This window comes from Brachyhypopomus gauderio, chromosome 14 (assembly GCF_052324685.1).
Source record: "Brachyhypopomus gauderio isolate BG-103 chromosome 14, BGAUD_0.2, whole genome shotgun sequence".
Lineage (NCBI taxonomy): Eukaryota > Metazoa > Chordata > Actinopteri > Gymnotiformes > Hypopomidae > Brachyhypopomus > Brachyhypopomus gauderio.
This window is the reverse complement of record NC_135224.1, coordinates 4761812-4986811: the sequence shown is the minus strand read 5'-3', so window position 1 is coordinate 4986811 and position 225000 is coordinate 4761812. Positions and strand designations below refer to the sequence as shown.

The window sequence follows — 225000 nt, the reverse complement described above, 5'->3', positions numbered from 1 at the left end:
ATGACTCCACCACCACCATGACTCCACCAGTACCACCACCATGACTCCACCAGTATCACCACCATGACTCCACCACCACCATGACTCCACCAGTACCACCACCATGACTCCACCAGTATCACCACCATGACGCCACCACCACCATGACTCCACCAGTATCACCACCATGACTCCACCAGTACCACCACCATGACTCCACCACCACCATGACTCCACCAGTATCACCACCATGACTCCACCACCACGACTCCACCACCACCATGACTCCACCAGTACCACCACCGTGACTCCACCACCACCATGACTCCACCAGTATCACCACCATGACTCCACCAGTACCACCACCATGACTCCACCACCACCATGACTCCACCAGTATCACCACCATGACTCCACCACCACGACTCCACCACCACCATGACTCCACCAGTACCACCACCGTGACTCCACCACCACCATGACTCCACCAGTATCACCACCATGACTCCACCAGTATCACCACCATGACTCCACCACCACCATGACTCCACCAGTACCACCACCATGACTCCACCAGTACCACCACCATGACTCCACCAGTATCACCACCATGACTCCACCACTACTATGACTCCACCAGTACCACCACCATGACTCCACCAGTATCACCACCATGACTCCACCACCACCATGACTCCACCACCACCATGACTCCACCAGTACCACCACCATGACTCCACCAGTACCACCACCATGACTCCACCACCACCATGACTCCACCAGTACCACCACCATGACTCCACCAGTATCACCACCATGACTCCACCACCACCATGACTCCACCAGTACCACCACCATGACTCCACCAGTATCACCACCATGACGCCACCACCACCATGACTCCACCAGTATCACCACCATGACTCCACCAGTACCACCACCATGACTCCACCACCACCATGACTCCACCAGTATCACCACCATGACTCCACCACCACCATGACTCCACCACCACCATGACTCCACCACCACCATGACTCCACCAGTACCATGACTCCACCAGTACCACCACCATGACTCCACCAGTACCACCACCATGACTCCACCACCACCATGACTCCACCACCACCATGACTCCACCACCACCATGACTCCACCAGTATCACCACCATGACTCCACCAGTACCATGACTCCACCAGTACCACCACCATGACTCCACCACCACCATGACTCCACCAGTACCACCACCATGACTCCACCAGTACCACCACCATGACTCCACCACCACCATGACTCCACCAGTACCACCACCATGACTCCACCAGTATCACCACCATGACGCCACCACCACCATGACTCCACCAGTATCACCACCATGACTCCACCAGTACCACCATCATGACTCCACCACCACCATGACTCCACCAGTATCACCACCATGACTCCACCACCACCATGACTCCACCAGTACCACCACCGTGACTCCACCACCACCATGACTCCACCAGTATCACCACCATGACTCCACCAGTATCACCACCATGACTCCACCACCACCATGACTCCACCACCACCATGACTCCACCAGTACCACCACCATGACTCCACCACCACCATGACTCCACCAGTACCACCACCATGACTCCACCACCACCATGACTCCACCAGTACCACCACCATGAGTCCACCACGACCAGCCTGAACCACTGATAAAAGATGGGATGGATCCATCCTTTCATGTTGTTCACGCCTCACACTCTGACCCGTCCGAATGAGACTCATCTGACCAGGGAACATTTTTCCCCAAATTTTCTGTTGTCCAGTTCTAGAGACCAACTGTAGCCTCTTCCCAGCTGAGGTGAGCGGTGTTGTCGTCTGCTGCTACAGCCCATCTGTTTTAACGTTTGATGTGTTGCACGTTTGAAGATGCTACCTCAGTTGTAACGAGTGGTTATCTGGGTCACTATTGCATTTCTACCAGCTCAAGTCAGCCTGGTCATTCTCCTTTGACCTCTGGCAACAACAAAGCACTTTCACCCAGAGATCAGCCGCTCACTGGTTATTTTCTGTGTTCTGAACTATTTTTTGTAAACACAAGAGGGAAAATCACAACAGATCAGCCCTTCTATCACCAACATGCCACATTCATTATCCTTTCATTTTACACTAAAACAGGTCAACCATACAAATATGCATGGCACATGAGTAAAAACTCAAACACTATTGTCTTTCATTTCAAAAGCAATATGAAAATGTTGTTCTTGTATAAATTAAATGTGAATAACCCTGGAGTTACACAGGTATGATGTGAATAACCCTGGAGTTACACAGGTATGATGTGAATAACCCTGGAGTTACACAGGTATGATGTGAATAATCCTGGAGTTACACAGGTATGATGTGAATAATCCTGGAGTTACACAGGTATGATGTGAATAATCCCAGAATTACACAGGTATGATGTGAATAATCCTGGAATTACACAGGTATGATGTGAATAATCCCAGAATTACACAGGTATGATGTGAATAATCCTGGAGTTACACAGGTATGATGTGAATAATCCCAGAATTACACAGGTATGATGTGAATAATCCCAGAATTACACAGGTATGATGTGAATAACCCTGGAGTTACACAGGTATGATGTGAATAATCCTGGAGTTACACAGGTATGATGTGAATAATCCCAGAATTACACAGGTATGATGTGAATAATCCCAGAATTACACAGGTATGATGTGAATAATCCCAGAATTACACAGGTATGATGCTACTAATCTGCCTGCTAGGACCATTTACCCTACATGATTTAAACTGCCTATACACCCACGACTTGAAGTGAAGCCAGTCCTGGAGACAGCAGACTCAGTGTGTGTGTGTGTGTGTGAATCTCAGCTACATGGTTAAATATGGAAGTGTGATACCTCTTTTTGACTAGACAGCAAATCCAGACAGTGTCTCAGAACCGAACTCGTCTCACTGCAGAGTTCACTTATCTCTCTGGCCTTCAGGAGCAAAGCACCTGTCAAATCACACACACACACGCACGCACACGCACGCACACACACGCACACACACGCGCACACGCACGCGCACACACACGCGCACACATATACACACATGCGCACACATGGATTAGTTTCAATAACTTATGCTGTAAAATGCACCACGCTAACTTTTAAGTGTAATTTCTTCACCAAAAAATCAAAAGGTTCCACTCCTGAAGACACACCGACAGATCCACATGGTAGTTTATCTTCATCATTATAAGCTTACTGACATGTTACTCCAGTGAATGTACTAAAATGACAATAATTTATGTGACAAACATTCTAAGCAAGAGAACTTTGAATGTGAATCTGATTCAGATCATTTTCCAGCGTGGAGAACGTGCGAATGTCCTTCATAACTGTGAGGTAGCAGCTCCGACGTTCTGAGCTCTCCTGCGCTCACGTGACCCTCACACGCCCGTGTCCACTAATCACCCATCAAACACAGGCGCAGTGGGAGAGGTAGAGGACATCAAAGCTCCAACCCACACAGAGCAGCTGGACACTGGAGCCAGCTGCCCTCACGCACGCACGCACGCACGCACGCACGCACGCACACGCGCACACACGCACACACGCACACACACACACACGCACACACACACACACACGCACACACACACACACACACACACACAGGAGAGAGGAGACTCTTACCAACGTCGCCTGCACTTCGTGACATAGAGACAAAGGCAGCCACCTGGGTGTCCAGCTGCTGATGGTAACTCTCAGCTGCCTGTGAGGGACAGTTATGTTTACACAGCCCAACACTGCTACACTGACATATACACCATGCTAGTACTATTATTTACTAGTCATTTTTTAATTAGCATGTTGCCAGTAAACACACTCAAAACACAAGCCTGTCCGCATTGATCTAAGGGCCTAGTGTGGCCTCACTGGATGTGACGTCCCCTTTCTCCAGATAAAGAAGACATCGCTACTGTCTGCTGATCCCTTGATCCAATGTTGCAAGGAATAGACCCAACCCAACCCTGCTCACCAAATCAACTCTTTTAGCTCAGGGAAGGTTCGTCGTGCCATGAAGGCTGTTCACAGTTCAGGAACCACCGAGGTGGATTTGAGAACCAGACGCCCATGAACCGCCCTCACACTGACAGGACATCGCTTGGCGTGGAACACAAAGCCCAAAATGGCACCCAGAGGGAGAGGAAGGCGTTGGCGTCACCTGCAGGGAGCGGGAAAGGTCTCCCAGACCTCCAGACATCACCTCCTGGGCTGCACGCGCCCCCCCTTCTGCCCCCCGGCCGGCGTCTTCCGGCCTGCAGCTGGGCGAAGGGCAGGACGAGTGTTCCTCCACGGCATCCAGCCACGCCTGCACACCCACACCGCAGACGTCAGCCACACACCCCAGCAATGATCTACAACTCCCAGACCTCCCTCCCTATGGTCTGAAAGTCCAGCTAGCAGTTTAAAAAAGGCTTAGCACTGTAAATCTGTGGCAATAACCATTATAACAAATAACCAGTATAACCAATAACCAGTATAACCAATAACCATTATAACCAATAATCAGTATAACCAATCTCACTGCTTGCACACTTGATGGAATGCTGGGTACTGACTCACTTTCCTGGTGGTCTCTGATTGGCTACGTGTGGAGGACACTCTGAAGTGATGGACACTCCCATCAGGCCATCTGATAGTGAAACTCTGCTCGTCCCTGGCGTTCGCCTGTAAAACAACCACCACGACACCATGGAAACGCTGCGGTTGTACGTTTAGGCAGAAACTACAATACAATACAAACACACACTCCAATGAACACGTTATGTTAAGTGACTCTGTCCTGTTTTCCTTCTTCCTGTAGGTGGATGTGAATATGAATTTCATAATCATAATTCATAATCAATTGATTTGCCAAAATCAAGCGATGAAGCAAAGCAGGTGGTAGATGTGAATGAAACATCAACACGTTCTCTCATATCCTGGACATCCTCCGCACATTCTCACACTCACCGTGCACCGAGCCCTCAGAAGGGGTTTACTGCCCTGCCGGAGATTAGCACACGCACCGTCAGCCCTGCGGTAGCACCGGTCAAGAGAAACACACACACACACACACACACACACACACACACACACACACACACACACACACAATCAGTCAGATGCAGACATAGCAGCAATCAAACACCATAACTCACTACCTCGTAGGGTTTAGGGCTTCCACACACACACAAACACTCTCTCAGATTGTGTAGGTAAAGTGTGGCATACTAATCAACAAACAACCGCACTTTCTACTCAGACTACTGCACCACAGGTGTCTTCTTTGCCTTCATCTCAGTATCATTCACTGCCAAACAAACAAATTCAATAAACGCCCCCAGCAGGGGTCCACTGATGGGCATATACCTGTACTAAAGTGCTTCAGTGAGATATGCATGCAATCAAATCACTAGGGGCAGAAAACTCACTGTGTAGAGAACCAGCTTAAACACCCGTTCTCCAGAACAACCCAGTGGGAGGTCCAGTCCAGGAAACTTGACCTCTAAGAGACACCAATGGGAAAAATAAACAAACTAATGGGGTGTTAAATTGAGACTCCCCGACAGACCAAAATGCAGGTGTAAGAGGAGTGTGTAAACCACCGCTCAAGCACACACAGGGAGTCCTTGTGATTCAGTGCAAGGCTAAAACACTTGGTCGCCACCTGGTGGCTGTGACCCAGAAGACCTTGCCAAACATCTTAATTTGCTGAAAAAAAGTTGATGTTACATCGAGCAGCACATATTGCTTCTCTCTTGCTACATGAGAGTGCGTGAACAGATTTGAGACATCAGTCATATCTGCCCTCACCTTCCACAATAGTCCCTCAAACTTTCTGGCCGTGTTAGCTGTGCCCTTTGAAGGAGGAAAAATCAAAGCTGTAAACACCAGTACAGAATATTCTGTAAATTCAGTACAGAATCGTTCTGAATCTAAAAATTCAGTAAACATCCAGTACTCAACACTGTAAAAACATGAAAAGTATCACTGCACTCTGCTGTACCATTTCTTGACTTCTCTCCACAAGACATCTTATTTCATCGTCCTTTGCTAGGTACAACACACACTGGCCTATAATACAGCACAAAACAGAAAGATTTCTAAATAAATGCAACTGTAACAGTCTCTACTGTATATAATCTAACTGGGTACAAAGAGATAAAACAAATAAATTATTTATTAATTGACATGATTTCTACATAATTTACAAAATCACAAATCAGTATGAGAAGAGCTCTTAAACACAGCAAATCAATAACATTTCTGTTCAGACATTGTGACTGGAGCAGTTTTGGTCTGTTCCAGTATACCCAACTATACCACTCCTGTTCTTGACAAAAGGACTGGCTCCTCTCGTGAGCAGGAGAGCCACACACGCCGTGAGCCCCCTGCAGGCCGCAATGTGTAATGGCGTGTTGCCTTCTGAGTCCTTGCAATGAATGTCTGGTGGCTTGTTTTTGCTGAGCTGGAAAAAAGATTCAGAAACATTAAGAAGTGACCAAAAAATAACACACGCTGATATTTAAGGTCTTTAACAGCTCATTAACAGCTGGTCCATACTTGTGTTTTATTTCACTTCACATCTATTTCATAGTTTACAGTAATGTGTTACATTATATTTCATACTTTTAATTGTTAATTGTTAACAATTGTCAACTTAAAGCCTCTGAAAATATTATCTTATAAAATAATAATATATGTATTATTTATTTAATTGTTATTATTCATAGCTACTTCTTTTATTATAAGACTACAAACCAACTGAGACAGGGTGGAGGAATCTCCATCTCTCACGGCACGTAAAAGTCTCTCCTCCATCTTCCTCTCCTCTCTTCTCTCTGCCGCTGGAAGAGTTCAGAATGGGAGGAGAACAGGGTGCAGAGTCACTGGTAGAGATTGACTATTTCTAAACAGAATGCAATCTAGGCCAGTCAACACCAAAGTGCCTGCCTTCCAGCATGGTGGTGATTTCATCATCTTCTGTGATATCCCTCGGGGTTTGAGTGGCACGGTTGAGCACTGTAGCACAGGCACCGTACTGCAGCAGCAACAGAACTACACCCTTCACACCCCGCACACACACAAACAACATGATTGAGAGAAAAGGTGAGGAGAGCATGGGAATGAGAGAAGAGCTGTGTGTGTGTGTGTGTGTGTGTGTGTGTGTGTGTGTGTGTGGAGAGAGATAGAGAGAGAGAGAGAAACCAGAAACCAAAAATTTGTATATCTCAGTCGCTTTGGAGCATTTCTTCAATCATGAAGATTTGCACAACAGTGTACTTTCTCAAAACAATTTGTACCTCCAGCACCACACAACGGATTCCTTGCAAAAGCCCATCACTGGCTCAAAACCCCTCATTCATGACCCAGAACTATTTGTGTCAATAAACATGAAAGGGTCAATGAGAATGACAGGCATGTAATCACGAACATGGCGAGAACTTTACAAGCCACACTGCGTGTAAATTACAGTGCAATCTTTACAGCTCCACCTGACATTCTGGTCTGTCGGGCCACATATTCTCATCCACATCACAACATATCTTCTCTTTCGATGCAGTGTGGAAATTATCTTTTGAAATGTCTTATCCAGTCTCCGCAGGCCTCTGTGATGTCCTCACACTGTATCCATGTCAGTCAGCAATGTCATTTATGTATATATTCTTGCCAGTTGAAGGTTCATACTGTAAGATGCATCTCTGGGCTATTTTAGAGAACTGGTTAATCATTCAACCATCTAAACCTTCACACACTGCCCTTCATCATTGAACGTCCAAACATTTACAAAACAAATCTAATAGAGATACATAAAATATGCTTCAAAGGTTATGACAACTGGTTTAGCACTTTTGAAAGTAATGACTTCTGCAATGGACCAATACTGATATGTTGAAGGCGGGCATGATTATTCAACTGAGAACAAGTAAGTCTGTAATATATTTTTGATCGACATGACCAAAAATAATCGATGACTTGGGAACCAACAATTATACAAAATCATTTGCTTATTTGATGTGTTCAGAATGAGTGAGAAATCACTTTCATGTGGCGCACAAGTGACTATATATATGATGTGGAGGCTGGACAAGCAATTATGAGAAGTTTCAATTGTGATCTGCAAAACGCACTAAAGCGACGCAGAAACACCCAGAGTGAGCCAGGCCTACCTTTCTACCTGACACGGCAGCCAGGTGGAGGGGCGTGTCCCCCAAATCATTTTGCGCGTTCACGTCGACTCCCGCCTTCGCGTAGGAAAAGTGCACAAGGTCAGTGGTCACAGCGTTACTGACATTTGAGGTTTGATGTGTTATTTTTCCACCGCGTCCTTTACCTTGAGTAGTTCCTCCACAACCTCTTTCTGGCCAAAGTAGCCGGCTAGGTGGAGCGCCGTCCACCCACCGCCCGGAGTTTTACCTGAGGAAAACATATTCGCTAACGTTAAAGAAAACGAATAACCAGTTTCTCACATAAGTGAGTTTCACAAGTGGGTTTCCAATGGGACGCAGTCGTGCGCCATTTTATGTCACCATTTACTCGGCGTTTCTGCGTGGAAACGTGAATTTGAACGCCCCCAAAATTTCACAAGCTTTTTTCCTACTTGTACTATTTCCAGGTTCCCTACATGTTATGTCGAAATTTACAACGTATTAAAAAATATAGCAATGCTGATGTTGCGAATGGTTCCCTTACCATGGTCGAGTGTTTGTTCCTCAACGTTGGTTTGATCCATGTACGCGATTGACAAGAAATTGATTTGATAAGTTTCAGTTTGTATAAGGTGTAACATGCAAGGTATACGCGAAAGGTGTCTTAACAGTTATTCAGAGTTAAACTCTAATTCTAAACATTGATCTGTAACAGCCAGAGGCTTCATGTGTCACATATATCTCCTTTAACGAAGAGTCTAAATAAAGACAGCTACCCGACACCGGCTGTGCAGCGCCTGCTAGACTGGAACCTCTAGCAAATTTAACATTTCGCAAGGCTGGTTAAAGGTGTTGTTATTTATGGAGTCAAATTAGGGTGTTTAATGGTGACGAAAAAAAAAAAATATCGCAAATATAAGATTAGCATTTTGCATTTTACGTTCCTAATTTGTTTCTGCAATACTTTCCCTCTTTTGCGTTTCTTTCTTTTCTTTGCGTTTCACATTTTATGTTGCTGCTTTTTTTTGCAATACTTTCTCCCTTTTGCGTTTCTTTTTTTTGTTTGCGCGTCACTGGTAAATGGCATTTTAAGTAAATATTGCATTAAGTTCTGTAATGTTTTTAGCTTGCTAGCTTTAGATGTTTTAGTGGACTGAGAACATAGCTGGGGCAGTGGGGTTGCAGACACAGCTGCAGAATCAAACCTGGATCTTAGGGGCAGGTGCACCTCTCCACAGTTCAGACTGGTTTTCATGTGCAGTGAGTGTGTGAGACAGATGAAAGGAAGACTAGTCTGATGTAAGTGACCCCAGGTGCCCAGATCTCCAGACTGGCGGACGGTTTTAACTCTGACGTCTCTGGAGCTGGGTCGGGGTGTTGGTGCGTCAAGGTTGGAGGTTGTAACGCCTGCGTGGGACATGGTCCATGAATGATTTTTTTTTTTTTGTTCTACGTTCTAGTAATCTCAGTAGATGTCTTGTGAAGTGCCAGGGTAGGCTTGAACTGTTGTTAGTGAGTGGCAGCGTAGTGTCTTCTGGTCATCTACTCGAGATGATCTTCATCCATGTGTGTCTTCTGGGAGATCTGGAGGTTAGGCGTCTCCCTCCTCTCCACCAAATGACTTTTGGGAAGATCACAAGAACTCAGCTCAGGAGCTGAAGCATTGATCTGGATCGATACACTAGATTGTTCTTCAAACACTGCAGTGCTTTGCTAAAAATATAGCTTCATCAGCTTGTCTTGAGGTGCAAATATTACAGATTTCTGCTCATATTTGCTGCATAGCACAATGTACTTACTTGCAGAGCTGAATATATATGATGAACACACAAAACAGTTAAACAACTTTTGAAGTAGTATATAATCTCTTCCTATTTTCTTCAAAATGAATTAAACTTTTTCACAATATTCAACATACATTGATATTATTCTGCTTTATCAAGGGTACAACCAGCCCGGGAGTTTCATGCCCAAATCCGGCCCAAAATTATTTTTCCCTCCAAGTCGGCCCAAACTAGAGATTGACATGAGCCAGCCCATCGGGAATCCTCCCGAATCTCCCGATTAGCCACTCCGGCTCTGGCTATACAACAATGATTCTGTGAACTACCTCTTATGATCAGTTGTTGTGTTATTCAGCACTAGCGATATTCTTCTCACTCTTATTTTTTTATGTTAATGTTATGATTTATGATCAGGAGCAAAGTGGTCTATAGTCCATAAGGTGCAGGACCCTTGCTTTAATAAGCAGGCCAGCCTCTTTGGGCAGTGTAATGACCTTATTGGATCTCTCTCTTCTGGGAGCATGGCCTGTGTCTGGGGGCCGAATAATGAGGAACATCTCTCTGCTGTCTAGTGCTTTGAAGACCCATCCTTAGTGTGGGCAATTTGGGGGCATTGTGTCAGAACAAAAGAGTCTATTTTGACAGGAAGGCTGTAGAGTTATGGGACTCGGTGTGCTATGGATTTTGGCGAAGTCACACGTCAAGGAACGTGCCTGCTGTGGTCTCTCAAGATGTTCCTACATCATTTTTTAAGATCTGTCACAATTTCTTTTGTTTGCACAGTAAGAATGTGTTTTATGTGAAACTTGAACAGGAATGTCTGTGATGTTGTGATATAATTGATGCTGCATTTCAAGGCTTAAGATATTATGGCTATAATGACAAGGTGTTCATTTGATGGCCCGACTTATGGTGAGTCCTATTTTTGTGAATTTTGTGGTATAGATATCCCCACAATTTGCATTTTAATTACCGTATTCTGTGTAAAGAACATTCTGGTGGTAAACACAGTACCCTGATTACTTGTGCCAGTCTAGACGTATCTGAGTACAATCTGTTAATAATCCCAAACTGATGAATGTGATTAGGCTCGTTATCCGCACATTTAGCAATGGCTGTTCATTATGTGAAGAATAAAGAGAAATGATGGGGCTGCCACCTCGTTGTCGACAAACCTCTGATTGGGGGTTTCAAGAAAACACACCTCAGTGTCAGTGTAAGGTAAGATCTGAGGTCTCACCGACAACGGACAGCCACCATGGGACAGGAGCACGGGATATTTTAGATTTCGAGATCTGTCACTGGTCACTCACAGCTGTTTCTTGTCTGCCAGTCTGATGGGAAACTTAACCGTCCTGAAGTATGACCAACATTATGCTAAGGGCTGTTAAAATTTAATATGTTTAAGATCTCTCTTAACCCAAGTCTATCATGAGCAGCTTGCCTCCGGCCATAATCTAGCATGCTTGATATAGTTAATCAAGGACTCCAGGACCTATAACGTAAGAGGCCGGCATGATTACAGCACTAAGCTATTCAGAACGGTGAGTCTCCGGAAGGATCGTACACCTCTGCAGGCCAATTTCCATACATTTACATCTCAATTTGTCCCCTTTACCCTTTGGGGTGCCGTTGCTTTTAACAATTAAAAACTTGATCCACAAAATAATAGGTTATTCCCCATTTTAGAGGTCTTTATTAGAGGGATTAGATTATTATATATTCCAAATGCAGCCACAGTGTGTCAGTGATCAAGTCATATTCAGGAAATCAAGTTCATTCAGAGAGCAGCACACTGCTGCTCAGAGCTTGTTCATGCTTATTAGGTCAGCAATTATGATAAGCCGTTACAGTTCTTTAAAGCCAGACTCCAATGTTTAATCCCTTTCAAATGACAAGATAATGGAGGCGAGTGCGAATCTCGGAGGAACTAAAAGACAGAAACCTCTGCAGGGACCTTTTCACAGAGATGGACGCAAAGTGGACAGTCAAGGGGAGTCGGAGAACCTGTGCTGCTCTTATCAAAGTCTTCAGAACAGATCCAGGTCTTATTCACAATCTTTATGCTTCAAATTTATTCTTGGTCCTCTTCAGTGCCCAGGACGCTGAGTGGTGACTCTGAGAGTGCTTGCTGTTACATGACTTCAGTTGCTATAGCATCGTGGACTGAATATGCAGCAAAAGAGGTGTTTGTTTGTGTTGTTTCAGCGCTGCGAGAAGCTCATTTGCCTCTCCTAGCTCCTTTTGTGCGAGTGTGAACAGGAGACCGAATGGCAGACGAGCAGCCGATGAATGACAGGATCGTCCGAAGTCTCGCGCCGTTAAAATGCTCACGCAGCCTTTTGGCGTGAAATATTTGATGTGACGGCCAGATCTCACCAAAGGAAAAAGTCCATAAAGGCCAAACAAAGACGGAAGAGGGTGTGGTCCACTGGTTCATGAGTGAGAAGCAGCAGGCACCAGTGACATTTAGCTATCAGAAACATGCGAGAAAACATTGTCATGCCCTTAAATTTAATTACGATCAGCGCCAGCAGACCACCGGGGAAGTGGGCGAAAATGTCAGCACCTCAGCCCTCTCTGGGGGTGGGCGCAGGGCTTGACGAGGGGCCATGACGGCGAATCCCAGCATCACGGGGTCTCATTAGTTCATCAAACTGTGATGACTGGAAGGAGAGAAGGACTCTGGGGGACAGACACATCTGCTGACATGCTAAATTATTGACACACGCAGTTTTTGTTTACTGTATTTTGATTTACATATAAAGTCATAGTTTTCTACTGAGATACAAGGATGAGGAATAGAGTGAGGTGAGATAGAAGGAGGTGAGACAGGAGGAGAGACAGAATGAGCTAACTTGCTGAGAAGCTCAGATTTTTACATGAATGAAGAGAACTTTGATTTCATTGGTCAGCGCAGGATTCAGTAGGTAGACCCGTCCATCTCCCATCTATGGCAAATTGCAGATTTGTCACTTGATAAAATGTTATCGTAGATGGCTTCTGCTTTCATTATTAGTGAGTTGTTTTGCTACATGTTGTGTCATTTTAATTTTTATGCCTAATACTCTTGTACCATTACAAACGATCATCTTTCCCTGTGTGAAATTGCTTCAGGCACAGCTGGGCTTTCCTGTGGAAACAGCTTATGAATAAATGCTAGAGCACTTAAAATGGAAGTGTTTCATCTACCATCTTAAAATGGAAGTGTTTCATCTGCCATCTTATGATGGAAGAGTTTCTTCTGCTATTTCGTCTTCTCTCATATTTTAGCTAGCTCAACTACGAACATTTCTGACAATTCAATCTCAGAAATACACATTTAGTTCTTTCTCTCTAAAAAAAGTAGCATTGCAAACTCGTTTAAAACGTCTAACCCGGGCTGTACATGTATACACAGCATGTATATCTGTACATCTTTAACTTTCTATATATAGCCTATAAAGGGTTATCACACTCCTCTTGGGTTTATATCAGAGATGAGCTCTGGGCTCTTGAAGGTTCAGGCCAGAAACGTGCAGTGGTAGAGAGTAGTTGAGAAGAACATACATCCACCCTTCATGTCTGATCCAGCTGACACGACAGCAGTGCCCTACAGAACAGCCCACACTCTACCGCGGAGTTCTGACATTTCCAGTTGGAGAGTCAAATGTCCCTTGTTCTAGAAGCTAGAATCTCAGTGCAACTCACAGAACAAATATCCTTCCCCAATTTCAACACTTGTGTCCACTGTAAATGTAAATGCGTTGAATGCAGCAGTAATCCTTCAAAAGAATTTCACATTCATGCAAATGTGTTATAGTGTGAAGTAGTGCTGACGGATCAGAACTATTCACGTAGCTATTATCAGTCTTGACAGACTAGCTTCTTTTACTTCTGGAAGTAGACCATCACCCCGTTATGTTCCAGTCCCATTGAACTGTGCACAATATTAGAAATTTAATTTGAGCCTGATTATAAGATTTATTCTGATTCAATAGGACATTTATTTTAGGTGACATGCGCAGAGAGCAGTTTTGGTGAGTGCAGATCTAACCTTCGATGGTGACTAGTTCACGGGTGAGTGGGCACCTGCAGGAGACAGAACTTCGGTCTGGGTTGTGGCCCTCCACGGCAGGTGTGAGAAGCTCCAACCCCTACAGGAGGATGGACAGAGAGGAAGAAGGATTTGAGGGGAGAAATGAAGGAGTGTGTGAGATGAGTTTGGGGATAAAAATGGATTACAGGAGAGTGAAGTGTGGATTTCTCTAGAGCTCCAGTTATCTAGAGCAATTATCTGGAGCAGACTTATAGAGCAGTTATCTGGAACAGTTATCAGAAACAGTTATCAGAAACAGTTATCTGGAGCAGTTATCTAGAGCAGTTGTCTGGAGCAGTTGTCTGGAGCAGTTATCTAGAGCAGTTATCTAGAGCTGTGGTACTCTTGCCGTGCTCACGGCTCCTCCAAGTGTAGTGGAAACACAGACAGGGCGGGTGGTCTTCACTGCTGTAAGTGTAGTGGAAACACAGACAGGGCGGGTGGTCTTCACTGCTGTAAGTGTAGTGGAAACACAGACAGGGCGGGTGGTCTTCACTGCTGTAAGTGTGGTACAAACACAGACTGGGCGGGCGGTCTTCACTGCTGTAAGTGTGGTGGAAACACAGACAGGGCGGGTGGTCTTCACTGCTGTAAGTGTGGTGGAAACACAGACAGGGCGGGTGGTCTTCACTCCTGTAAGTGTGGTGGAAACACAGACAGGGCGGGTGGTCTTCACTGCTGTAAGTGTGGTGGAAACACAGACAGGGCGGGTGGTCTTCACTGCTGTAAGTGTGGTGGAAACACAGACAGGGCGGGTGGTCTTCACTGCTGTAAGTGTGGTGGAAACAGACAGGGCGGGTGGTCTTCCCTGCTGTAAGTGTGGTACAAACACAGACAGGGCGGGTGGTCTTCACTGCTGTAAGTGTGGTACAAACACAGACAGGGCGGGTGGTCTTCACTGCTGTAAGTGTGGTACAAACACAGACAGGGCGGGTGGTCTTCACTGCTGTAAGTGTGGTGGAAACACAGACAGGGCGGGTGGTTTTCACTGCTGTAAGTGTTGTGGAAACAGACAGGGCGGGTGGTCTTCACTGCTGTAAGTGTGGTGGAAACACAGGCAGGGCGGGCGGTCTTCACTGCTGTAAGTGTGGTGGAAACACAGACAGGGCGGGTGGTTTTCACTGCTGTAAGTGTTGTGGAAACACAGACAGGGCGGGTGGTCTTCACTGCTGTAAGTGTGGTGGAAACACAGGCAGGGCGGGCGGTCTTCACTGCTGTAAGTGTGGTGGAAACACAGGCAGGGCGGGTGGTCTTCACTGCTGTAGGTGTGGTGGAAACACAGGCAGGACGGGTGGGCTTCACTGCTGTAGGTGTGGTGGAAACACACACAGGGCGGGTGGTCTTCACTGCTGTAAGTGTGGTACAAACACAAACAGGACGGGTGGTCTTCACTGCTGTAAGTGTGGTGGAAACACAGACAGGGCGGGTGGTCTTCACTGCTGTAAGTGTGGTACAAACACAGACAGGGCGGGTGGTCTTCACTGCTGTAAGTGTGGTACAAACACAGACAGGGTGGGTGGTCTTCACTGCTGTAAGTGTGGTACAAACACAGACAGGGCGGGTGGTCTTCACTGCTGTAAGTGTGGTGGAAACACAGGCAGGGCGGGTGGTCTTCACTGCTGTAAGTGTGGTGGAAACACAGGCAGGGCGGGTGGTCTTCACTGCTGTAAGTGTGGTGGAAACACAGAAAGGGCGGGTGGTCTTCACTGCTGTAAGTGTGGTGGAAACACAGACAGGGCGGGTGGTCTTCACTGCTGTAAGTGTGGTGGAAACACAGGCAGGGCGGGCGGTCTTCACTGCTGTAAGTGTGGTGGAAACACAGGCAGGGTGGGCGGTCTTCACTGCTGTAAGTGTGGTGGAAACACAGGCAGGGCGGGCGGTCTTCACTGCTGTAAGTGTGGTGGAAACACAGGCAGGGTGGGTGGTCTTCACTGCTGTAAGTGTGGTGGAAACACAGGCAGGGTGGGTGGTCTTCACTGCTGTAAGTGTGATGGAAACACACAGGGCAGGCGGTCTTCACTGCTGTAAGTGTGGTACAAACACAGACTGGGCGGGCGGTCTTCACTCCTGTAAGTGTGGTGGAAACACAGGCAGGGCGGGTGGTCTTCACTACTGTAAGTGTGGTGGAAACACAGGCAGGGCGGGTGGTCTTCACTACTGTAAGTGTGGTGGAAACACAGACAGGGCAGGTGGTCTTCACTGCTGTGTCTGCTCAGAGCACCACTGGAGCATATAGTGACTGTTTATAATGCTAATCAAGAGACACAAATGCTGATGAGGAAGTTTATTTGATACCTGTGCACAAAGGACGACCCTTTTCAATCACGTGTTATTAATGTCTACTAATGTTATTAATTTCTTCTTGTTTCTACCAGTGGTTAAAGGAAATGGTCTTTTCTACGCTGTCAAGAAGCAGTATAGCTGATGGCGGAGGGCACCGTATAAGGTGTTTCTGTCTGGCACACAGGATGGCGTATGGCCAGTGGCCATAATTCACTTCACTATACCAGACAGGAGGTCTAGAGCTGCCCGTGAGCAGCTGGAGATCACAATGACACGCTCCGTATAACTATGGTCAACACCTTAAGCACTCAGCCATGGTTGTCTTGGCAATGACGGATGCGTAGGTGACGGGGTGGATGGCTTGAGCGTCTCCAGCGACAGTGACAGTGTGACGAAGCATTGAAGAGATTTCAGAATGAAGAAATGTAAATATAATGTAAATTGATTAATGAAAATTAATTCAGCACAGGACATATTTCATATATGCTGGGATGTCACATTAAGCAGGGAAGGGGGTCGTCTTTTTCTCACCACCTTGATTTTCACTTGAGTGGTAGTCCTACAATACAGAAATCACGTATAATTCACATATTTGTAGACATTATATATATAATTCATATATATGCTTCTCATTTAATATTCATTCATTGCTTTAAGCTATAATAACAACGCTGTGGAATCTGACGGATGTCAAAACAGCATTCATTCAACCGATCAATATTTTTTTGACTTTTGCTTCTTTGATGTTTGATTATTAAGTTATTTCATATGTAGCCTACCTCATGTTTATTGAACTGGGGGGGGCACAGGTTTTAGAGCTTGGATAATGACTCTGGTGGTCACAGCAGTCCACAGATGATGGGCAGAGGGGGCGTGACAGCCCCGGTTCTGGACTGCTTTGCTTGGGGGGGCAGTAAAACATAATGAGGGGGCATGTTGATAGTCATGTTTATGAAGCCAGAAATATATTCAAGGCTTGATTTGTGCATGAATGATGACTATTGATACTGGCTTAAAGTGATGTATTAGGTAAAGAAATAAAAATGCACATTTTCGAACTTAAAACTTAAAACACAATGATTAAAAAATACATGTTGATTATGTAAATGGAGAACAAAGATTATCTAATTGTATTTCATTTCAATACTGCCATTACTAATAGAACAACTTGAAAGGCTGACAAATGTACCTATACACAGACTGAGAATATTCAAACATGGAAATAGGAATGAGTGAGAATATTTATATTACTGGGAAATTAAAATATAAAGAAAACAAAAGAATACAAATTCTGTTATAAAAGGGAGTATTCGTCACATTTCTATTTTGAAAAAGAAAAAAATATGAAAGTACATAAAATAAGAAATCTATCTACTGCACTTTAATGGTAAAAAATCTGGTAAAGTATTGAAGTTTTTATTGATGTTATGAAACGTACTGGTACAATGCGGTATTTATGCACAGTATAACAATACTGGCTGTGATGGCGAGGAATCGTTTAAACCAGGGATGTCAAAGTCAAAAACACAAAGGGCCAAAAAAACTAATTTGCTACAAGCCGAGGGCCGGACTGGTTCAATGTTTATTAAAACATATTGAAATGATTGCACATAGCCTATTGAACCAAGACCTAACACAGTGTATATTATTTAATGTTTAAATGAATAAAGCACTATTTACTTATGGATCTGTCAGTAATTTCAAGTGAAAACATTTTTCAACAGGCAAACAGATAAAAGCAAACTTCCTTCAAAGAAAAATCACATGAAGACACACAGAAGACACACAGGTTTACCTTTTACCTCCGTGAACATGTACTCTGCCTCCCACCTGGCTTGAAACCCGTTCTCAGTGTCCACCTTACGTTTAGTCATTTTTGAGAAGGGGGATAGCTGAACGTTGATGTCTGCTCTGACTGCTGATTTAGGTTTATACTTTCGCGAGTGACCATAGTGCGCGACTCCGAATTTTAATGTTGCTTTGTGTTGCAGGTTTGAAAAGTGCTGCAATTTAGGCTAAAGTACTTGAAAATGTTTTGAATTGTAACTACTTCGTTTCACAACAAATATCTGTCTGACTGAACAGTTCTCTTGTATTAGGTTAACAAATACGAGCCTCTTGTAATTCCAGGAAGAAACATGAAAGAACGTGAAGACGTTAAGATTGGGGAAAATAAACAACCATTAAATAATGTGAATAAAAAGCGAATTATTTCGAGTATATGTATAAATATTTAACATATTTAAGTTTAACGTGCTGGAAAATATTGAAATGGACCTTTAAAGTGACGTACAAGTGCTTGAATTCCACCTTATAAAGGTGTATGAACCCTGCAAACATGACTTTGTTCATTGCGCTGGCGGAGCCACTGCGATTACGTCATTTTCGCCGCGCGGACCCTCGCGACGCTTCGCGCTGCAGTGACTTCGCGGGCTACCGTTGCATTGTGGGGAATGTAGTGTTTGCGTACAAAACACCATCGGACGGCTGTGGCCTGCGGGCCGGTTCTAATAGTAATTCAATATCATCCAGGGGGGCATAGATAATCAATTCGCGGGCCTGATCTGGCTCGCGGGCCTTGACTTTGACATATGTGGTTTAAACCATGAGCCGCGACGGCTTGCACGGGGGAAAGAGCAGCCTCGCGCGGTGTCGTGCACCTCTCGAATTTTGCAACTTCGCGCGCGCCGCGCCTCAGCGCAATGAACAATGTCATGTTTGCCGGGTTCATACACCTATACAAGGTGGAATTAAAGCGCTTGTACCTCACTTTAAAGGTCCAGTTCAATATTTCTCAACACGTTAAACTTAATTAAGTTAAATATTTATACATATACTCAAAATAATTCGCTTTTTAAATCACACTTTCAAAACGCCCAATCTTAACATCTTCACTTTCTCTCATGTTTCGTCCTGGAATTACAAGAGGCTCGTATTTGTTAACCTAAGACAAGAGAACTATTCATTCAGACAGATATTTGTTGTGAAACGAAGTAGTTACAATATCAACATTTTCAAGCCTAAATTCCAGCACTTTTCAAATCTGAAAAAGCAACATTAAAATTCGTCAGGTAAATGTTCATTCCCCTGTTTTTTATTACCACATATCGTTTCGGACAACACTGCGCGGCAAGTATTTAAACGCTTCCGCCGTTCGCGCAGGTTTAGGAGAACCAAGTTAGCCTAACCGCTAACGGCTAATAAAATAATTTAAGCAACACCTATGTAAGAGGTGAGTAACATTAAAGCAACGAAAAACCACAGTTAAGCAAATATTACCATGTGGAAGTCAGTTTAAACTCAGAAGAGTGTTTACCAGTATACCTGTCTTTCACTCACACTAACAGAACATATACTGCCGAACTGAACCGTTTGGGGCGGTCTGCCGATTTTTATATGACTCAAAGAGCCAATCAGGAATAAGCAAGGAAATATCTTCACGCTGTAAAGCAAAATGCATTTTTGTGATTGGTTCAGAGGTAATAAAAAAAAGCCGTTGCTTGCATTGTGCTTGGGGGGGCAAAGACACAATTTGGGGGGGCAATGCCCCCCTCTGCCCCCCCCTAGCGCCGGCCCTGGGGCGTGAACTCAGCGCAGGGCGCAACTTGTGTCTGAAGTGTCTACTGCCGGCGAGGCATCAGACGCGTGTGCGCGGGGGAAGTTCGCCTCCTAGGTACCGTCCTCCATCAGAACACCACCCAGACAGTCAGGGGACAGGGCAGTCAACACAGGGGACGCTCCACCGGACACGCACGTTTCCTTAAAATGACAGGTCTGCTGTGAACACAAAGTCTTCGCGTTTCCACACTCATCGGTTTCTGGAGAGGCAGATGGGTATCAACATTTGGGAGTTTAACGTTACGCGGGACTATATTTCCAATGACACCAGAATAAGACGGGACTTTGCCTTCGCATCGCCCGTGCTGGTGCTGCTGGTCGTTGTGATGGTCCTGTTAATAGTGGTCATCGTGTTGGGGAACGCGCTGGTTATCCTCGCCTTCAAGATGGACAGGAGTTTGAGGAGACAGAGCAACTACTTTTTACTGAACCTGGCTATTTCGGATTTTCTTGTCGGTAAGTACACGCTACTTAGATAACTCCCTCTAAAGAAATGTAATATCTTATAACATCTGCCCGCTGATGTGGGAACAGCGGTCCCTGTGAACAAAGTGCCAGTCACATCAGGGCTTAAAAAGCGAGTGTTTGGAATAGTTTTTGTTTAAACTAAGAATATGGCTGGCGTTAAATTCTCACCTCTCACCGCAAAGGCAGAATATTGTTTATGTCTATAGTGGCAATCTGGGGAGTACAGCATTAACCTTATGAAACACTTGGGATCTAATCGAAATTGTTTTATTACTTATCAAGCCAAAGAATTCTATCACACTCTATTATACTATGTTGAAATATAGTATAATTTCATAAAAACCGAATTATTCGTGTATATAGATAATAGATAGATACATATTTATTATTCTATTTAAGGTTAATACATATATTTTACTTATTTAGGTCATGTCGTTGAGATTAAACGCGTTCTGTAAAATGGGTGCAGAAACAGCAAAACTACAAAATCGGAACAACAACCATACAAAGAAAAAAAATAAACAAAACAGCTTCTGTAAACATGCTTCAGACACGGAGTGTGAAGTGTCCACACTGGTCATTTTAATGCCCCTAAAGTGTCACGTTCGCTTGTGTTTTTGCTCCAGATCGCTGTCCTGCTGTCATTTGCCCCAGATTGTAAGTGTGATGATTGAGTTGGTCTTGAGTAATCTCGGTCTACCTCTTCCACGAGGCTATATGAGCAGAGACATGGGGGGTCCCAGGTCTGAATGCGCCTAATGGTTTAAAGTGTGCAACGCGAAGCATCCCGCGATTCCTTCATTAATTTATGCTTGCGGTGTGAATAGCGGAGGAAACGTTTCTGAATTATGAATGTTCTTAATGTTCCCCATTCACTCGGAAGTGATTTAATTATTGTAGTCACACCTGGAAGTTGTGTAGTCCCAATACCACGTGCCATTTAGATTCCATCAAGGTCAATTAACGGCATGAACTCGTGCCAGTTCACGCTGGAGAAATGTCGTTTACGTCGAGAGGGAGAAGATGGCACTGTAGCTAAACTCAAATGACACTTAAACAGAATTCCATACAAACGTAGGAAGTAAGTTAAAGTTAAATAGTTTGAACAGCCGACAGTCCTTCCTATCACTGCTAAAGGACACGGGACAGTCTGGGGTTGAGTCACACTGATAGCTTTAGCATTTCCCAAATGCACAAATACTCATTTGTCGGCACCACAGTAGGTCTGCGAGGAAATGCAGGAAGTACCTGCCACCAGCGTGTGTCTGACAGGTCACTGCCCGTATGCCCAGCTAGTACTGATCTGTGGTTCACCCATTTTGTATGCAGTGTGCCTGTGACACTGAGCAAATGTCGTTCTCTGTTAAACCCTGTCACGAGGTTTCAGAGCAGGTTTTATGATCAGCATTGATTTTTAGCAGAGACATACATGCATGTGTTTGCAATATATGTATGTACTCACATGTATAAACACATCTGCATGAATCTGAAGTGTGCGGTGCAGTGTGTCTGAAGTGCAGAGGTGTGGTTTGTAATGTGCACTGTGACCTTATCAGATAAAGTTCTTGTCTCTCTCATAATTGGACAACATCACACCTGCTGGTTCTCTGCAGGGGCCGTCACTGACATGAGAGGGCTTTCACCGAGAGCCGTCAGGACGTCTGTCTCCTGAAGCACACATCATGTTACCAGTCACACGTTTATACACAGGAAATATAAACTGCTTTGAAGTATGCGAGGTGTTGGAGAAGCAGGACAGTTTGGACAGAACTCCTTCATCAGCTGTGTAAAACCATTTAGGTTGCTGACGTCATCAGCATAGTGCTTATCATGGCACGTGTGGCATCCTAGCGAACACAATTACCGGGCAGCTAAAGCCAAAAAAGATTTAAAGATGCATTACATCCTCAAGCTTTGTGAATGCATTTGTCATGACGAAGGTTAAACGTTTAAGCAGCAGTGCACAAGTCGCAATGCAGACTCTCCCTGTGAGAGCCATTCATTGAATTTTAGTGATGCATGCCGGATAAATGTTATTTTTTTGTTTATCTAAGTGATGAGGCTGAACGTTAAAGATGTATGAATAACACTTTCAGAAATCAATTATGAAAAGTGGATATATGGGTTAAAAAATACCAAAATCCCCACACCACTACGGGGGTAGTTGGGGGGGGTAAGTCACGTTTCACTGTGTTCCTCTGCCCTGAAGAGGGCGTCACTCACATGGTTGTGGTGGATCTTTCCTATAGGGCTCTTCTGTGTTCCGGTGTACCTGCCGTACGTGCTGACAGGTAAATGGATGTTGGGCCAAGGTGTCTGCAAGCTCTGGCTGGTTATGGACTACCTGCTGTGTACGGCGTCGGTCTTCAACATCGTCCTGATCAGCTACGACCGCTTCCTCTCCGTCACGCGAGCGGTGAGGCCCGTTGCCGCCCTGTGGCTCTGTTCTGTACGCTGCTGATGGATGGGAGGAGTTTGTGTGAGCACCAGGGCCCGGTGGACCCTGTAGTGGCCCCCGGTGGACCCTGGCGTGGCCAGTGAGGGCTTTCAGAATGATATAGGGTGAGTCTGGACTGAAACCCCACTGTGATTATAGAGGGTGAGTCTGGACTGAAACCCCACTGTGATTATAGAGGGTGAGTCTGGACTGAAACAGCACCGTGAACACGTTTGTAGACGCATTTCCTTTGCATCTCACATTATATGTAAAGTTTTCAGTGTAATATACATAAAATGTGCCATAGGGTAATTTAATCATTATACAACACGGCCATTAAAAACTCCATTCTGTTCAAACAAAAGCAGTCGCTCTGCGTTGTGAAAAACAGGAGTCAAAACCCTGCGAGTCAGAGTCAAAGAGAGCACAAAGCAAAGCGCAACCACGTCTCAAAAAACGTGTGACTGAGGCACGTGACCTAAACCAAGCAGGAGAGGCAAATTGCTGGGTGAAAAGCTCCGTGGACAAGTCTCACCAGGAAGGGTGGAGGTAGTGAATCTCTGTCAGTATTCAGTATACGGTTACAGGTCTCTGTCAGTATTCAGTATTCGGGTACCGGTCTCTGTCAGTATTCAGTATTCGGGTACGGGTCTATGTCAGTATTCAGTATTCGGGTACGGGTCTGTCAGTATTCAGTATTCGGGTACCGGTCTCTGTCAGTATTCGGGTACGGGTCTATGTCAGTATTCAGTATTCGGGTACGGGTCTGTCAGTATTCAGTATTCGGGTACGGGTCTGTCAGTATTCAGTATTCGGGTACGGGTCTATGTCAGTATTCAGTATTCGGGTACGGGTCTATGTCAGTATTCGGGTAAGAGAGAGGGGGGACTGCTGACAGGTTGGCTGCATGCAGGCATGACATTTATTCCATTAGATTTGTCTAAAAAATATTAAAACAATTTAAATCCAGTTGATCAAATAAAAGTATTTTCTTTTACAAAGAAAATATAATAATAATCTTTATTTGTATAGCACCTTTCATACATACATGCAACTCAAAGTGCTTTACAGTGTCCGTCGACCATAACGGCTGCACTAGATAACCACAAGAGTGTTACGTAATTAAAACACCGTATGGTTTTACAGTAGGGCTGTTTCTAAGGAATTATTCTTAAGTTTTAGTTTGTGAGAAAGTAGCTCACATATGTGTTGGTAGCGGTGCACAGAACACTGAAGTATTCTATTATTATTCTATTGTTCTATTATTCTGTTATTCTATTATTCTGTATGTGAGGAGGATGATGGTAACAGAGAAAGGCTTAAGGAAGTACATTTGATTGTTCGCTGTGAGAGATTCTTCTACATGAATGGGACAGTATTGGGAGGAGAAGAACGGAGAATTGAAATGGTGAGGAACACGAACAAAGATCCAAACTGTCTCACTGCAGGAATAACGCTGTGTCTCACTGCAGGAATAACGCTGTGTCTCACTGCAGGAATAACGCTGTGTCTCACTGCAGGAATAACGCTGTGTCTCACTGCAGGAATAACGCTGTGTCTCACTGCAGGAATAACGCTGTGTCTCACTGCAGGAATAACGCTGTGTCTCACTGCAGGAATAACGCTGTGTCTCACTGCTCCTTCTGCACATGTGTTCTGGGAGTAGCACAGACCAGGCCTTCACAGCACTGTGTCCTGATTTTGTATTTCTGAGACATTTTTAGCAATACGTTGATGTGACATTCACTACAACATCTTGGATATAATATACATGCAATATAGTATGTATAATATACAGAATTATAAGTAAATCACACTAACTGTACATTTAGATTTGAGGCGGTAGCCTTAATGTTTATAAATATCTTGGTGTTCCTTAAATGGTGCTACAGCCCTGTTTTGAATGTAAAGATGATTTTATTGTCTGATTCTGATAAAGATGATTTTATTTTCTGACGATATAACCCTTTATTAACATTTAAGGGTCATTGTTTACTTCAGTTTAGCCTGCACATTTAGTTATGGAACAGAGAATAGGATGGTGTGGTCGGGTAAGAAATCCTGATGAGAAATTATCAGGTCAGGCAGGTCAAAGGTTGAAAGGTGACCTCACCTGCGTGCGTATGAGGCACACATGCTGCAAAATGAGTGATTATGTGCCTAGCAAATACGGCTGCAACCAGTGACACTGCTCACAGCACCCAGACCTAACACGTTATATGAGCAGTGTGAGAGGACACCCCACATACCACTAAAACTACACCTGAGACTGCTGCTACGTGCCCTGATCCAGAGCAGCTGATGGAGTAAGAGAGGGAGAGAGAGGGAGAGAGAGAAAGAAAGAAAGAAAGAGAGAGAGAGAGAGAGGGAGAGAGAGAGAGATAAAGAAAGAAAGAGAGAGAGAGAGAGAGAGAGAGAGAGAGAGAGGGAGAGAGAGAGAGAAAGAAAGAAAGAGAGAGATAGAGAGAGAGCGCACAGATAAGACAAAGAAATGCAGGCGAGTGCATTTACATTTGCAGCGTGCTCGGTACATAGACTCTTTCCAAAGCATCTTTAAAAAGTGCTGGGTTATCGCCATGGAAATAATCTTTCTGCTTAGTGCAGCTGGACACGGGGGATGCAGTCATGTGTGAGCCATGCCAAGAAAAGGGAGCTGGAATTAGCCGGATTTGTGTATGTAAGCCTCAAAAAACGTACAACACAGAGGAACTCTAACCAAACAAAGACGAGCAACGAAGACAACATCGACACACACTAAATACACTCGCATTAACGAGACGCAAGGGCCAGGGATCCTGGGGACAGTCCACCAACGGTCTGTCTACCCTGCTCTCCCTGGGAGGACTAGGGGAGGGAGACAAGACACAAACACAGGGAGACACACAGTCATGGGGACAAACACAGACACAGACACACACACACACACACACAGTCATGGGGACAAACACAGAGACACACACACACACACACAGTCATGGGGACAAACACAGGGACAGACACAGTCATGGGGACAAACACAGGGAGACACACAGTCATGGGGACAAACACAGGGAGACACACAGTCATGGGGACAAACACAGGGACACAGTCATGGGGACAAACACAGGGAGACACACAGTCATTGGGACAAACACAGGGACAGACACAGTCATGGGGACAAACACAGGGACACACACAGTCATGGGACAATCACAGGGACACACAGTCATGGGGACAAACACAGGGACAGTGACGGGAAGCGGCACAGACATAAATGGAGACAATAGGTAAGACAAAGACACAGGGACAGGGACAGATTCAGGGACAGCGAGAGGTACAAACGCACCACTGGCCGGATGGTGCCTCCTCCTCGCTAGGCGAGGTGCCCTGACAGGATCATTGAGGAGGGAGTCAAACTCCACCTCCTCCATCTCCACCTCCTCCTCTGATGGGCAGGACTGCGGGATCTGAACGCTACTCCCTGTACCCAGGAAAGGGGAGACTCCCCTGGCCACAAACCACCATCCTGTGGCAGCTCCACCACCTCCTCCATGTAGGAGGGAGCCCCTGGTAGAAGATCCGGAGATGTGCGCTGAAGAGCACTCAGATGCCTGCAGACCAGCCCCTCCCCTGAGCACTCCGCCATGTCCGCAAAGCACTCGGATGGGTGCGGACTGGCCTCCCCCCCTGAGGATGAGTTTGTCTTTCTGTTTGTCTTTCTGAGTGTCAGGCAGGATCCTGAAGCGAGTGCAGTGTAAACAGCACCCGTATTATTCTTATTATTATTATTAGCAATAGCACGTAGCAAACACAGAAGACGTACAACACGCAGGGACTCTAACCAAACAGGTCAGCAAGGAACACAACACACTCAATCGACACAGACTGAAAACACTCACATTAACAAGACACTAGTGCAATGCAGACGACACAGGTGACAAAGATGAACACACACACACACAGAACCGCACTCATGCACACAGACACAGATGAACCTGAGAGAGAAGTCAGGGGCGACCATGAAAATATACATATATGTTACGGTGAGCACGGGAGGAGACGCAGAGAGAGAGAGAGAGAGAGAGAGAGAGAGAGAGAGAGAGAGAGAGAGAGCAAACAGAACATGTATACACACACACACACATATACCATTAGTGGAGTAAAAAAGAAAACGTAAATGTGGTTGTATTACTCAAATAAATGTAAGCATTAAATAAAAAAATAAACAAAGATGCTAAGTGCTAAGTAATGCCCTAAATGGGCCATGCACTATCCTGCTATAGCTGTGGCCTGCTATGTGTTTGTGTATTATCTAAATGGCCCATTCACTAATCTAATGCACGGTCCCTGGTGCAAAAGTGTAAATGAAGCATGGTCCTGCTGAAGCTTCAAAGCTTTCACAAGAGCTCCGAGCTGACGTCTCCGCCACCCTGACAACGTCTGCTTTTGTTTTGTCCTCTGCAGAACGTGGACACACACTCACACACACACACTTAACATCAGAGTAGTGAGTCTAAGGCACACAGGCGTAATCTCAGCCTTTAATCTGGCACTCTAGGTTATTTGATCTCACAAACTCTGCCTTTGTGCACGGCACTCTGCTTTTAGATTGCAGCTTCAATCAAACGGGAAGGAGGCAGAACACAGAAGAACAGCAGAACCCCAGTGACAAGATTCCTCTGGGTTCCTCTGGTTCCTCTGGGCTCCCCACGTCTGGCAGGCTGGTCTGGGAGGTGGTTGCTGAGACCCAGTAAGCTCGGTTACTGGTGGAGCAGAAATGCAGGAAGATCAGACTCCAGATGCAGTCATCATGCAAGATGCTGGAGTTTGACTGCTGGTGTCCACACCTTCTGCAAAATGCTCAATATTCTCAATCTTCTCTTGACTGGCATGTAGCAAATGCATGCTGATTCTTTTTTGGTATGAAATGTTTTTTTTCTCTGAGAACTGAGTGGGTGAAGTGGATAGATACTCCTAACTTTCCTCACACACACTCTCCTCCAGGACAAAAAGATCTGGAGTTCATCCATTCCTAAATGATGTGTGATCAGTGTTCTTCCAGAAACATCAAGGCTTCTACACAACACCACATGTTTGGGCTCCTAGACAGACGCGTCTGATCTGCTCAAGACTCACAGCGCTCTCTTAATTACGCTGTAAACACACACAGCGCATCGCTCACATACAGTTTGGATCTTTGTCACTCTTTAAAATGTTATTGTTAATAAAATACCAAATGTTTATATTCATGCAGTAGAGGATCTGTGGCTTGGAGCCTTTATGGTTACATTTCAAATAGCTGGAACAATAAACCGCCTTCATTCTCAGCAGAAAAATGAAGACTATCACTAGCGTGTCTCATCCTGCTCAGTTTAGCCAAACAATGTGTTTGCAGAAGAATAATCCCAGTTTTATTATCAAGGGTATTTTTAAGCCTGATTTTTCCAAATAAAAAAAGACCCGATCACCCATGCGTCCAAATTTATGTTCTGGATGAAAAGTTCATCCGTTTATGGTAATTCTAATAATAATAGAAATAATCTCAAGGTAAATTTAAACTTTGCAAAATAATAACACACTTCAGCTGATCATGTTTTAACATACGTGATGAACATCTGAATGAGGTCATGTGTGTGTCACATCTCCCCAGTGCAGTAGAACACAGCTGGGGGTACAAACCTGCATCACGTCTCTTTCTGCTTTACCACTACTGTATTACCCATGAACGGGGGGTCTGGAGTTTTAAAACATGCTTTTATACACTCACCGGCCATTTCATTCGGTGTTGGAGTACCGGGTTAGACCCCCTTTTGCCTTCAGAACTGCCTTAATCTCCGTCTTGGCCATTTCTGCATGCCGAAATGCATTGAGTTTCTACCATGTGATTGGCTGATTCGACATTTGTGATAATGAGCAGTTGGACAGGTGACCCTAATAAAGTCACCTGAGATTCATATGAAACATTTACTGTTTCATGAGTCTCACCTTCTGTTTTTTGAGTCTGTTTTATGAGTCTCACTTTCATCATTTTATGAATCTCTTACATTCTCAGTTTTATTAGTCTCTCTTTTTATGAGTCTCACCTTCTGTTTTGAGTCTCTCCATTTTATGAGTCTCATCTTCAGTTTTTTTACTCTGTGCTGAGTCTCACCTTCAGTATTATGAGTCTCACCTTCAGTATTGAGTTTCACCTTCAGTATTATGAGTCTCACCTTCAGTAAAAAGTAAATAAATAAATAAATAAGTATTATGAGTCTCACCTTCTCAGTTTTGTGAGTCTCTTTTGAGTCTCTATTTTGAGAGTCTCACTTCAGTTTTATGAATATGTTTTAATGAGTCTCTCTATTTTGTTTTATGAGTCTCACCTTCAGTATTATGAGTCTCACCTTCTCTGTTTTAATATCAGTTTCACCTTTTCTGATGAGAAAGTGAGCTGAGACTGTTGAGGTCACACTGAGTTATTTAACACACATGGATCAACGGTGTTAATGGAGAAGAATCTCATATTTCGTAGGAAACACTGGTGGATCTTCTCTGTTTTCAAAGTGTGTAAATATATCTAGATATAAATGTATGTATGGCCTCTTATTTTTTGGCATAGTGCTGTATGTCAGCACATTGTCACCAAACCACACACAGATGCCACATTATTAGTACAGTATGTGGGCCCAACATGTTGCCAAAAGACCAAATGCCACATCCCAGCTCAGCGGGGGTCAGGCACGCAGCATGAATAAGAATTCAAAATGGCCGCCCAGCGCGGGGAAGACGGGGCGGGACCCTGGTGCCCAGCTGGTGCCCGCTTTAATATCTTCATTAGGAAGAAGCTCCTTCGAGGACAAGCTTTAGCCTCAAGAGCTCTTCAATCAACACTCTGAGACCTCACTCGCACTGTGTGTGTGTGTGTGTTTTCATTTTGCTTTACATTTGGCTTTGTGAGGAAGTGAACCACATTCATGTTCTTTGACCTGTTTTTTGTTTTGTTTTCCTGGTGAGCTCAGAGGTTTTGGAGTTGTCCTGTGGCTGCTGGGGGATTTTCTACCTTATTTTATAGAGGCTGAAGGTGATCGTGGAACAGCTGATGCTATCGCAATTAAAGCCGCTTTCTTCCCTGAGGACTAGTGAACATATTTTGAGTTGTGGAGGCAGGTGTTAGCGCTCTGGGTTCAAGGTTAGGGGCAGGATTGAGGGCTAAAACTAGCCAGTTTAAGTCACATATATGATATTCAAACACACTTGCTTGGAAAATATTCTCTGGATTTCAAGTCACGATCAAATGTAGCTCGGTGCACATGTTCCTGAAGCTCCTCTCTCTCTCCTGCGGAGTCTAGTTCCAGCCCCAGTCTGAAACACCTCTAATATTCATGCACTCCTGCAGGCATTTAGCATCAGCATCAACTGTGTTGGGTTTGGGTTGAAAGTAAAGCTCTGTGGGAGTTTTGTTTATTAATAACTCGCACACATCCTGTGAACTTAACATTCTTTTCACACAGTTTTCTTCTTCTTCTCTTTTGGGCCTTGGTGCTGGTGCATGGAGGTGTCGTACCGAGCCAGGCAGGGTATGACGCGTCGTGCCCTGGCAAAGATGGCGGGCGTGTGGGTGCTGGCCTTCCTGCTGTACGGACCGGCCATCCTGCTGTGGGAGGTGGTGAGCGGGGCGAGCCACGTCCCCGAGGACGAGTGCTTCGCCGAGTTCTTCCACACCTGGTACTTCCTGCTCTGCGCCTCCACGCTCGAGTTCTTCTTCCCCTTCCTGTCGGTGACCTTCTTCAACCTCAGCATCTACCGCAGCATCCGCGAGCGGCGGGTTCGCCACGGCTCCGACCCGCGCCCGCCCCCGTCCTCCCAGGCCGGACGTCAGCGCCTGCGTCTGGCCTCCTGCGTCTGCCGCGGGCCCCTGGCGTCCGACAAGGCGGAGCCCTCCGCGGTCGAGCGTCCGGCCGCGTGCGGGGCCACGGGGCGTAACGGCAGCCTCTCCGCACGCAGCAGCCAGTGCACGCGCCTCGCGCAGGACAAGAAGATCGCCAAGTCGCTGGCCATCATCGTGTGCGTCTTCGCCCTCTGCTGGGCTCCGTACACGCTGCTGATGATAATACGGGCCGCCTGCAGGGGGCGCTGCGTCTCGGACCACTGGTATGAGGTCACCTTCTGGCTTCTGTGGCTGAACTCTGCCATAAACCCCTTCCTGTACCCGCTGTGCCACAGCAGTTTCCGCAGGGCCTTCGCCAAGATCCTGTGTATGAGGCAGAGATCCACTCAAGGCACATCGGATCACCTGTCCACCACCCAGAGATAGTCCCCCCCGTCCCCCCCACGTCCTTCAGACGGGACACCTCAGTCACCTTCTCATCAGGATCAACAACTAAACCTCAACATTTTGTCAGGGCTTCATGCGCACAGGATTTAACGTGATGGTCGTCTAGGATTCTTGGATTTGGAAAATCTGCTTCTTGTAGCATAACTGCCGTCTTGCTTACGTGGATTTACACACTGCGAAATGGGATTTTTCAAATGCCTCCCAGAATTATCTTAACTTTTAGAATTGCCATAAAGTCTGAAGTTAATCTTAAACACAACAGCATTTTCAGCACCTTAACATGCGATTGGGGAATATTTACTAAACCTATAACACTTATATAACACTTATTTTACATTTATTGTTGTATTTCTGGTTCCCTGATTTATGCATTTAATCACTTACTTTTATCATTCAACACCTCAATCCCTCTGGATCTATTAACACTACACATTAATATATATATTAGGTCATTATTATCTTATCATTCAGTGAATAATAAATGTAGAATATGAGATTGTCAGTGTTGAATTTTGGTTATTATTAAATTTTTTGAGAAAGTTTAGAGAAATTCAGTCCTACAGACTTTAAAATGTACTTTGTGTTTATAGCACCACCTTGTGGTGGTGTGATGATAACGTACTGTACTGATCTTGCATGTTGTAGCTGGGGCGCCACCCTGTGGACGTTCTCCGCCAGTTCCTGATCACTCTGTGCTGTATTATAATGTAATCAGTGTTTTCCCAGAATTATTCGTGCTTGGTTATAAAGTCAAATCTGTATGGTGACGCATTTCTCACGTGTCTGTGTTTGCCCATTTCAACAGCAGACTTCTGCAAATCTGTCACACGCAGAGAAACGCCTCTGGCACCCGCACAAACCAAGAGAATGAACGTTAGAGGGATCTTGTCCTCCAAGCGGTTTGGGGTTTCAGCCCTGGACCCTCCAGACCTTACACAGCAGCTACAGGTGACCGCGGGAAATGACGTGGTCTCACAGCGCTGCTGGAGCGGATGTAGACGGTGAACCCGCGCGCAGGGCGTCTGGAGTCACGTGACGCACCTCGTAACGGGTGTAGCTGCTCCGTCACGTAAGAATGATGACGTCACAGAAATGGAGGAGAAAACACTGCAGCAGGATGTTGGGAGAGAGAGAGAGAGGGAGAAAGAGAGAGGGAGGGAGGGAGAGAGCAAAGGAGAGAGAGGGAGGGATAGAAGGAGAGAGAGAGGAGAGAGAAGGAAGGAGAGAGTGAGGGGGCAAAGGAGAGAGAGAAGGAGGGATAGAGGCTGCTATGGAAGTTACACAAATTGTTTGTTTTATAGTGAGTGACTCGACTTGAGTTTCAACTTGAACTTAAACCCAAACTATGGATGCAACTGTATGCCACAACCCTCATTACAAAATGTCTTCTTTACCCACTATACAATACCTTTGACTTTGACTGACATACAACACCTATGCATGGCATATTGTTCCGTTTTCTAAATGATTCACTGTAATCAGTATGTCCAGTGAAACAAAATAACAAATTGTTTTTGTCTTGTTTTATATGAATCATAAACTTTTGAACCTTCAGTCATACACCGTTTAGTTGATGAAATACCGTTGACTGGTGTAATAGAAAACACCTTAGACCCATTAGCTTTACCTTCAGCCTTTGTTTGGTTGTAATACCACCTTTCGGCCATTAGATGTCACTGTTCATCTTCCTGCTCTGCTGTGTTTACCGTGGCGCACCATTTCGCATGCACGGCACGCATCGTGTCCTGTTTTGATTGTTTTTGTCTTGATCAGCCTCTTCTGCGTGAACGGGAGCTGGTTATTAGGCATTATCAACAGATTTATAAATGTAAGCGTCCGTCTTTGGCCATCAACAGTTTACATCGGACATAATTGGCGATATTCTTCAAACGTTGTACATTCGTTAACCTACGATTCATAGTGTGACAGACTACGTGTTATGAGTGAGGCTCATTTGTCTAACGCATATAGTATCTTGGATTGTGAAATTTATGCATTCTTTAAAATTCCTTGCTCACTTATTTAATTACTGGTCATAAAAGAAGTTGACCTCAAAATGTATGTATTTATGTGAGGGAAATGTACATTTTTGTAGCATATTTATACTTAATTGTAATTTATACTTCTCAATAATGCAAGATGGATAAGCTTAGGTTTAAAATAACAAAAGTTTCAGGACATTAATTAAGGTCAAGGAAAATCATATTTTTATTTTTGTATTAATCAGAACCGTCCTCATATGCATGGATATTCTCACATGATTGAGTGGCAGTTAAATTAATATTTACTTTAAAAAAAAGTATGTCTTAAAATATCTGTTTTGGTTTTTGTGATTGGAGAGTCATGAAATGAGCCTCAGAGGAAACTGTTCTACTCAGACTGTGAGGAAACCTACCAACGAAACATACAAACATCTCCAGGGTTTTGACATAGTGACATGGTACAGAATCTCTGTCAATGTAAGGTGCCGTGGTACCATATAAGAACCAGTGAAGAAACGCCATTAGCATTTACCAGGGACAGCACTATGTTTCATACTGCTAATGTCATCTAGCACTGTTAACTCCTCCAATTCCAGCGTGCCACCCACACTGACCCCAGACCAGCCGTGAGGGGCTACACACACTGGCATTGCTAATGTATTCTGTTAAGGCTGGTGCCCCTTTATGGTTCGACACTGTTGTGGAGTTGACCAGTACATCGTAGGTCAGGTGTCTGGTGCATGAAGCAGCTGCTACACATAGCATCACTCTCTCCCTACCTCACACACTTACCTTTTCAACCTTTCACTCACTCTGTCTCACATTCTCACACACACACACACACATACACACATCTCTCACACTCTCTCTGTTTCCGTCTCTCATACACTATCCATGGCTCTCTCTCACACTCTCTCTCTCACGCGGAGAGCTCCAGAGACAGGTGGGTGTGACATGTCCGGATATACTTACATACAGTATCAGGTCAGGTCTTCTATTTTCAACACCACGTTGCTATTGTCGCTATGTGTGCTTGGAATAGCTGGGCGGTCCTCTCTTAGCTGTGTGTTGTTCATTAGCGCCTGTCCCAGCTGAGGTATTCATACACGCATGTGTGTTTGCAAACACCGTCACGGCCGTCACATTCCCAGCCGTCACATTCCCAGCCGTACCACTGCTCATCCAGATGTAGCTTGTCCTCGGACACCCCCGCCATTGCGCTGCGCCCTGCCCGTCTGTTCTGTGGGGGTGAGCCAGGCCAGCACCACTGGCCCCCTCTGCCGAACGACCCTCACGCCCGTGTCGTCCCCCCCCCCCCCCCCCCCGAGGGCTGTCTGAGACTGTGACCCCTTATGGCAAACACCTGTGCCCCCGAAATTTATGAAAGCTGTTAACCGAAAAGTAAAAAGCTGCAATGTGGCGCGAGAAACTGGGTCTAAATATCCTTTCAAGTCCTGTAGTCAAACCTGCTGCTTCCTGCATTTATTTTTGGTTTTTTTTTTTTGGTTGTTGTTTTTTTTTGCTTGAGAAGTCAAGCTGTGTGAAGATGAGGGGGTGGAGTTGCAGTCCAAAGCTGAAGACCTCCTGCAAGGATGTTGACAGAGTAAAGCCCGGCCGGTGTGCGGGGAAGCCCCAGGGCCAAGCCTTCGCTCACCTCGTCTGAAAGGTGAGGCTGAAATCAATACCCCGAGTACAAAACTCCGCAAGCTTTACGTAAGCGTGTAGGCCTGCCAGCACACACGCTCGACAGGCTAACGACTGTGTTTGATTCGTCTTGACGCTCCCCTTTGCTGCACGTAGATTACAAAACCTCCCACCAAAGGGGAACAGAAGTTAAGAGCTCGAAAAAGTTGAGGATGGAATCGTAACAAGCAAAGTGTACCGGTTTACTCCAGTGGAAACTGTTAAAAGGTTTCAATATTTATTTACAAAGTGTGCAGATGCATCGATGCTTTATGAAAATCTACCATCAGTAATTACCAAGACTTCACGGGGAGTGGGGGGGGGGGGGGGGGGACGGGACTTCCTGTCTGACTGTCGTGATGATTCAGCATTGGCATTAAATGTGTAACTGGGACAACATTCCCGGGCACAAAGGTGAAGATACGCACACACCAGCCCCCGGGTGGAGCTACACGGCTGGCGGGCTGGTGTGAAGCGCTGTGTCATGCCGTTGGCCCACCACGACAAGCTCGCCTGTGGCTTTGTGCAGAGTTATTGGACGGCAGAGATTCCATTCCGGTTACGGGCAAAAAGGGAGTTCGCTTCCTGACAGGAAGTAACACACTGCAAAGTGATGAGACAATTTAAAGTGCTAATACACTTGTCAAGGCAAACTTCAGTGTCTCAGTCAATTGCTGTAACAATGTTAAAGTCATGGTGCCCGGGCTGTATGTCTGAGAGTGAGCAGGCCGGTAGTTTGAGTGTGTGAGAGTCCGTAGTGTTAAAACGTGAGCAGGCCAGTGTTCAGTCGAAAATTTGTCGAAAATTCCTACCTAGCCTTACTGCGCATGCGCAAGTCACTATTACGTCATAATTTTGGTGGCTTAATATTTTATAATGACATTTAGGCTGTCAAACTTCCTAACTATAGTGTTAATGAACTTAATGCTGGTTTATAATGACACACAGGCTAAAAATATGTTCATACAAAGATGTAAACAATCCAATTTGCTTGTATTAATATTAATAACAATACATGAATACGCAAAATAAAGCTTTTAATTTAAAGATTATCCTACCTTTTAAACGCTGATTTGCACTACATTATGATGTTTCCATAAGGTAAACAAACTCTACACAGATACATCTACAAATACGCGATGCCCTCGGACACGGTAGGAAATATCGATAAGGTAGGAAAATTCAACAGAACACCGGTAGTGTGAGTGTGTGAGAGTCTGTAGTGTTAAAACGTGAGCAGGCCGGTATTGCGAGTGTGTGATAGCCTGTGGTGTGAGCAGCACATGCAGTGATTTACAGAGTGGAGTTTTTATCTCCATATTAGTTCAAATCTACAAAGCTATTAAGAACTCCATGACTACAAAAGCAAAGGTGTCCTTGGATACAGGAACTTCTAAGGTTTAGCTAGATAGTGGGTGAAATAAAGATGTTGATGTCATGAGTTTAAATGTTAACAACTACAGACTAGACTAGCCTAAAGCCACTCACGGAAACGCAGTCCTCCACAAAATAATGACCCACGCTGAAATAAACGGGAAACAAAACCTGTCCAGAGAAAGAGTGAGAAATTACCACAGAAAAGACAAGTGTCCACAGTACTGTGTCACTTATCGATCTGCCATGTCATTTATTAGTACAAACAAAATCTATTAGGAGCTGAAGTTTAATCTGTGCTGTTCAGCTCTGTATCTTTCCTCACATATAATCTTGAGTTCAACTAAAACTACTTTGAAAATACTTATGCTACAATAGTAGCTACATGAGGCAATATAACTACTTATTACCCCATCTTACTAAATATGGCACAGCATACTGAAGTTTCAAATACCATGTTACACGGTGTAATATATATTATTATGAAGCACAGAGCTGTGCAGTAAATGTGTGGAATATCAGAAAATACCATGCTTTTAAGAGTAGTGTTTCAGTAGTGACTGATCAGTGTAAATGTGTGGTATATCAGAACACACCATGTCTTTAAGAGTAGGGTTTCAGTAGTGACTGGTCATTGTGGCTTTGATTACTGTCATTGAATCATTTTCATTTAGTCTAATTCGACAAAAGTGAAACACAGAACAAAAAACCAGTCTGCTCTTCCAGTGCAGGAGTTTAATGGTGAGGAGGTCACATTTATCTTTGTTCGTGTTGTTTGCTGCTTTCTTCTTCTACTGGTTAGCGGTGGCCGGCCTCCCCCGGGGCCACTACAGGGTTTCTCCTACAGCCCAGAGCTACAGGGAGCTGGTGGACCTCCGGGATCTGTGAAGCCTCCAGCATCTCAGCGTGATGTCTGGGTCCGTCAGGGCCAGCAGCTCTCCGCGGAGCCTCTGGCTGAGCAAGCACACTGGTCCCTGAAGGACAGGCTGAGAGCGCCCCCTGCTGGGCAAATGTGCTCTGATGGCAAAACAAGCAACTGCTCTGCCAGCTCCTCAGATCCACAGACAACACACAGCACTGTTGCTAACTGATCTACAGATTACACACAGCACTGTTGCTAACTGATCTATAGATTACATACAGCACTGTTACTAACTGATCTATAGATTACACACAGCACTGTTACTAACTGATCTATAGATTACACACAGCACTGTTACTAACTGATCTATAGATTACACACAGCACTGTTACTAACTGATCTATAGACGACACACAGCACTGTTGCTAACTGATCTATAGATTACACACAGCACTGTTGCTAACTGATCTATAGATTACATACAGCACTGTTGCTAACTGATCTATAGATTACACACAGCACTGTTACTAACTGATCTATAGACGACACACAGCACTGTTGCTAACTGATCTATAGATTACACACAGCACTGTTGCTAACTGATCTACAGATTACACACAGCACTGTTGCTAACTGATCTATAGATTACATACAGCACTGTTGCTAACTGATCTATAGATTACACACAGCACTGTTACTAACTGATCTATAGACGACACACAGCACTGTTGCTAACTGATCTATAGACGACACACAGCACTGTTGCGAAGTTACCTTGAGAAAGTAATCCGATTACTGATTACTCCTTTTAAAAGTAACTTAGTTACGTTACATATTACTTGATTTTAAAAGTAACTACGTTAGATTACAAGTTACTTTAGTAGTTACATTCAGCAGCAAAATAAATTTTTCCAATACTCACTTTATTGGAAGTGCATTTTTAACAGTAACAATGTATTGAAGCAGGTTCGGTAACCGAGGCAGAAACTGCTTAATCCAAAAATCCCGAGGAGGGAAACTTTATTGATAACGCAACCCTGGCGCGCGCAGGCTCCGCCCCCCAGTGTCACTTAAAGGGCAAGACTCGCCGTGAGGAGTAGGAGTCGCTACAGTATATCCTGACATTACGTTTGTGTAGCTGCGCGGTATTATTTGTAAATTTATTTGTAAACGTAATACAAGCGAACTGGGGTGGGTTTCCCGAAACGTTCGTAGCGCCAAGTACTTCGTAACCTCGTATGAAGCTACGAACGTTTCGGGAAACCCACCCCAGTTCAGTCAGACAGCTTGTGAAACGAAATACCATTACAATTTCAAGCATTTTAAAGTAGGCGACGTTAGTCAAAATTCCAGCACTTTTCAAACGTGGAACACAAAGCAACATTAAAATTCATCAGGTAAATGTTCCTTCCCCTGTTTTTGAGGGGTGTTTCTTTATACTACCACATATCGTTACGGGAGGACACAGCAAAAAATGACTTGTAAAACGTGCTCGCGCTCTCACAGGGTCGCGCGCAGCGTGCGGAGTCGAGCGCTACGGTCAGACGCAAAAGTAGAACTGAGCCAAGAAGAAAGCAAACATATATATTTTACTAGGGAAAATATAAATAGTAACGCACAGTTATTTGGATAAGTAACTTTAATCTGATTACTGGACTGGAAATAGTAGCGCGTTATATTACTCGTTACCGAAAAAAGTGGTAAGATTAGAGTAACGCGTTACTAAGTAACGCGTTACTGACATCACTGTAGATTACACACAGCACTGTTGCTAACTGATCTATAGATTACACACAGCACTGTTGCTAACTGATCTATAGACGACACACAGCACTGTTGCTAACTGATCTACTGATTACACACAGCACTGTTACTAACTGATCTATAGACGACACACAGCACTGTTACTAACTGATCTACTGATTACACACAGCACTGTTACTAACTGATCCACAGATTACACACAGCACTGTTACTAACTGATCCACAGATTACACACAGCACTGTTACTAACTGATCTACTGATTACACACAGCACTGTTACTAACTGATCTATAGTTGACACACAGCACTGTTACTAACTGATCTATAGACGACACACAGCACTGTTACTAACTGATCTATAGATTACACACAGCACTGTTACTAACTGATCCACAGATTACACACAGCACTGTTACTAACTGATCCACAGATTACACACAGCACTGTTGCTAACTGATCTATAGATTACACACAGCACTGATGCTAACTGATCTATAGACGACACACAGCACTGTTGCTAACTGATCTACAGATTACACACAGCACTGTTGCTAACTGATCTATAGATTACACACAGCACTGTTGCTAACTGATCTATAGACGACACACAGCACTGTTACTAACTGATCTATAGATTACACACAGCACTGTTACTAACTGATCTATAGACGACACACAGCACTGTTGCTAACTGATCTACTGATTACACACAGCACTGTTACTAACTGATCTATAGACGACACACAGCACTGTTACTAACTGATCTACTGATTACACACAGCACTGTTACTAACTGATCCACAGATTACACACAGCACTGTTACTAACTGATCCACAGATTACACACAGCACTGTTACTAACTGATCTACTGATTACACACAGCACTGTTACTAACTGATCTATAGTTGACACACAGCACTGTTACTAACTGATCTATAGACGACACACAGCACTGTTACTAACTGATCTATAGATTACACACAGCACTGTTACTAACTGACCACAGATCACACAGCACTGTTACTAACTGATCCACAGATTACACACAGCACTGTTGCTAACTGATCTATAGATTACACACAGCACTGATGCTAACTGATCTATAGACGACACACAGCACTGTTGCTAACTGATCTATAGATTACACACAGCACTGATGCTAACTGATCTATAGATTACACACAGCACTGATGCTAACTGATCTATAGACGACACAGCACTGTTGCTAACTGATCCACTGATTACACACAGCACTGATGCTAACTGATCTACAGACGACACACAGCACTGTTGCTAACTGATCCACTGATTACATACAGCACTGATGCTAACTGATCTACAGACGACACACAGCACTGTTACTAACTGATCTACAGACGACACACAGCACTGTTGCTAACCGATCCACTGACTACACACAGCACTGCTAACTGATCCCAGGCACATAACCTTCTGGCTGAATGTAGCGTATTCAGTGTTTGGTCTGTTCACATGCAACATTCTGGGTTACGCTTGTTTTTTTATACTTCAATCGTGCTTTTGCGCAAGTGGTCACAGCTGGTTGTCATCATTTCCTACAACACCCAGGCTGAAACACCAATACGGTGTGTGTTCACAGGACAGAGCACGTGTTCATTTAACCAGTGTGTCCAACTGTACTCACATTCATGCTGGATTCACGTGTTTTTTTATTTTTACATTTCATATGCTGAGCAGCGTTAGATCTATCCATAAGTCTTTGCTGTCTAATCAAATCTTCTGTCCCGTCACTGTGCTGTGTGTTTGGGTAGCATTGCTACACTGTAATAATAGCCTTTTCTAATGACATTCCCCTAGAGCGTCCCCAGGGATCGCCACTACAAAAAGTGATAATTACATGAAATATACATAGAGAATAAAAGGGAGTGTGTTTACATAACGCACCCCATAAATATCTGACTGGGAAGACATTGTTCTCCCGTTCCTTTTAAGCTCATCTCCTAGGGATGCCATTTTAATGACATGATGGTTTAAAGAGATTCAGCTCCACATCGTTCCATATTTAATTAACTTTTCCTTTTCTTTGCCGGAAAAAGGGGGGAATGAAGAGACAAACACTTGATAGCTCGGAGACAATAACAAATAACCGGGAAGAACAAGGGTGGGGGTGTGGGTGGGGGTGTGGGTGGGGGTGTGGGTGGGGGTGTGGGTGGGGGGGGGGGACCTTGTCACGCTTTTGTGAGCTGTTTACAATACACAACATGTAAGAAGATTGAGAAAGGGAGAGAGAGAGAAAGAGGGAGAAAGAGAGAGAGAACAAGAGAGATGGTGCTGCAGGGAAAGAGGGAAAATAACCACATGAGAGATGCAGAGAGAGAGAGAGAGAGAGAGAGAGAGAGAGAGAGAGAAACAGTGAGTATTGCTTCTCCACCAGTAAGCAGGAGGGAGGAATGAGAGATTACACACTGGCATTAGAGAGTATTAATGTAGCCCGTCTTGCCTGCCCTGATTGGCTGTTATGAAAACAACACTAAATAAATATCATAGGAGCCTCAGAGGTGTTTCAGGGTGAAAATCTCATTTGTGACTTTTTTTTGTAAAAGTGGCATGATGTCTTCTATGTTGATGAATTTTCTGGCAATTATGAGAAAGTCTTTACTCCAATGGAAGACAGAAACAACATGGCAACCATTTATTAAAGGTAAAACAGCCATTTACACATCCCTGTGCTCCATACACCACTGAAATGTGCAGACAACGGTATTTCCAATATATGTTCACAATGTGCTAGAAAGCAAAACATACTGTCTCCCCTCAGCTCATCCCACTAATGGTATTAATAATGCACTACACCTTCCTGTTGAGACTTCTTATAGGAACTACATCAGTTTGCATTTCCGGGGTCAGCATGCTGGGATTTTATGGGCACAAGTGATAAATCAGGGCCAGTTCTGAACTTACCTAGTTCTGAACTTGCCCAATTCTGAAATTACCCAGTTCTGAACTGTGCAGAATGCACTTCTGTATTCATGCAGCAATACAGCCCTGTCAACCAAATAATTCAGGCAGGCAGCACATCTAAACACTTAGACCCTGGTCTGACCTCCACCTGAGCCTGGTCTAACCACCATCTCAGCTGGGTCTGACCTCCACCTGAGCCTGGTCTAACCACCATCTCAGCTGGGTCTGACCTTCACCTCATTCAAACCACAAAAGCTTCATAATAAGCTTAATAAAAAGTTACCAGGCTGAGGTTTGTCTCTTCTGTTTACTCTTTCATGGCATCCAAATTACAACTGAAATACCATATATGCTAAAATCACAATCAGGAATAAAAAAAAAACAAGTTTCACGTGTGATTTTCCACAAGACATAATGTAATACTGATGATGCTGGAGAGAACCGGCCCGTTAGCTTCAGAGGAAACTTCATTTGAAGGCATTGGGCTTGCAGAATCCTCCCATACCCATTTCCAGCAACTACGAAGAGGTGACTGCACCATCTTAATATAGAAAACTAGGATGGGTTATTAGCCATCATTCAAAACCTTAAAATCTCACTAATTAATTAATTGATTTATACATAGTGCCCAAATCCATTCAGCTGTGAGACCATATTCACAATCTCCAGCATAAGAAGTCATTTTGAAATGGTTTAAACACCTTATGATGCCAGTCATAAGTAACTTAGAAGGTGTAACTGCATTTTCCAGAGTGGAAGATGTGTAATGCTTTGTCCGATGCCAACAGTGTAAGATCACACTGCATACGAGGTGAAACAACTGCTCACGCAGTGTTAAAGACGTTCACACGTTAATGAAACACCTGAGATGGATTTATGCGTGACTGGAGATGACGATCACTTTCTGCTGTTAGATTTCAGCTCTGTCTGATGTTACAGTAAGGCTCAAGCACACGCCACTGAATAATCGCACATGTAATTGGGGCACTAACAGCTGGAAACAAACTAAGCAGGAGAGCATCACCAACAAACAGGAATGTTCTCATACACAGCTCAGCTCTGAACCAGTGTCTGCTCAATGCTTTCATACACAGCTCAGCTCTGAACCAGTGTCTGCTCAATGCTCTCATACACAGCTCAGCTCTGAACCAGTGTCTCCTCGCTGTTCTCATACACAACTCAACTCTGATCCAGTGTCTCCTCAGTGTTCTCATACACAACTCAACTCTGAACCAGTGTCTCCTCGATGTTCTCATACACAGCTTAACTCTGAACCAGTGTCTCCTCGATGTTCTCATACACAGCTCAACTCTGAACCAGTGTCTCCTTGATGTTCTCATACACAACTCAACTCTGAACCAGTGTCTCCTTGATGTTCTCATACACAACTCCACTCTGAACCAGTGTCTCCTCAATGTTCTCATACACAACTCAACTCTGAACCAGTGTCTCCTCAGCAGCTGGAGAATAAAGCATCGACATCTTAACTTACTACCCATCAGACCTCAAGTCTACTCAAGGTTACAAAATTCATCAAAAGTGTTTTCATATCCAGTAGAAAGAAGATCAGTGTATGAGCTGACAGCTCGGCCAGTGGGGTGATAACAGTCTCTGATGGCCATTACAAAGTGAAATGCCACAGCTCTTAGATTACTCTTTATCTCATTCAGTTGTGGGTGAGCTGTGAAAGTAAGTTTGTGTCATTTACACATTGCCCTACATTTAACAAGAACATTCACTACTCCAGATCATTCCCTAATCCAGACCATTCTTGATTTCCAGAATATTCCAGAATAACTCCAGAGACCCCATGCCACCACCCTCATCTGTCAAGACTGATGGGACTTACAATAGCTTTGATCCTGACAAGAAGGATACTCATTCCATCACTTCCTGTTCGATCCGACACAGAGAGGGGGGAGACACAGATTAGCTCTGGAGCTCCGCCTCCTGGCTTGTGTGATGGTGAGAGACCATGAAATTGACTGTAGGGGCCGACTCAACCCTGCCCGGCATCACAGGTCACATGAGGAAAGATAATTAGCCACCCGGGCATCACCAGGGGGCTTAAAGGTGATATGTGGTTGGCCTCGGAGAAAAAGAGAGAAAGGGAAAGAAAATGAGAGAGAGAGAGAGAGAGAGAGAGAGAGAGAGAGAGAACAGTGTAATCCAGAGGCATTCAGACTTTGGCTGTGTGCAGTGCATTTGTGGCACAGTGTGTCTGAAACAGAGTGTACTTGTTATCTTGGTGTATATCTAGTAAAGTGTGGGGGTGGATGTGCTCACCACTGCCAAGTTTCTCTGAAACTCCTCCAAGACCTGAAGGCGATATTCACAGTTCTGTGCTTTCTCTCCCCTCCAATTATCACCTGAGACTTATTTTTGTGTTTCTTCTCTGCCTGCTGAGGAGGTTGGGCAACATTTAGACCTCTGTAGAAGCCGTTCAGCGGCTGCGCTGGTATCGCGGACCGTTTGTGGTCTGGTTTCGGGGCCGGTCTCTGAGGCGGGCGAGGGGCATTGTAAGTGCAGGTTAGCCCAAGCTGAGGGGGAGACCCCGGGAGCTGGGCAGGAGCCCACCAGTCCTCCCCCTGGGGACGCCACGCAATCCGGAACCGTGGTACTGAGAACTGGGTTCCCCCTCCTCCAGTGCTACGAAGTAAAAGCCCAGCACAAAGCCCATGCTGTTATCTGATGAAATCCTCTCTTTTGGTGAAATTCTCAGCAAAAGCAAGATAAAAATGGAGGTGACTGTTAAAGAACTGCAGCTTCACAAGCATCAGAGACCAAGCAGGATCAGGTGGTCTGTGTGGAGCTGGATGAGCTAAACAGTATGGGACTGTCCTCTGGTGCAGATAATCAGTAACACTGCGGTAACCTACATCCACGTGTCGTCTGGAAGACCTGCTTGTGTTGTTGAGCTGGTCAGATCTTTCACACCCTTCTGAGGGTAACACAGGTCACCCTGCTTGAAAGAAAAAAAACGTCTCGAGGGTTTATCCTACTATTTTCCTGATTGTTTTATTGTAGTGTCAGTGTGCATCTGGTTGCATGTGATACATATTAAGCAGAACATGACGTTCGTCTTACAGGATTACACAAATTAACGAATAACTTTTAACGCAGCACGATTGACATCAATATTTCAAGGTCAGAATGTTGATAATAATAAGGGATTTTGTAATTACTGAGTATCATTGAGTTGGCGTTAGAATTACACTGGGTTGTGTTTTATTGTGTTAAAACAGCCGAGGCGTTACGCCTGCAGAGCCAGAACTCCAGTGATGTTCAGCAACTCCAGAACGCACGCGGCAACGATAACGACCACCACGAGAACACCGAGCACTGTGCGACGACCGGGACGTTTATAGATCATTATGACTTTTTTTGTTATGTTTTACTGATTGCCTGTTTTACCGATTCCCGTACAACCAAAAATGAATGAACCGCGCGGCAGAATTAATCAATGCACGTATTGATTCTTCACAGTCGAACATTTTCCACCCTCCCTATCCCACTAATCACGGTAGATATCTCATCACTGCAGACCTCGCGAGCACGCAGGCCGGTCTGTGGGACACCGCCACCGTGCGGGTTATTAGTCCTCGCGTAATTGCCGTCCGTGCCTCCCGACTCCAACGTTCACTCAGCAGAACCGCTCAGGTGCCGCTATGCCGGGCTCGTGCGCGCAGTTGCACCGGCGCGTGCCAGAAACGCCAGTTTTTTTCTGCGCACACACTCGCGCGCATTGGCAGTGCCGGCCCGCGCGCGCCACACAATGCTGCGGTCCCGCTATCGCCTGCGCGAGCGCATTTAATTAAAGCACCAACACGAGCAGGAGGCCACCACCCGGTTTAATGGGATGGATGAAGTGGGCCAGTGCTGCATTGGCAGGCGCGAGGTGCTGGATGGGTCTGAATACCCTTGAAGCTTATTAAAAGCGCCTGGCAACATTAGCTGCTAACCAAGTCGCCGCGCGGCAACTGCCAAAACGCACGTTCACTTTAATGGTTAAACTGGGAGAGATGGACTGTAACGTTTTTTGATGCGCGCGCGGGCGCTCTGCTAACTTCAAACAGATTGCGTGCAACACAGATGTGCACGGGACCCGGAGGCGCCCAATGCCTCTTTATTGTGGAGACATTCCGCGTTTATCTGCAGTCTGGTGATTACTAGTGACAAGTGACCCCGGTGAGGCTGGTGTCGATAGATCGATACAGCCTATTACTAGTTTCCAAACAAGACAGCGCTGATTTGGGTGTTTTTATCAGTCACACAGAAATAGCTTGTCTGACCATAGCTTTACACCGAGGACCACCGCTCTCCTAACTACTTACGCATTAGCTTCAAAGTACCGGATAATTCAATTACCGAGAAATACATTTCAGGATTAATACCCAAAAAGGAGTATCACAGGTTAAAGAGGATGGGTAGGCCTAGTAGATTGTGCGTGCTCTAGAGGTGACCTAATAAACATCTGGATTCCACATATATAGGCCTATTTCATTATAGCTACAGCACATTACTTCAAAATATGTAAAAACTAGACCGAAGTTTGTTGCCATCTACGGGACAAAATAATCTTGGGTTTGTGCATTGCTAATCTCAGCTTTTGTGCTAATTTGGACACATCATTAGTAATTTATAGGGAATTCTTCTTTTTGGCCACCATGGGTAAATCCCAAACAAAAACCGTGCAGGGCACAAGTCCTGGCAACCAACGAGAAAACATCTGGCATCCCCAGTGGTTCTGGTTTCAGCTGCGCCAGGTTACGTCCATGTCAGAGCCTCGGGACCGAAGCACACAGGGACCTCCCTCCCTCCCTCTCTCTCCCTCCCTCCCTCCCTCTCTCTCGGCTTAGAGCTGAACCAGGCCACCACAGTGTGGCCTATGCAGAAAAATAAAGAGGAAACGCTACACAGTGACACAAGCTACTATGGGCATGTGGGTGTCTGAGTGTGTGTCTGTGGTGTGTGTCTGTAGTGTGTGGGTGTGTGTCCAGGGTGTGTGGGTCTGTGTCGTGTTTTGGTTATTTTCTCTTTTTTTTGCATGTCCAAATCCAGAATGCACAGTGAGATCACAGCACTACAGGTTCTTCTGAACATTTGGGCATTATTTTCTACTTTTAAACATGAGTATACTGTCGCCTGCATGCTATCGTTCTGTGTGTTTTCCTCCTGCCTTAGTGTTACACTGTGGAGATAAAGCTGTTAAATACATTCAAAGTGAAGAGAACAGTTAGATTTTGTTTTTTCAGAGCCCAGCCTGGCACAAACAGGAGCAGCTAGACTAAATTTGGAAACGAACTAGCAGCCCGGGATGACTAAACATGGAGGATCATGGGAAGATGTTTTCTTCCTTTTAAATAATAAATACCATTTGGATTCCTTAAAAAAGTATTAACTATTCAATAGTAAACAAGACACATCTCACATTTCCCTCTCTCCCTCTCTCTCAGTGCCTCTCTCTCTCTCTCTCTCTCCCTTATCTCACACACACACACCACTAAAGAGCCATATCATCATACAATTTTAATGTTTTCATCACATGAGAACACAAAAAAGAGGTCCAGCAAATTGAGACCGCGGTTAATATTTGTATATAACATTTTCCCCATTAACACCAGAAGTTGTCATCCTTGGTAAAAGTTTGCTATTCCAAAGTCTTGTGGCTGATTCAGTGGTCACTTCTCAAGCGCCTTTTTGAACATGAACATCCATGAAAGTATGGAGTGCTATAAAAGTGCATTTCAGCCTCAATGAATGCCAAACTGGTACACACCAGAGCCTTGAGTGTACTGTACATATCACCATGTATCAGAGCATCTACAGAGCAACAGCATAGCAACATAAATGACTGGGGTCGTCAGGCTCCTGGACCAGGGGGCACATGGTATGAGATTTTTTTTTTTTTTTTTAATTATTTCTTTGTGAGCGGAACCTCACGAGAGAGGGCTCTATAATTATGGCAGACACAGAGAAGGAAGCCGGGCCGGGCCCTCCCACGGTGCCCTGACGGAGGCGAGGGAAGATTCCAGTCACATCCAGCCTTCAGCGCGGGGTAAACATTAATAACAGAAATGTACAAGCCGTTTCACGGGAGAGACGAGTCTCTGGCACGGAGGGGAGGTCACCGCGGACGGTGGTGGCGAGCGGGGACCGCCTCCCCACCACGGCGTCCTCGCCAACACCACGAGCCCAGCTAGGTTTTCTGTTCCTTTTAATTAGAAACTTCTGAGGATTGGGGGTTTTGGGGTGTTTTTTTTTTTTTCTTTTTTGCATATATCAAGTATCCTTTCTGCCTTTTTAACTGTGGGTTTCCGCGAGCTTCACCACCCACGCTGCCGCGACGCGTTTCTTCAAGGTGTGGAGCTTTCACAAAAAATGTCTATGGACACACGGACGCGCAGGCCATGCTGGTGAAGGGGGTTCTTCATCCCACGTGAGGACACACCACAGACGTCTGGACGCAGAACAGCCTTTCAAACAGCGTCCACTCCACGTCGCACGTCTCTGGCTGCCAATCTGTCCGTGTTTAATGGTCTGGACGAGGTGGAGCCCCCCCCCCCCCCCCCCCCCCCGGTAAACACTATGTACAACGGCGACCGCAAGAACACTTAAGAGCCCACAAACAGTGACACAGAAACAACTATTTACAAATATGTCTGTTGGATATTAAACATGGAGGTTCACACAGATCAGTCCTCTTTATCGCCTTCCGCTCTCTTGTCTATTATTTTTTTATATTCTTTTGTAACTCAAATGAAAGGTTCAGTGCAAAATTGACCAAAGAAAGCACAATGATTGGTTGATTTATGAGGCCCAGAGGCTGTTCACGGTGGGGGACGCAGGTTGTCTTCACGCCAGGGTCCACGTCCTGGTTAGCTGCTATGCTGACTCAGAGTGTGATTCTGCAACAAAACAAAAACAAAAACATACGTCAGTGATCCAGAAATGTATAAAAATGGCAAGTTTACTTTAACTACAATGGTTAATAGATTTAGCAAGAAATGCCTATACTTTATGTATGTTTATGTATGCAAAATATGTTTTCAGAATTTCTCATGTAGGCCTATTTGTTTCGGTCCAGTATACTCGTATGTCATTGTGTATCGTACATAAAAGCATGCTACCAAAGCCCGGGAGCCGTGTTTTCAGAAAATCACACACCTGTACAAGTTCTATGTTTTTAAAAATTTTAATAGCAGTCCTGCTTGTGAATAAGTAATATATACTTATTTTAAAAAATTGTTCTGCCATTTAAAACCTTTGCCTGATAGACATGTTCTAAAAACATGTTCAAATTCAGCATAAAACAGTAGCGTAAGGTGCACCTATTTTAGTTAGTGAGACAAAAATGTTGAGATTGTGTTGGTCTGTGTTATATTTTTCCAAAAGGTCCAGATGTTGAAACCATTTGCGCTACTTCCATCGTGTGTGCGGTGCCGAAATGCAGCGCTGTGATCTGGGCTCGCGCGGCTCGGTTCCCTGGTACATTAGTGCAGCAGCGGCTCGCGCGCCCGCACGCCCACGTCTCACTCGCGCTCAGGCTGTCCAGAATAACGAGCTGCACCGGGTTCCCGCTGAACGGAACATCTCCGGCCCGCGCGAGCGCAGCGGCGCGCGTGCAGACGCCCGCTCAGACTCGTTTAGCAAACAATGTGGCGCGCGAACGAAAAAAAAAAAAAAACAAACAAAAAAAAAAACTCGCGCTCGCTCGGCGTTCCTATTATCTAAATCCAATTAGGAGGAAGAGCCTCAGATTTGCATGGAGATCAATAGCACCGAGCCCACGCGGCGGCCGGCCCGTTACCGACGCTCGGGCACCGCCCCCTCCCTGACGTCACAATCCACAGGCCCACGCCCACGGATCGATGACTGTGGCCATGGCAACCAGCCAGTAGCCCGTCTGGGCTGAGGAGGAGGAGGTGAATAATATTGTCATTACCCTTTTGGTCCGCGTGTTTCGCCATGGCGACGGCAGCCCTTTTAGAGTGGCTGATAATTACTGTTAATTAGCACGTTAATGTATGCTAATGAACGGCGATAGCGGTGAGAGATTGTTACAGAACACAACGGTTCAAGCCGATTCCTTAAACCTTCGCACTGAAGCTCAACAGTAAATGACATTATGAAACAGACGCACATGTATCATTATGTAGGATTATATTGTATGGGACACGGTGCTTAATGTCATCCGAAATGTAAATGTGTAAATGGGAAAAATCAGGGGTCAAAAATAGGGGACTTTGCACAATTTGGTTTTTTGGTGTTCAGATTTTGCTCATGGTGACACTTCCACTGACAGACAGTGTTTGAGCCACATCAGACATTAATGTATGTGCTCTATCAGACATGAATGTGTGTGCTCTATCAGACATGAATGTGTGTGCTCTATCAGACATCAATGTTTGTGCTCTATCAGACATGAATGTGTGTGCTCTATCAGACATGAATGTTTGTGCTCTATCAGACATTAATGTGTGTGCTCTATCAGACATTAATGTGTGTGCTCTATCAGACATTACCGTATGTGCTCTATCAGACATTACCATATGTGCTCTATCAGACATTACCATATGTGCTCTATCAGACATGAATGTGTGTGCTCTATCAGACATGAATGTGTGCGCTCTATCAGACATTACCGTGTGCGCTCTATCAGACATTACCGTGTGCGCTCTATCAGACATTAATGTGTGCGCTCTATCAGACATTAATGTGTGTGCTCTATCAGACATGAATGTGTGCGCTCTATCAGACATTACCGTGTGCGCTCTATCAGACATTACCGTGTGCGCTCTATCAGACATCAATGTGTGCGCTCTATCAGACATTAATGTGTGTGTTCTATCAGACATGAATGCGTGCGCTCTATCAGTCATGAATGCGTGCGCTCTATCAGACATTAATGTCTGCTCTATCAGACATTAATGTCTGTGCTCTATCAGACATTAACGTGTGTGCTCTATCAGACATTAACCTGTGTGCTCTGTCAGACATGAATGTATGTGCTCTATCAGACATGAATGTATGGTGCTCTATCAGACATTTTGTGTGCTCCTATCAGACATGAATGTGTGCGCCTCTATCAGACATTAACGTGTGCGCTCTATCAGACATTAACGTATGTGCTCTATCAGACATCAATGTATGTGCTCTATCAGACATGAATGTATGTGCTCTATCAGACATTTTGTGTGCTCTATCAGACATTATTGTGTGTGCTCCATCAGACATTAATGGGTTAGAGAAAGACAGACATGTTAGAGACAGACAAAAAGCTGCATATTGACTAGAATCAGCAAGGAAATGAACTTGCAACATATATTGATGCCACAAAAGTGTCTCTCTCCCCCCCTCTACACACACACACACACACACAAACACACAACTAAAAACACACCTGTGTACAGGCACCTCCCCCCCACCCCACTCACACACACAACCAAAAAAATAGGTACACCTGTGCTCGTTTGCCCTCCCACCCTCACACACACACACACACACACACACACACCACACACACACACACAGTGGCAGGGGAGCAGCCCCATACGGAGGTTCTTTAAAGGGGGGGTTGGACCAGGGGGTGTGGAACTGGTGTCCCTGGTGGGTAGAATTCAGGTCATCTTTTGAAGTGGCTGCTAATCCCTTTAATGCAAACGACATGCCCCACTTGCTGAGCTCCGTTAAAACACTGCCACGGACCCTCCAAACCGGCACCACCATCACACCCTGCTCCCAACACACCTGGACAAAACCACGACGGCTACCAACACGGAAGACCACGGCTCGTGGTTTATGTCTGTATAAGATAAATCACTCGCAACGTCTATACCAGATGGACAACGCTCACCTGCCCGGCGGAAACGGGAGTATTTTAAGGTGAGCTCTTTACACACAATTCAGCCCAGACTTTTGAGATTTTTGTTTGCCTGTGTTGTTTTCTCCTCAGCCATGACTGTAGCATTCCAACCTTTAGCCACGAGTGTATATCACTACAGCCCTCCACGCACACAGCCACACACAGCCCCCCCCCCCCCCCCCACCACACACACACACACACACACACACACACACACACACACACACACACCCCCTCGCCGCCCGTTCCCCTATTGTCGTAACGCGTCAGCCAGCTCCAGTAGGCCGAGAGGAGAGGTGTGATAGGCTGGTTTATGTTGGGGGACGGAGTCTGGACTGCCGCTGCATGACTCCGCCCCTTTACGAGCGTACTGGTCCTTGGCCTACGGCCCTCTACTTTCACTCCAGGTCCGGCTGGGAGCGAGCCAGATGCTTGCAGAGAGAGAGAGAGAGAGAGAGGAGAGAGAGAGAGAGAGAGGAGATGAGAGAGAGAGAGAGAGAGAGAGAGGAGAGAGAGAGAAGAGAGAGAGAGAGATGAGAGAGAGAGAGAGAGAGGGAGGGAGAGAGAGAGAGAGGGAGGGAGGGGGCCGTTCTCCCAGAGGCCTGCCTTTTGCTCTACCAGACCCCCCCCCCCCCCCCCCCGGCGACGGGGCGCATGGCCCTGCTAGAGGCACACAACCGAGTAGCAGCTTCCCTAATGAATGCAGGCCGTTACCCATCATCCTCTGCTCTTCGCCAGTTCCCGGGCGGGCCTGCCGGCCCCAGTGGCCTGGCACTCCAAATGGCAGGATATTGACACACCACGAAGTGACAGAGAGACAGAGAGAGAGGGAGAGAGAGAGAGAGAGAGAGAGAGAGAGAGAGAGAGAGAGAGAGAGGAGAGAGAGAGAGAGAGAGAGAGAGAGAGAGAGCATGTAGGTGTGAGAGTGTCTGCCTGAATTATTGTGTATAGGCATTTGTTGGGGTGTGTGTGTGTGTGTGTGTGTGTGTGTGTGTGCTCCAAGACCCCAAAGGGAAGTGGCACCTTGGACATAATTAGGGCTTGGAACAGCTATTAAAGGGGGAAATCAGGCCCCCTGGGGCAAGGGCAGACACAGCTAACACCCAGCACACTCCACCTCTAGCCTTAAACATGTGACCAGACCCCGCCCACCTAGCCCCTCCCCTCCTTCTGCTCTCCTCCTCTCACACTGTCTCTTGCTCAAGGACAGTGTTCAACGTGCTGGGGGAAGAGAGGAAAAAACAGAGAGACCAGAAGAAGAATGAGAAGACAAATGTAAGAGCCACGCTCACCAGCAACCGCACGTTCACCATCGCCCAGACCAAACGTGCGCGTTCACCCATCGCCCAGACCAAACGTGGCGCGTTCACCATCGCCCAGACCAAAACGTGCACGCTCACCATCGCCCAGACCAAACGTGCGCGTTCACCAGCGCCCAGACCAAACGTGCACGTTCATCAGCGCCCAGACCAAACGTGCACATTCATCAGCGCCCAGACCAAACGTGCCCGTTCACCAGCGCCCAGACCGCTCACCATCACCCAGACCAAACGTGCACGTTCACCATCGCCCAGACCAAACGTGCCTGTTCACCAGCGCCCAGACCAAATGTGCACGTTCACCAGCGCCCAGACCGCTCACCATTGCCCAGACCAAATGTGCATGCTCACCATCGCCCAGACCAAACGTGCACCAGCGCCCAGACCAAACGTGCACGTTCACCAGCGCCCAGACCGCTCACCCATTGCCCAGGACCAAACGTGCATGCTCACCATCGCCCAGACCAAAACGTGCACCAGCGCCCCAGACCAAACCTGCACGTTCACCAGCACCCAGACCAAAACGTGCCCGTTCACCAGCGCCCAGACCAAACGCGCACGTTCACCAGTGCCCAGACCAAACCGCGCGCGTTCACCAGTGCCCAGACCAAACGTGCACTCTCACCATCGCCCAGACCAAACGTGCACGTTCACCAGCGCCCAGACCAAACGTGCACACTCACCATCGCCCAGACCAAACGTGCACGTTCACCATCGCCCAGACCAAACGTGCACGCTCACCATCGCCCAGACCAAACGTGCATGTTCACCCAGCGCCCAGACCAACGTGCACGTTCACCAGCGCCCAGACCAAAACGTGCACGTTTACCAGCGCCCAGACCAAACGTGCACGTTTACCAACGCCCAGACCAATGTGCATGTTCACCAGCGCCCAGACCAAACGTGCACGTTTACCAACGCCCAGACCAATGTGCATGTTCACCAGCGCCCAGACCAAACGTGCACGTTTACCAACGCCCAGACCATGCAATGTGCAGTTCACCAGCGCCCAGACCAAACGTGCAACGTTTACCCAACGCCCAGACCAATGTGCATGTTCACCAGCGCCCACACCAACGTGCACGGCCCACTGATCTCATCGTCAACAAGCAGCCACTGCGTAAACACGGTGGATTCATTCCAGGGGTACGGAAGATTACACCCACTGTAAATGAATGACTAGTGAGGCACAGCACAGCCCAGAGCTGGAAACAACCCGGCACCACAGTGAGAACGGGAACACCATGAAGAGAGATTACCCAGCATGCCTGCCTCCACACCGGTGCGGAGAGTCCCCCCCCACACACTCCTACACCTCGCGCGATTCCGCCCTGCTCTCCACCATTTACATTTTAGATTAAAAATGTTTGCTTTTTTGGATGACCTTGCATGGATTTGTTCCAGCACTTTGTTTGCACGCGTTAATGGGCGACCTGGTTACGGAGGGGCTGAATTCTGGGGGAGAGCATCACCAAGGCCAGCCTGGCTTTCCTGGAGAAGACTGAAATGAGGAGAATTCACTTTCAGGCCATTTGTGAACCTTCACACGTGGTGAAGAAAGCAACCTGTCCATAGACAGGGAATACTGTCGCTTAAAGACCATCCAGACTGTTTGAATGTGGTTATTTCACGTTATTACCGAGTTATGTGTTATTGTATTGGTTTCATTACAGTTGATGGAATTCTAAAATACAGCTGCATGACTAATTTTACTAAATCCATTCATTCATTAATATTCTCAAATATAATTTGTTTTGCTTCCTTCTAAATCTCCAGCGACTCGTGCTGAATATTAGCAAAAACTTGCTTATCTGCCCCAAAGAAATCAACATTTGTATTGATAAGAGAGCCGGTCACCTCGTTTATAAGGAACCCTACAGCACTGTCAGCTGCAGCAGGACGTGAATCGCCCGTGGACGCACGCAGCTCGACGGCTTACACACCAGCTACAAACGCCTGGAGATCTCTGGGTGTGTGATTATTATTCTGGAGGGCAGTTAAAGCAGGTTAGGCCATTTGCATTCCTCCATCAGTAGATCCTGCCTGATATTCTGTTTTTCCATCTTCATTTGAGAGTTTTAACAGAAGAAATGACGTGATCTCTCTGCGTCTAACAGCACAAACCCCCCCGTGTGCGTCCGGCGTGAGGCTGATTCACGTTTCTTCTCTCTACCATTTGTGGAGATCTCAAACTCTCTTTTGGCCGCGTTTTCAAAGGCCTTTCTGCGGCTCCTCCGGAGGTGCGTGTAGGGGGCGGGGCCTCCCGTGAGCCGGGGGGCGGGGCCAGTGTGAGCACCTCCTCCCCTGAGGTTACTGCTCCTGCCCAGCCGGCCCCTCCTTACATCGTCCGACCCGTGCTTCTCCTCCTGCGTGCTGGGCAGCCGTGGTGGTCGGCCAAACCCAAGCAGTCAATTCTCCTCTAAATTAAGTTTACTCTGATCGATAGAACAGCCTCCCGCACACCACGACCCCCCCGCGGCCGTGACGAGGCCCCGGTCTTTCCTCATCTCACCCCCCCCCCCCCTCTCCGCGGCTACTGCCCCATGCTGCCACGGCGACCAGCCTCACGCCTTTCATGTGGTTACATCATCTTGCGCTATGCGGCTCCGCCCGACTCCGTCCCTCCCCCACACCCTCCAGGGTGCAGGCACTCCGGGGTTGGGTCTGGGGTGAGGGGTCAGAGGGCAAGGGTGAGCCGTGGTCCTGCACGGCCTTTGCAAACAGGTGCAACATGTCTAGACTGTCACAGCTTTAGTTTAGTGGTTTAGAGGGAGCAGAGAGGAAACAGAGAGAGAGAGAAAGATAAAGAGAGGAGAGAGAGAGATAAAGAAAGAGAATGAAAGAGGGAGAGAAATGGGAAGAGAGAGAGTAAGAGTGAGAGGATGAAAAAGGTAGAGAAAGGGGGATAGAGAGATGGAGAGAGAGGAGAGGGGATAGAGAGAAGGAGAGAGGGAGGGACAGGGGGATAGAGATGGAGAGAGAAGGAAGAGGGGGATAGAGAGATGGAGAGAGAGGGAGGGAGAGGGGGATAGAGAGAGGGAGGGAGAGGAGGATAGAGATGGAGAGAGAGTGGGATAGATGAGGATAGAGAGATGGAGAGAGGAGAGGGGGATAGAGAGATGGAGAGAGAGGGAGGGAGAGGGGGATAGAGAGATGGAGAGAGAGGGAGGGAGAGGAAGCTGAAGAGAGAAGAGGCTGTTGATTTATTAAAGGATCATTGGCTTTAGCGTCTCCCATTTCTGTGGTGCTTATCGATACTGTGTGGGATGGATCGGGGGTGTGGGAGGGGCAGGGGCTGTGCGTGTGTGTGTGTGTGTGTGTGTGTGTGTGTGAGGAGGGGGGAGGGGGTTTATAGCTGGAGGTACACGTTTTCACCTCAGCTGGGAAAAGACCCAAAAAAGAGGCTCCAGCCATAGTAGGACTTCTCTTTACATTTCAAAACTGTTGGCTAAGCTAAAAATGGGGAATATTTTATAATGTGGAGTTAAAAAAAGGTGGAGGGGGGGGGGGGGCTCCAGAACTTCATCCATTACCTCAGACGAGCTCGCCTTTGTATAATACATCTTTGGTGTACAAAGAAAAAAACACATTCCCCTTAGCACTAGCTAATAATAGACAGCAGCACTGTTAGCTGCCCTGGCTGCAGTGGAGTTTCACTAGCTCACTAGCACGGTCCAGGAGCACAACCCGGGGTGGGGGGGGGGGGGGGGGGGGGTGCTCCGTCTGGGCTGTGCTCCGTTTGGGCTGTCACAGTCTCGCTGGGCTGAGACAGCAGACAGCTGTCTCCCCACGCCTGCACAGAGACGATCTCGACGCCTCTCCATCATCCCTGCACACAAAGGTCTCCGAGAGAAACTCGCACCGCAGTACGTCTGTCCTGCGTGTCCTTCGGTGTCGCTCGGCGAGAGCTCTCTCGTGACGCTGGAGTCTCGGGACCCGGCCGGAGGGAGACGTCGGGGGAGGGGCGAGAGGAGACGGCCGGACACCGGCGGGACACACTGTCCTCCTCGGTCCTCTGTCCTGTAAACGCGGCAGCTACGACGTTTGGAGTGAGCTTTGCTCCTGTCCTGTCAGTGTCCTGAGAGTGGTGAGCTCACAGCCTTGGAACTCCACGCCATCTGTATGGCTGCGAGTGCCCGCCCCCAGCCCCGCCCCCAGCACCCCACCGCCACACCACTCAGGGTTTTAATTAAGGCATGCTGACGCCCCCCACCGCCGCCCGGAGAGCAGGCAGGAAGTGGACCCCCGCCACCCAGCGCTGGACCGCTCTAATTACAGGTGCTGCACTGGACAGGTGTGGCCCCCCTACAACGCTCCTGCATCCTGGCGTTCCCGAGTCTTCTCCATTACTCCAACTCATATTGGAGCGTAAGAACGGTGCGTGAAAACAGCGTTGAGCACCCTGGATACGGACGCAGGGCTTTCACACACCATCGCCATGCTGTTCAGGTGTTAATGAGGTAATAGTTCTTAATTGATCGTCGTAGGAAGTTGTTTTTTATGAGAAGGCGGAACATACTGTCTCCTTCTGACCCCTTATACCAGGGCAATGCCATTTATTTAGATAGAACTGAAATGAACTGTATGATTGTCACTATGGCAACAGAACTGTGATATCAAAAGAAAATATAAGACAAAGGCAGTTTGGTCATACGAGTGTGGATCCCAAATCGTGACTAAAACACTTAACGACACGATCTGGGGACGGCAGAGACGGCCATCATGAGACCACAGCAACTGATTTATACCCTCATTCATTAGTAAAGGCTTTAAAGGAACACAGTGACTTGCAAAATATGATTTATAGCTTGATGTAAACCGACTGAACACACAGGGAGTAAAATTCTGAATTGTCAGAAGCTTCTAATTCAGCGTTTACTCAGGACATCGCAGCACGAGATAATTGAACATGCTGCCAATCAGTGAACATCTCTTACAAGTTGGATTTCAGCTCCTCATAGGGAATGATGTCTATATAACCCTGCTCTTAAATGAGAGTCTTCCCAAGCAAAGCAGGCTGTTACTGGAGCCGTTTCACCCTCCCCACAGAACTGCATCATTCAAATCAACAACATACAGTCAGACTCAGGCTAAGGCAGAATTCAGGCACATGGATCAAGTGCTGAATTCTGGACCACGAGTTCTGAACTACACCATCAATGGGTCAAATGTACACAATCACTCCAGGAGCAAGAACTTTGGGCCAAGACAACCCATTTCTGCTGGCCCCATCCTGACCCTTGGGGGGCTGGGTCTGTTCCAAATTCCCTGGGCTCCAGTTAAAACAGGACCATGTGAAGAAGTCCAGAGGAGCGGCGAGGAGCTCCCCAGAACGTATCCACCAGAGCAGCGACGGAGCGGACCACATCCTGACCCCACCACAGCTAGCCCCGCCCACCTCCTGACCCCACCACAGCTAGCCCCCGCCTCTCTGCCGGCCCCCTAGCCTGTGTATGGGACTGTAGTGCAAGTTAGGGTGTTCCTGAAGAACAAGTGTGTGTGTGTGTGTGTGCGTGTGTGTGTGTGTACACATGACTGAAAGCTCAATTTCTTGTTTTCACTGAGTTTTCAGGCCACATTCCAGCTGTTTCACGTCTTTTTTTAAATATTTTTTTATCAGTGCTGCTGACCGGTACTAAACTCCATTCCCGTCTCCCTAGAGGACGCGCCGTACACCCCGCTGTGATTCCCCCAACGTTTGTCCCGTGTCTCCTGCTCCCCCGTCCCTGCGAACAGTTCTGTGTGCCGTCCTACAGAGGGAGCCAGCGTGTGTGAGAGACCGGCTGTGCGGCAGACGCTAGGAGAGGCTTGAAGTATGACTGGAGAGGCAAGCAGCCATCCTTTAACAGCTCCACCGCTCCAAATGACACTCATTACCCTGTCGAAGGAGTGCAAGAAAACGCTCGGGCAAGCTCGCCGTCCTGCTGTCCCGCTGTCCCGCTGTTTGACTGAGGAAGCAAAACAACTGTACAACTGCTGTGTTATTATGGGGCCTCATTAAGGGAGAAAGATAGGGAGAGAGGGAGAGAGAGAGAAAGAGAGAGAACAAGCTACAAAGAGAGAGAGAGAGAGAGAGCAGGAGGGAGAGACACATAAAGACATTACAGACAGATGTAAAGGCGAGGGGAAGTTTGCACGTTACGACCCCCTGAATCAGAGTTTGAGAACGTTCAACGGCAATAAAACAGACTGCTGCATGTTAACAAAAACGAAGAAACAACACACATCAAAGAACGTGAAATGCAACAAACGGGGACAAGGACAGGATGTGGCCCTGGAACCACGAAGACATCAGACGCACAGCCACTGGTCACGAAAACGACACGGCCACGCGTGCCAGGACTGACAGCAGGGAACAGAACAACACGACTCAATGGGAAATAGAATAAGGGATGGGAAGATATTGACTGAATTTGAAAGAAAGTTGGGATTTAAAAAAAATTGCCACCTCCAATGGAAAGACAAAGGGGTAAATATAAAAAGACTGAAGGTTTAGAGTTGATGTGCAAAGAAGTCGTAGACCAAACGAAACGTTCAAACTCTGGCGAACGCAGAGAAGCCAAATCAAGCCCAGTCACAGAAGACGTAGTAAAGACACGGGGAGACAAGTCCCCTCTGTTTCCACGCCCTGACCAAAGAGCAGAGAGACGAGACAACACCGCTCCGCCTCACACTGAAGTGACAGAAACGACTAAAACTCCAACTGCGAGTTTTGCGAAAGAAAGGCGCGAAACGCAACTTACAAACGCGTCGGAGATGCTCCAGAAAACAGACGCGCTTAGTCAAAAGTCACGACTACTGACAGCGCCTGAAGACGCACACATAAAAGAAAGGACTAAATTCAGAGGTGATGTCAACACACTCATGCCTTTCATACACACACACACACACACACACACACACACACCCCCACCCCCCCTCAAAAAAAACGAAGGCTAGGACTTAAGAGCCCAATTAAATGCTTTCTTTAGGGACGGATGTGGGGAGGGGGACCTTCCTGGGCCCCGAGCCCTGGGCTACATCCTCTAATTAGGCGGAGGGAGGAGGAGCTACGCCTGTCACTGGAAGGAGAGATGAAGTCCGCAGGGCTCCGAAACACTTGCGCCTTGCGAAGACTCCGGCGCCCACCTTGCAGACGCAAAGAGCGGGCGCTTGGCGAGCCGCTGTACTGTGACGGTATGTTGAAACTCTCGCGCGGCGCTAGGAAGCTCAGGGCTCCGCACACAAGTTAGCAAGAGCGGGAATGCCACGCTACTCGAAACCGCTGATGGACATACACGTCAGCCTGGCACGGTCATCTAATGACCTGGGGGGCTGCGTACACGCTTAATAAGAAACCTCTGCTTTTAGATCCTCTTCATATATAAAAACGTGACTCAAATTGCTTAATGGCAAAATAATGAAACATCCATCCTGTGCGTATTAAACAATAAACAAGTTTAAAACACAACATTAAAAATATTAAAATGACCACAGAATTACAATAAAAAACTAATAGTAAAAGATAAATAGAATTAGAGAAATATAGAGAGAATAAGAATAACCACTAACAGAATGCTAATCTACTAAATAAAAATGTTTTAATTGCTTTTTAAAACTGCACATTTCTACAAACTACACATTATTAAAGTTCCTCAAGGCTTCAGAAGACGTTGCAGTAGATGTTATAATAGATACAAGTACATTCTAAGGTATGCCCCCCCCCCCCCCCGACATGGTCACACAACACACAGAACAGCAGAGTCTATTGAAATGAATGTAATTCGTACTGTATATATCAATAGGGGCATGTTATTCAGAGAATGTTTGACCAAAAGATACTCCTCTGAACGAGCTCAGCTGCTGATCTGGATAACGTATCATCACAGGCAGCTCACACAGAATACTGACCAAATACGACAGGATCTCAACACTGTGCGGTAGGAGTTCTAAAGCTATTTAAATTAGCTGAGCCCGGGGCCTTTGAAATATTCACGGCTAGCTTCCCCATTAATAGCATTCCCTTATGAAAGTTTATGAAAAGTTTACAGGAAATTGCACAGAAGTGTCAGAGATCAAACAAGGGGATGGGTTTGTGCGGCGTGTGCGTGCGGTAGCTGTTTGTTTGGATTGAGCTCCCCCCAGTGTGGAGGGAGAGGGAGAATACCAGAGCTCAAAGGGGCTTTCGGGGAGTTTCCGTCACGTCTCCCACCAGACGACTTGTTTGCATATGCACATCAGACCCAGTAAGACGCAGGAACAAAGACAGCAGTCTTCATGGACACACCCACCAACACACACACACACACACACCATCCATAATGTTTGCATGCAAATATATATAATCCTCCGTGAGCCAGGGGTTAGGTTCGGCTGTCTCGTTCTAATCTACCTGCGCGAGAGGGACGTCAGTGGAAGACTCTTATCTCAGCCACGTCTTTTCGTTTCAGCCGCGTTCTCTTCATCTGCCTGTTTACTTTGCTTTCGCCTCATTATAACACCGCTAAATATGAACAATGTTGCCCACAAAAACAGGATTAAAAATATATATCTGCTGGCAAAATTCTGATTGGATCAAAAGTTTGGAACACCTAGTGTTTGAAGCGGCAGGAAGGATCCAGACAGGGCCCCACACACACACACACACAACACACACACACACACACACACACACACAGCAGAGAGGTATGACCATCCTGCTTTCCATGGCGTCATGTCCAAGTTGTTAAAAATGACTTGCTGGATTTGTGAGCATGTTAAAACCTTAACGTGCATTTCAGATCACCGGCTAATATGAAAACATCCCTAAAACCACCTGTATTCCGGCACATTCTATCATTTCCAACAGCAGTCATCATTTTTATACTAAAGAATGAATCAGGGATCAGGATGACAGACACTGCCAAATGGAGGCCTTTAAACTCCAGCTTTAAAACAGCAAGTTCACCAAAGTTCTGCTGCTCAGATCCAGCTGTGTCATAGCTGGGTCGCGGTTCCAAGGAGCCCTGATAAGGCGCCACCCTGAGAATAAACTGATTAACATTCAGTTTTCACAGGAGCAGAGCCGCTCTGCTGGCTGCGCTAGATTCCGCGCACCCAAACCACACGTCTGCCACCTGCAAACGCAGCGCACGCAGACGCCCATCAAAGGTCGGGGTGGTAAAACATTCATTCATAAAAGAAAGAAAATCTCAGTGGAGAAACTGAGGAGTGAGAGCCAAGGAGGAAGGAAAGCAGGTGTGATGTGAGGGAGGAAACCCCCTCACGCTCAGTAAGAGGGGGCAGCACGGGACCAGCGAGACGTCCTGTAAAATGGGGAGGACCCGCAAGACATTCTTTAAAAACGAGGAGGCCCAGTGAGCGTGAAGACGGCGTGGGGGTGGTGAGACTTCATTATGCTGTGTCTCACTCCCTGTCTGAGGTGGTGTCTCACTCCCCCATCTGAGGCGGTGTCTCACTCCCCCATCTGAGGAGGTGTCTCACTCCCCATCTGAGGCGGTGGTCTCACTCCCCCATCTGAGGAGGTGTCTCACTCCCCATCTGAGGAGGTGTCTCACTCCCCGTCTGAGGAGGTGTCTCACTCCCCCATCTGAGGAGGTGTCTCACTCCCCCATCTGAGGAGGTGTCTCACTCCCCATCTGAGGAGGTGTCTCACTCCCCCATCTGAGGAGGTGTCTCACTCCCCCATCTGAGGAGGTGTCTCACTCCCCATCTGAGGAGGTGCCTCACTCCCCATCTGAGGTGGTGCCTCACTCCCCCCGTCTGAGGAGGTGTCTCACTCCCCCATCTGAGGAGGTGCCTCACTCCCCATCTGAGGAGGTGTCTCACTCCCCATCTGAGGAGGTGTCTCACTCCCCCCATCTGAGGAGGTGTCTCACTCCCCATCTGAGGAGGTGTCTCACTCCCCCATCTGAGGAGGTGCCTCACTCCCCATCTGAGGTGGTGCCTCACTCCCCATCTGAGGAGGTGTCTCACTCCCCCATCTGAGGAGGTGTCTCACTCCATATGAATGTGGAGCTCCTGACAGTAATCTGAAGATGTGGACATGTTCTCACAGCAGGAAGTGCAGCCCCACATTACGACCCTCACGTTAATATTGATTGAATATTATGCATAACAGAAACTGTATGAATTGCACTGCAGGGTAGTTTATTTAGAGTTAATTTTAATGTTTAATTTGAGTCTACCTTACAGTATGAGGAGACCTCACTGAAACAATATCTTAACACTGCTGAGGTAAATCTAGAGTTTCCCCTGAGGTAGATTTTCCCTGAGGTAGAGTTTCCCTGAGGTAGAGTTTCCCTGAGGTAGAGTTTCCCTGAGGTAGATTTTCCCTGAGGTAGAGTTTCCCTGAGGTAGAGTTTCCCTGAGGTAGATTTTCCCTGAGGTAGAGTTTCCCTGAGGTAGATTTTCCCTGAGGTAGAGTTTCCCTGAGGTAGAGTTTCTCTGAGGTAGAGTTTCTCTGAGGTAAAGTTTGTGGCTCAGTTTCAAGTCCCAGGTCTTGTTCCAAAGTTGCTGTTTCATAATTCTTTTTAAATGTAATTCTTTTTTTCATTTTAAACTCCAAATGATTTTTGAAAAACAAGGAAAAACATTTATGAATAATATAATTACAGTACAAAATAAATGTACTGTAATAGTGTTAAAGACATCACCGAGTTGGTTAGAAAGAGGGTGAGAGAAACAGAGAGAAAGAGCAAGAGAGAGAGAGAAAAAGAGAGAAAAATAGAGAGGCAGAGAGAGAAAGAGAGTGAGAGCACAAGAGAGCTCGTGCAGTGAGGAGCCACTGTTGCAGAGTTGTAGCAGAGTTCCTCATCTGCTCACCGTGGAGAAACTACACCCTTGGCCCTTCAAATGAGAGGAGAGAGAGTCTAACTGGATGGGGTGAGTGGGGGCCCAGCCAGTCAGAGACCACCACCACCCCACCACTCCCATGCCAGATCTCACACAGGCCCAAGAGTCAGTCAATCACAGTGTGTGTGGTGTGTGTGTGTGTGTGTGTGTGTGTGTGTGTGTGTGTGTGTGTGTGTGTGTGTGTGTGTTCCTGGGAGGGCTGATTAGGCCTCTGCTTTCACATCATCCTCCTAGACAGGCTGCTGGAAATTGGCCGGCCCCTGGCAGGGTCTGGGTTCACCAGAGGAGTGCGGCTTTACTTGGACAGTGTGTGTGTGTGTGTGTGTGTGTGTGTGTGTGTGTGTGTGTGTGTGTGTGTGTGTGTATGGGGGTTAGGAGGTGGTGGGCTGAATGGTGAAGCTACCTGTCACAGCTCTTTGTCTCCAGCAATGAACTTTACTGCAAATGAATAAAATATCTCTGGAGCTTCCCTGCATCTCCCCGACTCCCTGTACCCCCTCCCTTCCTCCCTCCCTCCCTCCCTCCCTCATCCCTCGCTCTCTCCCCCTCCTTCTATCCCTCTCCCTCTCTGCCCATCTTTCCCGCACTTGGCTGGAGCCTGACCCTTGACCTCCCTGACTGGTGTGAGGGATGATAGAGAGGCTCTGTCCCAGAGGGTCGTCAGGGAGAGAGAGAGAGAGAAAGAGGGGGTGAGAGAGAGAGAGAGAGAGAGAGAGAGAGAGAAAGAGGGGGTGAGAGTGAGAGAGAGAACAAGACAGCGAGAAGAAAAGGAGGATCTCTGAACGTCTACCAGCTGGAGAGAGCAGGAGAAGCAACTGAGCGACTGATCTTGGGCTAGAGGTGCTGACTTGTGTCACGCCTGACGGAGTGAGGAAGTGAAACCCTGCACTCACTCCACATCACTCTCACATCACACCAGCACAACAACAAAGGGAGACTGAGACCATCTGTCCAGTAAACCTGCGGGCGGACGGCTCTCTGACTCCTGCAGGCCCAGGGGGGTGGGGCCTGGGGGGGTGGGGCCTGGGGGGTGGTGCCCAGGGGGGGTGGGGCTCTTGAAGTGTGATAAGGGGTCAGAATAGATCGGCAGGTTGTTATTAGACAAACGGGTCAGCGTTCATCGTTCTAGCTCTGGTTTCTTAAGTCTCTTCCGACCTAGACATTTCTTTAAAAAAAAATCACCCAGTTAAATTTGCTTTACGTTAAAATCACGAGTCTTTATCATATATTTTCAGAGATTTTCTATACAGTATTGTAATCATGTGTGTGTACACGCATGTTTTTGTGTGTGTGTGTGTGTGTGCGCGGTGCATCTACCCATGGGGCACAATCTGGGAACAATTTTCAGGCGAAATATAATAACAAGTGTTTCCCCGAGCGCAATCTGCGGCTCCTGCGCTAAACCTCCCTCAGACACAACAAAGGACCCGAGTCGTTTCATGGCTGCTCTCATCTCGACAAAAAGCCCCGTAAACAAGCAAAGCCTTGGCGTAAACCGCCACCACGAGGAGACGCGTATCACTCCGACACGCCGCACAACGAGGCGTTAAATCGTCCTGCGGGTTACGCGCAGGGCGCTTCGGGAGAACGAGGAACGGTCGCGCGACGCCGCGGTCTCCATGACGATGGGCCGCACGGGCGCGCCAGGTGTGCGGTCGTTACGGCAGCGAGGAGTCGCGTCAAGCTCGGAGATAATGGCGGAGTTCACCTTCTGTCTGGCCAGCAGCCCGGAGCCAGCACCGTTTCCCGAAGGCCGGTTTAGAAACCAGAGCTGGCCCTCTGAGGCCGGGACGGGTCACTGGAACCCCCGGGTCGGGCCTGGCTGATTCAACGCCAGAAATACGAGTCGTGGAAATGATTTGTGATGTTATATTCACGACACAGAAGGCGCTTAAGTGGATGAAGATTCAACGAGCTGCTGACGGTTCATGGCCACCACTTTACAGCAATTTGGGTCACAAGCACAAACACAGTCACAGCAATATGCATGTGCTGTATCTGTGGGCTACGGCACCGACAGAAGCAATACATCACTGACAGAATCACAGACAGCTTTTACAGAAGTTAAATGAGAAATAAACACATTTAAAATGTTAAATGAAAGGGATAGCTAAGCTATAAATACGTAGTTAGCTAACAGGCACCACTAAGCATACCTCTGTGTGTTGATAACCATAGTAGTATTTTTTTACACTCTTTACTGCTTTAAGCTGTGTTTCTTACACAGAATCCTGGAGGACCACAGGATCACACGGTTTAATGTGTTTCTGTCTCGAACCCACCCTAGCTCCTGTCAGCCCAGGGCTGGCCAGTTAAACAGGGAATATGTAGGAGCAGGAAAAGCCTCAAACCTTACAGGACCACATCTCTCCAGATCTGGCTGGATGCTTTGTGGTTTGGAGGTTGATCATTTGGTTGGTGGTTTGGTAGTTTGGTGATTTAACAGTTTGGTCGTTGGTAGTTTAGTAGTTTGGATGTTAGTGGATTATTGGTCTGAGGGTTTTTGTGTTTTTTTTTTGGCTGGAGCTTTGGTGGTCTGGTGTGTTTGTGGGTTTTCATGGTCTGGTGTGTTTGTGGGTTTTCATGGGCTGCTGGGTTGGTGGTTTGGAGGAAGGCCTCACCTGAAGCTCCGTCTGGAAGAAGAACTTCTGGGGGCAATGCGTGCAGTCGTAGATTTTATCCTCCTGACCATGAGCTGAGAAGATATGTTGCTGGAGTTTACTGGCCTGGACAAATACTGTGGGGAGATAGAGATAGAGAGAGAGAGAGAGAGAGTGAGAGAAAGAGAGAGGGAAAGAGAGAGAGAGAGCTTTGTAATGAACACATACTTCACCACAGCATAAAAACATAAAATAGTAAATTAAACTGTGACCCTAGCAGACATGTTCCAAATTGTCAATGTCTCATGTTTAAAAAGCTCTTTGAACAATGTTTAATTCTCCTCTTCTTATTTTCAGGTTGGAGACCAATGAAATTATGGCCGGTATGGCTAATAAGATCAAAGGGGCCGGCAGCATGCTCTGAAACCACCAGCAAGGGCTTCACACGAGATAATGAGAACCCCACTGGACCGGTTTGACTCTGTGGACAGGTTTGACACTCGTTGTACTGTTTGATGGTGGCATTTTTAAACTGACCCCATCGTCTCTCATCTCTCTGCATCCTGTACCAAACAACCGTTCTTGTAGGGTTTGCTACATTTGTTTAAATTTGCTGTTTGACATCAAAGCTTCAGTTATTTAAAATATATAAAAAATATATATGGAAACCGGTGAGCTGCACAACATCTTTGCTCATTTGACATAGTAGCAACGCTGTCACAAGTAACAAACACTTGTCATGAGTTGTTGACGTGTTGTCCTGGGACGTGTTGTCCTGGGATAAATGGCTGTGGGGCTTCTTACAGCTCACTAAAGTTGAAACCTACTCTCACAAAAGTCCACAGAGACAACACTGTACATACTGGGAGACACAGAGACACAGACTTCTTTAAGATTGATTTGGGGTGTAGTCTGAATAATAAATAGATAGTGGATGAAGAACTATGCCAGATGATGAAACGGCAAAAAAGTAACACAGAGGGCTTAAATTTGTAATCAAAATTAAACCACAGTGAGAAAAAAGTAATTTTAGCAGCACGGAGGCATAAGTGCTTTTGTCCCGATTGCATCCAGGTTGCATGAAATACAACAATTTGATGTAACCCACATTCCCTCTCTCTCTCTCTCGCTCTCTCTCTCTCTCTCTCTCTCTCGCTCTCCCCATCTCTACCCCTCTATCTCTCAGATGGGGGCCAGTGGGTGGTGGAAGAGAGGACCAAACACCTCTAAATGCAGTGTCCAAAAAAAAGTTTAAAAAAAAGAAAGAATGAAATGTTTAAAAAGACAAATGCCATGGTGGACAGCCTGATCTGGGCCACAAGTCTCCCAGTGCACCAGTGGACCCGGGCAGGTGAGAAAAACTATAAATACCGGTCTGCCATTTTAGCACGGCCATTTGACATCCCGAGCGCCATCTCTCACGGCGACGGCAACCGGCGGCAACAGGCTGGGGCGGGGCATCACAGCGCCGAGGCGTGGCCTCGTCCGCCAGGGGCGTGGCCTCGTCCGCCACGGGGGAATAATGATGCGCTTTATTTAGCGTCCCGTTGAGGGGAGCGCGTGGCAGAAAAACAAACAAACTGCAGAAATTGGCACTGCCTCAAGTCCAAAAACATAGTCGCCATTAGTCTGTGTCGCTAATTATATTGACAATATAAATATTCATGCAGAGAGGCTTTTTGTTTATGCACAGCCCGAGTACAGTCTGATACAGACATGCAACTTTGGGAAGCCACTTAAAAAAAATACATACTGTGGTTTGAGCTTTTAATTAAGCCATAGTCAGTAAACGAAAATGTGTGTGTGTGTGTGTGTGTGTGTGTGTGTGTGCGCGCGTGTGTGTGTGTGTGTGCGTGCGTGTGTGTGCATAAGTGTAAGTGGTGTGGTGTATGCACCCTAACTCTCAAAGGATGACATCAAACATGCGGTTTGTTATGGTAGACCCATGTGTGCATGAACGGCTATTCCAAGAAGAGCAGGAGTGAAACGTGAAGCGTTGAGGGTGGGGTTGGGGGCGGGGCGGGTGGGGTTGGGGGCGGGGTGGGTGGTGTAGCCTTGTCTCTGTGGCACTGGAACGCTAGCAAGCTTAGCATTTTGGGATTCATTTGCACATCTTACAGGCCATGAAAAACTTTTGCCACCAAAGAGCATGAGAATGTCGACTGGGGATTGTGGGGAGAGCTGGGGAGAGCTGGGGATTGTGGGTATGGAGACAGGAGAAAGTGCAGGATCACCTCCGACTGCTTCTGCAGATACAAGAGAACACAGACCACCTTGCGTGGTCACCCACGGAGACCGAGCGCTCCCCGCGTATGCAACGGCAGGTGTACACACGCGCAGTCCGCCGCACGGCACAGAAAACCGTCTCGTGTTTTGCGAGCGGAGTTCAGAAGCGCGTGAAACCTCTGCTGCTCGGTACTGTGGCCTTTCCGGACTCCTGTTACATTATGGAGCTGTGTGTGTGCTCTGAAGAGACTACAGCATCCTCTGTATGGCTGCATATAAATATTGGATGTAGTGTGGAGAGCTGAGAGCAGACGGCAGCCGTGAAGAAGTGAAGCTACCCCCCTGCAGAGTGGCAGGCAACCTACAACCCCATCAATTTTACATCGGCGAGCTCGCCTGACCCAGGGAGGGCGGCTACTGCCCCTGATGGGGGGGGTGGGGGCAGTTATGACGTTAACGTTGCATTACCACGTCACCACTGTCGGCCAACAAAGAAACAGGAAAGAACATCGACTCCGTCAGCGACAACGCGCAAACCTCGTCATGTGACTAACGGGAAGATATTCGACAGCAGACGCTGTTTTGCCCATCATCCCCGCGCAGGCTCCGCCCCTCCTGCCCGCGCGTGCGTTTCGGGCCGAGCCGGCGCTCCTCGGGCCGCAGACTAAAGTGCACGTCTCCCTCTTGACTTTCACCTCCACTTCTGCCTTGTTTGTGTCCTCACCACGGCAGGAGGCGGGCGCTCGGAGCGGTGCTCCTTCTCCGGGGGAGGCGCATGCACTCTTAGCTGCGGGCTCCCTTACTTCTGATAGCTGTCAAATTTGCCCTGGGAGACGGAGCTGCTGTCATCTTGCTAGGGCTTCTGGATCTCGCTTCAACTGCACTTTCCCCGCTTTCCTCTCCCTGCTCCCCGCTCTCATCCACAATTCTCTCTTTTTTCTCCCATTTCTTCTTCTTTCCTTTCTTTTTTTTTTTTTCCCCTCGTCTGTGTCTGCCTCCCCGCTCCCCTGGTTTTCCAGCCGAGTTCTCTATCCGCCTCACGCGATACTCTCCTTCCTCTCAGAGGAAGTCGGCTCCTCGTCTTTTCTTCTCCTCCGCTACGTGGTTCTTCCGTGAGCCCATCCTCTTGTATTTCTCGTGTGCCTGATGTGAGGCGAAGGTGAAGAAGGAGTCGTGGAGTTGGAGAAGTCCACCTTGTGACCGAGGGCTGTGAAAAGGGCACAGGCTTCTCCTAGCGCCCTGCATGCCTAATGTCGCCTTTGAACTGAAAATGCAGGCAATGCATTCTGGGTAGAGAGGGTCCGGCTGTGATCAGAAGGCATGCCACACCCAGATGACATCATACTGTGTACGTATATGGTCCCAGTGTGGCCGCACGTTCTCCCAAACCACCATCATCCCTCCTGGCCTACAGAAAATGTCTCTCTCTCTCTCTCTTTCTCTCGCTTTACTTCACCTCTCTGCACCACCCCTCTCACTCCACTCCCTCCACCACTCTCCTCCTCTCCTCCACCATCCCCTCTTTCTGTCTCTTTATCCTCCTGTTTCCTCTTTCGCTCGCTCTTTCTCTTTTCTCTCTCTACCTCTATCCCCTCTCTACTTCTGTATCTTCTTTCCGGTATCTTCTCTTCTTTCCTGTCTCCCTCTCTCTCTCCCTCCCTCTCCCTGCCTCTGTCTCTCTCCCTCCCTCCCTCCTTCCCTTCCCTCTTTCTCTCCCTCCCTCTCTCTCTGTGCAAGTGTCTCCTCTGTGTCCTGATCGATAAGAGTGCAGGGGAGAGCTGGGACCTGTCTGTCAAAGGCACGGACGGAAAATGAAAGCCAGGATGAAAAAAGCATGCTCTGTATATTAAATACAGGCAAGGCCCTGCTAGACTAATGTCAATAAGCAGCCACTAAATGAGACACAGAGGGGAGATAGGGAAATGGGAGATGGGGGAGAGAGAGAGAGAGAGGGAGGGAGAGAGAGAGAGAGAGAGAGAGAGAGAGAGAGAGAGAGAGAGAGAGAGAGAGAGAGAGAGAGAGAGAGAGAGGAGAGGGACTGAGGAAGAGAGAGAGGGAGATGAGGGGTGTGGGAGAGAGGGAGAAAGGGAGAGAGGGAGGGAGAGGAGGAGAGGGACTGAGGAAGAGAGAGAGAGAGATGAGGGGTGCAGGAGAGAGGGAGAAAGGGAGAGAGTCAAAGTGAGCAAGATTGAGAGAGAGAGAGAGAGAGAGAGAGAGAGAGAGAGAGAGAGAGAGAGAGAGAGAGAGAGAGGGAGAGACCAATACAAAGATTCTTAGGCATCAGTCTACATAATAATTTAATGGTTAGCTGTTCCTGCAATACCTGCTGGATATTTAGACAGGACACACTGACTGTCGCATGGCCTCTAGATATTAAAGAACTGTGAAGCTTGTGTGTTATGGACTCCATTTCTGGGTGGGAGAGACTGTGCTTCTATGAGAACACCGTCTACGGTGGTCTGGCAAACCCATAACCTGGAACTGTAAACAGCACAACTTGGGTTCAAACCCATGCAGTCTAAAAGGCTGGCTTTCAGTTTATTTATCAAAATATGATTCACCATCATGTTCCGTTTCTTTGCCAATCAACCAATCGATTAGCAAATAGCTAGATAGATGGACAGAGTTATATCTTGAACAACTCCAGAAAGGGAAGCTACGTGGGGTGGGTGGTGGGTGGTGGAGGTGGAGCCTAGGGGCTCCACACCTGAGAGCCGCAGACTCCGACGAGCTCGGGTGGGGTTTTGGCGTGCAGGGATGGTGCAGGAAGCGGGGCGCGGAGGAGGCTCGGTCCACCCAGAAGACTGATGAGCTTCACAGGAGCCCGAGTGGCAAACTGCAGCTAACAGCTTTGCAGATTTCATTATCCAGACAGTTAACCCTGCTGATACCAGAGTGGGGTGCGATCCTCCCAGGATGGGGTCCGGCAGCCCCACCACCACCTCCGTGCTCCGAGACTGATGAGATCATTACCACCAACATCCACAATTAGCATGTCCCCCTCTCTCTCTCTCTCTTTCTGACTGTCTTTCTTTTCTCCCTCTCCCCCTCTCCCTCTCTCCCTCTCCTTCCCAACACCCCTCTCATTGTCTCCTTCTCCCTCGTCTCTTCCTTCTCTCTTAATTTTTCATGCAGTCGTCTGCAGGTGACGTGGAGGGGTTTTTAAAAAAAAGTGACTTGTTTCATTAGAACCGATGCCAAAGTGTTGGACTACGTGGTTGACGCAGATGTAGTTCTGGTGTTTGTGCTGATATAGTTCTGGTGTCCTGCTAGTCTCCGTCCGGCCCGTGTTCGGCCTCTGAGGAATCCGGCCCGATGTTAAGTGGGACAAGATGTGAAAATAACTAGAAATTTGTCAGCAGACAAACGTTCTCGTGTGATTCAGGCTCCCCTGAAAACAACCAGCCGACCACCAACACCTACAAATGTGCAGTCGTTCTCTAGTGCGTCAGAGTCCACCGGGCCGGTCTGGAGAGCGGAAGTGCCTCATCCATCAAGTTTCTCACAGCCAGAGATAATGACACACTCGCACGCTGTTGCAGAGCAAGTGTGTGGGCCTGGCAGGACATGCGTATCTTCCTCAGTCTTTGGCAGGACGCCGCTCCTCTTCCTCACTTCCTGGGTGTTTGTCTTTTGGTCATGGTACTGTTTATTACAAGCGTAGCATCTCAAAATTGAAGTCTCACTGGAGTGATCAATGTGGCAATTTATTGTATCGTTTCATACATTTTGGAACCTAGAGTAGTGGGAACACACACACACTCACACACTTACCTGTGAAGCAGACGGGACACTTAAAGGTTCCTCCCATTCCTTCGAAGCTGTGCTCGATCAGGTGACACTGCAGTTTGGCAGGTGAGTCAAACGTCTGGCTGCACAGTTTACACTCGTGGTTCAGTCCTTCCTCTGGGGGGGGGGAGAGCAGAAACGTTACCCAGACGCTGCCGTCCCAGTGCTGAACACAAAAGAACCCCCCCCCCCCTCACCACCAGCTGTCTCCTACTGGCTTACCAGCCAGCTCTTCATCACACTTCAACACAACTGGGGACCAGTATGCAAATGTCTATAAAAAGCATTTTACTGCTCCTCAGATTAACTACTCAGATTAACTACTCAGATGAACTACTCAGATGAACTACTCATTTTCTTGCTGTTCAGATTAACTGCATGTTAAGTGTAAGAACGCTCAGACATTAATTTTCTTCTTTGTAATACTATTTTATGCATTTTCGATTTGAAGTACAGGAGAACAGACTTCCGAGTTTAAGAAAAAAAAGTAATATAATGTGTGATCAGTTCCCGTCAGGCACAAATTGGACAGCCATTGGGGGCCCTAATTGCCTGGGCAGCCCCTGGCTGGCAGAGAGGCAACCGTGGCTCAGAGAGCCTTTTCTGTGTGTCTCACGTGAAATGGTGTAAGACCACACCATTTTAATGATGCCCAACACTGTGTGGTGATGGTGGATCACCTCCTGTCTGTCCATTGTGCACAAAAAATGCTGCTTTGTACATTCAGACATCAGCAGCAGGAAGACAAGCCTCTCTTTGCCCGTTACAATGCATGACAATAAAACGTGCCCACTTTGTCCAAACTATTACGGCGCCCCACTCTCGTTGTGGTGTTGCCCTTATGTCTGTGTGTGTGAGCAGCTGAACTCGGTGCAGGTTATCAAGAATGGCCCCCTCCTGACTCATTTTACTCCGCTTTTAGCATAAATTTGGGAGGTTAGCGACTGCTTGTCTCCTCCTGTAAACCCCAGGCATATCCAGACGCTCCTCCAGGACGTCGACCAGGGCGGCAGACGCAGCCGTCTGGCCACCCCTAGACTCATCATTTCCAGCATGGTGATCTGCAAGAGATCAGCTCGTTTCTGGAGTATCGACACGTCGCCGTAGGGACAGAAGCCAGGGCCAATGAGGGGGGTGGTTATCTCTTAGCACCATTACATGTCAGAGCGCTACAGTGCGGCTGGTCGGATGTCCTGAGGTGAAAGCTACTATACCAAAAAGCTGTTGTTCTGAAGTCGTGGTTGTTGTAGCTGCTGCTCTGTAGTCATGGGTGTTGTAGCCGTTTGTAGTCACGAGTGTTGTCTAGCAGTTTTGTAGTTGTATGTGCTGTAGCTGTTTTGTAGTCGAGGGTGTTGTAGCTGTTTGGTAGTCGTGGGTGTTGTAGCTGCTTTGTAGTTGTGAGCTCTCTTATGCTTTAGCAGCATTGCTTATGAGGCAATGCTAGCAGGGAGCGTTCCTGTCAGCTGTTTAATGAAAACCAAACATAAGCAGATTAAAGTGTCGACTTGGGCCTCTGTCGTCAGTCTCGTCAACTCTGACTGCTAGTTGATGTCACTGAAGCACATGGAGGTCTGGACAAAAGTGTGCGGGGTTCAGTGCAGGAGCACTTTGTAATCAGGACGAGAAGGTACGTGAAGTCATCCATGACTGATTCACTCTGTCTCTCCACGGTCCAGCGCTCACCATATGGGGCCCAATCCGACAACCGCACCCGTCCGAACCCCCAGAAACCAGCTGCGGCCCACCAAAAGACCCAGAGGAGCGCTTAGCGGGTCGGACCGTGATACGGTGCTGGCAAGACAAACCACCTGAGCGTCCCGATGCCCAAAAAAGGGTGTGAGACAGATGGATGTTTAGCATGGAGCTGAATGAGCAAGACTGAACCAGCTTACACACACACACACACACACACACACACTCAGCAAACACTCCAAAAAAGAAAAAAAACCTACCACAGAGACTTCCCTAAATGGGCCTGCCCAGTTTAAAGTACCTCCCTCACACATTATGACAAATTTCTCATTTTAACTTTTATGGCCAATTGTTGTTCAGCGGCCCGGTGGGGGCGTTAAACCGTAGCGTGAGGTGTAACGTTCACGTCTGATGGCTGGTGTCACCACGCATTTGGGCTGGAGCCTCGGACGGACCTGCCAGCAAAACTTAGCGCGCAATTCTGTTTGTTTTAAGTAAGTTTAATTCTTTTTTTTTTTTTTTTTGCACAGAATATTATACACCGTGTAAATGGGACTGGAGTGTGTCTAATGAGATCTGGATGTGTTTTAAAGTGTACTAATGCTGTTCAGACACTAATTGGTGAAAGCTTATACAAGTTTAAGGGGCAAATCTCTGATAACATCTCCACAACCCCATCCACAAAAACTCCAAAAGTGTTGCAGGACAACAACTGTACGGATAAGAATGTCGAGAGAGACGCACACTGGAAAATCCAGATTGTACTTCAAGAAAAAAAAAACCACATTTGGCAACACGCGGAGGCTGCTGAAACACACGCATATTAAAAGCAGACTGCCAACGCAGCGTAGCGGAGCAAGAGTCTGTCATCTTAACAAGAGCTCTGAGGTCACTCCCCTCCCAGACTCGGAGATTTCGCCACAGCCAGACGTAAAGAAGTCGTTGGTTACAGAAGCGAGTGGACGCGGGTCTGTGTCTCCGTGCGCTCCCGGGTGGGGAACTGTCTGTTGGGTCGGCCTCCAGCCGGTGGCCTGGGCGGTGTTTGTTCCAGCCGCTGCTTCTCCATCCTCGTCCATCCACCTCTCACCGAGGTTTGTTGTCGCGTGGTAGTGCTAACGTTAGCACCCGGCCGGTGTAAGAACGATAGGGGAGCGGCCGCACTTCCACGGGGCTGAAGGAGCTCGTCTCTCAGACGCACCACGACTCAACCCATCGTCTCACCCTGAGGTCTCCTCATTCCAGTCTAATAACGTTCTGGGTTCTGGCAACCACACTACTTGTTTTTCCTCCAACGCTCTTTCCATTCCTCATCCTTTCTTCCCTCCCTACATTCCTGTGACTCATTCTCTTTTTTTCCAGTTCATTCTCCTAAACTTTCTGTCTCTGTCTCTCTCCGTCTTTGACTTCCGTGCTCCCCCCCCCCCCCCCCCCCCCCCCGCCACACACACACACACACACACACACACACACACACACACGGTACTGCCGCTCATTACTAGGGTGTCGGTGCTGTTCGGACTAGGGTGGCCGGCGCTGACATCAGCAGTAACACGAGGTCCATCTGCGGTTCTGTGGGGCCGCTCACTAACCCCCCCGCGCGTGATGTACCCAGTGCCAAATCTCTCTCCCACGTGCTCCCAAAGGTAAGGGGAGAACGGAGAACACTCCTGTTAAAGATCACTCCTGCTAAAGAACACTCCTGCTAAAGAACACTCCTGTTATTCAAGATGCCAGATGCACCTTTTCCTCTCAAGCAAAAAGCCCAAAGACGTCCCAGCAGTGCGTGTGTGTACTTCACTTTGCACGCTGTAAACACCATGAAAGCAACAACATGGTAAAAAGTCTGAATTCAAAAAGGTCAGAAAGGTCAAAAGCTGAGGTCAGCCCAAAGGTGAGGTAGTGAACCCAGCGGTTGGCTCGGTGAGTCTTGACTGCTGGCTCACTGTCAACTACTTGTAGATGACAGAAAAACCTGAATGAGATTTACAGCTGCCGTCGGCATCTGATGACTGACTCAGGACACTGCCTCTCCACGTCTCCTGCTGGGCTCCATCAGAGCTCGGACTAGTTCGTCAAAACAACCTGGACAGCAAGCTCAGCACGGCAATGAATGGGATGTGGAAATGACAGGAACAGCACGCACGTGCTATACATACACTCTGCTATCTAGCGGAGAATCCCGTCCACTGTGTAACGGAGTCCACAAATAGAGTCCAGAACTGGAGTTAAACTGGGTCTAGAGCAGCGTACACATCACAGTGTACACATCGTAATGTACGCATCAGAGTGTTCACATCGTAATGTACGCATCAGAGTGATCACATCGTAATGTACGCATCACAGTGTTCACATCGTAATGTACGCATCACAGTGTTCACATCGTAATGTACGCATTGCAGTATTCACATCCTAATGTACGCATCACAGTGAGCTGTCTAGATCAGGCCGTACCATTGGTTAGTCTAACTTTTGAAGATGATACTCCCTCTCTATTTGCACCAATTATGGTCTCAGAAGGCTGATATGGTGAGACGCAGACCGGTAAGCAGTAGGTGGGTGTGCTTCTCCCTGCTCGTGGTGGGAGCTATCTATTAATGGATAATGGGCCAAAATCCGAGTGATTAAAGCCCAGGGAATAAAAGATGCAAACAAATCGACTCCACCTCCCTGGGAGAGCCTGCATGTGTGTGTGTACATGTGTGAAAGTGTGAGTGTGTGTGTGTGTGTGTGTGTGTGTGTGTGTGTGTGTGTGTGTGTGTGTGTGTGTGTGCGCGCGTGTGTGTGTGTGTGTGTGTGTGTGTGTGTGTGTGTGTGTGTGTGAAAGAGAAAAAGGATAATCTCTGGAGTGCATAGCCCATCACACAGGAATGTTATAATTTTTTCCCCCGATTACTGATTCAAAGATGCTGCAAAATCTCCCTACAGGCTAATTGTTGCTGAGCTAACCTTCGTTTTCGTCATTAGCTTCCAGGTTCAAATGAAGTGAGGCCTTGTTTCTGCACAGAGATTCTCTGCATCTGGACTCCTGCTTCACCAGCAGGAGGCCACGGCACACTTGCAGAAATCTTATTGTTAGGACTTCTAAAAGTGTTACGTCTTCTGGAGGAAGAGGGTGGTTAGGAGTGTTATGTCTTCTGGAGGAAGAGAGTGCTTAGCGGAGAACGGTGCTCACGCTTGTGTGTGTATGTCTTGAGCGAGTGAGGTCTGCACACTTGAAGAGGGTGACACGGGAAGCAGTGAGAAGCTAATATGTACATGTTGAGTCTACCAGGAGAGGCCCTGTCATCCAAATAATGGAGCATCAATGGGAACGTGTGGAGTGAGCGCTTTATTAGCATGCTGCTAAACACGGGCACGGTTCAGAAGGGAAATCACAGCACCGTGCCGTCCCCACGGACACACTCACGCACTCCGAAGATGGAGAAGCCACCGTACTTCTCCAGTGCTGATTTACCACAACCGTAAATTCAAAATAGAAAGAAAAAAAAGAACACACACTCAGGGGTTCGTCCGTCCAATTAGAGACAGAATGAGTAGCACTCTGGGGAGGGGCACCTACAGACACTGGGAGCAGACTGCTTAGCTAATGATAGGTGGGAGCAGACAGGGAAGACAGGGACACGGGTCCACTGGGAAGCCAACGGTGAAACTGCCCTGATGGATTGTGCAAAGGTGTAAGCCCGCCCCCAACACACACACACACACACACACATACACACACACACACACACACACACACACACACACACACAAAGCTTTGGTGCCCATTGTGAGGCAAACTGCTCCTGCATTCCAGATAAAAAAGGCCAGGTGCACGTGCACTGTCTGTTCTGTGCCCATTATGGAGGAAGGTTCTCTCTGCCTGGCCATGCAAAAGAGTAAACAGGACTGTTGGAGATTTTCACATCGCAACACATCCCCCCTGTTTCTGCCAGCTTTAGTGAGGAAGGCAAGGGGGAGGAGCCCACAGAACCATGAACTCTGGTAAATAAATAATAATAAAAATAAATAAATAATGGACATTTGAACAGGCCTGCAGAGAGACAGAGAGAGAGAGAGAGACAGAGAGAGACTGGGTGAAAAAAAGACAGAGGCCCTTGTCTTGGCTCATGAAGCACTGAACAATTAGCCAGCCTGTGTGTTCACCCAGCTTGGAATGATCAGCGCTCGTTTTAAATGGCTCCTTGAGTCTGCTAACAGAGGGACAGCCTGCCCCCCTCCCCCCTCAGCCTGCTAACAGAGGGACAGCCCGCCCCTCCCCCCTCAGCCTGCTAACAGAGGGACAGCCCGCCCCTCCCCCCTCAGCCTGCTTACAGAGGGACAGCCTGCTAACAGAGGGACAGCCCACCCCTCCCCCCTCAGCCTGCTAACAGAGGGACAGCCTGCTAACAGAGGGACAGCCCACCCCTCCCCCCTCAGCCTGCTTACAGAGGGACAGCCCGCCCCTCCCCCCTCAGCCTGCTAACAGAGGGACAGCCCGCCCCTCCCCCCTCAGCCTGCTAACAGAGGGACAGCCCACCCCTCCCCCCTCAGCCTGCTTACAGAAGGACAGCCCGCCCCTCCCCCCTCAGCCTGCTAACAGAGGGACAGCCCGCCCCTCCCCCCTCAGCCTGCTAACAGAGGGACAGCCCGCCCCTCCCCCCTCAGCCTGCTTACAGAGGGACAGCCCGCCCCTCCCCCCTCGGCCTGCTAACAGAGGGACAGCCCGCCCCTCCCCCCTCAGTCTGCTAACAGAGGGACAGCCCGCCCCTCCCCCCCTCAGTCTGCTAACAGAGGGACAGCCCGCCCCTCCCCCCTCAGCCTGCTAACAGAGGGACAGCCCGCCCCTCCCCCCTCAGCCTGCTTACAGAGGGACAGCCTGCTAACAGAGGGACAGCCCACCCCTCCCCCCTCAGTCTGCTAACAGAGGGACAGCCCGCCCCTCCCCCCTCAGTCTGCTAACAGAGGGACAGCCCGCCCCTCCCCCCTCGGCCTGCTAACAGAGGGACAGCCCGCCCCTCCCCCCTCGGCCTGCTAACAGAGGGACAGCCCACCCCTCCCCCCTCAGCCTGCTAACAGAGGGACAGCCCGCCCCTCCCCCCTCAGCCTGCTAACAGAGGGACAGCCCGCCCCTCCCCCCTCAGCCTGCTTACAGAGGGACAGCCCGCCCCTCCCCCCTCCAACAGCTACTCCACACTGAGCAACACCCCTCTGCCCACGGCGCTTTAAAGAGACACTGGTCCCTTTACCCAACCAAGCCTGTCCAAAGAAGAGCAAGAGAGTGAGAGGGAGAATAAGAGAGAGAAGGGAAGGGAGGAACATTTGGCAGAAGCAAATTCATCATCAGGTGTCTGGAGGTTTTGCTTTAATAGAAAAGGCGAGTCCCACTGAGCACGCTCCGTGTTGTGGCCATGCACGCATGCTCGGGAGCAGCAAGCCGCCAGCCACAGTGGGCCGCCAGGCATTAGCATAATTTTATATAACGCGGGCCCCCGCTCTGGAAATTTAATACATTTCAGCAAATACCAGACAGGCATTTTGCATAATGTTTTTTTTCTCTTTCCCTTCTTCTCTTTGTCGGTGAGACAGACTCCCTCTCTCTACATCTTCCCCATCGTGCTGTGTCTCTCTCTGGTGCTCTCTGTTTCTCTCTCTTCCTGTCTCTCTCTTTCTCTCCATCTCTCTCTCTCTCACTCTCTCTCCCTCCCAGTGCTCATCTTCCTCACCCACCCCACGGTGCCCCTCGCACCAGGAGAGAGGAAGTTCATTACCTCAGCTAAATCAGAATTAGTCCCTTCATTTTGACGGGGCGAACTTCATTAGAAAGGCCCTTCCATAATCCAGCGGGGAGAAGTGATGAATCTACGTGGGGCGATAATTTGCTTCACACAGCACATTCAGACACTTCTGCTTTTTTCTTTTACCTCAGAACTTCTACACCCTGTTTTCTCTCCTCCCTCTGCTCTTTCCATTTTCGATCATATTTTCTATTAGACTGAAATGAACACGTGCGCTTCGACAAAAGACGACACCTGGATGTAATTAGCTAATGGCAAAAAGACTGAAAGCGAACAAGAAGACCAAAAGAAGGAAGAATAGGGGGAGGGGTGTCCTTTCTAACCCCACCCCCACCCCTCTCAACCCATGCCGAAGTCTCCGTGACAACCGTTACTTGGCAGCGATTCAAAAGTCAGCAATAAGAAGAGATGCAACAGTTGAACAGAGGCCTGATCCTTCACGGCTCAGCAAGCAGGGAACTGCGCGACTTACGATCTCAACAGGAGGCGAGGCGATCGGGAGGGGGAGGGAGCAGCAGAGGCTGGACCAATCAGATTGCCCCCAAGCATCATCCACCATTGCTAATGATGAAAAACAAGCACATTAGCCACACCCTCCCAGGCTGGAAAAGCAGACCTGCAGGAAGTGGACGGGCCAGAACCTCGGAGCGGCCCGCAAAACCGGCCCATCGGCACAGCCGGGACTCTCCCGAAGCTCGGAGCCATCCCATCTCCTCCGCCCAACCTGTTCTCCTGCCGTCTGCTCTCCGCCGGGCAGGGGGCGTTGGCACGGGCAATCGCGTCCCCTTCGCCACGGTGCCTCAGATGGGGCCGCCCGCCCTCGCCCCGCCCTTTGCGCGGCCGACGGCGCGGTTGGAGGCGTGGCCCCTGCTGCGGCTGCCCCGCCGAGCCGCGGACGGGAGGGGCGCTTTAATGTGGCTGACGCCAGCGCTCTCCCGGACCCCCAATTACCCCAGAGCATCTCCACACGCCGCCGACATCTGCCTCGGCCGCCGACCCTGGGCGGCTCGCATCCCGCCTCATCTGCATGGATATTGAAGATAATAATAAATAAGCTGGGAGGAGCGAGGAGGGGTTCACGGCCGCCGCGCACACAGCCGCTCCCTACCGACGCCCGCATCCTATGCTCGTTGCCATAGTTTCCACTATTCGAAAGAGGCAGAGGCGACCAATCGGACGCTCGGGTTGAACACAAGCGCGAGACAGATTGTCGCGGTGCACTACAAATGAAATAAAAGCGTGAGGACTGGAACACTCCGAGACCGCATGCCCACTACCGAGTGACGCTGCACACCACTCCGCTGCCACGATGACGAGCGGAGACTTCCTTCTGTCTGCACACTAGAGCCGTGTCTGAGGAACACAACACATCCACGTCTTTCCTTTCTAATCAGGGGCCAAAGAAACTGAATTCTAGTTTCTGTTTTTCTATTTTCTCTTCCACCCATTCCATTCAAAAATTTGGAGAAAAAAAAATCCAGAAATGAAAAAAACCCTGGAATTTCGGTAGTGACATGCGGGGAATGCGGGTGACGTATGTGTGACATGTTATCAGCCGTAAGTGAGACACTGAAACACTTTCCCGAGTTCACTGTGGTTTCACCTGTTGCCAGTCAGAAGGTGACAGGAGGTGGTGAAATCACAACCCTGACTGGATCTCTGTCTCTAAACGCTCCCAAAGCTACACACGTTTCACTCTTCCCCCTCCAAAGGCTCCCTCCTCCTCCTCGCTCAGATAACAGCGTGATTTAGAGAGAAGTGTTCCTGGACCAAGCTTGTCCAGCTGCAGCTCCTGTCTGATGAAGACTGCTGATCTATCCAAACCCGTCAGAGGAGATTGGTCTCTGTAAGTCAAGAGCACTTCGGAGGAGAGCGCTTAAAGGTGCTGGTGACAGGACCGTGATGTGCCAAAGCCCGGCACAAGTAGGTATCATGTGTCAAACACCCAGCGTTCTTCAACTCCACGCCGAGATTCTTACATTTAGTATGATTTTTTTAGTATGATTTTAAAATCAATATCAAGCATCAAGTTTTAAAATTCAGTGCTATTACAGTACAGCATGAACTGTTTTCCGAACTCAAGATACTTTGCAAACAACATGACATGATGACATCTGAATTAACAAAATATATCTAGTTGATTCTTAATCGAAATGAGTACAGGACGAGGACACACCCATCCTGAGTGGCGAATTAAAGTTCACTTAATTACGGGCCACATCTTTCTTTGTTTTCTCGTCAGTATTACGAGTTTTCTCCCTCTCCGCTTTACTCTCCCGAAATATGGCACAAGCTAACAGATCACATCCGCTTTTTTTCCCGCCTTTTTCTTTGTTCTTCCCCCTTTTTTAAGGGCCACTGGATAACAGCAGCAGTGAGGCAGTGTAATCGTCCGGGGAAAGAACTGTGGCTCCCCCCGTCATCCCTGCGAATGGGACAGCCGTGATTAAAGGACGCCGTCAGCGTGACTGACGGCTTGTTGGGGAACTGGCAAGGGCGACGGTGGTGGTGGTGTCCAGGGAGGGAGGCGCCACCTACATCGAACTTCACAATCAAACAAAACCACTTTCCCCAGATGCGACGCGCAAGGCGCACACAAACAACACCAACAGCAACGACAACAACAACATCCTGCCACCCCCAAAAACAAACAAGCAACGTGTAGAAAGCAAAGTAAACTTCCACAAGACAAAGAGAGTCAATTCTAGAAAGGGGAGGAGTCAGTCCCACAGGTAAACGCACAAAGTGAGAATTTTTTACCTCCTTGTTTTGTAGTTCTGGAGTGTCTGATGCTAACAGTCTCCCCCCCCCTCTCAGGAGTGGAGGTGTCCTGTTGTACATATTGCCTTGTCAGGCAGGGATACCTACACAAAAATCTCCCCCCCATCTCTGACTACTCCTGACATTTGTGAACACAGAGGTGGCAGGAGGGGAATCGGTGTGTGAAGTGGTAGGTGTGAGAAAGGCAATTTGGTATTCACTATGACTTCTCTGTCATTTTTCCCTCCTTCCAGTAGGGGATGTCTGTCGCTAACACGGGGTCATGCGTGAACGGGTTCTCTCCAAACTACAGCCCCTTCTGCCAACACAGGCGGAGCAGGAGAGGGGCCCTTGTGGGGGGATTTTGCTGCTCGTGTTTTTATTGAAGTCAGAGAGGAGTGCGCCCAAACGCGCTGACAGGGGGTCCCCGCAGGGCCCCGTCTTCACCTCAGAATCATAAAACGAAGAGACGACGTTCCCTCTGTGCTCTCAATTATACCCCCAAAACACACACACGAATGCTCACACACACACTCGCACGTATCCGCAATCGTACCCTCTCTCGGGGAGCGAGAGAGAGAGAGAGGGAGAGAGAGAGAGAGAGAGAAAGCGAGAGAGACAGAAAGAGAAGTTAAACCCAGGCGCAGAAGCAAAGCTTCTTCAGTAATTCACTCCCGACGGACGTCTTAGCCTGCACGCTCGCCTCTGCAAGAACAGCTGACGAGCCCCCCCCCCCCAGCGAGGCCTGTCAGAGGGGGCGGCGGGACTGCAGCTACCTCCCTCCTCCGTGGGGAGCTCCCCCACCTGCTTCCCCACCACGCTCCCCCCACCTTGGGGTCTCCTCCGAGGTTTGCGGGTCTCACCCCACCGTTGTGCCTGATGAGGTGTGCGTACAGGGCGTGCGATGGACCCCTCCCTGCAGACGGGCTCTGCCGGGACGCCCCATTGGTTAAGGGTGAGCAAGAGGGGAAGGAGGAACCAGGCAAGCCAAGAGCGGCTGCTTGAATGGGGGGGTGGGGGTGTGGTTGGGGCAGACAATGGCTAATTTAACCAGGGGCACAGCTGCACAAACAGGGATATCATGGAATTTCTGTCTGCTGGTAAAATGGACTGTGCATGAATAGCTCCATTTTGCGCACTGGAACGGCCCATTTTCCATATGTCCCGGCGAACACTGCGGCCGGGCAGCAGCCGCTCCAGAGTCCCGCCCAACCGGGAGTGTAGCGTGCCGGCCCACGGAGCGCTGGAGGCTGGACCGCACCACAGCCGCGGTGCGGGAGGCCCACCCCCTCAAACGCTGCCAGCAGAGGAGGAAAAAAAACTTTTAAAAAAACAACACGAAAGAAAAAAAAAATACAAATTCCAACTCTAACCAACTGACAGCTTGTCAGGAAAATGCCTGCGAGGAAGAAACAAACAAACAAAAAAACAACAACAAAAAATCCAGCGATAAGAAAGTGAAGCATGGGGAGGTCAGGGTGTGCTGACCCGGCCGGCCCGGTGGACAGCGGGTCTGGGGTGTGTGGGCCTGACTGTCCTCATCCACGAAAGGGCAGGCCTTCAAAGAGAAACCTCCAGTTGGTGGCTTAGAGACACCCTGCACCACTGGCGCCTCCTCCACCTCCTCCTCTCCCTCCCCACAGCCGTTACGAAGGATTAGATCAGAGAGGAGGAGGGTGGGAAGGAGAGAGAGAAAACCCTTTGTGACTCTTTAGCGATTACATGGTGTCCGAGTAATGGTTCCTGGAGCCATCAGAGTGCATTAACCCTCTCCCTTTGATAACCCATGGCCGTGACATCGCAAACGCCCACCCATGCAAACCAACCCACGCAGCCACCCACCCACCCACCAACGCCCTCGAGGAAACAGCCACTTGTGAGCGCGCTGCGTGCGTCAGACGGGTGACAGCAAACCCCCTATGCGCCAATCCCCGTCCCCAAACCTTGGATCTGTCCTCGCTGACGCCGCCTTATTTAATGCCCCGCTCAGCCCTGCTGTCCTGGCCACCTCTTCCCACCCGCTCTTCCCACACACCCGCACACTCTTTAAGATGTCAAGATAGGAATTATTATTTTTTTATGCTCAAGGTCATGAATGCTAAAAAAACAAGCAAACAAAAAAGCCGACTGAAATAAACAGAGGTCCTGTTGTCAGGCAGGAGGCAGGAAGGGTGGGGTGGCCCTTGGGCTGTCCGATGCTGGGTGCAGGGGGTGAGGAGGGACAGGTGGGGGGAAGACAGCCGTGCTGCCTGCGGCCAGCCGAGAACGCCGTTAAATGGAGCAAATGAAAGACATGGCCGCTTTACAAAATGGATCGAGTTGCTTTTGAGAAAGCACTCCGGAAAACCGTACTACACTCGCTACACTCGCTGAGGTGGGTGGGTGGGGGTAAACAAATACATAAAAAATAAGCATCTGGATATGAAAGAGCAGAGAGAGAGAGAGAGAGAGAGAGAGAGAGAGAGAGAGCAGGGAGGAAAGAGTGAAACCTCCCACCGTTCGCCCCATCTCGCCTCCTCTCCGCTTGCCCGGGCCCAGACTCCAAGGTCGTGGCGGTCCGAGCCAGACTTTTCTCTGGATCTGTTTCCTCTCTCCAGGCGCCTGGCTCTCCCGCTGCCGACCCCGTGATTCAGTGCCTTGCATTAAGAGCAATTCACCTGCCTCCGGTGTCCCAGTGGTACGGGTCCCTCCGGGTGGGGGAAGGGGGCGGTAGGGGTGGGGGTGGGTAGTGGAACCAGGCGGAGCGTAAAGGGGGAAATTAAATAAATAAATATATTTTAAAAAAGTTCCACATATGGTAAAGTCAAGCTGCTGGGAGGCTGGTGGCGTCTGCTGTGGGGATGGCTCTTCCTAAAAGGCCCAGCTGGTGCTTGGATAGGCCTTCTGCATTACTGCACCTCCGCGGTGGACTCACCTCCCGCCTGGACGCTGTTGGCCGGCTCGCGCCAGCCAGTCGTTTTAGTTTCCTCCCCTCTCTTTGGACGACAACCGCCCCCCCTCCCCCTCCACCTCCCTTCCCCTCCACTTCCACCGGCTCTGGATCCAATTGAACATTTGGTCTTCTACTGCTGCTTAATCAAATTCCTCCATCTGGCCCCCGTCCCCGTGGACTGGTGCGAAGGTGCGGCCCGCTCCCTGCTCCAAGCCCATATTGGGAGGGAGGGAGGCGCGGGCCAGGCGCTGCCTACCTAACTTACGAAGGCCGGTCAACGAGCCCAGGTGGTGGGCCAGCAGCAGCTAGGGGCCGTGCTGGCAGTGGGTGGAGATGGCGTGGGCGTGGGTGCGGAGCTGAGGGTGGAGTTGCCCTGGGCAGACTGACCACAACGACCTATGGTGCAAGTGCTGCTCTTAGCGCAGACCCCTCACACTAGTGCCGGTCCTACTAGCGCCCGCTAACACTCTGTGCAAACAAGATGGAGCCATGCAGTGGTGACACAATGTTCTTATGCTTAGCTTACTTTGTTTCACGTTGCCATGTTGCTGCATAGATTATAGTCCATGCCTGTTTAAGCACAATAGACATGAGTTAGTGTATATTTTTGCGATTTCATGGCAAAAGCTGAACTGTTTTTGTGCAAGTTTGTGCAATTTTGTGCAAGCTAGCTCGGCAAGCTAGCTCTCGGCAGGCTAACTCTCGGTAGGCTAACTTTCAGTGCGACAACAGCTTAGAGTCCAGAGGAAGAGCTGGAGCTATGGTCCATTTGAGAAGATGAAAACATCACTTCTACTAAGTCCTTTCCAATGTTCAACCCTTGGCTAATAAACAATATGATTTGGCTATCCTCATATAGAACAGACAGATATAAGACAGACATCTAAATGCTGGTGTTCCAAAATCATCTCTAAATCAGGAGCACTCATCTTTGCCGAGTGCTGACCGTATGGTTAACCGAAGATGAAGGGGGGTATCGTGTATTTTTACATGAACCGAAGATGGTGCGAGGGTACATGGCCTCTGTGGCCCAAGGCAGGGCAGCTCTGAAGCTCGTAGCCCATATCATGGATCTGGAAAACACCTCCAGGTGCACAGGTGCTAAAACCTGGTGAGTCTAACCAAGTTGATTTGAAGAGGGTCCAACCATGGTGGCTACTGTGTATGGAAACATTTCAGAAACGCTGTGGTGTTTCCTAATGCTTCACCTGCAGCATGGGCTCCTCGTGCACAGACAAACTCCATCCTTTTGATTTCTGTCTACAGTTTAAGGCTGCAAAACTGAAGCTTTCTAAAGACTGGTGCTCTCAGGGGCTGGGCGACCTTACGCATGGCTAATTTTGCACTGACTGGTCTGTCTTTAAAGATTTATGTCAAAGACTGATAATCACATGTTGAATGAACTTTTCTGAAAATCTACGCATTCCATCAGAATCTGTATTGGCTTACAACAATATTAAACCATTTTGTAGCAGGGAAATAAAATATTTATGCGGAAAAACATTGTGCCTTTCAGAGACATGGGGCTACTTAAAGAGGCTAAATACAAATTTGAGAAAGTAGACAGGAACTGTCAGTAAGCTTAAGGCCAGTGACAGGGGTATGTGGCAGGGTTTACAGCACACTACCACGACTACCTGCGTGATCCAGGCCTACCTGCGTGCTCCACGACTACCTGCGTGATCCACAACTTGCGTGCCTTAATGAATTGCACTGCTGTTTGACAGTGGCTCAGTAAACTTATCAGGACAGAACGCCCTGCCCAAGAATCTTCTCCCTCCTTTCACGATCAGCAAGATGAGGTCAGGAGACGTCTACAAAGGCAGAATGGCAGACCAGCAGCAGGACCATGTTAACTACGAGTTACGTTCACTCTTTCTTTGGGTTCCTGCAGATCAGAACTCGGGGAGGTGAAGCAGATAATGCATGGTCTTTGGGCTCAAACATCTAGAGTGGCTCCTCAAGGTTGTGTCTCATCACCTCTTCTGTATTCTGGAAATGATTGAATCCCTCATAAGGACTCTGGGAATGTTCAAGCATGCAAATGAGAATGCGGTGGTGGGATTGATTTCAGGTAACGATGACTCGGCCTGCAGGTATGGGATTTCCTGTCTTCCTGACTGGTGATGCATCAGTGATTTGGTGATGAATACATCAAAGACAAAGGAGATGGTTTTCGATTTTCAGAAGGTAGGGAGGAGATGCTAATCAATGGTCAGCAGGTAGAGACAACAGTTTTACATTACTTGATTACTATCTCCTCCTGTCTAAAACAATGTGGTCTGCTAATCTCCTAGACCTCCGACCATCAGACAAAAGACCTCGAGCAATAAGTGAAGTATGTGGTGAGCACTGAACAGCACCTACATGCGGACTCTCCAGTTACAGAACAACTCCTCACGAGTCCGCACCTACTGAAACACCGTATTTTACATTTATTGTGATATTTATTAACCTTTAAGTTAATCCTACATGTCCTAATCATGATGTATTTTTTCAATATCATTTTTTATTGTTGTGTGTGTTCTGTCCGAGCACATCGGAGCAAATCCTTAAAAACTATATTGTCATGGCAACAAATAAACAAATCTTTGAAAGAAGAAGAGAAGACATTAAACCAACTGTACGGAGAAAAGGCAGAGGTGGAGTTTGCAGGCTCACGTCCTTCAGACACGCCGGGCAGGTTACAGACACAAACGCCCGAGTCCTCTAAACCACAGGAGGCGCTATGCATTTGACCTGTGACCCTGTAAAAGCTAAGAGAGAGGGGAAGAGTACACCCCCCCCCCCCCCCCCCCCCCCCCCCCATTTTACTCTAAAGTGAAATGTCTGAGATCACAGTCTGACAAAGCTGTGAAGAGCCTGGATTTGCTTTGTTTCTTCTGCTATCAATCTCCTTCAGTCAGAACATGACGTGATGACTAAGTCTGTTCTCACATCAAACGCACGTCTCACAATATCAGATCAAGCTATGGATCATGGGGGAACCCCTCAGGGAGTTCACGTCCACGTTCAAGTTCAAGTTCACTTATATAGCACTGCTAATGCAACCAGGTGGACTGATGAACAGCTAATACAAAAGGAAATAGAGCAACATAAATAAAAGGCTACATATTAAGTAATTAAAATAATAAATGTATAAAAGACCAAGATATAATAAATCATAAAATAAATGCTCATAATTCCCTGTTTTCTAAGCAACTACATCTGTAGGAAGGTATAATACTTCTGCAATGTAAAACCTGTCGATGGTTTTACAGAGGCTAGTTGAAGATTCAGATCATAGACAACTTTATGATGCTTGTTCTGTTTGGACAGATTAAAGAATCCTTTGTTTGTCCCAAACTAGACGAACCATTCTGATCCATAGTTTGTGTTTACTATTGTTATGCAGATCTCCTGCCCACTGCCAGGTGGCTAAACATGTGTCAATAATTAAACTGGTTTTAGCGAACAGGACAGCAAATGCAATGCAATTTGTTTCTCATCTTTCACTGGCCCACAGCTGAAGCACATACAAGAGAGTAATTAATCAAACCACTGGAATATGTGAACGGCAATTTCCACTTAATGGCACTTACAGGTAGCGGGTCCCTGAAGTCGGCCATTTCGGCTCTGAAATGAGGATTCATTTTCCTCTTTATGGTCCTGACAATAAAGCCGAGCATGGACGTTAAACAATATCCATTTCAACCGGTTCTGATAATGGCCGACCGCTGTGGCTGCATGCAATGCAAACACAACATCCCGGCAGCAACAAAGCCTGTCACAGACGAGAATGGCTGGTGTACACACACACACACACACACACACACACACACACACACACACACACACACACACACACACACACACACACACACACACACACACACACACACACACACACACACACACACACACAGTGCCTGTAAACACAAGCACATGAACATTTATGCCGTAATATCCTTCACCACAATATCGATCAATTACTTTTTTCTTTTTTTTTTTGTAATTGAAATTATTGATCAGAACATGTTTTTCCACCATTTTTCCAACTGTTTCTTAAATTAGTGCCCGGTTCACATCAAAATGTTCCCGTCACTCTTCCAGAGGTGAGAGGTGATGTAAAGGTCTGTACGTTTGCATGAGCAGTGCTGTGGTGGTTTCCAGATGAACCCAGACAGGCTGATTGACCTTATTCTGCACAGGGGGGGACTCCTCCCCCAGACTCCTCCCCCACCTTAGGGCGGGGCCAGCTGCCTGAGCAGCTTTTTTTTTTTTTTTTTTTTTTTTTAGCTTTTTTCTGGACGGCGTCTGTTTCTATGGCTCAAGTATATTCACGAGGAAAGGAATCGATTTTTTTTGGGTCATATTTACTTTCTGATTTTCTTTGTGTAATTACACTAGATTCTGTTGATGACAGCACTTGTGCCGTTGAGTCACATGTCATCTCACTTTCACACTTTACTATTTAATTTTAGACCAAGTGAGTTGCAACAACAATAGAAGAGTACCACCAACAAACTGAGCTTTGTACTCTGAGGTAATTTTGGGATTTTGGGCTCGTGAGGCCCCGGTTGGCTCTCTGGAGCTCCAGTGAGGGCTGTGGGAAGTTAGACTCCTCAGTCAGACACAGCCTACAGCCCCCAAACCCAGCAAAACAGCTATTAATACTGTCAGTACAGGACTAGGCTTACTGAACACACAGTCCTTACCGAAACCCCTGTGGTAATAATAAAAAAAAAAGAAATAAAAAAATCCTATTTAAATGGCTGGTGCAACAGGACCTTTTCACAGAGGATAAACACATTGTGCAAAGCATCATGGGAAGCAGTGCTGGGAAGCACGCTCCCACAGTCCCCCATTCTCGTTAGCGAGCAGGAAGCCAGAACCGTGATGAGCCGCCCCGGTGTCAACAGTAAAGCTCTGATCCCGGATCAGCCGAGACCACCACCCTCCACCCCCAAGCTCCCATCGCTCCGACCGCTCCGACCGCAGAGCAGGTCCCAGCCAGCCGAACGGAGCCAGAGAGGAGACGTTGCTTTTAGTACCACTGCGGCCTAGCCTTAATGGCACCCATACTCTCTTAAAACCATACTCTCTCTCTCTCTATCTCTCTCTCTCTCTTTCATATACTCCCCCTCACTCCCTTTCTCTCTCTCTCTCTCTCTCAAGACCCCCTGAGACGTTTCTGGTTTCAGTAATTCAGCCAGGGCCCAGACAGCGCTCAGAGAGACAATCAATGTTCTTTTTATCCAGAACTTGTAATGTAAATATAAAATAACTTCTGCTAATGTTCTAACTTCTAAATTATAAATGTATAAAAAGTTCAATGGTTGGTGTACGGTTTGGGATTATAAACTACTCAAGGAGCATGTGCGCGCGCACACACACACACACACACACACACACACACACACACACACACACACACACACACACACACACACACACACACACACACACACACGTGTCCTCCCGACCAGCTACCATGCATAGTGCATAGATCAACAGCTGAACGTGTGTTATAATGACGTATTGATGCGTTAATGGGTCCAGGTCTGTGTGTCTTCTCTCAGTTGCGAGAGCCATAACCTGCATTTTTCAACCTGACAACATTCCCCAAGACATTATTTTATTTATTTTATTTTTTTTTACAATTTTTTTTTATAGAAATCTACAAGAAAATAACACATGCTGAGAGCGCTAAAGCACACTGAAGCGCTTAAACAGATCCCAGGTAGCGTCTGACAGTACAGCCTGTGCTGTGATGTCTGAAGGGGGTGGCGTGATAGCAGGAGCTTCCTGGAGCTTCACAGGGTTTGTAGAAAAACAGTCAGGAACAAGACATCTCCAAATAATTGCATGGATTACTATTATTTATTTCTGCTCATGTCAAGTGCTTGAGTGATTTCTGAGATAGACAGAGAGAGGGAGAGAGCAAGAGAGAGGAGAGAGAGAGAGAGAGAGAGAGAGAGAGAGAGAGAGAGAGAGAATTCACACTGAGCCCACACACACACACACACACACACGCACATGCACACACATACACCACACACATACACACACACACACACACACACACACACACACACACACACACACACACACACACACACACACACACACACACACACACACACACACACACACACACACACACACACACAGTACTTACACATGCTGTGTGTGTGTGTGTCTGTGTGAGTCCCAGGGCAGCAAAGACGCATCTCTTCTGCATTTGCCCCTGGCGGGGTCCGGTCCCCCCCAGCCTGTCTTCTAGCCCTTCACCCCCACACCCACACCCCCACCTCCACCCGCCTCTCTGGCTGCCTTAACCACAAGACCCCACTTTGCTCTCCGCTACGCCTTTCAAACACTGCAGGCTTGCAAGTGAAAAAAAATATTACAAAAAGAGGAAAATCACTCATTTAACATCATTTTATATGTATTATTGTTCTAAAACTCATGTCATAGTGTCTGTCCGTACTATTACATCAAATACAACACTGTAGTACAGCCCAACAGAGAGGGGGGGGACACAAAAATAAGATCAAACATACAGGGCCTGATTTACTAAAACATGTCAACGCATGTCAGCACTGTTTCCACGGGCAACGTCTTCCTCTGCGATTGGTGGGTGACAAATGCATCAGCCAATCACAGGCATCCTTATGCATTTTGCACGTGCCGAATGCTTTGCGGGAGCGAGTAAATGTGACTGGTGAATTCGTCACTGCGCTCGCACTATCAAAAGCTCATTTGCTTGAGCTGCAGATATCAATGCGAAGGAGACAGAAGAAAAGGTCAAATTCAATTGCTTCTGCTACCGGCCAAGTGCTACCCGGCGACGCACGATAATCTAATACGCCGGGCTATCACAATATCACCAATTCCTACGGCAACTGCAAATAATGATACAATATTCACAGGAGTGGGAGTTCTCCTCCCGGTAAATGAGTTCAGCTGTTGGCTCCGTGTCTTGCGACCGCCTCACTTAAGACACGCCGCTCCAAAAATAAAGCAGCCAGGGACAGGGATCGAGGAATGGCGTGTGCGAGAACATCACAGCCACCGATCGGAGCCCTCACACTCGGAAATAACGCCACTCCAAACCGCAACTCCCGCAGTCTGAACACGAGGACGCACAGGTGCCTCCTCATAGAGGTGAGGGCTAATCAGGGCTTTAAATAAAAATATTGATGTAAATGATCGGTGCGTGTTCTGAGGGTGGCGTGCGTGAGGAAGGCGGCAGGAAATACGGAGAGAGGGAAGACGCAGGAAACACGTCTGAGTCTCACACACGGGAGAAAGAAGAGCACTGATAGAGGGATGAGAAGAGAAACAAAGGGAGGAAAAGTCAAAGGCAGAAAAGAAACAGGAAAAGAATGGAGAGGGAGAGAGAGAGAGAGAGAGAGAGAGAGAGGGAGTGAAGTGCCCCCCCCCCTCCTTCGCTCTTTCTCTCCCTCCCTCCCCCTTTCCTTGCCTCTCCTCCCCCAGGAGACTTTCCTTGATGCCAAGCATTCATCATCTAGCCTCTGATATCAGTTATTCAGTGACTCCTCTGCTTACAGCAGAATTAATTTGGGCCTTAATTACTCTCATCGGCGGAATGCTGATGAGGGAGGCTGTGGAAGCAGCCTGGGACGAGGAGGGCCTGGCTCACTCTGACGCCTTCACTCACCACGCCGTTCCTACAGGAGCCACGGACACGGGCAAACACCCGGCAGGGCGGCCAGGAGCGGCACGACGGGGCAGCCGCGGAGACGGGGTGGGGCGAGAGAGAGAGAGAGAGAGAGCATAGGAGAGAGAGAGAGAGAGAGAGAGAGAGAGAGAGAGAGAGAGAGCATAGGGGAGAGAAACAGACACACAGGGGGCAGATAGAGAGATGAAGAGAGATACAGGGAGGAGGGGAGGATGAGGAGAAATGGCAGAGTGAGATAAAGGTAGAGGTGTGTGTGTGTGTGTGTGTGTGTGTGTGTGTGTGTGTGTGTGTGTGTGTGTGTGTGTGTGTGTGGGGGGGCTGGTAATGTTCATGAATACTACTGAGAAAATTAATATATCCTTACTGTGTCTGTCAATAGTGGACAACTTTACAATGTTAAAGACTAGGAAAAGGTAATGCTGTTTTCTTTCTTTACCCCACAAGAGCTCCAAAACAAACATATTTGATCTTCTACTATTGGTCTGCCTGATATATCTATAGAAGAACTTCACCACAGCGTAATGCAGGACAGGCTCGGTCCTGGGTGCTGTCAAAGATGAGCATAGGTTACTACTAGAGCAGGCAGCCTTGGACAAAAGAGTCCCGCACTACAGCCTGATAGGAAAGAGTCCCGCACTACAGCCTGATAGGAAAGAGTCCCGCACTACAGCCTGATAGGAAAGAGTCCCGCACTACAGCCTGATAGGAAAGAGACCCGCACTACAGCCTGATAGGAAAGAGTCCCGCACTACAGCCTGATAGGAAAGAGTCCCGCACTACAGCCTGATAGGAAAGAGTCCCGCACTACAGCCTGATAGGAAAGAGACCCGCACTACAGCCTGATAGGAAAGAGTCCCGCACTACAGCCTGATAGGAAAGAGTCCCGCACTACAGCCTGATAGGAAAGAGACCCGCACTACAGCCTGATAGGAAAGAGTCCCGCACCGGCTCAAAGCCTCAGCAAGGCCTGTAGAATGCAACATATTGGCTAAGGATTGTGATTGATTGGGCGAGTCTGCCATCTTGATTCGTTTGATTAAATGGAACCGTGGGACTCCCTTCCAAGTCTTAATGAAGCAGCCAATGAAAGTGAAAGGGGAGGAAAAGCTAGGAGACGAGCCAGCAGCTCGGAGCGGGAATGGGCTCGGACTGGGAACGCTGGGAACGGGGACGCGCTCAGAGCGCCTCTCGGCTACGCAGCGGGGAGTCGCAGCCGGCCGAGCTTGAGCTCAGCAGCAGGAGGTGCAGTAAACAGGCGTGAGTGAGGGGACCGTCTTTGATTAAACAGATTTAAATATGAAGCAGATGCCCCTTCGGGTCAGCTGGGGTGACAGGATGTGGGAAGAACAAAAAATAAAATAAAAGTCTGGTGTGGGCACAGTAAGAGCCTGAGGCTGCCCGCCAATGACCAGGTGCGAGTCATTTTCAGGCGCTCATTTTGTTCCGTGTAACTCCGACGTTGCTTCTGGGCGGCGTGTTTCATCGTGACCGATGGTTTTATTCAAATTTATAAGCAGTGTATTTGAATCATTCGCTATTACCGTTTTCTTGCTGGTGTTGTGTTAAGAATGTGTTTATGGACCTTTAAATGTAAACCACAAGGAATAAATTAATAAACAGAGAGCAGGTACATTTTCTTTGAATTACCAATAAACAGACACAAAGAGAATGTCACAAAATCTTCATGCACACACCACAAAGGGAAATCACAATCCAAATGTTTCAAAAAGATTCTCATACTATCATACCATTAGTAGGTTCTGTCTACATTAAAGGTAGGAGTAGGTTGTATAAAGGCATTAGGTACACAGGTATTCTATGCGTTACAGGTAGTACTGGGTTGTGTACAGGTATTCTATATGCGTTACAGGTTGTAGTGGGTTGTATTGGGAATGTAAATATGGATGGTGGGATTATTAACAGTGGGTCTGCTGTGACAGCAGACAGACATCAGAATAACACCCCCATAATTAATGTATGACAATCTTGTATAAGAGGATTTCATTTTTTAAACAAAAATAGGTTGACTTTAATAATCACAAGGACTCCAGCTTTACATGCACATGCACACGCAATTACAAATTTGACACATCTCAGACAGAAAGCCAGACTAAGTTTCTGAAGTGATGAGAGGGGTCATGTGGTCATGTCATGTAGTCTGTGTTCACGTCATGTGATCATGTGGGCTCCACTCATATAAACACACAGAGAGATTTGATGCAAACAGCCTGACGTCAGTCAGACGGAGCAGGAGGGGAGGGCGGGTGGAGCTTGCAGACTCACTCTCATGCAGGTGGAGGTGTGTTGAGGTATGGAAGTGTATGTGTGTGTGTGTGAGGAGGGTGTGAGTGTGTGTGTGTGTGTGTGTGTGTGTGGAGGAGAGTGTGAGTGTGTGTGTGTGTATGTGAGGAGGGTGTGTGTGTGTGTGTGTGTGGTGTGTGTGTGTGTGAGGAGGGAGTGTGTGTGTGTGTGTGTGTGTGTGTGTGTGTGTGTGTGTGTGTGTGCACGCGCAGGTGTGTGACTCTGGTGCTGGAGACATAGGCCACTCACACACAGTCATTCTTACTCTGGCCGCTGCCCTGTGGGGACACGAGACTCCAACAGTAACGAGCTTCGGGGTCACCGCTGCTTTGCACATTAATATTTCTTAATGATAATAATCATTACAGCAGAGGCATCTAACCCCAATGTGGGTGTGTTTATGTGAGCTGGAGGGGACATGGGGGGGGGGGGGGGGGGGTCATTACAACAATATCACTCATCACTGGGCTCAGACAACAGCTCACATATCCCGCTTCCTCACTGACAGGGGACAACACTGAGAATGCAGTGGGGGGGACGTGGTGGGGGACGTGGGGGAGACGTGGTGGGGGACATGGGGGAACGTGGTGGGGGACGTGATGGGGGACGTGGTGGGGGGACATGGGGGGACATGGTGGGGGACGTGATGGGGGACGTGGTGGGGGACGTGGTGGGGGACATGGGGGGACATGGTGGGGGACATGGGGGGACGTGGTGGGGGATGTCAAAACGTCAGGCTTGCTGGAATTTTTGCAGGACTGACTGCATTTCAAGTTTCCCAAATGCTTATTTAAATTTCATTAAGTAAAACCTCTATTTATTTCACGCGCTATATTGCGGTCAAATTCAAAAGTTGCACCGCTTCATATCAAAGATTCAGCACGGTTAGTCCGCGTTACGGATACAGCGCCATTTTATTTACTTTTTGAAAATTTGATTTAATATTTTTGTCACCACCGCATTTCCCCACGGGCCGGGCCCGCAGTCCCGCTCCGGTTCATCCTCCGTGCATCGTATTTGTAGCAACCTTTCACTTCATTTAATACGACTGTCAGCGCCGGCGTATCACACACCATTATCCGCCCTGTCCACGTTCATTATTGAAGCTAATGATCTGCTGTCCTCCATGAACCTCATTGAAGAAGCACTACATTAGAAATCTCTCACTAAGTTAATTAGTAATTATAAACCTTAAAGATTAATCAGAGAGAGCGTGGCTTAAGGTTTGCGTCTCCCCGGGCGGGGGGGTGGTGGGGGTTGGGGGGGGCGGGGCCATGGGACTTGTCTGGCAAATGGAAAGACAATGGAGGCCACGAAGCTTTTAAGCTCCTCGTGAACTTTGCTTCTGTGAAAGGCTGTGTAAGAGGAAAAGATAATGAGTTTGTCAAGTTTGTGGCCCGTTTTTTACCAAACACAGGTGGAACGTAAGTTTGGAAGTCATATGTGGGATTTTTCCACCGCTGCTGTAATGTTTTTCACCACTTCCGTCAGACGTAGTTCTGAAGGCAGAACACAGATCGCCTTTACAAAACCCGGAGACTCATCTGGGCTGAATGTATTTAAAGCTATTCTGAAAATGTACTTAAAAAAAAAGAAGAACCCTTCAATCACGATTCATTCAGACCTTTTGCTCTGTTATAACTGCCACATTTACACATTAATATTAATTCAAGAAACAAATATTGATAGAAACACATGCTGACATGGTGTGAATTAAATGGTGTGAATGGTGTGATGGTGAGATCTTCCCACTAACACACAGCATCCACAAATGATGCAACCACCAGCACATACAGACAAGTCTTCCTCGTTTCCCCGCAACAGAATTAACAGCATGATGCAAACTCTTCCTCGTCCTCTTCCTCGTCCTCGCGGTCCGACACTAATCTCTGGTAATCTAGCTGATGCTCCTGGAAAACGTTCAAGCCGCTAATGGTTTTTAACGGTGGTTATTCTGCTGTGGCCCGAGTCCGGTCGGTTAGGACCGGCGCCACTTCACAGTGGCTTTTACTGCCCGCCCGGCTCTGACGGATGATTGGCTGACGGAAACAATCAGAGGTTTAACAGCAGGGATAACACTGAACTGTACAGTGACCAGAACCGGACCCAAAGAGCACCACCCTATTCTTCTCAGTTCAGCACGGGACCATCACAGAAATATAAGCCCGTCTCGGTACTATTCAAAGTTCTACATTTCATCCTTCTGATCCCCATGGAAATTACTTAAGGCTTCAGAAAATGAAGACATGGCACACAGTTTCATCACTTTCAGGCACAAAACATGAAACACAAAAGGCACAAATGACTCCGTCAGGGCAGTGGTCACTTCCGTTTACTGCAGACAGGAGGTGAAGCTCTGGTACCTACACACTTCCATTCTCAATACCACAGAACCCACACAAGGCCAGCTGATACAACCATAACTTTAAAAAACAAAGTTAAATAACCAGTAATAAAAAGTTGTGTAGGATGTGCTAGTTTAGACGTTTCTCAGGTAACTAACCTGAGGTGTTCGGTCAACGGGTAAGGCCAGAAAGCAACAATTCTTAAAATGCATTACGACAGCCTTTTTACAAGCTAAGGACTGCCTTCCGTCTTGGTAACGGACATTTATCATCCATTTAGCTGCCGTCGTTACAATAGAAGACGGGTTTTTCCAGACAACGTACTGCTGCCGTGCACACAGTACCACAGTAAAGTCGAAAGTCGGTCACAAAACACAACCTTCTGAGCTCCAGCTCACACTTCAGTCATGCTCTGGTAGGTGGGGAGGTTCCCAGAATCACTCTTACCGGAGTAGCGCGCTGTTGTACCAGGACTGAACACCCCACAAAGCCTCGGTGTTGCGGGCATCGGGCCGGAGGTTTTGCCCCCCTCTTGTTAGTTTGGGAGGGGGGTATAAATAGTGGGGCACGAGTTGGGGGCTGGGGGAGGCTTGGCCATCCGCCCTTGGCCCGAAGCACCTGAAACCTATTAGAGAGCTTTGGAACATTCCGTGGGGTTCCGTGGCCACGGCCAGAGGGCATCGTAAAGGTCTTCGCTGAGAGAGCCGCGCTAATCAGGAGCCCGCTCGCCGGCCGACCCCGGGGGGCCCAGGCAAGGTGAAAAACAAGACAAGCCCGTCTGGTGGAGGCGCCGGAACCCAGCACAAAACCCAAAAAATGTCTCGCGCTTGACGGGAAAAGCCAGAAAGGAGCCTGAGACACAGTACCTGAGAAATCAACCCGTTCGGTCTCTCCAACTGTATTTTGTTGACCAGGAGACGCATCTCACAGTTGTCGTGAATGACAGCACGTCGAGACATCTGGAGATAGTGTAGCGCAATGTGTCCTCTGGACAGACTGAACTATTTGCTGCTTTGTCGTTACTAAACCTGAGACCTCCGTTTGCTTAAAGTGTGCAGGACTTGCTACTTCTACAACCCCCCTGGTCTGAACCACTGTCCAAAATATGAGCTCAAATCACCGTCTGTGTATGCGAGTTTGGAAGAAGAGGCAAGAGACTATCATGATGCACACTGCACACTTTTACAGATCATTTTAGTACAACAATGATTCTATGATTTTCTGTATATGCAGAAACTACTAACATACATAATAATTCACTTTAAAGTGTTATGGTGCCTCAACTCTCTGTGTGCATATGTGTACAGGTGTGTGTGTGTGAGCGTGTGTATTATGCGTGTGTGTGAGTGTGTGTGAGCGTGTGTATTATGCGTGTGTGTGAGTGTGTGTGAGCGTGTGTGTTATGCGTGTGTGTTATGCGCGTGTGTGTGTGTGTTATGTGTGTGTGTGTGTGTTATGTGTGTGTGTGTGTTATGCGTGTGTGTGTGTGTGTTATGCGTGTGTGTGTGTGTGTGTGTGCTCTGCGGGTATGGCAGGCAGGAGCAGACAGATGGCGGGCCCTCTCCTCTCTCAGCTGCAGGAGTGGCGGCTACAGTAACCGCACCTCTCCTGTGCTGTTGACCTTGCTACGGCCAGCCCCGGCCAGCCATAAGCCTGGCACACAGCCCCACGCCCGCTACACCCGCACCGCCCACTCCAACTGCACCGCCCGCTACACCCACATTATTATTAAAGACTAATGCTAGGGGGCGAAGCATCCACAGGCACATGCAAACACAAGCATACAATAAACAAACCCAAATACACATATCTGTGCCACACACACACACACACACACACACACACACACACACACACACACACCTTCACCCTCGTCATTACTCTCCCATAATTAGCATATCACACACCATGGCTGAAACAGCATTCTGACATACAACCTGAGTTAAACAAACAAAAACACAGTAACCCACGACATTACCCTGCAGTTCAAGCAGATACCCCATCACTGCCCAACAGCAAAAGCTACGTGATCTAAGTCGAGTGATTTTACTGTGATTCAGGCTCGACTCAAGGGAGAAGAGCCCAGGACCCAGATATCAGCCCACAGGACCCAGATATCAGCCCACAGGACCCAGATATCAGCCCAGGTTAAAGTCCACCAGGACTGGGTGCATCTCCCCACCATCAGGAATTAAGATCTGCTCCACCCTAGAGGGATGAGTTCATCCTGAAGGTTCAGTATATGTAGGGAACAGTGGCGATTGCTCTAAGACTGCAAGGGAAGCTCAGCTTCCCCTAAAATGTCAAAAATAAGTGATCAAACATAAACTGTTGTGTGTACATGTCATTGACTAAATATGCGCTACAACGCGCTCAACTTTTGTTCAGAATCAGCTTCTTATCACTGGTAACGACGCAGCTTTCCTCTCACTCAGTCCCGCAGCTTCACGGTGCTTTAAACGGTGTGGACGCTGAACGTCTACAGAGTTCAATAGCGAAGCAAAGAGTGCAGCGAAACGAGACGAGCCATTGGATAAATGCTGGGCTTTGTCCCGCCCATTGAACGCTCAGCGTCGCTGGGGGTCTATGGGGCAGTGGGCTGGCCTGGACGCTCAGCTTCTGCATGATGATTGGATGATCTGTCTGAGGCTGAATCCCTTTTTGATTGACAGCGAAATGAGCGAATCAGCGATCTTTTGGTGTAAACCTCCGCGGGAGCATTTAATTTTAATTTTTTTTTATTTTCATTCTGTTCTGAGTTGAACCGGAGATTTTCCCAATCCTCTTAGTGGCATTTTCTTCGTTAAAAACGACTAGCGACAAATCAAGCTTCTATTTCTGGTGGTTTTTGTTGTAGCTGCTTGTGTTTGGAGACTGACTTCAATCACTCAAGCTGAAATTGAGCTTCCCCTCCTTGAAAGACCAGCATCCGCCACTGGTAGGAAACTTTGGACCAGCGGCTGGCATTAGTACTGCTGATGCCCCCCCCCCCCCCCCCCCCCAACCCCGAGGAACCGACCCTAGACAGGGCAATAAACCCACTGGGTGGGGGAGAAGATGGAGCAGCTGCCGGCTACGTCAGCTGGTGTGTAGAGGACATGACTGGACACACCTTCAGGACACAGAGAGGAAGAGGAAGAGCTATCTGTGTGTCTCAGGTAGGTAAGCACTAACACACGGGCAGGTTCGATGGAAAACGGTCATGTGTTTCTCCACACAGCAGGGAAGACACAGAGTGTCTGAGACTTTTTTGAATGGTGAGCAAATTCACTTGTCCACCTGACCGGAAAAAAACAGAAATGGACAAAGGACAAAACGGACAGAAAGTGAGAAACTGATAGGATTGATTTACAGAAAATGAAATAAAGAAATCGTTCAAGTGTCTGAGAACATCCAGAACAAGTCATGAAGAAGTGCCCCCCCCCCCCTTTATTAATTGGTGATTAATAACACCTCTCTATTCGTTAGTGCAGTCACTTCTGTGCAGTGGAGTGTGCCTCTGTTAATAAGCAATTACACACCCCTTCCTCTTTGATGCCTCCCCCCCCCCCCCCCCCCCCCCCCCCCCGACCCGTGTGTCTCCTTTTACCTCTCTCACTCGCGTGGTGTGAACTGCATGAGGAACGGTTGTCTCTACACGACCGTCTTTAATGCTTCTAATTCTGCATTCCCATTCTGCTCCAACACTCACGTCTCCCGGTACTGACACTCCCACACTCACGTCTCCCGGTACTCACACTCCCACACTCACGTCTCCCGGTACTCACACTCCCACACTCACGTCTCCCGGTACTCACACTCCCACACTCACGTCTCCCGGTACTCACACTCCCACACTCACGTCTCCCGGTACTCACGCTCCCACACTCTCGTCTCCCGGTACTCACGCTCCCACACTCGCGTCTCCAGGTACTGACGCTCCCACACTCGCGTCTCCCGGTACTGACGCTCCCACACTCGCGTCTCCCGGTACTGACGCTCCCACACTCGCGTCTCCCGGTACTGACACTCCCACACTCGCGTCTCCCGGTACTGACACTCCCACACTCGCGTCTCCCGGTACTGATACTCCCACACTCGCGTCTCCCGGTACTGACACTCCCACACTCACGTCTCCCGGTACTTACACTCCCACACTCACGTCTCCCGGTACTCACACTCCCACACTCACGTCTCCCGGTACTGACACTCCCACACTCACGTCTCCCAGTACTCACACTCCCACACTCACGTCTCCCGGTACTCACACTCCCAACACTCACGTCTCCCGGTACTCACACTCCCACACTCACGTCTCCCGGTACTCACACTCCCACACTCACGTCTCCCGGTACTCACACTCCCACACTCACGTCTCCCGGTACTCACACTCCCACACTCACGTCTCCCGGTACTGACACTCCCACACTTGCGTCTCCCAGTACTCACACTCCCACACTCACGTCTCCCGGTACTCACACTCCCACACTCACGTCTCCCGGTACTGACACTCCCACACTCACGTCTCCCAGTACTGACGCTCCCACACTCACGTCTCCCGGTACTGATGTGTCCCCACTTGCGTCTCCTACACTCGCGTCTCCCAGTACTGACGCTCCCACACTTGCGTCTCCCAGTACTGACACTCCCACACTTGCGTCTCCCAGTACTGACGCTCCCACACTCACGTCTCCCGGTACTGACACTCCCACACTCACGTCTCCCGGTACTCACACTCCCACACTCACGTCTCCCAGTACTGACGCTCCCACACTCACGTCTCCCGGTACTCACACTCCCACACTCGCGTCTCCCAGTACTGATGTGTCCCCACTTGCGTCTCCTACACTTGCGTCTCCCAGTACTGACGCTCCCACACTTGCGTCTCCCAGTACTGACACTCCCACACTTGCGTCTCCCAGTACTGACGCTCCCACACTCACGTCTCCCGGTACTGACGTGTCCCCACTTGCGTCTCCCACACTTGCGTCTCCCAGTACTGACGTGTCCACACCTGGAAACAAGGAAACATCTGCCCGCATGCACAATAATAGCAGCTCATCTGTCTCACATTCATCTCTTCATCCAGTGAGGTGTGTGCCACCCAAACCTCGCTACACCGTGCTGATGGGGTTGATGGGGGTTTTTTCAGCTCACGCCCCTCTCCGCACACACCAGCCACACACGCCCACAGCGTCATCGCTCAACACAGTCCCCCGGGGGCGTTCGGACAACACGGCCTCACGCTTCATTTGCACTCGCCATCGCAGGCCACAAATCACAGTTTTCTGGGGGTTTTGTTGTTGCAGAACCTACAGCACGTGTGCAGATGTACAACGCAGCACAGGCAGGGTGGAGACGCAGGGTGGCACAGGCTGGCACAGGGTGGCACAGGGAGGAGGGCTGCAGAAGAACCAGATCTGGTTCCAAACAGAAGGCAGGAACAGGGAAGAGGGCCGGGACCTCTCCTCCTCTCCTCTCCTCCTCTCCTCTCTCTGCTCCTGCCATCCTCCTGATCGCTTGGTAACAGCCCACAGTGCTGCTTCACACAGAGAGGCCAGCTGTACAGCAAATGTGTGCCCCTCTCTGCCCTGTAAGCCCTGCGCTGCCCCCCACCACCCTGCTCACCACCACCCGCCGAACTCCCACCTCCCGCCTGGCCGGCCAGGACACTGGTGCTCTCTCTCTCTCTCTCTCTCTCTCTCTCTCGCTCTCTCCCACCCCCCCTCTCTCATTCTCTCCCTCTCCCACTCTCTCGGATGGAAGCCGGGGCACTCAGCTTGGGTGATCGCCACTTCACCCCTACCCCCGCACTGGAGAGAAAGAAAAAAAAAAGGAAACACTAAAAGGTGACCCTTCAAATCAGCTTTTATCCAGCGCTCGGGTGGTGCAGTTCAGGCCGTCCTTCAGAACGTCACCCCCCCTCACCCCCCCATGCCTGGCACACGTCATTTGGAAGGGAAAAGAGGACAGTTGGGGGAAAAAAAGACGAAACTGTGGAGGATAAGAGGAGATGGGGGGGATTAGACCCATTTCTTGTGCCCGACATCCTCGCATCAGGGCAGCTGAGAAGTAAGTGAGAGTTTTGGTCACAGCGGGAGGACCAAGAGTAAAAACGGGCTCCCGTGAAGCTTTCAGGGTCAAAGTTCACACTGTTGTCAAAAAATGGGGGATTCTGGAGTGCTTTCGTGCTGTTAGATTCTTACCAGCTTATCTGTCAGCAAAAGGACCTTCACATTTGTCTTCAAAAAGTGAAGAAAGGTTGTTTCACTTTGTTGTGTTGATTCTTCCAGCACCTTCTAGAACTTCCTGCTTCCCCTACAACCATTTTATAAAATATGTTTACATGAAATGCATATTGCTACATGTTGTCAGTCCAGTCCCTCATTATTAATGTGAACCGTGTAAATATATTCATGTGATAACAATTCACTAAATTAGTTTTGTGCAATGTATTTAAAAACGTAATTACATTTACGTTATAGAATATAACACAGATAGAATAACACAGATAGAATATATCTAAAGGAGAAATAACTATTTTGTAGTCTTTTGTGTAGGAGTCATGTTCTTCAGAACCGAGATCGTCCAGCTCCGGGACGGACCGTCAGCAGATCTACAGCACACCTGCTGGCCTCGGCGAGGTCTTAATAAACATCTTCAACAAACAAGGAAGCAAACAACAGCAACCGCGGCAGAGACGGGCATAAATCCTGCCCTCTCTGCCCCCGTCCCCTTCCCTCTCCTCCGACCAATCAGATGCCACTGCTCGTGCGAGTGGGCTGTGGCCAACAGAAGCCAAACCAAAGAGAGGCCAGCTGTCTTCTGGCCTGCTACGAAATTGCTCCTTGGTCGGTGGCAATGACTTTTTTTTTTTTCTTTTACAACTCGATAGGAGTATCACATCGAGTCCCTGATCAGAGCGACCAGCTGTACAGCAAATGTGGATGGATCCATCTGGACTTTGAGCACTGCATGCTGTGTTCCCCAGACATGTGTATATGTATGTGTGTGTGTGTGTGTGTGTGTGTGTGTGTGTGTTTGGGGGGGGGGGGGGGGGTGTACCTGCCTAGACCCAGCCCCCCCCAACTGAAACACGCCAGCCAGAGCTCGCCCGTCCTCCCTGTGTTCCACAGCTTATTGTCGGCCCTTCATCTGCAGGAGCCAGCGACAGTGATAGGTCACGAGGTCGCAGGGTTGCGGGGTCACGAGGGAAGCTGCATGCGGTGGCGGGTCTTGGCCCGACCCGCTGCGCCTCCCCGCCGTCTCCGGTGGATTGCGCCGCACCGATCAGGCTCAGAGGACACTGCGTTCTTTCCCTTCCTCGCCGTCTTTAAGTGGCGTCACCTCCTCTATATATAGAGTAATCGGGGCGAATCAACAGCCATAAAGCAGAGAGAGGGCTGGGAACAGCACCCCAAAGAGTCCAGCGCCTGCTCCATTACCTACGCTAATAACGCCGACAGCTGAGCCGGGATGACCCCCGGCCTCCTGTTTCGCCTCTCCTGTGCAGATGGCCATTAAAAGGAGAAAGTGTCCCCTTTTTTCAAGGGAGGAGGCATTTAGAGCCTTTTCCAAATTAGGCCTTTGGTCCACAGCCCCCCCCCCTTGCTTTTCTGGCACTCGCTGGCTGTGAGGTAATTATGGTCCAGTCCAGATTCACCTCCACCCACCACCACCACCAGCACACACCCAAACTGTCGGAGGGAGACTGCGGTGGAGTCCTGAGCATCAGGACCGCATTAAGCCCATGCCAGTTGGACACCGATTTTTCGGACATTTCGGAGCGCGGCCAGCCGTGAGGGACAGCCGCGGGGCGAGTCCTCTTTCCTAAGTGCTGCTGTAACAGTTGTCACTTCACAGAAGGGTCAAATCTGCACATGTGAATTCAATTGCCACCGACCCACCAAAAATAATCATACATGTGCATGTGCCGGGCTTTCTGTACGACACGCAGACCTGTCATTCTCTCTGAACCACACAAGTGTCCGACATCCAAATTCCAGCCACATCCCATATGAGCACCGGAATACCACCAGGAATGTTTGTACAGCTGAGTCCCTGATCCTAACAAAATCATCCCACCATATTCCTCAAAGTACCAGGCCTGGACCACAACCACACCCTGGAATTACGGTTGACACCTTTCCCAAATAAGATGCCAGATCAGTCAGAGTAATGAAACATATACCAACAACCCGAATAAATTAAAGAATTAAGGATGGGCAAGAGAGGGACCTCAGGCAGACGTGGACCATGAGAGCAAAGCCCGTCTGTGTGAATGTTCAATATTTCCATGAATATAAAGAAATGGTACTGCGCAAGTTTGAAAAGTCAGAATCAGGAAAAGTGACATGCAATATTAGCTAATTATTACAGCTAAATAGAATACTATAATTATAATACTCCCATGTACAGTATTTAGAAGCTTTTAAATTGCTAGTTAAGTTGTTTAAAAAAAATTAATGAATGTATGACTATTCACATGATACCACACGGGTGAATCTTTATTTAAAAAATATGCAAACCGGCAATTTCCTCTGGCTCATCATAAATCTCAGCTCATTAACATAAATCTCAGCTCATTAACATAAATGGCTACATTTTGTTTGCATGCTCCCTCACTAAACAGCCTCGCCACTGCTAGGAGCGTGTTAGTGCTCCTACTGCAAAGGTCAATAATGCATCAGATTAACATATGTTCCATTATCCTACCCTAATTATCCTATTCAGTTCTCCACAACCTCTGACATGTGCTGCACCTGTTTAACGTCACCTTTCACCTGATTAAGGTCAATTTTCAGGTTAAACTCGTTGACCCCTGAGGAACCTCAAAACGAATATAGTTCTCCAAAAACACCATCCACACATTACCTCCTGTACTGCTTCTTGGCTCCGTGGCTCATAAACTTGTAGCGTAGACATTACCAACGGGCATTCTTATATCTGACATGTCATCAGCATCTGGTTACTGTGATAGCAATGATCTACTGATCTATGATCTAATAATCTACTGGTCTATGATATAATGATCTACTGTACCTAAACTAGCTACTGAACGTAGTGTTAGTATAGCCTGTGCTTTTTCACACTCTTACGAATCCCTCAGTGTTAATGATTCCACATATAGTTCAGTCACACTAACTCCCCGTAGGAGGTTGTGAAACAGAAAGAGTCTGTTACCCATCCTCCACACAGACACGTATGTTTCCCTCTCAAAATTCATCAGAAGAATAAGGTTCATTCTCTCTCAATTATCACTTTGTCATTATGCACTCCAGGTTTTTTTTTTCTTTCTTTTTCTCCTCTACTTTCAGTTCATGCGCTAACATTCTTTTACCTGCCACGTACTTAATCTTAAGTCTCTTGTCCAGCCAGTAATTATAAATGGAATTCTTAATACCCTCTTAAATTACTTCAGCTAAAAAGGCAAAATGCCTTGAACACACTTCATACAATGGAATATATTTGACTGTAATTCCTTATAAAAGCACACGGTCAGCTGGGTGTGGGTCACAGCCGGCGGTCGCTGCTCTTAGCCAAGGTACAATGAACATAATGTGCTTCATGTTTTATCTCCAGTACTGCATCAACTGAAAACTTGTAAGTGCACAGTGGCAATTTTTCTTTTAACCAAACTGATGCAACTTTTACATATAAAAGTACAACACATTGGGAGGGTACGGGTCTGGGAGCTTACCCAGCATGTGGTTGGCCACGTGGACCTGAATATCCCATTCACTGTGGAAGACCATCTGACACTTGATGCACTGGTATGTTTTCTTCTGAGGACAAGGGAGATGGAGTGAAGAGGAAAAAAATTGGTTTAATATACAATCAGATTTCTTATTGAGCATCAATCAAGTCTTATCCTGTCTTAAATGGGTTATTCACAACAATACGCAAGATGTACGATCACGTCTAACTGCACTCCACTTATATGCACACACTGAACATGCACAACAACATGATTTGCGGGAGTCTGATCATACCTCTTCACTCTGTGAAGGGCTCACTTTCGGCATGGGGGATCCTTGAGGGGTTCGCATGGGAACTCCACAGCCATCTCCTGCCTGGTCCCTGTGCACCGTCTGCAGGTGCGTCTGCAACTCGGCCTCAGACTCAAACTTCACGTTGCAGCTGGAGCAACGCGTCTTGGTGGCGGTGGAAGACGTAGACGAAGAGGACGACGTGGAGTAGGAGGTGCCCTTTCCTTTACCACCGCCGGGGCTAAGACTCTCCCCGTGGCTCCACCCAGCAACGGACACTACAGGTGTTTGGACCCCTGGTTGTTGCTGCTGTTTTCCACCATTCAGTGCTGGGCTGGAGCTCTTGCTACCCGCGGCACTTACACAAGACGCACACAGACCGTACGGCAGTCCGTTGATGTCGAGCTTTACCAAGTCCTGCTTGGAGCGGAACTCCTTGAGACATGATGCACACTTGAAGAACTTCTGGCTCTGGTGGTGCTGGTGGTGCACGACAGCGGCGCGAGCACTCGGGTGATTCGTGGACACGGATCCGGTCTTCTGCATATGGAAGGTGCCGTGGATCTTGAGTTCTAAGGTGGATGTGACAGTCTGCATGCAGACCACACAGCGAAAGCCAGTCAGGGAGTTGCGCAGATCCGGATGCATTTGACAGTGCTCCAAGAAGTCCTCTTCGCTCTGCAGGGGTAACTTGCAGATTCGGCAGCTGCCCGTGTCCAGGCTCTTGCTGTGAGTGACCTTGTGCTCTGTCAGAGTGAGCAGAGAGGGGAAGCGTTCTCCGCAAATGGGACACATGTAGTGCTTGACAGGTCCCAGATGGGTCTGCATATGCTCCCGGAGTCCTGCCTCAGAGAAGAAGGTTCTAGAACAAACATTACACTTGTGGCTCCCCTTGATCATTTCGGCCTTCTTCTTGTGTATGGCACTCTCTCCGGGGCGAATGTTGTGGTCGCGAAGCTGGTGATTGGTCAGGAGTGACTCCATGGTGTAGGATGCCCCGCAGATGTCACAGCTGTACATGACCTCAGACGAATCAACATCCTCTTCGCTGCCATCATGACTGTTGTGAGACTCGCCTGTACCGGTTCCTCCGTGGCTGTTGGTCAGGATGCCTTGCAAGTCCGTATCATCTTTGGCAACCGAGTCTCCACCGCCGCTGGTAGAGCCATTGGTCCCGCAGTTCTGGGCCTTCCCCTCAAACACGCAGTGCTTCTCACGTAGGTGACGTTCAAGCAGGATAATGGCGTGGAAAGCCTTGCTACAGAAGCGGCAGTTGTACTTCTTGCTGTGTGTGGTGATGTGGCACTGTAGCTCCACCTCCGTGCCAAAAGACTCGCCACAAAAGATACAACGATGCGCCCGGCCCTGGTTCTCCAGGTGACTGTGTTTGACATGCAGCTGAAGGTCAGCCTCGTGTCTGAAGTCCCAGTTACAGGAAGTGCAGCGGTAGACTTTCTTCTCGTTGCTGTGTTTGACCGCAAGATGGAGTTGAGTCGACACTTTCGAGTCAAACACCTCTTGGCAGAGTGTGCAGCGAAAGAACACAAAGGTGTGCATGTCAAGCAAGTGCTTCTGCAGGTCATCGACCGAAGTAAACTGCTTGTCGCAGCTCTCGCAGATGTAGTAAGTGGATGTGACGGTGAAGTGGATGGTCACATGTTTCAGCAGAGCCTCCTGGTTGGGAAAGTCTTTGTTGCACTGTGGACAGGTGAGCTGTGGCAGTACACCGTCAAGATGAGTCTTCAGGTGGGTCTGGAAGAGGTCTAGGCTAGTGTACTTGGCACCACACTGGTTGCAGATGAATTCGCTTGCTGAGCGTGAAGACGTGCCGCCTTGTTTTAGAAGAGCAGCCTGTTCCACTGATATGGGGGACGAAGGGCTGAGGGCTCTGTGGGTTCTTCTCCCATTGTTGATGTAATTCAGTGCCAGGGGTATGTTCTTGTGGTTCTCCTTGATGTGCTTGTTAAGCTTTAGAACACTGTTGAAGATGGGAGAGTTGGTGCAGTAAGAGCAGGAATAGACCTCCACAATAGGATCTTTGGGGGTGACGGCCAGAGGGGAGTCAAAGCGCAAGCTGCTGGAATCACAGTGGGTTTGTCGAACATGTTCTTCTAGAGTGGCCTCAGTCAGGAATCCCATGAAGCACTGGGGGCAAAAGAAGGCGTTGCTCTCCTTGGCCACTGGACTGGGAAAGCCATGCGAACAACGGATGTGTTCCTGGAGGGCGTTGAGGTCTCCCAGCATCTCTGGACAAAAGTTGCATTGCAGCAGGGCATCAGACAGGCTGGCAAGCAGGGCAGAAGGATCTTCAGCATTGTGGACCTGTTTCAGATGCTCGTTCAAGTTGAACAGAGACGGAAGGACTTCCAAGCAGAACTGGCAGGTATGGGCCTGCTCTGGTTTGTCCACATGCATGGTCTTTAAGTGGATCTGAAGGACAGCAAGACTGGAGAATACTTGTTTGTTGCAATAGATACAGCTGTATGCTATTTTGGGCTGTTTGGCAGGTCGTCCGCAAACATCTGTGGCATTCTGGGCAGCGCGCTTTCTTCTTCCACGGGTCTTGGGCACAGTGGGGGCAGTGTCCACCATACTGGAGCTATCGACGGAAAGGTTTGAGTCTGGGGTAGTGCTCGAAACCGACGTATAACCCACAGTCAACAGAGAAGGACTGTTGCTGTGGTTGCTAGACTCTGGGAGCTGGTGGATGTCCATGTGCGCGTACAGGTCTTCCACAGTGGGGAAGTGTTCCGAGCACACGGCACACGTGTGGCCCTTCCGGTCTCTACCATGCGCCTGGTCGATGTGGCTAAGCAGAGTACCCTCGTCGCTGAACGGCTCATGGCAGTAGATGCACTGCAGCCCAGGGCCCAGGGTCCCTTCCTCAGGGGGCGAGCACTCGGGGTGGCACTCCGCGATGTGCTTTTGCAGCTCCTCGGGCACGTCGAATCCCTCTTCGCAGCGGCCGCATTTGCGCGTCTCCTTCAGCTTCCACTCCTCCTCGCGAGAGAGCGCCGCGCCCTGGCCGTCCCTCCCCCGCTCGTGCACCTGCATGTGGCCGTGGAGCGAGCTCGAGGACAGGAAGCCCCGGCGGCACACGGGGCACTTGTGGGGCTTGTTGGCGGCGTGCGTCTTCATGTGGATCTTGAGGTGGTCGCTGCGGGAGAAGGCGGAGTCGCACTCACCGCAGTGGTACTTCTTGTCGCCGGTGTGGAGCTTGACGTGGCGGTCGCGGCTGCGCTTGTGCTTGAACAGCCGGCTGCAGAAGGTGCAGCTGAAGGGCAGCTTGTCGCCGTGGCTCTGCTCGTGGCGCTTCAGGAAGCTCAGGCGGCTGAACGATTTGTCGCAGAACTGGCACGGGTAGGGCAAGCCGGCGCCGCCTTCGTCCTCGCCGAAATCGTAGTCGTCACCGTGGGCCGGAGACGTCTGGTCTTTGCTGGACGGCGAGGAGGCAGGCCAAGAGCAGGACGGGTCATCTTCTAGATCCGCACCATCTGTACGCAAAGACAAAATGGAACACTTTTTGTTTCGAACACATAAAAAATACATATATACATACCATTTAAACACTTGTAGCATTAATATAACTGCCCTTCTATTAGTATGCAGTTTGCTGAGGATAATAGAAATGGAGAGAGGATAAAAGTGGATATTGAATTAGAATGACCAAGTAGATTTCATAATTAAAAAGGGGGAGGAAATTAACCTTGTATGTGGCCATCTAATGACAAAACCCACTGAGACATGAAAAGCAATTTCTGACATTTCCATCCAGGAGCAGAATGGGGTGACAGGGCTAGGGGTTTGTTCAGATGGACGCCTGCCATTCAGTCAATTACCACACTTGCAGTTACTCTTTAACAACTGCATTGAATCGCTCTTGTAAATGAAAGGTCTCCGAATGATCCCTGGATTTATTTGGGACTATTTCTGATTTATAGGCACGTTTGCACTATCCACTTGCACTAACAGTGAGCCGTATTTACATCAGGCCTTCGGGCTACTGCGAGAGCCGCTGATAACATGGCAGGTCCCACGGCTTCTCCTGACATTAAGCTAAGAGCTCTTACTTCCATGTCTGCTCTGGCCTCTACAGAAAATAAACGGCACTTGCACACGAACCAATAAGATTCACCGTTTAATATTCCAAAGCTAATGCCCCTAAATATTTTCATCTTTCCAACTATTTCTAAGCTATTTGTAAATACCACTGTAGTGCTTGCTTCAAATATGAATAGCAAAGAAGCTGAACCTCAGGAAAACGTTCCCAGCATTGACCAGAAAGGTTCTAGACGGATGAAGCCTCCTCCCACTGATCTTCTCCTGGCCAGTTGGATGTGTGTAAACACCATGCTCCGAGAGGTGAAAGTCCATTTCTTCCTTCAGGCTAACCCTAAGCTCTGTGAACTTCCGTGTTTAAATAAAAGTGTAATCGCACTGACCAGGGATCCCAAAAAAATACAGCCAAGAGGAAAACAAGGGGAAACAGCCAAGATTTATGAGTCATTCACGGGAAGGCATAAAGCTCCTCTCTGGATATAGACCGCTCCTCATCCTTGGGTCTCCATCTCCAGCCTGTCAACTGCATCTGTGTGTGTGTTTTCACATAGTCTTCTGCCTTCTGTCAGGATAACATGCCCTCGTTGAACCTTTAACCCACAATAGCATATCTTCAGGAAACAGATGAGGTCAGAGGTCGACCCCCTGTTCCTCAAACTGCTGAAAGAGGCACATTCACGGGTTTGCCTTGCAGCGTCGTCCTGCCGGAAAACCTCCCACCCTGGGCCGTGGGCCAGCTTCACATAATCCTACCCAAGAAACACATTCGGACACTTTTTTCCTGTATTTTTACTTTTTTAAAATATGACTGGCTAAGTAATATACAGTTTCTTTCTACAGAAGAAAGCTTTTACACAGAAGAACAGAGAAACTGAATTAAGCCCAAACTGAACGGGCACTTCAGTTTAGAGGACCATGTTTCTTAAACCCGCGTGAGACGTGTGTATTAGCACATGTGATAGATCTGTGCATCTCCCACCGAACTGCACCTATTTGCAATCTTCGACTGACCTACAGGGATCTACCTGCAGCTGGATATGAAGGTGTTTCTGAATACTAGCGGCTGAAAGGCACTTCTGAAAGGAAGAGGAGAAGTAACTGCACTTGTCTTCCTTTCGCCTATCCTGCTGGTCAGAAAGCAAACCCCGCCCCCAGACGAGTGTGTGAACACCGACCGGAGAGTGTGAGGGCAGCGTCTGGAGACCCTAGAAGAAAGGAGAAGAGTTGTTTTCCTCCCTCTCTCTCTCTTTCCCTCCCTCCCCTGCTCTCTCGCTCTTGCTGGCTTCATGGTGTGTGGGGGTTTTTTTTTTTCCCCCCTCTTTCCTTCACCCTGACGAGAAATGCCCAGGCGCAGGACGGCCTGAGTAAATAAAAGTGTACTCCCTCTTCTCCAGGAGCCCACTCCCCCCACCCCCCCGGCTCCTGCCTGCCAAAGGGGATGCAGGGAGCCGCGCTCCTCCGCCCCGCTGCTGAAGGGCTGGCTTTGTGGACCTGCCAAAGCCTTCCTGAGCAGTTCCCCCAGCCAACAGCCTGGCTCAGCCCGAGAGGAAGACCTCCATCTTAGTGCCTGACGCTGCTTCAGGATGGAGGCCCCCCCCTCCTCCCCCACCCCCCTCTCCACCACTCACTTTTTCCCTTGCATTTTAATTTTTTTTTTCTTGGCATACAGGGCGGTGTAGCTCTCTGAGCAAAACAACACATTTGTTCTATTCTGCGCAAAGACAGCTGGATACCCGTTTGACATCTGTTTCAGCATATTTATTGGTAGTAGAGCACTTGGGAGGAGAGCGAAAAGGTGTGTAACAGCCTCACGTGTTCAACTGGTAATGATGAGACGTGTATTCTCCCTCGGTTTGGACTACAAGATGAGTAAATGGACGAGTCAACTGCTTACTGTGTGTGGTCAACAGAGTCACGGTGACCCAAACACTGCAGCACACGGTCACCCCAACACTGCGGCACACGGTGACCCCAACACTGTGGCACACGGTGACCCCAACACTGCGGACACGGTGACCCCAACACTGCGGACACGGTGACCCCAACACTGTGGCACACGGTGACCCCAACACTGCGGACACGGTGACCCCAACACTGCGGACACGGTGACCCCAACACTGCAGCACACGGTGACCCCAACACTGCGGACACGGTGACCCCAACACTGCGGCACACAGTCACCCCAACACTGCGGCACACGGTGACCCCAACACTGTGGCACACGGTGACCCCAACACTGCGGACACGGTGACCCCAACACTGCAGCACACGGTGACCCCAACACTGCGGCACACGGTGACCCCAACAATGCGGCACACGGTGACCCCAACAATGCGGCACACGGTGACCCCAACACTGCAGCACACGGTGACCCCAACACTGCGGCACACGGTGACCCCAACAATGCGGCACACGGTGACCCCAACACTGCAGCACACGGTGACCCCAACACTGTAGCACACGGTGACCCCAACACTGCGGCACACGGTGACCCCAACAATGCGGCACATGGTCACCCCAACACTGCAGCAGAGTTTTGCCATTCCTAGAGATGATACACATACACGGATCCCATGTCATGTGGTACTTAAAGAACTGTTGTATAGTGTAGAGTCAGCATGCACTCATTAACTTCATGTTTAACAGTAATTAATTTATATTACAAAACTGGCACGTGTCAAAGCATACGAGAGAGGACACGTATGAAGAATTATGCTGTCGTCTGTGGCAGTGCACAGGTTATGAAAAACAATACAGACGCTTATGACAATACAGGACTTCTACGGACCTTCTGCATATGGGAAGAGTTGCTCACACGGTTGATCAGCATCACGCAGATGGAATGAAGGAGAGGTGGAGGAAGAGATGGAGGGAGAGATGGAGGGAGAGGTGGAGGAAGAGATGGAGGGAGAGATGGAGGGAGCGTCGCAGGGTGGTGCTGTAGCGGGCTGCGAGGAAGCTAATGAGCGCTGTCTCTTGCTAATTGCCACACACTTCAGCCAACACCCTCCTCTAATTCCTGGTCTGTGAGTGCGACTGGAAGAACGTGAAAGAGCAGGTGGGAGAAACGCATTCAGAGCACCTGTGTGCTGTGAAAAATGACACCTTAATTGGCAGTGTGTGTGTGTGTGTGTGTGTGTGTGTGTGTGTGTGTGTGTGTAATCCACCTATAGATTTTTTTTCCTTTCCTCATTACTGCAGTCTACAGTAATAGATGAACCTCTACAGCAGTAAGAATAAAGGTATTTTTGAAGGAGGCTCAGTTTTGCTGCCACACACCAGGCTTGCTTTACTTTATGCTGGTGTAGCTGGGAGAGGGAACGTGACTCCATCTGACAGTAGTTATAACCAAAGGCTTGTAGTACACGCTCTCCACCCGCCCCTGTCCTGGAGGTAATGAATGCACCTCAGCTTCTCCTGCAACTTTCATCTCTTTAACAACAGCCATGTAGAACCTCATTAGTTCTTCTCGAGCACTACATGGGCCCTTGACCCAAACGAATGTCTGCAGCGTTTGCAGCCGTGTTCCACAACGCCCGATCGGACTAATTAGGTTCCTCTCCTCCGAAAGCAGGTGGGCTCATTAAATCGGTGAATGGCGTGTGTGGGGCAGAGGGAAATACTCTTGGACCACACCGTGCTGGATGGACTAGTGGCCCAGCACAACGGTTGATCTGGGCCACCGCGGGTCCCTGTCTGCAAACGCTCCTCAGACTTCGTCATCTCCATCTGACCTGGCACAATGGCGCACGCCAGTGGTGAAGTGGGCAAAGGCGCCGTCTCGGTTTAAAAAGAACCGGTGTGGTTTCTTTGGTCTTGGGGGCAACTCAAGTTCAGTGCCCTTCTGAAACATTAGAATGTAGGGCCCTTCTGAAAACGAGGTAGTGGATTCAGAATGTAGGGCCCTTCTGTAAACGAGGTAGAGGATTCAGAATGTAGGGCCCTTCTGAAAACGAGGTAGTGGATTCAGAATGTAGGGCCCTTCTGAAAACGAGGTAGTGGATTCAGAATGTAGGGCCCTTCTGTAAACGAGGTAGAGGATTCAGAATGTAGGGCCCTTCTGAAAACAAGGCACTGGGTCAGAAGGGCTTCGGAGGCAGTGCAGCCAGTGAAATGCTCAGGGTTCAATTATGTAGCAAATGTTAGAAAATGTAAATATTACATGATAGTAGAAAGAAAGACAGATGATGCAAAAACATGTGACATCAGAGATCAACCACAGGTCAGCTCAGCACTTATGTGGTGAGCTCTGTCCTGTTTCAAAGGTTTTGAGGTGATGGTTCACTTATTAGAAGCTTCCATGGAGATGTCAGGACGTCATTATCATCTCTGCAATGTCTGTTCCTCCATGTCTTTTTTTACAAGAGTCTAAATATCCAACTGAAACTGCTGTAGTACTCTCATACCAGAGAGAATGTAATGGACCGTAGCAGAGATAGACGTGTGTGTGTGTGTGTGTGTGTGTGTGTGTGTGTGTCATAAGCACGTGAGTGTGCATGGGTTCATTCATTTAAAAACAGCTGTCAGCTTGTCTGATGTAACACTTTGACCCTGCTTCCTTGTTCCGAGAGGGGGGCGTAGGAGAAATCCTCACAGAAGTAGAAATAAAATGGAGTCTATCTTTCCCCAAGGGACCGCTGATGTGTCACCACAAAGCCAACCCTGTTTGCAAAGCGCAGCTACAACACAGCGTCTGAACAGCAAAATGTCATGTACGTCGCTGTATGTGACACAACCACTTAGCATCTAATGAACAGAGTTGGTGAATTCACAGGGAAGCATATGTTCAGAACCACGCCTCACGGATCTAACACTGCACACCGAGCGCTGATGATGGGGACAGGTCAGGACCTGGGCATCTGGGCCCTCGGGCCCCCATGACAGAACACCAAAAGGGGCCAAATGGCTCAGAATGGTGAAGCTGTAATAAGTTTATCACACGTTACAGTGCAGAGAAACGAAGCTTTGTTGGGCTCAGCCTGATGAACCTGTATCCAGGCCCGTTTGTCTGAGGCTGAAAGTTGAATTACAGAAGTAATGGAGCCGAAGAACAGAAGGTGGAAAAAGAACACAACCCTTCACTACCGCACAGCATTATGGGTCAGAAGTGGAGGTGAAACAGCAAAGTCACAGAACTCCCAGGTCAGAACTCTGAACGGGTCAGAACTCTGAACGGGTCAGAACTCTGTGGTTTTGATGGTTTTCCTTCACATGTTGCTATATTAACCTGAACATCAGTTCCTTCTCACCTTTGTGTTCCACTTTATGAATGAACTGGCTTCAAATGACACCACACTCATTCTCTTCTCTCTTTCATCCCCCCTTTCTCTCCCTGCCTCTCTCTTTCCCCTCGTTCTATCCCTCCCTCCTCATTCTTCCTCATTCTCTTACTCTCTCTCTCCCCCCTCTCTCGTTCTCTCACTCTCTCCATCTCTCCCTCCCTCTATCCTCATTCTCTTGCTATCTCCCTCTCTCCCTCATTCTCTCTCGTTTGCTCACTCTCTCATTCATTCTCTCTACATCTCTCCCTCCCTCTCGCTCCATCTCTCTCTCTCTCTTTCTCTCTCCCTAAGCAAATACAATACGCTTCTTTACACACCACTGAGAAATGTCAGGCCCCTGCTCACTCCCTGCTATAGATCAATTTGATCTTCCATGTCACTCGCAAAGAGTGTGTGTATCCGTGTGTGTGTGTGCGCGTGTGTGTGTGTGTGTGTGTGCAGTACATACTTCATGAGTGCCATGGTGACAACACACACAATAGCCTCCCTTGTGCTGTGATGGCCCACGTCCAACTCATATCTACCATCTTATTATTTGTTTTTTGTTGTTGTTGACAGGACTCTCTCTCTCCCCAACAAAGACATGGCCGATACTGCTCGGACGCCCCACTCCTCTTCTGCAGCGCTGGATCACTAGATCATTGGATCACCGGCTGTGTCGGCTACCTCGTCCACATTTAGCCGTGTCCCCCAGCCCGGACAGAGGCACTCGCTCAAAGTCCCAGAATTCACAGCACACCGGTGGCTGCCGCAGGAAAAGAGTGAAGAAAAATGATGGCACGGGGCAGGAAAAGTAGGACAGTCCCTCATCCCTGAAGCCCCGGGCCTCCTCCGGCAGAGGGGACCTGGGGAGAACTCCAGCCACCTAAAGATGGAGCGCCACGGAGCTCGGCCGGCGCTGCGCTCCCAGCGCAAAGCTCACACACCCGAGCAACCGCATGGATCAAACACACCCAGAGCTGGAGCAGGGGGTTCTATTTTAACCCCGAGACCGACACCGTTGCCATTTAAAGAGAAGAGCGTTTCTGTCTTTGGGTTTTTTTTTTTTCAAGGCAGCAGTGGCAGAAAAGAAAAGCCAAAAATCAGCCATTTTGTGTTATTTAGGAAGAAAAACCAGGTTTGAGAAGAGCAGCGGAGGACGTCTCCCTGCTCCGAGCGCCGTCGATGGTGCGAGCTCGCTCGGTGTGATCATTAACACACAGGCTGTGCGAGGTTGTTTTCACTGGAGTCTCTTGTCCTTGGGCCGGTCTGTGCGGAGGAAGCACAGGCAGAGGAAAGACAGCTGACCAGGTCAGGTAAAGCGCGAGCAAACAGGAAGACAACTCCGCCCGGGGCCTTGGCTAGACCCCCGTCCCCCGTGGCCGGCCGGGGGAGGGGGGGAGCGCAATCTGTCCCCCAGCACCGCCCAGCACGGGGCCGGACGGCCGGCGATCGCTTCTCCGCGCCAGCACCCCGGGCCCAGCGGGGCAGGAGACCGGCCAGACACCGCAGGCCTCGGGACGGGTCGGGTCCTACCACGAAGGAGGTGGGTGGGGTTGGGGGGGGTCGCTCAGAAAAAAGCAGGAAAAAAAACTGAAAACAGATGGACCCACCAACAGCGACGGTGCAATGGCCCCTTTACCAGTCTAAGCCGCCCACGGCCCAGTAACACCTACTGACACACCGGCAGCATTTCTGATTCACGCGTTACACTCGCACACGGTGTGAGGCTCGGTCTGAATTCTGCACTAGATTCGGTGGCATGATTTATAAAGGCACGGAATAAGACTTCAACTTGCAGTCCAATAAAAAATAAGATTAAAATATCGGGAGAGTTACCGTCACCCCCGTACAGACACAGAGGTGATGGAGAACCGGCACCTGACTAGACGTTTCAACCAGAGCAGGAGGCCTTCAGCAGGATCACACCAGCGCACACTCAAAACTGCAGCCGTACAGACGAGTTTCCTTCTTACTCCGTGACTGCCCGAGACTCCGTCCACAGTCACCTCCATCCACAATCACCTCTGTCCACAGCCACCTCTGTCCACAGCCACCTCCACCCACAGTCTCCTCCGTCCACAGTGCAGTGGTTGAGCACTGCACTACCAGCCAAAGGAATTAGAATTCAGTGGAGGAGTTCGACCCTTCGCCGGCACCTGATTAAAACCCTCCCGCTCCAGGTCCGATATCTCGTCAAACGTGTGCGGGGGTGAAGGGGGCATAGCGTGGGGGTGCGTGTGCGGAAAAGAACGCCAGGGCGTGCAAGCCAAACAAACAGCATGGAGAGCTGAGGTGGAGAAGGTGGGTGAGGAAGAGGATGAGGAAGAGGACAGGGGGAATAACAACAATTGTGAGGCCGCACCTCTTCACGCTTCTTCCCTGTCTGAAACGTCAAGAACTCCAGCCCCTCAGCTACGGGATGAGCTGACACTGCCAAGGTTGAACAAAAACTGCATTCATTAATAATTAGCTTCAACAGCCCCTTCCAATCCCACCCACTCTCTCTCTCTCTCTCTCTCTCTCTCTCACACACACACACACACACACACACACACACACACACACACACACACACACACACACACACACACACCCCACTCATTCATCCAAACCCCCATGTCCTGTCAAGGATCCCAATGACACAAGCATCTGTATGGGTCTTGCACCTGTAAGGGTCTACTGTCTGGTAAAGGTCTATAGCGCCTGTAAGGCCCTAGTGCTTTAAAGATTCTATAGCGCCTGTAAAGCTCTATAGCACCTGAAAGGCTGTATAGTGCCTGAAAGGCTGTATAGCGCCTGTAAGGCTGTATAGCGCCTGTAAGGCACTGTAGCGCCTGTAAGGCTGTATAGTGCCTGTAAGGCTATATAGCGCCTACAAGGCTGTATAGCGCCTGTAAGGCTGTATAGTGCCTGTAAGGCTCTAGCGTCCACAGTGCTCTTTGCAGCTGTCCTTGTCACCTCCCCCTTCTCGGCGTTCTCTTCATGCTAACACACTCCAGATGAATAAACATCTTCATCGTCTATCCTCCAAAGCCCACTCTCTCACCATCCCTCCATCCTGGAGAGGGCGTGAGCAGGGGGAGTGAGAGTGGTGCAGAATGAGAGGGGGAGAGAAAGGACAGATGGATAGGTGGGATCGATGGAAGGATGAACCAGGCGTGGTGGGCTGGGGGCTTTACCTCGTCTGATCTGAAGCTCCCCCAGACACAATTACAGCCACGCTCTAATCATTATTTTACAGCTTGCTGATGGCACGTCAAGAGGTTTTTTTTTGTGTGTGCTTAGAAAAATAGTGAATTCCTAAAGCACAGAGCTCGTCCAAACTCCAGAACTGAACACACGTGTTACAGCGGCAAAGACACACACCAACCACCAAACCTTCTCATATTACACACCTGGACATCTCCTGCAGAGCAGGCTAGCGTTAAACAAAGTGCAGAAACGAACTTTTAGCAATGGTGACCTGAATAAACACTCTCCAATGGGACAGAAGAGGACCTGGCTTACAGGCAGGAACGACACACTTATCCTCGAGCACAGCTAGTCTAGACCACGTCAACACAAGCTATCGAATTATTTACTCAGATTTGGTGACTGGAATTTAGTTGTTAAGCATGCACTGGTTATAAAAAAAAAAAACAAGCTGTCAAACAGTAAATCAGGTGCAAATATAGACTCCAGAAAACATGTGACTGCTATGGGCGAAGACAGGCAGTGTCCCGGGCACTACAGCTGGTGCGCAGGACACTGCAGGGCGATCTGGCTGTCCCAGCGTTTGATGGGTCCACCTTCCAGCTGCAAGGCTGTATGGGAAAATCCAGAGCGGTGAAATTATGAGATTTGAAAATTCAGAACCCACGTCAAAGTGCCGATTGCAGTTTACAGGTCAATCTAGCCGTTACTGCAAATATCACCTGCATTCATCAAAGACCGTTATCCCAGCTACACCCCACCAAGACGCTCCAGCCCAGGAGCAGGACTTAGCAAATGCTTCCTCTCAGGCCTCAGATAAACTGGACTCTTGGGGGTTTAATTAACGTGGGCCAGTGCACAGCCTTAGGCCCAGCAGACCTGACCCTCCCCATCCCGAATCCCTCCACACATCAGCCCAGCAACCGTGCGGGTCGTTTACACCCGACTACGGGTGAGGCGTCCCCATCACGGGCGGGAGAACTCCCCCACAGCAGAGGGGTGAGACGAGATGAGCCCATTCTTTTTGATTGGCCAGTTTGTCTGCTTATCCGTGTATGTGTTTGTTTGTTTGTTGGGTTGATAAAGAAATAGCAAATGAACCATCATTCCGTCATTCTTCACCTGTACACCGATATGAATGCAAAGTGAAGAAAAGAAGTAATGGGTGATGTTTCTAAAATGAGTTTGATTCAACCAATCATGATACCCCCTCCGTAACTCTCAACCAATCCTGATACCCCCTCCGTAACTCTCAACCAATCCTGATACCCTCTCCGTAACTCTCAACCAATCCTGATTCACCCTCCGTAACTCTCAACCAATCCTGATGCACCCTCCGTAACTCTCAACCAATCCTGATACCCCCTCCGTAACTCTCAACCAATCCTGATACCCCCTCCGTAACTCTCAACCAATCCTGATTCACCCTCCGTAACTCTCAACCAATCTTGATGCACCCTCCGTAACTCTCAACCAATCCTGATCCATGCCTGCTGGGGAATTGCAGTCAGTTGCCGTAATGGTGACAAGAAATGGTGAACTAGATGGTGAACTAGATGGTGAACTAGATGGCGAACTGCTTCTCTAGACACCAAGTTGTAGCTGCGTCCCGGGAGACTGTGAGGCTCCGCCCTGCTGGGTCCAGTAAGTGACGCCCAACATCATCATGAAAAGAAGTGGACCAGAATTGGACAAGTGTGGCAAAGTCTGGGAGGGAAAGAAAGAATGAAAGACAGAAAGAACTGAAAAAAATCCAACAGGAGCAAAGAAGAGACAATGAGAGAGAGAGAGAGAGAGAGAGAGAGGAGGAATACAGAAAGTGAGGGGGAGAGAGAGAGAGACTGTAGGAGAAATCAAATTTGCAAGAACATAACAAAAAGCTGTTGCCCAGACAGAAGGGAACACACGAGGGTATTTGTCTAGCTGTCTGCCCGCGCCCACCGCACTGAAAGTTTATTAAAGGAGAGCCCTGCAAGTGAACGATCCTCCCTCACATATGAGAGAGCTAAGCTAGCAGGGCCTGGGGGAGAGAGGGGAGCAGGCGGAGACCTGATGGGGGGGTGATGGGGGGCATGACAACAAGCACCATGGCCCCCGTCAGTCAGAAATTCTTTTATTTCAGCCATGCATTAAGCAGCCTCCCCGTTGAGTTGGACTCCCTTCCTGGTGTGGATAAAGGAGTCCCTGGAGGTGCCTGCTGGTAATTTCCAGCTTCTCCAGAAACTCAGGTATTAGAAAAGACCGCTCAGGGACCAGCTACAATATACCTCCACAATTTCAGGCACTTGGTGCAGAGGGGAGAGAGAGAGAGGGGAAGAGGGAGAGGGGGAGAGAGAGAAATGGAGGGGAGAGAAAGAGAAAAGAAGAAGAGGAAGAAGGAGGAGGAGGAGGAGAGGGAATCTCCCTGGGGGTCCCCCAGTTCAAATTTCTGAAGTACAGGGGAGGAGGGAGGGACCTCGAGGGAACACACACCAGCAATAGAAAATCCACTGCACTGAAGAGAGAGTACATGCAACAGAGAGAGACAGAGAGAGAGAGAGAGAGACAGAGAGAGAGAGAGAGAGAGAGAAAAGCATTTCCTCTCTCTGGTCTGGCAGGAGCAGCCTTTTTTCCCCTGACTCCCACCGGAGGCTTTTTACAAAACATGTGTTGCTGACATGTTGACAGATTGCTCAGTGAAGTGTTAGGCGCATGCACACGGCTGGCCATTTAGGGGGACATGGCATCCTACCCAACATCCTCTACCTGAGGCGCCATGTTTTATACATCAACCCTCCGCCAAGAAAACAGGGGGGAGGAGAAAGAGCACCAACAATGGAGAAGAGGAGGAGCAGGGGTTCACGTCGTTTGGGAGGGCAGGAGGACATTTGAGAGGAGCAGCCTTGGGGAGACGTCGTTTGGGAGGGGAGGAGGACATTTGAGAGGAGCAGCCTTGGGGAGACGTCGTTTGGGAGGGGAGGAGGACATTTGAGAGGAGCAGCCTTGGGGAGACGTTGTTTGGGAGGGGAGGAGGATATTTGAGAGGAGCAGCCTTGGGGAGACGTCGTTTGGGAGGGGAGGAGGATATTTGAGAGGAGCAGCCTTGGGGAGACGTCGTTTGGGAGGGGAGGACAATATTTGAGAGGAGCAGCCTTGGGGAGACGTCGTTTGGGAGGGGAGGAGGACATTGAGAGGAGCAGCCTTGGGGAGACGTCGTTTGGGAGGGCAGGAGGACATTTGAGAGGAGCAGCCTTGGGGAGACGTCGTTTGGGAGGGGAGGAGGATATTTGAGAGGAGCAGCCTTGGGGAGACGTCGTTTGGGAGGGGAGGAGGATATTTGAGAGGAGCAGCCTTGGGGAGACGTCGTTTGGGAGGGGAGGAGGACATTTGAGAGGAGCAGCCTTGGGGAGACGTCGTTTGGGAGGGGAGGAGGATATTTGAGAGGAGCAGCCTTGGGGAGACGTCGTTTGGGAGGGGAGGAGGATATTTGAGAGGAGCAGCCTTGGGGAGACGTCGTTTGGGAGGGGAGGACAATATTTGAGAGGAGCAGCCTTGGGGAGACGTCGTTTGGGAGGGGAGGAGGACATTGAGAGGAGCAGCCTTGGGGAGACGTCGTTTGGGAGGGCAGGAGGACATTTGAGAGGAGCAGCCTTGGGGAGACGTCGTTTGGGAGGGGAAGAGGATATTTGAGAGGAGCAGCCTTGGGGAGACGTCGTTTGGGAGGGGAGGAGGACATTTGAGAGGAGCAGCCTTGGGGAGACGTCGTTTGGGAGGGCAGGAGGACATTTGAGAGGAGCAGCCTTGGGGAGACGTCGTTTGGGAGGGGAGGAGGATATTTGAGAGGAGCAGCCTTGGGGAGACGTCGTTTGGGAGGGGAGGAGGACATTTGAGAGGAGCAGCCTTGGGGAGACGTCGTTTGGGAGGGGAGGAGGACATTTGAGAGGAGCAGCCTTGGGGAGACGTCGTTTGGGAGGGGAGGATGATATTTGAGAGGAGCAGCCTTGGGGAGACGTCGTTTGGGAGGGGAGGAGGATATTTGAGAGGAGCAGCCTTGGGGAGACGTCTTTTGGGAGGGGAGGACAATATTTGAGAGGAGCAGCCTTGGGGAGACGTCGTTTGGGAGGGGAGGAGGACATTGAGAGGAGCAGCCTTGGGGAGACGTCGTTTGGGAGGGCAGGAGGACATTTGAGAGGAGCAGCCTTGGGGAGACGTCGTTTGGGAGGGCAGGAGGACATTTGAGAGGAGCAGCCTTGGGGAGACGTCGTTTGGGAGGGGAGGAGGACATTTGAGAGGAGCAGCCTTGGGGAGACGTCGTTTGGGAGGGGAGGAGGACATTTGAGAGGAGCAGCCTTGGGGAGACGTCGTTTGGGAGGGGGGAGGACATTTGAGAGGAGCAGCCTTGGGGAGACGTCGTGCTACCGAACTCTTCTGAGAGGGCTGATCAGCGCACGAGAAATGGTGGCATGGCGGAAGGACACGGCGAAGGCCATGAGCATTCACCACACACACACACACACACACACACACACACACCCAGGTCTTCTAAACGTCCATTAAAAGTCAAAGTGAAAGCTTTTGGCATTTCCCCTTAGTGAGGAGGAGGAGGAGAGGAGAGGAGGAGAGGAGGAGAGGAGGAGAGGAGGAGAGGAGGAGAGGGGAGGAGAGGAGGAGAGGGGAGGAGAGGAGGAGAGGAGGAGAGGAGGAGAGGGTAGGAGGGGAGGAGAGGAGGAGAGGAGGAGAGGGTAGGAGGAGAGGGGAGGAGGGGAGGAAGAAAGGGGAGGAGGGGAGACAAGAAGAGGAGGGGAGGAGGAGAGGAAAAGAGGAGAGGAGGAGAGGGGAGGAGGAGGAGAGGAGCGGACAGGGCGACGCGGGCCACCAGCACCACTGAGCCAGACAGGAGGCGGCACGGCAACGGACGTCTTAATCGCCCGCCGGCCCGGAAATTGCTGCCGTGGCAACGGGATAGAAATGGGGGGATGGTAATGTATTCATGGCGGCTGCGACCCGGGGAGTGCGGAGCACGGTCTCTGGGGACAGCACTTTACCTAGAGCCAGACGTGTCTGGGCAAAATCACTCCACACAAGACGAGGACAGAATACTGAGAGAGGGAGAGAGGGAGAGAGGGAGAGAGGGAGAGAGGGAGGAGAAAAGGAGGAGGGGACAGATACAGTATGGGTACTGATAAGAAGACATCTGTGGAAAAAATACAGCAGCATGTGATGTGGAGGGAACAGGAGCGCAAATACTGACAATGAGGAGATTAAAGTTGAAAATATGGAGTATGTGGACTATTAGGAATAAAGAAGACTTGCACTCAAATAAAGCCACAAAGATAATATAATATGCTACAGTGATATTATAGGGCCTTTAAGCAGAAGCATGCAACAGTTGAGTTCTTCAGCTCAAACCATTTATTGAGACAAAAGCCAACAGCAGTCTGTGACAGCAACCAAACTGGTTGTGTCTCAATATACGTCTCACTAATGTGGCCTTCAGCATCAATTACAGCTCGACAATGACGTCTTTTCACGAGTCGTCTTGTTGTCTGCCGAGTCATGGCGTCTCACTCTTCTTGAAGGGCCCTCGGGTCATTGAGGTTCTGGGGTTTAGAGTTACGAGTTTCTACACAGTGACTCAGCTGATCCTGTAGGTTTTCTATGGGATTCAGGTCTGGAGAAAGTGCAGGTCGCTCCGTTTGAGGAACCCCAGTCTCCAGCAGCTGTTCTCCAATGAAGCGACCTCGATGATCTGGAGTGTTGTCATCCATGAAGATGAAGTTAGGCCTGTGTTGTTCATGCTGAGGCACCACGACTTAATGGGTTAATTATGTTATTCTAGAGGTATGGGCTTGTCAAAGTGTAGGGCAGTTCAGCATTGACTAGACACACCTGCCCACACCACCACCACCAAAGGCTCGTCTGCTGACAACAGTGACTGATGCGTAGTGCTCTCCTGGACGTCTCTAATGTGGTTGGTGGTCATCATTTCTGCTCAGCATGAATTGACTTTCATCAGTGAACAGCACTGAGGCCCACTGGTCCCTCGTCCAGCGTAAATGCTCCTTGGCCCACACCTGTACCTGGTCAGGTGGTCAGGTACCCCTGATGACACCTGTACCTGGTCAGGTGGTCAGGTACCCTTGATGACACCTGTACCTGGTCAGGTGGTCAGGTACCCTTGATGTCCCCTGTACCTGGTCAGGTGGTCAGGTACCCTTGATGTCCCCTGTACCTGGTCAGGTGGTCAGGTACCCTTGATGTCCCCTGTACCTGGTCAGGTGGTCAGGTACCCTTGATGACACCGGTACCTGGTCAGGTGGTCAAGTACCCCTGATGACACCGGTACCTGGTGGTGTGATCAGGTACCCTTGATGACACCTGTACCTGGTGGTGTGATCAGGTACCCCTGATGACACCTGTACCTGGTCAGGTGGTCAGGTACCCCTGATGACACCTGTACCTGGTCAGGTGGTCAGGTACCCCTGATGACACCTGTACCTGGTCAGGTGGTCAGGTACCCTTGATGACACCTGTACCTGGTCAGGTGGTCAGGTACCCTTGCAGGTGGTCTAGCCCACAGACCACTCTGATGTAAATGAATGTGAATGGTCTGGCATGATACGTGGGGGCCTCTCACCTCTCTTAAATGGGCCTGGAGTTGGTGACATTCATCATTTGGTTCCACTGTGGACTATTTACAATTGAATAGTGAATTTTGCCGCTAAGCTCCTTGTTGGAGAACAGCAAGTTGTGCAAAAAGTACCGAAACGTGCAACATATGTATATGTATTCACCTGTAAATGTCAGAGTGCATTTTAAGATCATCCTGAAATTTCACCCGAAAGCCAAATAGCCCTAACTTTATGTGAATAGTGTATATACAGTAAAGAGTATATATTTTGTGGAAAATATACTTCACTACAATTTTTTATATCTTCATTTATCTTTCTAAAGTACAGTGCTATATCTCACCTGGAATGTTATATAAACAATTTGGTGTATGTGAAAAAGACTCAAGGATTCAAAGGAGTAACTGTTAGTGTGTGTGTGTGTGAATTAGAATGAGAGGGAGAGGTCAAACAGGTAGGCAGATACATCAGGCATCTCCTTCTAATGAAGCCGTTTATGTGCAAACCAAACAGACCCTTACTGAACACAACAGCCCACCAGGCATCCTGCCAGAAGACCGTCCTCCAGTGTTCTGGTACCCTGATCTCCTTCCATTCCCAAACACGCTCAATATGGGCAGGTGGTACCTGCAGTCACAGAAAATAACCCAGTCTGCTGGCCTCCACTATGGTGCCAGGGACAACACCTGCTGGGTTGACAGGCAGCGGTTTTAAAAGTATAAGCTCCAACTTCTCTCACAGAGTCTCACACTGTGTTCCGGCTGTTCAGAGAGCCCTCCGTATGTGGGCAGCCCCGCGGTAGCACACTGGGGCCACCCCCACCCCCCCGGCCCTGCATCCCCTCGGGGGAGCACCGGGGCCGCTCAACGGACTGGACGTCCATAGCATCCACCTGTCCTCTGGGGCCCGGTGGAATATATATGACTGCACTTTAAACAAGCTGTTTAAGAGAGAGACGGAAAGAGAGAGAGAGAGAAGGAGGGAGGGAAGGAGAGAGAGAAAAAAAGAAGGGGAGAGAGAGAGAGAGAGAGAGAGAGAGAGAGAGGGAGAGATAGAGAGGGAGAGAGAGAGAGAGAGAGAGAGAGAGAGAGAGAGAGAGAGCCAAGGGCATCAACAGCGTGTTCTTGAGCACAGATGACCCCTGGCCATCCGCAGGCGTGAGGTTTATCTGCCAGGCTGGGTGAGGAAGACTCAGGTGCACACACTCTCAGCTTCCTTTATCCTCCATTACGGAGGATGAATGACAATGCACTCAGCAGCGTCCAGGAGGTTCAGGGCTCTCAGATCTCCACCGCAACGAGGGAGGCTTGGAACGACCCCGCACAGCAACTACACTTTACCCATTAGAGCAGAAATCTCGCCCAGCGCCAGCTATTAGTGCCCAAAAATAGCCAGATCATTAGCCTTTGGTTGTTTTGACTCTGTCGCACTGTGATGTATGTCATCCACAGCGACCTTTACCCGACCCCGCCGCACTGTGATACATTTCATCATCGGTGGCCTTTTTGAACCGGCCATCAAACAGCCGACGGCCACGCCTCGGACGCCGTCGGCGAGCGTAGCTAGTGGACCGGCGCCATCTGTGGAGCGTATCGCACGTATGGAAGGTTTGTGCAGTGCCTTCTGAAAGCCGCAGTGGAGATTAGTAAACATCAGGGCTGTGCATACTGATGACCACGCTCTGTCCTCCTGCATATTTACAGAACTGGAAGAGCAGAGTGCCCTGAGGTGAGAAACAAATTACATTAGCCTGCAAGTCCTACATTAGACGCCTCTGTCTGTCTCTCTGTCTCTCTCCAATTCTCCCATCCTGGTCATCCCTCCAGAATTCCTCTTCCAATAGCTGAAGAAAGTAAAATTATACATCTTCCTCTGCCATCTACAAACTAGTAAAACATTTTTTAAACATTATGACAGTGGTAGTGTGTGTCACGTGATAATCAAAACAAACAGTGGGACTAGCTTTGGGTTTCAGGGTATAAATAAGGCTGCATTCCTAAAAACATAAATAAACAGCCGAGAATGGACGGATGCCCACACCGAAACCTCCGGGTCAGGTGACCGGTGAGCTAATGGTCATGAAAACAAGCTTTGTGTTCACAGAGAAAACGGTGAGAGTCTCCAAGTATCTTTTCAAACTGACAAACTTTTGCCTTTCAGAGCACATATGAAATCTGCTCAAACTGTTGAAATACTAAAAGATCTTTTTTCTGACACAAGTAGACAGAAATGGAGAGCTTTATGGGTGAAGTGCTGAGTCATTCTAGGATCTTCTTTCCCCCAAACGTTTTGATGCAACGAGATGATCAGACCCGTCGGAGTTGTCGTTCAGCGGGCTGCCCACGCACCGCCATCTTGTCGTGATCTTTGCTGAAGGGGCTTCTGGGAAGGCGGGTGATCCCCGAAGAACAGAAGCAGCGGTGCGGAGGGCCTGGTGGGTCCAGCCGGGCCGGGACCTTCCCATCTGACATTTGCCCGCTGATTTTGCACGGAATGCTATTTGTTCAGCTTATACTCCCTCAAAAAGCAAAAGCCTGAATCTCTGTCAATAGATTTGGTTATGAAGATTAATGAGTTTGAGACTAGTGCATGATACCAGATGCACCAAAGAACAGAGGAGGGCTGGAGGTAGGTAGATCCCCCCCCCCCCACCAACCTACCTACCCCCACCCATACCACACACAACTCATCCAACCCCAAAAACTCTCAGACTAACTCCACCACCTCAATTCTCAAGCTCCCTGTGTGTGGAGCTCCCACAGAAACCCCCAGAGCCCCCCCCACTGCCACCGCTGGGCTGAGGACGTCCTCCGCCCACCTCAACACACCCGCACCTCTCACACACACACACACACACACACACACACACACACACACCCCTCCCCCCGCTGGCCACAGCTTCTTCCTGAGAGCCCAGGCTGGAAGGGAGAACCACATGGGAGGAATAAACCAGTTGCAGTGCTCACTCTTTCCACAGCTCTCCCTCCCTCCCTCTCTCTCTCTCTCTCTCTCTCTCTCTCTCCCCTTCCCTCCCCCCTCTCTCTCTCACTCCCTCTCTCCTGCTCTCTCTCTCTTTCCTGCCCTCTGCCTGCTGCTCCTCACCGGTGGCCAGTTTTGCAGTTTGGCACTTGGAGAGACAGAGGGAAGACAGAGAGGAGTCGGAGGGGAGTCAGAGATGAGACAGTGGGGAGTCAGAGATGAGACAGTGGGGAGTCAGAAATGAGACAGTGGGGAGTCAGAAATGAGACAGTGGGGAGTCAGAGATGAGACAGTGGGGAGACAGAGATGAGACAGTGGGGAGTCAGAGATGAGACAGTGGGGAGACAGAAATGAGACAGTGGGGAGACAGAAATGAGACAGTGGGGAGTCAGAGATGAGACAGTGGGGAGACAGAGATGAGACAGTGGGGAGACAGAGATGAGACAGTGGGGAGACAGAAATGAGACAGTGGGGAGTCAGAGATGAGACAGTGGGGAGACAGAGATGAGACAGTGGGGAGACAGAGATGAGACAGTGGGGAGACAGAGATGAGACAGTGGGGAGTCAGAGGGGAGTCAGAGGGGAGACAGAGGGGAGACAGAGGGGAGACAGAGATGAGACAGTGGGGAGACAGAGGGGAGACAGAGGGGAGACAGAGGGGAGACAGAGGGGAGACAGAGGGGAGACAGAGGTGTGGGAGGTCTGGAGGGGGAGGGAATGTGCAGTACATTTCCACGCTGATGTCGGGTGACTGTCGCTTTGGGTCATGGCAACCAAGGCCTTAGTCCAGACGGGCCGATTGGAGGGAAAACCAGGAAATGCGGGTCCATGGTAGCAGTAGCAGTAGCCTTGGACCCTCAGATCACTGCTGGGTGCTACGTCACCCATCCTGCACGTGCTACGTCACTAGTCTGGTCCCGTAAGGAGAATAAGGCCCTGAGGGCACAAGTATTGCGTGTTTATTTGTCAGATGTTGTTGTGAAGGCCTCGCGTCAGCTTCTACAGCCCCACAGAACTTCACAGTAACCACTACAACTGTGTAGAACCAGACAGAAAAGTCGTGTGTTAAAATGTCTCTACAGTATCTTGTAGTAGCTCACTCCAATCACTCTGCAGTAGATCACCCCGATCGCTCTGGAGTAGATCGCTCTGGAGTAGATCGCTCTGATCACTCTGGAGTAGATCACTCTGATAAGTGCATAAAAGAAGAAAGTTTTGACCAGCAATTCAGCGTCACAGGAAGTGGGCTGGAATCCAGCCCTCCAGGAGTGGTTTGATCCTGCCAGACTATTCCATTATTTATCCTTTGTTGTCAGTTAATCCAGACACAATCCAAAAATCCCTCTACCCATTCGTTTAGCTGAGGCAGAGAGACACACCTATGTTGGTCTGTGGAGTCCTAAACGCTACACATGTGCATTAACAGAGATTGTGCGGATATGTAGATCCACAAGAGTGTGTGTTGCGGTTGAGAGCACACTCACGAATCCACCAGCTTCCTCACACAAACATTATCTTGAGAGAGCAGTGCCCCCCTGAAAACCTCTTTGGCATTTGATATGCTAATAGCGATTTGCAATTACGTGGTGTGTGTTTGATTATGTTTCACACTTTGTGTGATTATTTATTAATTCAAGCCTGTGCCACAAAGCGAGGCACTCGGTTGTAGCACGCGTGCAAGACACCTGTTAGAGCTCGTCTCTATCAAAGGAAACAAATACGATTACTGAACACAATCTTGAATTAAACATGTTTTTCATTAGGATCAAACAGAAGGTTTGTTTTTGATATTTGGAGGGTAAAAGAAATACAGCAGTTAGGGGAAAGATTGTTAGACAAGGGAAGGATATCGAACACATACACACACAATCCCGCCAAAATGAACATCAACAGTGGAAACTTTTAAATGCCTAATTTAGAATGCCAGCTAATAGTTGAATCACAAGGTGTCCTTATGTACACTCACATATACTCATGTGTGCTAGCAAAAACATTCAAATACACGCAGATGTACACGCGCGCACACACACACTCGCGCGCACACACACACTCGCGCGCACACACACACTCGCGCGCACACACACACTCCCACACACACACACTCCCACACACACACACTCCCACACACACACACTCCCACACACACACACTCCCACACACACACACACTCCCACACACACACACACTCCCACACACACGCACAGAGTTGCCAAACAGTCCGTCATATCCCAGCTCTGTTGCTTGAATTAGGCCTACAGGTGGAGTTTGTTCTGGGAAATCCACTTGGTGTTGGTATGAAACAGCAGCTGACGGAGGTGGTGGTGCGTTGTGTGTAGTTAAAACGACGGGCTGTGATCCAGCCCTAATCCTGCCCTCCGCCTCCACAACAACCTCATCACCATTCTGGTGATCACCTCACACACACCAGAAGGAAAGATAATCTGGATGCAGCAGAGAGAGAGAGAGAGAGAGAGAGAGAGAGAGAAATAGACAGAGAAAGACAGTGAAAGAGAGAAACCATGAGAGAGAGAGAGAGAGAGAGAGAGAAAGACAGTGAAGGAGAGAAACCATGAGAGAGAGAGAAAGCAGGAGAGAGAGATGGAGAGATAGCCAGAGGGAGAGAAAGGGAAAGTAAAAGAGACACGAGAAAGAGAGAAAAAATGAAAGGCTCAAAGAACACCAATATCCCCGCCCACCCCTCCCCCACCACACACACACGCACACACACAGCTCACCTGCATGCTGCCTGTGTTTCACAGTATTAGTGTCCTTTCTGCACACCTGACCTGGCAGTGAGACATGTCTGTGTCCTTACCCCCCCCCCATCGTTGTGTCCCACCCTGTCTCACCCCATCTCTCCACGTAAAACCTGTCTGGCATTAACGACATCGTTAACAGTAGGCAGTTGGGACACGGACACACACACACACAGAGGCCACATTTACCACTGCCCCCGTGTACAGATAAAACCAGCGGAAGCCCACGCCCACGCCACCTCTCACACATGCGCCCCCTGGGAAGAGTCGCCCCATTATTCACTAATTACCAGCACAGGGGCCCCTCGATATGAGACGCATCTGCTGTGGCTGGACTCATTCAGCACACGGCCCTCAGCTGCAGAGTGACAGCTACACGTTCATCACAGCACCCAAGCTCTGGGCAAACTGACACATGTTTAAATCAACAGGAAATAAATAAACAATACAATATTCATGCTGTAAAAAGCTTTGATTTCAGTTATGGAAATTACCTATAAATCTGCCATAGGATATATTTTAAATTACATATTTGAATTTCAAATTTCAACTTTCATGTTGCTCAGACACAATAAACATCGCGCTGGTGTTAACAAGCGCTTTAGTCTGGACCTTCAGCCCACGTCTAACGCCGTTATCTCCACCGATGTTTTACGAACGACACGCCAGTGAGGTCCACGGTGCCGTTTGGCTCCGTTGTCATGCCGACTCATGTCACAGCCCTCACGACCACTTCATTACGTCTCGGCGGCTGGGAAAGCGTCTCGGTTTCTCCGGCCTACAGGGGTTCGTGTCCTTTGTGTGAGTCCAGGAACACATCACGGCTCTGGGTTACGCGCTGACAGAACCAGTCCTCTCTTATTCAGCGGTTTTGTTCTTCGTCGGCAGTGCCAGAAGTGGAGACCCGCGTTTCAGTCCCGCTGCTTCGGCCAATGGAGTCGCAGTCGCATTAACATTTAATGCCGCGTTCTTGCGCCTAGCTCAGACAGCCAGGAGGAAACGACCAGCTACCACACGGCCGTGGACCGGCTGACCACCGCCCCGCGAGTGTGCGGATGGGCACGGGTGCGTGCGGGTGTGCAAAATGAAATTGTCTCACTTTTCCAAAGCCGTTCAGTTCGCAACATAAAGAAGCAAGATATCTCTGGCCGGTCACGGGCCAGATGACACACGGGTCTCCCCATATGACATGAGGAGGAGACGAGGAAATGGAGGAAAGATGAAGCACACAGCCTCCTCTTCTTCACCACACCGTTACAGCTGCGCGAGTTAATGCTCACGCAACTGAAAGCCGTTTTCCTGCACTGTACCACACAGTCTGTGTATATGTATGCGTGTGTGTGTGTGTGTGAGAGAGAGAGAGAGAGTGAGCGAGTGCTACCATGCTAACAGGGATCAAAAACTAAAGGCTCTGTCATTTATGTGTTGTGCGAGTGTGTGTTCTTTCAGGTCAGGCAGGGGTGTGTGGGTCTGTGTGTGTGCTACGCTCTTCACAGGTGTTAAAAGCAAAGCCATGAAGGAAGTCATGGCAGGCAGCTTTGTGGGCAGGAGCGCGGAGAAGACACCGGGAGACGGCTCCTCTCTCCTCATTGTGGTGGAGCTGAGCGGTGCTGTGAGCTCCTGACAAAGCCCAATAAATAGTTGATCCAGTGCATAATGTGCAGTGTGAATCTCGGGGAAGAGGCTCTGAGGCACATCTCACGAGACTGCAGCCGCTTTGAATGCCTAATGACACTCCCACTAATGCTCCCAGCACCGGAGGAGACGCAGGAGACTCCACACAGGCGAGGAGGAGACACACACACACACACACTCACTAGAGGACGAGCATTGTGGTACCTTACACAATGATTACAATGTCCAATCGCACCCATAATGTCATACATCACTGCCTTCAGGTGCACTGTGCATGGAAACACACCATTTTAGTATCACAAATATGCCTACAGATGCATGCACGCACACACACACACACACACACACACACTACACACACACACACACACACACACACACACATCACAAGCACATGCACACACACGAACACAAGGAACTCAGGATAGGCTTGAGACCAATTCAGAGAGTTCAGTCTACCATGAGGTCTCCTTTCAAATCGGGACACAACTCAGAAAGTGCTATTCTCTCCTGACACCCCCCCCCCACACACACACACACACGCACACACACCCCATGCTCTTTCTCTAAGCCTTGTTATCTTCTGCCTATCCCTTCACATCTGAGCACTGTGACGCTTCAAACAGGGAGAAATTGCAAATTAATGGCGGAGTTCTGACACGCTGATCCTCTGACACAATAACGCCTGGAAACGTCTTTCCGTTTTAGCAGGAGTGTGTCGCTTGACACAGTCAGATCACATCAGACTGATACGTCCAACGAAAGAGATGAAACCCAACAGAACCAACACTAGAGAGTCCGAGCTGCAGCAGGACACGTTGTGCTGAGAAACTCCGTGTCAGCCACTATGCATATGCGTACATACGGGTTTGATCTCTAATTGAGACAAATCACCGTCACCCCGTTACACTGAATAATTTAAAGCCAGCGGTGAACACCTTATTCTATTAGAGACCTAAACAAATGGAGCAGTTCCATTATGTTGTCCTCAAAACGTGATGACCAGCTGTAGGTCAAATATGTTCTCATACCAGTCCTCCTCTCCAAATGTAATTGAAAGAAATATTAGCATAATATGTTAATGTAGTTAACAAACAATGAAAGCTTCCAGGGACATAACGCATGCCTGTATTAGCATAATGCTAATGGACTTCCCCTTACCTATGATCATTATTATCAATGCCCGCCTTTTGGACCAAGTGTCCGTCAAGAAGCTCCATCCCCACCTGCTAGATCTACACCTTCCTATCTTCAGCCATCTGGACCAGGAGCACTTATCTTGCTCCAACAGTGTCACAGTGAGAACGGCGCTCGTTAGAGAAGGTCCCCCTCGTGAGGGTTGAGACAATGGCAAAGTCTTCCGCAGAAGGACGGAGGGGACGGGGGACAGGCATAGTGCAGGGGTCAGAGGTCAGAGGATGGAGGGAAGCAGGGAGTGACCCACGGGCAGGTATTTCAGCAGGTTTGCTGGGTTACTGGGCTTCGTTTGAGGCAAAACATCTAGAAATATTTTCTAGATGTAGAAATATCTTCTAGATGAAGTTCTGAAGTCACACCTCCTTGGTTGGGAGTAACAACAATACTTCTTACGCCGTTTTTGGCATCACGGTGACCACCAGCTACGTTCTACAACTGATTTACAGGTCACGCAGTCCTGCTGTGTTGAGGGACTGAAGTTTTATTCTTTATTTCTTTAATCTTTCATTTCCCTTTTTTCCTTCCCTTTTTAATGAACAGCATCAGTATTTCTTATAAAGCATCTCCGATCGGTTCTCCATACTGCAGGCAGCTCTCTGGTTTGTACGACAATGGCACCATTCCATCAGGGGGCAGCAGATAGCACATCCTTCTTCTGCGGGCTGGGTGCAGACTGGCCCAATATATTTCAGCGCTAGCAGCCATATGCTTCATCCCGCGCCTCCCTGTGCCGACAGAAGAGCGGCGTGCTGGCGTGGCTTCAGCGCCACAGCACGTCCCGGTTCGGCGAGGAGGGACCACGGGAACTCGCCCGTCCCTCCCGCCCAACATAAACGCGGCCATTTGCTTTCTCGGGACCCGCCGGCACGGCGTGTGGGCACAGCTGCGGCTGAAACCCGACACCCAGCGGCAGAACTCCCCGCTCATCTGTCCTCCAACCAGGTACCGGCGTTCCTGAGCCGTGTTTAGTCATCTCATCTGTTTTTCCAGATGTTAAAGAATGACAACAATTAGCAGGCGGATCGGCTAGTCGGGTCTTCCGAGGAGCGGCGTTCCGGAGGCTCCACCCCCCCCCCCCCCCCCCCCACCCCCAACCGGAACTTGTCCGCCGACGGCCACCGACGACCTCCGTCAATGATACACTAGTCCGTCCTTTTCTCTTTCTGCCAAAGCACATTTAAGCACCCGAGGAAAACGTAGCACACGAAATGTGTAGCGCATTTCTGGAACACTTTACGGGATTTATTAGCGGAGGGGGAGGTGGGGGGAGGGGGTGGAGCTTTACGCACGCTGAGAAAGACTTTACTTAGAACTGGAGGTGAGAAAGAGCCTTCGAAACCTGCGCCTGGCTCTGCTGACCTTGATGCGCTGTGCGGATGAGCGTTAATAACAGGGCTCTTAAAGAGCGCACACGGCCCTCCCCCGCCCTGCCGGTCCCGCAGGTCCCGCTGCAACTGGATCCCAGGACAGCAGGATGCAGCGCCCCAGTCACGGAAACCCGAGCCGCAGCCGTCCCGGAGCCAGAGCCCCCGCGGGCCGTGCCCCAGGGAGTGCAGGAGGCTTTCAGGGGTAAACATACCTCGACGCGGCCTCCTCCGGCTCTCCGAGGGGAGAGCTCCTCCCACCCCGGCCCCGCGTGCTGTCGGCTCTCCCGGGGGAGACATTCCAGCAGCCCTACCCAGGCATCTGGAGAGTCCCTGTTCAAGCGAGTGTGTGTGTGTGTGTGTGTGTGTGTGTGTGTGTGTGTGTGTGTGTGTGTGTGTGTGTGTGAGGGAGAGAGAGAGAGAAGGGGGGGTCGATACAAGGAAGAGGAGAGCAGGAGGGGGTGCTGTAAACATTCCTGCAGCCCTGCCCAAGTCGAAGATGGCCTGCTCCCCAGAGACACATTCCAGCAGCACTCTCTCTCTCTCTCTCTCTCTCTCTCTCTCTCTCTCTCGCTCTCTCTCTCTCTTTCTCTCGCTCGCTCTCTCCGTCTTGCTTTTATTTCTCTCCTACACTCCTCTCTCTCTCTAGCTTTCTCTCTCTCTCTCCATCTTGCTTTTCTTTCTCTCCTACATGTCTCTCTCTCTTTTCCTTCATCATTTTCTCCTCTCCCCTTCATCTTTCTTCCTCACTCTCTTCCTCTGCAGTCCAGCATTAGTGCGATCAATAGCGCCGATCGCATTAGGGACTCGGGCCGATCCATACCCTGGGATCCCTCTGCGCCGAGCCAGCGGTCGCACCTTAAGTGCACAGAAAGGTGTTAAAGCTCTCCCAGACTGGGGCACGAGGGGACAAAGGCAGCCATTGATCGGGGTGACACGCTACATCTCTCTCCTTCTCTCTCCTTCTCCCTCCTTCTCCCTCCCGTCCTCCTCTCTCCCTCTTTCTCGTGGGTTTGGAACGCAGGTGTGTCCAGCACGTCCGCTTCCTTCTCCACCGCTGAAAGGAAAAAGCTCACTGTGCAGTTCGAAGCCACGCGAAGCCTCCGACTGCAAAGTGCTGGTAATAAAGGGTCTGTCTGCGTCCTTTCTCTGGGAAAAAGAAACGAATTTGCTTCACCAGTCCTTTTGTTTCAGCTACACACGGCTCCTCCACGCCGAGGAGATCTTTTACAATTACATCTTTTGGCTTTAGCTTTCGTGGGGGAGGGTAACATTCAAATGACTTTTCAAGTATTGTTCAATTAGAAGTTATTTGTCTGAGAGACTGACGTTAATGAGAGATTGGGCAAATGGCAAAGAGGCTGTGGAACATGCCATCTGGGGTAGGAGAACACAACGGAGAACGTTCAAACGCACAAAACCCTCCCAGTAAGCCGGATTGAAACATGACGCCAGAATTAATGAAACCATCAAGCGCAGAGTGCGAGAGACAAAGCCGTAGTTACACACTTCCCCAGACCAAAACGCAAAACACCGCAGAGCTCGGCAGACACGACGGCTCTGAAGTAATACTGCCTGCATGGTGTACGCATACGCCAGACTGTGGTGGAAGGGGGCAAATCTGATCCAACAGGCACCTACAGCATTTCTGTGGGCAGAAGAGCGTCAGGAACGCTTCCATGGAGAACGTACTCTTGGAGGACGTCAACAGCATTAGGTCTTCTGTAAATTATTAACCAGGACCCTGCCTCCAGTGGTACTGGGCTCATCGCCTGCTTTCTACAAATGAATAAAATAATGTGCCTCATCACATACATTGCTCATTCCCTTTGCCTCGTGGATTCACACACACACACACACACACATACAGACAAACACACACACACACACACACATGCATGTGCAGCGTGTTCATAAAAACTATTCCCTCACAAATAGAGCAGCTTCCACTGAATGGAAAATCTTTGTAACACTCATATGGGATGTCTTACTGGTCGTCTAGACACATGGGACGTATCCAGATCATTCATGCCCTATAATTTGTGGTTAGATACTAGAAAATTTTGAACAGTCGCACATAGCAAATACACAAACTACCCTCTCTCCTCCTCTCCCTCTCTCTCTCTCTCTCTCTCTCTCTCTCTCTCTCTCTCTCTCTCTCTCTCTCTTCTACATGCAAAATGAAATGACACATAAAGCCTTATTGTTGTATGTAAAATACACCAGATCTATAGGGAGGCCGAGAAGAAACACGCCCACAAAATCAAACCACTTTCATGGCCTATTCCACTTCCCATAGAAAATATTTACTTAACAATTTTAAAAGTTCTTTTTGGCAAGACACAATACTTTCTCAATGTGTTTCAAATTGATCATGTTTCTTACACGAATGAATACCTTCTTTCTGAATACCTTCTTTCTGAATTCTTTTGGGAATACCTTCTTTTATTGGTACAGAATTAAGCCACTGCATTTGGTTAAGCATGTTTACTTCAAACTAAAAGTCTTGAGCCAGTAATTAACCAAGTTATCTTCACAGTCTTTCTCACAGAGACCAATACATACATTTCAAGGATAAGCAATTTTTTTTTCTTCAGAAGTAGTTTGTGTTTCCCAACTACATTAACTGAAATTTTATTAGAAATGAATGAATGGACAGAACTTTGGGTCAGAGCTATAGTGAGAAACGCATCACCGACATTATCTACAAACCCTTCTCTAAAATACATAATAGCACATTTAACAATTATTCATTTAACGTGAGGACAATGGATTTCAACTGCAGCAGATCAAAACATGATACCACACACAGAAACACACAGAGACACACACACGCCCACACACAATCACTATTTAAACGGAACTGTGCCGTGTACAGTAGATCCATTGTTTCACATCAGTGATAGACTTTGTAGCAAATCTAAAATAAAGAGGACACCCAGTCCACAAAAGGCGCGTTAGCGAAGCCTTTAGCTACTACCATTCGTTCTGGCTGTCAGTATATTTTTAGCTTTGTTCATGCATCAGACAAGCAATGACATCCATCTGCCAGTGACCCCCAGACACTTGCCGATATTAGCTGGCCTCTAGAATATTGCAGGAGTTGACAAACGAGAACTCATATAGGACCAAGTTCTACCTAATACAACCGCACAACCACTGCTTCTTACATGACCGGCCAAAGGGGGCTGTGTCTACATAAAGAAAGAAAAAAGGGTTTTTTTTGACTGGAGAGCATGTATTTATATTTTATTTCTGACTAGCTGCATGGATTATCTTGCTAGAGGAAAATAGTCAGCATAATAGAAGTAGAATTAAGGTAAACATAAAGTTTAAGTCATGTGCATTTCAGTAACCGACAGACTGCGTGATCCATTAGAGAATCAACAGTGGGAGTAACTCGGGTTTCTCCGCTCTGACGTAACGGCCTGCCGGGCCGAAACCAAGAACCGAAGACGTGAGGAGCCACGGGTAGATGGGAGGGGTCGGACCAGTGGGTCAGGGGTCGCGCTAGCATGCTAAGCTAGGAGGAGGGTGGCCAGGGGTCGCGCTAGCGCGCTAGGCTAGGAGGAGGGCGGCGGTGGGAGCCTTGTTTACCTGTCAGCTGACACTGATTAATCTTGTGTTGGGTAAGATCGCTCAGCGAGTCGAACACCTGCCGGCAGGCGCGGCAGCTGTGCTCCTCCTCGTCCTCCTCGCAGTCGTCCCCTTCCTCTGGAGAGCCCCTCCTCTTCCTCAGACGCCCGTCCTCCACATCCTCGCACGGCCTGGTGGGGGCACACTCGCGATCTGTGGTGAGAGAGAGACGGCACACGGCGGTCACTGCGGGGCCCGGCCTCTGCTGGGGGCCACAGACGCAGGAGATCTGCTCCTAACTAAGAGCCATGCATGCATATAATTAGACCAGGCTTCTGTGAGAGTATATCTCACAGACATTAACACCTAATATATTCCTTATCTCCAATATAGAACCTTTCATTCTATTACTATAATGTCTTTCTGGAGCTTTGCCTTGCTAGAAATATCTCGATGACTTTTAACCCAGAACTGTGCATAAAAATGCTTCATAGCGCTACAGGACAAACTGTGAGATGATACGGTACATGTAGGTCAGCATGAAGGGTGTTTTTGTTGTTTGCTTTCGAATATCAGTTGTGCACTTAAGACACACATTATATTAAAGAACAACACAACGATTTATTTTGTTTGTAATTGTGACTAATATTGATAATGCACTTAATAGCAGCAGGCAAAAACTGATAGTGATTCCTGAAATTTGCTTCCAATGCAAACCTGACAAACTCCCATTCAGAACAGTGATGAAAACTTGCAGACAGACTCCTCCCTTCATAATCAAACATGCATACAGACTCCTCCCTTCATAATAAAACATGCATACAGACTCCTCCCTTCATAATCAAACATGCATACAGACTCCTCCCTTCATAATAAAACATGCATACAGACTCCTCCCTTCATAGTCAAACATGCAGACAGACTCCTCCCTTCATAGCCAAACATGCAGACAGACTCCTCCCTTCATAATCAAACATGCATACAGACTCCTCCCTTCATAGCCAAACATGCAGACAGACTCCTCCCTTCATAGCCAAACATGCAGACAGACTCCTCCCTTCATAATCAAACATGCAGACAGACTCCTCCCTTCATAGCCAAACATGCAGACAGACTCCTCCCTTCATAATCAAACATGCAGACAGACTCCTCCCTTGACGCCGCAGACAGCATCAGTGGGTCGAGCCGCACAGAAGACGAGTCCGAGCGAAGGCGACGAGGTCCAGCTCGGTGTGTGTAACGTGAATAATTCAGCCACGCTGGCAGGTAGCCGCGGGTCACACGCACAGACACCCTCCCGTACGCAGTGTTGTCTTAACAGGCCCGACCTGCACTACAGAACACTGGCCATCAATCCCTCCCCCTGCATCATCCATCTCCTTCAGAATACCGAACAGGCCTTCCGGACCAATTCCGACATCAACCTTGTCTCAAAATGGACCTGACAGTCATGAGACAAATGGATGCCGGAGTGGGGACGTCCAAAGTCCCCTCTGTCCAACATTCTCCTCACAGTGTCTTAGCAAAGCTCTTCGTTTCATTATTAATAACGCTTGAAGAGTACTAAGCACAGGTTAAATACCATTTCATGTTTGGTGTAATACATTCAAAACCCTTTTTCTATGTTTTAATGCAAACCCTGAGCTGACCGGGACAGTTCAAGTTATTTGTTAAATTTGTTGTTTTCAATACAAGACAACAAAGAAACAAAGAGTCATCAAACCTTCACTAAGTAACATTCTCTAGGTAAGCATCCCAGTTTGGACCATGTGTGTGAACCTGAGTTTCACTCCTCACAGATGTGCACAGATCTTCTGATCATACTCCCGTCGTGCTGCCGTATATATTCTGTCCAATAAAAACTGACTTACTAATTTTGTTACTACATCATTTCACTCACACAGGACGGATTCTGCCCCGACATCACTTGTGAACACTGCAATCTGGTGCATCAGCATTTAACTTTTGGTTTCCAATATCTTGAAAGCAATAACTCAGTGTATATGGCCTGTCTATTTTTGGCTAGCGTTTTTGTAAATCTCATATTGCCTGATGGACTTCAGCACCCAGTGATGCTGACACCATAGTGGGTTTGGGAATCAGGCCAGTCAGAACCAATCACCTGGACCCTGGTCGGTTCTCCATACAGAAACGTGCAGCCATTAGCTACATTAAAGCAGTTTCCTCCGGTGCTTCAGTATTTTGGAGGACTTGTGAGATGTAAAGTAAAGTTTTCTCCATAATGAAACATATTGATCACATGGTATTCAAATGTCACTCAGATTAGAGAAATTATATGCCTTATTCTATGATAGTTTCTCTTTGGAGGCTGTCAGATGAGACAGATCTACCACCAGATCACCAGATCTACCACCAGATTACCAGATCACCAGATCTACCACCAGATTACCAGATCTACCACCAGATTACCAGATCACCAGATCTACCACCAGATTACCAGATCTACCACCAGATTACCAGATCTACCACCAGATTACCAGATCACCAGATCTACCACCAGATTACCAGATCTACCACCAGATTACCAGATCTACCACCAGATCACCAGATCTACCGCCAGATCTACCACCAGATTACTGGATCACTAGATCTACCACCAGATCACCAGATCTACCGCCAGATCTACCACCAGATTACTGGATCGCTAGATCTACCACCAGATTACCAGATCTACCACCAGATCACCAGATCTACCACCAGATCACCAGAAATGCAGAGACTAACCTTGAGCCCTTAGCTCTAGACATCAGTTTTTATCCTTCTTTTAATTATTTTCTTATTCTTCTCTTTTTACTTTCAATTTACCAACTTTTTGCAAACCCGTTTTTTAAAAGGTGTTACACAAATAAAATGTGTTACTGTTGGTGGTGCTGCTATCAAACCCTTCAGGTTACATGTCTGCGCGATGGCATTTTGTGAGTACACCCAGCGCTATGGTGTACTTTGCTATATTAAGCAGCCTGAGCATCTTTCTCTCCCATACGGCAGGATGAGCACAGATCTGAGAGATAAGCCTCTTGTAAAGATCATCACTGAACTAGAGGTCCAACAGCTCCTGGTTCGGAGGGGAGGGTGGGGGGGGGACGGGACAAGTCAGTCCCACTTTTTAACACGAGCCTCCCATGCTGTGTGTGACAGAGGAGCCATGAAGTTCTATTGAACTTCAGGGGTTCTTCTCCGCTTTACCTCATCACCATCACTTCATTCAGCTGCTATACTCCAGCATGCTACACGCATACCTCTCCAAAACAATCAAACGAAAATAAAATGGACTCCAGGCATGAATTTGAACTACATGTCCCATCGTACTTGACGCTCCCCTTCCACACGATGACCTCGGCGAGCTGCCGATACACAGACCCTCCTGTCCGAGGCTTCGGAGGTGAGGAGTCGCGTCGTATGGGTGCGACACTCCTGAAGGAGTGCTGACCTACGACCTCAGCCCAGAGAGTCCCCCCCCCCCCTCCGGTTCCGTGAGCCTCACCGGCCAGCGCCCACAGAACCCGACACCTTCCATTGTTCTTCTCTCATGTCGATGGAAGCTTGTGGAACCCTCTAAAAATATCAGCGTAGCCGTCCCTGCGGAGAACCCTGCCGAGCTGGGCAGGAGGTGTTGGGCCGGGCCCAAAGTCCCAGCCTCCTCATGCCAGATGCGTGTCCAAGTCGGTTGAAGGAAGCTCGGGACAGGGGCCAGTCACGCTAAGCACGGTCACCCGAACCCCATCAACCCTCAGCGGGCATGACCGCAGCACTTTGTGGCTTTTTCTAGACCGTCAGGCGTGTAACGTGAGAGAGCCAGCCCTGAGCCTTCGTGCTCGGCGCGGAGCGTCTTGAAACGTCTGTCTGTGTGTGTGTGTGTGTGTGTGTGTGTGTGTGTGTGTTGCTGGTTTTTTTTCCACTGCTTCAGCATAAACCCTTAGATGAGATTATTAGAAGGAATAACAAGTCATTCCACTGAAGAGGAAACAGAGTGACTGTATGTAGCCAATACAAGTGGCATTTTGTACAAATTTAATCCAAGCCCTAAAACGTTTCGTATCTTCAGTCACTGCCGGCTATGTTGGTTAATCAAAGACCAGACCCAAGGTTGTTTGCTAAAGATTCTAAAAATGACTTAAATTCTGTGGAGACGTTCAAACGCTGCGTCCTCGTGCACCTGGTCCCCGACACAAACCGGCTTTCGCTGCTGTCAGGGTGAGCTGTGTGTGGACTCGCTGGGCAAAGGTCACCCTGATCACGGGATTAGAGAGTTCAATGTCAATACCGGCTCGCTCCACACCCAGGTTTAGACCCATTAATCCATTTGATCTAGACATCCTCCGGCCCGAATCCCCCCTGAACCAGCACGGGATCAATGGCAGTCTGCTAAGACTGACTGACAATCAGGGGTCACGCTTCTCCACGTCAGCTTTTTCCTTTCAGATCGGCGAAAGAAGGCGAAGGAACAGAACCGATTATTATACAAAGAGCTGGTCACTGGGCTGAGGGAGTGCGGACTGGACAACCGGTTCTCCAGACGTGTCACCGCTCCGAGGATGTTTCACTCATGGATTTGCACAGTTAATAAGTCATAAACCATGTGGGAGCAATATGGCAAAATAATAAAATATGCCCTGGTAATTGCAATGATACATTTATATAATATAGACATATTTTATGTAATTCATCAATATAAACTTGTAATAAACAGCATGAGAGCCGTAAAAAAAATAAAAAAAACAAAGGCAACAATATATGGGGCTTGCAAATTCTGTGAACAGATGTTAACCTCTTCACCAAGGGGCTTGTGTTATGAATTTAATTTTGTCCTCTGAGGGCAGTGATTGGTGTCTTTTAAGTAAGCATGCAATATCATATGTGTGCTCCGGGTCATTTATCAATGTCCGGCCGTGCTGCCCACACCAGAGGCATTCAAGTGACATTTATCATTCCGGCACTTTCATCTCTGGTCAGGCTGTGACACCTCCCTGACCTCAAATTATTGAATCTTTTCAGCACTTAAATATTTATAGTGTATTAATTGATGCTCTCTTCCCAGCTATGGACCCCCTGCTGTGGGGCCCCACAACCCCGGACTGACGGCTCACTTCACCCAACGGAGCGTCCCACTGTGACAGAAGTGGGGGGGTCTCTCTTTGGCCTGGACTGTACCACCAGGCAGCAGTCGTCTGCCAATCTGTTAACCACCAGAGAGAGACAGAGCGAGAAAGTAAAGACATGGAAAGGGACGCGTGGACAGAATGGAAGAAGGGCAGATGGAGAGAGAGCAGGAAAGAAGGAACAAGGGAAAACGGAGTGAGATGCTACAGATGAAAAAACGCAAAGAGGATTCGCACTAAAATCCTTAGACTGAAAAACGCTCACGATTGCGTTAATCACCGAGAAGTGATTCATTTCCTAATATATGGTGACAAAACATGCTTGTGTCACGTTTAGAAACGTACGCTGAATAAACTCAACCTGTTGCTGGATTCTGAAAAACGAATTTCACATAATGATTCTGTCTGTCCTTAGCACTCTGTCTGCGACTCTTAGAAATGTATACACCGCTGCAAAATATCTACCAATGGCCATTAGTTCCAGAAATTTGAACCGCCTGTACCAGCCCTGAGCCAGAGGCCAGCATTAACAACCCTTGGAGCTGCAGTTCCTGAGAAAGCCCAGGGGACTCCGCCATTGTATCTGGTGTTTGCTGCAGCGTCTAGCTCGCCCTGCAGCTGATCAATAACGGCCAGGCCCAGACTCAGACGCTCGCTCGCAAAAACAGGCCTGATCAGGGGGGTGCAGCCCAGTGCATGCTACACAGAGAGGCTGCCTCGCCGCAGACGGCTTCGGGAGAGCCCGCTCGAACCCCGGTGAAAGTTCCTCATGGTGGTGTTAATAGCTCTGCCTACCAGCACGAGGCTTTGCGCATTCAGGCATCAGCAGAGACGTCCTGTCTGTGCAGGACCCAAGTAAGGGACGGACGAAGCCGTCCTTCCGAGGGAACGGCGCGCGTGCGGGAGCTCGTCTTTTCTCCGACTCCCGTAGTCTCCTCCCACCTCCTTTCGGAGAGATCTCACATCTAGTGAGTTTTTCATAGCCCTCCCCCACCCAGAGGACGTGCACACCGCCGTCTTCAACCCCACTTCGAATTAAGAATTTATTTTAACCACCGAGCAGCTCCGCTCGACACATGTCTGCGTCTCCTGATCAAAAGGTGCACACACTCTCTTAGAGCAGCCTGGGAGAGCCATCACACACAGGAGGACATAAGATTGAATAACCTTCACACCGACGCCCACTTCTCATTATGGGTGGAAAAGAGGATTTTATACGAAAAGCAGAGAGGGAGAGAAAAGGAGAAAAGCTACCCGATGTGGATCGTGTGACCCGGGAGCGACCCGGGTGTGTGTCTGTGTGGGGGGGGGGGGGTTGAGAAGAAGCGGTACCACTGCCCACCGCACGGCCCCGATCACACGATCGCTAAAGACACGCTCAGCCTCTGATCCCGCCTGCCAATCGAGCCCCGATGGCTGATGTCAGCGTGGAGAGTCTGTCCAGGCCTAGCGGCTGTTATGCGAGACCAGAGAGGGAATCATTTTTTCCGGCCTGCTGCCGTGACGGGAAACAGATGTAGCGCAGCTCTCCACACGTTCTAACGCATCCACACGGGCAGCCATGCATATTTATACAGCGTTTAGCTTCATTTTGGCCAATTTAAATCGGTCCCTGAAAGCTGGATCTTTAGCAGGGCTTGTATGTAATGTGGGGGGTTTGTTTTGTGCACCTTTTTTCATTCTACAATTTTTTAAATGCATTGTTAGTGCATTTGGCAGCCAGGTAAAGTCGACCTCTGACCTCATTATGCGCTACACAGTTTATCTGTTTTGACTCTGCCCACCTTGCAAGATGGTGCAGCTGCTTCCTGCATCATTCACCATGTGATCTCCAAACACTGCACCAAGTTACTCACACTCAAACACATCACAGCAACTCAAAACTAGGATCTTGGGCCGTCCCCCCCCCCCCCCCCCCCCCCTCTGCCAGGTTTAGTCCTCTGTTCAGCCACCCCCAGTTTGAGGGTGGAGGAGGTGGGTGGTGGTGGTGGTGGGGGGGCGAGTCAGGTGCGCTGGAGCAGGACACGCGCTCCACCACGCCGTGCGGAGGAACTCCAGGGGTGGAGCCGGAGAAGCTCACAGCGCCCCCCGTGCCGCTGGATGTCTGACTGCAGGGAGGTGTGGAGCAGCACGAGGAAGCCAAATCCCAGAGTGTGCAGGGGCGCGGCAGGGGGCCCAGCCAAGCCCAACCCCACCCGCACGCCAGGCACGCGCTCACTCCGCCTCCAACTGCACAGAGATGCTTTCAGAAGTGCTGCTTTTCAATTAGACAAGAGAGACATAGCAGCAAAGAGCAGCGCCATGCCATAAACAACACACCAAACAATATATTTGTGCCTCTTCAAGAACAGACGGCAAAAGAGTGTGCGTGTGTGTGTGTGTGTGTGTGTGTGTGTGTGTGTGTGTGTGTGTGGGGGGGGGGGGGGGGGGGGGGGGGGGGGGGTAATGGTAATGTTAATAGTGGATAATGTTACAGTGCTCGGGCTCAAAGAAGAGGGATGTAGAGGAGAAGAAACCTCTGCAAAGGAAATCAAATCCATCCGAAGGAGAGCGAGACCCCCCCACACGTCCTGCTGCCCCGCCTCTCTTGCAGGAGGGAGATACACTATTGAATGAAGAGTCTTGCCACGCCATTAGAGCAGTGGCACAACAAAGGAAATGAATAATAGAGAGGCTGATTTCAGCACAGCCAGAGGAGAGCAGACTCTCCTTCTATTCCCTCCTTCTTCCTTTCCTCTGGCAGCACTCCATTGATCTCTCTCTCTCTCTCTCTCTCTCTCTCTCTCTCTCTCTCTCTCTCTCTCCTTTCTCTCTCCCTGTCTTTCTCTCTCTCTGCAGTCCAGTCCAAATGTTCAATTTTTATTTATTTACTTTTTTTTTTTAATACAAATACAAATCAGTCCACTCCAGTTTCACCAACCCGACAGGCTGTTCCAGAGAATAGCTCAAACCCAACACAGTCAGGGGGGAAAATGAAGAACATTAAAGAGAGGACTGGGGGGGGGGGGGGGGGGGGGGGGGGTCGCAAGACGCATGTGGTTATAATTACAGCCAGGCAGCATCGCTGTACAGCCAAACTGTGGATCTTAAACCCACTTGACTTGGGGAAGGGAATGGAATAAAAGAGAGAGAGAGAGAGAGAGAGAGAGAGAGAGAGAGAGAGAGAGAGAGAGAGGAGAGAGAGAGAGAGAGAGAGAGAGAGAGAGAGAGTGTATACCGTCTCGTCAAAGCAAGCAGACCACACTGAGCAGGGAGAATGCGCTCCAACAGAAGGTCTCTTCCAGACACATGTCAAACAGCTGTATGCGTGGAAAACTGCACTTTATTCCTTCTTTCCTTCCATCATCCCTTCCTTCCTTATCTCCCTCCTTCCAGCCTCACTTCCTCCCTTTCTCTCCCTCACTCATTCCCTCCGCCCCTCCCTTGTTCACTTATTCACTACCTCATTCGCCCACAAACTAACATACCTGCAGGCCAGTTTTCAACAGCCTCTTAAAGCCACTACACTCAGCTGACATAACAGTGGACAGAAGACATTTAAAACCCAGGAATTGAGATTTTAAGTCAGCTGTTAAAAGCACGTACACCACCACTGCTTTTAACACACACAAAAAATATATATCAATACTCGAGATGAACCCGTTAGGTATACCGAAAATGACATAAACCATCATAAAAAATATACTACAAAAAATATCAGATAAAATCAACATAGATTATGGCTCTACTTTAAATAAACAATAACACAAACTCCAGATAATACATAATTTTAAAAATATGCTTATTATTGTAAATATATGCTACTAAGCATCCTTGGTGATATAATTCTAAAGCTGGGTATCAAATGGCTTGTAATTACTGTGTGGTAATTATCACCTGAAACACATTGTTCGATAAGTGCACGATGCATTGGTCCGTTAAGGAGAAGAAACGTCAGATCTCTTTAGGTTGACATGCTTTCACCAGAAAATGTACATATACCACTAAATAATTTAATAAAAACATAAGTATGTGATAGGAGTCCTGGCCCTCTGGTTGGCTGAGGTCGCTCTGAACCTCAGCCAATCAGAGGGCAGAGAAGTGTTGCCTGTAGGGCCAGTGGAGCGGGTCTGCAGTAAGAGATCTGACTAGGGTTCCCTGTGCCTCATTCCAGAGACAGCAATGAAGTGCCCCACCATGCTCTGATGATTTAGCACACTGCTATGTTCCCCAGGGGCTTTTGCTGGTTGGTTTGTTTATTTGTTTGCAAGAATCATTTCATAGTGAAGTTGGATATCTACTGAAGGTCTTGTGGATGCCTCCTAGATGTTTTAATGCAGGTCTACCAGAGGTCTACTAAATGTTTACTGCCGGTATACCGGAGCTCTCCTGGATGTTTTAATGCAGGTCTACCAGAGGTCTACTAGATGTTTACTGCCGGTCTACCGGAGGTCTCCTGGATGTTTTACTCCTGGATGTGTTACTGCTGGTCTACCGGAGGTCTCCTGGATGTTTTAATGCAGGTCTACCGGAGCTCTCCTGGATGTTTTAATGCAGGTCTACCGGAGCTCTCCTGGATGTTTTAATGCAGGTCTACCAGAGGTCTCCTGGATGCTCCTGGATGTGTTACTGCTGGTCTACCGGAGGTCTCCTGGATGTTTTAATGCAGGTCTACCAGAGGTCTACTAGATGTTTTAATGCAGGTCTACCGGAGGTCTACTGGATGTTTTAATGCAGGTCTACCGGAGGTCTACTGGATGTTTTAATGCAGGTCTACTCGAGGTCTACTGGATGTTTTAATGCAGGTCTACCGGAGGTCTCCACACCATTGCCTGGCAACAGCACTACTGTTTGTGCATATTCTGGAGATTCTGTATTAGTTAATAATACAACACAGGAGGTCATAACCAGTTTCACCACAGTGCCTGCAGTTGTGACCAGATCACAAGGAGAGCAGGGGCTAATTTGTACTATAGTTTCATTTCAGTAATTCAAATATTCACGTTTTTAAATCTAGGAGGCAACTTCAAGATTGGAAATAATACACAAAACGGGGAAAGTCAGTGCATTGCTAATGAGGTTGCAATAACTAATTACTTTCCACACTTCCTTAGTCATATTAGCATTTTAGCATTAATGATTAGCATATTAGCATTAGCTGCATTCCTTTAAAGCAGCAATTCATTTCTTAGCAATTTTGATTGAACATGACATGTATTTTATGGCATATTTCTTCTCTTCTCTTTCTAAAAAGGCTAATATGGCCTCTGTGACAGATCTGTAAGGGAATACAGCCGAACAACGACCATCAATTTGACAAACTATTAGGCCTACCGTTTGACATGAATTCAGTCAGTTCAATTTTAGGATTTCAACCTTTGAGCTTGTCGGGTTTTTCTAGTTTATGCTGATTTCAGACTCTTGGCGTCTCCGTTTACTGTCGTTGCGGATACCAGAGTGAGCCGCAGTGTTGCGGTAGCAGTGACAACCGAGCAGAAAACGAGTCGGCGACGCCGTGTTCGCTCCACAACGCTGCCGGGGTTTGAGGGCCTGAGGTCCCCCGTGTCCGCCGGGCAAAGTCATCCATATCGAGTTTAAAATAACCACACAAGGGCCCTAACCTTTCCACGAGACAAATGAAGGAAGCGGCCCACTCGTCCCGAGCAGGTTTCATTCACAGGCGAGCGAACGCGCGACCTGGATTACAGCGCACTGCCTGGAGGCCAACGGTGAGTGCCACACGAGGTGACAGGAAGCATTCATCTGCTAAAGCAGCGAGCGAAAGAGACCCAATGGGAGGGAGAGAGGGAGGGAGGGAGCGCTAGAACCACCCTGCCCGGAGAGGACAGCCCGGGTGGGGCAGCCCGCTAGCACAGCCACGCCTACGTGTCCCCACATCCACACGTGTAAACAAACACAAGCGCCGGCGAAACGGATGTAAATGCCAACATGCAGAGTTGCTTTGATGGATACTGAACACAGATATAAACCATTTGTAATAGGTTGGTGAAACCATCAAAACGGCCATGATCGATGAGGTCATTTGCTTATATGCAGACACACAAGCTACATATAAATGTTTGGATTCTAAGCAGAAAAAAAAATTGGAGGAAATATTACCGCTTAGAATGGCAGCCTGCCCAGGAGTGTGTGAGTCCTCAGTCACATTGTCTTCTACTGCCATGGAGAAAGAGAACACACACACACACACACACACACACACACACACACACACACACAAAGAAAAAAAATTAGACAACGATCAGGCCAGCCCCAAAAAATCCTTGGCTAAACAATCTTGTCCTAATCTCTAAAGCAGAGATTCAGAGTTGTGCTGTTTTTGCACGGATATTCAGAGAGCTTTTCTGCATTTCGGGGTGCACTCAGCAAAGCTTAAAGTGTGTGAGAGCGTTTGCCTCCTTCATATATGCAGAGCCTGCAGCCACCCCTATAAATCACTTATCGAGTTGAGTAATAACACAATGAATTATAAAAAAAATCCCCCCACCAACAAGTCGGCACATTCAGCGGCCGGCTGTCTGTAACGTCTGACACATGAATAACTCATCCACTTGTCTAACGGTCTAATCACAAACTGCAATACAGAGAGATGTGGGCACTTTAAAGAATAAATTCAAACAGGAGGCCGGACGCCTGTGGTAGCAGTGTGTGTCCTGTCCAGGCGGTCCCTCCCAGAGTTCCTGGGTCTCCTCTCTCCCCCTTAGTTGAGCCACGTGTATCCCAGTGTTCCTCAAGCAGTTCTGGGAAGCAGTGCGCTCCTCAAACGAACCCCGGCCCCTCCCTCTTCCTCCCGTACGCCCCGCGCTTACACAAATTCATTACACGACGCCCGAGCGCCTTTTGACGAGAGTGCGGGCATCGTCGTGCCGTGTTCGAAGCGCACCTCGCGCGCGCCCGGTTCATTAGCGACGCACCCCCCCAAACCCCCCCCCCCCCCCCCCCCCATCATCCCCGGCTAAAACGGGAAGAGCTCTGGTCCGCATGTCAGGTGTGGGGAACTAAATGGATTTTAGCAGCGGGACGAGAACAAAAGACTCCCACCTGCTCCACGGAAAATGAGGGTCTCCGGGAGGAGGCTCGTGCCCCTCGCCACTCTGCGCCCGCCGCCGGAAACCCAGTCTCCATTATGCCCCTTCCATCTACCCTTTCATTTCCTGAGCACGGCAAGTGGGAGTCCTGACAAGAGCCCCCCGCTGGGGGAGAGCCGGTGACGGCCCGGGCAGGAGGCCGTCTTGAACAGACTCTTTTAAAAAGCCTCCATTTCCCATAATTAAGTCAGAGGCCGGTGGTGCTAGATTCGGAGGGCTGTGTGCAGAGACCACAAGAGACGGCAGGGGCGCGGGGACAAACTCCCTCTCCTCCCAAAAGCGCCACAGGACGTTGAGTCAAAGCTTGGCATGGAGAGAAATCAAAATTGTGACCGGTTGGATCATTACAATGTATTTTTCCCCCTTCGCATTCCTGTTTTGTCTCTTTTTTTTTGTTGCCATGTTAGTGGCATTGTTAGACAGACTACAGCCTTTCAGAGTTGACAAGAAATCTCATTTATGAGAGAGAATGACAGATGCTTCAGAGGGGAGCCGTGTTTATTTTGATAGACGCTGAGGACATTTCTCTCAATTTTTACCAATGTGTAAGAGACAGTACTGACGATACTGACAGAAGAGCCTCTAACTAACGCTTTTGCACTTTTGCACACAGTTTGCTGTATTTGTGACTGGTTGTTACCTGGGGTGTAAACCAGGGAGCCGATCTACCACTGAGTCATCACCAGCAAGTTTTTAATACCAGGACCTGCTTGACTACCAAAGATTCCTGTCTGAGGCAGGAGCACAGCTGGGCCTCTCTCTCCTAAGCTAAATGGATTTCTCCGTCACTGCCGAGGACGTGTACGCAGGAGCTTCTCAGTCTGGACTAGAGGAGGTTTCTTAATAAATCCCCCACTGTTGCGCGGGGGACACAGCTGAGAGGACTTCATATTTTTGTTTTGATTACCATCCCTGTCGGTGCGACCCGAGGAGCTCAGGCAGAAAATTCCCTTTAATGACACGATCAGAACTTCTGCATTATGGCCACAAAACAGCCATTTGTCACCACTGTGTTCTCATTATAAAAAAAAAAAAAAAAAACTCCAAAAAAAAAAGTTTCAGCCATTTAAACAGAACACCACTTCTTCACCCTCAAGGCCACTGTTTTTATGTACACTACATAAACTCCCGCTCAGTTGGATGTTGTAATCGTTTGTCCTGCTGGGCAAATGATTAGTCATTAGCAAGGACAAAAACTATAAGGACAACAGGGCTACCTGCTATAGTGAAACCAATCAGGAGGCCCCGGCACACGGCCTCACAACCTTTAACCCCTCCGCCCGGCCCGACGGCACTGAGGAGCAGACAGAGGTGAGGTGTGGGGTAGACGAGAACCCTTCATACAGCGCTCTGCTCCACAAACATACAAGACGTCGGAGGGATTCGAAGAGACGGGACGTGGGAGGGGCGAGAAACGGAAAACGTCATGCTGGTAAATCCAGTGATGGAGTGAAACAGCTCCAGTTCAGTGTTTTCATTACTGTAAATACATCACGCAACCAAGGGCCATGTGTGTCTATCTCTAGGTGCTTACATCCAAGCAGGTAGAAATACAGTCATCATAAAGAGGAGATGATGACGTGGACCACAAAACATACATATATACATACATACACACACACACATATATATATATATATATATATATATATATATATATATATATATATATATATATATATATATATATATATATATAACACACACACACACACACAGTATAATGTATATTTTAGGATTGCTTGTTATAAAACACAAACTGACAGATACAAACTGCGTATCACCACTGTCAAGTACCTTAGAAATAAATACCGTGCCAACCCTTGACATGACAGCGATAATAAAGCTTACATTACATTTTGGATTTTTTTTTACTATAATTATTTACGCAGTTGGATCGTACGCGTGTGATTCATCAGTACACCCACTGAACACTTATCTGGGATGTCTCTGAAGCTTTCAACACTCAGTAAAACACTGGACTTGTTAGGACGAGACCTCATCACAACGATGACTAACAAATTACATATTGTGCTTATATATTTATATATGGTGTGTATGTGCAACATAAATATAAGTCCATGTGGACTAAATGTCGAGCGAGTACCCTGCATGAATCATTTCTTGCTGTAGAGCAGGACAGTGGTGATATTTGTATTTGTGCTTGGTTTTACATATTTCTGATGATGAAAGTGCTGCTTCACACATGCAATTTGTACTGCGGCCAAAAAAAAAACCCATAACGTGGCCTCCTTTATTTTCCCAACACACTCTGCTCTCTTACTCCGTTCTACCAGTACGCCGAAACTAAAGACCGAGACTGAAACCACAGGCCCCATCCGATCTGTGGAGTTAAAGCGGTATTTGTGAAATATGCCGTGTTTTGGTACATTATGCTAGAGGTTTCTTCTGATGATCTGTGAATTAAACTGTTTAAATGAAACCATTCGCAGCTAAGCTAATCTAGGGCTTCAGAGACCTCCAGTTCTTCTCACCTGTCACTTCCTCAGAGCTGGGCTTTAAGGCCCTCAAGTAGGGTACGTGATGGCACCTGGGATTCTTGCTAACAAAATACAGTTATATCTACCGTGGTTAGTTTATTCCTTTTCTCTGCAGAGCTGGTAGTATCAGTGTAAAGGTCAATTAAAATTTGATTAAACTTCCCATAACATTAACTTTGACATATTGTCTTCCATTTTCAACTTATCATTCAAATCGTAGTGCTAAATATTTAATAAATTAAGCCACTTTATGATTAGGTGAAGACCATCTTTCAAATTATCTTTAGGGTTAAACCCTTCAAACACGCTTCAAACACGTCACGAGCACGTTATCACGCTAACGGTAGCAAACTGCAAAACAGCCCTAAATGTGATTAACCACAGACGGCTGCTCTCACCAGCCGTATCAACACTGGACTCGTACAGTAATTCCTTTTCAAAAAGGTATCCTCAGCAAAGAGCCCACCGGGGTAATAGACACCGAACCCCCGCCTCCCGCGGCAGAGATGAGTAGATATTCATGCGCTGTTCCAGATAGCTGGGGACATTAGTGCCACCGCACCACAGAACAATGGGTCTGTCCTACAGGCCGGATGACCGTGAGCGAGGCCCTCATCAGGGGAATCAGCACTCAATTTAGAGCCGGTCATGATGGGTCAGCCCTCCTCAATTAAGACTCAAAGCTGAGACAGGGAAAACAGGACAAGGCGGACGTTCTGACAAGTGGCTATTGAATTCGGGGACATGCTGTTAAAGGAATAAATCGACCAAAATCAAACTGGCTTGTGAAAATGTCGCTTATAATGAATGTCAGGTACTAGCCTGCAATTAACATTATGCAAATTAGATTAAGTTAATTGGTGGCTAGTGCAGGAGTCATCTTAGATTGTAAATTACATCATGAATTATTTATTTGGAAGGATACGGTGATCGTTAAGATCACAATACGTTTTTAAATTTTTTTGTGTTGTAATAATGTTTAATAAAACATCTCAAATAAAACTTAAAAAAAACAGTAAAAAGCAAAAAGACGTAAACATGAACTTTAAATTAGTAATACCATTAAAAATGTATTCAAATCGTATTAGCACTCATAACAAGAGTAAAATCTTTGATAGGCTACAAATTATGCGATCATTTGAACTCGTGCTGCTAGACCAATGAGAGGCGAGGAAGACTACAGTCACCCACCATGACCAAAAAAGAGGAGGAAGACTGAAGCAGATAAATCGGCCAGCTCCCGAGACGCCCCGACGACTTACAGACGCGAGCGGCACGCGAAGTGACAGCTCAGCTAATGGGATTTTTTCTGGTTGCCTGACAGTTATATTAATGATAATGATAGTCACATTTTTCTGTTATATTAAAGAACGCTGATGAGGGTGTTATCACAGCCATTCAACGATGGATATACACCCATCAACATCTTCAAGAATTTGATCTTCACAGGTTGGTTTATCATGTCCCAAATACAACAATTGACCCTAAGCTCAGGATGACCTTTAAAATGGCCTTATGCTTAAACTGTTCAAAATTTCTCCAAACAGACAAAATACCTTTTTAGATGATATTTTGTTAAATAAAACAGCATTCTCCTGAAGTCTACATTTGGCACAAGGAAAACACAAGCTCTCCCCCTTTCAAAATAAGGGTCTCAAAGATAATGACTTTGGGTTCACTCCTACACTGAAATTACAGCCCCATCAAGATAACACAAAGCAACACCATAACGTCTCAGTCATGAACGGCAGTCCGCACGAAGAGCTTCGAGTTCATGCACACATTACATTAAACTGTAGTCAGTGTGTTCTAATGATTAAGCTACGCCCTTTACTTCTCTGTAATTAAAAAGACATGTATGTGTGTACTGCACATCTGGCTGAACCCTGTTTTACAGTATATAGCTTTGAAGTTCACAGCATAAGATGGAGAATTGAAAGTAAATTCCATGTGGATTGATGACAGTGTTTCTACGGCTGCTTATTTTCACCGTTCTTAGCCGTGCGAGCTCCATTCCGGGAATTACAGGTTGGGCATTCGAGACTTAGGGAGAGTAGTTAAGACACAGGCAAGGTATTTGAGACACGGGCAGGGTATTTGAGACACGGGCAGGGTATTTGAGACATAGGCAGGGTATTTGAGACATAGGGAGAGTATTTGAGACATAGGGAGAGTATTTGAGGGTATTCCACAATATGACAGAGGAATGATTTCACAACACCCAAGCTGCAGTGGCTAAATGGTGCTGAAGACATATTTACATATGCAGACCTCCCTCGAAAAACGCCAGGCAGTAAAGGCACGCTGGGATCAGTGGGAAAAGCCCCAACAGGCGTCCTGTGATCGGACACCACAGCCATGTCTTGGAGAGAGAGAGAGAGAGAGACGTGGCATGTGTCTTGCGTGGCAGAGAGAGCCACTGAAACCACCCTTGCTGGCCTCGGACAGTGTTGCTGGAAACAGCCTGCCAGGCGGCCGGCTTGAGCGAGGCAGATAGGCAGGACCGGGGTAAATGTCACGCGCAGAGCTTGAAGTGTTTGCATACAAGAGGATGATGCACGGTCTCCGCCTGCAACATCATTCACCCCCCCCCCGCCCGAAGAAAGACCCCATCTCTCCTCTCTCACACGCAATACGAAGACGGGTATTCGCAGAGAAACCCCCCCCCCCCCCTTCAAAACTACACCTACGCTAATAATTACTTATTCTCCTAAAGGACGGGTGGATGGGTGGCCGGAGGACAGGACAGCAGCAGGACAGCAGCGGGATAGCAGCGGGACCTGCGTCCCAGGAAGACGACGCAGGTCCTGGGGGAGGGGAGCACGTTTGGGCTGAGTCTGCTCTCCTGCACCTCTAGGTGCACTCCGTTTGGCACTCCTTCACTCTCCTCCATCTGGGCTTTCACCTGGAGGCTAGCCCACACATTCCTGCGCTGCTCCTCCCTAGACAAACGTACTGCGACTCGGCCCACAGTGCCAGAACACAAAAACACGGAGGGAGAAGGAGGATCTACTGTCCTTAGAACCGTGAGATTTTACTACTGTAGAATTATAACCGAGAGGGCCGACGTTCGACAGGGAGATCAATTTCCTCTCAAACATACGAATCATCCAGTGACAACGACCTCTAATTAATTTTAAAAATGCCCATAGAACATGCAGTCCGAACTTAAAGTCCATAACCATAAAGCAACCAGTGCATGGAGGAGCCATACTGCCAAACCAGAAGCAGCACTCAGCATAACACAGTGCAGCACAGCTGATGTCTTAAACCCCATCAACAATGCACGGCTTGCAGCAAGAGGAGAACACTGCTTGCACTTTGCAGAAAAACAGAACTGCATATGAAAACATCTCTGCAGATCTTTTGGGGGTGGGGGGGGTGGGGGGGGGGCGGGTGTATAGAAGGAAAAAAACAAAAAAATTATTGCCCTGTTGGAACAAACATGTCATCGCCAAATGTAGAAAGCAGATGCTATTACTTGAAGCAGACATAAGTACACGGTGTGTGCTTTTATGTATTTTTGTATGTAATTGGTAGTGTCCGTCACTGAAGGGATCCGTGTGATCGGAGGGGCTGTGATGTGACTACACTCGTACTCTCCTCTCCCTGAGGTATTGATTTAAAATGGTGGCTGAAGGAACACACCGCAGACCGTGGAATCTTCCCTTCAGCTGATGACTTCCGAGAAGGAGAGGCAGGCGCGGAAAGGGGCCACGCCGACCACAAGCTGAGAATGTGAAATTGTGGACAATTATTTGCTGAGCAAAATACAAAGGCTGCCAGATGAACTAGAGCTTAGCCATGAATACCAGTGGCTACCCTCAACGGCTACAGGAGGAAAAGTCTGAATTCTATTTACTTTACACAGTGTGTGTGTGTGTGTGTGTGTGTGTGTGTGTGTGTGTGTGTGTGTGTGTGTGTGTGTGTGTGTGTGTGTGTGTGTGTGTGTGTGTGTGTGTGTGTTTTAGGAGACTGAAGTCTTCATAGTCTTTAATTTCTGTATCGTGTACAGTTAAAAAATGTACATCAATACAGCAAGACGTTAAATGTGAAATGGCCCCCCACACATGTCTGTAGGTTCATATACATGTGCACTTCCATCCATTCAACCATCAACAAAGCACTGGCCACCCCAAGAAGGTCTTCACATTCAACTCAAGATCAACCCACCCACGAACCAACGCCGGTCACTCGTGGTTCCTCGAGTGATGTAGTTTTGAAACTGAACCTTTTGACAAGCCCGTTTCGTTCGCAGGTCTCGTGCGTCTCCTGTCACTTTCTGCCAAACGCGCGTGCTGTCTTCAGAACTCGGCGTGTTCTAAGATTCCAGTCACGTGACGTGGCGCTCTAAACTTCCATCAGGCCGACCTGCAGCCCAGCTCAGCATCCTGCCTCGGTCCAGATACCTGCGAGGTTCGGGGGGCTGCATTCCACCACACGCGGAAGGGGCATTAGAGAGGGGAGAGCACAACGAGACCCCGCTTGGCTTCCTATCATTAGAAATAAAGTTCTTCCAACAGACTGTTGGGCATTTTGCTATTAAGTGTAAAATGATGCAATACGCAGAGCTTACGCAACGATCTCCGACTAATATCTCATACTTGGGTCTCGGTTCGGCGCGTCGATTGGTTTTAGAGGAAGGACCGTTATGCATCGTCTATGCATTCAGACCTGTGCGTTCGGTTCCGAGAGCAAACCGAGATTACGTGCCTTCATTTGAGCCATGCTACTAAACTGGGTTCCTCTCCAGTCGGAACTGTGGTCTCGCAGGGAGCGGGTCACTTACCTTTCAGGGATCTTGGTTTCGCTTGCTTGCGGCGCGACATCCTACAGAAACCCGCAGAAGTCGCTCAGATCTGCTCTGATAAACTGCATTCAGTCTGAATATCCTGCAGAATTCTCACCGCCAACTAAGCCCGTTAAACATTACACATCAGTTCGTGGCGCTCAAATCACGCTTTCGGGGTTTTGAAGAGGGACGGGGTTTTTTGTAAAATCCAAATTTCAACAGCCTACCTATTTAGTACAAAAGTGTGAGAATGTAACTGGTAGATCCGTCGCGCGCGCGTCCATCTCCTCGCGCAACTAGCACGCGCCGAGAAACACGCGATTCCCAACAATTACACGATCTGCTCTTTTGCTTATGCCTTTAATCTTGCAATCGCGTGAGAAAGACATCAGCAAACGCCTGCTGCGAAGGAGCGAAAAAAAAACGGAACAAAAAAACCAAAAATAAAAAAACCGATGAAAAAAAAATCAAAATAAATACTTTTTCTTACATTGCCAAGTGCTAAAACTAATTGAGACTCTCCCTTTTCTCGCTCCCGTTGGCCGCTCGTTCAGCTACGGGACCGAGTCTACGTCTTAATTGCTGTTAAAAAAGAGGAGGAAGAGGCAGAGAGAAGATGTGAGCTCCCTCCTCATCACAAACCTGCGAGGTCTTGGACTGCGCTGTCGCTCCGGTAGTCCACATAATAATGGAAAATGGAAGCGAGGCCCCCAAAGCCATCAGGACGGCTCCAGAGGGGGGCCCCTACCCCGCGGGGACTCGCTCTGTACGTAATCACTGAGGAAATCATTGTCAGCCTGCCTGCACTCACACACTGACAGAGAGGCATGATTAAAATCCGCGGGGCTGCGGCAAAACGCGGACGCGTGGATTCGCGGGCGCCGGATCCGGAGCCGAGCGTCGAAGTCGGCGCGCTCGCGCCCGCCTCGCGCTCGCCCCGCGCGCGCGTCCGGGGCTGGTCGCGCGCTGCGCGTTTGGGCAGACGGACTGGTCCCCCTTCTGGTGGAAGAGACTCAGCGTGCAAAACTGTTTTCCGGAACCGTTTCACCTGTAAATGGTTCGGCACCGTGCGGCGTGGCTTTGCCTGCGTGGTAATGCAAGTTCGGAAATATCTTTAATGTGTAAATATTCGGTTAATATTATGGTTGTTTATTTGTTACACCTAAACAAACTGAGCTTGGCAGAAACGTAAATGAACTCACGCGCGTTGTTTTTTTTAAGGAATATGAAATGCTTCTTATTTTAGATAGCCTACATGTTTTAGATACAAAATTAGCCTTAATCTAATCTCGTGCTCAGATTAGTCAATATTTAAAGGGATGGACAGTAGGTATGTAAGCACTAATAACTATCAGTAACGTGCTTGTTAGTGTGCACTGAAATACTCACTGATAGGTTAGGAAGTATTAGGCAGCAACAGATTTATTAAGGTGATATAAATTTACTTTAACTGCGTGCACTGTCTCTCTGCACGCGCGCGCGCGCTACCACTGCGCGCTTCTGTGCATCGCGCGCTTTGATTAAACTCTTCATACACCCAGTGATAATACGACGAAGTGATAATACGACTGTCGTCTCGACTTTCCGCTGGATGCAAAGTTGTTTCAGAACTTTGTGGTAAGTCGGGATCTTTCATTAAGGCCCTCAACCCATTATAGAAAAAAATATTCAAACGTCATACACATAAATCGCACGTATAGCACGTGGACGTTTGATGTGTCACACAAGACATACGAATAAGATGTGTGTTGCGGAGATATTCACATCTGATTACTATACATCCTCGTTAAAATTTATTATTACACGAATTGTGCTATAAAAACCTAGAACTCTTCCAAAAATGTATGCCTACATCTTTAAATATGTGAAATCCACGCGACTCGTGTGTGAGAACCGTGGCGTGGGTTGAGGCGCGCGTGAGGCCAGCGGTGGTGCGCGTGGCGCCGGTATCCTAGATAAACTCCCGCTCAGCACACCTGTCCAGGCCTTACCCCGCACCTGCGTGAACATGAGACCCAGGCAAGCCCCCCCCATGGCGGGGCTCACACTCTTTACTCTCACCCCTGAGGACTGCCATATCACTCTCCCTTCACCCACATCTAAAGGTTATTGGAATAGGACCAGGGTTCAACCTAGATGACATCCGTTGTCTTGCTGCCCAAAGATTCCAGATATGAGTGAGAAATGGGTGATTTAGAGGGTCTGTGTGTTGGAAGTTTCATTTCGCAAGGGTTTTTTTTTTTAGAATTAAAGCAAAAAAGTGGTTTATGAGGTCAGTATAATTGTAAGAGACGTCAAAGTAAAGGTTTTGTCCTCCGTTTTGTCCGCCATCAGTGAGAAAAGAATGACAATTACTTTACAGGTAGACTTAATCAAGAGCTGTTATTTGAATAAAAGAAATCTACTGTATAGCCTTCCATGATTCATTGGAGATGTGTTTGACTTCCTCACTGTATATCTGGACCTTTATGTAAGCACACCCATTGTGGTCTTCAGGAATTAAGTTTGTAACACAAAATATTTTGTATTGTACAAAATTCTCCACTGAATTACTGAAGGGTGCACAAAGGCCATCAGGACATTCTGAGTGCATGAAATAACAAAAAAAAACCCCAAAAAACACAACCTGTGGGAATCCAAGACCACATTTTGACCCCAAATATTCTACCATTTAGCAGTGATGACCTCTTTAAAGGCACCTGGCTGAGGCAGTATCAGGGCATTGTCATTTTCTCTTTTTTATCACATTTTTAAAATATATTTTGAGCAGAGGAATTTTCATAATCATTTAATCATTTTATGCATACGCACATTTGCTCACTGGGTGTTAAATGCTATCAACAATCAGGCCAAAATCAGAACAACGGTCCCTTTTCATGCTGTGATATTTTGTTCCGTATTTCATTAGTTTATTTCCCGACATGGTAACCATTCTACAAGTTGTAATCGTGTGGTAATTTCTGGATTGGAAGAAGTAATATCCTGACTATATCTTTTCATTGTTTTGTCAACTGTCAGCTTACTTTATCTCAACCTGTTTTTTATGTGTAGAAAATTGCCTCTTGCGTTGCCTTCAGGGGTGTTTTTTTTTTAAAGACAGCTTAACTGGAAAGTTATGACCTACATTGTTGTCAGGATTTTTCACTTTATTGAATATAATCTCGCACCTATTTTCATAATACCCTTAAAACTTGACAGGCGCTCTCACACCTCAGTGTGAATTCCCTACTCACCATGTGACAAAAGAGGCAAATGGAGGAACATCACAGAAGAGCAAAGATTGATATGCTTTGCTTTATTGAGCCATTCAAAGTGGTTCCAGGATGTAAACATCTATTTGTAGCTCTGTTGCGCACTGTCGAGGGGTCTCGGTCGTCTCCCTCTTCAGAGTGAACTGGGCCCCAGTTCCCGACACGCTGTCAAGCAACTTCCCCCAGTCTGAGACACCTCAGCTCTTCGCCTCCGAGTCCCCGCTCCCAGACCCGGGCTCCCTGCTCCCCTTCATGCAAATCAACGAACAGACGAACGCAAAACAACCTGCACTTCCCCCGGCGTCGGGCGAGCTCACCGTGGGTTTCCGTCAGCCCCAGAGTTGGGAGAGCTCAGGCGCTGTTGAGAGGGCTACAGACGTCTGACGCCAGCCCTGATGATGGAGCCCTGACTGAGAGTCGAGGTGTTGACGTTTTTAGTGGCTGTGAAGACACACAGGACACGTCTACCCCTCTGGACATGGGTGGGAAAGAATGGAGCTTAGTGGAATTTTGTTTGGTGTGCTGTTTGATCCCACATACACACACAGAGATTCTGGGTTTATGCTTTGGTTGTTTGCTATATGTAAATCTTAGAAATGAAGAAAACATTAGCTATCGCCAAAGATCATTAGTCTGAATGGTGATTACTTTCAGTGCCTTTTGATCAGATCCGATCCAGTACGGATGAAGTTCTGTGGTTCCATCTGACTTGGTTATCTTGAAGTCGCATTATCACTCTGACACGTTTTCCCACACCGCCTTCTCCGAGCGCGGTTAATGTGTTCCTCCAAAACGAACCCGTTTCTCTCCAGAATAATGCTAGCTGAAGGCCCGGCGCAGACGCTCGCCGACGTGACCCTGACTTGCCCTCGCCACAACAACAACAAAAAAAAACACACAGCACATTTTATACTGCTTGCCAATTACACACATTCAATTGGGCCCAAGATGCAAACATGTACTTGCTAATACGCGAACACACACACATACCATCACGCACACACTCACACGCGCGCATGCACACTTGACTTCGCCTCATTAAAACTCATCTACTAGAACTTTGAGATGTGAACGTCTCCCAGGAGGAAAAGTTCTACATACATCTGCGGGAATTACCAATCTTTTTTTTTTTCCTCTCTCACGCTCGTAATTACAGCACCAGCATGGATGCTCGACCCTGAGAATAAGGCCTTCTCCTGAGGAGAGTCCCATGGCAACGGCAGACCTACCGTCCAGACCTCCGGGGGGGAGGGCAGACTGCCTCGTCTCTCCTCTCCGACGCCACCCACACCAGGCAGGAAGAGGTCGTCGGCGTGCCCCGCATCGCTGCTGGAGACCTCCCCAGAGACCCACCGCTCTGCTCACAAGCCAAAACCTCCTGATGCTTCACAGAGACAAAAGCAGCACTGGGAGAAAAAACACACACACACACACACAAGGGGAGGAAAACAAACCGTCAGACGCCGAAGGCTTGAAGGAGAACCAAGACACGGAGCCACAGAGCGAAGATCCTGAGTCTCTCTAACGAGCGCGGCGAAGAGGGCGGACGCTGAGCGTCTGTGTGGGGTTTTAATGTAGCGCTTTAACTAAGTTTCCCTTTTTTTTCTGCTCTGCCATGCCACACACACACTGGGTGTAAAGGATCTGGTTAAATTTATACCAAACACACATCGTCGGGCTGGGCTGTGATTCGCTAATCAGTTTCAACAGTTTTTTTTTACCCCTCAACTTCCAAATGGCTGAAAATCTTTAAAACAGGCTGGAGATGGTGTGGGTAAGATAGCTCGCTGGATAAGGGAGCTAATGTGTGCTCCCTCTGGCAGGATTGTAACTGTAGTTAATGGGCGTAAGACCGGCGGGGCGCTGAGACTTAGACTCAATCTGAAATGCCGTACTTAAACAGTACACACTAGATTTCAGTGCAGTACGTTCTGCTCATCCGTTAAAGTAGTAGGCCTATGTTCTTTCAGTAGGTGACTGGGCAGTACGCTACAACCTCAGACACACTACATCCACCATTTTACCTGTCATATAACATGGTCACATGATCATAGTTAAATACTCCAGTTGAATCATGGGATAGGACAGTGTGCTGCAATCGCGTGCTTCAAAATGGCTCCCGATTCAGTAAGCCATCCGGGTACTTTTCATTTACTGTTTAGTGCATACTATGTATTCAGACATACTACCCTTCGTCACATACTGTATAGGAGGGAAGTATTGCATTTTGGGCGGAGCCTAAGACTGCAATTAATGGGCGTGGCATCAGAACTGTGTTTGAGTGACAGTTATCAAAAAACTGTCCTCATTTGTTGAACATCATTCTTGTAAATACATGTAAATACACAGTGAAGTGGTGTGAGGTATTCAGTAGTGCTGTCTGAGGTCTTCAGTAGTGCTGTCTGAGGTCTTCAGTAGTGCTGTCTGAGGTCTTCAGTAGTGCTGTCTGAGGTCTTCAGTAGTCCTGTCTGAGGTCTTCAGTAGTGCTGTCTGAGGTCTTCAGTAGTGCTGTCTGAGGTCTTCAGTAGTGCTGTCTGAGGTCTTCAGTAGTGCTGTCTGAGGTCTTCAGTAGTCCTGTCTGAGGTCTTCAGTAGTCCTGTCTGAGGTCTTCAGTAGTGCTGTCTGAGGTCTTCAGTAGTCCTGTCTGTTGGATAATATATCTGAAACAAACACATCCATCCTGACTACACCAGAGCAAAGATCTTCAGATTATAATTGCTATCAGATTTTTTAAAAGCCCAGATATTATTGTTTTTGTTATTGTTGATGATGATGATGATGATAGTAATAACAAGCTTAATTTATATAGCACATTTTTAATGCAAGGTTTCCAAACTGCTTTACAAAAGGACACAATAATACAATATTATCCAAGGTTGAACATGGAGATTTGTTGTTCTTGCTGCTAGGGGACCTTATCAAATATGACAGACAGGGTTTGTATTTGTAATGGACAAAATTACAGTGCTTGACTCTTTGAAGTATTGGATTCTGTCCTAGATGGACATGTCACATGAGACTCTCACGCAACAAAACCCAGTGACGGGGGGGTTCTGGAGGCCCCTGCAGCGCACTGTGAATTTGTTATTAAAGTTCGTACATCATAATAGAGGTTGGGAGAGACACTCGGAGTGGAGAGGATCTGGCAACCTCATTTCACCATTGCTGTTATTGAGAAGATGCTCTAACCTTTCTTGTCCTTTGAAACACACCTCGTAGGTGTGCCCCTGCCTGGTCCTGGTAGTGACGCGTGCATCCTCCCCGGTGCTGTGGCTGGTTCTGGCCTCCGCCAGGCGTGACCTTCCAGCTGGATCCCTGCTCCTTCCAGCTTCCCCCCCCCCCCCCCCCCCCCCACACCGCTCTGATCCCACACTGGGTCGTTAGCGTGGCGGGTGTCATCAGACAGAGGGGCTTGGGCCAGTTCACTGAGAGATGGGGAGGGTGGGGGGAGAGAGAGAGAGAGGAGAGAGAGAGAGAGAGAGAGAGAGAGGGAGAGACAGGGAGAGGGAGAGAGAGAGAGAGAGAGAGAGAGGGAGAGGGAGAGAGAAAGAGAGAGGGAGAGAGAGGATGTAGGAGAGACAGAGAGAGAGGATGTAGGAGAGACAGGGAGAGAGAGAGAGGATGGAGTGGAAGAGATGGAGAGGGGAGAGAGACAGATGGGATGGAGTGGGAGAAGCAGTGAGAGAGAGAGACAGGGAGAGGGGAGGCAGAGGTACGACTGAGTGCGAGAGAGAGACAGATATGGAGGGAATGGGAAAATAAGAGTTAATGGAGAGAGAGATGGGGAGAGAGTGGGAGAGAGAGAGAGAGAGAGATGGAGTGGGTGTGGGAGAGGGAGAGATGGAGAGGGAGTGGGAGAGAGAGAGAGATGGAGTGGGTGTGGGGGGCTGGCATACCAGTGTCTGCTGTGCGGGTTGACATTCAGGGCTGGCTGATCTATGGGGGCAGGGAGACTGTGTCCTTGCTCAGGGTCCTCAGCAGGACGATCAGGGGATCTGGCACCTCCATCTTCTCTCACCTGGCGCCGCACTTCACTCTGTCCCAGCGCTCCACGCCCGTCACGGCCCACCATCTCCACCTGGCAGAGGAGGGCGGAGGGTGGACGGATTACTGCTTCGGGAGAGATGACCAGGTTATGGTCTTTGTCCACAGATAAAAACACTTTGAAGGAAGAAATCCAACAGTATCTCCATCACATCCTTCTACAACAACGTCACACTCACCTGGTCTACAACGTCACACTCACCTGATCTACAACGTTACACTCACCTGATCTCCAACAATGTTACACTCACCTGATCTACAACGTTACACACACCTGATCTCCAACAACATTACACTCACCTGATCTACGTTACACACACCTGATTTCCAACAATGTTACACTCACCTGATCAACAATGTTACACTCACCTGATCTCCAACGTTACACACACCTGGTCTACAACGTTACACACACCTGGTCTACAATGTTACACTCACCTGATCTACATTACACTCACCTGATCTCCAACAATGTTACACACACCTGATCTCCAACAATGTTACACACACCTGATCTCCAACAACGTTACACACACCTGATCTCCAACAACGTTACACTCACCTGATCTACAACAATGTTACACACACCTGATCTCCAACAACCTTACACACACCTGATCTCCAACAATGTTACACTCACCTGATCTACAACATTACACTCACCTGATCTCCAACAACCTTACACTCATCTGATCTACAACAATGTTACACACACCTGATCTCCAACAACATTACACTCACCTGATCTACAACATTGCACACACATGATCTCCAACAATGTTACACTCACCTGATCTACAACATTGCACACACATGATCTCCAACAACGTTACACACACCTGATCTCCAACAATTTTACACTCACCTGATCTCCAACGTTAAACTCACCTGATCTCCAACAATTTTACACTCACCTGATCTCCAACAACGTTAAACTCACCTGATCTCCAACGTTACACTCACCTGATCTCCAACAACATTACACTTACCTGATCTACAATGTTACGCACACCTGATCTACATTACACTCACCTGATCTCCAACGTTAAATTCACCTGATCTCTAACGTTACACACACCTGATCTCCAACATTACACACACCTGATCTCCAACATTACACTCACCTGATCTCCAACAACGTTACACACACCTGATCTCCAACAATGTTAAACTCACCTGATCTCCAACGACGTTACACACACCTGATCTCCAACATTACACTCACCTGATCTACAATGTTACGCACACCTGATCTACATTACACTCACCTGATCTCCAACGTTACTCACCTGATCTCCAACAACATTACACTCACCTGATCTACAACGTTACTCACCTGATCTACAACAATGTTACACTCAGCTGATCTACAACGTTACTCACCTGATCTACATTACACTCACCTGATCTACAATGTTACGCACACCTGATCTACATTACACTCACCTGATCTACAACGTTACTCACCTGATCTACAACAATGTTACACTCAGCTGATCTACAACGTTACTCACCTGATCTACGTTACTCACCTGATCTACGTTACTCACCTAATCTCCAACAATGTTACACTCACCTGATCTACGTTACTCACCTAATCTCCAACAATGTTACACTCACCTGATCTACGTTACTCACCTGATCTCCAACAATGTTACAATCACCTGATCTACAACCTTACACTCATCTGATGTCCAACATTACACTCATCTGATGTCCAACATTACACACACTTGATCTACGTCACACTCACCTGATCTACAACATTACACTAACCTGATCTCCAACATTAAACTCACCTGATCTCCACAAACATTGCATTCACCTGATCTACAACAACATTACACTCATCTGATGTCCAACGTTACATTAACCTGATCTACAATGTTACTGACCTGTTCTCCAACTTTACACTCACCTGAACTCCAACATTACACTCACCTGATCTCGAAGATTAAACTCACCTGATCTCCAACAACATTACACTCACCTGATCTACAACGTTACATTCATCTAATCTCCAACATTACACTTGTTATACTCACCTGATCTCCAACATTACACACACCTGATCTCCAACATTACACTGACTTGATCAAATAGTAGGGGCAGTCATGGTCCTGTGATAGGGAACTGGTCTTGTGACCGGAGGGTCATGGGTTTGATTCCCAGACCTGAGGCCATGACTGAGGTGCCCTTGAGCAAGGCACCTAACCCCTAACCCAGGCTAGAGCTGCCCACCGCTCTGGGCATGTGTGATCCACAGCCCTCTAGTAATCACTAGTGTGTGTGTGTTTGTGTGTGTGTTCTAATTGCACAGATGGGTAAAAGGACAAATTTTGATTGCGGTGAAAAATCACAATTGACAAATATGGCACGTTTTTTTTTAAAGAATGTGAACGTGAACAATAACACTGATTATGTCACATTTAGTGATGATGGTGATTTTGTGAGAGTGGGTCTAAATTTCAGTTCCTTCAATTCCAGTACCAAACATCTAACTCATCAGTGTGATCAGTCACCTCAGTGTAATACGGGCCTTTGCCATCTGACTCGTGGCGACTGGCGTTGTACAAACACAGACCAGCTTTGGCCTCTGGAGACACCCGTGTCCAAATATCTATTCCTCACTGGTAAGATTCAACAAAATGAATCAACAGTGTGTCCCCTGCACAATAAGACAACACATTCATATAAGCAGCAGCAGGCTGTGGTTTTGGGTGCTTTGAAGTAGCTAAAACTGAAGATTGGCGTTCATGTCTGACTGTTAGTTCAACGCTAGCATAGCTATGCATTTACGTATTTATTACAGCCTTAACAATAATAAATAGCATGTCACTTATTGCCAATTACGGAGGTGCTGCAGTCACGTAGGAAGGCAACCATTTCTAGTCGAAGTGGCCAAGATAATCTTGTTGTTAGTGGAGGAATAGTGAGGAAGGCATTAATGTTGTCCGCTGAAGTGAGATGGTAACCTTTACCATGACAAATACAGTTCCCAACACACTGGCCTAAAATAACAAACACAGTTCCCAACACACTGGCCTAAAATAACAAACACGTTCCCAACACACTGGTCTAAAATAACAAACACAGTTCCTAACACACTGGTCTAAAATAACAAACACATTCCCAACACACTGGTCTAAAATAACAAACACAGTTCCCAACACACTGGACTAAAATAACAAACACGTTCCCAACACACTGGTCTAAAATAACAAACACGTTCCCAACACACTGGTCTAAAATAACAAACACAGTTCCCAACACACTGGTCTAAAATAACAAACACAGTTCCCAACACACTGGTCTAAAATTACAAACACGTTCCCAACACACTGGCCTAAAATAACAAACACGTTCCCAACACACTGGTCTAAAATAACAAACACAGTTCCCAACACACTGGTCTAAAATAACAAACACAGTTCCCAACACACTGGTCTAAAATTACAAACACGTTCCCAACACACTGGTCTAAAATAAACACAGTTCCCAACACACTGGTCTTAAATAACAAACACAGTTCCCAACACACTGGTCTAAAATAACAAACACATCCCCAACACACTGGCCTAAAATAAAAAACACAGTTCCCAACACACTGGCCTAAAATAACAAACACGTTCCCAACACACTGGCCTAAAATAACAAACACGTTCCCAACACACTGGTCTAAAATAACAAACACAGTTCCCAACACACTGGTCTAAAATTACAAACACGTTCTCAACACACTGGTCTAAAATAAACACAGTTCCCAACACACTGGTCTAAAATAACAAACACGTTCCCAACACACTGGTCTAAAATAACAAACACAGTTCCAAACACACTGGCTCAAAATCACAAACACAGCTCCAAACACACTGGCCTCAAAGAACAAACACAGTTCCAAACACAGGGGCTCAAAATAACAAAACACAGTTCCAAACACAGTGGCCCAGAATAAACACAGTTCCAAACACAATGGCCTAAAATAACAAACACAGTGGTCCAAAATAACAAACACAGTTCCAAACACACTGGCCCAAAATAACAAACAATTCCAAACACAGTGGCTCAAAATAACAAACACAGTTCCAAACACAGTGGCCTAAAATAACAAACACAGTTCCAAACACTGGCCCAGAATAACAAACACAGTTCCAAACACTGGCCCAGAATAACAAACACAGTTACAAACACAGTGGCCCAAAATAACAAACACATTTCCAAACACAGTGGCCCAGAATAACAAACACAGGTCCAAACACAGTGGCCCAAAATAGCAAACACAGTGGCCCAGAATAACAAACACAGGTCCAAACACAGTGTCCCAAAATAACAAACACAGTTCCAAATACAGTGGCCCAGAATAACAAACAAAGTTCCAAACAGAGGCCTAAAATAACAAACACAGTCCCAAAAACAGGCACCTAAAATAACACACACAGTGCCAAACACAGAGGCCTAAAATAACACACACACAGTGCCAAACTCAGGCTAGGCCTGAACCACTATTGTTGTATGCTATTAGCTTCATGGAGTCAAAATAATAATAGGGCTTGTTTTTGTGGAAATATTAATAATAATTCTGTTAAACAGTCCTAAGCACAGCAGGTAGAAGGCTGTAGGACAGTACTGGTAAGTTCTAATATCTGCTGTCCTTCAGAGGCGTGTGTCGTCTAGGGACAGGGCAGTGTGGTTTCTCTTAGAGTTTCCCACCTGAAATTGTTCAGAACATATAAGACGCTGAACAACCACTAGACAATAGTCACATATTAAACTACATTTCCCCCATCTTGTCCAGTCTGTGTGTAAGCAGCTGGGCCTCGTCCTTCTGCTTTCAGTGTAGCTCTACGAGTGTGTGTGTGTGTTGTGTGTGTGTGTGTGTGTGTGTGGTGTGTGTGTGTGTGTGTGTGTGTGTGTGTGTGTGTGTGTGTGTGTGTGTGTGTGGAGAGGGCATTATGCCAGATCGTAAGAAAGCCCTGGTCCACTGTCTGGCCCCACACACATTAGTCATACCTTCCACTCTCACTCCCTCCTGCTTCCCTGACAACAGCACGAAGCCCTGCTCACCTCACGGCCTTCATCCCCTGCTCCCTCTCTCGCTCTCTCTCCATCACTCTCTCCTTCTCTCTCTCTCTCTTGCCCTCTCTCCCTGGACCACAGAGACTGTGTTAATTAAAGGAAAAGGTTAATGCTCTGGGGGTCCGGAGATCCTGCGTTCAGGGGGGACCCCTGGCATGTGCTGCCTAGTGTGCTCTCTCTCTCTCCTCTCTCTCTCTCTCTCTCTCTCTCCCCTTCTCCCCCCCTCCCTCTTCCCACCCCCCTCTCTGCAGACCTCCAGCTGTGAGCTGTGTGGTGGAACAGACTGGGATGGCAGACTCAGGACGGCGGCTTCCTGAAACCTGCACTCAATCACGCCTCTCCCGTGTCTTCCCTTCCAGCGCCCAAGTCATTACACTTAATTAAAGGCGAGGGAGCTGCCTTTACTCGAATGGTTTGAATAAAATCGACTGCTTAGAGGTATTTGAATTGCTCCAAGTTTAGCTGCTCAGTTGTGGATCTAATCAGCCCAGGACAAGTTACACAAACAGATTAATTTAGAGCAAATGAACCAACTCAAAGCAGTTTCTCTCATTTTTTGCTCAGCTTAATTTGTCGTGGTTTACCGAGGCCACGTGACGCTGAGCCGGAGCTGAAACCCAGCATGGCAGATGAACATTCTTCCACACGCACAGGGATGTGTGGGGCTTGGTCCACGCTGTCCAGACCCGACCGGACCGGACCCGACCGGACCGAGAGACTCGCTCATTAGAACAGCAGCTTCTTCACATCAGTGAGGCTTTCTGACAGCGTCCGGCTGCGGGGCCGGTCAACCAGGACAGAGAGGAAGAGAGGAAGAGCGATTGTAGAAGTGTAGAGAGCCACAGAGAGAGGGAGGGGAGAGAGAGAGAGAGAGAGAGAGAGAGGGAGAGGAGTGAGAGAGAGAGAGAGGGGAGAGAGAGGAGGGGAGAGAGAGGGAGAGAGGAGAGAGAGAGAGAGGGAGAGGGAGGGGAGAGAGAGAGAGACAGAGAGAGGGGGAGAGAGAGGGGAGGGGAGAGAGAGAGAGAGAGGAGGGGGAGAGAGAGAGAGAGAGAGAGAGAGAGAGGGAGAGAGAGGGGAGGGGAGAGAGAGAGAGAGAGAGAGGGGGAGAGAGAGGGAGAGAGGGGAGGGGAGAGAGAGAGGGGGGAGAGAGAGGGGAGGGGAGAGAGAGAGGGGGAGAGAGAGAGGGGAGGGGAGAGGGGGAGAGAGAGGGAGAGAGAGAGGGGAGGGGAGAGAGAGAGAGGGGGGAGAGAGGGGGAGAGAGAGAGGGGGGAGAGAGAGAGGAGAGGGGAGGAGAGAGGGAGAGAGAGAGGGGAGGGAGAGAGAGAGGGGAGGGGAGAGGAGAGAGAGAGAGGGAGAGAGAGAGGGGAGGGGAGAGAGAGAGAGAGGGGGAGAGAGAGAGAGGGGAGAGAGAGGAGAGAGAGGGGAGGAGAGAGAGGGGAGGGGAGAGGGAGAGAGAGAGAGGGGGAGAGAGAGGGGAGGGGAGAGAGAGAGAGAGGGGGAGAGGCGATGGGAGGGGAGAGAGAGAGCGAGAGGAGAGGGGGAGGAGAGAGACAACTCTTAGTTGACGTGGTCAGTGGTAGTTTGGTGTCAGGGTAAAGGCAAAACGGCTGCAGAAAATGCCTCACATACTGAGGTTGAAACAGACAACAGGTTTTCATGATGAAAGTGTGAAATGTGTGTAAGAGTAATACTCCTCAGTACTCCTCACACTGTGGTCTGATTACTGTCTGATAAAAATGGCTGAGAACTATTCTCTACTTTATTACTGTTAAATTTTTGTCGCTAAAATCTCAAAATGGGAAAAAAAATAAATAATCTAAATCTAGGGTTAAGAGACATTGGGCCCCGAGGTCATGAGTGCATTACCATTCACAGAGTTCTCTAAATGAATGAGATCCTATCATTAGGATCATTAGCATTAGTCCCTGTAAGACGAGAGTCAGACAACAGCACGGGGGGGTCGTGTGAGTGCTACCTGCCCAGGTGAAGGAAGGTAGATGAGAGGTGATATAACACACTGCTAAGGAAATGCTAGGAACGGAGGAGCAGTCATAACAAACTCACTGAACACACACTGAACACACACTCTACACACACTGAACACTCACTGAACACACAATGACACACACGGAACACTCTCTGAACACAATCAACAAACACACATTGACACACACTGAACACACAACACACACTGAACACTCACTGAACACACTCAACACACATTGACACACAAAACACACACTCAACAAACACTGACGGCTTTTACATTTCTCACAGAGTTTATCCTTTGGTAGCCGTGAAGGAATTACCGTGGAGAGGTCACGCTTAGGTCCACGGGCACCAAGACAGTGGTGGAGGTAGTTCAACACTGGTAGTACGTCTGGAGTAAGACCAGCAGGGTGGAAGTGTTCAACACTGGTAGTACGTCTGGAGTAAGACCAGCAGGGTGGAGGTGTTCAACACTGGTAGTACGTCTGGAGTAAGACCAGCAGGGTGGAGGTGTTCAACACTGGTAGTACGTCTGGAGTAAGACCAGCAGGGTGGAGGTGTTCAACACTGGTAGTACGTCTGGAGTAAGACCAGCAGGTGGTGAGGTGTTCAACACTGGTAGTACGTCTGGAGTAAGACCAGCAGGTTGGAGGTGTATCAACACTGGTAGTACGTCTGGAGTAAGACCAGCAGGGTGGAGGTGTTCAACACTGGTAGTACGTCTGGAGTAAGACCAGCAGGGTGGAGGTGTTCAACACTGGTAGTACGTCTGGAGTAAGACCAGCAGGGTGGAGGTGTTCAACACTGGTAGTACGTCTGGAGTAAGACCAGCAGGGTGGAGGTGTTCAACACTGGTAGTACGTCTGGAGTAAGACCAGCAGGTTGGAGGTGTTCAACACTGGTAGTACGTCTGGAGTAAGACCAGCAGGGTGGAGGTGTTCAACACTGGTAGTTACGTCTGGAGTAAGACCAGCAGGGTGGAGGTGTTCAACACTGGTAGTACGTCTGGAGTAAGACCCAGCAGGGTGGAGGTGTTCAACACTGGTAGTACGTCTGGAGTAAGACCAGCAGCGGTGGAGGTGATCAACACTGGTAGTACGTCTGGAGTAAGAACCAGCAGGGTGGAGGTGTTCAACACTGGTAGTACGTCTGGAGTAAGACCAGCAGGGTGGAGGTGTTCAACACTGGTAGTACGTCTGGAGTAAGACCAACAGGGTGGAGGTGTTCAACACTGGTAGTACGTCTGGAGTAAGACCAGCAGGGTGGAGGTGTTCAACACTGGTAGTACGTCTGGAGTAAGACCAGCAGGGTGGAAGTGTTCAACACTGGTAGTACGTCTGGAGTAAGACCAGCAGGGTGGAGGTGTGTTCAACACTGGTAGTACGTCTGGAGTAAGACCAGCAGGTTGGAGGTGTTCAACACTGGTAGTACGTCTGGAGTAAGACCAGCAGGGTGGAGGTGTTCAACACTGGTAGTACGTCTGGAGTAAGACCAGTAGGGTGGAGGTGTTCCAACACATGTTCAACGGAAAACACAAGCTATCAGAAAAATAAAGCGCGTCGGACCATTAACCTTTAATAGCTGCTAATGTAATTAGGGGTGTATTCAACTAAGGATTTTCATAGTCGAATCTAAATTAAATTATAATCCAATAATATAATAATTTATATTAAATTATATATATTTTTGCTGATGCTGGTCCAGCATGTCGCGTGCCAGTGATTATGCCTCGTGCCAATGGTGGCACGCATGCCATAGGTTGCCGACCCCTGCTGTAGACGGTCAACCAGTTTCAGCTGTGGAAAATTCAATTAAAACAGGCGAATACACCACAATTAAGCCAACTACAGGAAAGTCTGATGTATGGAAGTCATATTCCATTGTAATTAATGGAGAGGGAAATCGGCTTGTTGTGATTGATATCAGAAAGTGTTGGTGTACGTCACCTGACGGCATGTGTTTGGACTGTGGTAAGAAATGGGACAGCGCGATCCATCGCTATATTGCTGTTTTAATAAATACATAAGAAAATTTCAAGTACTAAATCTAATTAATTCAATTCATATTAGGATTGCGGGCGGGGGCGACAGAAATGTGTATGTGGCGGGGCGGGGTGTGGGATTAAAACAAGCGATTTTTTGGCCGGTTGCGGGCGGGGAGCGGGACTAAAACAAGCAGGTGCGGGCGGGAGCGGCATTTAAAAAAAGCAATCCCGCGCAGACCTCTAAAACTGCAGCAAAATAATCGATATTTTCGCCATGGTATCGATCCGATACCGATCCTCACCTTTGTATCGATACTATCGATATAAATATCGATCTGCCCACCCCTAACTATTGCAGGTCACCCCTAAATGTAATCACCATAACTTTTTTTTATTCACATTATTCACACAATTATGCTGTGAAGAAATCCTGTACATAACAGCGAACTGGTGATGAGTCAAAAATGAATGAAGGAATGGATAATTAAAGTAAAATAAAAAAAACTTTATCAAAAAAAAAATCTAACAGACTTGTTTACTGTTTGATAAGTGAGGCGACAAGTCGGACAAGCTCAGCGGTAAGAACATTAAATGTGAGTTTGCTATTTACATCTTTGATCTTAAATTCCATTTGAATTTAGGTTCCACCTAAAACTTATTTATTTATCAGCACATCATTAAAGTGTGTCTCCTGCTTTCCTGAAGCAGGATCAAACCGTTCACCATCACTAGTAAGATTTTTATACCTCTCCACAGGTTGCTGTGAACACACACTGTAAAGTGACTTGTTAGGACTGTATTCTGTCTCTAAAAGCACCATTCCATATATCGTAGTGCTATTAGCACCTGCTTGTCTCCCTGATCGGCTACAGATCTCCATCACATCCAGCGCTCTGCTCCCTCCATCAGGTGTAGCTGTGCCCCGGCCGCGGTGATGGAGTGCGCTCTTCGACTCCAATCTTAGAGGGAACAATGATGCATGTGACCGTGCTGTTTCCAGGGATCCACGCTTCACACAGGCAGGAAAACCAGCTTCTCCCTAGTCACATGACCTCTTTCGCAAAACTAGTGCAAGTCTCTTGTCAAGGGCCGAGCGCGGGGGTGTTCTTCAGAGGGGAGGGGGGGTGTGGGGGGCGTGGAGGGCGGGGGGAGATGCGCTCTCCCCGTGCTGAGACCATCGCTCCTGTCAACACGGCTGACATGAGAGGCTCAGGGAGCAAAGATGGGGAACTGGACACTGACCTACTTCCCTGCCCAATCCCCAGTTCCTCAAAGGAACTCTGCTTAGCAGATGACGTCTAGCTGCACTCTCTTACAGCCTGCCGTCACACACACACACACACACACACGCACACGCACACACACACACACCCACGCACACCCACACACATACACACCCACACACACACGCACACACACACATACACACACACATACACACACCCACACACACCCACACACACATACACACCCACACACACACACACACCCACACACACACACACACACACACACATGCACACACACACCCACACGCACACCCACACACACCCACACACACACGCACACATACACACCCACACACACACGCACACACACACATACACACACACATACACACACCCACACACACCCACACACACATACACACCCACACACACACACACACCCACACACACACACACATGCACACACACACCCACACGCACACCCACACACACACACACATGCACACACACACCCACACACACACACACACACGCACACCCACACAAATACATACACACACACACACACGCGCACACACACACGCACACCCACACAAATACACGCACGCACACACACACACTCACACACACACACACACACACACACACATGCACACACACACCACACACACACACACAACTTGATCAATGTTGTCTGAAGTCTTCATCTTAAATCTTCCTTGCATCCACAACAAAGCATAAAGTTTGATTTGAGCAGACATGGTCACCTGGGCTGCTGGTACCTGCTGGACCTGATGGACCTGCTGGTACCTGCTGGACCTGCTGGACCTGATGGACCTGCTGGTACCTGATGAACCTGATGGACCTGCTGGACCTGCTGGTACCTGATGAACCTGATGGACCTGATGGACCTGCTGGTACCTGATGGACCTGCTGGACCTGATGGACCTGCTGGTACCTGATGGACCTGCTGGTACCTGATGGACCTGATGGACCTGCTGGACCTGCTGGTACCTGATGGACCTGCTGGACCTGATGGACCTGCTGGACCTGCTGGTACCTGATGGACCTGCTGGACCTGCTGGACCTGATGGACCTGCTGGTACCTGATGGACCTGATGGACCTGCTGGTACCTGATGAACCTGATGGACCTGCTGGACCTGCTGGTACCTGATGGACCTGCTGGACCTGCTGGTACCTGATGAACCTGATGGACCTGCTGGACCTGCTGGTACCTGATGAACCTGATGGACCTGATGGACCTGCTGGTACCTGATGGACCTGCTGGACCTGATGGACCTGCTGGTACCTGATGGACCTGCTGGTACCTGATGGACCTGCTGGACCTGATGGACCTGCTGGACCTGTTGGATCTGTGCGGGGACACCAAGAGTAGCAAAATGGAGCTAGTCGATTTCTGAGGTTTGGGTTTCCTCTTGGAACATGCTCCCTCTTTCTCCAAAAAGTAAAAATGAACTAAATAATTAATTGATTGATTGATTGATTGATTGATTGATTAAAGTTTCAGGGGCTCAGTACTATCAGTGGTAATAATACTCATCTCTGCATGGCACTCCCTTAAGGCCTTTCAGGGAAAGAGAACCATCACCAGATTAAAGAGGGATGATGTCTTTAATCATCTCTAATAACATTCTACCAATCAGCTTCCAGAACCACATCACTACCAATCAGCTTCCAGGACCACACCACTACCAATCAGCTTCCAGAACCACACCACTACCAATCAGCTTCCAGAACCACATCACTACCAATCAGCTTCCAGGACCACACCACTACCAATCAGCTTCCAGAACCACACCACTACCAATCAGCTTCCAGAACCACACCACTACCAGAACTAAATAATTAATTGATTGATTGATTGATTGATTGATTAAAGTTTCAGGGGCTCAGTACTATCAGTGGTAATAATACTCATCTCTGCATGGCACTCCCTTAAGGCCTTTCAGGGAAAGAGAACCATCACCAGATTAAAGAGGGATGATGTCTTTAATCATCTCTAATAACATTCTACCAATCAGCTTCCAGAACCACATCACTACCAATCAGCTTCCAGAACCACATCACTACCAATCAGCTTCCAGAACCACACCACTACCAATCAGCTTCCAGAACCACACCACTACCAATCAGCTTCCAGGACCACACCACTACCAATCAGCTTCCAGAACCACATCACTACCAATCAGCTTCCAGGACCACACCACTACCAATCAGCTTCCAGAACCACACAACTACCAATCAGCTTCCAGAACCACATCACTACCAATCAGCTTCCAGGACCACACCACTACCAATCAGCTTCCAGAACCACACCACTACCAATCAGCTTCCAGAACCACACCACTACCAATCAGCTTCCAGGACCACACCACTACCATCAGCTTCCAGGACCACATCACTACCAATCAGCTTCCAGGACCACACCACTACCAATCAGCTTCCAGAACCACACCACTACCAATCAGCTTCCAGGACCACACCACTACCAATCAGCTTCCAGAACCACACCACTACCAATCAGCTTCCAGAACCACCCACTACAATCAGCTTCCAGGACCACACCACTACCAATCAGCTTCCAGGACCACACCACTACCAATCAGCTTCCAGGACCACATCACTACCAATCAGCTTCCAGGACCACACCACTACCAATCAGCTTCCAGGACCACATCACTACCAATCAGCTTCCAGGACCACACCACTACCAATCAGCTTCCAGAACCACATCACTACCAATCAGCTTCCAGAACCACACCACTACCAATCAGCTTCCAGAACCACATCACTACCAATCAGCTTCCAGGACCACACCACTACCAATCAGCTTCCAGAACCACACACTACCAATCAGCTTCCAGAACCACACACTACCAATCAGCTTCCAGGACCACAATACTACCAATCAGCTTCCAGAACCACACCACTACCAATCAGCTTCCAGAACCACATCACTACCAATCAGCTTCCAGGACCACATCACTACCAATCAGCTTCCAGGACCACACCACTACCAATCAGCTTCCAGAACCACATCACTACCAATCAGCTTCCAGGACCACACCACTACCAATCAGCTTCCAGGACCACATCACTACCAATCAGCTTCCAGGACCACACCACTACCAATCAGCTTCCAGAACCACATCACTACCAATCAGCTTCCAGAACCACACCACTACCAATCAGCTTCCAGAACCACACCACTACCAATCAGCTTCCAGGACCACAATACTACCAATCAGCTTCCAGAACCACATCACTACCAATCAGCTTCCAGAACCACATCACTACCAATCAGCTTCCAGAACCACATCACTGATCACATGGAAAACCATTCTGTAATGTCCACTCGACTGCACGCTGCTACTTTGATCAGAGATGAAACAGTCAGTGACATTAATTAATTAATTAACTGTAATTATTCAAAGTAAATAACTTTAATTTTGCACATAGTCCCTCATGTTCACATCAACACAAACAACTTTGAAACGGGCGATTTCAGGCTAAGAGCGATGCAGAGAGCGATGCAGAGGAGATCTAGGAGAAAACACAGGCTTGTGTCGACTTCACTCCAACTGATTAGGCCCCTGCATTAATTAACGTTATTTACTTTGAATAATTACAGCGCACTCGTTTCAGTGTTCTCGCTGTTGCTGAGTGACAAGCTCATATACTCTTTTCTTTTTCTGTCCGATTCATATTCATTTAAAAAATTGCCCCTAATTGTCATTAGAGGGTAAGTGTGCGTCATTAGAAGACAACGAGCTGGTGGAACCTCCCTAATGTCAGGTGCTCATCCAGAGCAGCTGAACATCTACATCCACTGCACCACCCTCTGCTGCCTGCCCCATCAGTGCCCCCACACCACAGGACACCATCAGGGCGCCCACACCACAGGACACCATCAGTGCCCCCACACCACAGGACACCATCAGGGCGCCCACACCACAGGACACCATCAGGGCGCCCACACCACAGGACACCATCAGTGCCCCCACACCACAGGACACCATCAGGGCGCCCACACCACAGGACACCATCAGGGCGCCCACACCACAGGACACCATCAGGGCGCCCACACCACAGGACACCATCAAGGTCTCCACCCACAAGACACCATCAGAGCCCCCACGCCACAGGACACCATCAGGGCGCCCACACCACAGGACACCATCAACGCCACAGGACACCATCAAGGTCTCCACCCACAGGACACCATCAGAGCCCCCACGCCACAGGACACCAGCAGGGCCCCCACCCCACAGGACACCATCAGGGCGCCCACACCAGCAGGGCCCCCACCCCACAGGACACCATCAGGGCGCCCACACACCACAGGACACCAGCAGGGCCCCCCACCCTGCCCCCCACCAACACATGCCAGCTCAGCCAGGTTACAACACAATAATTAAAGGTTATGTTTCAGCTGATCCCTTTAAAGGCAGCTAAGCAAATGAGTAAGTGTGCGCACCTCTGCCTCCAACCCCTACCACACCGCCACTTCTCATCCTCTCTAAATCTCATCTCTAGTCAAATCCTCCTGAGGTCCATAATCCCAGCATTAATTTCCCACAGGAAATATGGAGGAAATACACACCAGCCATATTGCAGAAATTAAAAGACAGGAAGAAAAAAAAAAAACCAGAAAAGAAAACAGTAGGACAGCTGTTGCAGTGTGACAAGGTGAGTGAGGAGCTGGTGTGTCCCGAGCTCAGGGGACGACAGGACAGTGCGGGACAGCGTCCCGTCCGTCCTCCGCCCGGCCGGGCCGGGCCCGCGGCGCTGAGAGCATTGTACAGCAACACGCAGGCAGTGCAGCGTAACCGAGGTGGCCCCGTGAGACAGCACGCCCCGATACATCCACTCCTCACGTCGTCTCTCCCTGCAACACACACACACGCACCGACACACACACACGCACCGACACACACACACAGCCGAGCGTCTAAGAGGGTGAGGTGCTGCATCTGAGAGAGAAGCACAGCCATGTTGACTGTCGTGTTTGTATGCACACTGTGCTGTTTTAAACAGGCTGTTGTACCTACTGGAGAGATGGACAGGAGACAAAGCAATGAGTTTCTCTCTCTCTCTCACACACACACACACACACACACACACACACACACACACACACACACACACACACAGTATATGTAAAAGGGTTCAACATGCATGCTAAGGACCTTGTGATCTCTCATGTTATAATACTTATGGAGGCGTGATTAACTGACATGAACGAACCTTTTGAGATGAAACAACAATTAAGGAAAATTCCCCTCTAGACCAGAAGTCTGCATGGCAGGCCAGACAATGTTTTCATTGAACATTTCAGATTTAGTTTGTTTGCGTTAGCCACTTAGAGCTCTCATCAGAAGATGGTCCATCTGACCTGCACTGTTGCTGGGGTGTGTGCTGATGATCACTAATGATTGAGCATTAAACTCAGAAGCACTGGAGCACGGGGCCATTAGGACACGTTAATAACCCATGCAAATGGGAGGTGGCATTACTAACGACACGAAACATGAGTAAATCCGTGGTATGTGGGAGAGGATGTGTGTGTGTGTGTGTGTGTGTGTGTGTGTGTGTGTGTGTGTGTGCATGCGTTATGCATTATTACAGCATCATTAGATTAACATAGTGTTCCACACTGTGCCTTGCGTGTTTGGAAACAAACCCATAATTAATGTAGGTCATAGGTCAAAGTGGTAGTGGGTGATGGAGCAGGATTGTTCTGACTGGAGCCCCATCTGGAGGTCCAGTCCTGCAGTCCTGCTCAGGAACACACATCACACACCCCAGCAGGACGGTGCAGCCTGACACATTACACGGAGATATAGCCTGAGTCCGACGGGAAAAAAGTTTAGACACAAATGTTTAATTGAAATGCTTAATATACAGTTTATGATGTGCAGTAATTTTCATATAGTTTTATTACATATTCTTTTCAAATCAACCATGAAGAATTTAATAAAAATATGTCTTAATGTCTAAAATCGCATTCAAATATTCAGTCATGTCAATACGGTTCAGTGAGTGACTGCCCTGCTGAGCTCTGAGGACACAGAGCAGACAGAGACACTACCCTCCGCATCCTGGAACTGAATACAGTAACAATGTGTAACGAGAAACGTGTACTAATATGGAAGGAATACATGTGCAGTATGGATGCTTGCTATAAAGAAGTGTAGTCATAATGAATAATGCGTCGTTATTGTAAAAACTATATTATAAAGCTTTTTATGTGCATAATGCATTATTACATTTACTTAATAACATGTAAAAGTGCACATTTTTTATATTTGAATATAGCCCCAAAAATATGCATGTCAAGCTGAATAATGTTTGTAAGCACCCAGTTATTCTTTTATAATTACACACTTGTTCGTGTCCCAGTGGCCTCTGGTCGGGGAGGGTGCCTGCGTGGCAGAAACTGAAGAGTGTCTTCATTATCAGACCTCTCCATACGGACCTGTGTGTTCAGGAGGTCCATATGTCCAGGAGATTCATATAGGCAATGTAAAGTGTTAAAGCAAACCGGGCTGAAATGCTTTCCAAACGAATGTCTAATTAGGGCTTTTCAAGACGTTAAAATGAGTTTTTGGTGCAGAGATGTTGAACTGAGTTCCTGGGAGGCTTGAGGTTCTGGAAGACTTCAGTCCAACACAGGTCAGTGATTTCCATGTCCATCGACACCTAGTAAACCTGCCAAAGAACTGATGAGTTGAGTCAGGTGTGCTTGAGCAAGGAAACCATAAACCTGTAAACCTGTTTTGGACACAGGTCCTGTGGGACTGGCATCTGAGGTCCCTGATCTGGTGAAATTGACATGTTTGACTGGCTTATTTACAACACATTTCAGAATGCCTTTTGTGTGTTTAAGGCCTTCTGGGGTATATATTGAGTGCTTTGTTATTTGCATGTATAGACACTTAGGTATAGAGATGAGATCAGGTTCTCAAATCCTGATCAGTACACACAGATATCTCAAAGATATTCTGATCAGTACACACAGATATCTTAAACAAGCCCTTTTAACTTATTTAATTCCATAGCTGAGTTATTCAAAGATCTCATGAATTTCTTTCAATTTTCTATTACTCCAGCAAGAACAGTGATAAAAAGGGGAACGTTGGACCTAAATTATCATCTCACCCTCACAGAAAATACTTTGGTTAATTACTCACTGGAGACTTTTACGTTTTTTCACAGAACATCTTTGAAGGCCTCTCTACCTTCCAGCAGACGAGTCCCATGGAGACCTGAAGACGACACTAATGTAGGCCACTGTGAATACCCACATCACACAGTCTAAATCTCCAAGTCACTGTCCAAATAAGCACTTCAGTCTTTGTAAATATTTACATATAAAGAAAATCCTACAAAGTGGTCCACAATATGATCATATTAATCTTAAGTATGTGTAGGGCGTTTCAATGTAATAGGTGATGGTGTACACATTCAAGAAAAAGAACCAAACATTTTCATACTGTATATGCTATGGAGGATGTACATTTAGTACATTACCCCACCCTACCCCACCTCTCAGCCTACCCCCTCCTGCCCCTACACCCCCCCCCCCCCCACCCCACCCCACCCCTCTCATACAGTAAACACTAGAAACTGCACACGCAGACATTTGCGGTGCGGGTCTCGTTCCAAGAGGGTACCTGATGAGACAGGATGGGCTTTGATGTCTAAAATGTGGCCATTATGTTGGGGGGTAATTAATAAATCATTTGCATAAGATGAGCCAGGGCACTTGCTCTGTTGTGAGGAGACGAAGCACCTGAGGGGAACAATGGGAGAATACGGCATGCAGGAACACAGGAAGAGAGAGAGAAAAAAGACGCTCCTTTGCTTTTACTCAGAAAACACTCGCAGCTAATTAGCCTCTAATTGCCAATATTTTGGCAGGTGTTTGCGGTGCCCAGGTGGAGGGAGCTCATCAAGATAATCCTCGAGTGGTGCGTGCTCTCGTCCGGGGTGGCTTGCAGGGAGGGATGATAGATTAACGAGGATTCCATCATCATTAATGCACGCGTTAAGTGTGCGCCACGTTATTAATGCCATTAAGCTAACAACGGAACCGCCGTGCACCGTTAGTTAGTGTTGGGCCGGGCCAGGCGCGCCCAGGGCCCGTTGTTACATGACTAATGTTGGCACCTCGCAGTTGGCACCACACAACCGTATTAGCGATTTAGTACGAGTGCAGTTAGATACCTTCGCAGCTCTGTGTGGGATTTAAGAATTAAGGTGTTTAAAGCATATTTTACTAAACAAAAGTAGCTTTCGTGACTCTATACGTGCACAACAAATCCAGCATTCTGTCTAACCTGTGATGTTTTAATGTGTGTTTCTAACGTGTGGTATATGTCGTATATGTACTTTATATGAACGTTACACTCCGCAGGACTCGCGTGGAGGCGCGCGCGGCGTGGGACACGCACGCGCTGTGGTTCAGGTCTGTGGATGCCTGGATGGTCTACCGTCTGCAAGGGTGGAGCGTGTCCGGGGGTGGAGGGTGTCCGTGGGTGGAGCACGTTCGCGGGTGAAGCGCGTTCGCGGGTGGAGCGCGTCCGCGGGTGGGCTCTGGTCGTCTGTAATAACGCGGCCCGTGCTCGTGCTAATATAGACGGATCTACAAGGCTGCTTAATTCATAACAATCTTATTTTCCAGCATAATGTGTTCTGATGAATGCTGGTGCAAATCTTCAAACTGTCCTTATGGCAGATGAAGAAGCGCTTATTTAAAATATACATTTTAGGGTGCGATGCTTCTTTTAAAAAAAAACAGTAAATGTAACCCTGGAGAGCTTATTTAAATAATCTTACTTAAATATTGAGCCAAGGAGTTCAGGAGATCCTTTTTAATTTTTTCCCCTTCTCCTTCCCACCCTCAGTGGTGTTTGGCAGCGAGCGAGCATCAAACTCTTACGGGCCCCCCGAGAGTCAGTCCGCTCCCCCGATAAAGCGCTGAGCCAGCACGACACACGCGCTCCTTCAAGAGAGAAGGGAGCGCGCGGCCCGCCAGATATCGTTAGAGCGCGCCTTTCATTTCCCGCGCTGCATGCACACGCTCCACGCGAGGGGGTGGGGTGGGGTGTTGTGTATAGTTATGGTGTATATAGTATAGTTATGGTGTATATAGTATAGTTATGGGGTGGTGGTGTATATAATATAGTTATAGGGGGTAGGCTATATAGTTATGGGGGGGGTGTATATAATATATTTATGGGGGGGGTGTATATAGTATAGTTATGGCGGGGGGTGTATATAGTATAGTTATGGGGGGGTGTATATATTATAGTTATGGTGGGGGATGTATATAGTATAGTTATTGGGGGGGGGGGGACGACACCCAATCCACCAGACCCAGACTGCAGGTTAATTCCCTACTCCGCTAACGCTCTAGTCTGGTGTCGAGGCGCTGGCGTGTGCTGTCGAGAGGAACCAACCATAACGGTGACGGGTCTCGTTGTTCTTCGGGAAATTCTGCAACACGCATAGCTGTGGCAGACAGTAGTGGTGTGGGAGTTGGCCTACGCCCACGGGTGGTGCTTTAAACAGACTTAGGTTAATAAAAAGACATTTTCGACCCAGCTGAGAAGGTGGGAGATGCAAGCCAATAGCTCATCTGCTCGGTCCCCAGGTGAATCCATCCTACTTCAATTATGGTCATTTTTAACTGGATCAGGACTGGTTTAGTACCCCCGAGGGCTGGATGACTATATTTGCCATCTGGGCATATCTTGTGGGCATGTGCTTCTAGGACCAGACTAGAAATCCATATTCAAAAAGAAGGTATTTCAGTGTGCAAAAGCGAAACAGTTTCTTTTGTGAACAAAATTTCTTTGGGGTGGTATTTGTTTATGAAACAATAAGTTATCACATTTTCCTCCTGAGATCTTGAAGTAGTTGCCATTTCCTGGCAACTGTTGGAAGCAATAAATAAATAAATAAAGACAAGAAGAAGAAGAATTAAGTCAATAAATAAACCAATGAATCTTTACCTTCGTATTGACTTGTTTTGGGCCCTGAACCGGTCCTCCCAGTTCACTGTTCGACCTTGAGTGAGGTGCTGTCAGGCTCTTTCTAGAACAGAGTCACTGCTGTTTCCCATGATCCTTTGGGAGCGGTGAGGGCTATGGCACGGCAGCTCTCCGAGTGGCTGGCAGCCGATCAAAAGCAAACATGGCTCCCGAGCTCATTCCAATTATATACACACACACACACACACACACACACACACACACACACACACACACAAGTACACACACACACGTACGCACACTCACTCACTCACACTCTCTCTCACACACACACACACACAAGTACACACACACACGTACACACACACACTCACTCACTCACACTCTCTCTCACACACACACACACACACACACACACACACACGCGTATGTGTGCGCGCATGCGCATAACCGCAAGCGGACACGCAACTATAAATACAAATAGTTAGTAAGTGATAGCTAGCGCTGGTGGCCTGGAGGAGTGCCTAGCAGCCAGCATGCTAATCAGGCTACCTTTTGCCACAGGCTATTTAGGGAATAGCCTCTGTCATCCCACCAATTCCCCACGCTGAGCGGGGAAATAAAGGAGGCAAAGGCCCTGCAGAATTCCCACACCGCACCATTCAAGGACAGAAAGTGTCTAAAATGGATCTTTATCTTTGCTCTTGGCCAATATCCATGCCAATTATAGCGAACACGCAAACGCCACCCACTGACTGAGGCAGAGAGGCACAGGGCAGGACCACCACGGCAGGCAGCACACACAGGAAGCACGGCTGCCTCTCATGTGCTAATGGAAGAAATTTGCTGCTCCCGCGGGAGTGTTTGGGCACAAAGAAACAATGGCTAAGAGTGGCTGGATGAAAGGGAACGACAGTGGTGAAATATCGCATGTACTCCACGAGTTCTGTCTGTGACCGCCATCATATCGAAGGGGTCCAATCAAAATGTGTGTGTTGCTATAACTGCTATCATCATCTAACCAGAGTGTCTTAGAAAACATCAGGGAAAGCATTTTAAATCTATTGAAGTTTTGTCTGAGATATGGACAGGTTCAGATTATGTATTGAGCACAATGAAGGCTTATGTTTCTGAAGACATCACACTGTCTGTACCTCCTCAAGCCTAAACGTAAAGCGCGCACACACACACACACACACACACACACACACACACACACACACGAGCACACATGCATGCACGCACGCATGCATGCACACACACACACACACAGGCGCGCGCACGCACATATAAACGTCCACACACACACACACACACACACACACACACACACACACACACACACACACTCCCACCCTCTCTCCTGTAGTGGCGGCCGGTCCCCCAGAGCTTGGCTCTTCTCCAGAAGTGGGCAGGGTACGGGAGTCTGGGCAGAGGGAGAGCTCGGGCACAGAGCAGAATCTGTGCGCCACAGGACCCTCAACACACACACACACACACACACACATACACCATCAGCCCCTGGCTCTGACATGTGCCTCTCAAGGACGTGAGGAAGTGGGGCACCACACTCACACAGCTCTCCTCCACGTCGGCACAGGAGAGGCAAGGTGCTTTTAACAACAATGGTAACCATAACAACCGCATCACCACCACCGCCTACCATTACTGCCGCTGTACTAACAACCATGACGACGACACATTAACAGCAAACATCACTGCTTTCTTCTCGTGGTTATGTACAGGATGTGAAAAGTACTGAGATTGTCAAAATAATCACTACTGGCTCTCGACTGGTCAAGCAAAGCACAAAGGCAACAGAGATCAATGAAGCTGTTTCATAAATTAATCAGGAGTTTTAGGGCTAAATTGCATGTGAATGAATCACTGTCGACCTATCTAGTAATCTGTTAGCAAATGTTTACCAGTCTGCTGTGAGACACCTGAAGAACCTCATAGTTGCAAGCAGTTCAAAATCCTCAGAGACGTAGGTAATCGTGTTTCTGGCTATTAATGAGACTTTCTAAAGCAACCCTCATTGTATCTAATGCTGTGTTAAGGCCTAGGCGTTTAGAATAATCATCACAGTGAATAAAAGCAGGGACAGTTTAATGCAGAAGCCTGAACTTGTGAAAGAGGATAAATCTGCAGTTTACGAGGAGCTGCAGGACCAGACAGCAACAGCGTGGAGGTGGATCACTGAGACTGCGTTCACACCGGGGTCCTTACACCTCACGCAGTAATGTGAATAAATACCTTCTCCTAGTATTTCTGAAGAAATCATTAGCGCAACCTTTTCTGACTTTCATATAACATTTAAACATCAGTTATTATGCCTTTGTTGTGCTATAAAATACTCAATGCTCAATAGTTAAGTGAATGCTGCAAAAATAATACAAAAAATTCACATCTGGCTTTAAAAAACCAATCTTTGATGATTCTTTTGTTGTTTATTCATAAATTTCATTTATTCATCATTTGTTTTGGCCTCCTGCAGAAGACAGACAGCTGATCTACACCGCTGTTTTCTTGAGGAACATGTATTTACGATGTTCCCTTACTACATTTACGATGTTCCCTTAAACCTCTCTCCCAATTAACATCTTAACATCTCTCCCAATTAATACATAACATATATTTGTAACATGTCATGATGGGGGCCCTTATTTATCTCGCTCTCTGCTCTCCTGGTACATGGTGTACAAACCTCTGTCCTCTCCAGCCCCAGGGGCATTTGGGGGGGGTCACACGGTGTCTGGGGTATCTGGGGGGGTCACACGGTGTCTGGGGCATCTGGGGGGGGTCACACGGTGTCTAGGGTATCTGGGGGGGTCACACGGTGTCTGGGGCATCTGGGGGGGTCACACGGTGTCTAGGGTATCTGGGGGGGGTCACACGGTGTCTGGGGCATCTGGGGGGGGTCACACGGTGTCTAGGGTATCTGGGGGGGGTCACACGGTGTCTAGGGTATCTGGGGGGGGTCACACGGTGTCTGGGGTATCTGGGGGGGTCACACGGTGTCTGGGGGGGGGGGGGTCACACGGTGTCTGGGGCATCTGGAGGGGTCACACGGTGTCTAGGGTATCTGGGGGGGGGGGTCACACGGTGTCTGGGGTATCTGGGGGGGTCACACGGTGTCTGGGGTATCTGGGGGGGTCACACGGTGTCTGGGGCATCTGGGGGGGTCACACGGTTTCTAGGGTATCTGGGGGGGTCACACGGTGTCTGGGGCATCTGGGGGGGGTCACACGGTGTCTAGGGTATCTGGGGGGGGGGGGGTCACACGGTGTCTGGGGTATCTGGGGGGGGTCACACGGTGTCTGGGGCATCTGGAGGGGTCACACGGTGTCTAGGGTATCTGGGGGGGGGTCACACGGTGTCTGGGGCATCTGGGGGGGTCACACGGTGTCTAGGGTATCTGGGGGGGGGTCACATGGTGTCTGAGGTATCTGGGGGGGGTCACACGGTGTCTGGGGCATCTGGAGGGGTCACACGGTGTCTAGGGTATCTGGGGGGGGGTCACACGGTGTCTGGGGTATCTGGGGGGGTCACACGGTGTCTAGGGTATCTGGGGGGGTCACACGGTGTCTGGGGCATCTGGGGGGGTCACATGGTGTCTAGGGTATCTGGGGGGGGTCACACGGTGTCTAGGGTATCTGGGGGGGGGGGGGGGGGGGGTCACACGATGTCTGGGGTATCTGGAGGGGTCACACGGTGTCTGGGGTATCTGGAGGGGTCACACGGTGTCTGGGGCATCCGCCTCTCTCCACCGCCCCCCTTGTGTTGATCGACCCGCTCCCTCCACCCTTGTAACAAACATGGGGCTGATCAAGCGTCTTCATCACCACCGGGATCATCACAACCCTGTAATCCTGTCGTCATCCGGGTCAGCAGGAACCCCCCCCCCCCCCCCTACCCCCCCCCCCACCACCTTCTCCTCTCCGGGCGGGGAGGGGGCCGGGGGGGCAGGGAGGAGGCGTGCGGCAGCGAAGTGCGACACAACTAGCCGATTTCTAATCTGTTGCCCAGGTTAATGCTCAGCCAGACGCTTGGCTGGATCGATGGCATCATTTTCCTAAAACCCCGCCCAGGCGAGAGGCAGCAAGCAGGGGGCGCTGAAGGCAGCACAGAACCCCGTGTGGCACGGGCCGGCACTGATTGGGCCCACACCGGACGACGTGCGTGTTCCAGGGAACAATCTATTTGAGGCCCTCTGCGGTGGTAAGGGGGGTCCGCTCCTGTAGGGGAGGCTGAACAGCAGGCTGGTGCCAGAATCCTCACAAACAGGAATGTTTACAGATTACTTGAAGGGAGCACATATTACAGCAATTAGACGCTCTGCGTGAGGGCCCAGATCGACTTGAACAAATTTTGCAGGGTGGGGTTTTGGACGGGTGGAGGGATGGTGGGGAGACAACGATGAGGTACCAACGAGGGCGATGGAGCTGCCATGTACACGCAGGAGACGTCGTTCGACACGACTTCGGTTGTGCACTTTTTTTCGTGCGATTTTACCACACTACTGCAAAACAAAGTCAGCGTTCAGATGAGTGCCATTAAAATTTTAAAAAGCAGTCTCGCACGGGGACATGCAGGCGTTGCAGGAGGTAATTACTCGTAATTACGAAAGTTTGCGGAAAGTGAGAACTTTTAAATGCCAATGATTTGTGTGCTTTTTTTTCTTGATTCCTAAACGTGTGACATAAATAAGTCTAATATCAGAAATGCTACCTGTCCGCACCCCTGTGGGTTTACTGTTCTCCTCGAAAACATGCAAATGGCGAGTGTTAAACAGCCCAGATGATCAGGGTGGACAGCATCAGCTCACTGAGGACATCTATACACGCTGGCCGGTCTTTGCTGTTGTCATGGTTCCCACCTGCAGCTCAAATACCAAATTCAAGGACTTTTCAAAGACGTCCAGGCCTGCCGTGCCAAAAGAAACATGATTCATAAAGTCAGGTGAACAGTAGCATCCGCTCTGCTGAGACTGGAGTATCTTTGGTCCATTTAGCTGAAAAACATACAGATGACTGAGACACAAAAGGATAGTGGGGTAATTGCATTATGATTTATACAAAATCACAAGTGAAATACAAATCCCTCAGAATTTCTGACAGAATAACAAACGACTATCAGTGGGTGTTTAATGTAGCTTAACCCAACATTGTATTATTTATGAACATTTACATTTGCAAACAGGACGTTTGCAGTGACCACAGACTTTGACTACCTTATTTATTGATTGGTAGTAATCTCTCTGACTGGTGTCTGGATTACATACAAACATGAAATTGCTTCATAAAGCACAACGCAAACTCAACTCTTACGTAAAAAGGTTGACGGCCATGTCAAATGTTATGAATGAGTTACTAGGGGGAATGAGCCCTGGATCACAACATGAATCAACACAGATGGTTCCGGGGCAAATGAAGCGTGCCGTGTGGCAATATATGGATTTTTTTGTGTGTTGCATATGTGTGATGAAGCTTCTGTGGGTGCAAGCAAGGCAGATCGATACTTCCTTTGCATGGCTTGGGTCTCGACAGAGGCAGGCCTGTATTTTGAGATGGCGTGCACAGATGCGGTTTCTGACTGATCAACGGTATGACACGGGCAGAAGTCAGATTGCAAATTAATTTGTGCGTTCAAACATAACAAATTGTGCCTTTCAGCAGTCTTCTCACTCCAGCCAGCCAACAGCGACCCGCTAAGTGGAAGCTGGTTTCGTTCACGCGCCACACGGCTCACCGCTCTTTTACGGGCAGGACGGCCAATGTCTCGGCAGCCCTGACGGCTACGTCACCCGTCTCCTTCCTACCGTAAAGCTGTGCCGTGCGGACGGAGGCGGTCGGGGACCCTCCAGCCACGCCCCCCCATATACGGTCCCGGAGCACGGCGGCTCCAGCCCAATAAAGTCGAGCCTCTCCCCAGGGCCACCCTCTCAAGCCTGCGGCCGAAGCCTGTTTTTGCACCATTTATTTAGTGTGACACATCTCCAATTAAACTGTGGAGGCTGCTGCATTTCCCCCTGTAACCACCCCTTATTCCTCCCCACAGACCTGCAGTCACACAGAGTGAGAGAGCAGGAGAGAGAGACAGACAGGAGAGAGAGAGAGAGCAGGAGAGAGAGACAGACAGGAGAGAGAGAGAGAGAGAGAGAATATCTTGCCTTCCAGCTATGATCCCAATGTCATTTTCCCCACTGCGGTTGCCGTGCAGCTCCGAGAGGCGCCAAGAATTATAATAACAATATATCAGAATATTGAACGAGATAATCAAGGGCTGAAATGAGGCTGTCACAGCGCTGTGCCCACAACAGCGATGGCAGACGACGTGACGATGGCGGCGGCCCTCTAAGATGACACCACCCCGGGGAAGCACGCCAGGGGGCGGCCGAGGCCCCTTCTTATTTTTAGAAAACCGGCGTGGCGCCTTTTGTGAGAGGTGTGAACAGAAGTTGAGTGCATATTTCAGGTACGAGCCTCTCCGTGCTCCCAGAGGCATCTCTGCAGCCATCTCACTACTCCCTCTTAATTCTCCTTCATGTCGAATTCCACATGCCCCCCCTCCACACCCCCCAAGTGAGCTTCTTGATGTTGACACTCTGTTTTTGTCATTTTCAAGTCCGCGAGCCACCCGCGGGCCCCACCGCCGCCGTCGTAGGAGTGACTTTGTCCGACCCCGAGCGCATCCGCGGGTTCACAGCTGAGTCTGGTGGCTGCCAAGGCCCGCGCCTGGCGGTGGGGGGGGGTGCCCAATCGCACGGCTCCGCCAAGAGGACGGGCAGGGGGGGAGCCCCAGTAGCAGCTGGGAAGGGTGGGGTGGCCAGCTGTGGAGCAGCAGGGTGGAGGGAGCGGAGAAGAGATGCCACGCGACAGAGAGAGGGAGCCACACGCACAGGGAGAACAACTCTTCTACACCTTCACCATCTCAGGAAGCTGCTCGGGCTGGTGCAGGGACTACACACGCACCCCCATGAAAAGATTCTCTTTATAAGCACCTGGGCACACGGCCACTTGCTCCAATCGGTTTCCTCCGTCCCACCGCTGGCCCACAAACACACCCCCCCCCCCCCCCCCCCCCCCACACACACACACACACACACTTTCACAGGCTGACCACACATCTGGCATGCCATCTGTATCTCCCCCTTCTGACGTGACACGCAGTGGCTCCAGGACTTCAGAGGAAGGGGGGGGGAGGTGTGAACGCGTCCCTGCACCGGTGAGCTGCAGCTGGACACGTTAGAGGAGCTCGGGGGGAGGCACCATCAGGCGGGCTTTCAGAGCTACTCCCTGGTCCTCCACCCAAACTGACAGGACAACCACAACACCCACAGTTGTAGCTCCGGCCTTAATGCAGTAACTGATGCAAACATGTTTCTGAGTGTGGGTGTGTGAGAGAAATTGTAGTAATGTATACTGCAAATCTATATTCTCTACATAATCTATCCATATTACATATCTATATCTATATATATAGGATATAGAATTTAGAGCAGACGTTTACACATTCACGCCCACTACTCCAAGAAGTTACAATGAAACCAAATGAATTAACTACAAGCGAAATCCAAATTACAATAATTTATTCAGCCATTGTGTTCAGTTACAATGATGTACAACTTTACATCGTCATGGAAACAGAGAGGAGAATGGCACCTTGACGTTGCATCGTGACACGGAGCACCAAACGGACGCGTCTCAACAGCACAAACGTATTCACACACACACACGCAGTTCACACGCACACGCGTGGTACCGTGGTAACCGCCCCGCCTTCACACCCAGCCCATAATAGCACATGCTCAAAATGACACAACAGGAGTTACAGTTTAGTGCTACAATCAGTACCTTCCTTTTAGTTTATTTTTTTTAACATCTAAATAAAACGAAAAACTGTATTCGACAATACTTTTGACCGACTGGTGCGAATCAAGTAGCGTACAGTGAAAACTCGGCAGATCAATACAAACACCTGGATGGGAAGCGATTATACTGAACCATGTTTGGTCATGAGACATTTTCACCCCGTTAACCCCAAAATCAAACAGATACTACAAAGTTACTGGTTGTAGCTTTAACGTGAGAAGCGTAAACTTAAGAAATATTCATCAATTTCATTTTTTCGTTTACCTGGTACCCAGACTGCTAAAGTATTTCCAGTCTGAGTCATCAGGGACAACCAGCTAAGGGACAGAACAATAAACCAGGCACCATGGTAACAGGCTTGCCATGATGAAAACATTATTGCATAATGACGTGTTTTGCGATATGCTTCCTATAATTGACATCGACTCTTACAGTATAATCTTTGCAGTAGCACTCTGATGTCAGATGAATTAACTTGATTTTAAATATTTAATACATGAAACAAATAAGAACAGTAAAAAGCTGGAAATGCTATAAAAGGTCATTTTATTTAAACGACACTCTCTGGGAATCTTCACATTCAAGGGCCAAGGACCAATTGTTAGTTAAAAAAAGTAGTAAAGGAAAAGTGAAGTTCACCAAACTATGTCAGGCTGACTGCAAACCAAGAGAGGTGTAAGAGAGCAGAGGCAGGTCTTCACCTCTCCGATCTATTAACCCAATTTGAACGTGGCCCCTGCCTGCCCCTCCTGGGGCAATTTCAATGGATGGTGTCCAGCCGAGCAGTTGGGCCTAAACCGAAAGGGCCCCGTGAACACAACACCGTAGTCACAACGACAGCACACGGCTTTAATCAAAATTTAGCACGGTGACACGGAAGCAAAGACATTACACTAGATAAGAGTTTTAAAACCAAAAGAATAATAAAAACTGCAAAAATAACAATAATAAAAAGACATAATTAGCAAAAAATTAAACAAAAAGGGTCCAACAAAGAAAAGTACAATATTTAGAACTAAGTTTCCAAAATTCTCAGTACAAAGTAAGCTCTATCTGGAAAGCATAAAATACATTTGTACATTATGACAACTTTGACCTTGACATGTAAGAATATTCCCTGTGCAAGACCCCCCCTCTGGGCCCTTCCTCCTCCCTAAAGCATTATTGCTTCATCTAAAACTTTCACACAAATGGAATAAAGAGATGGTTACTAACGTTGCAACCAGAATACAACTCAATGCTGCAGTATATCAAAACGCCCAACCTCGTGACTCCGCCCCCACGGACAATGCTGTGTGCAAGTAAGGCAGTTCTGATTTTTTATTTTTTGTTTTATTTTTCTTTAAGGCATTGCTGCTTTCGAGATGGCTTTTAAAGAAAATAATGGAATACAGACCAGAGAACTATGAAAGATTATGAAAGCTAATATTTCGTTAAAGGAACAGTAATCCATATTTCACACACAAGCCACATTGAGCTAGCTCGCAGACGAGCAGGCTCACGTGATGCGTAGACGCAGGACGTAAACCACACGGGTGCCTGTGCTAGTGCAGCACAGAGGTGCGGCTCCACCAGCCCCCAGAGCGCCTGAACCTCATCTCTTCAAGACTAACTACACAGCTAAGCACTCATCACACACAGATGCCATCAAGTGATAATGGAAAACACAACGTATTCAGAACCGAAACATCTCAGTGAGTGCTACAATGAAAGTGTAGGTGTGCACTGGAGACCAATCAATAGGAGTTATATTTAGGAACTACGTGATACTACTTAAAAACATTATGTGATCAGGCTGTGTCTGTGTGTGTAGGTGGGGGCAAAGGGAGGCATCCATCTCTCTAGAATTTAGAAAATTGGGGTGGGTGTGGTCAGAGGGGAGGTGGGTGGGGTCTCAGAAGCCCTTCTACAGGTCCAGAAGGACAAAGAGGCTCCATCAGGAGATCGGCGGCCGGCGTTTACTGCTGGTAGTTGCCGTACTGTCCCTGTGTGAAAGAGGAGGAGAGAGGAGGAGGAGAACAGGGGAGATGAAGAGGAGAGGAGGGGGAGAAGAGGAGAGGAGGAGAAGAGGGGGGGTTAGAATGGCGGGTTCCTCTCCTCATCCTGTGCCGCCGGGACGGCCGCAGACGCCGGCTGCTCTCAGTCGCGTGTTCTTTATTAGGGAGTAGCGGCTATACAAATGTCAACGTATGTCAAAACAGCACTGACCCCATGACCCACACAGAGACTCACGACATTAAACCCCCCCCAACCACCACCACGTTACAGCAACACGGCCGCTCTAGCTCACCACTTTATCTGTTTATCTGTGTCTGAGACAGGAGAACAGTAGCTTCAACATATCTTGACATTGGTGTGAGCAGAACAGTAATGATACCAAAACAAAAGACAGGAAGTGAGGAATGCTTCGGAGGTATAATGCCGTTTGTGCTTCGGGTCGATAAGCCCTGCCTAAGATTCCACGTAGTTAAATGGTCTAAAAAGAGTTTTTTTTTTTTTTTTTACTGTAACAAATACAGCATATCGTTTATCGAGATTAAATGCATACTGTTAGGTAAATGCACAAGGACACTGCAGGACACGTAGTGTTTCACAAACAGACTGCCCTTTTCGCCTCTAGGTGTATTTGGTGGGGCAGCTTCAAGTTTATTCATCAGTTTGGTGACTACATTTAACCAGCAGGTGGCAGCATGGCCACAAATGAGTAATGAGAAAGCTGAGGGTGCAGGAGTCAGTGAGATGGGGGGGCAGACTGGTGTCCTACTGGGGTGGGGGGGTCCACACTGAGAACGCTTCAGCTCAAGTGCCCCTCTACTGTTTTCCTACTGTCCTTTCAGTGTTTTGTTTTGTTTTTTTGTATTTTACATGGATATTTCTAAACAGGGGTCGAAAACGGCTTGACGATGTACCAAGGTTGCCAGTGCTTTGCATAATTGGGCAACACACACACACACACACACATCTGAGATGCGGCACTGATGCTCGTGAGTGTGTGTGCTCTGCGTCTACAGTATTTACACAATAATGAGAACTATTACGGCTCGGTTCTGCACACAAAGACCCGAGGATGATTTCGACCCCTGATTACAAAACAATGTAAAATCCAGGAGTTGGGAAATGAAGACAGAACAGAAAAGAGAAAAAGGGGGGGGAGGGGGTGGGGAGAGGCCTGGAGTCAAAACGTTCAGATTTGACAACGGCGTTTGTTCACGGCAACCATTACCTTTGCTTCTTACAGATCTAGTCAGGGGCTGAAAAACTGGGTCCTCTATTTCCTGACGTGCCCCTGAATGTTCAAACATAGACATGTGAAAGAGAGGCTGCGGCCTCGTTCGAGAGCCGCAGGAAGACACAGGAAGCGGTGGCTCCGGCGTGCGGCCCCCGTGAGACGCCGTCTCCACCCCGATTACACGCCACCGCACGGCTACCCCGCGCCGCGCCGTCCGCCGGAGAACACTCCGCCACCAGGCGGACGCTCTGTTCTGGTCGGCCGGCAGCGGTGAGAACAGAACCCCCTCCTGATGCCCTCCGCTGGCACTTTATATATGTTTATATATTGAACACAAACATGCTGCTCCTTCAGTGGCGAATGTGAGCAGGATGGGAACACAAGGGCGGATTTGGCAGCTGGTGTGTGAGGAATGTGGTGAAGGCCCGTGTGCAGGAACACAAGACACAGCGTTACTTACCGCAGTGACCAGCGTGCCGAGTCGCACCCTGTAAGCTGCTCTAAGAGAAAGCAATGACAAAGGAGAGCGTGGGGGGGGGCTCTCCCTCACTGGCGTACCTGCTCATAGCCGTAGGGGCGCTGAGGCTGGCCCTGGGGGGGGCCGGGCTGGGGGGGCCTGTAGGCGCCATACTGCTGTCCTTGGCCCTGGGGGTAATTGGGGGTACTGGCCAGGCGTGCCCTGAGAAGGACCTACACAAAGAGGGAGGAGAGGGCAAAGGTCAATAACGCAGCAGAAGAGAGAGAGAGAGGCAGAAGAGACAGACACACACACACACACACACACACACACACACACACACACACACACACACACACACACACACACACACACACACACACACACACTCCTCCAGTCCACTAGAGTGGACCACGGAACATCTACCTCATCTGAAAGTCAACAGGCCTGAATACGTTCACACGGAAGCATCTGGGAACTGAAGGCAGCCAATCAATCAGTGTATCGGCTCTGACGACCAGGAGGAGGAGGAGGGGGAGGAGGAAGGCCGTCTCTGAACCCCGCAGCAGTAATGACGGTGGCAGCCCCGCCAGGTCAGCGCTGCCCTCCTAATGTGACCCGGCATCAAGGAGCCCATAAAGCTGGATTTAAAAGCAGCGAGCAGAAGCTCATTAAAGGTGCTGTGGGCCGGCGGTGCGTCTGGTCATTACGGACGCCAGCAGACCCGCTCCGTAGCTCCGCCCCCCCGCATCAACCCACGCCGGATCATTAGGTGCACCGGACTGCCTTAACCTTGTGGACGCTCTGGAGAACGTCTTCCAGATGGTGCTCTGAGCTTCTGTGTGTGCATGGCTCATTATTAAGATGTGAGCAGCCTCTCTGGCAGAGACAAAGAAAGGAGACACACGATGACGACGCTGGAGAAGGAAAGCAGAAAAGAAGAAAGGAAGGAAACGAAGGAAGAAAGAAGAGTCCCCCCCCCACACCTGCAGAGCTTAGAACCTTCACGTAGACATCGCTCCCTCACGTCTCCCTCACACACCACCACACGTCTCCCTCACACCACACATCTCCCTCACACCACACGTCTCCCTCACACCACACGTCTCCCTCACACACACCACCACACGTCTCCCTCACACCACACGTCTCCCTCACACCACACGTCTCCCTCACACACACCACCACACGTCTCCCTCACACCACACGTCTCCCTCACACCACACGTCTCCCTCACACCACACGTCTCCCTCACACACCACCACACGTCTCCCTCACACACCACCACACGTCTCCCTCACACACCACCACACGTCTCCCTCACATCACACGTCTCCCTCACACACACCACCACACGTCTCCCTCACACACACCACCACACGTCTCCCTCACACACACCACCACACGTCTCCCTCACACACACCACCACACGTCTCCCTCACACACACCACCACACCTCTCCCCTCACACACACCCACCACACCTCTCCCTCACACACACCACCACACCTCTCCCTCACACACACCACCACACCTCTCCCTCACACACACCACCACACCTCTCCCTCACACACCACCACGTCTCCCTCACACCACACGTCTCCCTCACACACCCCACCACACGTCTCCCTCACACACCCCACCACACGTCTCCCTCACACACCCCACCACACGTCTCCCTCACACCACACGTCTCCCTCACACCACAAGTCTCCCTCACACCACACGTCTCCCTCACATCACACCTCTCCCTCACCCACAACCCCACCACACCCACACCTCTCCCTCACACACCCCACCACACCTCTCCCTCACAACACCCCACCACACCTCTCCCTCACACACCAACCCCACCACACCCTCTCCCTCACACACCCCACCACACCTCTCCCTCACACCCCCCACCACACCTCTCCCTCACACACCCCACCACACTCTCCCTCACACACCCACCACACCTCTCCCTCACACACCACCACAACTCTCTCACACACCACACGTCTCCCTCACACACCACACCGTTCTCCCTCACACACCACACGTCTCCCTCACACACCACACGTCTCCCTCACACACCACACGTCTCCCTCACCACCACACGTCTCCCTCACACACCACCACACGACGCTTCCTCACCCTCACCAAACCGTGCTTCACATCACGCTAGTCGTAATAATGTCATTAATAAATAACAAGAGAAGAGTCGTCGTATCTGGTTCTGGGGGGGGCCTGGCGGCGTACAGACCCCCCCACAGAGCTGGCGGAGGTGCGTCAACGGCTCAGGCGCTCAGACTGCTCCACACACAACGTTCCCCAGCTCCCCCAGGCCCGGGTGAGGCCCACTGAATGTGGAAGTGCTCACCGTAGGCCTGCTGCTGGCCTGCGTAGGCCTGTTGTGCTGGGTACTGCTGCGGGCATCGGGTACGCCTGCGTCCTGGGCCGGGCCCGCTGGTAGGCTTCCTGCTGCTGGCATACTGGGTGTTTCCTACATGCAAAAAAAAGAGAGAGAGAGAGAGAGAGAGAGAGAGAGAGAGAGAGAGAGTAGAGAGAGAGAGAGAGAGAGAGAGAGAGAGAGAGAGAGAGAGAGAGAGAGAGAGAGAGAGAGAGAGAGAGAGAGAGAGGAGAGAGAGAGAGAGGAGAGAGAGAGAGAGAGAGAGAGAGAGAGAGAGAGAGAGAGAGAGAGAGAGAGATATATATATAAAACCAAATACTGGATGCTCCATACTGAGTGGGACTGCACATCTATGAAGTCGTTAGTTTTCATTACATCACTTCACTTTTCCCGAGCTAAACACTCTTGAAGTTGTATCGGAGGAAGACGTTATTCTGGATTACCAGATTACTACACATAAATATAATACTGGAGGTCTGTGCTTTACCTGCTAAACCAACCACAACATGCCTTATTCAATATCCCCCCCATTGGTCCACGACTGTCTAAGGAAGCCATCTCAATGGCCACCAGGTGACACTCTCCATCTACTGGACACTGATGCCCCCGGGATAAACCAGTGTGCCTAGCGTAGTTAGGAGAGTTCTCTTCTCTATATAGCCTGTCCCGTCCTGCACACAGACCCAAACCGTTTTCAACAAAGCTTCAGGAAGAACTCCTGCACTACACACGACCTCCATCACCAGGAGCGTCTGCAGGTGCCAAGACGACCCGGTGCCAAGACGACCCGGAAGCTTCCGCGCTCAAAGTCCTGCGCACAGGACCAACCCCTGAACTCCAGCATGACAAGGAACGAGAGACGCTGCCCCGGACCCGACACTCCCACACCGGTAACACCGACACCGGCAGCCGAGACCCGGTCCGATACAGCTGTTTAATGATGTGCGGCGCTCACAGGTAAAGGCTGCAGCAGGTGGTAAAGGCTGCAGCAGGTGGTTTAGGACCAGTGGTGCCACCACTGGTCCTAAAGCCCAACACACACACACAGAGGAGGGAGTGTGTGTGTGTGTGTGTGTGTGTGGGGGGGGGGGGGGGGGGGGGTGTCTTACCCTCAGGCGCTCCTTGCCCCCCGTGACTGTACTGCTCCCCGTAGTAGTCCTCCTGACCCGGGTACTGCTGGGGGGGCCCTGAACACAAACACAGCGTCAGGTCTGCGGCCTGCAGGAAACTACCACACGGACTCACGATGCACACGTGGACACGGATCAAACATGACAGCCGTGTAGAGAACATACATCTCAGGAGCCCCTCTGAGGGCTCGTTTACACACGTCAAACACACTTCATTCATCTACACTTCATGCATGAAGCAATACTTTACGTAAACACCAACTGCACACGTCTAAGACGGTGAAGGTGTAAGACCTTGCTGGGGAGGCCGGTACGGTGGCATGGGTCTCTGGCCCATCACATGGTTCCCCTGAGCCATCATTCCCATGGGGTTCTGTTGAGCCTGGTAATGCTGCCCTCCACCACCAGGGGGCATGTTGTACTGCTGGGACGGAGGCTGCTGGTGCATTATTGGACCTGGAAGGGAGGAAGAGGAGTCTGGCCTTCCTCGTCTCAAAGAAAATCACCTCACAAATGAATACGGCCCTATCCATTACGGAGTTCTGTCATCAAAGCGGGTAGCGGCGTCTATTAAAAGGCACGAGCAATTCACTCCTCCAATTACAGTCGAATCAGAGCACTCTAACGAGAGAGAGAAAGAGAGAGGGAGAGGGAGAGAGAGAGAGAGAGAAACCTATAGCGTTTTATCATAACGAGCGGTTTCTTCAATAATGACACCATGACGGCTCCGGTACACAAACGAGCGCTCTAACGAATCACTGCAGCTCGGCCCTGATCACGTTAGAGGAAAGAGCTCCGCAAACATTCTGATGAATTCACACTAGGACTCGAACACGCAGTGTGTGTGTGTGTGTGTGTGTGTGTGTGTGTGTGACGGTGTTCTCCGGCGTCTCTCACACACAGGCCGGGTAGCGGGGGAGACGTACCTTGGTTGGGCTGCATGTTCATGCTGGGTCTGGGCCCGTAGCTGCCCATGGGCTGGCCCTGGCTCATGTTCATCTGGCCCTGGCCGCTCATGCCCTGGGAGGAGGGCACGGCGTGGTTGTAGGCGCCCAGGGAGCCGTGGCTGCTGGCGGCCATGTTCATGCTGCCACTGGCCATGTTGGGGGGCTGGTTGGGCCCGGGGCCCTGGATGGGCATGTGGTTGGGTCCTGGAGGGAGGGAGGGAGAGAGCACGAGGAAGAGGAGGGGAGGTGAGGAAGACGCTGCTTCCTGCTGACCGACGCTGTTGCGGAGCGAATTTTGAAATTGTTTTCTAAAGTATAATAACCTATTTACGTGCTAATCTTTACCTTTTGCATTCCTATATACATTTTACAGGTTTTATTCCGGCCGCTGACCAACTTTCTGCCTTCACAAATCAGCAAGCGTAAGTTTATATATCGGCTAGACACGGTAAGTGTTTTGATTTATTCATGGCTGGTGTTGGTTTGTTCCCGTGTTCGGAGTGTGGCATGTTTAGTCTAGACCCTTTCGCCACTGATAGTAATAGTGATAGTATTTGTCAGAGGTGCAAACTAGTAAATTCTCTCGTGGCGAAAGTGGAAAGCTTAGAGCGACGCGTCCACTCATTATTGAGGGATAGAGAGACAGGGACAGGGTCTGTAGTAGGTGTGGACGCGCCAGGGAGAACTAGCGCCTCCGCGACTCCGGCAATAGAGCCCTCACAGCGGGGTGAATGGGTGACGTCTCGGCGGCGTAGTCGGAGAGCGAGGGCTGCAGCTACCGCTAACGCCAGCGCTAGCCCACCAGAGCACCACTCCCCGGTTCACGTGTCCAACAGGTTTGCCCCGCTCAGTGTTACACCCACTGAGGAGACTCTGGTCATAGGAGACTCTATAGTCCGACACGTGAAAGTAGCTGTAGCTGTAGGGGCACCAGCGGTTACAGTCAGCTGTTTACCGGGAGCCAGAGCGCCGGACATTAGTGGCAACCTTAGACTGTTAGCTCATAGGAGGTTTTCTAGGATAGTGATTCATGTAGGGGCCAACGATATACGTCTGCGGCAGTCAGAGGTGACTAAGGCTAATGTTAAAGAGGTGGTTAAATTAGCCCAGACGATGTCCGATGCCGTAATCTGCTCTGGCCCCATCCCAATGCGGCGCGGTGATGAGCAGTACAGCAGGCTCACGTCGCTAAACCGCTGGATGTCCAAGTGGTGTTCAGAAAATCAAGTGGGCTTTATTAATAATTGGGAAGAGTTCGAGGGCAAGCCTGGTCTTTTAGGCAGGGACGGTGTCCACCCCACCCGGGATGGCGCTGCCCTGTTATCTTGCAGCATAGCCCATAGCCTGTTAGCTAGTCGGCAGAGTAGCACTAGAAGCTGCTGACTGTCCAGGGTCGCGACCAGGCCGCAGACTAATGGGTTAAACCTGTCTGCGAGCTGCTTAGAGGCGTCACCAAGTTCCCTTAGGATTGAGACTGTGTCTGTGCCCCGGGTTAAACTAAATCATAAGAAAATAGTCCGCCCGAAGTTTTTAACTAATATACAGACTTCACATCAAATTATTACAACCTATATGACCGATCTGAAAATTGGATTAATCAATATTCGATCGCTCAACTCAAAAGCAGTTTTTGTAAATGAACTTATAACAGACCAGAAAATTGATATTCTTTGTCTAACTGAAACGTGGGTTCAATCTGGTGATTATTTAACTCTAAACGAAGCCACTCCTGTGGGATATAGTTATATACATAGACCTAGACTGTCAGGCAAAGGAGGTGGAATATGTATAATCTATCGTGATTGTTTAGAAATTCATCAGAAATACTTAGATATCTCAAACTCATTTGAGATGCAGTCTATTAATGTTATTAGTCCATCTGAAAATAAAAGTACATTCTCCCTAACTAATGTATACAGACCACCAGGGCCTTACTCAGATTTCTTAAACGATTTCACCGATTTTGCAGCAAATTTAGCAGTATGTAGTGACAAAATAATAATGGTAGGAGACTTTAACATACACTTTGATAATGCGGAGGATCCACTGACAAGGGCTTTTACTTCTATATTGAACTCTGTCGGCATTAAACAAAACGTAGTAGGACCTACACATTATCGAAATCATACCCTAGATCTAATATTAACGCTGGGTATCGACGTAGATAATATAAACATACTCCCGCAAACCGTAGCAATCTCCGATCATTATTTAGTAAAATTCGATTTTCACCTTAACATAAATACCCGCCCGTCTCCTCGGCAGTGTATAAAGCGCTCAATAAATTCATCAACAGCAACACGGTTTATTGAAACCCTCCCTGACTTAACTGCTTTAGCCCACTCGCCATCCGATCCAGGAGAGTTAGATAGTCTAACCGACTACTTAGAGAATACCTGCAGATCAACTCTAGATATAGTAGCTCCACTAAAATATAAAAAAGCTAGATCCAAAAAGCTCGCCCCATGGTACACCGACCAAACTAGAAACTTAAAACAAATAGCACGTAAATTAGAGCGGAAATGGCGATCTACTAAATTGGAAGTATTCCACTGTGCCTGGAAGGATAGCATTATTGACTACAAACGGGCACTCACTAAAACACGCTCAGCATACTTAGCCTCACTGATAGAGAAAAATAAAAACAATCCTAGATTTCTTTTTAATACTATTTCTAAACTTACAAAAAATCAAGCAGGCACAGAACCTCAGATTCCAATAAACCTCACTAGTAATGTATTTATAGATTTCTTTGATAATAAAATAGAGAATATTAGACAAAATATAAAACCCTTTATTAGCAATACAACTGGTATGTCATCTGGTTTGGTTGATATTGATTTAAATTACATACCGGGAGAAAAACTTGATGCTTTTCATCCACTCCCAAAATCAGAATTAGAGAAAATAATTTCTTCCTTAAATTGTACTACCTGCACATTAGACTCAGTTCCCTCAAAGTTATTAAAAGAGGTATTACCAGCTGTAACTGAACCTCTTCTAACTATAGTTAACTCATCCATTACAATAGGTCACATGCCCAAATCATGTAAATTAGCAATTATCAAACCTCTGATCAAGAAACCAAATCTTGATCCGACTGTGCTATCTAATTATAGACCCATTTCAAACACATCATTTATATCTAAGATCATAGAAAAAGCTGTTGCCCAGCAATTATGCCTATATCTGCATAGGAATAACACATTTGAAAAGTTCCAATCTGGTTTTAGGCCCCATCACAGTACTGAAACAGCATTAGTTAAAGTAACAAATGATCTCCTCCTTGCATCAGATCAAGGCTATGTATCACTGTTAGTGCTTCTTGATCTTAGTGCAGCTTTCGACACAATTGATCATAGGATCTTGCTAGAAAGGTTAGAACGCTGGGTTGGAGTCTCAGGCACAGCCCTTTCATGGTTTCAGTCTTACTTAACAAATCGCTATCAGTTTGTAGAGCTCAATAATATTTCATCCAAACGTACAATGGTTAAATATGGGGTCCCGCAAGGCTCCATCTTAGGACCACTATTATTTACATTATATATGCTACCATTGGGCACAGTTATAAACAAACATGGTGTCAATTTTCACTGCTATGCGGATGACACTCAACTTTACATATCAGCCAAACCCGATGACAAACTCAGTTTAGGAAAAATTGAGGCCTGTGTAAGAGATATTAAATGCTGGATGTCTCTAAACTTCCTACAATTAAATGAGGACAAAACAGAAGTTCTCCTTGTGGGCCCTAAGGCCGCAAGACAGAAAATTCCAAACTTAATGCTTAATCTTGCAGACTATCCCATTACACCTGGCACAGTAGCCAAAAACCTAGGCGTCATACTCGACTCCGACCTATCATTTGATAAATATATAGATCATACTACTAGGATAGCTTTTCTACATCTCCGCAACATTGCCAAATTAAGAAATGCATTATCACAGGATGATGCAGAAAAATTGGTGCACGCCTTTGTTAGCTCTAGACTAGACTACTGCAATTCACTACTGTCAGGATGTTCAAATAGGAATCTAAATAAACTTCAAGTAGTTCAAAATGCCGCAGCTAGAGTTCTGACCAGAACTAGAAAATTTCAGCATATTAGACCAGTCCTATCAGCCCTGCATTGGCTCCCAGTTAAATTTCGTATTGATTTTAAAATTCTATTATTAGCATATAAAGCACTACACGGGCTTGCTCCTGAATACCTCCAGGAACTTATTTCCTATTATGAACCCCCACGTCAACTAAGATCACAGGGTGCTGGTCTGTTATTAGTTCCACAAATTAACAAGGTAACAGCAGGGGGAAGAGCCTTTTCTTATAAGGCCCCCCAGCTTTGGAATAATCTTCCTAAATGTGTCCGGGACTCTGACACAGTCACAATCTTTAAATCTAGGTTGAAAACCCACTTATTTAGTCTAGCGTTTGATAATTAATATCCCCCTTAGATAAAGGTACAGATCCAGGGGTTCATAGACGAAGGGTTTTATGGTAGACTGGGGTGCTGGTGCTGTCATCCTGTCACTGCTCGTGGTCACTCAAGTTTGTTGACAGTGCAGTGGACGGATGCCATTGTCTCAGAATGCCCCCAAGCCTATGTTACCTTCTGGTTCTGCCTTTTTTTAGCTAGGCTGTAATAATTTAACTTAGTGCCGGAGTTGCTGCCACACTCCAGAAATGTTTATAATTTTACCTGTCCTGTATATGTCCTCATACAGAGCTAATTTTCCCTGTTTCATTTCTCCACATGGCTGCCCGCCTGCTTGAGGAATAATGAGATGAGGAGAGACAAGCGATCCATCCTGGCCGGCCACCTCCTGCCTAACCGGATGCCTACACCATGATGGACATTATTACATATTTTTCGGTCTAAATGGACATTATTGCATCTTTTACATTCTGTCTACATTCTGTCTATATTATTGTTGTTGTCATGGTGACCGGTGTCGGCCAGAGGAGGATGGGTTCCCCCCCTGAGTCTTGGTTCCTCTCAAGGTTTCTTCCTCATGCAAAAAAACTAGGGAGTTTTTCCTTGCCACTGTCGCCTTTGGCTTGCTCACTGGGGGCTAGGACTCGGCACTTGTAAAGCTGCTTTGTGACAACAACTGTTGTAAAAAGCGCTATATAAATAAAATTTGATTGATTGATTGATTGAAGGCACACATTCCACGCGCAAACAAAAAACTAACGTGTAAATATTTCAGAGGACACAAGAGGGCGCCAGTCCCGCCGTATGTGCCACGTTACGCCAACACGGCGCACACGCCGGGGCCCGGAGACGCAGGAGCGGTGACATCACCACCCACGGCCCATGCTGCAGCGTTGCTAGGCGACGGCAGAGCGGGTCTCTTACCAGGCATCTGGCCGTTCATCTGGGTCTGCATGTGGGGCGCTGGTGGGGCGTCCGCCGGCATGCTGTGGCCGTGGGGGGGCTGCTGGGGGGGGGCCGCTCTGATTCATCCCCCCCGACATGGGCATGTTCTGGGTGGGGGGCTGTGGACAGAAACGCTCCGTTAATCACACGTCCATTAACCCACTCAGACTGAGCTGCACACAACACACTGCAGGCTGCACATCACACACACACACACACACACACACACACACACACACACACACACACACCTGTATGTACAACATCACAACAACCCAGCGCTAGACTATACTAATGTATATGTACACTCACGTACACACATCTACACCAGTCTGTACAACATCACAACAACCCAGCGCTAGACTATACTAATGTATATGTACACACACACACACACATCTACACCAGTCTGTACACCATCACAACAACCCAGGGCTAGACTATACTAATGTATATGTACACACACGTACACACATCTACACCAGTCTGTACAACATCACAACAACCCAGCGCTAGACTATACTAATGTATATGTACACACACACACACACACAACACATCTACACCAGTCTGTACAACATCACAACAACCCAGCGCTAGACTATACTAATGTATATGTACACACACACACACACACATCTACACCAGTCTGTACAACATCACAACAACCCAGCGCTAGACTATACTAATGTATATGTACACACACACACACACATCTACACCAGTCTGTACAACATCACAACAACCCAGCGCTAGACTATACTAATGTATATGTACACACACACACACACATCTACACCAGTCTGTACAACATCACAACAACCCAGCGCTAGACTATACTAATGTATATGTACACGTACACACACACACACACATCTACACCAGTCTTTCTGTACTATCACAACAACCCAGCGCTAGACTAAACTAATGTATATGTACACACACACACACACACACACACACACACACACACACACAAAAAATTCTACACAATATTTTAGGTGAGTATCTGCAGTGCACTATAGTGAGATTTTCTAAATTGTACTAGTAAAATAAATTAATTTTTTAAAAGGGCATTTCTGACCAGCCTCCATCAGCTGAGCAAGCAACGCCCTTTGACCTTGGTGTGCAGAGGTATTGATCCACACATGTAACATCCCTGTTCCTACGGAGACCTTGTGTGTAAACCTCTACATCTGTGACTGCAGTGCAGCTCCTCACTGGAGTGTGTGAATGTAAATGTAATGCTGAGTGGAGCAGCTGGTTAACGTGTTCACACAAAAACCCTGCAGTAGTTAACAGACCAACACGTGCCACGCTTCCCCACTTTAACGCACGTGTGGAAAAACTGCACATCTCTTAACGCTCTAGTTTGGGCACAGTGGCACAATGTGAGGAACGCTGACGAGGGCCGTTCTGCACAGCGCCAGTTACAGCACAGCGCACTCGAACCCACTGCAGCAGAAGGTCTCAGAATCGGCCAATCACAGGTGTGCGTTTGCTGTGCTGCGTCACAGCTGTTTTAGAGCAAACAAGCTCTTCATGTGTCTCAGCGCAGGAGAAACACCAATGTGTGGAGCACGGGGCCTACAGAGAAATCACTGCACCCCACAGTGTGTTCGCGTTCCTTCAGTTTAAAGATCTGTAAATACCAACTGATGGAATTTCCATACAGAACAAAGAGGAAAGATGATACTCACAGCAGGTAGAAGAGACTGCATGTTCTGATTTGAGTCTGCTATTGTGGCCAAGTAGACCAGATTTCTGTGAAGCATTTGCTGGTAACTGTTGGGGGAGGTTAGAGGCATGTGACTCCACTCTCATACATCAGTGCATCACAGTTAATCTCACGTCCTACAATTAATGCACAGCTACAGAGTTTGGTTTATATATACAAGTGAACCAATGCATTATATTAAACACAATGCACCAAAACTACACGTGAGGGAAAAAAAATCAAAACACTGCATGTAAAATGATTCAGATCAGGTACAAAGCCATGTTAAAAATAAAGCAACGAATTAAGATGAACTTACTGGGAACATTCTGCAGTTTTTCCTTTGCTTTGGAAGTCCATTATACACTGAATCAGTTGGTTGTTTTCATCAAGTAACTGGGAAGACAAATTTAAACACTGATTTCCCTTCTTCACTGTAGCTAGTTTGAATATTATAAACTTCTGCGTGTCAGAATGTTATAATCTTCATTAAAAACATGGGTTCAATTCTAGACGTCCGAGCTTTATCGACAGTGTCAAGATTGAAACTATTAGCGAGGTTTATAACAGTTAATGTGACAGTAAACCTAGTGCGACCCAAACAAGCCCTCGCAGCTACTTCATTCTTCAGCTAGCGGGACAGCTAGGCTAACCTCCCCGGACCAACAGCCACTCTAGCCGGCCTGGCCCTCGCCCACACACGGCCGCGTCCGCCGGGCTCGCCGCCTCATATTCGCCACGGAGAGAACCCAGTTAGCGCGAGCCCCCCCAGATACTAGCGCGAGCCCCCCCAGATACTAACGCGAACCCCCCCAGATACTAGCGCGAGCCCCCCCAGATACTTGCGCGAGCCCCCCCAGATACTTGCGCGAGCCCCCCCAGATACTTGCGCGAGCCCCCCCAGCTACTAGCGCGAGCCCCCCAGCTACTAGCGCGAGCCCCCCAGCTACTAGCGCGAGCCCAGTCAGGTGAACGTCGGGAGCCGTTAGCTCCATGCTAAGCTAACAAAGGCAACGGCTTACGTTCATCACTGGCGACAACCAACATGTTGGCTACAGGAACGTGGGCCTTTCGCGGGGCCGGCGAGCTCGTTGGCCGTAACACAACATGTAGCGGGGTCAAATAAATCATTTATTTAATGACTTGTGTGTTCGCGCCACACGGATATTAGAGGCGCTCGCGAGGACGGCTTCGGCGTCACCCTCCAGCTAGCGGAGTTAGCCGTTAGCTTCGGTCACCATATTCCGCACCATTATTAAAATATGTTTACCTTTTGTATCCCCGCGGGTGTGATATCACCCTTCGCGCGTTGCCTGTGAGGCGCAAAAGCCACCGACATGGTGAAATTGTGGGGGGAAAAACACCAGAAACACCTAAAACATACAATCAAACAGCCTGCGTTAACAAATCTTCACATACGGCGCAGACCGGAAGGTTCGTCTGTCGTGAAGAGTGGGGACCCACCGAGTTGTACCAAGTGGCCCGTTTTAAAAACTATTCTCTCCAGACTTTAAATACGACAATATTTACGCAAGAAATATTGGGCCAAATGCGTATACACGTATATTAAACTAAATTAATCATTCAAACGCAGGTGGATTTTACAGTGGATTGTCAGTTCTCCCCTCGAGTAATGGTTTGTTCCGAACTGCGTCGCACACCACCACAAGGAGTTCAGAAAGCAAATGGTTGTAGTCTAGCTAGGCACAAACTACGCACTAAACGACATGATAATAATTCGCTCGTAACTGTTGTTCTAATTTCCTGTGATGCCGATTATTTGTTAAAACATTGCACATGCAGGAGGGGTGGGGGTCCTTATTTGCATGAAGTCATGCCACCACAAGGTTGAGCGTTTTGAAGATGGCGGGAATTCAATCATGTGCTTCGCATTTTGAAAACGTTCATGTTAAGCACATATCATGAACCAGGGCATGGTTTACACACTCTTCAAACTTCATGCAAAAGCTTCATTCCATTGAAAAAGAGTGAGGCAGACAAGTTAAGCTATGTGAAAACGACATTGCTGGTTGAAAGGAATTAAATTGCAAATTTGTTTTTCAAATACCCTAGTTTGTTAACCTGAAAGCTGATGTAATATAAACACGTTCTGCCCATAAAATAGGCCTGCAAATGCCTTTTTGTATACTGTTTCAAATGTGGCTATTTCAGATATGCTAGTACTTACATTGTAACTAGACTAGTACACTAGTACACCAAAGGATGGAAAGGAAGAAGACGTGGACTGAACAATAGGTCCAATGTCAATAGGGCGTGGACTGAACAATAGGTCCAACGTCAATAGGGAACCTTGAAGTTTCCTACTGTTTGGAATTTCTAGACTCGTGTGTTGTTACAGAAACATTCAGTCATTGTAATCTGACTGGATTAAATTTAAAAATTAATAATCAATCAATCAAAGTTTATTTGTATAGCGCTTTTCACAACACATGTTGTCACAAAGCGCCTTACAGGATTTAAAAGGTTAACAATACTACGGGTCCAGAACCCTAATGAGCAAGCCAAGGGCGACAGTGGCGAGGAAAAACTCCCTAAGATAGTGGGGAATAGGAAGAAACCTCGGGAGAACCAAGACTCAAAAGGGAACCCATCCTCCATTGGGCGGCCCGTTAACACACAGATTACACAAAATACAGACAAATCAAGTCACACACAAATCACACAATCAGACTAAGTAAAGGTAAAAATGAAAGTTCTGGGTTATGATATTGTCACAGTAAATGTCTGTTGATGAACGCCAGGCTTTCATTCCGTGTCGGAGCAGCGATGCTGGTATTGTAGGCTCCGACTGCAATGTTACTCTCCAGGTGAACCTCGGAGAAAAGATACGAGATGTAGTAAATATGTAACAGATTAATCAAAGGCCAAACTAAACAGATGAGTCTTTAATCGAGTTTTAAACATTGAGACTGTGTCTGAGTCCCGAATAGAGGCAGGAAGATTAATAATCAAAATAGCAAAGCTCAAAAACTCCACAATGATCCACCATAAAGATCCAGATATTTTGGGGCTAGATAAATACTGATTTCACACTTGCTATGAGATTTCTTATAACCATATGATACCTGCTTCTAAGCTGTGGCTGACATGCCTGCAGTGCTATTCGCTACAGCAGACTTGTACTGTGTCCTGTCCTGATTCTGGCTGACACTTTGGTCATTAACTAAATTGGTTGAATATTGTCCAAAGCGCACACAGGTTAATTGCCTCCTTCAGCACATAAATGAGAGATGGGCTCATTTTGGACAAAAGATGTGCCCCGCAAAGTTGAACACACATTGTGTTCCAGGGGATGTGCAGACCTGCAGGTGTTCTTCAGCAAAGGCTGAATCGATCTGGAATTTGGAGATACTCCCTAACTCCTGACATTACAAAGCTATTATGTTTTGTGTTGTGTGTAGGTTTCAAAGATTGATGCAGTCACATAAATACAGGTAGTCAGTCCTGAGTGACATAAAGATACTTGTTAAATATTTGCATTTTAAAATATGGCTCTAATTTATCTGTGAATTTTAATTTTCTAACTACTGCACTGTGTCCAATACCAAGAATTCTTAATTGTTTTTTAAGAATGCAAATCTCTGTATATATCTCAATGTCTGGTTAAATATCGTTTGTTTTCTTTGAAATAGTGGACATAGGCACGGAGCACCTGGCTATGCCCTCTTTATATACAAGCGGTTTGTTTCCACAAGCACTCTGACTGCTGAGCTGATTTGCCAAAGGCACACATACGCATACAAACTGGATTTCTACCACCAATAGATTTTCTCATATTTATCACACAACCAAGTGGAGATATCAGGCCCTTAACATTACACTTAACTCAGTGTCATTTGTGCAGAGGTGGACATTCCAGGTTCAGAAAGTAAAACGTCTTCCCAGGATTTTACTCAAGCTTGCTGGATTTTCTAATCAGTTTAATCCAGGTAAAATTAGTGGAATTAACACAATCCAAGAAGCCTGAGCAAAATCTTGGTGAGGACTTTTACTTTCTGAACCTGGAATGTCCACCTCTGCATTTGTGTACACAGTTTCCTTCTCTGTTGATGTTGCGACGGTATCCCAACATTACCCACCATCAGTCCTGTGTTTAACGTAGGAGCCCCAAGCTGTCGTCTGTACAGTCATGTTCTTCTATTGCAGATGGCAACAATCATACAAAGAAACTGTTAATTCCTTTCAATTGAGCATTACAGACATTTTGGCAAAATCCAAAGTAGGAAACATAATGCATTTAATTAACCTGGTAAGTAAATCCTTACAAAAATTATGTGAATATTTGGGCTCAAACCAACCTGGGCCTACTTGATAAAGCATGATGGGGATTTATCCAATTGATGTTCCATCAGGAACTGTGAGTGGCCCGATTTACCCTCCACACTCCGCATCTTACAGAAAAACGTTGTTTACATCTGTGTCCCATGTTTTTACCAAACATCCTCTTTGGAGCAGCAGACAATTCCTTATAATCCTGACGTTTCATACTGGGGAACAATTAAGTACAGCTGGTATTGTAAATAAACTGAGATTCACCCATTCACCAGTGTGGTAAATAATCCCTCTGAGATTCACCCATTCTAAATAATCCCCCTGAGATTCACCCATTCACCAGCACTGTAAATAATCACTCTGGGATTCATCCATTCACTTGTTATTTCACAAGTACATATTAAATATCCTAGAGAACAACCAAAAAGAAATAGATGGGGGTGACCTTTGACCTCATGCACAGTTCTTCCAATCAAGCAAGAGGTGATTGCTCCTAGAGGGAGTATCGGTAAGGGAGTATGGGGGAGGGAGTATGGGTAAGGGAGTATGGGGGAGGTAGTGTGGTTAAGGGAGTATGGGGAAGGGAATATGGGGGAAGTTCAGATAAATACCAAATGTGTTTGACAAATGTGGAATTGAAACTTCATGGTAAAATACATTATTATTAATATATTATTATATATTATTATATTATTTGACTGAATGACCCTTTTGAAACCCGAGATGCTGAACTCATTCTCACTCTCATCACTGTTTCACATGAACAGCGCCTGATGACTCTTAGCTGCTGATTCATTTGGTTGCCCATTCAACCTGGTTTGTAATCTGGATGTCATCCTTGATTCAGCTCTTATAGTGGTTAATACTCCTCCGTGGACGCTCTTATAGTGGTTAATACTCCTCCGTGGACGCTCTTATAGTGGTTAATACTCCTCCGTGGACGCTCTTATAGTGGTTATTACTCCTCCATGGCTGCTCTTATAGTGGTTAATACTCCTCCATGGCTGCTCTTATAGTGGTTAATACTCCTCCATGGCTGCTCTTATAGTGGTTAATACTCCTCCGTGGCCGCTCTTATAGTGGTTAATACTCCTCCATGGCTGCTCTTATAGTGGTTAATACTCCTCCGTGGACGCTCTTATAGTGGTTAATACTCCTCCATGGCTGCTCTTATAGTGGTTAATACTCCTCCGTGGCCGTTCTTATTGTGGTTAATACTCCTCCGTGGCCGCTCTTATAGTGGTTAATACTCCTCCATGGCCGCTCTTATAGTGGTTAATACTCCTCCATGGCCGCTCCTATAGTGGTTAATACTCCTCCGTGGACGCTCTTATAGTGGTTAATACTCCTCCGTGGACGCTCTTATAGTGGTTAATACTCCTCCATGGCCGCTCTTATAGTGGTTAATACTCCTCCATGGCCGCTCTTATAGTGGTTAATACTCCTCCATGGCCGCTCTTATAGTGGTTAATACTCCTCCGTGGCCGCTCCTATAGTGGTTAATACTCCTCCATGGCCGCTCTTATAGTGGTTAATACTCCTCCGTGGCCGCTCTTATAGTGGTTAATACTCCTCCGTGGCCGCTCCTATAGTGGTTAATACTCCTCCGTGGCCGCTCCTACAGTGATTAATACTCCTCCGTGGCCGCTCCTATAGTGGTTAATACTCCTCCGTGGCCGCTCTTATAGTGGTTAATACTCCTCCGTGGCCGCTCTTATAGTGGTTAATACTCCTCCGTGGCCGCTCTTATAGTGGTTAATACTCCTCCATGGCTGCTCTTATAGTGGTTAATACTCCTCCGTGGACGCTCTTATAGTGCCGCTCTCCATGGACGCTCTTATAGTGGTTAATACTCCTCCATGGCTGCTCTTATAGTGGTTAATACTCCTCCGTGGCCGCTCCTATAGTGGTTAATACTCCTCCGTGGCCGCTCTTATAGTGGTTAATACTCCTCCATGGCCGCTCTTATAGTGGTTAATACTCCTCCATGGCCGCTCTTATAGTGGTTAATACTCCTCCGTGGCCGCTCCTATAGTGGTTAATACTCCTCCATGGCCGCTCTTATAGTGGTTAATACTCCTCCGTGGCCGCTCTTATAGTGGTTAATACTCCTCCGTGGCCGCTCTTATAGTGGTTAATACTCCTCCGTGGCCGCTCTTATAGTGGTTAATACTCCTCCGTGGCCGCTCCTATAGTGGTTAATACTCCTCCGTGGCCGCTCCTACAGTGATTAATACTCCTCCATGGCCGCTCCTATAGTGGTTAATACTCCTCCGTGGCCGCTCTTATAGTGGTTAATACTCCTCCATGGCCGCTCCTATAGTGGTTAATACTCCTCCGTGGACGCTCTTATAGTGGTTAATACTCCTCCGTGGACGCTCTTATAGTGGTTAATACTCCTCCATGGCCGCTCTTATAGTGGTTAATACTCCTCCGTGGACGCTCTTATAGTGGTTAATACTCCTCCATGGCTGCTCTTATAGTGGTTAATACTCCTCCGTGGCCGTTCTTATAGTGGTTAATACTCCTCCGTGGCCGCTCTTATAGTGGTTAATACTCCTCCATGGCTGCTCTTATAGTGGTTAATACTCCTCCATGGCCGCTCTTATAGTGGTTAATACTCCTCCATGGCCGCTCTTATAGTGGTTAATACTCCTCCATGGCCGCTCTTATAGTGGTTAATACTCCTCCATGGCCGCTCTTATAGTGGTTAATACTCCTCCATGGCTGCTCTTATAGTGGTTAATACTCCTCCATGGCCGCTCTTATAGTGGTTAATACTCCTCCATGGCCGCTCTTATAGTGGTTAATACTCCTCCATGGCCGCTCTTATAGTGGTTAATACTCCTCCATGGCCGCTCTTATAGTGGTTAATACTCCTCCATGGCCGCTCTTATAGTGGTTAATACTCCTCCGTGGACGCTCTTATAGTGGTTATTACTCCTCCATGGCTGCTCTTATAGTGGTTAATACTCCTCCATGGCTGCTCTTATAGTGGTTAATACTCCTCCATGGCTGCTCTTATAGTGGTTAATACTCCTCCATGGCCGCTCTTATAGTGGTTAATACTCCTCCATGGCCGCTCTTATAGTGGTTAATACTCCTCCATGGCCGCTCTTATAGTGGTTAATACTCCTCCATGGCCGCTCTTATAGTGGTTAATACTCCTCCGTGGCCGCTCCTATAGTGGTTAATACTCCTCCATGGCCGCTCTTATAGTGGTTAATACTCCTCCGTGGCCGCTCTTATAGTGGTTAATACACCTCCGTGGCCGCTCTTATAGTGGTTAATACTCCTCCGTGGCCGCTCCTATAGTGGTTAATACTCCTCCGTGGCCGCTCTTATAGTGGTTAATACTCCTCCATGGCCGCTCTTATAGTGGTTAATACTCCTCCGTGGCCGCTCTTATAGTGGTTAATACTCCTCCGTGGCCGCTCTTATAGTGGGTAATACTCCTCCATGGCCGCTCCTATAGTGGTTAATACTCCTCCGTGGCCGCTCTTATAGTGGTTAATACTCCTCCGTGGCCGCTCTTATAGTGGTTAATACTCCTCCATGGCCGCTTTTATAGTGGTTAATACTCCTCCGTGGCCGCTCTTATAGTGGTTAATACTCCTCCGTGGCCGCTCTTATAGTGGTTAATAGTTAATACTCCTCCGTGGCTGCTCTTATAGTGGTTAATACTCCTCCATGGCTGCTCTTATAGTGGTTAATACTCCTCCATAGCCGCTCTTATAGTGGTTAATACTCCTCCATAGCTGCTCTGTTAGCTCCCATCCTTTAACCTCCAGTCTTCTGCTGATGGAGACTTCCCTAGATCTCCACCTACGGGACTCATCTCCCTCCCCGGGTCAGACTGGAGGCCTTTCTGTCACACCCTCTACTCTCGGTGCTGTCGTCTGTTCTTGCCCTGTACACATTGTGTTTTCTGTCCCTTGCTCTGTATATAATTTATGATTTGATGTAATTTTGTCTAATGTAGGATTATCCCACACTGTGCAAAATGAAGAGTTTGTAGCTTCTTTCACTGTGCATAGCACATTTCTTTTGATAATTCTCACTTAGCAACACTGGACCCTGACGACTCACATGCTAACATCAGGTGTAAAAAAACATAATCTTTTTATGAAGTGAAATTGGTATCTTGATCTATTGACAAATGTTGGGGGTAAATAAATTAATCAAAGCAACATTACTTTTACCCCCGAAAAAACATGTCTAATAGTGGCTTAACTGATTTGTTATCACGGGCATGTCCTTCAAACTCTGCATCTAATCTCATTTGCTCATAAAGAATTTGTCAGACTGAAATAACAAACAAAGACAGCAACACATCTAAACAACTTTTGATTGCACGGTGAGCTGTCTAATCCTTTGGAAACAGAGCTTCGCCTGTATCTCCTCCATCTCATCGATGGGTGGAGAGAGTATTACGGCGCGTGCAGCCTGGGGCCCATCGCCTTTCCTAATCAGTATTGATATGGCGCGAGACGCAAAGCTCATCACCCGCCGCGGAGAGGCGGCGCCGTCATTAATGCAGCCAATAGCGCGTGCACTGGGATGACCGACAGTCGCGAGCGGCCCGGGGATACGGGTTTGCTGTACGGCGTCAGCGCACGTGCTGAGCTAACACAATAGCGGCGTGAACGCGCGCAGGCATAAGCCTCGACCCAGGCCGGTCGCACACGTGAGCACATACACGCGCCTCATTGCAACCGTATGCACGTGCCTGCCTTTACCTGTCCACTTCATTATTTTGTGCTGTCTTACAAGTGAATATGCAGTTACAGACAGTCAAATGTTGACATGCATAAATCGTCAATCACCCTCTCTTCATCACGGGCAAGATTCTGCCCACAGGAACAGTTCTGTCCAGATATTATTTGGGTGCAACACAAAATTGTGTGTTTCTGTTTTGTTTTTCTTTTTACAGCATCAGTGTCACTGCTGAGTCGAGAATGCTACACACCCCTCAAAAATATGCATCCAATCGCGGTCCTGTGGAGCCCTGATGCAGGACTAGGCGCGCACATTATGCAGGACATCAGTTGAGCTGTAGATGGCACAACTACAAGATGTTACTGGGGGCTTCTCGGGACGCCGCAGGCACACGGGTTGGTTGCAGGTAGTCATGTGTGACGCAGGAAGTGAGAACAGATAGCCTGGAGGAGAATAACCGAGCTTCCCAGTGAACAGGAGTCCAGCGCTGTGTAACAGTAGACACTTGTAGGGCAGGGTTGGTCGAGACAGGGATGGTGTTCACCAGGAGATGACCACCCGAGGCTGCTCCTGACCTGCGGTGGGGGGCAAATATCCACATTCATTTGTTTTCTTTGAATATCCACCTGTTGTTTTTATGTGTCCATTTACAAATTCTCATAGTTGATGATGATGAAACCCGACTGTCCTGTTACTGGGTTTCACTTTACACTACAGCACCAACGTACTCTTCATCTTCTTGTGAACTTATTCTAAGAACACCGGTGAAAGTACAGTAGGTCTCATAAAACGAGTTACAGCCTTGAACTTTCAAGTTCCTATGCGGGATAATTAGAACCTGCTGATTTAGAAGCTACTGGTTAAATCTTGGTGTTCTTTTGCTGTCTATTTGATTTATTCAACGCGATGGTTTCAGATCTTACTACAAAGGAATTATTTAGCGTCAGAAATGGCTGCAAGGACGTTTCCATTTGTCGCCAGCAGATGGCAGTATTACCCCAGTGCAGTGCAGTCGTCTCCCCCTGCTTTCATCTTAGTGGCCAAAGGAATGACAGGGAGCAGGGAAAACTGCAAACAGTGAACCCTGAGCTCTGACATGTTTTTCTTTCAATCTGTTTGAACATTTCACCTCCGGGGCTTTGCATTAGAACAACTGAATCCATCTCAAGAGTTGGGCTGTTCTGGATTGGTGGAGGGGGTGGGGGGTGGGGTTGAGCAGGACTCTGTCCTGGAGCGGTGAGCAAGCTGTCAGGCAGCATCGAGTCATGAAGGGCTGTGCACTCCGACGACAACGTCCCTTTGCTAACCGTCACACGTCCGCCGACGTGTCTTCCATTTTCTCTGCTACCCTGCTCGCTCTCTGGGCCCCGCATGTCCGATCTCTGGGCCCCGCATGCGTGAACTCCGAGCCCCTGCGTGTCTGATCTCCAAGCTCTCCCACCTGTCTGATCTCGGTGTCTGATCTCTGGATTGCAGGTAGCCCACAGTCTGCAGTTGCTGACATGAGGAGGCGTTAAAAACACCCGTCTTGCTTTCTGCCCTTATACGTGGGCAGTGTGCCCTGGGTGTCTGACCGGGTGACTCTTTCTCCTGTACCTTCTCCAAAGATAATTACGCACTACAGTGAGTGCAGAAGACAAGCAAAGGTTACCCAGAAGGCCACACGTATCAAACATGAGGTAAGCGCAGTCATCTTCCAGCACCCAAACATGCGAAAGGGCTTACATTCCTACATGGAGCACCCATGCACTCGGGGGCTTACATTCTTGGCCAACCGAGTGCCTGCAAGCACGCCCAATATCAGAACGGCTCCATAAGGGCGCGGGAGTCACCCAGCACAATGGGAGAGAGTGGGTGGAAAGGGAGGAATCGTGGGAAAGCACGGCCCGCGGCTGATCGAATTATCCTACGGGCCGGCGCGTCCTCGCTGGCTGCCTGTCACCGGCGGAGCAACCCCACCCTGCGTGTAATGCCATCTGAGGGGAGCGAGAGGTGAAAAGCAGCGATCCCGCTGACAGACTGCAGGGGGCGCCACAGGGCGCCCCAGGCCCAACACACCCCATGTCCAGAGGCTGGTGTTACGTTCAGGTACGTTTTTGCCTGTAAGTTTTGGGAGGATTTTCTCTTTTGGAATCCAAGCACACAGAACAGAACTTGTTAGAATTGGGAGAGGGAACCTGTCTGTAAATAAATGTTTAGTTCTTCTGCAAAGTTCCTCGCAGGTCTATCTTCTTGCAGGTCTATCTTCTTGCAGGTCTATCTTCTCGCAGGGCTATCTTCTCGCAGGTCTATCTTCTCGAAGGTCTATCTTCTCACAGGTCTATCTTCTCGCAGGTCTATCTTCTCGCAGGTCTATCTTCTCGCAGGTCTATCTTCTTCTATCTGTTGCTGGATTCTTGACCACTGCTTGCACCAGTATAGTGACTCCAGAGAGTCGCTGCAGCTCAGTGTGATCACTGATCACGAGGAAAATCTTATTTGTGAAGAAGACAGTTCACAAACATAACTTAGTTTTGAATTTTTATTATTTGTGTTAGACAAGTCATCATGTAATGAATAAATAAAGTAACATCTGAGACAAGTATTTTGCATTTTGATTTACTCAAAATGCTTTCCAATTTAATCAGTTGTGCAGTTTTAATTTGTAACATCTGTCAGGGCTTTGGAGGGGCCTGGGTCAGAACTGGATTAGGGCTCAATCTGGTCTGGGTTTAGGACTAGCTCTGGGCTGGATCAGGGCTCAATGAAGGCTGAGTCAGGGCTCAGTTAGGCACGAGTTAGGGAGGAGTTAGGGATGAGTTAGGGATGAGTTAGGGATGAGTCAGGGAGGAGTTAGGGATGAGTTAGGGATGAGTCAGGGCTGGGTTAGGGATGAGTTAGGGATGAGTTAGGGATGAGTCAGGGAGGAGTTAGGGATGAGTTAGGGATGAGTCAGGGCTGGGTTAGGGATGAGTTAGGGATGAGTTAGGGATGAGTTAGGGATGAGTTAGGGAGGAGTTAGGGATGAGTTAGGGAGGAGTTAGGGATGAGTTAGGGATGAGTCAGGGCTGGGATGGGGATAGTATATCGGTTTCATATCTGTATTCTAAATGTTATCTATTCACTACAAGAAGAACAGGGGTCACACATTAAGCTAGCCATGAGAAGTACTCTAATGATCTAGTTATTCATTCATTTTGGTCATCAATAGCACGTTTTGATTTGAAATGTTAAGCTAATGTTTTGCCATTGAATTATGGCCTCTTGCAAGAATTTTGCATGTTTCATTATTAATTAATGTTAAAAGTCTGCTTGCACTGGATTTCTTTCCGAGGTCTTTAGTTGGGTGGGCAGCAAAGGAAATGTTGGCTTCTCTAAATAGGGAATGTAAACAAGGGTGTAGTTGAATTCTGAGAAAAGTGGGTGGGGGGCAAAAGAAATATAATTGCAGCGTTGAGTTTTGATAGGAGAGTCGGGAACATTACGCTGTGATCATAAAACCCATGATGAACATCTGAATGCTGGAGAGAGGAAGGTTTGGTTTGGCTCTTCAGGAGATAACGGTACAGTGCAGCAGGTCAGGTAGCAGGACCTGCATGATGACCCAGGACATGTCCACCTAGAACAGAACCACGTCCAAGCCCAATATGAGCAGCAGATCAAACGTATTTCTGTCTTTGTGTGTGTGTGTGTTTGTGTTGGGGGGGAAGGGTGGAGCCCAGAGGACTATAGAGCTCGTAGAACGCAATTAACAGCTTGCTACGGTAAACATCAATAAAGGTAAAAAGGCGCGTGAGCTGGAACGGCGGCAGTATAAAGAAATGTGCAGTTCGCCTGGAGTGCAGTTCAATCTTACGGCTTCCTTCTGAATGCTGTGTTTAGCTCTAAGTAAATGACAGGACCACCATGTAGGCCTATAACATGAACTGCAACAGTAGAAATTTTCCCGGTGTCCAGAAATTTGCGGTTAGCTTGATCAAATGAATCACAGAACGTGTCTGTGGATAGCCATGTCAAGTTCTGTGATAAATAGAAACAAATCTGTTAAAGCTAGCCTGCAGTGGGCTAGCTAATTGGCTAAATCAATGGCAAACGTGAGCTTGATTTAAACACGCAGCTTTCAAAACGTGCAAGGTCATCTGTGAAACTACCAAAGACTATTAAAATAACTTATAAAAACCAGTGAAAACAATGAGTATGTAATGTATTAGCTAACAAATGTTTTGTGCACTTAGTTTTAATTGGTATGCAAAAGGAGAGTAGTTGACTTCAAACAAACAGGCGCTGTAATTCTGAACCACTCTGTTAAATTCACTTAACACACTAAACACAGGTGTGCTGACCCACCTGCAAAATGGCCACGAGGAAAGCACTGTTGTTGACCAATAACAAAAATGACAGAATAGTTATGATGGTGATTTTTAAATTAATTTTATCAGTGATATAAACAGATGAACAGCTTATCCATAGACTGGTTTTGTATATAAATGTAATATCAGCACACTTTTCTAAAGCTGAATAGCCATAATAAAAGTCATTTCACCCCTTTATTGATTGATTTTGCCTTTATTGATTAGGAGTTTGCCTTTCTTTAATAAAGTGTAATAACAAACACTGGCAGTACCTCTGTAGAACAAGTCATGATTCTTTTCATCATTTGCACAGTTTGAGAAAATAGTGAGATCTGACAAACTGCTTCTGCCATGCAAGCAACAAGGAGATGAAGGACCCTCACACGCTAACACACTAACACACTAACACGCTAACACACTAACACACTAACACGCTAACATACTAATACGCTAACACACTAACACGCTAACACACTAATACGCTAACACACTAATACGCTAACACACTAATACGCTAACACACTAACACGCTAACACACTAATACGCTAACACACTAACACGCTAACACACTAACACGCTAACACACTAATACGCTAACACACTAACACGCTAACACACTAACACGCTAACACACTAACACGCTAACACACTAACACGCTAACACACTCAGGCTGCTTGGGTCCATCACCAGGTGTACACAGGGCATCCGAGACTTCATCACCAGGTGTACACAGTTTATTACCAGGTAAATACAGGTTATGACAGATTTGTATTACCATGTGAACACAGAGTATCACACAGTTTATTACCAGGGCTACATGGGTAATCAAGGGGTTTTACACTCTACATGCTCATTTCTGGCTGTTTATTACAGGCTTGTGAGTCCCAAAACAAGCACTCATTATCTGCTCGTGTCTGAAGGAACTCTCTCGCTCTCAGCCACAGAGTGA

The 225000-nt window shown here is 48.2% G+C and overlaps 4 protein-coding genes and 1 long non-coding RNA gene across 16 annotated transcripts in view; 1 reads left to right on the top strand and 4 right to left on the bottom strand.

The window, feature by feature from the left end:
- Window positions 1–8986, bottom strand: part of LOC143475460 (oxysterol-binding protein-related protein 1) — a 36523-nt gene extending 27537 nt beyond the window's left edge. The window contains exons 1-14 of the mRNA XM_076973312.1: window positions 8737–8986; window positions 8378–8460; window positions 8214–8288; window positions 6997–7108; window positions 6805–6890; window positions 6367–6511; window positions 6050–6117; window positions 5857–5901; window positions 5475–5548; window positions 5014–5077; window positions 4624–4728; window positions 4223–4369; window positions 3691–3769; window positions 2908–3005 (exon numbers count right to left, since the gene is read on the bottom strand). Of these exons, the coding sequence (XP_076829427.1) occupies window positions 2908–3005; window positions 3691–3769; window positions 4223–4369; window positions 4624–4728; window positions 5014–5077; window positions 5475–5548; window positions 5857–5901; window positions 6050–6117; window positions 6367–6511; window positions 6805–6890; window positions 6997–7108; window positions 8214–8288; window positions 8378–8460; window positions 8737–8833 (1278 nt within the window). The 5' untranslated portion in view covers window positions 8834–8986. The remainder of the gene's footprint in view (window positions 1–2907; window positions 3006–3690; window positions 3770–4222; window positions 4370–4623; window positions 4729–5013; window positions 5078–5474; window positions 5549–5856; window positions 5902–6049; window positions 6118–6366; window positions 6512–6804; window positions 6891–6996; window positions 7109–8213; window positions 8289–8377; window positions 8461–8736) is intronic.
- A 10984-nt stretch (window positions 8987–19970) lies between these two features.
- LOC143475173 (histamine H3 receptor) lies at window positions 19971–31798 on the top strand. The gene is made up of 3 exons (XM_076972930.1): window positions 19971–20411; window positions 22673–22839; window positions 30377–31798. The coding sequence occupies exons 1-3, from the start codon at window positions 20168–20170 to the stop codon at window positions 31133–31135; spliced, it is 1170 nt and encodes a 389-aa protein (XP_076829045.1). The 5' UTR covers window positions 19971–20167; the 3' UTR covers window positions 31136–31798.
- A 16528-nt stretch (window positions 31799–48326) lies between these two features.
- znf521 (zinc finger protein 521) lies at window positions 48327–160795 on the bottom strand. Of its 7 annotated transcripts, XM_076972197.1 has the most exons (9): window positions 160215–160623; window positions 159985–160108; window positions 151706–151762; window positions 140508–140699; window positions 107860–111350; window positions 107568–107652; window positions 72380–72511; window positions 66401–66516; window positions 48327–48670 (listed from the first exon to the last, which is right to left on the bottom strand). In XM_076972197.1, exons 2-9 carry the CDS (start codon window positions 160022–160024, stop codon window positions 48641–48643), a joined length of 4143 nt encoding a protein of 1380 aa, XP_076828312.1. In that variant the 5' UTR covers window positions 160025–160108; window positions 160215–160623; the 3' UTR covers window positions 48327–48640. The 7 variants fall into 7 exon arrangements, with proteins under 7 accessions (XP_076828312.1, XP_076828310.1, XP_076828308.1 ...); XM_076972195.1 differs by lacking the exons at window positions 159985–160108; window positions 160215–160623 and adding an exon at window positions 160630–160795 and having other exon boundaries at window positions 107568–107649; XM_076972193.1 differs by lacking the exons at window positions 159985–160108; window positions 160215–160623 and adding an exon at window positions 160630–160794.
- A 2491-nt stretch (window positions 160796–163286) lies between these two features.
- Window positions 163287–177841, bottom strand: LOC143475237 (uncharacterized). Of its 6 annotated transcripts, XR_013120964.1 has the most exons (9): window positions 174668–174933; window positions 172943–173133; window positions 169805–171992; window positions 167135–167316; window positions 166428–166663; window positions 165584–165898; window positions 164468–164644; window positions 163887–164106; window positions 163287–163710 (listed from the first exon to the last, which is right to left on the bottom strand). It is a non-coding gene; the product is annotated as an uncharacterized LOC143475237 (long non-coding RNA). The 6 variants fall into 6 exon arrangements; XR_013120963.1 differs by lacking the exon at window positions 174668–174933 and adding an exon at window positions 177178–177841 and having other exon boundaries at window positions 164468–165898; XR_013120962.1 differs by having other exon boundaries at window positions 164468–165898; window positions 174634–174933.
- A 17313-nt stretch (window positions 177842–195154) lies between these two features.
- Window positions 195155–212159, bottom strand: ss18 (SS18 subunit of BAF chromatin remodeling complex). The gene is given in 14 exon segments (XM_076973416.1): window positions 195155–197439; window positions 199242–199343; window positions 199345–199373; window positions 201502–201556; window positions 201558–201610; window positions 201613–201624; window positions 202641–202718; window positions 202956–203117; window positions 203588–203812; window positions 208969–209050; window positions 209052–209108; window positions 210690–210774; window positions 211026–211102; window positions 211977–212159. Coding segments are annotated over 14 exon segments (1113 nt in total). The 5' UTR covers window positions 212046–212159; the 3' UTR covers window positions 195155–197412.
- Window positions 212160–225000: the final 12841 nt, after the last annotated feature.

Bases quoted from the DNA above. Each gene is read 5' to 3' on its own strand.
- LOC143475173 (XM_076972930.1), top strand. From the start codon at position 20,168: ATGGGTATCAACATTTGGGAGTTTAACGTTACGCGGGACTATATTTCC. The intron at 20,412-22,672 runs GTAAGTACACGC...TCTTTCCTATAG, and splicing joins TATTTCGGATTTTCTTGTCG to GGCTCTTCTGTGTTCCGGTG. The intron at 22,840-30,376 runs GTGAGGCCCGTT...TGGTGCATGGAG, and splicing joins TCCTCTCCGTCACGCGAGCG to GTGTCGTACCGAGCCAGGCA.
- znf521 (XM_076972193.1), bottom strand. From the start codon at position 160,777: ATGATTTCCTCAGTGATTACGTACAGAGCGAGTCCCCGCGGGGTAGGG. The intron at 140,700-151,705 runs GTAATATTTCCT...CTCTCACCACAG, and splicing joins GCAGGCTGCCATTCTAAGCG to ATCGCGAGTGTGCCCCCACC. The intron at 72,512-107,567 runs GTAAGCTCCCAG...CCCCCCCCCCAG, and splicing joins CGTGGCCAACCACATGCTGG to AGGAAGGACTGAACCACGAG.